A 288,358-nucleotide genomic window follows, 5' to 3' on the forward strand; every position below is an offset into this window, starting at 1 on the left:
GCCGTACGATATGGGCTATAGCCCACGGTCCAAAATGATAAGAAACGAGGCTAACTTTTTTCTCCAAAATTTCAAAAAACATGGGCTATAACCCATCGTTTTTGTCATTTCGTCATTTTTTTCAAATCTTCAAAAATGATGAAAAACGGCGCGCTATAGTATGCCGTACGATATGGGCTATAGCCCACGGTCCAAAATGATGAGAAACGAGGCTAACTTTTTTTTCCAAAATTTAAAAAAAACATGGGCTATAACCCATCGTTTTTGTCATTTCGTCATTTTTTTCAAATCTTCAAAAATGATGAAAAACGGCGCGCTATAGTATGCCGTACGATATGGGCTATAGCCCATGGTCCAAAATGATGAGAAACGAGGATAACTTTTTTTTTCAAAATTAAAAAAAACATGGGCTATAACCCATCGTTTTTGTCATTTCGTCATTTTTTTCAAATCTTCAAAAATGATGAAAAACGGTGCGCTATAGTATGCCGTACGATATGGGCTATAGCCCACGGTCCAAAATGATGATAAACGAGGCTAACTTTTTTTTCCAAAATTTCAAAAAACATGGGCTATAACCCATCGTTTTTGTCATTTCGTCATTTTTTTAAATCTTCAAAAATGATGAAAAACGGCGCGCTATAGTATGCCGTACGATATGGGCTATAGCCCACGGTCCAAAATGATGATAAACGAGGCTAACTTTTTTTTCCAAAATTTCAAAAAACATGGGCTATAACCCATCGTTTTTGTAATTTCGTCATTTTTTCAAATCTTCAAAAATGATGAAAAACGGCGCGCTATAGTATGCCGTACGATATGGGCTATAGCCCACGGTCCAAAATGATGAGAAACGAGGCTAACTTTTTTTTCCAAAATTTCAAAAAACATGGGCTATAACCCATCGTTTTTGTCATTTCGTCATTTTTTTCAAATCTTCAAAAATGATGAAAAACGGCGCGCTATAGTATGCCGTACGATATGGGCTATAGCCCACGGTCCAAAATGATGAGAAACGAGGCTAACTTTTTTTTCCAAAATTTCAAAAAACATGGGCTATAACCCATCGTTTTTGTCATTTCGTCATTTTTTCAAATCTTCAAAAATGATGAAAAACGGCGCGCTATAGTATGCCGTACGATATGGGCTATAGCCCACGGTCCAAAATGATGATAAACGAGGCTAACTTTTTTTCCAAAATTTCAAAAAACATGGGCTATAACCCATCGTTTTTGTCATTTCGTCATTTTTTTCAAATCTTCAAAAATGATGAAAAACGGCGCGCTATAGTATGCCGTACGATATGGGCTATAGCCCACGGTCCAAAATGATGAGAAACGAGGCTAACTTTTTTTTTCAAAATTTAAAAAAACATGGGCTATAACCCATCGTTTTTGTAATTTCGTCATTTTTTTCAAATCCTCAAAAATGATGAAAAACGGCGCGCTATAGTATGCCGTACGATATGGGCTATAGCGCAAGGTCCAAAATAATGAGAAACGAGGCTAACTTTTTTTTCCAAAATTTCAAAAAACATGGGCTATAACCCATCGTTTTTGTCATTTCGTCATTTTTTTAAAATCTTCAAAAATGATGAAAAAAGGTAGCGCTATAGTATGCCGTACGATATGGGCTATAGCCCACGGTCCAAAATGATGATAAACGAGGCTAACTTTTTTTTCCAAAATTTCAAAAAACATGGGCTATAACCCATCGTTTTTGTCATTTCGTCATTTTTTTCAAATCTTCAAAAATGATGAAAAACGGCGCGCTATAGTATGCCGTACGATATGGGCTATAGCCCACGGTCCAAAATGATGAGAAACGAGGCTAACTTTTTTTTCCAAAATTTCAAAAAACATGGGCTATAACCCATCGTTTTTGTCATTTCGTAATTTTTTTCAAATCTTCAAAAATGATGAAAAACGGCGCGCTATAGTATGCCGTACGATATGGGCTATAGCCCATGGTCCAAAATGATGAGAAACGAGGATAACTTTTTTTTTCAAAATAAAAAAAAACATGGGCTATAACCCATCGTTTTTGTCATTTCGTCATTTTTTTCAAATCTTCAAAAATGATGAAAAACGGCGCGCTATAGTATGCCGTACGATATGGGCTATAGCCCACGGTCCAAAATGATGAGAAACGAGGCTAACTTTTTTTTCCAAAATTTCAAAAAACATGAGCTATAACCCATCGTTTTTGTCATTTCGTCATTTTTTTAAAATCTTCAAAAATGATGAAAAACGGCGCGCTATAGTATGCCGTACGATATGGGCTATAGCCCACGGTCCAAAATGATGAGAAACGAGGCTAACTTTTTTTTCCAAAATTTCAAAAAACATGGGCTATAACCCATCGTTTTTGTAATTTCGTAATTTTTTTAAAATCCTCAAAAATGATGAAAAACGGCGCGCTATAGTATGCCGTACGATATGGCTATAGCGCAAGGTCCAAAATGATGAGAAACGAGGATAACTTTTTTTTTCAAAATTTCAAAAAACATGGGCTATAACCCATCGTTTTTGTCATTTCGTCATTTTTTTCAAATCTTCAAAAATGATGAAAAACGGCGCGCTATAGTATGCCGTACGATATGGGCTATAGCCCACGGTCCAAAATGATGAGAAACGAGGCAAATTTTTTTTCCAAAATTTCAAAAAACATGGGCTATAACCCATCGTTTTTGTCATTTCGTCATTTTTTTAAAATCTTCAAAAATGATGAAAAACGGCGCGCTATAGTATGCCGTACGATATGGGCTATATCCCATGGTCCAAAATGATGAGAAACGAGGATAACTTTTTTTTTCAAAATTTCAAAAAACATGGGCTATAACCCATCGTTTTTGTCATTTCGTCATTTTTTTCAAATCTTCAAAAATGATGAAAAACTGCGCGCTATAGTATGCCGTACGATATGGGCTATAGCCCACCGTCCAAAATGATGATAAACGAGGCTAACTTTTTTTTCCAAAATTTCAAAAAACATGGGCTATAACCCATCGTTTTTGTCATTTCGTCATTTTTTTCAAATCTTCAAAAATGATGAAAAACGGCGCGCTATAGTATGCCGTACGATATGGGCTATAGCCCACGGTCCAAAATGATGAGAAACGAGGCTAACTTTTTTTTTTCAAAATTTAAAAAAACATGGGCTATAACCCATCGTTTTTGTAATTTCGTCATTTTTTTCAAATCCTCAAAAATGATGAAAAACGGCGCGCTATAGTATGCCGTACGATATGGGCTATAGCGCAAGGTCCAAAATGATGAGAAACGAGGATAACTTTTTTTTTCAAAATTTCAAAAAAAACATGGGCTATAACCCATCGTTTTTGTCATTTCGTCATTTTTTTCAAATCTTCAAAAATGATGAAAAACTGCGCGCTATAGTATGCCGTACGATATGGGCTATAGCCCACGGTCCAAAATGATAAGAAACGAGGCTAACTTTTTTCTCCAAAATTTCAAAAAACATGGGCTATAACCCATCGTTTTTGTCATTTCGTCATTTTTTTCAAATCTTCAAAAATGATGAAAAACGGCGCGCTATAGTATGCCGTACGATATGGGCTATAGCCCACGGTCCAAAATGATGAGAAACGAGGCTAACTTTTTTTTCCAAAATTTAAAAAAAACATGGGCTATAACCCATCGTTTTTGTCATTTCGTCATTTTTTTCAAATCTTCAAAAATGATGAAAAACGGCGCGCTATAGTATGCCGTACGATATGGGCTATAGCCCACGGTCCAAAATGATGAGAAACGAGGCTAACTTTTTTTTTCAAAATTAAAAAAAAACATGGGCTATAACCCATCGTTTTTGTCATTTCGTCATTTTTTTCAAATCTTCAAAAATGATGAAAAACTGCGCGCTATAGTATGCCGTACGATATGGGCTATAGCCCACCGTCCAAAATGATGATAAACGAGGCTAACTTTTTTTTCCAAAATTTCAAAAAACATGGGCTATAACCCATCGTTTTTGTCATTTCGTCATTTTTTTCAAATCTTCAAAAATGATGAAAAACGGCGCGCTATAGTATGCCGTACGATATGGGCTATAGCCCACGGTCCAAAATGATGAGAAACGAGGCTAACTTTTTTTTTTCAAAATTTAAAAAAACATGGGCTATAACCCATCGTTTTTGTAATTTCGTCATTTTTTTCAAATCCTCAAAAATGATGAAAAACGGCGCGCTATAGTATGCCGTACGATATGGGCTATAGCGCAAGGTCCAAAATGATGAGAAACGAGGATAACTTTTTTTTTCAAAATTTCAAAAAAAACATGGGCTATAACCCATCGTTTTTGTCATTTCGTCATTTTTTTCAAATCTTCAAAAATGATGAAAAACTGCGCGCTATAGTATGCCGTACGATATGGGCTATAGCCCACGGTCCAAAATGATAAGAAACGAGGCTAACTTTTTTCTCCAAAATTTCAAAAAACATGGGCTATAACCCATCGTTTTTGTCATTTCGTCATTTTTTTCAAATCTTCAAAAATGATGAAAAACGGCGCGCTATAGTATGCCGTACGATATGGGCTATAGCCCACGGTCCAAAATGATGAGAAACGAGGCTAACTTTTTTTTCCAAAATTTAAAAAAAACATGGGCTATAACCCATCGTTTTTGTCATTTCGTCATTTTTTTCAAATCTTCAAAAATGATGAAAAACGGCGCGCTATAGTATGCCGTACGATATGGGCTATAGCCCATGGTCCAAAATGATGAGAAACGAGGATAACTTTTTTTTTCAAAATTAAAAAAAACATGGGCTATAACCCATCGTTTTTGTCATTTCGTCATTTTTTTCAAATCTTCAAAAATGATGAAAAACGGTGCGCTATAGTATGCCGTACGATATGGGCTATAGCCCACGGTCCAAAATGATGAGAAACGAGGCTAACTTTTTTTTCCAAAATTTCAAAAAACATGGGCTATAACCCATCGTTTTTGTCATTTCGTCATTTTTTTCAAATCTTCAAAAATGATGAAAAACGGCGCGCTATAGTATGCCGTACGATATGGGCTATAGCCCACGGTCCAAAATGATGAGAAACGAGGCTAACTTTTTTTTCCAAAATTTCAAAAAACATGGGCTATAACCCATCGTTTTTGTCATTTCGTCATTTTTTCAAATCTTCAAAAATGATGAAAAACGGCGCGCTATAGTATGCCGTACGATATGGGCTATAGCCCACGGTCCAAAATGATGATAAACGAGGCTAACTTTTTTTTCCAAAATTTCAAAAAACATGGGCTATAACCCATCGTTTTTGTCATTTCGTCATTTTTTTCAAATCTTCAAAAATGATGAAAAACGGCGCGCTATAGTATGCCGTACGATATGGGCTATAGCCCACGGTCCAAAATGATGAGAAACGAGGCTAACTTTTTTTTCCAAAATTTCAAAAAACATGGGCTATAACCCATCGTTTTTGTCATTTCGTCATTTTTTTTAAATCCTCAAAAATGATGAAAAACGGCGCGCTATAGTATGCCGTACGATATGGCTATAGCGCAAGGTCCAAAATGATGAGAAACGAGGATAACTTTTTTTTTCAAAATTTCAAAAAACATGGGCTATAACCCATCGTTTTTGTCATTTCGTCATTTTTTTCAAATCTTCAAAAATGATGAAAAACGGCGCGCTATAGTATGCCGTACGATATGGGCTATAGCCCACGGTCCAAAATGATGAGAAACGAGGCTAACTATTTTTTTCAAAATTTAAAAAAACATGGGCTATAACCCATCGTTTTTGTAATTTCGTCATTTTTTTCAAATCCTCAAAAATGATGAAAAACGGCGCGCTATAGTATGCCGTACGATATGGCTATAGCGCAAGGTCCAAAATGATGAGAAACGAGGATAACTTTTTTTTTCAAAATTTCAAAAAACATGGGCTATAACCCATCGTTTTTGTCATTTCGTCATTTTTTTCAAATCTTCAAAAATGATGAAAAACGGCGCGCTATAGTATGCCGTACGATATGGGCTATAGCCCACGGTCCAAAATGATGAGAAACGAGGCTAACTTTTTTTTTTCAAAATTTAAAAAAACATGGGCTATAACCCATCGTTTTTGTAATTTCGTCATTTTTTTCAAATCCTCAAAAATGATGAAAAACGGCGCGCTATAGTATGCCGTACGATATGGGCTATAGCGCAAGGTCCAAAATGATGAGAAACGAGGATAACTTTTTTTTTCAAAATTTCAAAAAAAACATGGGCTATAACCCATCGTTTTTGTCATTTCGTCATTTTTTTCAAATCTTCAAAAATGATGAAAAACTGCGCGCTATAGTATGCCGTACGATATGGGCTATAGCCCACGGTCCAAAATGATAAGAAACGAGGCTAACTTTTTTCTCCAAAATTTCAAAAAACATGGGCTATAACCCATCGTTTTTGTCATTTCGTCATTTTTTTCAAATCTTCAAAAATGATGAAAAACGGCGCGCTATAGTATGCCGTACGATATGGGCTATAGCCCACGGTCCAAAATGATGAGAAACGAGGCTAACTTTTTTTTCCAAAATTTAAAAAAAACATGGGCTATAACCCATCGTTTTTGTCATTTCGTCATTTTTTTCAAATCTTCAAAAATGATGAAAAACGGCGCGCTATAGTATGCCGTACGATATGGGCTATAGCCCATGGTCCAAAATGATGAGAAACGAGGATAACTTTTTTTTTCAAAATTAAAAAAAACATGGGCTATAACCCATCGTTTTTGTCATTTCGTCATTTTTTTCAAATCTTCAAAAATGATGAAAAACGGTGCGCTATAGTATGCCGTACGATATGGGCTATAGCCCACGGTCCAAAATGATGAGAAACGAGGCTAACTTTTTTTTCCAAAATTTCAAAAAACATGGGCTATAACCCATCGTTTTTGTCATTTCGTCATTTTTTTCAAATCTTCAAAAATGATGAAAAACGGCGCGCTATAGTATGCCGTACGATATGGGCTATAGCCCACGGTCCAAAATGATGAGAAACGAGGCTAACTTTTTTTTCCAAAATTTCAAAAAACATGGGCTATAACCCATCGTTTTTGTCATTTCGTCATTTTTTCAAATCTTCAAAAATGATGAAAAACGGCGCGCTATAGTATGCCGTACGATATGGGCTATAGCCCACGGTCCAAAATGATGATAAACGAGGCTAACTTTTTTTTCCAAAATTAAAAAAAACATGGGCTATAACCCATCGTTTTTGTAATTTCGTCATTTTTTTCAAATCCTCAAAAATGATGAAAAACGGCGCGCTATAGTATGCCGTACGATATGGCTATAGCGCAAGGTCCAAAATGATGAGAAACGAGGATAACTTTTTTTTTCAAAATTTCAAAAAACATGGGCTATAACCCATCGTTTTTGTCATTTCGTCATTTTTTTCAAATCCTCAAAAATGATGAAAAACGGCGCGCTATAGTATGCCGTACGATATGGCTATAGCGCAAGGTCCAAAATGATGAGAAACGAGGATAACTTTTTTTTTCAAAATTTCAAAAAACATGGGCTATAACCCATCGTTTTTGTCATTTCGTCATTTTTTCAAATCTTCAAAAATGATGAAAAACGGCGCGCTATAGTATGCCGTACGATATGGGCTATAGCCCACGGTCCAAAATGATGATAAACGAGGCTAACTTTTTTTTCCAAAATTTCAAAAAACATGGGCTATAACCCATCGTTTTTGTCATTTCGTCATTTTTTTCAAATCTTCAAAAATGATGAAAAACGGCGCGCTATAGTATGCCGTACGATATGGGCTATAGCCCACGGTCCAAAATGATGAGAAACGAGGCTAACTTTTTTTTCCAAAATTTCAAAAAACATGGGCTATAACCCATCGTTTTTGTAATTTCGTCATTTTTTTCAAATCCTCAAAAATGATGAAAAACGGCGCGCTATAGTATGCCGTACGATATGGCTATAGCGCAAGGTCCAAAATGATGAGAAACGAGGATAACTTTTTTTTTCAAAATTTCAAAAAACATGGGCTATAACCCATCGTTTTTGTCATTTCGTCATTTTTTTCAAATCCTCAAAAATGATGAAAAACGGCGCGCTATAGTATGCCGTACGATATGGCTATAGCGCAAGGTCCAAAATGATGAGAAACGAGGATAACTTTTTTTTTCAAAATTTCAAAAAACATGGGCTATAACCCATCGTTTTTGTCATTTCGTCATTTTTTCAAATCTTCAAAAATGATGAAAAACGGCGCGCTATAGTATGCCGTACGATATGGGCTATAGCCCACGGTCCAAAATGATGATAAACGAGGCTAACTTTTTTTTCCAAAATTTCAAAAAACATGGGCTATAACCCATCGTTTTTGTCATTTCGTCATTTTTTTCAAATCTTCAAAAATGATGAAAAACGGCGCGCTATAGTATGCCGTACGATATGGGCTATAGCCCACGGTCCAAAATGATGAGAAACGAGGCTAACTTTTTTTTCCAAAATTTCAAAAAACATGGGCTATAACCCATCGTTTTTGTCATTTCGTCATTTTTTTTAAATCCTCAAAAATGATGAAAAACGGCGCGCTATAGTATGCCGTACGATATGGCTATAGCGCAAGGTCCAAAATGATGAGAAACGAGGATAACTTTTTTTTTCAAAATTTCAAAAAACATGGGCTATAACCCATCGTTTTTGTCATTTCGTCATTTTTTTCAAATCTTCAAAAATGATGAAAAACGGCGCGCTATAGTATGCCGTACGATATGGGCTATAGCCCACGGTCCAAAATGATGAGAAACGAGGCTAACTATTTTTTTCAAAATTTAAAAAAACATGGGCTATAACCCATCGTTTTTGTAATTTCGTCATTTTTTTCAAATCCTCAAAAATGATGAAAAACGGCGCGCTATAGTATGCCGTACGATATGGCTATAGCGCAAGGTCCAAAATGATGAGAAACGAGGATAACTTTTTTTTTCAAAATTTCAAAAAACATGGGCTATAACCCATCGTTTTTGTCATTTCGTCATTTTTTTCAAATCTTCAAAAATGATGAAAAACGGCGCGCTATAGTATGCCGTACGATATGGGCTATAGCCCACGGTCCAAAATGATGAGAAACGAGGCTAACTTTTTTTTCCAAAATTTCAAAAAACATGAGCTATAACCCATCGTTTTTGTCATTTCGTCATTTTTTCAAATCTTCAAAAATGATGAAAAACGGCGCGCTATAGTATGCCGTACGATATGGGCTATAGCCCACGGTCCAAAATGATGAGAAACGAGGCTAACTTTTTTTTTCAAAATAAAAAAAAACATGGGCTATAACCCATCGTTTTTGTCATTTCGTCATTTTTTTCAAATCTTCAAAAATGATGAAAAACGGCGCGCTATAGTATGCCGTACGATATGGGCTATAGCCCACGGTCCAAAATGATGAGAAACGAGGCTAACTTTTTTTTCCAAAATTTCAAAAAACATGGGCTATAACCCATCGTTTTTGTCATTTCGTCATTTTTTTCAAATCTTCAAAAATGATGAAAAACGGCGCGCTATAGTATGCCGTACGATATGGGCTATAGCCCACGGTCCAAAATGATGAGAAACGAGGCTAACTTTTTTTTCCAAAATTTCAAAAAACATGGGCTATAACCCATCGTTTTTGTAATTTCGTCATTTTTTCAAATCTTCAAAAATGATGAAAAACGGCGCGCTATAGTATGCCGTACGATATGGGCTATAGCCCACGGTCCAAAATGATGAGAAACGAGGCTAACTTTTTTTTCCAAAATTTCAAAAAACATGGGCTATAACCCATCGTTTTTGTCATTTCGTCATTTTTTTCAAATCTTCAAAAATGATGAAAAACGGCGCGCTATAGTATGCCGTACGATATGGGCTATAGCCCACGGTCCAAAATGATGAGAAACGAGGCTAACTTTTTTTTCCAAAATTTCAAAAAACATGGGCTATAACCCATCGTTTTTGTCATTTCGTCATTTTTTCAAATCTTCAAAAATGATGAAAAACGGCGCGCTATAGTATGCCGTACGATATGGGCTATAGCCCACGGTCCAAAATGATGATAAACGAGGCTAACTTTTTTTTCCAAAATTTCAAAAAACATGGGCTATAACCCATCGTTTTTGTCATTTCGTCATTTTTTTCAAATCTTCAAAAATGATGAAAAACGGCGCGCTATAGTATGCCGTACGATATGGGCTATAGCCCACGGTCCAAAATGATGAGAAACGAGGCTAACTTTTTTTTTCAAAATTTAAAAAAACATGGGCTATAACCCATCGTTTTTGTAATTTCGTCATTTTTTTCAAATCCTCAAAAATGATGAAAAACGGCGCGCTATAGTATGCCGTACGATATGGGCTATAGCGCAAGGTCCAAAATAATGAGAAACGAGGCTAACTTTTTTTTCCAAAATTTCAAAAAACATGGGCTATAACCCATCGTTTTTGTCATTTCGTCATTTTTTTAAAATCTTCAAAAATGATGAAAAAAGGTAGCGCTATAGTATGCCGTACGATATGGGCTATAGCCCACGGTCCAAAATGATGATAAACGAGGCTAACTTTTTTTCTCCAAAATTTCAAAAAACATGGGCTATAACCCATCGTTTTTGTCATTTCGTCATTTTTTTCAAATCTTCAAAAATGATGAAAAACGGCGCGCTATAGTATGCCGTACGATATGGGCTATAGCCCACGGTCCAAAATGATGAGAAACGAGGCTAACTTTTTTTTCCAAAATTTCAAAAAACATGGGCTATAACCCATCGTTTTTGTCATTTCGTAATTTTTTTCAAATCTTCAAAAATGATGAAAAACGGCGCGCTATAGTATGCCGTACGATATGGGCTATAGCCCATGGTCCAAAATGATGAGAAACGAGGATAACTTTTTTTTTCAAAATAAAAAAAAACATGGGCTATAACCCATCGTTTTTGTCATTTCGTCATTTTTTTCAAATCTTCAAAAATGATGAAAAACGGCGCGCTATAGTATGCCGTACGATATGGGCTATAGCCCACGGTCCAAAATGATGAGAAACGAGGCTAACTTTTTTTTCCAAAATTTCAAAAAACATGAGCTATAACCCATCGTTTTTGTCATTTCGTCATTTTTTTAAAATCTTCAAAAATGATGAAAAACGGCGCGCTATAGTATGCCGTACGATATGGGCTATAGCCCACGGTCCAAAATGATGAGAAACGAGGCTAACTTTTTTTTCCAAAATTTCAAAAAACATGGGCTATAACCCATCGTTTTTGTAATTTCGTAATTTTTTTAAAATCCTCAAAAATGATGAAAAACGGCGCGCTATAGTATGCCGTACGATATGGCTATAGCGCAAGGTCCAAAATGATGAGAAACGAGGATAACTTTTTTTTTCAAAATTTCAAAAAACATGGGCTATAACCCATCGTTTTTGTCATTTCGTCATTTTTTTCAAATCTTCAAAAATGATGAAAAACGGCGCGCTATAGTATGCCGTACGATATGGGCTATAGCCCACGGTCCAAAATGATGAGAAACGAGGCAAATTTTTTTTCCAAAATTTCAAAAAACATGGGCTATAACCCATCGTTTTTGTCATTTCGTAATTTTTTTAAAATCTTCAAAAATGATGAAAAACGGCGCGCTATAGTATGCCGTACGATATGGGCTATATCCCATGGTCCAAAATGATGAGTAACGAGGATAACTTTTTTTTTCAAAATAAAAAAAAACATGGGCTATAACCCATCGTTTTTGTCATTTCGTCATTTTTTTCAAATCTTCAAAAATGATGAAAAACGGCGCGCTATAGTATGCCGTACGATATGGGCTATAGCCCACGGTCCAAAATGATGAGAAACGAGGCTAACTTTTTTTTCCAAAATTTCAAAAAACATGAGCTATAACCCATCGTTTTTGTCATTTCGTCATTTTTTCAAATCTTCAAAAATGATGAAAAACGGCGCGCTATAGTATGCCGTACGATATGGGCTATAGCCCACGGTCCAAAATGATGAGAAACGAGGCTAACTTTTTTTTTCAAAATTTAAAAAAACATGGGCTATAACCCATCGTTTTTGTAATTTCGTCATTTTTTTCAAATCCTCAAAAATGATGAAAAACGGCGCGCTATAGTATGCCGTACGATATGGCTATAGCGCAAGGTCCAAAATGATGAGAAACGAGGATAACTTTTTTTTTCAAAATTTCAAAAAACATGGGCTATAACCCATCGTTTTTGTCATTTCGTCATTTTTTTCAAATCTTCAAAAATGATGAAAAACGGCGCGCTATAGTATGCCGTACGATATGGGCTATATCCCATGGTCCAAAATGATGAGAAACGAGGATAACTTTTTTTTTCAAAATTAAAAAAAACATGGGCTATAACCCATCGTTTTTGTCATTTCGTCATTTTTTTCAAATCTTCAAAAATGATGAAAAACGGCGCGCTATAGTATGCCGTACGATATGGGCTATAGCCCACGGTCCAAAATGATGAGAAACGAGGCTACGTTTTTTTTCCAAAATTTCAAAAAACATGGGCTATAACCCATCGTTTTTGTCATTTCGTCATTTTTTTCAAATCTTGAAAAATGATGAAAAACGGCGCGCTATAGTATGCCGTACGATATGGGCTATAGCCCACGGTCCAAAATGATGAGAAACGAGGCTACGTTTTTTTTCCAAAATTTCAAAAAACATGGGCTATAACCCATCGTTTTTGTCATTTCGTCATTTTTTTCAAATCTTGAAAAATGATGAAAAACGGCGCGCTATAGTATGCCGTACGATATGGGCTATAGCCCACGGTCCAAAATGATGAGAAACGAGGCTAACTTTTTTTTCCAAAATTTCAAAAAACATGGGCTATAACCCATCGTTTTTGTAATTTCGTCATTTTTTCAAATCTTCAAAAATGATGAAAAACGGCGCGCTATAGTATGCCGTACGATATGGGCTATAGCCCACGGTCCAAAATGATGAGAAACGAGGCTAACTTTTTTTTCCAAAATTTCAAAAAACATGAGCTATAACCCTTCGTTTTTGTCATTTCGTCATTTTTTCAAATCTTCAAAAATGATGAAAAACGGCGCGCTATAGTATGCCGTACGATATGGGCTATAGCCCACGGTCCAAAATGATGAGAAACGAGGCTAACTTTTTTTTCCAAAATTTCAAAAAACATGAGCTATAACCCTTCGTTTTTGTCATTTCGTCATTTTTTCAAATCTTCAAAAATGATGAAAAACGGTGCGCTATAGTATGCCGTACGATATGGCTATAGCGCAAGGTCCAAAATGATGAGAAAAGAGGATAACTTTTTTTTTCAAAATTTCAAAAAACATGGGCTATAACCCATCGTTTTTGTCATTTCGTCATTTTTTTCAAATCTTCAAAAATGATGAAAAACGGCGCGCTATAGTATGCCGTACGATATGGGCTATATCCCATGGTCCAAAATGATGAGAAACGAGGATAACTTTTTTTTTCAAAATTAAAAAAAACATGGGCTATAACCCATCGTTTTTGTCATTTCGTCATTTTTTTCAAATCTTCAAAAATGATGAAAAACGGCGCGCTATAGTATGCCGTACGATATGGGCTATAGCCCACGGTCCAAAATGATGAGAAACGAGGCTAACTTTTTTTTCCAAAATTTCAAAAAACATGAGCTATAACCCTTCGTTTTTGTCATTTCGTCATTTTTTCAAATCTTCAAAAATGATGAAAAACGGCGCGCTATAGTATGCCGTACGATATGGGCTATAGCCCACGGTCCAAAATGATGAGAAACGAGGCTAACTTTTTTTTTCAAAATTTAAAAAAACATGGGCTATAACCCATCGTTTTTGTAATTTCGTCATTTTTTTCAAATCCTCAAAAATGATGAAAAACGGTGCGCTATAGTATGCCGTACGATATGGCTATAGCGCAAGGTCCAAAATGATGAGAAACGAGGATAACTTTTTTTTTCAAAATTTCAAAAAACATGGGCTATAACCCATCGTTTTTGTCATTTCGTCATTTTTTTCAAATCTTCAAAAATGATGAAAAACGGCGCGCTATAGTATGCCGTACGATATGGGCTATATCCCATGGTCCAAAATGATGAGAAACGAGGATAACTTTTTTTTTCAAAATTAAAAAAAACATGGGCTATAACCCATCGTTTTTGTCATTTCGTCATTTTTTTCAAATCTTCAAAAATGATGAAAAACGGCGCGCTATAGTATGCCGTACGATATGGGCTATAGCCCACGGTCCAAAATGATGAGAAACGAGGCTAAGTTTTTTTTCCAAAATTTCAAAAAACATGGGCTATAACCCATCGTTTTTGTCATTTCGTCATTTTTTTCAAATCTTCAAAAATGATGAAAAACGGCGCGCTATAGTATGCCGTACGATATGGGCTATAGCCCACGGTCCAAAATGATGAGAAACGAGGCTAACTTTTTTTTCCAAAATTTCAAAAAACATGGGCTATAACCCATCGTTTTTGTAATTTCGTCATTTTTTCAAATCTTCAAAAATGATGAACAACGGCGCGCTATAGTATGCCGTACGATATGGGCTATAGCCCACGGTCCAAAATGATGAGAAACGAGGCTAACTTTTTTTTCCAAAATTTCAAAAAACATGGGCTATAACCCATCAAAGCAAATACAGGTAATTCGAAAATGTTATTTTTGTACTTTTGTGTTTTATTACTTTACTGTTGAAATGTAAAATTTACATTTTAACCAAAGGACCTGTAAATGACAACACAAAAACTAAGGCACTGGTGTCGTACTTCTGGTTTACCGGAACGGGGTGCAACTCCCTGCAGTGCCCTGCTCAATTTGTTGTATTTACATGGTTCATTGGTCCATGGTCTCAGAGGTCATCGTTATAGTCTTCATCATTTTTGAGGATTTAAAAAAGGTGAAAATCGATGAAAATTGCGGAAAAATCGATGCGTTATAGCACATGTTTTTAGATTTATTTATTTTTAATTGCGGAGGAATTACGGAGTGTTGCGGAAAAATAGCGGAAAAAATAGCGAAATTGCGGAAATTTCGGAAATTGGAAATTGCGGAAATTACGGAAATTGCGGAAATTACGGAAATTGCGGAAATTGCAAAATTGCGGAAATTGCAAAATTGCGGAAATTGCGGAAATGGTAATTGCGGAATTGCGGAAATTGCGGAAATGGTAATTGCAGAAATTGCTAAATTGCGGAAATTGCGGAAATGGTAATTGCGGAATTGCGGAAAATGCGGAAATGGTAATTGCGGAAATTACGGAAATTGGAAATTGCGGAAATTGCAAAATTGCGGAAATTGCGGAAATGGTAATTGCGGAATTGCGGAAATTGCGGAAATGGTAATTACAGAAATTGCTAAATTGCGGAAATTGCGGAAATGTTAATTGCGGAATTGCGGAAATTGCGGAAATGGTAATTACAGAAATTGCTAAATTGCGGAAATTGCGGAAATGGTAATTGCGGAATTGCGGAAATTGCGGAAATGGTAATTGCAGAAATTGCTAAATTGCGGAAATGGTAATTGCGGAATTGCGGAAAATGCGGAAATGGTAATTGCGGAAATTGCGGAAATTTTCAATTTCCGCAATTTCCGCAATTTCCCAAATTTTCTTTCCGCAATTCCTCCGCAATTTTTCCGCAATTTTTCAAAAACAAAATCAAATACCGATTGATTTTTTTTTGAAAAATTACGGAATAATGAATCTGGAATAAATTAATAATCATAATATTAATTTAGTTACGGAGGCATGTGATTATGATTATTGCTTTTAAAATCTCTTTCCATGACAAATGACAGAGAACATGTAGTTTGAACTTTTTTTATTCATCCTTTTTTTTAGTTCTTTTTACTTTTTTGTTTTACGAAACAAATGTTTGCAGATGTCCTATGAATTAACAACAGCACCCTTTCTCCTTAGAACGTGGGTTCAGCACCCCTCTCCTTCCAAGAAAAGAGACTCTCCTTGCCCAATCACCACCTCTCCAGATTCACAAAGTGACTCCTATTTCATGTATGTAACATTCGTTTAAGTGCATTAGTAGACAGTGTAACCTTTTTTTTTTTTTTCTTCTTCTTTTTTAATATGTGCAATAGCTGGGAACTACGGCTGATGTGAAAAATATATTTACATTGCAGCTATGATCCACATTAACTGTCTTAACCATCACTTAAGCTAGCATCAGAACCGGAGAGGGAGACAATCACAACATGAGGAGTCTCCTTTCAAACACCGCCATCTTAAAACAGCATTACCTACATCATCATCATCATCATCATCATCATCATCAAGATTAACTAGACTCTTTAGTCGAACCTTTTATCCTCCAATAAGACAAAAAGGTTAGAATAGATAGAATGGTTTAAAATAAAGTTTAGTGATTGTGCTTTTAAAACCAAAGTAAAACAAGTAACAAAACATTGACGACAACACAGAACATAACAGTGCATTACAAAAACAAACAAACGACAACAAACAAACAAAATCCCAAAGTGGCACTTTCTTGGGGCGGCTAAATAATATAGCAATTTACAACATGGATGGAAATGATAAAATAATTATATTTACTGGCATAATAAAATTATAATTCGCAAAATAAAACAAAGGGAGACAAATTTGAGGTACCACAATGGGTGAATAAACAAAAGGACATCATGTATACACGTATATTTACAAGACAGTCCACCCCTCTCTGCTTGCAGCTATTTGTTACAGTAACATCTGACTGTATGGGCTCTCCAAACTTCTTATGGATGCAAGCTGAGTCATGTCAATGTCTGGAGTACAATATTACTCCATATTGCATTGGAATAAAACATAAATATACTACTGCATATTTTGCTTTGACTCCACCGTTCTTTTTTATTTTATTTTTAAATGGACATAGAAAATGATAAGTTAGAAAAAATAAACAAAAGAAAACAAAAAAAACAATTGGTCTGTTTTCCAGATGTAGAGAAACACTATTGACGTACAGTATGAAGTCAGCCAACATGATGGTGAAATACTGAGATATTTAAAATTGTAAGAGAAACAATGGTGCTCCGTTCTCAGGACAGTTCCTGACAGTTCCTCCTGGCTATTCTTCAGCTTTCCACCATCTGTCAGAACAAAACACAGCGGTTATTTCAATTGTGCATTCATCATTCATTGACTGCAAGAAAACTGCCAAACTCAACACTGTTAAAGCAGTGGTTCACAAAAAAGGGGACCGGGACCCCCATGGCGTCCTTGAGGGGGTTCCAGGGGTTCGCCAGCTAAATGAGTTATTTTAGCATTAAATAAACAAACATTTAAACATTGACATGAAAATGAACCACTGTGTCAAAGAATATCATTGCAGAAATATCTCCATATTTCAACAATTTGTGTTTTAAACTTGACTTAAACTTTGTCATACAAGACTGTCAAGCAAAACTAGTGAAACCTGCCGATCTACAAGCCCACAATGTGTCGGATTACAACGCGGTGTGAGCTTGGAGATTGCTATTTTCACTATTTCTGACATGTATTTTTTCACAAATTGATGGCATTCAGTACCTCAAGCTCTTCATCTCCTGGCTGGAAGGCCCCTGTGGTGTTGAGCCCCATGTCTGTGGGGTTCCTGCGGCCCCCTGGACAACCCTCTCCTCTCCGTCTGCCCCCCGACCCCCGGGAGGACATGGAACTGGAAGAGCTTGGGTCCCGAGGACTGTTCACTGTTGGGAACTGGGGCCGGCAGTAGGGCAGAATGTCCTCTGAACCTGGGCGACACAAGTAAACCTTAACGTATGATGTATATACAAACGTGTTCAGAATCTACAGCTTGGTAGGCTGCAGATAACCAACACATCATCATAGGCAACACAAAATGTATGCTTAACAACAACATAAATATTGGCTACTGCCATTGGTTAATGTCAGTATTTGCCAATACCGATATTGACAGATAACGGCAAATATCGTCCGATAGCGATATGTGGCCGATACATTGGTGCATGCAAACTGTGCTGTTTTTGAAAAAAAAAGTTATCCTCGTTTCTCATCATTTTGGACCTTGCGCTATAGCCCATATCGTACGGCATACTATAGCGCGCCGTTTTTCATCATTTTTGAGGAATTGAAAAAAATGACGAAATTACAAAAACGATGGGTTATAGCCCATGTTTTTTTAAATTTTGAAAAAAAAAGTTAGCCTCGTTTCTCATCATTTTGGACCGTGGGCTATAGGCCATATCGTACGGCATACTATAGCGCGCCGTTTTTCATCATTTTTGAAGATTTTAAAAAAATGACGAAATGACAAAAACGATGGGTTATAGCCCATGTTTTTTGAAATTTTGGAAAAAAAGGTTAGCCTCGTTTCTCATCATTTTGGACCGTGGGCTATAGCCCATATCGTACGGCATACTATAGCGCGCCGTTTTTCATCATTTTTGAAGATTTGAAAAAAATGACGAAATGACAAAAACGATGGGTTATAGCCCATGTTTTTTGAAATTTTGGAAAAAAAAGGTAGCCTCGTTTCTCATCATTTTGGACCGTGGGCTATAGCCCATATCGTACGGCATACTATAGCGCGCCGTTTTTCATCATTTTTGAAGATTTTAAAAAAATGACGAAATGACAAAAACGATGGGTTATAGCCCATGTTTTTTTTTATTTTGAAAAAAAAAGTTATCCTCGTTTCTCATCATTTTGGACCATGGGCTATAGCCCATATCGTACGGCATACTATAGCGCGCCGTTTTTCATCATTTTTGAAGATTTGAAAAAAATGACGAAATGACAAAAATGATGGGTTATAGCCCATGTTTTTTGAAATTTTGGAAAAAAAAGTTAGCCTCGTTTCTCATCATTTTGGACCGTGGGCTATTGCCCATATCGTACGGCATACTATAGCGCGCCGTTTTTCATCATTTTTGAAGATTTGAAAAAAATGACGAAATGACAAAAACGATGGGTTATAGCCCATGTTTTTTGAAATTTTGGAAAAAAAAGTTAGCCTCGTTTCTCATCATTTTGGACCGTGGGCTATAGCCCATATCGTACGGCATACTATAGCGCGCAGTTTTTCATCATTTTTGAAGATTTGAAAAAAATGACGAAATGACAAAAACGATGGGTTATAGCCCATGTTTTTTGAAATTTTGAAAAAAAAAGTTATCCTCGTTTCTCATCATTTTGGACCTTGCGCTATAGCCCATATCGTACGGCATACTATAGCGCGCCGTTTTTCATCATTTTTGAGGATTTGAAAAAAATGACGAAATTACAAAAACGATGGGTTATAGCCCATGTTTTTTTAAATTTTGAAAAAAAAAGTTATCCTCGTTTCTCATCATTTTGGACCTTGCGCTATAGCCCATATCGTACGGCATACTATAGCGCGCCGTTTTTCATCATTTTTGAAGATTTGAAAAAAATGACGAAATGACAAAAACGATGGGTTATATCCCATGTTTTTTGAAATTTTGGAAAAAAAAGTTAGCCTCGTTTATAATCATTTTGGACCGTGGGCTATAGCCCATATCGTACGGCATACTATAGCGCGCCGTTTTTCATCATTTTTGAAGATTTGAAAAAAATGACGAAATGACAAAAACGATGGGTTATAGCCCATGTTTTTTGAAATTTTGGAAAAAAAAGTTAGCCTCGTTTCTCATCATTTTGGACCGTGGGCTATAGCCCATATCGTACGGCATACTATAGCGCGCCGTTTTTCATCATTTTTGAAGATTTGAAAAAAATGACGAAATGACAAAAACGATGGGTTATAGCCCATGTTTTTTTTAATTTTGAAAAAAAAAGTTATCCTCGTTTCTCATCATTTTGGACCATGGGCTATAGCCCATATCGTACGGCATACTACAGCGCGCCGTTTTTCATCATTTTTGAAGATTTGAAAAAAATGACGAAATGACAAAAACGATGGGTTATAGCCCATGTTTTTTGAAATTTTGGAAAAAAAAGTTAGCCTCGTTTCTCATCATTTTGGACCGTGGGCTATAGCCCATATCGTACGGCATACTATAGCGCGCCGTTTTTCATCATTTTTGAAGATTTGAAAAAAATGACGAAATGACAAAAACGATGGGTTATAGCCCATGTTTTTTGAAATTTTGAAAAAAAAAGTTATCCTCGTTTCTCATCATTTTGGACCATGGGCTATAGCCCATATCGTACGGCATACTATAGCGCGCCGTTTTTCATCATTTTTGAAGATTTGAAAAAAATGACGAAATGACAAAAACGATGGGTTATAGCCCATGTTTTTGAAATTTTGGAAAAAAAAGTTAGCCTCGTTTATCATCATTTTGGACCGTGGGCTATAGCCCATATCGTACGGCATACTATAGCGCGCCGTTTTTGATCATTTTTGAAGATTTGAAAAAAATGACGAAATGACAAAAACGATGGGTTATAGCCCATGTTTTTTTTAATTTTGAAAAAAAAAGTTATCCTCGTTTCTCATCATTTTGGACCATGGGCTATAGCCCATATCGTACGGCATACTATAGCGCGCCGTTTTTCATCATTTTTGAAGATTTGAAAAAAATGACGAAATGACAAAAATGATGGGTTATAGCCCATGTTTTTAGAAATTTTGGAAAAAAAAGTTAGCCTCGTTTCTCATCATTTTGGACCGTGGGCTATAGCCCATATCGTACGGCATACTATAGCGCGCCGTTTTTCATCATTTTTGAAGATTTGAAAAAAATGACGAAATGACAAAAACGATGGGTTATAGCCCATGTTTTTTGAAATTTTGGAAAAAAAAGTTAGCCTCGTTTCTCATCATTTTGGACCGTGGGCTATAGCCCATATCGTACGGCATACTATAGCGCGCCGTTTTTCATAATTTTTGAAGATTTAAAAAAAATGACGAAATGACAAAAACAATGGGTTATAGCCCATGTTTTTTTTTATTTTGAAAAAAAAAGTTATCCTCGTTTCTCATCATTTTGGACCATGGGCTATAGCCCATATCGTACGGCATACTATAGCGCGCCGTTTTTCATCATTTTTGAAGATTTGAAAAAAATGACGAAATGACAAAAACGATGGGTTATAGCCCATGTTTTTTGAAATTTTGGGAAAAAAAGTTAGCCTCGTTTCTCATCATTTTGGACTGTGGGCTATAGCCCATATCGTACGGCATACTATAGCGCGCCGTTTTTCATCATTTTTGAAGATTTGAAAAAAATGACGAAATGACAAAAACGATGGGTTATAGCCCATGTTTTTTTTAATTTTGAAAAAAAAAGTTATCCTCGTTTCTCATCATTTTGGACCATGGGCTATAGCCCATATCGTACGGCATACTATAGCGCGCCGTTTTTCATCATTTTTGAAGATTTGAAAAAAATGACGAAATGACAAAAACGATGGGTTATAGCCCATGTTTTTTGAAATTTTGGAAAAAAAAGTTAGCCTCGTTTATCATCATTTTGGACCGTGGGCTATAGCCCATATCGTATGGCATACTATAGCGCGCCGTTTTTGATCATTTTTGAAGATTTGAAAAAAATGACGAAATGACAAAAACGATGGGTTATAGCCCATGTTTTTTTTTATTTTGAAAAAAAAAGTTATCCTCGTTTCTCATCATTTTGGACCATGGGCTATAGCCCATATCGTACGGCATACTATAGCGCGCCGTTTTTCATCATTTTTGAAGATTTGAAAAAAATGACGAAATGACAAAAACGATGGGTTATAGCCCATGTTTTTTGAAATTTTGGAAAAAAAAAGTTAGCCTCGTTTATCATCATTTTGGACCGTGGGCTATAGCCCATATCGTACGGCATACTATAGCGCGCCGTTTTTCATCATTTTTGAAGATTTGAAAAAAATGACAAAATGACAAAAACGATGGGTTATAGCCCATGTTTTTTGAAATTTTGGAAAAGAAAGTTAGCCTCGTTTCTCATCATTTTGGACCGTGGGCTATATCCCATATCGTACGGCATACTATAGCGCGCCGTTTTTGATCATTTTTGAAGATTTGAAAAAAATGACGAAATGACAAAAACGATGGGTTATAGCCCATGTTTTTTGAAATTTTGGAAAAAAAAGTTAGCCTCGTTTCTCATCATTTTGGACCGTGGGCTATAGCCCATATCGTACGGCATACTATAGCGCGCCGTTTTTCATCATTTTTGAAGATTTGAAAAAAATGACGAAATGACAAAAACGATGGGTTATAGCCCATGTTTTTTGAAATTTTGGAAAAAAAAGTTAGCCTCGTTTCTCATCATTTTGGACCGTGGGCTATAGCCCATATCGTACGGCATACTATAGCGCGCCGTTTTTCATCATTTTTGAAGATTTGAAAAAAATGACGAAATGACAAAAACGATGGGTTATAGCCCATGTTTTTTGAAATTTTGGAAAAAAAAAGTTAGCCTCGTTTCTCATCATTTTGGACCGTGGGCTATAGCCCATATCGTACGGCATACTATAGCGCTCCGTTTTTCATCATTTTTGAAGATTTGAAAAAAATGACGAAATGACAAAAACGATGGGTTATAGCCCATGTTTTTTGAAATTTTGGAAAAAAAAAGTTAGCCTCGTTTATCATCATTTTGGACCGTGGGCTATAGCCCATATCGTACGGCATACTATAGCGCGCCGTTTTTCATCATTTTTGAAGATTTGAAAAAAATGACGAAATGACAAAAACGATGGGTTATAGCCCATGTTTTTTGAAATTTTGGAAAAAAAAGTTAGCCTCGTTTCTCATCATTTTGGACCGTGGGCTATAGCCCATATCGTACGGCATACTATAGCGCGCCGTTTTTCATCATTTTTGAAGATTTGAAAAAAATGACGAAATGACAAAAACGATGGGTTATAGCCCATGTTTTTTGAAATTTTGGAAAAAAAAAGTTAGCCTCGTTTCTCATCATTTTGGACCGTGGGCTATAGCCCATATCGTACGGCATACTATAGCGCGCCGTTTTTCATCATTTTTGAAGATTTGAAAAAAATGACGAAATGACAAAAACGATGGGTTATAGCCCATGTTTTTTGAAATTTTGGGAAAAAAAAGTTAGCCTCGTTTATCATCATTTTGGACCGTGGGCTATAGCCCATATCGTACGGCATACTATAGCGCGCCGTTTTTCATCATTTTTGAAGATTTGAAAAAAATGACGAAATGACAAAAACGATGGGTTATAGCCCATGTTTTTTGAAATTTTGGAAAAAAAAGTTAGCCTCGTTTCTCATCATTTTGGACCGTGGGCTATAGCCCATATCGTACGGCATACTATAGCGCGCCGTTTTTCATCATTTTTGAAGATTTGAAAAAAATGACGAAATGACAAAAACGATGGGTTATAGCCCATGTTTTTTTTAATTTTGAAAAAAAAAGTTATCCTCGTTTCTCATCATTTTGGACCATGGGCTATAGCCCATATCGTACGGCATACTATAGCGCGCCGTTTTTCATCATTTTTGAAGATTTGAAAAAAATGACGAAATGACAAAAATGATGGGTTATAGCCCATGTTTTTTGAAATTTTGGAAAAAAAAGTTAGCCTCGTTTCTCATCATTTTGGACCGTGGGCTATAGCCCATATCGTACGGCATACTATAGCGCGCCGTTTTTCATCATTTTTGAAGATTTGAAAAAAATGACGAAATGACAAAAACGATGGGTTATAGCCCATGTTTTTTGAAATTTTGGAAAAAAATGTTATCCTCGTTTCTCATCATTTTGGACCGTGGGCTATAGCCCATATCGTACGGCATACTATAGCGCGCAGTTTTTCATCATTTTTGAAGATTTGAAAAAAATGACGAAATGACAAAAACGATGGGTTATAGCCCATGTTTTTTGAAATTTTGAAAAAAAAAGTTATCCTCGTTTCTCATCATTTTGGACCTTGCGCTATAGCCCATATCGTACGGCATACTATAGCGCGCCGTTATTCATCATTTTTGAGGATTTGAAAAAAATGACGAAATTACAAAAACGATGGGTTATAGCCCATGTTTTTTGTTTTTTTCTCATCATTTTGGACCTTGCGCTATAGCCCATATCGTACGGCATACTATAGCGCGCCGTTTTTGATCATTTTTGAAGATTTGAAAAAAATGACGAAATGACAAAAACGATGGGTTATAGCCCATGTTTTTTTTAATTTTGGGAAAAAAAGTTAGCCTCGTTTCTCATCATTTTGGACCGTGGGCTATAGCCCATATCGTACGGCATACTATAGCGCGCCGTTTTTCATCATTTTTGAAGATTTGAAAAAAATGACGAAATGACAAAAACGATGGGTTATAGCCCATGTTTTTTTTTAATTTTGAAAAAAAAAGTTATCCTCGTTTCTCATCATTTTGGACCATGGGCTATAGCCCATATCGTACGGCATACTATAGCGCGCCGTTTTTCATCATTTTTTAAGATTTGAAAAAAATGACGAAATGACAAAAACGATGGGTTATAGCCCATGTTTTTTGAAAATTTGGAAAAAAAAGTTAGCCTCGTTTCTCATCATTTTGGACCGTGGGCTATAGCCCATATCGTACGGCATACTATAGCGCGCCGTTTTTCATCATTTTTGAAGATTTGAAAAAAATGACGAAATGACAAAAACGATGGGTTATAGCCCATGTTTGTTTTAATTTTGAAAAAAAAAGTTATCCTCGTTTCTCATCATTTTGGACCATGGGCTATAGCCCATATCGTACGGCATACTATAGCGCGCCGTTTTTCATCATTTTTGAAGATTTGAAAAAAATGACGAAATGACAAAAACGATGGGTTATAGCCCATGTTTTTTGAAATTTTGGAAAAAAAAGTTAGCCTCGTTTATCATCATTTTGGACCGTGGGCTATAGCCCATATCGTACGGCATACTATAGCGCGCCATTTTTGAAGATTTGAAAAAAATGACGAAATGACAAAAACGATGGGTTATAGCCCATGTTTTTTGAAATTTTGGAAAAAAAAGTTAGCCTCGTTTCTCATCATTTTGGACCGTGGGCTATAGCCCATATCGTACGGCATACTATAGCGCGCCGTTTTTCATCATTTTTGAAGATTTGAAAAAAATGACGAAATGACAAAAACGATGGGTTATAGCCCATGTTTTTTTTAATTTTGAAAAAAAAAAGTTATCCTCGTTTCTCATCATTTTGGACCATGGGCTATAGCCCATATCGTACGGCATACTATAGCGCGCCGTTTTTCATCATTTTTGAAGATTTGAAAAAAATGACGAAATGATAATGATAGCGATATGTGGCCGATACATTGGTGCATGCAAACTGTGCTGTGTTGTACCTGGGTGATGGCGAGCCTTGTTGCCGGCGCCGCCCTCATGTTTATTCCCTTTTCCTCCATGTGCCGTCTTCTGTCTCTCCTGAGCCTCTCTCCGCTCAGATGAACTGGTCCGTGGGTCTGATCCCTCTCTGGGCCGATATCCCCCTGATCCACCCCTCTTGTCCCTGCTCTCACTCCCCTTGGGGGACAGCATTCCCCGACCTTCGAGGACCGACTTGGAGGGGTGTGTAGGGGACTTGAGCCCGGCTGGAGGCGGAATGGGGGGAGGTGGAAGATCTGAAGGATAAACACAGGAAAAAAAGTTAGACGAACCCCAGGGATCAAAAGAGTGTGGCTTTATCACCAGGCGTTATTGCCTGGCACAGCAGATCATGGATGTGTGTACTTTGAGGATCTTCTAATGTGTACGATGTGTCACTCAGTTGTCTCACACCTGCAAGGTGACATACAAACACAGCTGCGGTGTGTGTACATCCACTCAGGGTCGTGTGCACATCCGAGCTGAAAGGAAACCGCTCCCAACACAGAGTAAACAGAGCAGATGACATTGGAGGAGCAGAATCCGGGGAGAGAGAATTACGAAATTTGAGTTAAGAAAGGCAAGGGAGGAGAAGGAACCAGTGAGCAGAGAGGAGTGGGGACAGAGGAGAGTGTGACGGTCAGCAGCTGGCTCCGTGACCCGCTCCACTTCCCCTGTCGATGAATCAATGCTGCCTGTCCTTGAGCCATTATTCATATGACGCCAAGCATCGGGCCGCAAGAGCACTTCACACAGCCGTCTACACATAAACGTAAATGCACAGAGAGAAACGCCTGGTCTCTCCTTCGAATGACTGCGATCGATGGCTTCACATCTTCTAATCAGCATGCAAACGTGAATGATAATGTTGTCGGTGGCCTGGCACCGTAATCAACACCAGATTGGAAAGTTAGTGAACATAGCGAGCGCTGCCGTTCACACCCAGCATCCTGAAGGCCACGGTAAACATTTTCAACATGTGTCCGACCAGCAAAGTCTTTTAGAGGAATCAAAAGAGTTTCTTTTCTTTTTGCATGCTAAGGGCTAAAGGGGGAAGGTGACGGGACTCTGTGTCTTGGCATTGGGCTACAAACTAGTGGCTTTAATGCACCTTCCTGATTATCCTCCACCTTCATCCAGCCTCTCCTGAATACAAAATGGGCCAGTCAATATCACCCGGCAGAGGGGGGCGTCTGCAGTTTTTTAATATCACTGCTGCCTCCTGGGTCCTGCTTTGAGTCGATCAATGCCACTGTCTGTGAGATATAGCACACTACAGGGGAGGAGTGAACAACAGTCAGATTTATGAGGGAATATAGGGACAGAGTTGGAGTCTGTATAGCATCTCCGGTGCTGCCAGGGAGGGTGTATCAGGGGCTACTGTCAGACTGCCGACTGCTATACAGTATGCCGCTTATACATTTTCCTGATTCGTTATCTTTGACAAGGAGGTTATGTTTACGTCCATGACTCCGTTTGTCTGTGAATGAAATTTCTCATGCGGTAATGAGTGAATTCTCAATCAGCTGCTCTGGACAATAAGATTGACACATCACATTCACAAATAAAAGTGGGCAGAATTCTTATTTGTGGGGGCTCGTCAGCATTGCAGTTAAAAATAAGTAAAATAACTACTAAAACCAAATAATGTTAGACACATAAGCTATAGCCATTTAAAAAATGTGTGGAGTCATAACATAAGAGCATTGATATTAAGACACAGTTCAGTTTGAGCAAGGGTAATCTCTCAAGAACAGATTCTGTCCTGCACTACCGCACTACCTTCAGGAAGGCCATTCAGAATGTGTAGGCTATACACTGATAGTGGGAATGACACACCACAGGAAGTGGAGGGCTGAGTCCGGGCCAACTTCCTGTTATCCACATTGTACTGGGGCCTACCCCCAAGCCCCCAGTAAGGCTATCCAACGTTGAAGATGCCACTACCTACTGGCGAAATGTGGAATTGCAGCACTTAATGGAAGTGGACGGACGTTCATGACGTCACGTGAAAAGCCCGCTAGGCTAGGCTAAACTTCCGCTCGCTCGAGCCATTGAGTTATAATTATACTTCCGGAAGTCTTCCGGGTGCTTCAAAACGCCACTGAGCAACTTCCACTGAAATGAATAGCGGGGCTACCGCTCCAGTTCAGTATTACACCATAACTTATATGATATTATGATTGATTGTATGATTTAGCTTTTCAAGCTGTGGTGGCTTAATCAAAGTAAAAGATCCGAGCCACATTCATTCTTCAATAATGACAAAACAAAACCCTACACATAACCTTAACCCCCCCCCCCCCCCCCCCCCCCCTGGAACTGGAACAGAGGCAGGCAGACATTAGAGATTCATGTGACTCATGTGGGGAAGGAAATATAACCTGGGTGTCTCCAAACAAGTGTGAAATGAGTAGGTCAAAAAGGGGTAAGAGGAGATAGCAGGTGGGAGTGAGGGCATGCTTCCTGAGCTGGCTCCACTTGTCTCGCTTCCATTTTATTGCCCTCTTAACTGCTGGTATTTATGTGTATTTATGCTTGTGTTGGGTAGTTTCACTCTGACCTCCACGTGGAAGGACTTCATAAGGAGTAAATCAGGGGGTGGAGGAGGGAACTAAACTAAAATCATTTACATGAGGATATGAATAAAGGTGATAAATTGTGTCTGAGCATTTGTATAGGCTCAATGGTTTCCCTTTTTTCTTTTTCTTTTTAAATTCTGCCTCGCTTTACATTCCCGTAAATTTCCTTGTCTCACCTCCTGACCACCTGACCACACATGGGTGTAGCCGTGGCAAGGATGGGGGGTTGGGCAGACAGGCAGAGGCAATATACTCCAAATGAAAAACAATCCATTCAGATCAAATGCAATCAGCAGGAGGACGGGCGGTTGGAGAGACAGGGCTGGAGAGCCTCCGTCCATCCCCTCTCTCTACGAACAAAGATGGAGGACAAGAAGCAGAGAGCTGGAGGAGAGAATGGAGAGGTCACTTCAAAGGGAGGGGCAGCGGATGGGAGAGAGGCAGGAGGGAAGGATGATGGTGAGAGGACGGTGGAGGATGGGATGGTGTGGGGGGATGGTAAGGATTCTTCTGCAGTGATATAGCTTGTCTGGCTCCCAGTGAGCTGGATATTAAATATCCTGTCAAGTGCTTCCAACTCACAAGGACACCTGACAAAGAGGGGAGCCAGCACCATGGAATGCACAATGTGTATGACACACACACACACACACACACACACACACACACACACACACACACATCCACCTCGTTGACGGCAGACTGCTGGGCGAGCGCTGGCGCTTTGGCATGGGGGGTCAGATCAACATGGAATTAATTCTGTACTGGCCATATAAGAAGCATGTCTTGAGTGTACAGGGTTTGATGAGGTCGGATCAACATATGGAATGTCAGAACAGGTCAGCTCCATATATGTAGATCTAAGGGTGGTAGCGGGGACATTCTCTTGAGTGTACAGGGTTTGATGAGGGCTGGGCCTTAATTTTCGGGCCTGCACTAATAACTTTGGGGCGGGCCCGTCTAGAGTTTGAATGGACCGGTATCAGTCAAAAGGGAGACATCGAAGAGGATGGATGGATGGGGAAGCATCAACATATGGAATTTTAGAAGTAGAACCTGTTCTGGCATTCCATATGGGCTTCCATATAGTCTTAATTGCGACAGCAGATCGCATCAGATCTGGGCACCATATATGGGGGCTTTCCCATGTATGGGGATTTTGAGTGATACACTGACGCAACTAAATGAAAAAAGCTTTACAAAACCTCTAACACAAAGAAAAAAAGGAGTGGCTTTACTATGTATTCATATACATATACTGTATACTCATGCTGATAAACCTACACATTGTTTGCTTAACCTCCAACGCTAAACCTTTTCTCTACTGTACAATGTCGCCCCCAGTGTTTCGTTTATGCTCATCTCCCGTAGAGTAGAGGGTGGCACTTCAATATGAGCGTCAGAGCACCTGGATCAATTTCATTAGTGGCTGGAGTGGAGAGACAGCCCAGTGTCAGCAGAGCCTGGCTAGGCAGAACTCCCCTGAGACAGCCCCCCCCTCCTTTGCTGCGCCATGCCCCTGGCCCCTAGCCCACCACAAGCCTGCTCAGCACCACCGCAGATTAGAAGTGATGCCACGCATGCACACACGGGGGGAAGATGATTAAAACTCTGGCTTACGACACAGACACACTCAGTCATTTGTGGACAGCGCATGGTGCTACTAAAGGGTGAGCCATAGATGTACATTGCTGCCCATCTGGCTTATTTCAGGGTGCAGCCAAGTATGTTGTTATGCTACCAGTTCCTCTTTAAGCTTGCAAGCACTGCAAAGTTATTGATTCTTCCATGTTGTAGTCTGTCAACAAATATGTAAACAACAACAGTTTATTGATGGTCCAAGATGGAAATCTGCAACAGATACATGTGTATCCATGTTTCTAGGGTTGTAAAAAGAACCATTGGAAAAGCTGACCTGCCCTAGCACATTCAGCTGAATAATTGTCCACCACATAGAACTGCACTGACACTGTCTGCAGTAATGTAAATTACGAAAATAAATGAAGTGTACCCTCGTTGTAGGCTTCACGTCTCTGGTTCCCTGGGAGGCCTACAGGATGTTGTTTTTGCTTCTTAGGAGGCCTCTTTTGTATGACCGCCGTGCTCATGTTACTGTCTGTAGACACCGGGCTGCCTGGTCGGTGGCCGGAGGCATTCATTGGGTACTTTCGTGCTGGAAAAAAATTTAAACAAAAAGTTTATTTCACCAATAACTATACAAGTTCCTGAGAGGAGATTATGCGGTACAAAAGTGGAAAGTCCCACACTCCTTACCCATGGGTCCAGCCATCTCCTGGCCCTGAGTGTTGGGATACTTGGCCACTTTGAGGCCTGCGTACTCTGCGGCTGCGGCGACGGCCTGGGCGAAGTCGGCGTCCGTGAAGAAGGAGCCATCCGACGAGCTGACGGCACTGGACCTCCCCGACGAGACGTTGTCCTCCTCGGAGGCCGAGCCCCAGCCGTTGATCATGGAGCCCGTGACCGAGCTCTCCAGGTCGCCCACGCTGGACGCCGGCGTCTGCTGCTCGAGCCCCCGCAGCAGCAGCCTCCGCGGGTGCATCTGGGGGTGAGGAGGGTGGGCGTGGGGGTGGGTGTGGTGGTGGCGGTGGTGGTGGTGCACCTTGGCCACCTCCGCGTCAGTCTCATCGCCTTCCTCCTCCTCCTCCTCCTCTTCCTCCAGCATCTCCTCCTCCCCCTCCTCCTCCATGCCGTCTGTGTCCAGGGCCATGGGGCTGGAGATGTAGCCGTACGTGTGTGAGGGAGACAGCGGTCTGGGTGGAGGTGGGGGGCTCACGCCGTGGCGCCTGGGGAAAATGAGCATTCCGTCAATACTGGTTAATTTAAAATGCAATTCATTACATGCTTTGGGTGTCACTGTTGCAGGGGATCACGAAAGACATGCATTTTCGTCAAAAACAAAAAGCCTCAATATCCACAGATGTATGGTAGGTCAACTATGGTAGGTCTCACAAACTTCAGAAAGGGACAGGGACAGTCCCTCAGTTTGAGCATTTTATTTTGGCCAGGAAAAACGACTCAGCATTCATCAGAGGAATTTTTGTATTGCATGCAATGCAACCAAACTATTTGTAAGATATTTTTAGGTAATTCTCAAGCCTTTATAGAGAGAAATGGGGAAGGGCCACAGATCAGATTCGAACCAGGTTGCACAATGACTGAGCCTTAATGGTATGTGCTCTACCAGACAGCCAAACTCTTATGCATCCTCAAAGAATTAAAATGTCTCAGGGGTTTACTGTTTACTGTGCACATTGAAGCTGTGCAAACCTGCGCTCGTGGCTGTCGGACGTGTCCTGCAGCATGGGCTGCATCTCCTCCTGTGGCGAGGGCGTGAGGGTGGCTGTGGACTGGTGACTGTAGGACACAGCGGCGGGGGAGGACGCCGCTCCACGGACAGGCGGGGTGGGTCCCCTCTCCATCTCCTCCTCCTCCTCCAGGTCGTCTGGCTGCAGGTACATGCGGGAGGGGGGCATGGGGCACTGCATGTCTGGATCGTAGCTGTCCACATGGAGAAACAAGGCATGTTACAGAACTGTTCATATCACTCACTGGAAACAGGGACATAATTTACTAAATGTTCATGTTGTCTTCCTTTCAAGGTTTAACGTGTATCTAATGTATTTAAACCCTTGGGGTGGTCGGGTGGATGCCCGCAATGAATGAAAGGAGAAAAACAAATGTAAGGAGAATGGAATAATATTAAAAAGCTGTTCATTAACATGTGTGTGTGCGCACGTGCACATATCTCACCTCTCATCCATGGACAGAGAGTACTCTTCTGTGTTCCGACATGGGGGTGGGTTGGCAGGGGGAGGGGGCAGAAGGTCAGCCCAGTTCATTGTGCTCTGTTTGGGTAGTTTAGGGGTGCGCACTCCCTTCTTCTGTCCCTGACTCCCTGCTCAGAAAGAGAAGAGAATTGTTCAGCCACAGACTACTCAATGCACTGAAAAGTCCTCAGTGTTCATTTAACTCTGAGAGTGTACAAATGGAAACAAATGGACTCCTAAGGGTCCATTTCATTCCATCCTATATTAAAATTGGCTTAAAGGAGAGCAGCCGGCCACCCGGCCAGCTGACGGGCAGGCGGACCATGTCGCCACTCATGTCACCATGACTCAGGCATAACCATAAGGAGGTACAGTATGACGTAGGTGTGAGGGCTGCATACTGGCACGAACTCCAGAATCTCTAGTCTGTAATTCTCTACAAACACATCCGTTTCTAATGTCTATGAAACTGCTACAGAAATGTATTACAAATATATATAAACTAAAAGACAGCAGATCATGAAACATACATTTTGCAAAAAAGGTTTCCGTGGAAAAAAGGAAAAGAAATGTACAGATGACAGCTTTATCCCTAATGGAAGCTTGTCTTTATGCGTGTGCTAAAATGTATAAATGTTCTAGTTAATGGCATGGATGCCATCAAAAACAGTAATCTTTCAACGCTAAATGTTAACCGGTGCCAAGAGAAAAAGAGAAAGGGGGGGGGGCAATTAAAGAATTAGAATTGCGAGCCAATGGGCTGTGAGGCACATGGAGCACTTTAAAGGCTCCTGTTTAATGACTCACGCATCAAACGCAATATAAGAATGGATCCCTGGCATTAAGGTGGCAGTGTTGCATGCTGTCTGCAAGGTGCAATCATTTGTCCTTGTCTGCACACTTCGAGCTCTGTTGAAATTATACTCCCCAGCCAGAATAAAAAATGATGTCAATTAATGACTGCATCACAAGCTAAGCAATCACAAACATTGTGAAATGATGTAGTCAAAAAGCCAATTGAATACAAAATTGTATGCACAACGAAAAGGATCTTGCACTTATTCTTGCTTAGATTTTTAGGGATACTGATACTGATGCACATGAACATTTCCATGGCTGGCAACACCAATGATGGAACAAAAATATGAGATGCATCTCATGTTTTTGTTCCATCATTGGTGTTGTTGTTGTTGTCGTCGTCCCCATCCTTTTATTTAACAATTTTCCACTTTCTGAAGGCATCTACTTTCCCATTTCTCTTCAACATAGACTGACACGGAAATTAATCAAATTACCATTTTAAAACATCATGCATTATTAGCATCTCAAAGTGATTTATTGCTTTTGTGGAAAAGTGGGGTTTTTGAAATTGAGATTCGAGGCAATGAATGTGATTAAGTGGTTTGCTGCAATAAGAATGTGAAAAAAGCACAACAGAACACCAAATGAACATTAAAGTACCTCAACCCATTAGGAGAGCTGGCAGTTCGTGGAGATAAATATTGATTTCGTTACCAATGATGGCTGCTACCACTCTTTCCCCCTCCCATTCTTACCGGAGGTACTGCTGCTGCCTCGGTCAGAACTGTTGTAAGAGCCCCCCGTGTGGCTGTCGTGGGCCTGGTTGTAGGGGATGGTGGCTGGCATAGCCGGGCTGTCACCTCCTCTGTAGCGGTCTGATAGTTGGACACAACAGGAATGTATGGTTAGCTTCATTAATTTGACACCGGGCGGACACCTTGAAGGACTTTGGGAACAGGAGACGTTGGAGAGTAGATAGATAGAATGAAGAAGGAGTGGAGGAAAATACAGAATGCCACCGCATGGCACACAAATCTATGAGCCAAATCAACAGTTTAAGATTGTTTTACAATGACAATGTGAAATCTAAGTACAATGCTTAGATACACTGTCATTCAAGACAAGATGCATGCCGGTCATGGCTCCCATGGTTTTAGTGCTAGTGATGAGACATGCAAAACACACACACACACACACACGCACGCACGCACGCACGCACGCACGCACGCACGCACGCACGCACACACGCACGCACGCACACACGCACATACGCACATACGCACACACACGCAAACTGTGTCATGTAGGCTGTGACTACATTGTGCAGGCGGAAATAATGTGATGATAGTTTCATTCAAAGCACATTAGACTGAACAATGTTATTCTTTCCTTTCGATATTTGACAGCAGAGATAATGCCTCACACCTGCCTTCATCATGCAAGCACAACCCAGAAGGTACATAGAAAAATAGAGAAGTTCAACCCTGGAACTCAATCTAGGGAAGAGTTGTAGGAACCCCAAAACACTAAGACAGATGAAAAGGAGAGAAAGAAAGTGATAATGGATATAAAAGACAACAAGAGAACCAAATGAAACATGAACATTCCCCTTCATGGAGATCCACAGTGATGCTGCAAGAGTGCAGAAAGAAGGGGATGGATCGTGTAGAGGAGGATCATGGCTCTGGCACCGTGGCCTCTGGGTTTCCACTCACCCTTGTTGAGTTTGTTCTGCTCCATTATGTTGTACTGGAGCTGGGAGCCCATGTCCTGCTGTTTCTGTTGCTGCTGGGCTGGGGTGGGCTTCCAGCAATGCTTCTCGTTCACCCCTTCACCCCCTATACCCCCACCTCCACTGCCTCCTGTGCCTCTGTCCGTGTTCATGTTGTTGCCCATGATGGAGGACTGGATGAGCTGCGTGGTGGCGTAGGGCGTCGGCTGCCCACCCGGCCCGACAAAGCGCCCGTCCTTTAAATTGGGGCTGTTGAATGTCTTCATCTCGTTGATCTTGTTGGACAGGTCGACGTCTCCGTAGACGCCGGACTCTGGCACCATCAGGTTTGTCTGCTTGTTCTCCATCTGGTTGTTATAATTCGCGATGCAGTCGGCTGGAGAACATGGGGAGGGTTGTTTAATGTTTAGTAACATTGGCCAGGCTTCTAGTGCGGAAACTCTTAGTAGCAGTGTTTGAGACAATAGAAGATACTTATCCCCTTATGAAGTTACGAGAGAAAGCATTTTTGCTTTTAAATTCACAAAGAATTAATGTATTCCTTCTTGTCTACATTACAAAAGAGCACTGTGCCTCTCAAACAGACACAACGAGTACAGTTCAAAAGCTCACTTTTTAATTGCCAAATGGCAATCTGCTTTACATGAGTGACGGGAGTGCTATTATACATTTCTGCTCTGGAGCCATGTCTCACTCCATGACTCAACGTGGTCGAAGACGGAGCATCATCTCTGTTCTTCCTCCATTTGACAGTGGGTCGGCTTTTGCTCATTGAGCGGGACAGAGGGACGTGTCTGTATCAAAGACCTGCGTTGAGGAGCGTGGTAAAAGCACAGCTCCGCTGACAGATCCAATTTTCCCTGGCTCATAAAATATTCAAATCCTCCCGCAGATCTGAGAGTCAGCCTTGCGGTAAATACCAAGGACAGCCATAGGTGCACACTGCTCGCTCGCCGAGCATGCCTCACATTTCAGCAGAGTGTGGGATAGCTAAACACTTCAAAGGTGGATGTGTCAGAGGGCCCCTATGGCTGAGATGAAGGGACATTAACTCCTATCCTAGTCAGTGATCCTGTTAATGTTCACAGAGTTTAGGGTTGGCACACACACAAAGCAAGTGCACTACTAGGGTGCTAGTTGTTATGGGGGGGTCATGCAATGTGTGGGGAGGCTTTTGACATGCTATCCCTTCTAAAACAACTCGGAGCATCCCTTATTCAGATTTTGCGTGCGTCCATGCACACATGCATTTACTGTATGTGTGCACTACTGTATGTACAGTATACCCTTGTTAGTGAAAGATACAGTAGTGCTGACTAAACTAAAAGGCCAGCTGGTGGTTTACCATCACTCTCTATCTCTCTCCTTCTGTTACCACCTGTCTCTCTGCTTTCAATACTGTATGTCACCATAACACACTTTCATTCTCTCTCTTCTGACATTTCAGTTTCTTCCTCAATCATTCTGCCCTTCCTTTCTTCTGCATTTTCATATTTCAGGTGCATCTCTCTCTCCCTCTTTCTCTCCATCTCTCTCTCACTCTCCCACTCTCCCACTCTCCACATCTCTCTCTCTCTCTCTCTCTCTCTCTCTCTCTCTCTCTGGCCAGTCTGCCGTCCAGTCCTGACCTCTATGCTCGCTCCACATTTCTTAAATAACTGAGCACTTAGGGGAAATTACATTACCGGCTATAACAACAGTATGGAAATCAGCAAAGCAATTCGATTAGCAACAGAGTAAAGCCATAAGCTCCTTCCAGTGTACCCCTTCTATTTCCTGCCTAAAACAGCTCCACTTTAACCTCAAATAAATCAAGTGTGCAGGCAGTACAGGCACTCTTAATCGTAATATTTCTCCAAGTTTTCTTCTTCATACGGATCCCTAATGAAAAGAGAAATACATGGAACAACTCTCCAGGGACCTAACCCAGATATTACTTGCTTTTGCACTACAGTTCTCTGCAAGTTCCTATGTTCCTTTTTGGCATCTGTCTTGTGGGAATATTCTCTAAGGACTGAATGGTGACGGGCTATGTTGGTTCTGACACTCACCTGGACGACTGTATGTTGCCAGGTTGCTGTCACTGTTGCCGTTGCCGGCAGTGCAGCAGTTGATGCTACAGTCGTTGTGGTTAGAGCAGGAGTTGGGCCACGTGTCAGCCAGCCAGGGCTGAGTGGCAGACTCCCCAATGTTCAGCAATCCGGGCCTACAGAGAATGAGACCAAAATGGTTAACAACAGCAGAGGACCAAGCCAGCCAATAGGAACCGGATCCAGTGAACCAAAACACAGCACAAAACTAAACACAGCAGTAAAGCAATATTGACTAGGTGAACACAAGCCTTGGCTTCTATTTACTTAACACAACAGTATGCATTAGGATTAAAAATAAGAAATATCCCCCACATTTCACGTAGATATCTTCAGATTTGGATGTAGATATAAATAGAGATATTTTTCATCTTTTGCTTTGCTGTCTTTCTTTTTCACATCACCCGTTCCACTTGTGCCCAGGGTGCACATTAGGAAGAAGCCCAGCTAAATAGATTGTGTGCGCTTGACTTGCCCACAGCCGATGACACTGTCCCCTCGTGAGCATTAGCGATCCGCTTGGATTAGACTGCCAGATAGAAATCACCAATGTTGCCAAATGCACATCCTCAGCAGCCAGTGAACCACAAATGTTCCCCCATTACATTCCAAAGTGTCAAAGAGCATCGCTATCTTCTTGAAAGGTGTTGTAGCTTGTACACGAAGAGGGGAGACTCCATGATGTACAGTATGTGATGGATATCAGTACTTCTAGATTGTCCAGCTCCTTTATACAGGAGACTCAGGACAGACATTGGATGTTTCAATAACTGAGATTGAACAAACTCTTATATCTTATTCATTGAATCAATCTCCCATGCAAAGGGCTCAGTAGACTACTCTTTTTTGTATTGTTACCGTGCACTTTTCTTAATAGAATGACTTGTCTTGTGTTATACTGTACTTTACATATTCCAACACTAACACTGAATTAACATAGAACTCCCCCCTCCCCATTTCCATTCAAATGATTAATTATTGTTTTTGAGTTGTATGATTAATTTGAGTAATGAACACATTGTCTTGTGGCGCCAAATACAATCTCACAATAGCTGCTCAATCACCCAGACAGTCGTGTGTTTGTATTGAATTGTCTTTGTCCATTGTCTTTGGGCAGAGCAATGTGTGATTCAATCACAGAACAGGATAATAAGCTGGCTGCATAGATTCATAGCCAATATACAGCTCAACACAGCCAATATACAGTATGCATGATGCAGGCACAAACACAACCCCATCCCATGCACACACATGTGATGTATATTTGAAACACTATTCATGCCAGGGCAATGAAACAAATATTCCACAAATTTGTCTGAATGCGAAAAAATCTCCCCAAAGAGGAAAATGTTAAACAAATTCATGCAGCCTCTGCCAAGTCACTATAGGATAGTACTAGTCTGTCTGACAAAACGCACCATCCCACAATAAGTAAAAGGATGCTACAGTATCACCATCACTAGTATCTGGGTGTGTGCATCTCTATTGATGTTTTACAGTGATGCTATGGCACAGCCTTGTGGCTGGACACGGCTTTCCTCCATTTGCGAATAGATGGTGCTTTGTTCCTGTTCGTAACACACAGTGGTGTAAAGTAACTAAGTACATTTACTTAAGTGCTGTACGTAAGTACCATTTTAGGTACTTTTACTTTACTGGAGTATTTCCAATTTTGGATAGTTTTACTTTAACTCCACCACAATTATTTTAAAACGTTAGTTACTATAGTTACTTTGTTTATTATTATTTATAAGCTTGTAGCTTGTAGCTCGGATTTTTATACATTTGAAAACTTGTTAAATGGGACATTCTGCATAATGAGTACTTTTACTTTTGTATATTTTGTATACTTTTGAACTTTTACTAAATAAATTACCGACTTTTACTTGTAACAGAATATTTCTACATTGCAGTATTGATGTATATGAGATATGAGTACTTTTTCCACCACTGGTATTCACAACATACATTGTGCTCCACCTTCCTCCTCCACTGCATTGACCGTTTGCTTAAGCACAGCACTCCCTCTAGTGTTCTTTTGGGGAAATTACACTTTCTGATCATCACCAACTAAGCTAAAGGGATTCGGCACCATTTCAAAAACAATTGTACAAAATGTTGTTAACCCTTAATGTAATTCAAATGTACTAAATGTCTGCACTATTTTGACATAGAAAACGTCAGCGAATCAATCAACTCTTACCTCCCAGCACTGCTGACAGCTTCTCCTCCTCTCTGATAGGCCACTGTGGAAGGAGAGAAACAAATGGACACGGTGAGTTCCTCAACGCTATGCTGCCATCACCGCTGACACCAACATAAATCATCACCATTATCAGCATCATCCAAGTATAAGACCCGGTTATTCACATAAAATGTGACTGTGGTTAGATTAGGACCTTGGTGTGTATGTAGTACGTGCATATGTACAGTGTATGTGTTCATGTATCCATGTATCCAATGCGTGTGCATTCATGTGAGTAGTACATGACAACCCCTAGGCTGAGTCACAGTCAGCAACAGTGGCTGGAAGCGTATAAGAAACTTATCAAGGACGGGGCTGCACCGCTTGTTGCCCGCCTGGCGTAGCCTCAGCAGGTTTGGAGCTCTGTGCATTACAAGTTGGGCTCTTTCAATGAGGTCTAAGCCGCCGGTGTGTGAAGGCGAGATAAACTCCCAACTTTAATTACAATCTCCTCCCTGAGAGGAGAAAAGTTAGGACTGTGTGTGTGTAACAAGGGCTGAGGGAGCGTCCATTGTGCCTGCCCCTCTTTCAAAACAGGAAGTTCAGCCTGGGTCTCCGCAGATAGCAAGAGAACCAATGAAGAATTAAATAATGCAAAAACCACACAGTAATGCCTTTGGAATTACAACACGCTTGTAGATCAAAATCGACATCATGTAGCATTCTGGTTGTTACATCGGGTGACACGGCTGGTTGAGGGATTATGTGCTTACGGAGACAGAACCCATAACATCAAGCATAAAAGACTTCACCCAAAAGTCAAATTACCAGCTGACTAAATGTCTGAAAGTGTTCCAGCGGATTGCAACAGTATAAATACAAGAAGAGTTGATTCCAAGCCTTCAGGCGGACGGGACAAACAAAACCCTCACAGTTTAGACATAGATTCAGCCCAGATAGGAATAGGATTAGTCAGTCCAACCACAAAATCGTAACTCTCTCTCCCTACCTTTCACTCATTCTGTCTCTCTCTCGCATCAGCCCTGACACATCTCTAAGCTACAAAGAGAAAGCCAGATGCATGAGAAACCCTATGAGACAGAAGGAGAGAGAGAGAAAGCATCCTTCTTTCAATGTTCACGCCGTGTCACCTCAAATCAGAGACTACCACTTTATTTTTTCTTAGCTCCTCTCTACCTCTTCTATCTAATTGGTGTATTGCAGTGCTGGAGTTTGACTCTTTTAAATCCCTGTGGATCTGTAGATGCCAGCAACGCTTTGATCAAGTTTGGGCCAGTTTTAATAGCATCTTAGTGGCAAGGCCTGCACGTCTTTAACTACTACATTCTGACATGACCCTAACATTTGGTGGAATATTTTTTGATTAGCTCCTACTCTTACATTCTGCAGTTTTTAATTGAGTGCCCCTTTCCAACCTGTATCCAGTCAATGGCTCTCTCCATAACTGTGGCAGTTCAGATCATCAGGGGAAATGTTTGACAAGTAAAAATATGCATCTGGTATACTCAAGTAGGGACATTTTCCGCCAACCTGCAGAGCAAAAGTGGAGAAATGAAGAGTGCTTACCTGTAGGTGTGAAGGTAAAGGATGGCACTGTTGATCGAAGCACAGCCCGAGGAAAAAAAAAGGAATATCAAATTAGGCACACCAGTATTTAAATGTATCTCGGTACACCAACATGTAAACAATGTGTCTCCACTTTCTGGAATGTGCTCGACTGAGCTTATTTCTCTCTGCCACAGCACTCAGGTTAGAGTACACAACATATCCATTACAGGGGGAACCCAGCCATGTGCCACACCATCACAAAATCTGAATTTCAGCTCCACCTCTTAACCAACTGCTGGTTCCAATCCAGGCCCTGTGCACCGGAGGCCTGCTGGGAGGAGGTCACACACTAATGAGACCTTGCCATCTCTTACATACATGTCATCACCCTCACAGCTCTACTGCTCACACCCAGATACACAGTGAAATGACATTGGTTTGCTTCTTTAACGATCACTGTGTGGATGGTTATGGGTGGTTATGTGGGTCTCTTTAGAATATCGTCTATACTGTCTGGCTTCTGATTTAGACACCTGAGAACTAAGACAGTTGTAACTTTCTTATTTCCTCTCATATATGAAAAGAAGTCTTTCAATGCCAGCACCAAGAAATGTCCCGTAAATGTCACAATTATCTCATCACTTTGGATCTCTCTCTTTTGAAGATCAAAGAGGCATAAGAGATTTAAGCGCATGGATGGCTTTATCTGCTTGATGTACTGTACGCATTGGAGCTGGAGAGAGACTGACAATTGGTATGCAAGACATCGTCAGAAACGCTAACATGATTGAAATAAATAAATCAAATTACCACTCTGACACGAGACTGTCACAGATGCTCAGTAGCTAGCTAGATGAATCCTCCTGGCAGTGAAATAATGGTCACACGCTCCGGGAACACACGTATACAGACAACCCATATTATTCTCTTCAGAGACTGTTCAGGCATTATGTTGCTAGGGTGTTATATAGAGACTACCGTTTAGTTAACTAGCTATGCTTGAGCTATTTCTTGAAAAAAAAAAAAAAATACATTGGATATTTTATGCTTTATTTCAAATCAGCTCAGGATAGAGAGAGGAAACCAAGGGCAGAAAGCGAACATGGTAGACAAGATGAAGTTTGGGGAATAATACTACTGGAAAGAAATGTAGAATTCTGTCCTTGAATATACTATTAAAATGCTATTTATTTTGGTTCGGGAAGATCTTGAGACACACACACACACACACACACACACTCCTGTACTGCCTCCGAATTCAAACTACTTCGGCCTGAGTGCAGTGTTGCTTCATGTGGTTGCAATTATACTCTTCTCCTCCTCTCAAAACATTCTTAGTTACCAGTTCCAACAAAGACTATGGCCTCTTGTGGTTTGGGACTGCAGGAGAAGGAGGCAGGGGAGCAAAACTACTGTGCCCATGAAGGGCTTTGTGAGTTAACGTGAGGAAACACCACCAAACCTACAGAGTCATAGGGAGCCACAGAGGAAACCTCACACACAGTAGTCTCCTCTCCTGTGGCTCCTGGCCGTGTCACATGACTGTACTCATAAAGCCTTCAGACGTCCTGTTCTGTAGCCACAGGTTCCGCAGTAACTGACCACTGTTCCAACGTCACGTCGGTTCTAACTCTTCAGTGTGGGCACCGTTTTATTTTGGGCACGAAAGACAGACGTTTTCAATGAAAATGGCTTAAGTTATGGTGCCAGCATATCAACCCTTCCCACATGGACACTGACAATAAATATAATGATTTAATCATCCACTGTCGTTAACTTACTAATATGTTTTGAAAATCATGATTTCCTGATGTCCCTACCCTGTGTCTATTGTAGGTCATCATTCATAGGTCATCTAAGCAAAACAACAAATTCACTGATTAAATAAATGTTAAGGGTGTGGTGGTACAGAGCATTCTTGTAGTGAAATATTGTAATGGCATGAGATAAATTGTTGTTATTCCTTGCCTCTGCATTTGGGGGCCTCCGCAATCTTGCCACTCCCAGTATCCCCGACCTCAGGGGAACTCTATAAACTTGAACTATTGTGTGTCAATCATGTTGCCCACATGATTGACATAATTGGCATAGTACTTGTTAACTCCTCCACATGAAGCAGGCCTCATGCTATAAGAACAGCAAGAATACTGGAATACTTTGTGCTTTCTGTTAGAATGACTCAAATGTATATGAATGTACAGTAGACTTGAGATGAGTTGAACCAGTTGCAAGGTATATAATGTGTTTGAATCAGAAAAGTCAGACGCCTGGACTGTTGCCAAATATTCAGCTAATAACTGACTGTACATTGCATTTTCTCACTGACTTACATCTCACTGCCATTCAACATTTCCTTCTAATTTCTTACATACATATCATGTTAAAGGTGCACTGGAGAGTGTTTGTGCTTATACGTTATGTTAGCAGCCCCAAGTGTCAGTGAGAGATAACTGTATATTCCCTGCCTATGAATCTGATGGGGTGATCTTATACGTTTTCAATTCTTTATGTGATTTATGTAGATTGATAAAACAGTTTGTTGCTTAAATATATTGTACATTGAAGTGTGGTGTGATGCTGTTGCCCTTGTGGTACTAACCCTTGCGTATGCCTGCATAGCTGCTGGAGAGACCACTCCTCTTCTTGCGGTGGCGGTACAGCCAAATGCTGAAGACCATGAGGATGATCCAGCAAGCGGCTCCTATGCCTGCTATGAAGGCTGGCTGCTTGACCACATCTGAGATCTGCTGCGACAGAGGGTTCTGTGGGTTCCCAATGCCCTCCGTCATTCTCCCCGACGCATCTGTGGAGGAGCAGGTACAGGGAACGGGGTTAGTGTTTGAGGGGGGGGGGGGGTAACGAAAGGTATAGAAGAAGGCATGAATAGAAATGATGAAGAATGAAAGGAATAGTTTGGAAGAAAATTGAGTAGCGCATGACAAATATGAAGAAATAAGTGTGAGGCAACAGTGGAAAATTCTAAAACAGGGCTCTTTCATCTCAGCAGGAGGGTGTGAGGCTGTTTTCCTGCAGAGATGGAGCTGTCTCTCTACAATATTTAAAGGCATTCATTGCAAATCCCAGTTAACAATGGCAGCTGAGCAGACAAAAGTGTCGACCGAGGAAACCAGAGATTCAACACAGGGGCAGTTTCACCTGACAGGTCTGATGAGTGAGTCAACATTTGTTTTCCAATTACCAGTATATTACTTTAACCCAATGAGATCAGCCTTAGAAAGAAACCTGGCACACATTTGTGACCATCTGGTGTGTGAATGACTTTAAGCTTCAACTGTGAAATGCACTTGAACCACTTCAACTCTGGCAACCCAGTTTTGGCCATGTCAAAATAGTTGAAAATACTCATTTTAAAAATGGACACAAATCATTTATAAAACATTTGTGATTGAGTGGTCCACAACACTGCTCTCATTTCTTCTCATCTGTCAGTTTCATTTCTGCTGGATTGTTTGCCTGTCTTTGCCTATTTTCCTCATGTATTTTTCATATTGCAGACATTTTTAACTGTCAAGATTTTTCTAGCCAGAGGCAAAAACTAAACAAAGTTTTCAAAAGAGACAAGCTGTTAGCTTCTAAACGGTTTCTCTGTCTCTCTCTACCTACCTCTGTCTGTTTGGTTGTTTTCATTTCCTCTGTTATTATACTTTTGTTTTTATGTTTCTCCTCTGTTCATTGTGTAGCTGTAACAAGAAACGTGTGGTGTGCTAATGTGACTAAAGCAGTCAACAAGGACTGCACAGGTATTTTGGCTGGAATGGCACACAGCAAACCCTCACTGTGTGACAAATGCATTTGAGTGGAGCACCGGTCCCCGAGGCACACTGCTCCACTCCAGTGTTGGAACATGGCAACAAACCGCGGCAGGAACTCTTCAAGTGAGAGAAATTGTATCAGTCACAGCCTGTGCTTCTTCATGCCCATCCCAGCCCACTCAATACCCATTTAAAACAGACAGATCTCTTGCTCTCTCTGCCACACGTAGATATTTCACGTGCTTTCAATCTTCCTCCCCGGTGAGCTTGCTGAAAGCTTTTGTGGAACATAATTGCTGAAATGTCAGAAAATGTGTCCGTCTAGAACTCTGAACTGAAATAGTGCAAAAATCTGAAAAAGAAAAAGAACTTGGATTTGACATGCGTGCATCCCTTACTGCATTGGCCCGCGTTAATACATGTGAAATCCTAGGGCGCTAAGCTTATTGCTTTTGTTGTTTCAAATGAAAAACGGAGGAGGGCGTGGCAGGAGGCTAAACAACTCAGGCACGCAGGAACTGCATGTAACTGTTGTGATCACAATACGAGCTACTGGAGGTGAAAGGCATTTCAGGGTACACTGACAGTGTGCTGAACACAAGCATTAAGGTAGATTGAACCTCCTGTCATTCATGCTCATCATGCCATGCATATGAGGGAGGATATGGTGGATAACCGGAATGTAATCATTTTAATTATAGTTTTAGCCATTGCCATTGACAGCACAGAGGCAAACAGGATTGAATGCATTGTTCATTATAACAACGAAAAAATGTTTTTGTAGCAATGAATTGTAGAGCTGTCCTTTTATAATGTACAAACATAAAGTTCCGTTTGTACGTTCGTCTATTACCCTTGGAATCTAGGGTGCAATGAAACTAGTATTGGCTACACTGTATGTACAGTAAGTGAAATGGTATTTTGGCCTCCTGCAAAGTCTATTTTGGCATCGTCCCTGCGGACTCTACTCACCAAGCTGGAAGACGGTGACATCACTCTTAACTCCTGGACCAGCACCAGTGCTGGCTGCTACCTCCACGCTGTAGCGGATCCCCGGGGCTAAACTTGGGATCATCACAGAGAAGGTTGATCCGTCCACTGTGCGGTTGATGTGGTACCTGCTCTCATTCCCCAAACACCAGATCTGCCACAGAGAGAGTGTGTGTTATAATAAAGTGTTTTACGATGCCTTCATGACCACCTAGGCTGGACAGGAACTGCTGCTGAAAGTGTATAATCAGGAGTAGGCCTGAAAAATTACAGGATGTTACAATATGGTGGACAATACTGTACGTATGTAGCCTTGCACTGTACTTCCTGCATTTCTGATTAGACACTGTTGTGACTCAGCATACCTGTATATACACAAAATATCACACCTGTGTGAAGTGATGGGCGCTCTTATCATCGTACTGTACATCATCATCCATTCATTGTCAATGGGAACTTTGTTTAGGACAAAAATAGCCGACTTACTCGTCTGCATATGACTCCATTTAATGTTTGTGTAAGAAGAAAATCTACACTATAGCTGAATATAGGAGGGGCTAGCAGTGGCAGATATGTTCTGGTTCCATCGATCCAGACCCCATTCCTTTTTCCCATAGGAAATTTCCAAACATAATACAGTACATTGATTATTTTAAGCCTATAATAAAGCCATCCAGGCTCCTGGTGAATCATGACCATATGAAACATTTGATTCTGCAAATAATAATAATAATAATATCTTTAGGACAAATGCAAGGGGTCTGGATCGATGGAACCAGAAAATGGCATGTCCTAATGTTTGGAAGCTATAGGAAATACAGTCAATACTAAACCCTCCCCAACACACTCAAATGTTTTCTATAATGGTCAATAACTCAACTACTGCATATCAACAATGTGTGTATCGCATTACGTCTCTCAGAGTAATCCCAGTAGGAAAACATGAACAGAAACCTGTGCATTTTGTTTGTCAGGGTGCGTTCGACACAGGGTCAGTACTACCCTGGGTAGCCATAACATGTCAGAGTGAGGCCGTAAGCCCATGAAAAACAAACGTGAATCCGTAATCACCCCCATAACCCAATTACAGGGCGGGGAGGGGTCACCTCACTGCAAGGGCTGAACTAACTCAATCCAGGGTCACAAAGAGCACTATACATTCACCTCAGCATGATGCCTTCAGACCTCCACATCCTGAACCAGCCACTCTCTCCCACCACCTTCCACCCCCCAGTTAACTAGTTTCACAATGTGTGTGTGTGTGTGTGTGTGTGTGTGTGTGTGTGTGTGTGTGTGTGTGTGTGTGTGTGTGTGTGTGTGTGTGTGTGTGCGTGTGCGTGCGTGTTCCCTGGAAGAGTGTGCATGGTTGTGTGTGGTGGTGCTACAAAGCTCTGAACATCTCGGAGGCTCTTGCAGCGAGAGAGGAGGCGCCCTTAGGGACCAGGCACAATAATGAGCAAAGAACACTTTCGACCTGGACTTAACAACCATGAAATTACTCTAAACCCCAGAAACCAGAAAACCTTTACTTGGAAAATGAACAGTGGCTTAACTTTTTAAACAGACTGCGTTGCCCCCCCCCCCCCCCATCATTAAAATACATTCCCTATATACAAAACAAAAACGTTTTCCAATTAAAATGATACGACATACACAGAATAATACTTGAGCGGAGAGTGCTGCCACAAGTGAGGTCACTCCACAAAGAGAACGCAGAGTTGAAGCCATGTTAGGGCAGCCAAGGCCTAATTTATAATTTGTCCGCTCGCCAAATACAACTAAATGTTGGCATAATCAAAGATTCAAAGTATAGAAATCATTGGAAGTAAAACAACAAATGTTTGTACAGTTTACTCCTTTCCATTCTTTGCTTGAAAGCTCATTACTTGCTCTTCTTCAGTCATTAGTGTATTTTTCTATGATGTATTTAATTGCTTGCAAGCGTCATACACAGAAAGGTCGGTTTCTAGTAATGAGACCATTATGCAATATGCATGCATTCATATAATACATAAATGCATGACTATAATACACATGACTGACAATTAGAAAGAGTACCTGTATTTATTTGTCATGTGTGTAATGAAATTAAATAATGAGCAATATTAGAGGGACTAAGCGATCCATTCATAAATATTAGAGACATTACTGTGTGGAACGAATACAAAGATGTATATGATGACCCTCTCCACCAGATGGCGGTGGTTCACAACATTTTCCCCCAGCTACCCTGCTCATCTCATTGTCTCCCCCTCTCCAAGCCTCGCACACACAGAGGTATAAAACCGACGTGCCTTCGAAGGTGTGCCTCAACCCAGAATGCATTACCTTCCTTTATCTGTGCGCATTACCTCTCTGTATATACCGTATGCATTGTCTGTGTTGTGTTTTCTGTCATGGGCCCTGTGCCCACACAGCTCTCTGTGATGACTCCTTTGTGCTCCTCTGCAGTAAAGCCTATCAGACCTCAGACGTACATACATGGGGCTGCTGGGCTGGCAGACCTTACCTTGTATTCCTGGACCACCCCGTTTTGCTCCTCCTGCGGAGGGGGTTGCCAGGAGACCACGACGGCAGTCCCATTGTCCCCGCTCTCCGTCACCGTAACATCCCGAGGGGGGGCGCTGGGAGCTGAAGGACAGACAAAAGACAAAAAAACACACCTTCATACAACGTACTGTATGGTATTTCCACACACACTGTACGCAGTCTGCTCCCATCCCAGCAGCGCTTCTTTCATCTCCATGTGAGACTGAAGCTGAGGCGAGAACAAAGGAACGATAATCACACTCATATTTATAATTAGGCTGCTTCAGAAAACAGTCTCAATTCGATAGAAAGGTACATACAAAGATGTGCTGAGGGTAAATGAAGGGAAATTACTGTTTATTCATATACTGTAAAGTGGGGGCCATGATAGCGTGTATGATGCTGCCCCGGTGAGTATACTGTAATTAAACTAAATGAATTATGAACACAATGTAACCATCTTAATCGCATTCTGATTGAGTGTAATGAAAGCAGGCATTTTTTCCCACTCATGGGAGAACAGGCATCACATTTGGAACCAGAAAACAATTACAGACAAAATTGGGATCAAGAAAGAGAAGTCAAAGAGATGAAAACAACACTCCCCACGCATCCCTTCATACACACACATAAACAAACACTAATAAACACTCGTTAGTCACATTCTCGTGAATTCCGCGAGACCGTTGACTACAGTCAAAAATTAGGAACTGGGCTGGGATTGGAACAAACCTTGTGAGACGCCCAAAACCACACCCAGGGAGAAATTAGCACAGTATTCATTGGAATGTTGTATGGGGTTTTTGTCATGGTCTGCGTGGCTTTCGTGGGCCCTTTTCAAAGAGCTGAACATCCGTACTAGCATGGTTGAAAACACCACATTTTAACATAACATAATCTTGCCCACCCGGTGCCTGCTGTTAACAGCTCACGCACATGCATGCTGTGCATAGAAAATCATGTAAACAACATGTGCTGCACACGCACACGCACACACACACACACACACACACACACACACACACACACACACACACACACACACACACACACACACACACACACACACACACACACACACACACACACACACACACAAAAGACTAGTAAAGACTTGTCCCACCCACCTTCCTCCAGTGTTTTGCCAATTTTTACATCACTGTCTGTGCCCTGGAACTCGTTGAAGAAGGGGCGGATTTTGAACTCGTACGTCACTCCCTTGCGGAGCTGTGGCACCACAGCGATGTCGTCCCCAGTCGTGCGCACCTCAAACACAGCCCACTCGCTCCTCTGCAGGCCCTCTGGCGAAGGCCGGTACATCACCTTGTAGCCTTGGACGTACTGAGACTGCTGCTCCACCTAGTGGTGGGTACAGGAACACAGACCGGGGTCAGCTTGACTCCATTGTGCCCATGCACAGTTTACAGTGGAAACTCTCACAGCACTGTCTGGGTTTACAGCACCAACAGGCAGCATTTGGCTCAGGGTGACTGATGGCACCAGCCCTGGCTAAAATGGGGTGCTAAGTTATCACATTGCTCCTCTATTTATCCATCCACATCGCCATCTTTCTCTTCATCTGTCTCTCTATGCGCCATTTAGAGCAGCAGCGTTCTGCGCTAACCACAGCATGAGGTCATCGGCCAGAGGTTCCTCAGAGTCTGGAGCTGGTTAAAGGGCTCCCGGAGAAGCCTCTCTCATCCTGTCCTGCTCTGCAGTCCAAAGACTGACGGAGTAAAGGAGACATATTTTACTGAGGAACTTTAGTGCCTGATTATACTGTTAAAAGATAGAAAAATGTCAACTAAATAAAGATGGCATAGCTAAAAGGCAGCTGTTGGTTAGATTTTGATGTTGCTGCATACACTTGGTGCATAGAAGACAGCCACTAGCCATTATGCTAATATCACTACCAGTCCCCGTGGAAGGCAGGCAGCACTGCCTTGTAAAGATTTTAATGATTTTCTCCATCTCTTGCCTATAAAGCTCTGCTGTCGGCTCAGGTGGTCTTCATTAGACTGAAACTGTGCAACCGCTTAAACACGACACAAAGGAAAATGTAAAGACCAAGAAACTCCACACTGGGAGTAAATTTAACACTACAAAACCCAGGAAACCATAGCATATAAATGCACAGCTCTTTCTATATATAAAAAAATTAAAACTAAAAAAGGTCCTGCTTTCTTCCCAGGACATTCCAGAAAGACAGGGGAACTGGGCAGTCGTGTTTTAAATCAGTCTTGGCATGTCAGTATCCTTTTCACATTTCCCAGTTGCCATTCATCACTCACTGTGGCACTTCATTACACCTGGGAATGTAGGGGTGGCCTGGTGTCAGAAAGGAAAGGTTTGAACTAAACCCCAGGGGTTTAATGTGGAGATGTTCATGTTCTACACCCGGATATCTACAGTAGTATTGTGTAAATCAGTGATTCACAACCGTCAGCCCTCTGGGCCACTGGTACTATTGGGTTTATATCCTTTATCCTACCAGGTCTAAATACTCCCTGATACGACAGCTAATATAAGGTGAAAGCAATTAGTGTAAAATAATTTGAGAATAATTTGAGTAGCTGCAGCATCCTGCAGTTTAGATGATTCTCAGTGTTAATTTAACCCAAAAGGGTCCAGGGTCCATTTGGGTTAAATTAACAGAAGAAGAATAAATCATCTAACTGTTACACATCTAGCATCCACTAGAAAAAAGAACAAAAAAAGTCTAACCACCTCCGCGAGCACCTCCACTTCACCTCAGATTATCTTCTATCTGCACCCGTTCCCTCTCCTCCTACATCTGCAAGCCATTTCTAGGTAAGAGCACGAGTTTGCCGCCTCCTCCTTCTCAGTTGGATTATTTTAACAGCTGCTGAGTGTTTCCAATTTGCGAGGGCACAGATTGGCACACCATACACTGCTATGCAGTAGTGCTTAACTTATGGCAAAGGGCAGGGCAGGGCGCTACCGTATATAGTCTAGGTGTGTGTGCGTGCACGCCTGCTGTGGTGTTGGTTTGCGCTCTGGCCATCCGGCCAGTTCTGGTCCATGCCAGATGGACACTTAGAGCACTTTTGACCACGTTCCAGACTCCCTCTCCCTCCGCAGTGTCCTTCCTCTGCATGGCGCTAGGACGTTAGCACATTAGCACTGCTGAATGGCTAGACAAATTGACCGTGGGCATAGGAACACCCCAGAACTGCCCATGGTGCTTCAGGGACCAGCTATTCAAATGACCCAAATCATAACATGTGGCTGAAATACAGTGCACCTGCACTTCACAAGGTCATCAATTATCAGCAGACGTGAGAGGAAGAGAGAGAGAGCGAGTGAGAGAGAGAGATAGAGAGCACTCACCGTCCACTGTACCCTGACAGAGGAGGAGGAGAGGATGGTGGGGTTGTGTAGGTGAATGACCACTTCTCCCAACTCCCTCTGGATCTGACGATGGTCTACACCTTGACTGGTGGGGGGGATATCTGTACACACACACACACACACACACACACACACACACACACACACACACACACACACACACACACACACACACACACACACACACACACACACACACACACACACACACACATACAGTATATTTAAACACAAATAAACTTAAGCTTATTTCCATTGTGGGGGATGAAATTATCAGAGACATACAGAACAGCCTGTGTAACTAACTCTGGTGGAATATCTTTGTGCATCATTAACCATATACCGTAAATATACTTGACTAGATATGCGTAGCACCTTGTTAACAATCCTGTGGACCATACATTTGAATAATTTTAAACTCTCTCCTCCACTCTGAGCATTGTGAGCTTGTAGAGTTTCTATTTTCTCTATCTGATGTAGGTATAGGGTTTAATGAGGTATGAGGTGGTAATTGAGGGCCCCTAGTACTATACCTTGTGTTTTCACAGCATCAGTGATAGGACTGGGGTCACTCAAGCCATAGGCGTTGGCTGCCCGTACTAAGAAGAGGTAGACTGCACTGGGCTTGAGATTCTTCAGTACGTAAGACTCGGTCTTCACATGTTCTGCCAGGGTTTGCCAACTGCTGCCTGATGCATGACTGTGGAAACAGCAGATAAGGTCAAGGATGGTCATCTTAATACTTGGAGGTGGTAAAAATGGCCACAAGGTGAATATTGTCAATGAATCCGTGACTTCGCTAGTTTGTCAATGACTTTACCTGAAGGCCTCTATAATGTAGGACGTGGGTGTGGCTCCAGCATTAAGGTTGGGCTTCCAGGAAAGGGTGACGGTAGTCCGGGTGACGTCAGTGACCTCCGGTTTAGACGGGGCGCTGGGGATCAGGTTGGGGTCGGTCGGTCGTAATGGTTGCACTGGGACACCAAATTCTAAATGCATAACAGAGAAAGGGAGACAGTGCAATAAAGATACTGTATTATTTTAATTCCAGTGATGACATATACGCCATCTCCATCTTTCATTTCCACAGTTAAGTTTATCTCACTGTCCTTTTAACCAAGTTATTTCACATAAAATCCAAAGCATTTGCAAAATGCTTCTCATTGCAGGAACTAAGGTTGCAAATGACTTGAGTTTAAGACGAGTTAAGTGAATTAAATTTTGACTCATTTCAGCACCTGCATACTGCTTTCTGTCACAGCAAACAACCAATGGGTTAATGGCAGTGGTGTAAAAGTAACTAAGTACTTACTGTATTGGAGTATTTCCAATTGTCTGTACATTTACTTCTACTCCACTACATCTCAGAGGCAAACTTTTACTCCACTACAATTATTTGAAAACTTTAGTTACTACTAGTTATATTGTAGATTTAGATTATAAATACATTAATCACTTAAGACTAGAATAGATTTAGGTAATTTGAAAATAGCTGATCTACAAGCTCACAATGCATCACAAGCTTGTAGATCTGCTTTTTTATGATTGTTATACATTTTCTACATTTGAAAACTTGTGAAATGGGACATTCTGCATAATGAGTACTTTTGGTACTTTAAGTACATTTTGATGCCAACACTTTTGTACTTGTGAATGTGAATACTGGACTTTCACTTGTAACTGAGTAGATTGTGGTATTGATACATTCACTTATGTAGTACTTCTTCCACTGCGATGGGTTGATGGACTTACCCTGGACCTCCAGGTAGGCTTTCCACGAGGCCTCCCCACTGGGAGTGGAGGCAATGCAGGTGTACATGCCAGTGTCACCAAGCTGGAGACAGAGAGGAGAGGAAACCAGTGGCTTTGGTTAATGCTAATTTGTGGAGCATGTGAGTAGCATGGCATACTCTTTCTTTGTCCCAGTATTAACACGGCTTTCCACAAGGCCTCCCCACTGGGAGTGGAGGCAATGCAGGTGTACATGACAGTGTCACCAAGCTGGAGACAGAGAGGAGAGGAAACCAGTGACTTTGGTTAATGCTAATTTGTGGTTAATGCTAATTTGTGGAGCATGTGAGTGACTGAGCATGGCATACACTTTACAGCTTTCCACGAGGCTTCACTACTGGGAGTAGAGGCAATGCAGGTGTACTGTACATGAGAATGACACCACGCCGAAGACATAGAAAGAGAGGAAACTATAGTGACTTTGGTTAAGGCTAATTTGCGTAGCAGGCTTTCTCTTTCTTTGTCCCTGTATTGGGGCTGGGAAATATAACACTATTATTGCAATATCATCTCGATGTTACTGCATATTGTATTGCTGTTGGTAGCACAGAACATGCCACACAAATATTCCGCTATTGATTCTTGAATGTTTTATGTGACAAGACATTGGTTTTAAGGCCATCATTACATTACAGTAAAGTGATATTATTTTCTGAACATAACTGATCGACTGTTCTAGCAGTTGTATCATTTATTCATTTGCCTTTACCCAATTTAGCATTCATCAGCATTACTGATTATTACCTTAATCTTGTCATTGTGTAATGACTGCTTTGTGAAAGTTATGCGAACAATATCATCACAATATCCATATTGAGGTATTTGGTGAAAAATAATGCCAAGTGTTACTGCTCTGCTTATTGACACACTGGTGCAGTCTCTGGCAGTCAGCTGTCATTGCCTAGTAATCTCACCAGTCACCATCGTCTCCCTCACAGCACAAACTGAAAGCAGCTGGAAGGGCCAAGTGGCAGACCATTCTCAGTCAAATGGAAAAGATCTCCACAGAATCACAGACTAATTGGAGAGATTTTTCTCAGCCTACATCCCCCAGAGTCCCAAACACGGAAGTGACGGCTCCATGCAACAGATGCGGTGACAATCTGTGGTGTAGAAATACGGTGGAACATTTGTTCAAAGATTATGGGACTGAAGCTTGTTCAGCAGAATGAAATGTTTGACATACCGACAATCCTGAGGAATGTTAAATTCAAATTCAGAATTCACACACTGTGTGACATGATATAAAAGTATAATTATATTATTCATTTATTCAATATATACATATGTGGTTTTAACTGTTTGAAAGTCTGAGGTTAGGACAACAAAAAATATTTTGTTGTGGTTTCTAGAAGTAACAGTAGAGCACCGTGTGTTTGCGTGCACATGTTTTTGATTTAGCTTGCGTGTGTCTCTGTGTGTGTGTGTGTGTGTGTGTGTGTGTGTGTGTGTGTGTGTGTGTGTGTGTGTGTGTGTGTGCACGCGTGCGAGACAGAGAGAAAACTAGACTAGATTGTTTGCGTAATTGACTGTGAACAACTCCTCAAGGTGATGATGATCCTTTTCCTCCTGACAGCTAAAGCAGTCACGTTAAAAAACAACAACAATAATGGTCATGGAGCTATGGTGGAACCACATTAATGAGGAAAAAAATAGCTTGGCATGTCAGAGACATGACAAAAACAATTGTCGGCAAGAAATGACAAGTTCATTAATCTAAAGTGCCTGTGGAGTGTGCTGGGCTACAGCAGAGGGAGGGGTTGAGGCACATCCCTTCTCACTGGCGGTCCAATCACACTGTAGCCTTGTCACCACAAGACACGCCAGCCTTCATCAGAACACCGCAATCTGACGTGAACTCTGACCCTGTGACGCCTCCATCTGGAGGACACGTCAGCACCCCCTTCTCCTCACACACACACACACACACACACACACACACGCGCGCGCACACATGCATGCATGCACGCACACACGCACGCACACACACACACACACACACACACACACACACACACACACACACACACACACCCACATGCGCGCACACACTGCTGAATGACAGAACTAGAGTGTGTTCGACTTCACAGGATCCACTTCAAACCAAGACAGCTGACTGACAGCTTTACGGAGGCTGGGTGCTGGTGGAGACCACATGCTTTATTTGCCAAGCAGCAGGGGGTTTGCCTGCCATAGCAAGGGGTTTGCCTGCCGCGCCATACATCTGATACATAATCATATGCACTGCTCTGAAAGGTATTTGGATGTATTGGAAATGATTAAAAGGCACTATTTTCAAAAGGGTTCCAATGTTTTAAATATAGGCTAGCCGATCTACAGTACAAGCTCAATGCATCACAGTGTGACGCATTCTTATCATCAATGATGCTGCTTTGCACAGCAAAAAAAAATAACAGAGAAAAAGAGGTGTTTCTCACCTTTGCATAGCGTATCTGTAAGGATCCTGTGTCCAGTTGTTTGACCCTGGAGTCATGCGTGGACACCAGCACGCCGTCCTTCCTCCACAGGATGGTGGGCGTGGGATTACCTGAAGCCACACAGCTCAAGACCACTGTGCCGTCCACAGCCACCGTTTGATTGGTTGGACCCTGACGGACTACTGGAGGGGGGCGGTCTGACACCACTGTGAAAAAGGAAGGGGGAAAAAATGGCATAAGCGAGTGTGTGGAAATGTAGAAAACAAATGAAGAATGGTTGTGTTGTAGAGAGGATCGAAGGACGGAGCATTCAGGCAATTTCAACAACGCGTGTGTGACTGTGTGTGACTGTGTGTGTGTGTGTGTGTGTGTGTGTGTGTGTGTGTGTGTGTGTGTGTGTGTGTACACAATAGGCAGAGAAGGGTACAAATGAATCTAACAACAGAATGTAGCCAAGTGAGCATTTGAACAGAGCAAAGGGTAGTGGGAGAGAAAGAAATCCAATTTGAACAACTGGAAGCAATTTTCTAATCATTCAGCAGCAGGGGCTGACCTTAGCCAAACAAAGCGGTGTAATTAAAATGAAACAGGCTCAAATACTTTAGTCCTCTCTCTTTGCAGTTCCACCAGACGTCTGGTATTATACACACTCTCACAGCCGACAACCAAGTGGCCCATCCCCCAGCCATAAAACACTGGACAAGAGAGAAAATGCTTAAGAAAAAAAGAAGAAGAAAAGGAACACAGTAGCATGAGGCTTTTTCCATGTCTTCTCCCCTTCTCCGCCTGTGAGCGCTGGTGTTTTTTGAGCGGTATACCTCCGCTCCATTACGCAGCTATGTGTGTGTGTATGTATGTCTGTGGGACAACACAACCGTTAGCTAAACACAGCTAATTTGCATCTATCTGCGGCTAGTATGTGATGAGTGAACATACTTGGCCAATCAAACAATCTAACCTCTAATTCTGATGAGTGTGTGTGCGAGTGAGTGAGTGAGTGAGTGAGTGCGTGCATGCCAGGGGGGCAGTGAAGCCAATAGTGTCTGAAGCCAGTAGGAAATCCTGACTTCCTGAAAGTTCATATAATGGCCTGTTGTGGCGCTGTCATTGGGCCCAAAAAACCTCAGGTCCATGTATTTGGGCCCAACTTCACCTAGACTGTATTACCTTAATAAACATGGTCATGAATACTTTCTGCTTCCAGTCACTAGTTTAAAGTCTCATTTCTTGAGTCATGTTATTGTCCATATTGTTTTACAGTCTATGGTGTGTGTGTGTGTGTGTGTGTGACGTGTGTGTGTGTGTGTGTGTGTGTGTGTGTGTGTGTGTGTGTGTGTGTGTGTGTGTGTGAGTTGAAGAAGGAGACAGACAGACAGACAGTGAGACAAGACAGGGAGACACAGACACACAGAGAGAGAGAGAGAGAGAGAGAGAGAGAGAGAGAGAGAGAGAGAGAGAGAGAGAGAGATAGAGAGAGAGATAGAGGTTAAAATTACAGACACACCACAGTGTGACAGGCAGAGTCTGAGGGGATAGAGTATAATTACATACACATTTACATTATAGCATCACTTTTTCATTTTTATTTTGGCCACGGTGTGCACCATCTATCATGTGCGTGCTACTGTAGGGTTATCTAACTGCCTCCTATCATTGTTATCCACACTACTATTGATAACCACTGCTGCCAGCCATACTGATTTACAAGCTGGCCCTTTTCAGTGAGCAGCAATCAAATGAAAATCTAATGCGGTGTAGAAGTGACACATAATGATGCATGCACATGTGCGTGCATCGTAAGATGAACACTGCGGTGCAACTCTCTGTGCAGCTTTGTCTTTGCTTTGGTACTGGGGATGGTGCAATTACAAAAACATTGTCAGCATGACCTGTAATTACCAGATCTGCCTGTGGAGAAGTAGGGGCCTGCTTACTTTAATAACTGTTATTATTATCCAGAGAGCAAGAGAGAATGAGAGAGAGAGGCTGAGAGAGACAGAAGCCATGCTGGTTCGGGCTTGAAATGAAGAGGGATGGTTGGCAAATTAAGGGATGAATCAAGGTGATTGGTAGACAAAATAATAACTGTCCATGCAGGTCCGTATGGGAATGGCAGGAATGAAGCCAAAGTTAGTGCACCAGGCTGACAGGGACTGGCTACTAGGGTAATTAGAGGGGACCTGATCCAGACCTCACCACACAGCCACAATCCTCCAGCACAAGACGGCAGCAAACCAGCCGTACAACACTGGAGAGACACTAGCCAGACTGAGGGCTCTGAAGCCAAACTCTGAGCCACGGTCTGGGTGAACAGGCACCAGAGAGTCTCTACCCCCTGACAGGAACACATACAGTGGGCCAGACCAATCCCCACAGACCTCAATACGGATATTAATACGCTCCCCAGCACAACCACAGCCTATCAGATGTACAGTCTTAGCGTCATGAGTAAGGATTTACTGAAATACTGATATTTATCCACTCAAACTTTTTCTTTCAATGTTCCTTTCTGTTTAGTCCCTCCCGAGCTCTGCCATAGACAGAAACCGCCTTGAGAAAGGCTGCCACTCACCGTCAGTGACCTCTAACAGTGCTTTGGTGATGACACTGCCAGCGATGTTGAGGGCCTGGCAGCTGTAGTAACCCACGTCTGAGCGCTCTGCGTCAGTGATGGTCAGGTCTCCAGTCTGAGATACAGAGAAGCGGCTGGATGGCTGCGGAGGCTGATAGGAGAACAGCAGGTTCTGGAAGGAATGAAAGAAAATATATGTGTGCTGCAGTGGGACTTTTATTAATTCTAATTATAATATCTTGCACGCTGCCGTACCCCTCATCCCTAAACGTTTTTTTTTAAAACATTTCTAAATAGTTCAAATAGCTGTTCTACAAGCTCACAACGTGTCGATGCAGATCGGCTAGTTGAACTATATTAAAACGTTTTTCAAAATAGTAAAATAACTAAATAAGGCTAATAAGTTCAGGCATAAGGGCCCTATAGGTGTCAATAATAAATAATAGAAACCCTCCATACAGTAAGCAATGAAGCATCCATAATACACATCATATATACCTGACTGCCCTCCCGTTGCCAGAAGATGGCTGGCTGAGGGTTTCCAGTAGCTTCACATTGGAAGGTGACAGTTCTGCCTACTCCAACCACCTGGTTTCGAGGTCTCGTTGCAAATACTGGTGGCACTGGGGAAGGAAAACGGTTGGTCATGTAGAGCAGTGGTTCCCAAACATTTTAGCCAGTGACCAAAAAGAGAAATTTGATGTCTCTCCGGGACCCCTCCCAAACTAATGAAAATAGCAGATCTTCAAGCTATCAGCTATTAATTTTTTTATTTTTTTTATTGGTAATAGGTTTCAACAATTTAGAACAGTTTGAACATACAATTTTTTTTCTCCCTCACCCCATCCCTCCCCCCAGTTCTATTTTTGTTTTTTATCTTAAACATTTGTTTTCTAATTTATGGAATTAGTTTTTTGAAAAATGTTTCGAAATGATAATTAAAAACAAAATGTAATAAATAAAAAATAAAGGGACCTATAAAGATGTGTCTACGACCCACAAATGGGTCCCGACCCAGTGTTTGGGAAGCAGTGATAGAGTGAGAGAATTGGCAATATTCAGACCGCAGCCATCTTACCAGCAAGGTGCTACTTCTCATAGACTGCCCATTCATCCAAACAGAAAAGTCCTAATTATATTAACCCATTGACGCCTGGTGCAACGTATACGTTGTTCTACCCTTGATGCCGGCCGTGCTCTCTGTGTCTCTCATCAGCTATTGCTATACATGTAGCAACATAACTATTTAAAAAAAAATCATCCGAATTTTGAAGGTTTTCAGAAACCTTAGGTCAGGCCCTAGAAGGCGTTCCCAGATTCGGCCTCAGGCATCAATGGGTTAAATTATAATAATTATATTAAAAAAAATCACCAAAATTGCAGCTGTAGGGAAAGCTTGAATTAGCCTCTTTCAATCTGTAAAGTGTTTGTTTCATAAAAATCTTTTTATGAGCTACTTCCTAATTCCTTACATGTGATTTTTTTGTGTTTGAGTTTGGAAGGGCTCAACGGGCCATGTGTACCACCTGTTTTGAATGTGCAGCAGGAGGTTGCTTTACAGATTAGATAGGACTTTTCTGTTTGGATGAATGGGCTGTCTATGGGAAGTAGCACCTAGGTATCACCTTGCTGGCTGCGTTCTGAATATGGCCAATAGCATGGCTTCAATAGGGATATTTGAATTGAGAACCAGTAAGAATTTGACTGGGGCAACAGATATATAGTGTCTGTATACAAATTAGTTACGACGGACTGCATACACAGTATATAAAGATTTCATGGAAAACTACAACCAACGGTTACCATGCCCCTTCATTTGCATGGGCAAGGGCATGGTCCAATAAAATTTACATGGAAATGGGAGATAAATTTGAGCCATCTGTCCACGCTGACACCCTCCAATAGAGCAGGCCAGGGCCAGGATGCAGGGTCCATGCATCTTAATGATAAATCCCATCTCAGACTTTGCACAGTGTCACAGCCCAATGTCATCCACGTGGGCGGCTCTGAGTTGACATTAGACTTTGCTGTACTAATAGGACATCAATGTGGGGTGACACACCCTGAATACAGAGGGACAGAGGCTGGGCATTTTCCTTCTTCATTTCAAAAGACAGCAGATACGCCCTCGTAATGTGATACTTCTCCTCACATCTTAATGCTTTTTCATACAGCAGCTGTGCAATACATCCACACATAAAAGCAATCTGGAAAATGTCATATTGAATACAGGCACAATTTGTCCATAAATAGGATGGCGTGGTGTTGGGCAATGCATAAATGCAAGAAGGGGGGAAATAATAGAATGCAATGATGTGGCTTTACCTTGGATGCCCAGACAGAGCATATTTTTACCCATTAATGTCCTTTATTCGCCGTTGCCCGTGACAACAGAAACATGAGAGCTGATTGGAGGGTGGAGAGGTGAAAGGAGGATGGAAGGGGTTGTGACAGCATCCTGCCTCTGTCAGAGCGGTGAATAGGTGACGGATGACATTTCAACTTACCAGAGATGACTGAAAAGGAAACAAAAACACACAACAAAAACACAAAGGGGGGATAAATAAATAATAAATTGGATGACACAAAGGGAAGAGATAAGGACAACAATGTGATGTTCATGGGTAAACAATACCAAATCATGTCAATGTCATTTAGTGAGGATGAGACATGATGGCATAATCACACCCCCAGTTTAAACCCCAGTGACAAAATTGCACGCACGCACACACACACGCATGCACAGACAGACAAACAGACAGATACAGAGATCTCCATATATGGGCATTAAAATGGAACACATGCAGACAGACTCGGAGACTTGGATTTTCGGTTCTGGACAACTGTCTGTCTGACCGACTTCCCACTCACCCTCGGGTTCTCAGCGATACACGCGGAAATTATTTTCATCACAAGCAGGCTTGTATTCATGAAAGTGTTGTTTGTGTCGAATTGCTTCACAGTGAATGGAAATGAACAGAAAACTTGATGAATAATAGAAAAATGTGTATATAAACTCCAACACAGCACTAGGAGTATGACGAAATTGTGGTGTTTTGGATTTAATGAGGACATGGACTGTTTACAAGACACAAGACCTCTACAAGCTTGTGAGCATTCAGCCTTCCATTTTCGGGGGAAAACATGCCCAAAGTGTGCTGAAATTATATATTAAAATGATGAAGAGAGGCACGCATATCGTGATGAGACCGTCTTTGCCATTGATCTACATTGTGTGATACCCACATCCAGTGTACATATCTTTTTCATGGTTTCGCGGGCGTTGCTCGTGTGTGTAAAGATGAACGTCTCCGTGGACTCTAATGAGGTCTTGGAGTACCCCCCTATAGCCGCAGCTGGATCACAGAGTCTTTCAAACATAGCCTTGCATATGTAAGACCGGCCCCATAAAAACACAAGGTGAATGTTAACTGTCACTCTCTGGTCATAAATCTCTCCCAGCCAATCACTCACCTTATCTAATCTGTCTGCTTCAACGGCTCCCACGGAAACATAAACGCTGTCAGTCAGAGTAATGACCCCCCCCCCCCATAGCTCCCCTCCTCCTAACACTGGCCTTTAAAATGCAGATAAGGCACACATCAAAAGGTCCCAGAAAAAGAGGCTTCGCCGCCATCCGTGCGTCCAACCAGGAGGGAAGAGCGGAGATAGACGCAATCATATGCACATGCACAAAAGCACACACACGCAAACAAACACACACAAGCACGCACGCACGCAAACACACGCGCACACTCACACACACACACACACACACACACACACACACACACACACACACACACACACACACACACAAATAAATACCACGTAGAAAATACACAACCCCTACACACGTCCGTTCATGTGCGTCTAAGCCTTTAATTAGGTAACCCTACCCCTGCCATGCCACTGTGATCACAGTGGTGGACCTGGAGGGAGAGGTGAGTCTTAAATCTGTCTGGGCTACTTTAGTGAGAGATCTCTGCTGTTGAATCACGGCAACACTGTAACACAGAGTGGAAGTCTCTGTATCAATAAGCTGATCACAGAGAAAGAGTCAAATGTATTGAGCAGTATAGCCTCCAGCCCACCGGGGGGCAGACTATAATGCCAATGACCACTGCAGAGACATTCATAGGGATTTGAGCCATGCTGCAGACCAGGAGGCTAGAAATGGACAACAGCATGCTGAGGACTTAGCGTGATTAATAGGAGCTCCCATTGGGAGGCCTGTGGGAGCGTGTGGTCAGCTTAAAACCTCTGCCCCATTCAGAGCCCTTCCATGCCATATATCCACTGCGTTGTGACTTACACAGCACCGTCTGTGACAGGCAATACTACATAAGATGGATGCATCTGATGGTAAATGTGCACATGAGATTTAGAGAAGGAGTGATGAGAAGAAAGCATGGCCTCTCTAACAGCTTTTTGGAGCTTTTTTTTATCTCCTTGACTGCATACAGACTGCTGACCTGATTAATATGAGAACAGCTGACAAGCACTGTAGAAAGCCCAGTAAATGAGTAAACGGTGAAGGTTCTTCTCATTCACACTGTTTTGGCACAGGTTCCAGGTCTCATTCCAGTCCTGTTACATGGGTTATTAGCAACGCTGTTCTGGGGACTACCATTCTATTCAAGGCCTTTCCACTAATAAATCACTGTTAATGGCAAAACTTACCAGATGAGAAAAAAACACTAGTTCTGTGAATTATCTTTCCACTACATAATGAATTCACATTCGTATGATGAATATTCCTGGATGAGGTTTCTTTAACAAAACATAAACATCAGTTAACCACACACCAAAGCGCACTGTCGTAAAAAAAAAAGAAGGAAAAAGGTGGGTCTGTACAGTACACACACACTTCCAACCACATGCAACGACACACGCACACAGACGCATGCACACACTACTGGAAAGACCATCTCTCTATATTGTCATCTGGCTTAGATTAATGATTTTACAATCAACCCGTAAATATAACCTGTGGCTTGGCCAATTATGTGTGCTTACGTCAATAAATGGAAATTTTGACTTGACATGTTTATGAGTGTGTAAAGGAGGTGCTGTAGACAGACAAACGCATGTGTAAAACAATAATTCACTGATTAAGTTAGTAACGAGAGCAGAGCGCAGAGAAAGAAAAATAGCCCTAGGCGCCAAGTGCACAAAGGCTGCATTGTTCACTGACACTCTGGCCATGGAAGGTGCTAAAAACTCTCAGTCCATTCTTCTTCAAAACAGTCTTCTGATTCTTTCATGGGCTTTGAAATTAAATTAGGTTAAAGGATGGCAAATTCAACAGAACATGCCGAGTAATATCAATTTCACAGACTGCGCTGCAATGATAAACAAATTACATAACAGTTCTTGTATGAACAACTTCTATTGCTATTGAGTTTAAGTTGCTGAGTGAGTTTCCCTTTTCCATTTCAATTCATTTGGTTTTATTGGCCATCCAGCCATCAGAGAGGATTTGGCAGAGACTCGAGTTCAAGGAATGTTTACATGAATTCCACTTAGGCTCACTTTGACTAAAAACGAAATGTTATTAACTGTATTGTGGTGCAGTATTCTCTGAACGACCCTGGCCTATCATTAAAACGATATTACTAAACTACGTTTGAACTGTTAAGGAACTCTTGTTCAGTGCATCAGCAATTTCCCAAATATCAGAAAATGGTGCCTGTATTGTGTTTGTGTTTATGTGAATGTGGACAACCGCCTATTCTGGAACCCTGGACACAGATAACAGCACAGCAAATCTATTCCATAACATTTATGAAAGCTACACATAACATCCAGAGTGTAAAAACTTCCATTTTCCATGTACCAGGCAGAATTAAGACAAATATGTTGTGACTAAAAAGACAGACAGCTTCTCCCCTGGCCTGGTGTGACAGTAGTCTTTCTTGACAACTTCAGCTACATCTTAACTCCCTCCCTCTACGCATTGACCATTCTACTCCAGTTCATTTAGACCTGCAATTACCAGACTCTCCATCCCTTTCCTTTTGGCTGTGTCTGTAATTAGAACCAAGTCATTTCCGGGCGTGGGATTGTGGCTGGCTTGTCTTTAATTAGCTGGACTACTCAATGCCCACAACCTCCCTGGCCTCTTCATCTCCTGGTCTGGCTACAGCTGGAGATGATGGAGATGTACAAGGTTTATAGGAACCAACCATACTATATATACGATACACAGAGACATACAGTATAGGTAGGATCAAATAAGCCATGATACAATCATATAGTATGACTTGACACACCATTATGTCTTATTTATCCAATATTGCATTTGGTGGACGGTTAATTAAAAAACGGGGGGGAAAAGAAAAAAAACAAAAAAACATCACACTTGTGTGAAGTGAGTGGTGGGTTTTTATCATGATGTCACAGGGGGCGGAATAGATACACACACATAGCCACACATTAGAGCGGTTAGCACCGCTCAAAAAAAAAAAAAAAAAGGAACTGAATTTATCTTACTCTGCATGCCGGTTTTAGCTTACTCATACAGTAACAGAGCCATGAGGCCCTGGATAACAGATTGCACATGCCAGGGGCAGAATCTCCGATAAAAGTGACTAGGATGTTTTGTCTACGTCTCCACTTGCAGGCCTCAGGGAATCCGCCTGAGGACAGGGCGGTCATGTGCTAATGAAGAGAATGCAAAGGTTTTAGCCTCTCAAAAATTATTCGAAGCCATGTGGGGGTTCATTGAACCAACACATCAATGCTGTTCTGTTTCATTAGTCAAGCTTTCATCAAGAAGAGCGAAAGGGTGGAAAAAAGGCAATAAGAGAGATGGATATATTGATGGGCTTATTGACAGGACTGTCTAATCTCGTCCCTCAAAGCAGGCCAAAGATTGCTGGGTTGTGGAGAAAATGGAGAAATAATTGCAAAGGGCAGCCATGTGAAGATGAGGTATCTGTGTTTGTGGGTAAAAAGGGGGGTTGCCTGTGGAATAGAAATGTCTTGTCTCTCTATATCTCCTGTAGACTGCTGGGAGTGACATTAATATGACTGACCTCACCGCAGAAACCTCTATTCCCATTCATCCCCACGACCACAATATGCCCCAGTCCCTATTCCCCTCCCGTTCTGCTCCAGTGGTGAGCCACCATCACCATACTTGATACCCCCTCATCCAACCTCCTCCATCCTCCATTCACTGAACCTACTACCTCCCGCTTTGCCGGCTTTTCTCCTCCCTTCTTCTCTCTCCTGACTCCCCCACATTCCCATTAGTTTGCCGTTAAATAGCCCCAGTGTTCCCCCTTGGTTCTCTGGAGAGTTTGGGGAGGGGGTGATCCCAGCCCCCAACTCCCACTGAATGGCTTCTTTCTGAATGTTCACGCTCTGTGACCAGCTGCTTTAGATTCTCGCTGTGTTAATAGGATGTCCAATCGAGAGCGGACCACGACAAACGCCATAGGCCCACTGATGATACTGTATGTCTCAAATGTGAAGGGAGACCACCCTCTGGAGAAATGCCACTTGTACAGGGCAGATGAGATCGATCGCTGTTGAACTCCCATGTGCACGATGTAACGGGCGCTATGGATTTTCACATTCTCCATTTATTAGAAATCAATCAGCTAATTGAGAGCGAATAGTTGAAAGTGATGAGCACGGAACACTAAAGCCGAGAGCTATAATTGCAATGTGGTTGGGCTAAATTGCGTCTGAAAGGAACCCCGCTATAATCTATGAGTGGGATTGAATTTAGAACAACTTGGGGTATGAAAAATAACCCTATAGGACAATTAACTCACAGCCCTCAGAGGGGCCTATGAATTAAAAAGTTGGGCAAATAACAATTAGTGTAAAAATGTGTGACTCTGTGGTCTTTACCGTGAACGGTGAGCGTCGCAGCTGCCTCCGCTTTGCCCACCATGTTCTCTGCAACACAGGTGTAGGAGCCCACATCAGCCGAGGTCAGGCGGCGGATCTTCAAGGTGTGGTCTTCACGGATCTCAAATCTGAATAAAAAACAATGTGTCCGCATAATACTGGTCAGGCATACACAGTACCTTTTGAAACGCGAAGCGTCGTAAATTAGCCGATGACAGAGACAAAATGCAAGCAGTGGGTTCAAACACAGAGAGGTGGAGAAGAGGGGAGGAGGAAGGTATTGTGTGCAGAAAGGGAGAACGTGATGAGTCATATTGTACCTTCCCTTAGGCAGGTCCCCATCGTCTTTCCTCCAGCGCACGGTGGGAACTGGGTCACCACGGGCCTCGCACCTGAACTCTACACTCTGGTCCACCAACACCACCTGGCTGCCTGGACGTTTCACAAAGCTGGGGCGCTCTGCACAGAAACATACGCAGCATGCAACATGTATCAGAGACCATGCAAAACATGCTACGGTACGGGTGTAGCTGCATTACGTTCAATACATCATGTCTCAAATATGTCTCTTTGAATTGAGTTACACTTAAGATCTGGTGATCTGACGGTTTTAAATGGATTGAAATCAAATTGAATGTTGGATTAAGTGCAATGAAAAGACAACCGAATAATCCCAGATATCTGGTGTAGCTTCAACTGCCTCACTGAAACCTGAACCATTCTCTTTCTTCCTTTTCTTTCCTTCCTTCTTTATTTTTTCTTTCCTTTCTTTGATTATTTCCTTCCTATATAGCATATATTATGTTATTTCCAAGAGCTCAAAAGTCAAAAGTCCCTCTGAGAATTCCTTAATAAGCAACCACTACTGTTGTTTACTCAAACAAAGGCAATAGCTAAGGGCGCATGGCTTCTTTGAAGTCTTGACGGTATTATTTCTGCATGCATAATTATTGATCTTGTGAGGAAAGACTATGCAGGCTCTGGTGCTGTTCTTGTATAAAAGGTCCATTGGGAACGGAAGTGAAGAAAGTGAGAAGGGATTGCTATAAGTTCAGTAGCATGGACGCTCTACACTGGAACACTGCTCTGTGCGTTCGTAATTGTGCATGCGTGTGTGTGTGTGTGTGTGTGTGTGTGTGTGTGTGTGTGTGTGTGTGTGTGTGTGTGTGTGTGTGTACACTGAGGGATGTCAGAGGTCACTCATGGTGAAACAGGGTGCAGCTGGTCAGAGGAGAGAAGCTGATATGGGATCAGTGGGGGATTCATAGTTAACTGTTGAGATTGCATGGAGGTCATCTCACACTCTATTTGATATGGGTCACTGACACCATTTAGTTTCCAAGAAGATACACACTCTTAACATCTGGACTCTGTTGTGTCCATGTATGTGTGAATGTGTACAGGGGGTGTCAGGCAGAGATAATAGATAAAGGGGATTACCTACCAAGCACAGTAAGTTCAGCTATTTCACTTTCCCGTTCTCCAACCATGTTTGTGCCCACACACACGTACTTCCCAGCATCGCTCTTCCTGGCGTTGGTTATCATCAGCTTCCCTCCACGTATCTGAGTAGCAGAAGAAGAAATATGAGGTCCAATCAGGAGAGAAGTGACTGGAACAGGGAAAATATATCCTTCTTCTCAGGAACATATTCGTGACAATAACAGATTTTCAGCTTACATTGTCTAGTGACGTGGCCGTGCATGTATAAAATAGGCTTAAGAGAGAAATGTTGCCCAGGATAGTTTTCACAGACAACAGAAAGTCACACAACAGAAAGTCACATAACAACATACTGTAACAGAGTCTTAAAATGTCCTGGTACTGAGCTATGTATCTCTGCTCTTGGTTCACAGCGATATACTCTATATCCTCCTTGACTTATACTTGTGGTCTGTATTACTTTATCAGTCAACTTGCTCCTTCTCAGGGAAGGCTCAGCCAAAAATCACTTTCCCAATCTGACACAACCACATTGTTCCCTGAGGGAACACCTACAGTACAGCACTGCGGTGGAGTCGATTCGGTGGAAGCACTTTTCCAGTTGTCAAAGTGAGCTTCAACACAGCTCTCTCATCTATTGGCAAGAATGTTTCTAAACTGGAAGGACTATTGCCGTTGAGTACAGTATACATTACATACATACAGGTGTAAGCAACAGCATGCATGTGTGCATACTGCATACGAGAGCATTCACGGCACGCACCCAATAGGCATGTGTTTAGTCCAGGTGAATGTGATGTCTGTTATTTCCCAGGGCTTTGATTACAGGCTAGAGGAGGAGGCTTTGTTCTCAGGCAGCCAGAGAGGCAGCCCAGGCCCCAGTGCAGGCCCCCCAGCCCCTCTCTCAACTGACAACCATGCCAGTCAGAGCATGGACAGACAATAGTATGGTGCACCACTGATCTGCCTGCTCTGACGGGGCTTAAGGTTTTAAATGCACACCTCGGCCCACAAGACGGGGACCCCCACCCTCACACATGTAATGGATCCCCTTATTAGAGAACCACTGAGGTGTGCATACTTGACAGAGTTGCACATGCACACAATCCCTGGTTTACTCAAGCCCTCATACATGTGTGTTCGGTTTACGCTTTGCTTTGCTATGTCTCACTCAATCTGCTTCACGGAAGTAAACACTCCACATGCACATGCACTGCACTGCAGGTCATCATAAAGCAGTTTCGTCACTGACATAGGGAGCACAACCTTGATACCCCTCGCGCTGAGTTTTAATAGGCATTGGAACCTTACGTAACAGCCAGACACAGAAGCCATTGATGTATGCTGAATGAGATGAGATGAGGATTTATAACACTATGCAAAAATGTACTGGCAAAAAACACAACCCATCTGTGCTGTATTAAAATGCATATGCAAGGTAAAACTCAAAGAGGCTTTCTACAGTAAATTCCCTTTGACTTATTCAAATCTGGAATCTACTGTAGATATGGACATCACTTTTTTACTACGTTCTATGCATTTGGGATTTGTGAGTTTAAAATTTAAATTAACTTTCCATATTGTAAATATGTCATCTTAAAAAAGACTGTGGCCTCGCTGGAGTGGCGGGGGAGGGGGGAGGGGGGTGTCAAGTGTCCTTGAGGAACAACTCAACTCACTTCAAAACCGGACACATTCTTTCTGGATTCTGAGGCCTTCCTCTGCCCCTCACGCCACTGTTTAATATTCATGGTAAAAGAAGAGGCAAGGGGGAACATGAACTGTCAGGCAACAGAAGGCTGGCTTTTTGGGGGCACCCCGCGGTGCTGGAGGGGTTTGAAGTGTCATTATGTTACTGTTTGTTTGAGGAAAGGCTTAACAGCTAAAACATTGTGGCACTCACAAAGGCCCAAGGTCAGGTCGGACCAGAGGAGGAGGAGGACCGTTGGTCCCACAAGGTTTTGACATAAGGATCCACTTTGGGTCCAGTGCACTCTGTGTATTTTCCCACCTCGCTTTCCCATACTTGAAGTGCCAGAACAGCAGGGATCCTGTGAGCACTTATTTTTCTCGCTGCTTTCGTGCAAACAACTATTATTATTATTATTATTATTATTAATTATTTATTTTTTGTGTGAAAATTGTTGCCTATAATGAGATAAGGAAACCAGGTTGAAACTAAGTAGTTAAGTCCATCTGTGGCTTCTATAATTCTTTAACCAAAAGTATTAACAACAGCTCGTGAATAATAACTATAATTGAATCCGCTGGAACACTGGTTCTATTTTTCCTTTTCCTAACGTAACGTTTTGGTCATACAACAAGGTTTCCTAACGTAACGTTAAGGTTTAACATTAAGGTTTCCTTGACGTAACATTAAGGTTTCCTAATGTAACGTTTTGGTCATACAACAAGGTTTCCGCCCAACAGCGACATTATCCTCTGTATGCAACACAAACATCACAACAAAAAAGCCTGCTGAAAGCCCCAATAATCTGACCATTATCCCTGCTTTACAGGGAGATGGCTCTATCCTGCTGCCTTTTGTCTCATGTCTCATTTGGCAGTGCTGATAATGCAAAAGCCCAGCCATTCTCCATGCACTCTGTTGGTATTCATGATGAACCATTTCATTTCCCAGGCTGATAATTAGCCATGACTATACTAGAGCAAAAAGAGCCTGGACAATGTATTGCACCTTGGCTATTTGTGATGCTGCTGATTGATTCTCTCTGTCAGCAGACAATGGTTGGTTTAGACTCAAAATATCACCCGTCCCACAATGTTGTCATTTCTTCCTCTCTCTGTTCTATTATCATGCCCTCATCGCTCCTGTCAGACCTGTTTTATTCAGGTGTGAAGAAGCCGTCCAGCTGCCAGCCAGTGGTACAGCAGCATTAATGGATTGAAGACCTTGCTGTCTTTTGTTTGCGTCTCGGTGGAAGCCTGTCATCACTCGTCCAGATGCAGGCATGGACGTACAGTATGTGCAAGATGCCGTACGACATGTCATCGCCATATATACAGACAGCTGACTGAACTAGATAGGAGAGCAGAAACAGACACTTCTCTCAGATGTCCCTGCCTCTGTGAAGTTTACAACCCTCGTCTTTATCCTTGCAGCCACCAAAAGCCTAGCAGACCGCGCCGCAGTCGAACAGAGAAAAGAGAGTAAATCCCTGCTGCAGGTGGTTCGCGGAGTCTGACTCTGATCGTCAGCGATCACCAAGGAGACCGCACGTCCCAGCATGTCGGGGTGTTGGGGAAGGAATGGCCTGAACCCAAGACAACAATGCAGGAGCCCTTTGATGAGCTCAGCTGTTCATCACATTATGGAGGCTTAAATGCCCCCCCCCCCCTTCACGACCCACCCTTCATTTCAATCCGTACCAGCTCTTTATCCACCCAGACCACCAGATCATATGCTTGCTGTAGAGACACTCCTTTTGCTGATAGTCAACCATCTCAGAATTCAACTTTCTGGATCAAGCATTTGCACCATCCATTCTCCCACCTGTCAGCCCAGCTAATTGCACACAGGGGGCCAGGATTTAGATGTAGAGCTGCCTTAAAAGCACTCATAGGGGAGACATCCTGAATGTCCTCGTCCTAGACCAGCACTTTGCTGCCTGGCTGGCCCAGACGGCCTGTTAAATCTACTACTTCACTTCCGCCCACAAAGCCCAACTCCACTGCAGGCCACAGGGACATAGCTTCAAGTCACGGAGCCAGTTACAACATCCTACATTTGCTATTCATACTGTACATACAGTACATCATTGCACAAAATCGCAAATACAATCGAGGGTGTACGTCTTCACTTCTACCACGCCGGCATGTGGGGGACTGGACGGATGTTATCGTGAAGATTTGTAAACAGCAGTACTGGCTGGTGTGTGTTCTATTTAGAAGGGCTGCAATCTAATTATGAGAAAGGCCATGTGCAAGAGAGCTGCATATAATACTGAGAGAACTGGAAACAGTGCCTCATTGTCCTCAAAGTTCCTCTCCTGTAGTATATTAACGCAAGAGGCATGTTTGGCAGGGTTGATAATGATGAGAATTACTGTACTGTACTGTACTGTACTGTACTGTACTGTACTGTACTATACTGTACTGTACTGTACTGTACTGTACTGTACATGTACTGTATGATAGACCAGTGATTCTCAAACATTTGTACAGCTCTAACAGTGATTCTCAACCATTCAAGGACCCCCAGTTTGACATGCATTAGGCTACGGACCCCCATTCAATGGCATTTCAATCTTTTGATATTTGATATCGTAACATCTGTGTCAATTGAATAGACCCTCAAGGGACCATTTGGTTCCCAGCTATCCATTTGGCTGGGGACTCCCTGGTACTCCCTCAAGGACCCCACTCTGTGAACCACTGTAATACACAACATATACATACAATAACCTAGATATGGGCGAGGGCAGAACTTGCTGAACGAAAGATCATACACTGAAACCGTTGTGGACTTGGTTATAAAGGTTTGGTGCTGAATTCAAGGCCAGTTATGATTTGATTCAATTTAAACTAGATAATGTACTTGTTACCTTCAATTATAATGCTGCACAGTCAAGACGCTGCCTCTTAATCTTCTGCCAGCAGAGCTTGCACACTTGAGTGACGAGCGTGCATACTGTTTATGAGTTCGAGCTGTGATTAGGCTCAATGCGACCAACCTTATCCAGCCCTCACTAAGCAGAGGTCTTGTGCTTAGTCATGTACAATCCTACGCTGAAGACAGCCAACAGTGATAAATCACTGTTTTGACTTGGCCGGTAATGAAAATGTATTGAGCACAACCAGCTTAGGCAGGAATTCAGTGCTGCGCTAAAGGCATACAGACAAGAAAAGACATATTTAGAAGCAGGTATAGTGTTTATTGTCTTGGTAGGATTTGGTGTCTACACCAATGACACCATACTCCAAGCTATCTGTCCAATGAGCATCCACTATAAACACATGAGTCAGACTTGAGAGAATAAGATCCCAGACCCACAGCTAACTACAGCCTCCACACTGTCTGCTTCTGTTACTTTTGTGTGCTGAGTCACAGCCTTTGAAACCTAGAGCACACATCCAGTCAGCGTAATCAAAAGCAATAACCGTAAATCATTTCCTGCTCAATGGGAATGACCGATACTGGTAAAGAGTTGCATTGGGTTGGGTTAACAGTTCAGCCGGGGCTTATCGAGCCCAGAACATTCACACAGAGTTTGATTGATGCCGCCGTGCTGTGTGAAACGGTCTTCATTGAAGAAAACGAATTGGTGGTCGGTGTGGTTCTAAATCAGACGTAACGAGTTGTTTGCATTCCCTGGGCACTGCAACTGACACTAACTTTCCCTCCTTTGATTCTGGTCAGCTCGTTTCTTGGTGCCAATCTTCTTGATTTCATCAGTGGGCGAACAAAATCAATGTGTTGTTGCTCACTAATGTAACGGGACTCAAGGCTCACTCATTAAAAGCTCCATCCAATCAGACTGGCTACTTTTGGCCTTTCACTCTTTCTGTATGTGAGTAATGAGCTGAATGAACCGATGGCTTCACCTGCCTCACCAGGACGGTATGCAGGCTGAGTGACAATAAATCTTACAGTACGCTTGTAATAAAAATGTAATAACAAGCTTTTATCACATACCCAGCCTTGATTTGCTCTGGGTGAGGGGGGTGATAAAAAGACAGAGCGGGTGATAAGCTGGCAGCCAAGGCAGCTGACCAATCAGTGTAAGCTTAATTACCACTGTGCGCTGAACCTTCACTGCGAGAGACCTTGCAGGGAAAGAAACTCATCATGTCAAAGATGACAAAACTCGGCTGCAAAATCAGGGTTGCTGTGGATGGTTTGATGGGATTCATGGCTGATGCACAAAGGAACCACAGCGCAGAGCGGAAAACAACTAGTGACCTTTGACGGTTCACAGAATGGCTGCATACCAACAAGGGTAAGGCCCATTAGCAGCACCTGCCATGTTCTCAGCCAACTCCCTCCTCAGACTGCCAGGACATCCCATTGGCTCAGCCAACTCCCTCCTCAGACTACCAGGACATCCCATTGGCAAAACATTTTTCCCCCGTCGCAGTTCCTCGTTGACAGTAATGTTGTATTAAATTCAAGTGTTACTGTTAAATTAGTATTAAATTAAATAAGGCAGTTCAGGGCCACCTAACTTTCATTTGGGGTGGCGGGCACATTTTAGATCCAGCGTTTGTGCCGCGCATAGCTACAACAACGCTACAATATAACAACACTCTCATAATACTTTATTTAAATCATACCTATACAGCAAAACAAATCCAATTGCGCATTAGATACGAGTCTGGATGAATCAAGCAGGCTGGACTGTCCAACTGACAGCCACATTCCTCCTGCATGTCATGTTGTATTTACTGTAGATGCTGCTGTATTTCTCATATATGAGCATTGTAGCCCGCACCATGCACAACAAACAGCATGATTGTATAAATACAGATCAACCCAATATTTACTTTGTTGCCTTACTTAGTATACCATTCAGCGTATGCATTTGCCACCCCCTCATTATCCAAAATGATTATGCCTGGCAGCCTGGGTTATAATCTATTGTCTTAGACTACATTTAGAGGGTTTTTTACATCGTTTAGTATTGTCTAGTCAGTCATTTCTATGAAATCTCTGTTCATATAGTCTACTGTACTTACAGTGATCCTCTCATCTCGGTCATCAATGTTGCTCCCGTCTTTCTTCCACGATATGCTGGGTTCAGGATGTCCACGTGGGGGTTGACACTCCAGAACTGCAGGTTCGCCGGCTGCTACTATCACATCTGCAGGGTTCTGCCTGAAGTCGTCACGCAGGACTGCAAGAGGACAAAAGGAGAGGACAAAGTTAGGCATCTACTTAATCCATTTTGACCTGAGATCAGATTAGAAAAATGTCTTCTGCATCCTGACAGTTTTCTGAAAAAGCTATGTTTCTATGTCAGTCGTTCTTCGATTTTTCAAAAATAGCAGACCTACAAGCTCGTAGCGCGCCACTCGGTGGCGCGCTACGAGCTTGTAGATCTGCTATTTTTCAATAGCTAAAGCATAACATAATACTAACACTAAAAGGGGTTCCCACCCAGAATGGGTTAAAATAGAATATGCAATATGCAAATACTTTAAAGAGAACTCGACACATGCTCCCCCCAGTGTCCTCTCTCTTCTCATGTGACCTTTACAGTAGGAGTGATAAACATATAGGCTATCAGTGTCTATCAACATCTCTAATGGTATTGATCCGTCTTTCTTTCACAAAGACATGCACACACACGCCCACTCATTAACACACACACACACACACACACACACACACACACACACACACACACACACACACACACACACACACACACACACACACACACACACACACACACAGTTCATCACATCCCTATCGTCACCTATTCATATCACTTACTTCCCTCTACCCATACAGCCCTTTTATGCTGACATGGATGTTTATTTGCATTACATCCAATCTGCTACCAGGGCTGCATCCCTGAAGATTAGCAAGATAGGTTCCCTATTTGCATTGATTTTCCTTGCTAGAGGAGCTGCATTACCATGGAGATGGCAAAGAAAGATACCACTGCTTTGATTCAAGAAATCACCTCCACAGACTCAGATGAATGCATTCATTCACGCATTATTATGAGGCCGCTATTTTATTCAGGCTATGTTTGAGCATAAGTAAAAACAAAAAGGGGAAAATGTTACTTTTGTGCTAGGTCAAAATCACAGAATCCTATTGCAGTGACTTCACATAATATGTGAAGTCACTGCAATAGGATCAAGCGTTAATAATATTATTAACGCTTGATTTCTTCAACTACAGTATTTTGTCTGGAATATTTAATACCATCAGTTACTATCGTAACTATAGTAGCAACACAGCGTGGGGTCACAGTTAAAGCAAGCTGCCTCCATATATCTAGTTTTGAAGATAAACTGAGGAGATTTATGAGAGGAAAGAAAGAAATGAAAAAGCAACAACCTCCGATCTACTGTACAGACAGTGTGTGCCAGTAATCATTTTCCCAGCTCCACTGTATACTTGCATAAAACATACGAAAACAAGCGCTCATAAATTTCAGGCTGAAATTCAAGCCAAGCTTAACTATGCAAGGTCAGCACAATGTGAGCTTATGCATTGTTGTCCCGTTTCCCGTGTGTAGGTGTGTGTGGGGGCGGCCGGGGGCCGGGGCGAAGACGTGTTTGATGGTGTGTGTATGCCTCGCGTATAGCTTCACATTAAAGTGCATTTAGTTGTTCTTCATTTGGAAGATGAACAGATCCAACTCTTGTGTTATCTCACGCTCCTCAACTTGCTCCCGGTCACCCGCTATGTACCTCCGCTGTAGATCAAAGTCACGCTCACTCCGGGAAGCCTCACCTCCTGACAGCCTACAAATTCTTGCTTAAACCCTTTAAGCACTTAATTGGCCATTGCCGAGCCCCAGATACTGCTGTCTGCTTCTTGTAACATGGAAGGGGAACCCTATCCCAATGTAGGGAATAGGGAGGGAGATGGCAGGTAATGGGTTCCCCAGTCCTCACATTTAAATCAAAACCACAGCCTCCTCATGTACTGCATATCTGAAACACTACTGTACCTGACCTCACTACTCTTCATACTGGGACATATGAGTTTAACAAAACACCATTTAATTGAATATATATTCAATGCAATTATATCTCACTAGAATTTCGCCCGGCTTCGCCGGGCTCATCCCAGTGTAGGGTTGTATAACATTGTACAACTCAATCAATCAAACGTTTGTTTAATCAATGTATTGCCCCATTGAAAAAAAAGAAAAGGCCAAACTGGTACACCCGATACTATTTAATATTTCCCTTATGTTTGATATTTTCTTATCACATCCATGGTATGAAAACAATGCTAAGGAGTTGCTTCAATTAAATATAATTGCTTTAAGCTGAAAACGGGTTATTAGTTATGATGTGTAGTGTAGTGTAGTCAACATGTTAAGGCTCATACACACTGCCCGGTATTTGCTGCGATTATGCTTTCGGGGAGCATTGTTGGCGCTGGCCGACAAAAACCCCTGATCTGACGTTAAGTGGTGCCCAAATGGTAGATCACGATCTACAAAGGCTTTGCAGGTAGACCACATGACATGGCAGTAAAAATATATATAATTTTAATAAAAAAAACGATTTTTGCATCTTCCGCTTTAGATGAACTGAAATGACTTGAGTGATTGACATCAAAAAGGGCCTGTCAGCTCAAACACACAATGCAATACTTGTTGTTGCTTACAATCATCAGTAGCAAAGTCAAATACCAACAAAAATAAAAGCCTACGATTTGCATTGTCCCCCCTCTATTTCCCATTCCATGTGCGTTTGTCTTATATGTAGCCTATATGAAAGGCCCCTCAATTACATTTTGTCACTATTTGCAGCAATGGGATGATAGTTTTATTTGGTGGGTATGTTGAGCTGGTCGTTTTGAAAGTAGCTCTCAAGTCCATAAAACAAACTAACATAGGCTACTTCTCTATAAGCAGAATCATGAATAGGCCTATTTAATTTATACAAAAGGAGAAGAGAGAGAGAGAGAGAGCAATGTGTTTGTGTCTCAAACTTTGTCTAATATTGTTTTAGAGCAGTGGTTCTCAAACATTGTCATGGCAAGAGCAAAGGACCCCCAATATTTTTTCAATGTACAAAAATAATCCCAAAATGGCGCATCTATAAATTCTAAGCATGTGAGCCGGGACTGTGTGTGTGTGTGTGTGTGTATATACATTCCGTCTGTAATTCCCTGTAGGCTTCACGTGAATAATGTTGTGTGCGCGCGTGCGGAGAAATAGTTATTTAATGAATCGCATGTTGGTGTGTGTGTGTGTGGGGGGGGGGGCCTTACAGGCGTGCATGTGCGTGTGTGTGCGTGCAGGCGTATGTATACATTAGGGCTGTCACGATTCGCCTAGTCCACGATTCAATTCAATTTTGGATTTGCAGCTCACGATTCGATTCGATGTTCGATTCGCTATCACGATTCGCCTAGTCCACGATTCAATTCAATGTTCGATTTGAAGCTCACGATTTGCTTCGATGTTTGATTAAATTTTTTCAATCTATTTTTTTAAAACCTTCTTTTTCAGCATTGAGGGCTATATTCATTATAATTTAGGCCAATATCTTGGTTTGTAAAGAAAAACACTTGTTTCCCAATAAGTCACATTTATTTTCTATAAATAACAAATCAGAATGAGAATAAGAAAAGGTTTAACAACTTTGGGTTTTATGCCCTAACATGTTTTAAATGTTTCTTTAAGATGAGATGACTTGTAACATTCTTGTTAAGCTCTAAGTAAGTAAATGAAAGAAAAAAGAAGAAAAGACAAATAGTATATAGACCCATCTGTTGTTAGTTCAAGTATTAAATACTAATTTAAGTGTGTAATTTCACTTATACACTACCTGGTTATAAATAGCTGCAGTAGGCTACACCATTTTATGCAGTATTTTATACTATTTCTATTTAGTGTACATTTAGTGGATGTGGCTTACATCCGGTCTAAAGCCCACCCACTGTATGCGCTGATTTCCATACACAATCCGTATCCTCCCCTCACCGGATGTTGAATTAACAGTACTAACGGCCATATATTTGACGATCTTTTACACAAAACGATTTTAACGGGCAACGTTTCACATGTATTATTAGTTTTATACATTTTAGGAGTGAAAACATGTGTGACCTGCATGGCATTTTGTAACGTGGTTCTGCTGTTCTGCAACTCTCATTAAATATTGAAAGCCAGCGTTTGCCACCACTGATAGTGGTCGCATGTCTGCAGCTATGCAGACCGCAACTCCGTGCGTTAATTGTTTTGCACGGGGCGAATTAGCTGAGAGCTTTTCTCTATAAGAATATAGTTGGCTGTGTTGTTGTCTTTGTACCATCGTCGTTGGACAGATCGATTTCTTTGTGATGTCTGCTAAGATGCTGGCCCATATTTGACGTGTTGCCTTTGGGATACGGCACTTATTTCCGTGTATCATCGTCGTCGCTGTCTACAACAGCACTGGCCATGGTGAAACGCAACAGCCGTCTCGTTCTCTCACTTGTCAACTCCTCTCTGTGTGTGTGTGTGTGTGTGTGTGTGACTGAGTGTGTGTGTGTGTGTGGCACTGCTCCGATCCAGTTGGATTTTCGTCTCTTTTTTTTCTCCATGCATTCGCATGGGCGGAATGGCCCGGCCGCTCGCGGAAGTAAATTGGCTGTGTGGCGAAAATAGGCAAAGTGATCGGTGTAAGGGTGATATTTTGGCCCAATCCGATTATTGACAAAGAACAATGTTGATGTAACTAAGGGAATCGTCGAGTCATTTTTTTTGTAAATAAAGAGATTTAGATGGAATAAGCGAAATAGCGATCGTATAATCTCTCCTGTTCCTTCTGTCTCTCATCAATGTCCTGCGCGAGATCAGATTCTGTGCTGCGCGAGATGACATTGTCAAGCTAGTGTGGGGGCGGGGCTGGTAAGAGAGGGCAGTGTTGCCAGGTTTGCGAATTGTAAGCGAGTTGCAGTGTATGCAAGTAGCGTGGTTAAATTCCTTGTGTTGTGGCAACAGCGTAGGGCGCAGCAAATACGACATTGAGGGGTAGAAACCATCCCGGGCGCGTGGTTCATGTAACATGTGTGTCACTGTGAAAGACTGGCCCCGTTAAGTGAACGTAGTTGGCGTAGTAGACGCCAACATGACGATTTTGGTAGACGCCAACATGACGATTGTGACGTAGGCTGTTGACGTTGAGCAATAACAGCGTGTTTCATAAAAGTAATATTTGCAGAGTAAATGAGACACTTGAAGGGCTAAAAAATAGGCTATGTCAGTTCGGGGAGCGTGCCGAATTTTTTTTGCATATAGAGATGTGTGGTGAAAGTGTGGTTCGGTCGGAGATAGAGCATGAAGAATGAGTATGGGTACAACTTCTCACTTGTATATATAGATAGTCATCATAATATGTAGAAATGGAATGGAATGAATGGAAATTCATGGGTATATACAGTAGACACGGTTCGCGAGGAGGGAAAATGAGAATGCAGCATACTATAGACTCACTGTCATTCAAGTCAAACTCTACAGTAGAGCTGCGTGTTGAGCATGACGGCTTATTTGCCAGAGTCAGAGGTCAGAGGTCATCTATAGACCGCTAGGAGTCTGAATGGACACTGTAAAGCATGCATGCAAAGCAATCAAGGTCACCCTTATCATTTTTTGCCAGCGTGGCAGCCTTGAACACAAGCTCTCTGCGGTTTTCTTTGTGGTCGCTGCATGGTGATTCAAACATACCAAGCATACACGATAATGTGATCCTAGCTCTTGAGACTGAGTCGTGCACTGAGAACATGCTGATGTACAACCTCACAGCGACTCGTCGTGAGCTTCTAGATCTGCTACGTGACTCTCTGAGGCAAGTATGACCCATCAGGCTTTGGATGGGTGCCAAATTACAATGCACAGCACATTTGCACGTCTGATTATTTGATTCCTGTTTTCTGAAGTTAGAGTGAACAGTGTATTCATGGTGTTCACAGTACGTATGTGAACATTAGAGAGTTAGTGTGTGTGCGTGCATGCGTGTTTGTGTGTGTGTTTTTGCCCGTCTTTCCCTTATCTCGTGCTGTTGAGTGTGGAGTGACTCCTGCACGCACGTATCCAGTGATATATGTTTGGGGGAGTGAGATAAGTGAGTTTCAATGTCACGTTAAGCTGCCTATTCTCAGTGGATCACCACTGCTGTATACCCTCTGGTAAGCATTCATACACCCTCTCACCGGAGATGGTGGGCAAGGGAGGAAGGATGCAGGAGAAGCGGAAAAAAGGATGCTTTATTGACTATTGCAAAGCCCGAGGGAGAGATGGCATCACCCAATGTTTACACCAACAACTCTGTGACCTACACCCCCTCGTCAACATCCCTGGTGGACTCCTCTCCTCCTCCCATCCGACACCTCTTTGCTATAAACACAGCTGAGTACAGCGCAGCTCACAGCCCTGAACATCTGCATGGGAAACAAATCCTTTGGGATGGAAGGAGAGTGGGAGGAAGGGGGGGCAGCCTGCCAGACAGACAGACAGACAGATGTACATTTGGAAGAGGTACAAAGCCCCCCCAAAAGCCCTATCAGATCCGGAGATTCTCCCTGGATTCTGTGAGATGTCCTTTGTCGCTCCTTGCTGTGGACATACAGTATCAAGCATTTTTCCTCCTATTCCCAAATGGGAAAGTGACTCTCATTCTGTTGTGTTGCGTGTGTGTGTGTGTGTGTGTGTGTGTGCGTGCATGCGTGCGTCTGTGCGTGCGTGCGTGCGTGCATGCGTGCGTGTGTGTGTTTGGGATAATGAGTCTACTCTTGCATTCTGTCTCTCTGTAGAAGCTGCAGCTGTCCCCTAGCAGATAATATTTCCTGTGCTATTAACAGGCCAAGCTCTGTCTGTGTATGTATGTACTGTATGTATGTGCGTACTTGCGTGCGTGCGTGCGTATTTGTGTGTGTGTGCGTGCGTGCGTGCATGCGCATTTGTGTGTGCGTGCGTGCATTTGTGTGTGTCTTGAGAGATTCTCAGGTTGACGTTTAATAATGTGGAAATGGGCCAAAGACACACTGGTCGCAGCAGGAAGACGCCTCATTGTCCATCCTGGATTTTCTCAAAGCAATACACTGCTGATTGTTTGGGACAGTGAAACGTGTGGTTGTGGCACTGCCTGCATAAGCTATAAGGAAACACAGTATTTTCCAGTGGTCTACGACTGAGACGTATCCTTATCTCATCAGGATGACATGGCTCACAGTCAAGACAGCTGACTGCCTTCGCTATAAAGCATCCATACTTCTCACTGCCCACCTGCTTTGGCAGTGACAGACATCTGCACTGTACATACTAGATAGACCATTTGTATGCTCTCAGAGTTAAATTAAGACTTAGGATTTATCTGTGCAGGGCCCTGACACGCTCACGCTAACCACGCTGCACTGTACTGGTTTGACAAATCTCTCTCCAGGTCCACAGTAGCGTGCTGGGAGTGTTCTGGGCCTAACACAATTAGCTACCATCATCTCCTACACTCAATCACTCCCTTAAAAAGGTCACTTTTGCCCTCACGACTCCCAGGTTTGCTCGCCTTCCATCCCTCTCCCGGGTGTGTGCACACACACACACACACACACACACACACACACACACACACACACACACTCACACACACACTCACACACTCACACGCGGCATGCACATGCACGCTTGTGCGCTCTTTTTTTTCCAGGGGGAAATTGAAAACAGATGCTGAAATGTCAAATTGAAATGAGATTCTCCCGTGCTGCGCCTCCATCCTACATTAATGAAAATAAAGACCTAATGCCACACACAAGCCTGGCCGGGAAGATCAAATGTGCTTTGTTCTGAGGAAATTAAACAAGAGTGCAGCATGCTACCACCAAAAATAACTTTGGGAGTATTAGACACACAACAACAAAGCAGTACATGAGTATGGCTTGGGGTATTGAAATTTCCTTGAAACAGAATGGACAATGAGTCTGTCTGTCTGTCTGTCTGTCTGTCTGTCTGTCGTCTCTCATTCTCTCTCTCTCTCTCTCTCTCTCTCTCTCTCTCTCTCTCTCTCTCTTTCTCTCTCCCCCTCTCTCCCCCTCTCTGTCTCTCTGTGTCTCTCTCTCTCTCTCTCTCTCTCTCTCTCTCTCTCTCTACTTGCCCCCATTTTTTATGAAGCAAGCTGTGTTCTCTAATAAACTGAACAAATTTGCTTGATTTGGGCCATGGGGTGCAGTAACGCGAGGTTGTCACGGGCCAAACATCGCTTCTAATAAATCACCCGGGAATACGAGCCGGGGGACCAAGGTACAGCACAACAAACACTTACAGAAAATATGAAATGACTTAATCCCTCCCAGATGTGCATGGTTACACACATCTGCTTAATACGGCTGCAGGACAACCTCTCCCTTAGTCCCTTTCGTGTTCCTGACTCATGATCTTTACTCTTCTGAGCCCTCTTTCTTTGCAAGTACAGGACAAGCTGAGGTCGAATAACATCCAAAACAAAGAGTGCACATTTCAAAAACAAATTAAAGAGTGGCTGGAGGCGCGCTGTTTTCATTTACTAGTTTAACTGTCAATCAAATCACCCGTTTTTTCTTTCTGAAAAAACTAATATTTATTCAATATCCAATATTATACAAAAATGTTATGCTGCTATATGCTGTACAAAGAACCTCTGAACCTCTTGAATGGTAAAACCACAAAAAGGGATTCCCATCCTAAATGGGTTAAACAAAAATAATTGTCCGGATCCTAAACAGCACAAATCAATGCTTTTTCCAGTTAACTGGCAATTATGCTAACATGTTACACCAAAAATACAATTTACAAGATCTTGTTTAAAGTACAGTTTTTTGCACTCAGGTAATACAATGACCGCTCTCCCCTTACATTGATCACACTGTACTGTACACTGTTTGAGAATAAGCACAATAGATTGAGGAACACTGTTTGCACCTGCTGCATATGATAAAGCCACTTGAATTGAATTGATACTGTACACCAGGTATATCAGTTACAGTACATACAGTAAATACCTTTATACCTGACGTGAAAATACATTTTAAACGTGAGTAATATTATGTGTTGTTAAACTTGTTTATGCCGTGAGCAAATGTTGGCCTGTTCACTCAGCTTCCCTGAGTGCTGAGAGCATCCATATTGATGCTTGTTGTTCTTGCCTCCGGCTCTGTCCCGTAGACCAAACACCTCTCATACACCCCCTCTATATATTTCCCACTGTGTCTCTACATTTCGATCCCTCTCCAACCCTGTAGCGGTCGACCCCCTACTCTCACCTCCCTCTCAGCTCACACACTCCCAACAGTTTACATCAAAACATGCATGGCCCACAGCTATAGTGTCTTATACCCCTCGCCTCGACTGCTAAGGCTGATGTTGCTGGATAATTTGCCAGAAGTGTATGCACTATGCAGGGTGTGTGTGTGTGTGTGTGTGTGTGTGTGTGTGTGTGTGTGATTATTTTTCACTGTATGACTGCGTTAGTTTTGCTGCTGGGTGTGAAAAATAAGTGGGATTGCGCTGTGCTCTGGAGATACCTCCTCCTTGCTCTCTTTCTACTCCTGTTCATTCCATCGCCCCTCCTCCCCCTCTCATCCCCACCACAGTGGATATGTGAGATTGGACACGGCAGCTTCCCGCTTCTCTTTCTCAGTCTGGTTCTCGTTCCTCTGCACTGAGCTCATGCCCTCGCGCTCCTTCTCACCCGGCCCACTGACATTGTATCCGTCAGCGCGTGCACAGTGGGGGAGTACAACATGGTCCATTTGGTTACATGTTGTATACTCTCAGAGTTACAAATGGATACATTAACACTTTGTGTATTTTGCTATATGCATGAGCCTCATGAGGTTACAGTTACAAACATTACAGTATGTCTGACAACATCTCTGCGGACACAAGCAGCTGCGTGATTGGTGTAGAGGGAACATTTACAGTATTATCGTTTCTGAGAGAGTGTCGAGTGGGGACCTCATTATGTTCAAAACTGTGATGTGACATGTTTTGAGCTTGTAGATCGGCAATTTTCTCTCCTTAATGTGACACCGTAGTATGACAAAGTATGGCATTAACTCATTCCGCGCCATCTGGTGGCTGAATTTGCCCTACAGCAACGATATGTATTACTGTGCGTAATGTGTTACTGTAGTGTACAGTATTTCTTTGGAACTGAGTTAATGGCAATCGATTCCAAGTAAGGTATGAACGCTCACCATCCACGATTTTTGTTTTACTTTTATAATGACATCCATGACATTTGATTTGAAGTCCCATGAGTTTAAAATACTCAACGATCTGGTCTAGGTGCCTGCTTGACCCGGTCCCTTGTAAACATGTCAACAAGGACACACAGACTATTACCAAAATGGCCTTCACAGTTTGCACCTGCACACACCAAATGCCATTAGGTCATCCAAGACTTAGACATGATGCAATGTTTCTAAGAATAGATGCAGGATCTCCCTTATAAACCTCATTGACCTTTGGAGCAAACAATGTCAACCTCTCTGCAAACAAGTCATGGGCAAATATCCAACGTTTAAAAGGTTCCTATTAATAGCTTTGCATGTCTCTCCACGTTAAGATGTAATGTTCTGCTGCACTGATAAACAGGCTATAGTCCTTCTCACAGCTGGCCCGGGTTCAAATCTGACTCAACTCACCAAGGCTCTCTGCAGCAAGTCACCCCTACCCTCGCTCTCTCCAGCCTTTCCTATCTCTATCGAAAATAAAGCAGAAGAAATAATAAAAATAATAAAAGCAGTTTGGAGTTTGGACATGAGATGAGATTGCTGCTGGGCGTGAAAAATAACCATGGATTACACTGTGCTCTGAACTTCTGAAGATCCCTCCTCGCGCTCTTTCAAATTCAACTCGTCTTCATTCCTTTGCCCCGGCCCCGCTCCCACCCCTGCAACCCTCGACCCCACCACAGGCTTATGAGATTGGACATGGCAGCACACAGAGAATGAGCTCCACACAGAGTACCATCCTGAGAGTTCATTTAATCATGATGAACCCAATACGAGCTTGTAGATCAGCTATTTTTGCTATTTGACGTACAGCAGTAAGTACAGTATATACAAATGTAAACATTACAGATGTAAACCAACGATGCCGTGTAGTTGAACAAGGGGCCGGGTCTAGAGTGGTTTATTACAGTCTGAACACAGGGCTGGGCTACCGGCACCCAAGGCACAATATGGCATCCTGGACCTCTCAGCGGCAAATAGAGGACACTCGTGGGTGCACTCGTCATGCTACAAGGAGCCAATGTGGCGCTCACTGTACACTTGATTAATTTACGTTATACACTCAAACAATTATTAGACTACACATGTCATGCACACACAGATTTTAAAAAGCAAGGACATGCACTGCACATGACTCCATGGACACGCATGCACACACGCCACACACGCATGCACAGTCCACACAAATACAGTACAGCCACACCATCTGCAAATGAACACACATGCACACGCACCCATTATGTACGCACGCACAGTCGCACACACGCACCACATAAAGGAAACCCTGCCCTCATGCAGCCCTACAGACAGAGAGGCCATTGAGTGCCTGTGTTTGTTTAAATGGTCATAAGTCTTCTCGTCAAGCTTGCAGAGAGAGATGGCGTTTGGCGAACATGGCGAGAGGCACTCAGGGCAGCAAGGAGGCAGATATATGTACTGTATGAGTGAGTGAGTGAGTGGGTGAGTGAGTGAGTAAGTGAGTGACTTGGCACCTCCTAGTTCAATAAACAGTGCCTACTTGATTGGAGTACTGGAGTTGGACTAAAATGAGAGTGCTGGGGCTGAACAGGCAGGAATGTCAGCAAACACCGCAACCCCCCCCCCCCCCCCTCCCCCCGTGCCAAAGAAACTCAGAAAATACAATCCCCATAAAATGCCAATAGGGGGGCTCGATCGCCACCGTGCAAACTGTGCAACAAACATCTGCATGGGATTATCACATTTAAACTTTATGATTGAACAACACAGAGGAACAGTTTATAGTCCTGTCCATGCCTGAGACGTCATGTGATCTATCCGCACATGCAAGTGATTTGGGGGGGCGTTTCGGTTCTTTAAGGAGAGCGTGTTACCTGTTGTGGAAACATGCTGTCAAATATTATAGCTGCCAAATGCATTCCGACATGTAGCGCTCTCTCATTAGGGACTGCTAAGCTAAGTCAAACACCCTGCTAACACCACAGTGGTCTTTCTGTTTCCATCTGGGGAGTTTCACACTGTTGTCACATAATATAAGTGAGATAAAGAGACCTTTCATTTGCACCATCATCAGTGTAATGCCTAATTTATGCTCCACCGTACGTTGCCGTGCGCCCGAAACAAAAACAGCAGATCTCAAAGCTCAGAACGCGTCACGAACGCAAACTTGTACATCTGATACTTTCCACATTTACGCGACATTATGCAAGGTATAACTCACGTTTCAAAAGGGCTGTAACAACCGTGAGGTTGCAGCAGTCAACACTCGTGTGCTATGATTGATCTACCAATGTTATAACTTATTTTTGCAACAGCGTTTGGTATCGTTCCACCATTTGAGACAAGCTATGTTTTTGTCCTGCAGTGTTCCACATCTCACCTGTAGGTGGAGCTCCACAGCCCTCTCCTTCCAATCAAAGATCTGCCACCCCACTAACCCAGTTCTCCTTACTCATTCACTGACCCCGAGACTGAAGCCGCCTTCACATCAATACAAAAGATGCAACACTGTAGTAGTAGTACACATATAGACGTGCACACGTGCATGGACAAGCACACACACCAGTGATACCTGCAGGCACTAGACCTCTGTTCATATCATACTGGCCCTCTGTGAAGTAGGGCAAGAGAAGCTTCTGCTTTGTGTGCGACTGTGCGTACACAACACGCAACACTCACACCACACACAGAGGCCAATAGCCCGGAGATGAATTGATCTATTTAATACTTTGTTCATACGAAGTTACATCAAATACTGAACGTCCTTACAGTAGTTTCATAGAGCTATCTTTTTTTGAGGGATATTCAGCTATAGGGCAGAATTTTGTCCTAACACAAACGTTAAATGCCAATGACAATGAATGGAGAATTTACTGTACGTCATATGTGTCTGAGAAAATCGTCTATTTTGTCCTACACAAACATTAATTTCCCATTGACAATGAATGCAGAATTGATGTCATTATGTGTCTCGGTATTTTTGTCCTACACAAAGATTACATTCCCATTAACAATGAAGGAATAGATCAAACTAAAATTCGTACAATTTGTCACAGTGAAATTTGTTCTCCGCATTTGACCCATCTCTTGGAGCGCTGAGCCACAGCCAAGGACCGGTGAACTGCAGCCGTGCCGCGCTCGGGAATCATTTGATTAGTTGATTTGACCCCCCAATCCAACCCATTGATTCCAAGCAGGGAGGCATTGGGTCCCATTTTTCCAGTCTTTGCTATGATCGAACCCCGACCTCCCAGTTTCTGGGTGGACACTCTAACCACAAGGCCACTGTCTGGTCAGATGATAAGAGCGTCCCTCACTTCACACGGGTGTGAATTTTAATACCGAATTATTATTATGCATTGTGTGTAATGCATAATGTATTCACCTCATTTTTATTTAACATTGCAGGGACTCATTCTTGTCTATTATGTGTTCTGTGATTGTGACACTTCAGTAGAAGTGTTTCCTAATTATCATCTCACTTAAGATCTGTTCCCACGTTCTTACAGTGGGAAGGAGAGAGAGAGAGAGAGAGAGAGAGAGAGAGAGAGAGAGAGAGAAGAAAATAGGTTTAGGTTTCAGTCTCTGTCTCTCTTGCTACTCTACGGTAATATACTGTGCCCCAGCAAGGGTCTTCATGGTTTAATGGGATTTTACTCACAACAGAAATTGGTGAGCGCAGGCTCATCATTTACACATTTACTGTTGTGGCACGCTCATTACTGTAAATCCCTTTACTGCGCTAAAATCAGACCTAAACAAATCAACAGTCATACATCTTCACTACACCCATTCATAAAATCCACCATGCAGCTTAGGTGGTACGGTGGTATCTCCGTGAGCTGTTCTCCTTCCCTGTCTGTGCGGTCCCAGCCCTCTCTCAGCATCCGCGATGAGGGCCTTATTAAAACAATCTTGCCAATTAACATTCCTGGCCCCCGGAGCCCCTTCGACCCTCCCCCCGAGACCTCCTCTATTTCTCCTCCAAACCCAATCACCCCTCCTTACCCTATCGACTGCAGAGCAGCTACACACTGCTCGGGACCCTTAAGTGTGGCTCGGCTGAGAGGCGCCTATAATTCCCTTTCTCCTTCTGAGAAACTCAAATCAGGGTGTGTGTGTGTGTGTGTGTGTGTGTGTGTGTGTGTGTGTGTGTGTGTGTGTGTGTGTGTGTGTGCGTGGGTGCGTGTGTGTTTGTGTGTTTACAGTACGTTTGGACTGTCTGTACATCTATCTGCCCGTGTCTTTGTACACGCCTGCATGTTTTGCAGAGTATACAGGTACAGTATAGTGCATTGTTTGTATGCTCATGTCGCATGTGTCTCGTGAAAGAAACAGGAACAGACCGGCAGAGAGAGAAAATAAAATAGGTTGTAGGGGGCGTATAATTGAGTTACAGCACCAGGTAGCATGTTTTATGGACTGTGCAGTTTATACAACTACCTACTAACTACTACCTAATATGACTTGACGTGCAATGATAATAGGCTCACCTGTGCAGGGTGGACAGCTTGTGATTCTGAGCAGAAATGGGGAGCCTGTCAGCTAGTTCACTCACACCAGCTAGGAGATTAAATCCACACAGTAACATCCTTAGTGCTAATTTAACTGAAGTGTAAAAATTTACCTTTCCAGGTTCATTTCTACACTCCCACAGTAAAATAAACACTGAGGATTCACCCGTCGCCGGAGTGCGGCATTTGACCCAGCGCTTACCCTCATCCCGAGTGTTCAGGAATAAAAACATCTGCTCCAGATATCTCCACTTGCCTATTAAGCCAGAGATCCCAGGAGCAGATAAGAGTGCCTTCTCCAGCCTCTCACTCATCTTCCAAAAACAGAGATCCATTACAGACAGCGCTGGAGACTGATATTGTGTTATTCTATAGCGGTGCTGTGCAAATAGTCACCATGGCCAGAGTGGATGAGACCCTGGTGTGGAGCTTACAGAGGAGGCCATCGACCCCAGCCTGGGCGTCTGGCTCTGTTTGGGATCAGAGATAATGGATATCATAAACATAATCCAACCTCCTGCCCAATTGCCACAGCTCGACTCAGCTGGAACCACCACTGGCTGACGCACGACGGCTTCCACTGTACGCCAGGCTCCCATGTTGTGGATATGATTCCACTGTACGCCAGGCTCCCATGTTGTGGATATGATTCCACTGTACGCCAGGCTCCCATGTTGTGGATATGATTCCACTGTACGCCAGGCTCCCATGTTGTGGATATGATTCCACTGTACGCCATGGCTCCCATGTTGTGGATATGCCGCAGCTTGTGTTTGGTCGTTCACTTCAGTATGCTTTCTGTGCCTCTAACATGGGCTACGGTTGATTAAACCGTTCTTAATGAGATCCGGTGGAGGTTGACATGAGGTTTCTCTCTCATCTGCAGCATTATGCCAAACCATCTTAATACAAAGCAGACGAGCTGGAAGGTCTCCCTTTGATCTTAATTTGGCGTAATGGAAATCTTAACCTAATACACTTAGTTCCCAATGAAAGTCTAATTTGATAGAGGTTTAAGGGGGCTGGAAACAGTAGGAGTGAGTGATTGTTGTGAGGAACGCACAAGTCTCTCGGCGAGGGAGAGGACTGTAAGCTAGCATTACATCAACGGCTGTTGCGGAGGTAACTGGGGGTGGAGGAGAAACCCGATAGGGGCTGTGTGGGGAGGAAACAGGCAGCCCGAGAGGAAAGAGGGATTGAGGAGGGAGGGGGTGAGAGGGGAAAAAACCCAAGGGGATCCAAAGTAACGTTACAGCCGATCCTTCAGCCTTTCGTCATGGCCACTTTCATTTCCACCAAGCGCTGGGGAGAGGGAAGAGAGGATGGAGGAAGAGTGAGGAAACGAGGAATAGTTTGGGAGGTTAAGTTGAAGTGTAAGTGTGTGTGGGGTGGGGTGGGGTAAGGCTAGGGGGTACCAGAGATAGAGCACAGAGGAATGTTAAAGAGGCTAAGACGAAGCAAATAAGGGTCCTGGGATCCCAACATGTGCTGCTCCTAGAGGGGCACATCTTTCTCTGATCAGTAAGCGTCCCAATGGCTTCCACATGCACCCTAAACTCTCCCAGATGGACCCGGGGAAGATGAAAAGATGGCCATATCCCTATCTAAGAAGGGATCCGTTACACTGGGAAGACATAGACTAGAGAGAGAGAGAGAGAGGGACAGATATGAAACTAGATCTTTAGTATAGGCATGTTACAAGGGCATGTACTGTACTGTACGACTACATTATCATTGCCAAACACTTTGCCGCTATAGATTTACACTATATGGTTGTCAAGTTGTCCAACAAGCAATATCAAGCATGGCTGATGCCAAGGAGAACATTTCATATTATGCGTGCCAAAAATTACACTGATCCCTGTGAAATTTACACTGTGTAAGGTTTCAAGGACTGATGTTGAGCCCAGCATTTTCCATCTTCATAAGAAGGGGCTCAAACTAACGAAAATAGGGAAAATTGCCCTCATAGTTTTTTCTCCTTTGTTTTATGAGTTTCTTTGCTACTGTTAACATGGCTGAAACATCCTGGAGAGCTGATTTATGATCTGTCTCTCCAGGGCACAAAGCCCAACCCTGTAGCAGGGGGAAATTTAAGGCTACTACACCAACATACTCACAGCAGACTCCAAAATATCCACTAGATTTATAGAGGTGGGAGAGAAATCCTTTGCTCTCTTCTTCCCTGCTCGGTCTCAAGGAGTCAGACTTACTGAGCACAGGCAGAGGTAGGCTAGGTTAGATTTACCCTCATTGCGAGTTGAGCAGTTTTATGGTGCATTCTGGGTAAACATCTATTCTAGCAATGACTTCAATTTATTTCATGCAAGACTACCTTCTCTAAGACACTCCAGTCTGTTTAATCCATCTCTTTACTCCACTGTGGAATTGGCAAGTTTTTTTCTTTTTTAATTTTTTTTTTACTGAGGTCATACTTCCTAAACCGCATGAGGAAAATTTCCCCAACAGTGTTTATTCTTGAATCATTCATGGCATGCATGTGTAAAAATACACATGGACCATAAGCTGGTGGTCTAATAATGTACAGCAATGCTTTGATGTCCCTACATTGACATTACATGGTCACACTGTTTGTGTGGATGGGATAGATGCCGTTGATAAAAATGGTGAGCTATAAGCATTCAAGCAATTAATTACCGGTAAATCCAGAAATGGATATATATATATATATATATATATATAATATATATATATATATATACCACTCATTCTTGAGATGAGGGACAAAAGTGGAAAAAACATGTCCCACACATAAGAGCCTTATTTTATGTAAAAAATAAATTAATTCATAAAAATAAAAGCACTTGCAAAGTTAAGTGTAATACAGTTGTGTATTATTATGCCCTTAATTTCATTATAATTGTTTTCATATTCCATCTGAATTAGTTAAAAGCAGGCCCTGTACCCAAAAAGGCCTGTATTTAGCCTGTCCCCAGCAAGTGGCCACAATTTCAAACTGCCAAAAAAGTGTCTAATACTGTCACAATCACATAAATATACACACTAAATTAAAGTAGATTGTCAACAACATAGCAAATAATATACACAGTTAATTTTAATTTATATTTTCTATTAAATATCTCATATCAAATGTTCGTCCCACGTCTCCGTCAACTCCGTCAGGTTTTTTTAAAAGTCTTAAATTAATCAGAAAATATTGTCGACAGATTTAGCCTGAAGACTCCTTTTCCAAGTCCCATTCATATTTGTTGCAACAGTGGAGTACCTGGTCTGACAAGCATTCAATTGTTTGATATTTTAAACAAACAATGTTGATAACAATGTGGTCACAGCTTTTACATGTCAACTCCGTCTGCACATTTTTATGATCTTTGTTAAGAATTCCAAAATAATGTTTATTATTTTAGTTTAGGGGTTAGGTTTAGCTAACAAAATTAAGCAAAAACAAAATGGCTACATTGTACTAAAGAGGGTTAAGATGAAAACAAATGCCATTTTGTCAACTCCGTCAGACGTCAACTCCGTCAGATTTTGTGTCTGACGGAGTTGACGTGTATCTGACGGAGTTGACAAAAGTGTTCCTAAAACAATAAAATTATTGTTTTTGAATAATGGGCAGTATTCTAATTTGGCACACAGTTAGAGCATGCCTTAAGGAACATTTTTGGCTATGGGGCCATCACAGATTTGTCTCGTGGTGACCATGGCAGCCATATTACAAAAGAGCCGCCACCTGATGTTATTTTACAATAACTCAAGTTCTACACCACCTAGGATCTTGATTCTGGTGACTAAGACCTCATTTTCAAGGATGAGGGATACAGTGGTACAATTTAGACTTTCCCTGTGACCATGGCAGCCATTTTTCAAAATGGCCGCCACCTGCTGTTATTTTACAATAACTCAAGTTCTACACCACCTAGGATCTTGATTCTGGTGACTAATCATACATTTTCAAGGATGTGGGGTACATTGGTAATATTTAGATTTGTCCTGTGACCATAGCAGCCATTTTTTTTCCAAAATGGCCGCCACCTGCTGTTATTTTACAATAACTCAAGTTTTAGACCACCTAGGATCTTGATTTTGGCGACTAATCATACATTTTAAAAGATGAGAAATACAGTGGTACTATTTAGATTTGTCCTGTGACCATGGCAGCCATTGTTTTTCAAAATGACCACCAACCTGCTGTTATTTTACCAATAACTCAAGTTTTAGACCACCAAGGATCTTGATTCTGGCGACTAATCATTACATTTTCAAGGATGAACTTTCTCTGGGAGAGGTAAGGGCTTATTTCAGGTGCAGGTTGAGTTTCTACTGACAGGACATTAAAAGGAGGTGGGCTTTCTGGCCTTTGACTTGCCCCTTTCAGGTACAGATGCACAGTTTGACTTCACTGGCCACTGCAGGGAACTGTGGGGGAGAAACTTTGGTCTCTTGACACCCCGATTAGGTTCAGGGTTTTTTTTGGTGGAGACTTGCCTTTCATGACATCTTTGCTGCAGCAGTTGATCTCCTTACTGCCAGTGGTGGCACACTCTGGGTCTCTGGGGCATTGTATCTTGGTGGCCTCCTGCCAGTGTTTCTCCATCCTTCTCCTGAGCTCTGTGTTCTGGGGCTCTGTTATAGTCAACTTACATTGTCTTGGCTGGAGATTGCTTTCCTGCAGGGTCCAGCCCAGTCTTGTGCAGATGGCTGCTGGCCCACCTGGAGGCCCCAACCTCACTTGTTCGGTTGGTGTGATTAGGTGGGGTGGTCTTCCCCAATCAGGATGAGGGGTTTGACCCTTTCAAACGGCAGTCTGGCCAAGTGTCTGTATTTAGTTGTGAGTTTAGATACAGGATACGATTGCTCACCCAGCCCCAGGTGACATGAGGTGAAGGCTCCTTTGATTTGGTAACATTGCTTTGGTTGACATGCTGGGGACACAGAGAAAGACACTGATGCCTTCAGTGTCTGCACATCCTGCCTGATGGTCCTGAAGCCAAATCTTCTGTCTTCAGTCTTTCGCTCACTGTTCACTGCTCACTGTTCACCTCACCGAATTTAGCCCAAGGAGTTTGACCCCTAGTTTGGCCATAGACCCCCTAGTTTGGCCATAGCCACTTGCCCAAATGTGCCGACATGTGCTGACCTCATCACATCTGTGATGATGGCTATGGCCGTTTTTAGCCAACGTAGTGTTTTTTGTGCAAAACTAATGCTTGGAATGGATCCAGAATCATGAAAAGCCCCTAGTTTGACATGCCACATGCTACTTAAAGCATAATGAAATTTAGAACATTTAGCCTTATATTGGTTGTTGATGGTACCCAACTTTCAGCAGCTGTCAAACATGCCCCTAGGGTGGTCAAATAGAAACCAATGTGGGATATGTTAGTAGACACCTTTACAAACATTGGTGAAGAAAATTCTTGGTAAGAAATGTATTCACAGATTTTATATTATTCTGATAATATTCCCTGAGTAAATTGGTAAAATAATAGCAGGTCCACCATTTTTGAAAATGTCTACCATCCATGGTCACAGGATAAATCTAAATAGTACAACTGTATTCCTCACCCTTAAAAATGTATGATTAGTCACCGGAATCAAGATCCTAGGTGGTGTAGAACTTGAGTTATTGGGAAATAACAGAAAGTTGGCGGCCATTTTGAAAAATGTCTACCATGGTCACAGGACAAATCTAAATAGTACCAATGTATCCCACATCCTTGAAAATGTATGATTAGTCACCAGAATCAAGATCCTAGGTGGTGTAGAACTTGAGTTATTGGGAAATAACAGAAAGTTGGCGGCCATTTTGAAAAATGGCTGCCATGTTCACAGGGCAAATCTAAATAGTACCACTGTATTCCTCATCCTTGAAAATGTGGGATTAGTCACCAGAATCAAGATCCTAGGTGGTCTAGAACCTAAATCAGTTAAACTTGTCAACTCCGTCAGATGTTCGTCAACTCCGTCAGATGTTCGTCCCGTGATGTTTTTGTTAATTTCCAAAGAAATAGAAAATTCGCTGTCAAATCTTTTGTGCTTATGTATTGAAACACCAACTGAAATGATACGTAATGATGATTTTCTTTTTTTTTTACATGGTTTTCATGTTATAATATTGAAAATAAAGGTTGAAATTACGGTTTTGAGAAATTGGATATTTCATAATAGTGTGATATTGGAACAAAATAATATTAAAAGATTTGTATTACTTAACTTGATTACTGAAAGCCATTATAAGATAACTGAGGACTTTATATTATTGTTGAAATGATAAAATTCAATTAAAAGGGATTTTAGTGTGTCTGACGGAGTTGACATGAATCAGGTATTAAGTGCATAAATGTCCCATTTTAGAAAGAAATGTTATGCGAAAAACCTGTTCCTTCTCAAGATTGGTAGTTGAGACCTGTGTCTACAAATACATCTATTTGATTTGAATGTATCTTAAAAAAAAAAAAAATCCAGTTTGAAAAAAGTTTTGTCCCTTATCTCAAGAATGGGTGATATATATATATATATATATATATATATATATATATATATATATATCATTATTTTCGACCCCAATCCTTCAACACCAGTCATTATAAAGGACAGCTTGTGTCTTTAGAGGACGAGTCGGTGACATCTTAAGTAAAATACCCCTTCTGGCAAGTTCAACTTCTTTTGAACAAGGAAGGCCTCTGGCATCCATGGTATGAAATATATCAGGTTTATTGTAAACAAAAACATTCACTGGTGGCATGTTTCAATTGCTCATTTAAAAAGGGAACCTCATACCCGTAGTTACATTCTTTCTTTTGTTTGTTCCCTGGTCTGATCTGTTAGATTATCCGTCCTTTCTGTTCTCTTATTATCCTTCTATGGTTGCTGTCCTTTGAATAAAACAAACATTGCCTGATCTACCTGTATTGGATAGCCAGACTGTGACATTAGGCAGCTTCCTATGCCACGGGAGTATTCGCATAGAATCCACAAACAACTCCATGCATTAATTTATTTTATTTATCGTATTTAATCATGTGAGGAGGTGTATGACAGAGAAGCCTTCAGAGCTAACCATATCAGTAGAGTATCATCATCACTCACTCCCATGCTCACCCCCTACCCCACTGTGATCTGCTGAGCAGGTGCCTATAGGGACCTCTGGATCACCCCTCCATAAAGAATCACACTCAACATGGATGCCATTCTCGACATCCAAAGGCATGTGGTCAGTGCAAAGCCTCCGTGCATCGTAGAGGGATTACGTCGAGAGGGGGAAAAAGAGCCCATCTGGAAGAGGCGGGGGACCGGGGAACCGGGGTGGGGGGGGGAAAGGAAAGACCTGGGCCGGGTGATGCAGAGGGCTGGGGTGAAAGACGCAATAGGAGGAAGAGAAGGGGGGCCAGATGTTTGAGTATCCTCCCTGCCAAAAGGAGATGCAGAGATGCATGAGCGAGTGTGCTGCTGGAGCGGTAGACTTGGAGAGTTGGGTGTGTACCGTGCTGTGTAATCAGGCCATGTGAAAGGCAACAGAGGCTAAGCAGGAGATCATTTGAAGGACAGATTAAACCTTGGCAGAAGGTTGAAATGCCTGAGAGGAAAACCCCTGTCATCATTCAATTAAGAAATGAAATCTAAGCTTCAGTATGATGACACTACAGTATGCAACACTGCGTGCTACTTCTGGCTTCTGGCTTGTTTACTTAAGCGAGTGAGAGAGAAAGTAGGAGTTGAACATGGGTTGTTTTGTTTTTGTGTGTGTGTGTGTGTGTGTGTGTGTGTGTGTGTGTGTGTGTGTGTGTGTGTGTGTGTGTGTGTGTGTGTGTGTGTGTGTGTGTGTGTGTGTGTGTGCGTGTGTGCGCGTGTGTGTGCGCGTGCGTGCGTTAAAGACTGCCAGGCCAGTGGTACAGCTCATTTAGCACCTGCTGAACCAACTGGCTTACCACACTCACTGGGCTGAAGTGTAAAACAAGCAAATGTTAAAACCAAACACCAAACACTCTGTTCTCCTAGCAAACAAACTTTGCCCTGGCATTGAGGGGTAGAAGGAAAGGGGAGTTAACGAAAGCCACCACCCGGCAGCGGAAGTAGCCCCTCCCCTCTCCTCTCCTCTCCTCTCCTCTCCTCTCCTCTCCTCTCCTCTCCTCTCCTCTCCTCTCCTCTCCTCTCCTCTCCTCTCCTCTCCTCTCCTCCCACTCTCCTCTCCTCCGTATCTACTCCTGGAGAGCAGAGAGAGGTCAGGACTCAGTGAATAGATAAACTCTCCCTCCATGCTTAGTTCCTAGCCATCTACTGAGATAAGACATGCCTCACGTTCCTCACGGGGAAGACAGCTTGGCTCTGCTACAGCAGTACTGCTGCATTTCACCATCGAAGCAGATCAGCACACGCATCCATGTTTACTTGTTTTTTTCTACCAGACCCAAATATGACAACAAAGCCATGATAAGAAGGCATGGAGCTAAGAAGCTACATTGTGCGCAACAAAGAGGAAAAACTAATCTGGGCACGGATGCGACGGGGCTTGTTGCCCTCGAGAGTGGGGCAGATGAGGGCGCTCCGTTTGTTTTGGGACAAGGGGAAAATAAAGCAGAGTGGTATGCGGGTGAGACCTGCCTGAGAGCTCCAGCCCATAGGGGTAGGGTGAATTAAATACTCCTCCAACATTTCTATTGAGTCTGGTGTATCAAATATATTCTGTGGGGTTTCAATATCTCAGAATAAAAGCTTTGGTTGAAACCGCACATAGCTTAGCTAAATTATAAAGAAACATTCAATTTCCCTGCAACCAACTGGATCCAACCACAGAGTTCTGGGAGACTCCAAGACATTCTGCCCCATTGTGTTTCTGGGGTCTCCAGTAAAAGTGCATGTGCCTTGCATTGTCAGACACAGAGCCCCTCCCCAGATGTCTGTATTTGTGGGAGATAGCATCTCAGTGTGCCTCCTCCTCCTCAGAGCTCTGTGGCTTTTGTGAGACGTCCAGAGCCTGTGGGAGGCAGCACACCTGCGCAACAGACAATAGGAGAGACTGCTGTATAGATGCGGTTTTGTCTTTGAAGTGGTGATGGATGTGAGCTCAGTACCTGGGGCCCTCTTCTACCGCACGTATCACTCCGTGGTCTTTGACGAGGACATGCTTTGAGAAGAGTCAACTAGAGCTTTTTAAGGGTATTTAAGAGGTTGGTTGACCCACAGTTCCACATTAGATGAGATACACACATTGAGACGCACGCAAAGCATAAAACCACAACACTGTGTGCGTGGAAATGGTTACAAACTCTCCAACCTAAGTCACAGTGAATGTCAGCTGGTCAATATTGAACTCAGCAGATGTTCATCGCCGTTAATTGCCGCAGAGACGGATCAGAGTTAGGTATTAAAACAGAGTAGTTGAGAATGTACTGGTTGCCAGGTGGGGGGTGTTCACTACACATTTTCGATTGCTTGGCTGTTCCAATCACGCACACCATGGAAGATGATTGGAGAAAGAAGGGGGGTAGCTCTCATATTGCGATGAGACACATTTCTTACCAGAATATCACAGACTCGCCTCATTTCTCTCTTCACCATGTATGATGTTAGTGTGCTGTCCAACAAGCCTCCTAACCATCAACTAGCTGTGAAATATGGCATCATAAACGGCAGCAGGGTTTTGATTATGAATAAGCCATGAATTATTCAAAAAGTACTGATGGTAGCATTTCTCTCTCCCTCTATCTATTCCCCCCTCTCTCTCTCTCTCTCTCTCTCTCTCTCTCTCTCTCTCTCACCCTTTCTTTCTTCATCTTCCGTGATGAGTTGGACCAATCCGCCTAACACCTGTCTTCCAGTAGGAAAGCTAAAGGAAATAAGACTAAACATTCCCGGGGCAGTGATGGGGCAGGGAACACATGGCAGCGTGTGGAACACAAGCTACTGTACCAAAACACTGTGAATGACTGGTGTTAAAGTGGACACCTCACCTCTTCTACTGTACCAAAACACTGTGAATGACTGGTGTTAAAGTGGACACCTCACCTCTTCTACTGTACCAAAACACTGTGAATGACTGGTGTTAAAGTGGACACCTCACCTCTTCTACTGTACCAAAACACTGTGAATGACTGGTGTTAAAGTGGACACCTCACCTCTTCTACTGTACCAAAACACTGTGAATGACTGGTGTTAAAGTGGACACCTCACCTCTTCATTGAAGCACCTTTGAGGGTGACAACAAAGTCAAGTGAGTGGAAACCTTGACTAGGGTAGCGGAGACAGCCCAAGCATGCCAGACACATGCGTGACTGCGCCAGCGCCAACTCTGTCAGCACATAGCTAAGTAGCCCGGCGGCACTGTCCTTAAAAATCCCTGGGTCTGACCCCGTATCTGTCACCATCTATTTCACTGCCTCCTCTTCAAGCACAACCTCATGACTACATATCATCATCAGCACAGCACTACAGGCCTTAGAATAATAATATACATTGAATCTTACTGTACATCACTGTAGTCTGCTGGAGCGATAGGAGCCAATGGGGAATAATAGTTTCCTTCCCTCAGCCACTGACAGATAAGGCCATATGTCTTACCTCAGTGATGACTAATGATCTCTCTCTAGGGGCCTCTCTAGGGGCCACAGCATTGCTACAAAGATAAGGCTTTAATTTTATTTTTAAATGTTTTTTTGTGGCTTTCGCCTTTATTTTATATTTTTTATGGAGGGACAGACAGTAGGCTGACAGGAAATGGGGAGAGAGATGGGGGGAAGACATGCAGCAAAGGCCGTCGGGATCGGGAGTCGAACCCGCGGCACACTGCCAGACTGGATTACCAGCCAAGGTGCCTGGACCATTGAGCCATGGCCCAGGCCATAAGGCTTTATTTTAATCCTTAATGTTTTGTGTTGTATCCCAAACAGACACGAGAACCGTTTCTAGGAAGCCTCAGAACAGCTGAGAAGAAATCTTTTTTTTTCTTTTTCTTTTGTATAGCCACAAAAACAAAAGATTATCATGTGCAACACTGCACATGATAACCTACCTCTGAGAGTGTAAATGGACCCTCTCAGGAATTTACTGTGCTTATACAATTCAGGCCACCAAAGAAAGGTTTCTGAGATGCCTTCCAGTGGCCACTTGGACGAAGTCTTTCATGGGATACAGGTAGCCCTGTAGCCAAACAACACTGTGGTAATTTAGGCCACCAAGGGAAATTGGTTTCCACAGCCCACTTAGAAGTCTTTCGTGGTGCATGTACAAGTGGCCCCTGGAGCCAGACCAGTCATTTTGTACATCCATAGTTCCATACAGACCGAAGAGTTGCTCTCCACTCTATCCCAGCTGTGCCAGCTGTGAAATACAGTCCATTTACCATTTACCAATACAGAGTTTCTCTCAGCTCTAGGGGCTCCATTTTCGTCACCGCTAAACCCCTTATCCCCTTAGCCTTTTTTTTTTTACTATTTTGCTAAACATTTTTGAATAGTCTCTATTGACTTAGTCCAGTACACACAGGCAAACAAGACTAGTCACAAAGGAAAGACTATGATGAAAAGTTCTCAGCCAAGAATTGACTTTTCTGAAATAGCACCACTAATGAGAAAGAAAATGCAATCAGTCATTGAAATAGATGGTGCATGACATCCATTCACTAGTTTAAATTCTCTCTCCCCCCCCTTCCCCCCCCCCTCTCTCTCTCTCTCCACTGCACTCGCTAACAAATAACACATGAGTTGAGTGACATTGCACTCATGCACACAGTCACTTGGCATGAGCAGTGTTTTTCTCACTCACAAATGTCTGACAAATGTCTGGTCACACTTAATATTATATAATTTATTTATTAATTATAATTTCTTATTTCCTCGTCCTATCCCATCCAATCAGATTTCCATGGGTGCACAGTCACAGACTTAACAACACATCCACACATCTAACACACTTCAAATGATGTGTTCCAGATCAGAGCCCCAACCACTAGCAATGTACATTGTTTAGAATGGTTGAGGTGATCATACTGTGATAAGAGCCATCTAGGGCCATTCACAAGAAATAGGTGAGCCATGTCCAGGCTTAAGGGTCTCTCCATCTGTCCAGTAAAAGCCCCCACACGACCGTCCTCACCCACTCAAGAGTCACGACATGCGTATACGCCCATCATGGATAAAGCATAGAATAACATATCCCCACTCATGTATGCATGAGCGTGTTCGAGAGCACTCGTTGCACTGCTGTTTGTGTGTCCTATTAAATGATTTGAGCGCCTTTGCTTAGCTTGACTGTGTGTGTGTGTGTGTGTGTGTGTGTGTGTGTGTGTGTGTGTGTGTGTGTGTGTGTGCGCGTGTGCGTGTGCGTGTGCGTGTGTGTGTGTGTGCGTGCGTGCGTGCATGCGTGCATGCGTGTCAGTGATTGCATCACACCACAGGGCTTGTTGCAGAAACCATGTTACACATTCTGAATGGCTGCTACGCCTATAAAGGGCTTTACTGTACATAGCACGCCACGACAGAATAGTTAGTCTTACACTCTGTGAGAATGTACAAACATTCCCGTGTCAAACCTTCCAATGTTTAATCTCTGTACTGAAAACCCTGAAATCTTTGCACATCTCTCTGCTAATACACCAGCTGTTGTTGTCAATGAAGGCTCCAAATCAGTTTCCATTCTTGAAGTGGCCTGCACCTTTGACTCTAGCTTAGAGGAAGCTTTTATGACCAAATACCAGCAGCTCCTCCAAACCATCACAGAGCTATAGGCTGGCTATAGGTGCGTTCATTTTTGGCAGCCTTGGACATGCTAAACAGCCTAAACCATTGAGGCTTGGTTTTTATACCTCAATCTCCTGATAGAGAAAACTAAACATTCTAGGCATAGATCACTATATTTTCCTCCAGCCCTGCAGTTAAACAATTCCGGATAACTCAGATAATGGAGCCTCTGGGCAAGCCTCAAGTCACAATTATACTTTAAGAGGGCAATATTTGCATTAAACTAAACTGTGTGAGTTCAGTTGTCTACTCTACACAATGGCACATTTGTTGAAGTCCTGATATACAGTATTTGTCTGAGAGGTCTTTCTTTCTTCTCTCCTGCTCTCTTTCTTTTCCTCAGGCCAAGGGGAAAATGATTCTGGTTTTCCCTCTGCCTTGCTCTCTCCCCCATTTTTGTCACAGCTATTATTTCATGAAATCCGACACTCAATGTTCTGTTTCTTTTCAATTTCCTTTTCAGCGTGGCCCGAGTTTTCCCTCCTCCCATTTCAACCGCCTCTTATAGCATGGTGAAACGTGCCAAAAATATCCTCGTGCCCAGTAACAACAAACATCACTTAAAACTTTGTTCTATTAAATCCTTCATTCCTCGTTCAATACACGAGCAAAGAACAGTGGGTCATTCAGTTCTCCACCGAGAAACGTGTCTCTCTTCACCCAGAATCTTTGCATTGGCTCCTGTTGCACCTCTAAGTGTGTTTGCTCCCTCCTTTAGAGAGTTTGTGCAAAAACAAGTGCAAAAACAAGCTCAAAACATACACAGACGACAAGAGCACCACAGTCTTCCCTCCCTCCCTTCACCACGACTTCCCCTCGACATAGATAATATCCACACTAATGTGAAAGAAGAAAAGCGAGCTAATTGACCAGAAATCAAAGCTAATTGACTCCTATTTAGCCTCTTCCTGTCCCGCAGCAGTATAGGGCTCCGGGAGGGTGTGGGTGGCGGTCTCAAGCCACTTCACAGAGTACCACCAACAAAGGTAATAGGCAGAAGGAAGTGTGACATTGGGCTTGATCCTGGCTGTCTTATGTATCTGAGTCTCCTATCAGTGGGGTGTGGCGTGCTACTGAGCTACTGTGGTGTGGCTGAGCTACTGGGAGCAGAGGCCTTGACCTGCGTTAGCTTCTGCTCCATTGGCTTAGCTGATACACATCTCCTCCTCGGGCTGTTCCCACCATAAAGACTCATTCAGGCATTACCACTGCATGGAGGAATTACCCAAGGCCTCTCTCAACCCGCCTTGGAAGTTACACTTCTGACTTTCCTTTCCGGCATGATGTTTTAACATTTCCTCTGTGTGTCTGCATTAATAGGTGTGTATCTATTGCGCACGTGGCCCAGCGAGCATTGCTGACTTGATTTTGCCTGCTCCATGGGTGACAAAGTGGAGCATGGCAATTGATCTATGAGGTGCAAAAGCAGAACATGGCGATGGGTAATAAAACAAATGAAGCAAGACTTAAATGATGTTTGCAACCACCGTGACTACATGACCTACATTTGAAGAGTGGAGGAATGCTGATGCTTATCTACTGCAGGCTCTTGCCGGAGGGAGAAGATGAGTCAATGTGGTACATAAAAAAGAACCCTTGTTATTCACTCTAAAGTTCTCTTGGCTCCCAGCTGCGAGGGATCACTGCTGAGCAGGCGAGAGTCGCCTTTTACTGATGCTGCGATAGTTTGCTTTGCGCAACATTCTGTGAGGACCGCCATAAAGTATCAGACGAAAGCCCCAGCAGGGTTACATTAAAGGAATTCCTGTGAAGCCTCACCACTCCAAAGCATCGCGTGGGGAACAGGATCCTTGTTTCTGCTTCACCCCCTTCTACACAGATGCCAAAGTCATTGTTGCTTCAAGCCGTCTTTTCAGATGGGGAACCGGATCCCACTGACTGCCAGTGTCACCAGCGCCCCCCTGGTCCTCCCTTGTCATTCAATCCCAGCTCTCCTCCTCACAGGAATGCACTCCACTCTTTCTTTATTCTTCTCACCTCTCATTCTTTTTTCCCCTTCTCTCTGGACTCTGGTGCCCCGGGCAGTCTGAATCAGTGTGTTGGGTTCTGTCACATGTATTAAGCTCGTATAAAGTGAAACGGGAGACAGTGACCTCCTCCGTGTCCAGCAGCCCCAAATCCCAGGCCCCTCGTCTGGTCAGTGTCAGAGAGTAGGAACCCGTGGGAGGGAGAGTGAGGTAAGATGATGGGGCAGCTAGGACAGAAGACGGGCTGAGAACATGAGCATGTCAGGCTCCACAGAGAGATGACACTGGATCTCAGAGAGTGGACCATGAGGAATGTTCTGCAGAGGGTTTCCGTTGACTGAACTGAACCTCATCACTGTAGTCTGGACCACGCTAGAGTACTCAGAGAAACATCTGCTCTGCTGTCTGAGGACAGGCAAGCATAGTCTCTCTAGGATCCAGACCAAGAAAAATAAATGATGCTCGCTGGCGCAACATGTCATAATATCTCGACATGGGGTAGACAGTAACATGGCCACTTCTTTTTTAACGCACTGCCACTGACACACTTCAACATGATCCTGTGGAGAGAAAGAAAACCTTTTTGCGTCCCATTAATGGACAAAACTAGCGGCAATTATAGAGGGGGCTCTTCCATTACAGAGGGGAGGGCTATATGACACCCCCTACCTAGGTAGACACGACAACTCTCCACACTTCACATTAGCATAATCTACGTTCACCACGTGGACAGCAATTTGTCTGGAAAATATCTTTCCCCACAGGTTCATAATTGGGAGGGAGTCCATTAAAAACAACTGAATTACCATCACAATGGGCTCACCATACGGTATGATGCTGCCAGTGTTTGAGAGAGTAATTGGCTCCATTAAAGCAGGATAGTGTACGTGAAAATGAGATTTTGACGGCATGCTTTCCTCTATTTGTGTGTGTGTAGTTTTTGATATGTGCCATATCAAACTAGTAATTGTATGTCTAGTCTACTGTTCAGATGTCATGCTGAGATAAATTTGGAAGATTATAGCAGTTAGTATAGCAATTCTCTACAAAATAATACAATATTACTGACCAGTCAGTAGGGGTTGGCATTTCAATTAACTTAAACTACATACTTTGTTCATCAGTGTCCCAGGGGTCTAGGTCCGCTCCTTTTTCCCTCTACACCAAATGTCTTTGCCGAAAGACGCTTTGCATTGTGAGCTTGCAGATGGTTAAGTTATACTTCTGTCTGTCTGTCTGTCTGTCTGTCTGATTCTTGTATGGATAGAGCAGGGAAAGAAGGGGAGTTTTAAATGATCCACGGGGCTGACTGCTCACCTCTGTACGGTATGGCAGGGCACTGGAGAGAATCCCTTTACAGTTTAGCCTTAATAAAAGCCCCTTTAACTCTGCAGCACCTGCAGCTCAGGACAGCTCATCTATAGCTAATGTTAACAAGCTGTACGGGAGCCGGCCCCTCTGTGATAAATCTGACCACTGGCCGAGAGCTAGTCCAAGCAGACCTTCCCTAATGATGAATGGAACATGTTGCAGCAGTCCTTGAAGCACTGGGGTTACTATCTGTCTCAATTGAGTTCAATGGCTTGTGATTTCTACGGCATCATGTGTGCCCTAAAATAAATGAATGCCGTAAACCTATTACCGGTACCTGTCTGAAATGGTGGCCCAATTATGACTGTCTCCTTCAGCATGTAGCCTTGCAAAACCAAACTGCATGAAATTGATTGCCCAGACACCTGGACCTCAATCAGTGACTACATTTTCTTTCTCATTCTCTGACCCTGTCTGCATCTGTATATATCCCATCAAGGGGAACGCTTTTAAAAATACATCTAACAACGATTTTGTGTTCTATATAAAACTAGAACAAGAACAGAAACCGAGGCTGATCATTTGATGGCACAAACGCAAAGAGGAACCCAATGCTTTAGCTGATAGTTTTTCAGATCCATTTGAAAGAAAGAGAGAAAGGGAAAGAGAGCAAGAGAGTGAGTGGGGGAAAGAGAAGCAGAGAGAGAAATGCATAACTTCCAGATGTTGAATAATCACCTGCCTCTCCATAGTGCCCTCCTTCCTCCTATCATTAACATCCCTCAGATTCTGATTATTTCATTCTATTCACTATTCTTCATCATTCCTGCCTTAGGACCCCCCCCCCCTCCCCCCTCCCATTTCTGACCTCATCTATTAGACTCTCAAGGTTACTGGGCCGAGCACAAGGACAGTCCTTTGAGACAAACAGGGATGCCACAACTGTAGATAAATAGAGATGTTTTATGGTTGCCGGTGACAATAAAACACGCTGAGATCAGAGACGTGCTTGCATCTGCAATGTGCACATTGTAAGCCTTTGTGATCTCAGGGGGATAGAAGGATATCCGACCCGACACAACACACATGGTTTGGCTCCTTCAAAATAAGGGTTGCACGAGTAAAATGCCGGCGGTATATGGGTGAATTAATTATTTAATCGGTCAGTGAGACAGGAAAGACAGGAGGATGTCATGCAATTAAGGGCTTCGGGTCAGATTCAAAGTCAGGCCAGCCGCTAGAAGAACGTATTCTTACCAGGTGAGCTACCACTGTGCCACCTATACAGCATGTCTTTGAAATTCCTTTCATTTCACTTCACATATATGAGACATTGGTCACCTTGCCTGTGTTAATTAGTAAATTATGTTAATGACCATGCAATGGAAAGACAAATCCAATATGACTCTTATCGGGTGGCAGACTGCAGGTTGTAATAATATTGCAGTACACAAAGCTTAGTGTGTCTCACCTGTCTGCATATGTACAGCATGCATGAGTGCACGCACGCACACGTGTGTCTGTGAGTGTCACACACACGGTGGTGGGTCCCACGCAGCAGTAGCTGCTGTGTAAGGCCGGCGTAGGGGGTTGACTGCGAACCGGTCTCTCCTGACTCTTGTTTTGCATTCTTCATAATTAGAAGCGTTCGAGCATGCCAGGCATTCCTAATAGAGGTGTTTTACACTAACGGCTGACACCATCACTCAGTCTGAAGCCAATGGTTCTTTCCCAAAGGTCAACAGCCTTGTCTTCCTTTCCTGCAAGCTGCAACTTTGGGTAGGGTGGTGGGGACACTCATCTGCCTCACAAACCCCCCACTCTCTTGTTCCTTCTGTTTCCCCCTACCTAGTCTAGAACACCTGACAACCAACACTAGGGTAGTGTAATAGTTATACCATGCCCTCCCCATAGTGACGGATGGCTCCAGTGCTCCCTATAGCAATGGAGACGAATGCTAAGCATGCATTATTAAGGGCCAGGCCAGAGCGGAGCAGAATATTTTGATATTGAACCCCCCATCTTATGAATAATTCCAGCAGGGTTCCCCCCAAAATGGATTACCTTGTTCCCCGTGTATTAGAGGAAGAGAGCCTGCTTCTTTGTCTCCAGGGGGTTCAGGTAGCGAAGGATGCTGGTGATTGGAGATAAGATTGCATGCTATAGAGGGCTCATAATAATATTTGCTATGGTAAGAATGGGGAGAGCTTGGTTGGTTTTTGGATGGTATGGCATTGTATATTCCCTTTGATCCGGTGGTCAAAAGACAGCTCCGTAGAGAGCTGCGCAGTTCGCACTGGGCAGAGGAGTGTGTGGAATGCAGAAGGAGGCAGGAGAGGTCTGGGATAGGGGTGGGGGAGGGAGGGACAGGCCCAATTATCTAGCAGGCAGGGAGAGAAGGGAGCTGGGGGCTCTGCTACTTAACACTGGGCCAATTAGGGAAAAGTGAGACAGACTCCTGCCACTGGCCTGGTATACTGTACACCCCCACAGACAGACAGGCAATCAGACAGACAAACCCTGTTGAAAGATAGATAAACCAAGTAGAGGTAAAACCTTATTATACATATCATGTGGCACCAACGCAAGCCGGGAACAATGCAAATCAGGAACAATGCACGTTGGGATTGCATGTATGCATTTTCCGAATATGCAATACTCGTTGTACACATTGTACACATTGAACCCGTGGTTGGATTTACGAGTTCGGTACCCAAGGGCACAGGCCTACTCGGGAACGATGCGCATCGAGAACTATACAAGTTGGGAATGCATGCCCCACCCATTCATGCAATATCAGTTCTCAGAGTACCCAGTGCGGTACACACTACCGTAAATATGAAAATACATGGATTCTGATGTGTTCAGAATGTGCTGACAATGACATCACGTTGATGACAGTACACAAATGGAGTTCCATTGTAAATGTTACCACTTATATTGGCGGCACAAACTGCAGGGCAAAGCCTGGCCAATCCGTGAAGCAATCCGCGTTGCTTTGGCCAATCGGGAAAGCTGATGCCAGGGGGAAGATTGCACTCCGTCTTGTCAGGTCATTTCCTAATTCCTATTGCTCATTCATTTTAGTCTTTCATATGATAATTTAGTAACATTACAACATTAATACCTTGTTTCTATCCATTTTTCTTTTTTTAAATAACCAAGAAAACTATCCAAGTTTTTTTTTTTATTCTTTGTTTGGGCCAGTTAAAAAAGTAGCCTATATTTATTTATTTTTGCCTATAGACATACGGTACAGACTTCTGCATGGAAACAATTACATTATTGTAGCTCCATTCAAATGAAGACCAGATTGTTCAGTCAATGATTTAATTATTTAAATCTTGTTGACTGAATTCTTATTAGTAATTAATTGATAGTGAATGAATTGTTGAACATTCATGTGAAATAAAAACATAATACATCTCTATGAATACATTCTTCAGTCTTGAAACAAATGGGGATACATACTATTCTCACAGCTCAAGGAGAAGAAATACCAAGATGATTATAACCTATGGGCTTATATACTGCTGGTATATAATATAGTCATATTTCTTGTGGCTTAATAGCGTTATTACTTAGAATGCAATGTATCCACTCCAACAAAAGATCTCTATGCTCGTGCCAGTCTTCGTGAGGTTTCTAATCATTTCCAATGAAGATTGACAATAATTACCCTCTCTCTTAGAGACTTATCGAAGTGACTGGGGATTATATCTTGTGGTAAACAGAGAGGAGGACAATGTCTGCCTTTCACCAGGCTATGCCTTCTAAAGTATGTTATCCCCTCTGTAGTAGAGAGTCTGCTGTACCACAAGCCTGATTTCCAGCACGTCTGCATCAAAGATAAATGAAACAATCAAGTGTACTCCGTTTAATTCAATGACAAAGTTAACAAACTTTAATTCATTCAGAAGCCTCACTATAGAGCTTTCATGTTTTGTAATCTGCCCCTTTTTTGTTAAAGGATTAGGGTAATTTAAAGCTATATAGCAGCTTACAATTTTTATGGGATCAAACCTGCACTGAATGCCTTGTGAATCTCACAGTGGCCTTTTACAACTAGCTACTCGGGATGAGTCACTGACACAGACATGAATAATGAAATGAAGATTTCTCACAGCCAACTTAGTCCTTAGTCATTGACCCACAGAAAGCATGATAGGACTGGCTGAAAATCCCCTTCAAATTAGCACCTCAGTTCCAGGAAAACATTGTATTCTGGTAAAAGCAACCCATATCTACCGTAAGCCATGGATGACTGTATACCGGCCTTATTATCTTCCACTTATTTTAATTATTTTATTGTCACCTCTAATTTTTTAACAATATAGACAAATTGTTCACTCATTTCAGGAATGTCTGGCAATGTCTCATTTAAGTTGAGGCAAATTGGAGGGTTTCTGATCTAAACTGCAATGCATTGCCCAGCCAAGTCAAGTCAAGTCAAAACAGTGGATTCTCTGGTTTCAGACCAGAGAGTGTATAATTTCAAGTACCACAGGAATGGAGCCTCAGCTCCGTATTGAGACAAAGCATAAACTCTCCTCTGAACGTAGTAGTGGCGCACGTACTGCTCTGAATTTGGTTTACTGCTCTGCTGTTATCGCAGCAAATCCAAAAAATGGTCTCCAGTGCAATCAAGAAGACCACAGCATTCTCTCCAGCAACCTGCATTGCAGATTAGCATCTGCTTGTAGGGCTGGAGGACAGGCCCAATCATTATCAAAGTGCCAGCCTGTATTTCTGTGTTCCAGGAATGCTCCTCTTTGATACAAGGAAGCATTTAGGTGTACACAGTAAAATCGGCAGTGTTAATTTATCCATCTGTTACTCCAAGAGCGACACATGGATCCTTACCTGATTTGGTTAAATTTGTATATTCTCAGAGTTCAAGTAATGCTGAGGATTTGACTGTGTAGTAAACAGGATAAAGCGCTTCGTCCCCTATAGTCTACAGCTGGTTCCCAGTACAAAGGCTCATGCAAGCCAATAATTAGCCACATGTCCTCTTCACACGCTTGTCCTGACCCCTGACCCCTGAACTTTTTTACTCAGTGCTATTTCCTGTGACCCCGTTTTAGGCTCCTAATGTATGTGACCCTTTGATCAAAGAGCAGCGCAGATGTTTAATACATGCAAAGCTATTAGTCCCCTTTGGTGCTTTTAATGCATCATAATTTGGAGATAAGCAGATAAAAGGTCAAAGGGGCACTTTGCTATGACCTGGGAAGGGCCACGGTGCTTGATCAGTGGTCATCATTTAACAGGCCTGCTCCTCCAGGAGAGTTGGCGTGTCAGCTCAGGCCACTTAGATATGTACGAAGCAGTCCAATTTAAATCACGTCTGAGCAGAGATTAAAAGTCAATGGTGGAAAGGACAAAGTCATCAGTCTTCTATCCCTCAGGCACATTCCGTCCTCTCACCTCGCCTGCTAAGGACAGAATAAGTACTTTTCTGTGGAACTATAGTAAAAATGTGCTCAATAGGAATTTTATCAGAGAGAATTAATGTAAACTGAAATGATTTTTTAGGGATTATATAGCCAATAAAACTGTGAATATGAGTCAGGAGGAAGAGGACCCAGTTTATGGACAGTGGGAAATGACTGTTGAGAAAATGTGTATTTGTGTAAGACTGAGTGCACTGCTAGAACGTTGGTTTCCTGTGATGTGCAGCTGTTCCAGCTGTGTGTAGCTTGATGTATGCACGCACGCACGCACGCATGCACACGCACACACACACCACAGATTAATCTAAGTTTACCGTCTTCTCTTTATCATTTCCAAACATCGAACGAACACATAAATGTTTGAACATTTTTCAACACAATAAGTAATGTCTAGATGAAAAAGGCCTTTTCCATTAGGTGACTAGAATAAAGAGTTGAATTACAGTGGGTACGCAGATGGTCCGGCATGAATCACTGGATGGGCAGCAGGTTGTATAATATGCTGATGGGGATATCAAATGAAGACATCAATAAAAATTTGTACAAAGAATGAAAAGACATTATGAACTATGTTTTTCATGAATCAATCTACTTATACGCTATGGGGAAAAATCTATTGCCCCTGTCAGCAGTGAGAAAGCATTGCAGAATGAGCCATTCATCATGAAAACTATGGTTTATACGAATCCATAGACCTATTATTTCTACCTCTTCGGTGCCACTTAGAGCACTAAATGAAAATATCAGATGGATGATTGAATACGCAGCAGATTGTAAAAGGAAAGTAAGGGGTGGCAGCCGAGAAATGAAGCACAGATAACTTATAATCTTCTTTCTCCTTCAGCAGTCAATGGCTGTCCATGCATCTTCCTGATTGTAATCTGTGGACGGCCACAATCAATGGAGGCTGCTGTGTGTCCAATCAGCAAGGACAGTACAGTAGCAGGTGATAATGATTTATCATGATGAGCAGTTGACTAGGGGACATTGTGTTGGGGGTAGGGTCTGTTCACCTAATCACAAAACACCCGCATACACACACTGCAACATCCCCTGCACCACTGGCATCCACTGGCCCGTCTTCTAGAAAAATGAGGAGCAACTGGCTGTGTCCCTTCACTAATCACGCCCTGGTAGACACATGTGCACATGTAAACATGAGCACATAGACACATACAGTACAAAGAAGTTATAGATTGAGTCAATTATAATTATTTAACTGTTGACTGTATTTCTGTACCTTTTGTATGTTGTAAATAAAATAATTCTGTCCACACAACCTTCATTTGATAAAATATCTGCACACGTGACGTGAAGACAAAAACTACAAATGCTCAAACAAGGTGGTTGGGCTAGTAGGTGGCGACAAAGTTTACAGTACATCCTGATCCAAGATATCCAAGATCCAACATTCTGAGCTTATTTGCTTTTGGTGGTAGCGACTTCTGGCAAAATCTCATCTGTGGAAGACAGCACTATATTCAACATTATTGTTGTTGTTGTTTCAGGCTCATGCGGATTATAAAGCAACAATGGCCAGTCGCAAATTCAGTTTGGTAATTGTTTTCCAAACGCTCCATTTTACATTTACAGTTTTTGAAAGTCTTCTCTTTAGATGTCATTTTTAAATCATGTCTGTTTTAGTGACCTAAAATGGCATGAAAAGGAAAAAAGAAAAGGAAAAGGCAAGAGCAGCCAGTCCATAAAAGGCTGCTTTAGAAGACATGAGAAGAGAGAATGCTCTAATCCTCCCAAATTAACAGAGTTTTTATATCTAGCAAAAGATATTGGCGCTTCTCCATTACATCACCATGCCCAGCGTCTTCCATTTGATTCATTTTGTAGTATTCAAATTATTTTGTCATTACGTTTCTTCAAACACAACAATTATTAGCCAAATAGACACTTTCAGCAAGTAATACAAAAAGACAATAGGCACTATAAAATGGGGGAGGGGTAATGTACTGTAGTAATGAAAAGACAGAGAAAAAGCTCATGGGAATTTATGCAGACAAAGTCTTAAATCTTATTCAAAATCTGCATATAAGCACACACGTGGATACAAGAGAGGAAGATCGCTCGCACGCACGCACGCATGCAGGCACACACGCACACACACACCCACGCACAGTCACACACTTGTGCGCGCAGCGCACGCACACAAACAGTTCATACGTATGCATTATGCATACGTATGAACTGAATTAGCATAATAAAATGAGTGGAAACTGGAAAGTGCAGTAGGAAAGACACTGAGGATGATTTACCAAGGGGAATAGATCAGTTGGAACGTGTTGGGCATGCAGGGTTATGTGTGTACACACCAGTTAGATGCATTTACCTCCCTTTTAACACTCAATATGCTTGTTTATGCCCGACGGTAGTACCATTGACCTTGGGTTCATCCGCAGAGTCTTAAAATAGAAAGAAAAGCGCCTATAGCTTGAGCATATATTTAACATACACCTACACATTGACCTGGCTTCAAAGGCGAGCACGTTTCCAGCTAGTTATTTAAGAGGTGCTTTAGCGTCGAAGTGTGGAAGGAACACCCATCCGTGACCAGATTATTTTCAGTCATGACCTCTCACCTTTAACCATCGACATGTCAATACAACAATTCTTTCATTGACAATATGTAAAAGTTAGCTAAATTCGTACAGCCAATTGTGATTACTGAACCAGTATGAGAACCTGATTAGTTAAAAAAAAAAATTTAAAGGACTCGAATAGGCTACATTGAAGCCTAGGTGCCAGGACTGCTACGCCATTGGTCCGGGCTTCTCAGTTTAAACTTTGAGTTTATGCTATGCAAAGCTTTGTACATTCCCAGCTGTATGCCTCGTCAAGCACTAAAAAGACAAAGCTAGGTAAAGGCCTGGGAGCTGCTAGAATGAGGCAGTGCTCCATTAAGTGTAGCAGCCATTTGCACGCATGGCAAATGGAAGAGGAAGGAAGGTGGCATGGACCATGAACCCCTCCTCTGTCCCGGGTAATGACAGAGCAGAATTCCCCAAATGAAAGGGTGCGGGGAAAGACATGGAGAGACAAGTGAACTAAATAAGACGAGAGAATAAAAGAGGTAAGAGGAACTCTCACAGTCATCCGTTTTGGCCCCGTCAATGGGTCTACTGTCTGTACCCTTTTGGATCTCCGGAAGCAAAGTTGACCAAAGTTCCTCTTTGGACTCTTCCTCTAAAACTCCTCACAGCACGGAGGTTATCCTCTAAAGCATGACTTTCTGTTTTTCCAAGCTTAATTATTACCAACGCATCTGTCAGAACATGAGGCCTCAAAGAGGCTTTTTGTCAAAGAAAATACATAAAAGATGAGAGGGAGGGAGAGGAGGGGAAAGATTCACTTTGAAGAAAACACATTTAGGCTGGTTATGGTCGTTTTCCCCTGTGTTGTATTTCCATTGCCCTCCCTCATGTTCAGTGAGATTTGAAGATCGTCTGGAATCTCCCAAATCTCCGTCGGCATGAGGCCTGCTTTGCGAACGACCACATCCCCAGAGAAATGTATGATGGGATTGCTTTCATCCCGAGTCAAGAAACATTCTCTCTCTCTCTTTCTCTCTCTCTTTATCTCTCTCTCTCTCTCTCTCTCTCTCTCTCTCTCTCTATGCTGCCTTGGATACACACTGGTAGGGTTCTGGCAGCTTAGACCAAGTGGGCAGAGCTCAGAGAGGTTACCTTTTACAACTTCCTGCAAATACAGCCATAAATGAAAACCTTTCACAGAAAGTCATTACTCTTAATGATAGCATAGAGCTGATTAATATCACCATTATCTTCACCCTCTCATTTCTCCCTCACCCCTCCTCATCCCTGTGAAAGGTTAAGAGGAAGGGGATTTGTTATGAAGAAGGATTAATTAGCCTGTTTAACTGACACCTGGCGATTGGAGTACATTGATAACATTTGCCCTTGCACACAGTTGACAGCGACAAATAAGTCAACTTTATATTTATTTATCTGAGTCATATACTCTTGGAAAGGAGCCAGCTTAGGTGGTTTGGGCATCTGTCTAGGATGCCTCTCGGGCGTCTCCCTAGGGAGGTCCTCGAGGCACGTCCCACGGGGAGGAGACCCCGAGGCAGACCAAGGCGCAGTTGGATGAGTCACATCGACTCACTGGCCTTGGAACTTCTCGGGATCACCCAGGAGGAAGTTACCAATGTTGCTCTGGAGAGGGAAGTCTGTAGCTCTCTGGTGGAGCCCCCACGACCCGACTACAGATAAGCGGATGGAGATGGATGGATGGATTAGTCATATACAGTAGTTGTATGACATAGGGCCTAGTAAAGCAATGTCATACACATACAGCTTTACTGTCAGAGTCAATTTGCTTGCTAAAATTTACTGTATTTATGTACAGGTATTCAAATTTGACCGGCTAGACAAAATTCGACACTGAAATGAACACTGTGCACTGAAATACTATGTGAAAATGTGAAACCAAGTCACGTAACTATATGTTCACCCAAATGCACACAGATAAAACTCTGCGCACACATTGCAAAACAAGACATGAAGTGCTGTACCTATCTTCCCTTCATTTGCTGCTGTTGACATTCCGGCAAATTAAATAAACCAATTCAAGCTGAAAAGATAAATGTGACAGGTTTTACACAAGTCCACCGCTCACATTTATGGAGTTTATCCGGAGACAGTCTGGCGTGAAAGTGTGGATATGGCACAGTGAACTTCCCTGTTCCGGGTGAGAGCTCTGGCTATTACATTGTGTTTCAATTACCGGCTGCAGCTGACAACCATATACACACAGCCTTAGCAAACAAAAAGAAGGACAAAAAAAAGAAATATCATTCCATTCAAAGATGAAGATGAGCCCGCTGTGTTTGAATTTAAAATGATTAATAATTTTAAATGATTAATAATAACAACAGCCTTCTGCCCTGGACATCCAAGCACTGATGGAGGACAGCAGCCACTGCGAAACAAGCCAGCGAGGGAGAACCTCATTCTGATAATGATAGGTCAGCTAGCTACCCCTCCCCCACCCCAACCCCGTATAGTATACTGTCTTGTCAATTTGACTTATGTGATTGAAACTGTACAGCGGGTCACCTACTGTAGCCAGGGTGAATTATACCCCATTATGGCTAACTGATACTCATACAGTTCCCGTTGAAGCTAGCCCGGGTCACGAGGCTGACCTTGATGACTGATTCCGTGGCTATATATCACGATAAAGAGCTTAGCGATGAAACGTGTGATACACAGGGCTAATAGGTGAGTCTATCCTTCAGTGTTTATACACAGAATCATTTTCACTTTCGTCAGCCTCGTCTCCATCACTGCGTCGCTTTCTTCTTTTCCTGGCGAGACATGGTGATCTCAACCGAGGTGAGACATTATCAGTGAGAGACAGGAATAATAGCGAAGTCAAGGAAGCAGCCCAGGAGCCCAAGGCCTCCTGCAGTGATAGATAGGCAGGAGGACGAGCACCGTGGCACTCTGTTGGTATGCTGTGAACTGCAACCAAGTGGGACCAATTAGTTATTGGGAACTGGAATTATTCACCGTCAACCCGAGGTATTGATTAATGATCTTTCTGCACTCGTTTATCTAAAATGTGTGCGCGCGTGCGTGCGTGTATGCTCGCGCACGAGAGAGAGGCAAAGAGAGGGAAACAGAAACAAACAAGTTAGACTTGAGGTATGGTGATGAAGTGTGACAAACAGATCGTATTAACACACAGAGTAAACCTGCGAGGCCCCTCTTCACCCCAGTCCACTCAAACACAACAAGACAAACAGGGTGACCCTGCTTTAACCCCAGCTCTGTCCATCCATCACCCAGCAGTGCACGTGCCCTTGCAGGTGTGCGTGCACTGCACACACACACGCAAACGCAAGCACACGCACACGGACCCACACACACACACACACACACACACACAAAACCATCCTCTCAGACTGAGGCCCATATCTCTGAGTTGTCAACATGGGGCCATGCAACCCTGTCGAGAGACTTCATGCTGCTTCACTCCATTAATGCCTACAATGTGCAAGCATGCACACGCACACTCACACTCACACACGTGTGCGCGCACACACACACACACACACACACACACACACACGCACACACGTGTGCGCGCGCACACACACACACACACACACACACACACACACACACACACGCACACGCACACTCACACGCACACACGTGTGCGCGCGCACACACACACACACACACACACACACACACACACACACACACACACACACACACACACACACACACACACACACAGCTCACACCATAAGCGATCTAAAAGACCTCCTCCAGCCTAGCAAGTCCACATGCTTTGATCAGGATTGGTGTAAAAAAAATCACACTTGTGTGAAGTGAGGGGCACCTCACTCCTTTAAACACACATCGTACTCTAAACAAACATTACAAGTCTATAAACTTGGCTACATGACTTGGCCACATGACGTCACGTTTAGTACTAAACAAACTGAATGGCTTTCCACCACAAAAACATTCTGTGTTCATAAAAAGTAGATACAGTCTGTGTACAACTTTTCAGTACTAGTAGTAAAACATAGTGTACATTAAATTAAAAATAACCCAAAGATAAGGGGTCACTGGCAATATTCCCTCAGATTTCTCTCTCTCTCTCTGACTTGCTGTTTATTATATTTCTAAACTATGGGCATGAATTAGGACAGATAGATGGTACTTCCATTCCTCGGACCTCAAGACAACAGACAGACAGATACTGTGGAAGATAAGGGCTTAGACAGTCAGACGTACTCCGTAAGGCAGAGGAAATCCCTATCATTTGTCTAGGGCCCTGCAGACGTATGTTCAAGCTCAAGTCAGCCCCCCCCCACCCCATGTCTCTGGTTTAAGGTTCATATAGAGGTGAGGGTCCCCGGTACCCACCCCGCCCCCTTTTCAGTGACCTCTTGCTCTCACCGTGTCTCAGTGCAACAGACCTCCTCAGGGCTCGACCTCTTTGCCCCTACAAACAAAAAACACACACGCACACATTGCTCTGCTGTGCTCTGCAGGTGTTGCAATACGCGGGCAAGCTAGGACCACCCCTCATCCTACATACACAGTGAAATGCTCATTGATAGTTTGTACATTTGAAACTCAGAGGGACTGTAAAAATGTAACAAAGGATTTGAAATAGAAAGAAAGGTGGTTGAGAGAGGAGAGAGAGGGAGAGAGAGAGGGAGAGAGAGAGAGTGAGAGAGAGAGAGAGAGAGAGAGAGAGAGAGAGACACCAGGTTGACAGAAAACACACACATTGTGCCTTTTCTAAGAACACAAAGAGACAAGAGCTGACATCGCTCTTACACTGCATTTTTTCAGTCTGGTCTGTCACAGTTTGACAATACCGACTGCTGAGTGTGGGTAAAAAAAACACAAGGGAACAGATCTGCACAAAGACGCAGGTTTTAATTCCAATGGCAGGTAGAGCGCTCTGTTCATCAGAGGATAGAAAGGATTGAGTGTGTGGTCAATGTGACTCAAAGTAAATAACAATGGATGTTTGATCTTAAATGGTAAAGCAAGATAAGGAAAATAAACTAATCTAAAATGTCCTCTCTGCTGGAAGAGGCAACCTTCCATGGCGTGAATGAGACAAGACCTAGGATGACCCTGTGCCACGAGAAGATTATCTGTCAACATGTCACAACGTCTTTAAATGGCCAACAGTTTACAGCACGGCCTGTCTCTTGACACGTGCGATAAAAGATGGTTTCACAGTGTGACGTGCTGTCTGGGCCCATGCATGGGTTTTCATTTACCGCTAACCCATCACCCCTGCACCCTCTTCATACTCTGGGCCAGACCGTGTCACTTTGTCTCTGTCCCCACCTTCCCCCCTGCGGCGAACAGAATGTCACCACCACTGATGGACTGACGGATGAGTGCATCCTGGGGCAGGTCATTACAGAGGATTACACACTGCTGCGCTGCTACACGTATGACTGCAGTTACCGTGCAACATGCACGTGTATCTATAACATTAAGCCGACAGAGAGGCTCGATCAATTTCCATCATCCATAATCAATAGTGAGTGAGTGTGCTCATCCATAACAATGTGATCGGTAATTATATAGGCTGGCCTCATTGGCAGGCAAGGCGGTGCTGTGCCCTGACCCCCACCTCTTCACCTCTCCGTGCCCTTGGCAGAGCTCACGGGTATGAGGTGGTAATGAGAGGGCAAAGGGACAGGGTTAGCCCCGAGGAGCAGGGGCCAGGGGCCAAACAACAAGGGGGCAAAACACACACATGCACATCCATGCTAAGCAGGCATCCATTACGAATTCCACTGGCAGCATTCCATGATGTCAGTCCCCATCACGGCTAATAAAAGTGGCCTGTGATCCACAGAGCCCTGCTGAGGACAGGGATTCTAAAATGAGAATTCTGCATATCTTAATCCCCGTGTCAAAGGCGGCACGCCTCAACATTAATTGTTCTTGTCACCTTAGGGTGGAGCTGGGGTTGATATTGCGGGGCAATTTATTTTCCTCCCTGTTCATAATAGAGGTTATAGGATAAGGCAAGACGAGACTACAGAATATCACTCTTTTGAACATTTCAAAGTCAACCAATTAAAAGCAACAAAATTAAATTTTAAGCAGTACCTGAAACGAGCATTACATGTGCCTTTGATGTGATATACGTACACACATAGAGGAGAGAGAGAGAGAGAGAACAGTGTGTCCTTTACTCCCCTAACAGCAGTGCGTTTCCCCACAGGACTGTGGGTTAGTGACAGCTTGGGCCCATCACTAAGATGAATGGTTCTGTCCTACACAAGGCCTTTTAATTAGCTCCACAAGCTGCCTTTCATAGAGCACACACACATGGTTATATCCACATACGCTCACAGACACACACTGACACACACACACACACACACACACACACACACACACACACACACACACACACACACACACACACACACACACACACACACACACACACACACACACACACACACACACACACACACACACACACCTAGAAAGTATACATTCGGCAGGACGTTTCAAAACTTTGGATAATCAGCGAATAGTGGTTTGTAAATCAATTAATCTATTTCCACATAATATATGCAATCCCACCATGCATGCACCACCTACAACCTGTTGGTGATAAAAAGTCATTTCCGTTGAGCACGATCAATCCATCATCATTACAGTGGCAGAGAGGAGGGGCGTGGAAAGGGAAATGCCTGGGATGGTGAGTGGGCGGGGGTGGCATTCAGCAGACAACCTGGCAACCAGCAGACAACCTGGCAACCAGACGGGTACCATCATGGACCCGGACAGGAAGTAAGAGATCATACTCCTCTGATCATACTCCTCAGCTTCTCATTTCCACCCCTCTCTCCTTCCCTCTCTCCTTCTCCTTCCCTCTCTCCTTCTCCTTCTCTCCTTCCCTCTCTCCTTCTCCTTCTCATTTCCACCCCTCTCTCCTTCCCCACACATGGTTGGGAACAGAGAGCCCCCGTCTACTATTAGGGCAATGGGGTTGGGTTGGAACGAGAGGCTCAGAGGAACCACCACGCCGAGGCGGTTTCAATTACAGACTGTCTGAGAGCAGAGGATGAAGCTTGTGGCTGCTCGCAAAACATTACCATCCGCCATATCTGCAGCGTCTGCCCAGATGGAGAGAGAGACGCTGGGCGCTCTACACAACGCTGTCCAATTAGTGGAGCGCTCCACCTTCACGTTGGAGGGAGGAGAACAAATTAAATAAAGTAGGTTCTAGATGGGCGGGAGTCTGTCGAACCTGAGTGAAGGAGCGGTACAATAATGGCACTATACCTGCAGAAAAAGCTCCCTCACTTGGACCAAAGGGATTTGGACAACCACAGCACCATTTGTGTGCAGTGTGTGTGCACACACGCACGCACACACGGGCGCGCGTGCGCGCACACACGGGCGCGCGTGCGCGCACACACGGGCGCGCGTGCGCGCACGCACGCATACACACACACACACAGTACACACACACAGTACACACACACACACACACACACACAGATATCTTCATTCTCCTCATTTGTTAGTGCCATGGATGTTCAGTGAGGTGTACAGGATGTTCAGGAATTTTCTCCTTCTTCAACATCTTCAGTCTTCTAAACAGTAGATTAAACACACACACACACACACACACACACACACACACACAGACACACACAGCAAAGTACACAGACAATAAAAGCAGACAAGAGGCTTACATCTGTCACACTGCTGGAGCAAACATACCGCAGCCTCACAAGACACCACCAGCTGTTCCTGGAGCCCTGACCCAAGGTTTGTTTAAGGGCCATAGTTTTCCCTGTCCTGTCTTTCGCCCCTCAATTTCAATTTACTCGGATACACACTAACACAAAGGAGGGCAGTGTGTCAACGCCCACAGGTCTTTGAAGTGCACGGGCAATGTTGGTTTTAGACATCTGAGCAGCTTCAGAACGAGAGTGTGCTCTCTCTACTGTCTGCCTTGCTCGCTCCCATTCATCACACACACATTGGCCGGGATAGAGGGCACTCAAAGTAAAGAGGAACAGAGGGAAACAACACTCCAGCACTCAGTGACGGGGACGGAGATGATTGGCTATTAGCCAAGCCGGGCTGCATCATTGCTAAAGGCGAGGTTGACTGCTCAAGTACCCTCATAGACATGGAACAAGAGTAAACCCTTGATTAAACTACCCCCCACACTCCAACATATCCCATGTTTGTATCTTTTGCATTGGGCTATGGGCCTGGAACTGACTTCCTAACCCGGACCCTTTGGATATCATAAGATCTTTATCAGATCTATGTGAAATACTAAAATTCTATAAATCTGTCAGGCGTGCTGTGAGTAACTGCATTCCATTCACTCAATCTTGACATTCCCTGTCTGTGTGGAAAATGGTCATAGCCAGCAGGCGAGTCAAACAGATTTGATTTCACTCATATCTAGTAACAGTGCGTTTTTCTTTCTCCTGCGCTGGGTGTAACATTATCTGCCCTGTCTCTCCCCCCCTCCACACACCTCAGTCACCCCCCACCCTCCCTCCCCCAAGCCTCAGGAGAAATCTACTGGCTAGCATGCCTGGAGATGGACAGAGAAAAACCTGCCTGATTGCAGCTCTCAGCTGATCTATGGGGACCGAGGCCTTTGCTATTGGAGAGAGAAAAAAATGGGTGTATGGATGGATGGATGGATGGATGGATGGATGGATGGATGGATGGAAGGGGGAATGAAGGAAGGGAGGGTGGGCGGTAGAGGAGGAGAAATCAATAAGCCAGCCAAGTGTGTCCTTTCTTTGGATTGAGCTGGTCCAAATCCCCCCTCTTTCTTCCGCACAAAGGAACGGTCCACACCATTCCAATCACTCCAGATTCTAGAGTCTAGAAGATCATATCTAGAGACAGATATTGTAGACAGTCTTACAAGAGCAGCGACTCCCATCATAGGCTACTTACCTTATCTCACAACAAATGTATGGAATACCTCAATGTTTAATCTGAGAACGTGACAAACCGAAAGCATCGAAATACACAAAAAAACCATTCATATTACAGTCAAAACGTGTAAAATGTCTCTAAAACAATAGAATTCTACAGAGAATGTATTCACTTTATTAAACATATTCCATAGGCGTTTTTAGATAAGTTGGCTCTATGTCTCTTTAACAAATGTTCTCGGCTGCTGTATACAGTATCTTTCTACACTAATCACCAAAGGCACCATTATGTATGCAGCCTACAAACTCAGAGCAAAGCAGTTGTCCAATTGTCTTTCCAATTAGCTACACAAATTGCTCAGGTTCATTTCTGGTGCATCCCTAGCATCCATACGGAAACAGACTTGCGCTCGCGTGTGCGTGTGTGTGTGTGTGTGTGTTTGTGTAAAATGCTGCTTGACACTCTTCCCCTTACAGCTTTTGTCCGTGTCCGCCCTCAAAACTGCATGAGCACTGTCCTTTTTATACAAGCAACCCCAACGTTGCAATCAAGCATATTTTTAAAATAAAGCATACGTTGCTCACCTTAAATAGGATGGAATCAAACCCATTACTCTATAAAGACCAAATTCTACTTCACCTACCCTTGCATTTATACACTTTTTTTCTAGGTAAATGTAAGAACCTGCCAATAGAAGTCAGCAACCCCATGGCGGAGAATAAATAACAGACAAATACCTGACAAATATACTAGACGATCCTAGTGAGCGGATTCAAGAAAACTAACTCAGACGGACATAGACAATGTGAGCCATCTTTCCCCACCAAACGTTAGTGGTTGGATATGGAAGCAAAAGGTGATGGAGAGGGAATATGATAGCCATCTCAGACACATTTAAGCATCGTAATCCCTCGTGTTGTGCATGTGTTAAAAGGGCATCTGCCTTACCCTTGTTCGTAAGCGAGAATGCATTAGTCAAGGCAGCCTTCGGACACTTAACCTCTGCCCGTGGAGTCCGCAAAGGACCTAATCGATTCCTTCAGAGCAATGGAACGCAGCAAAACAAAGGTCTGCAGTCATTCTGTGCTGGCATTGAGGGCCAGGCCAAAAGCCTCTCCCACAAGGTCAATATTGGAGCCTCCACCTTGATAAGGACCCAACAAATGCTAAAGACAGGACGGTATAGAGGCAGTGTTACTTTCCAGTCAGGCTGATTCATAAATAAGATGACATATGGTCAGGCTCACAGCCGTGTGCCCTAAAGGATGGATTATACTGTAGCTCATGGAGCACTAACTGTTGATATCTGGTATGTCAAGAATCATGACAGGCCCTGAAGATACCTCGTCATAGATGACCATGATTGGCGGCTAAAATCATTCATCCCAACTGTTGCCAACAAAGCAGTGTGACTGTTCTTCAGGCTTCATCTGACTGAAAGGGCCATGTTTGATGAAAGGACAGCTGTCATAGTGGGGAACAAACATAAGTAGTATGTTGACAGAGAGATGCAGAGGGAAAAGAAGGTCATATATCTGAGGGGCACTTAGGAGCCATGGACCAGGGGGGCCAGGATATTGTTCGTCAACACGACTAACCCCATGGGGCTCTCAGAAAACAGTCTGGCTCTCATTTAGTCTGTCCTTGTCTGTCGGAGACCAACTCATAGTACAGCAAACATAAAACAAATATAATTTCAAAGTAGAAAGGCTTTATTGATATGCTTTGTTTTTGTACAACATATCTACAGTAGGTCATCAGGTTAACAGTATAATTCCAGCAGAGGGAATGGGATAATTGAGTAGGCCTACTCAAAACCAACGCAAAGGTTTTACAGTAGGCACTTGAAGTAATGTACACATGCAGGCAAGCCATAAATTAATATAAATCTAAATCTGAAGCAACATGTCCTTCAGAAACTAAATTAAAAAAAGGAAATATTGAACAAGCCAAATCATTCAAAATGTATCTAGACAGTAGTGAAAGAAAAATAAGCAATGCCTATGTGTCATGTGTCTTGTTGGTTTAGAATAACATACAATCAACTTGTTTGCTCCTTTTCATCTATTTTCATGACAAGAGCTTACAGACAAAACCATCCTATCTGAACAATAGGGCCATGATTGTTGCGGGCATAAAGTGAAACTGTATCTGTCATGTAGCCCCCTTCCAGAACGCAAGGCCGAAGCCTTCAGACGAGAAAGAAAAGCCAAAAAATGTCCCTCCGGTACAATGGCAGCCTTTGTCAATCCGCAGGCAGATACGTAGCAAACAAAATGGTAAATGTTTGAGCAATGAAACTGAATCCATGTTCATTGCTGAAAGCAGGGCCAAACCTATTCAGCTCTTTGGCAGGCCATCTCTGTGTCTGGGGAGGGGAGAGGAAAGTGAAGTGGTAGAACTTACCAGGAACATTTCCCTTGATTCACAAAGTAACCATGAGCAAACGTCACTTTAACGCAACTGATTCTCTTTCTATTCTGTCACGAGGGGCTGTTTATTTCGTTTAGTTTGAAGTGCAGAAAATAGTTTGTGGTGCACGTCTCTCTACTGCTTACAAAACTAGGCCATATTTCCACATGTTTGGCCCTCATGTCGACAAGGCTTTGTTTAGATTTTTTGGTCAAAGTCATGTGTTCTGTTTGGATTCGGGCCCCTGATCTCGGGCTGCCAACAAATACAGTACAAAGTCCATAAGTCACTATATTGGCTCCTTAATGGAACCACGTCACTGGGGCAGATTTATTGTGATTAAAGACAATGCCGACATTGACGACGACTTAAGCAGAAATGGAGTAAAAAAATCACACTCGTGGGAAGCGAGGAGCACCTGGTAATGTGTGTTTAAAGTGCCCAAAAAGAACAAAAATAATCCATAGACTTGGCTGCCAGCCTGCCACATGACGTCACGTTTAGTGTTCTAAACTCCAATACTTCGTCTGCTAACGAGGGGTGACCAACAACCGAGCCAGTATACTCGAACACACATACATCAGAACATTTCTACCACTGTAGATAGGTTTGCTTAGTCTACCTACACACATTGTATAGTCCTGAGCCATAAATAGATGTGACCAAACGGTATAACGTAAACTAAAGACAGAGTTGTGTCCTGCAGAAGCATGCATCTGCCATGGACTAAATCTACCCACAGCCTGCAGCTGTCAACAGGAAGCCCAGAGTGACCCACACACGCGCATACACGCACGCACACGCGCACACACACACACACACACACACACACACACACACACACACACACACACACACACACACACACACACACACACACACACACACACACACACACACACACACACACACACACAGTGTCTGATCTGGCCATGATTGGCCCCAGACCAAAAACTACATATCTGCCCCGCTTTCCCTGCTAGTCACTGTGTTCCGTCATTGCCATCAACGCTTTGGTTTATTCATGAAAATCAATAGCTATGATAAACACAGTAGCATTAGAATTAAAAGTGCTATCGGAGATTTTGTAAACATATGCTATATTTAACACACGTGTTGGCAAATGTACACCACAGCAGAGTGCCTACAAATGTACCCTCTCAGGGCAACGAGGGGCTTCTGGTTTTCGTCATTATAACGGTCCCCAGCACCTCAAGTGTTCTGTCGGGATTGTCAGTTTGCTCATATTTTCCCTGGCTCGTCGGGGGAAAATTTACGAGAACATTTTTTAACGGTTTGTTATTTCATGGGCTGGCAGAGTCGGTGTTGGTGAGAGCCTATAGTAAACGTCCTGTAGGACCTCCACTCGTCATGGGGACCACAGGCACTCCAAAGTGGGCAGAACAGCTCAGAACAGTTCTTTCTTCCAACAATCTATCATACAGACACACAGCCCCAGGTACACCCTGTGGAGAGATGCCAGAGTGTATATAGGGAATGCATGTGTGATTATACTGTAACGTCCTCTCTCCTCTATGTCTCTTTGTCCCCTACAGAACCATACTGAATAGTGTATACATATATACTGTATATATATATCATAGTGCCTTTGCTTGTTTAAACCATTTTTCTCATTTATCATTAGTGTATTTTTAAGTCAGTTTTGATGAGATGAGATGCTAGTTACAGATGGGATTTGAAAGGCATGTAATGCAGCTGAAGTCAAATCCCTGATCAGTGTTCATTAACAAAACAACTCAAGTGAGCAGAGTCCAAAAATGAAACAACAGGAACGCACCCACGCACACGCACATACACACGCGCGCGCGCACACACACACACACACACACACACACACACACACACACACACACACACACACACACACACACACACACACACACACACACACACACACACACACACACACACACACACACACACACACACACACACACACACACACACACACACACACACACACACACACACACACACACACACACACACACACACACACACACACACACGTTAACACACCATCACTCTTGCTCACACACACAGCCAACAGCACATTGAGGAGCCAAAAGTGATCCATTAACCGTAATGAGAGTGGACTAGTTAGGAGGATCTGGGTGTCTGATAGGGGAACAGAGACAGGGGGTCGGTGGGGTGCCCTCCCTGCTCCAGTGCCAGCCTGCCATCTGCGCCCGGCACAGAGTTAATGAGGGGATTAGGCCCCCATGCACAGCCCTGGGACAGCCCCCAACCATGCCACCAGCAGGAGCCCACTCAGCCCACCACACCAGCACTTTAATATGGAAAACATGACAGTGGCAAGGTGGGTTATACTGCACACACGCTGAGCAGGGACCATGCTGAGTATCGATGTGCAAGGGCTTATATACCGTAGGTTGCCTGTTGGCCATTCCTTTCCATTCCAGTATGTACAGTGTGTGTGTGTGTGTGTGTGTGTGTGTGTGTGTGTGTGTGTGTGTGTGTGTGTGTGTGTGTGTGTGTGTGTGTGTGTGTGTGTGTAGGCATTGTACATGTGTGTATTTGCATTTGCATTGCATTTGTATGTAATCATGCTGGTGTATAAATAACTCTACAGAACTCCAGACAGAAGGAGGGATGGAGCAGAGGGGATAACAGGGATCCCCTCTTTCAGCAGCCACCATCTCCCTCTCCCTCTCTCTCTCTCTCTCTCTCTCTGGCAGAAACAAAATATCCAGTTGATTAAATGAAACCAGGAGGCAAGATGAATCTGTCCACCTACTGTAGGAAAGATGAATACAAGGAACAGTCTGTTGAACAAAGAAGGAATTTGCGAGCGGCTCCATGAGCCAGTAACCCTGCAGCCAGGCAATGACAACACCAGGGACACACATCTGTTTACACGCCCAACAACATATTATCTGCCGCTCCAGGTCACCAGGGACTATACTGCTCCCGCTACAGTACAACAGTCTATAAGGGTCTCAGTGTGGCCTTTACATGTCACTGACTTCTGCCTCACTGTCATCGCTGTTCTGCCGTAGAGAACATGGAGGAACACAGAGCTAGGGACCAGGGACTGAAAGCTAAATGTGAGAGTGAGATAGGATTAGTTAAAGCTGTCTAATCACAAAATAAATGACTTACAAATGAATAAATCCATTGACCTTGGGTGCAATTAGTCCTTAATTACACCCTGCCCAGGGAAAGGCATACATTAATTAAAAGGGGATAATGGAAGGCAACAAGGGAGGGCATAAAGGTTTTGCAATGAAATACCTGCAGGCAAAGGTCCACAATGGCTAGGTCTGATTATGATTAGATCAGACCTAGATTGCTTTTGTTGCTTAGTAACATCCTAATTTATCTCAAAATAGAGAAATAGAAGAAATGTGAACTTCTTGTGCCTGTAAATAATAAATAATCTATAACTGCATAACAACAACATGAATTAAGTAAGTAAAAGCAGCTGGCTTTGTATGTAATGAGGTAAGTGATAAAATATTAACACCCTGGAAATCCCATAAAGACATTATAGACATAAATTATAAAAAAAATAAAGAAAAGTAAAGGATAAACAAAACAATGGCTGTAATGACAGTTGGCACAAAAATCTAGCCTGGCTTTGGCCAGACTGATAATGTGGATTCACTTGCGCTTCCTCCCCGGGAGGAGGTGTGAGTGAATCCACGTGAAGCCAGGATAATAAAAAAAAAACAGCCTGCACCCATGTCAGACATTTCAATTCAGTCTCAAATATTGCCTCCTGGCCAATGGCCATAATGAGGAGACTCGTTATCACTCGTCAACCGGTGCCTTTTCAAAAGAATTACCTTATTTTCCCTGTCAAAACTTCACTCTGTCAGTGTCTTCTTGACTGTATACCGCTAGACAGCAGTATACAGACAGGAAGACACTGACAAGCTGAATCTAAAATTGGAAGGCAGCTCTTTCCTCCTTTAGGACTAAGGGTATAGGTCCATCTTCATTACACATCAACATGGAAGGACAGAGATATTAAACACTCAGTTCACAACCCACAGGGAAGTTTCTACTACATATTATCACAGCAGTTGTTTGTATCTTTTGCTCCTAGTAACCAAATGACAATAACTTATGTTCTTCTAGTCTCTCAAGACAGACTGTTTTCCCGTTATTTGGCGATGGGATTCTCAGATTGATGTTCTTCTGACTGTACCCATTCTTCACCTTCTGCCCCCTCCCAACCCACACTCCACCTGTCTCTCCACATGGCTGAGCCCTCTAATACCAGCCTGTTTGGACACTCATCACTGATGTCAATTAGAGGATTTGTCTCCTCTGAACCCCGACATGGAGACTCTTAAAGAGCTGTTGACAGGCCCAGTCGTCTCCGACTGGTTAGTCACAGAATGAGTGCTCTTTAAAGACTGCATCATCTCCAAACATCCCCAGCCTGTTGGCCTAGTAAATTCGTCAATGTCCCCATAAGCTGTTAGCCGGTGACTAATATGGTTCATGGCAGGGGGCCAGTGGCAGGAGAATCGATGTGAATGCAGTGCTAATAACAATACAATGAAATAAAAATTACTGGCGCGCCAAGGTACGACATGAGTCATCGCTATTTAACCGGAGGCTGATAATGAAAAACAGAACCAAAATAGAGGAGGATGGAATGAATGTCATGGCCTTTCTGCGCCTCGCATGCAGCCGATCACACTGGCAGAGCCAGAGGAACATTGTCCAGCGGTGGTGGTGTTTTATTAGAGCCATATATTTGTTAATGTGTCTGGGCTCCTGCGCTGCAGAGGGAGGGAGCGCCTAACAGAGGGGCTGTTGTGCATGGGTCTGGATGGGGGCCACTGGACCCTCCAGCCAAACGACCACATTCACACTTTTTATAAAAGCCGTATGAACTGGGAGCACTCTGTGTGGGTGAATAGTCACTCTACCTCTCTCTCTCTCTCTCCCCCCCACCCCGCCACACACACACACACACACACACACACACACACACACACACACACACACACACACACACACTTTATTTTAGAGTTCCAGTGTCAACTAGGCTGAGAGCAATTGTTCCGCCAAGAGTGCTGCCACTTTTCTCTCCATCCCTTTTCTTCCTCGTGTCCTCTTCCTCTATTTCTTTCCGGGCTGGTGAATAGCCGCCTCCACCCCACTCTTTCTGTCGCTAGCGCATTGACGCTTAGGCAGGACCAGGGCTCTAAATAAGGGCCTGAGACCTGACATATGTGGCCTGTAGACTGGCAGCAGCTTTGTGGCAGGGGCAGAAGGGGTGGGCGGGAGTTGATGACACACACACACACACACACACACACACACACACACACACACACACATAGAGGAGAGACAAGCTGAAGGAGCCCCTTGAGAAATGGCCAGGGCCAACAACCACAACAACACCTCAACAAGGGCTCCAGTCATCCACCAGAGTCAGGCTGGAAGGAAAAAATAAAAAAGAAGGAAGAAACATTACCACAATCTGATGCCAGGGTAAGTCCTGGCCTCCACAGCCAACAGGAAGACAGAAGACATGGCAAGAGAGGGAAACAGGGGTTGGCAATGAGAGAAGAGGTGACTGGAGATAGAAAGTCTGATAGATTGCACTGTTGGCTTCTCTGTTCCGTCTGTGTTTCATGGCCGCCTCAATGCTTATCCAATGGAAGTCACATGGTTTGAACAAACACGTGTTTGATTGCCCCTCTCCCCCCATCAAACACAAGTGTTTGGTCAAACCACGTGACTTTCATTGGAAAAGCATTGAGGCGGCCATGAAACACAGACGGAACACGGAATGCTTGTTTGATATGTGTGAATGAGGCCCAAGACTGCAGCTGTGCAGTTCTGTATGGTATGGAACTGGCACTAGGGAGTAAAACATGAATAGTAAACGGGGAAACATCATCCAAAACTGGGGCACTATGGCAGAGGAAACTGTAAGGTGATGTAAGGTGACATTGCATAAGATATTTGTCTTGTAAACAGCCTTGGCAAGCTTTTTGTTCAGCATCAGTATGTTACAGCATCATGCAGAAAACGAATTGTTCTCTCACATGGCACCAATACCCTCGATGCAACTGCACTACAAAAGGCCCTAAGGGCTCCGTTGGGAAGGGAAAGAATAGAAGAAGAAGGGAGGATGAGATTGGGTGTTGTTTCAGAACAGCAGACAAAGAGAAAAACAATTACAGAGGTTCTGGAAATCTATTCAGTCTAATTTGCTGGGAACGGATCACCCTCTTCATCGCTCTCCCCTGTCTCCCTGAGTCACTCTGCTCTGCCCTGGCCCCCCGCCCGGCCGGCCTACACCCCTCCCCCTGCTCCATCTCAGATGATTTCACAGTTGTCACTGAACGCTGAATTTCCTCTTTTCTCTCAAATGTTAACCAGGGGCAAAGCCAAGATGGTGCCAAGGGACTTAGCCAGTTAGAGACAGATAAAAAAGAAGGGGGAAAAAAGCGTTGTGTCTCACAAGCTTGGCAAATGTTTCCCTATAACGGTTGTTAGCATATTCTCCACAGTTTGATTAACAGTGTCATCTCTGTAACATGTGCAGCAGAGGAAAGCTCTCATTGTGACGTCGTCCGCGGTCCCTCAGTGAGCTGGCCAGAACAGGGGTCAGCCACGCCAGCTTGTGTCCTTCACTTGACATTAAAGCCATCAACATCTAACTAACAACAGGTCCTCTGTGCTGCCAGAATTTCCACGTCAAAGGGATTCTGGGAACGTCACACGCACACGCACACACAAACGCACACGCACACGCAAACACACTCTCTCACTGAAGGTCATGATGACATCCGCACCTGTCTCCAGCCAATCAGCTAATGTCCACACATCAGGATGGAAGCCATGTCTGTGGCTGGTCTTGAAGGCAGGGATTTGGGAGCTGACTCCCTGTCTAATTACAGTTAAGAGAGGCCCTTGGCGTTGCTCGTCCAGCTAATGTGGATTTACTGACATTAAATCCTACCTTAACAAGCCGTGGAATGAATCTGACAGCAGAACATACAGCAGTGCGTCATGAACAGACACGGCAGAGTAAAGAAAGGAAAGTTTAAAAATGCTAATGACAAATAAATCCTTTCTGTCATGTCATACAAGTGTGCCATTGATTCCGCACTGATTCCTTTCTGCAGCTGCATCAGCGTTTTGTTATCCGCACTTCAGATCACTTGAGCTTTGTGCTATGACGCTATGCTACTGGTATGCTACTACTCCAGACACTACTATGACACAGGTTTGAAATGTGGTAAGAATAGCTCTGGTGCAGACCATAGTCAGAGGGCCATGTGTCACCCTGTCAGTCCTCACTATACTTCCCTGGCAGAGGTAGTGAGGCACAGTAATGCCTCATTTATATTTGTTTGTGTCACGCATCAAAAGTAACCAATCTACAAGCCGTTGTGAGCTTGTAGATTGGCCAGTGTGTGCAACTAAGTGTAACTCAGGCTCAACAGTAAACATGGACACAGGAATGCACGGGGCAGCAAAAAGCTACACAGAGCCATTCATCAGAGTGTGCAGGGCTCAGCGGGGGCACAAATATCAACATTGCCCCCCCAGCCCAGTCCCACATGCCCTGCTCTACATAAAGACTTCAACATACATTCCTCTCTCCTCTCTTTAATTCTCCTGCCCAGAACTGTACTAGCCGTACTGTATGCCAATTCAGACTAGCCAGGCATTCCTGCTGGCTATTGCCGGTGTGCTCTTCAACAAGGTTTCTTATTAATAGCGCCTTGGTTAAACCATTAGAGGTTTAGCATAATGCCACATAGGTCATAGTGGTAGATGCCTAAGAGGGCACCTCTGGGACAGAATGCTAGCTAAGCCCCCGGCTATGAGTCCGGGGTCCAGGGCAACACCAGGCATGTGGCAGGTGGGGAGTCATGGTCTTATACACATTCAGGAAGGAACAGGTGGTTTTGATATTTGGAGGAAGGGTTGAAAGGGGAAAAGTGATGCCAATGAGACTAATCCTAATGTAAATTGTACTGTACTGACAGGCTATAATGATAAACTATGAGTTTATTGTAACATTAACCCATTAAGACCTGAGGCTGATTCTACAAATGCCTTCTGCTTTTTCAACAAACAAAATAAATATCAGGTGTACAGTACATTAAAAGCTTGCAGTGTGGCACAGATGCTTTCCCAGTTTTAATGGGTTATAAATGTACATTTTGCTGTGTAATCAATGAGAAGAGGTCCACTTCATATAAACATTGAGCTAAGGATAATTTATTATGCATTAAATGAAAATGCTTGAAAATCACTGCTAGAGACGTACAAATGGGGGTCCACAAGGCTGATAAATGTCAATTTGGGGGTCCTTGATTGGGAACCACTGATTTATTCTACTGGCAGCAGAGGAGACCAACACTGTTAGAATGGATGACAGGCCACTCATAGACAGAGAAAAGAGACATGCAGGAACACACAATAATGTATAATGTAGCCGCATGTATGTATTCTTCGTAGGCTTAAGGCTATTGTGAAGGCTAAATTAATTAACAAAGAGCTGGGATTAGACCAGTGTGTAACAAGATGCTTGAAGCAAAAACAAAGAAAGGAAACAAAGAGCGATAAGAAAGGAGGATAATTAATGAACGGCTGCGTCAAATAATACATGCTGTAACAGTGGGAGCTCTTGTCCTACTTTGAATAGCACAAATGCACGCACGGACGCACGCACGCACACGCACACGCACACACACACACACACACACACACACACACACACACACACACACACACACACACACACACACACACACACACACACACACACACACACACACACACACACACACACACACACACACACACACACACACACACACACAAAGCAGAACTAAGAACCTGCAGCTCCAAAAGGCATTTACTAGTAATTTGCCCAGAGACTTTTCACAAAAACAAAACGGAAGCATTATTAAGCAGCATGGCTCATTGGAAAAAGCAATCAACACAAAGACAATCTGGCTGTAGGGGACCTTGGACACAATGATGATGATTAGGTCACATGCCACATGGCATGCAAAAAAAGAAAAAAGGTATGAGTTTATAGCAGACAGTGTCAGTAGATCTAGGTTTAGTGAAGGAAGTGGCTGTGTTCCTGCAGAGAAATATGACACGGCACTACACGCCTCATTTATAGCCAACTTATACTCCAAATGTAGCAGATCTACCAGCTCACAACACATCACACCACGACACTTTGTGTGAGCTTGTAGATCATCTATTTTTGTTGCGCGACACCTGCACACAGCTATAGGCTTAAAGTCAGCACATAATATTCTTCCAGGCTAGGGGGTGGGGGGAGGGGGAGGTAGTTGATCGGACCACTGGTATGTCGGACCAAAGTATAGTAACCGGGGGTGGGGTGGAGCTTGCAGGGGGGCACATCTCTTAAAGACAGGCCCAATCAAAGCACAAAGGTCAACAGCCTTTAAGCTACTTAACATGCAAATCCTTGCAGAGCCGTCACATTAGCTGCAACAGTAAATAGGAGTCTGATAACAAACAAATACATTTCCCCTTATATGGCTATAGATGAGATGTGAATTAATTCTGTGGATTCCATCATGGACTCAGTGTTGCATTATGTTTTGTGAGGTGAATCTGCCAGCGTTAGAGCCTTATTTCTCAGGCAGGTAATTGAGAGCAGCGATGTGAATAGACTCAATAGAGCATCGGATGTGGCCGAGGCCCTGGCCACTGTCCCCTCAGCGCCAGCGTCCCTCTCTCTCCCTGGACCACATTCGGAGCAGGAAAGACAACTATTGTTCCATACGACGACACAAAAAAAGGATTAATTTAAATTTGGTTTACAATGCCATGCCTTTCAAGTTAATCCATCTGGCCTGTGCCCCTGCAGTTGCCCGCTACTACACCCTCCCTACTTCCCCATTCACCCTGCCAGCTCTCTTTGTCTAAAAGAGGGGGAGTAGGGGATGTCCACTCTGCCACTGCTTGGACAGACAGTGGGGGAGTAGGGGATGTCCACTCTGCCACTGCTTGGACAGACAGTGGGGGAGTAGGGGATGTCCACTCTGCCACTGCTTGGACAGACAGTGGGGGAGTAGGGGATGTCCACTCTGCCACTGCTTGGACAGACAGTGGGGGAGTAGGGGATGTCCACTCTGCCACTGCTTGGACAGACAGTGGGGGAGTAGGGGATGTCCACTCTGCCACTGCTTGGACAGACAGTGCCCTGAAAGAAACGGAGACGGAAAGAAACATTGGGAGATGCTGAAATAAACTGTTTGTTTGTTTGTTTTAAATCTCAAATCTGCTTTTTATATATATTTGTCTATTTGATAATACAAAATAAATTAAATTGAAAATAAATAAAACACTGTCCTTAATGGCTGCATCTGTCTGCTGTATGCCATGCAGAGGAATGGCACCCAGAAGCACAGTAATGTGGTTAAAACAGATGAGTATCTGTGTTTCAGGATCTGCCAACAATAGGCTGGGCTGTGCCTTCCCTCCATGTAGTTATTAGTATGTGTCCCATATTATATGGGACCCCTGCTGTGAGTTTTAAAATTAGACTCCCCATGCATCCATCATGTCATGTCTCCCCACTCCCCCAGCCAATAAATACATAAATAAATAATTCCAGATCCTACTAAATTACTGTAATGGCCCACTGAGGGACATAGTTATGTTGTTATTTGTCTGTCTGTCTGTCTGTCTGTCTGTCTGTCTGGTCTGTCCCGTCCGTCCGTCCGTCCGTCCATCCGTCCGTCTTTACAACATTTACTGTATAGGTATCTCTCATAACTGTAAATCCTGAAATGTATACACTACCCGTTTGCTTCGCCCCTTTTCCCAGCTGCTGCCCTGGTATCATGGCAATCATGCATCTGATACGGTATAGTAAATGAATGGAGTTCGCCTCAGGGCAAAAATGAAATATGATCTATCAAACTCTTCACAACAATGACTGGTTGAGATAACCGTAGCCATATCACTGGCTTCTCTCTCTGTCGCTCGCAGGCACGCGCGCATGCGCACGCGCGCACACACACACACACACACACACACACACACACACACACACACACACACACACACACACACACACACACACACACACACACACACACACACACACACACACACACACACACACACACACACACACACACACACACACACACACACACACACACACACACTCTTATCCCAAGGCTACTGCCACTGACCCTTGCGTTTGCCGTGGAACTCCCTCTACACTGCTGAAGGACACACACTTTGGCAGTTCGATAGAGGACAAACTGCGTAGTCGTAGCACACATCTGCACACAGTGCACAGTGAAAGCCACGAAAAGGAAATAGCCAAGGATACAGATGGGGCTTCTTGGCTGTTACCTGACTAACAGGCCTTTCAATTAGCAGGCATGGGCATTTTCACCAACAGCAACACATATCTCTAAAGCCTGCCAAAATGGCCCATTTGCAGTTGAAATTAATTAAAAGCTATTTATCTCCATCCCCGGAGAGCAAAGTAAAACAGAGATTATACAGGCTACAAAGAACAACAGAGGAAACAGATTTTAATTAGAGAGGTTTGTATCAAACAACTCTTGCTTATCGGCATCTCCTCTCTGTGGCTCTTAAATACTCCTTTGCATTAATTAGGCAGCTCACTGTGGAGTCACTTATGCATAACATTTGTCAGAAGAACTCTCCAGTCTCCACCTTATTATGAAGCATGGGAAAAGACTCTCCACTTTGTCTTCAGTTAACGTCTTTAACCATGGTAATACTTCTTACTTTGTGCTCATTACAGTCAATTATTTCTCTGGAGATTGAAAATAATTCATTACGAATCGATATTGTTTTCAAGGTTCCATTGCTACTAAATTATAAATGCTGTAATGAATAAAACGAATCAAACCCCACTGTGGAATTTTGTGGAAGATACAAATTATGGCTATACATACTATAAACAATGAGCTACTAATTGAAAATAATAGTCTGATTCTATTCTACGATTATTTTCAAATTCAGACTTCTCACCAAGAAAAGCATAATAATGGGATTTAAAAGTCTGTTGATATATTATATAAACACGAATTTATAACCCAAGTTTATATTATTGTGAGTGTTTGGGCAATTAAGTCCCAAATCCCAGTAGCCATGACCAGGGTGTTCAGCTAACACAGAAACACAGTTTGTCCGCTAACGGCTGTCAGTAAGTGTGTGTAAGTAGTCCATGCAGCATGGAGGCCGAATAAAGGGACACAGTGTTGTTGTCAGCTGAGTAAAAACCGATGGAGATCTGCATCCTGCTTCCACTTCCAGGTAAACAAGCACGCTGTCGACCTTGTTCATGAGAAGTATTTTTCATAGGTTTAAATACCTCTGTCTTATGGCCAGCTGTCAAGTTGGCATACTATTACATTGTATTTTTAGTCATTGCTGACAATTATTCATCTCTGAGAAAAAAGGGGGGGAAAAAGAAAAGAAAAAGAAAAAAAACACACTAAATACACAGTAAAATTGTTTTTTGTTTAAAAAAAAAAAAATCCTTAACACTGATGATTTGACTGTGTATGGCTGTGCACATGCAGGCCCCCACACAGTAAAGAGGTGCATTGGGTTGACAGCTCATCCCACCCCCGCTCTCATAGACCATTAGTCCTGGCTGTGTGCTGCACATTCCAGCACCCTTCACTGTGTCAGTGCGGCGGGGCCCCTCCGCTGCGGATCCACCTTTGGAGTGTTAATCCACCACTGGGCCATGCATAACAGGGGGCAGCCAAACATAAATAAATACCATTGAGTCCAGTCTCTGCCTACTTTTCTCATTTCAATCAAGTGCAGAGATAGAAAGCAGACGGCATGGTCACAGGCAGGGGTCAGAACAGGCACAATTACAGCCACCCCCCCCCCCCACACACACACACACACACACACACACACACACACACACACACACACACACACACACACACACACACACACACAGTGATTATTTTGAAGCCCTTAACGTCTTTCTCCCTGCCGACAGAGAAGTGGGGATGTGGGGGCACAGAATAAAAAGTGGATTTGCCCCCCCTCTTCCCCCGCCCCGGGTTGTCAAAATGTATAAAGTTTATAAACAGAGGCGGACAGGGTTAAAAGGTGCAAGGAGGGAGGTCACAGAGGAGGGAGGCAGAGATTGAGGACCCCCAAGTCTCTCGCTGACAGATAGCAGTCGCAACGCAGCACCAGCCGCTGAAAGCTAAAGTGACTCACAAAGACCCCACTTCTTTTGGGGAACACTAAGAGCACTTCAATCACCTTTGCATGGGAAAAAGTGCAAACTTTGCCGTCCTTTCTGATCAATCTTTGTTTAATCACAACTGTCCCCTGCAGGCAGTAGGAAGATACGTCCTTGACTGGGGTAGAGAAACAAACAAGGTGGTGGCCATGGTGTACACTTTGACATGTAAATGGGGGGATATTGTACAGTACAATCTTCTTGTACAAATGATGCTGGGTCTGACAGTGGGAGGGATGTCTCCTGAACATAAGTGCTCTTCAGGGATACTATCCATGCTTTTTGTGAGCTACATCAAAGAGACAGGGCCTAAGAGCTTCCATTCAGTTTCTGTACAGTGTACACCAAGTACTTTTAGCATCCATAATAGCGCCATATCCGTCTCTCTGACAGCAAACACATATGCACACAAAAGGTGCATACATAGTCCTCTAAATTGATGGTACTGTACCGCGTAATTCTAGACTACAGCCGGGTCCGGTAAAGACCCGCCCCCCCCCGCCTGCCTCTGATTGGCCCCCCTCCTACTAGTAGTATAAGTATTAGGCACCCACGGGGCGGAGCATTCTCGCCTTCTAATGCAGCCTGGAAATCAATTCTGCCAGCCAACTCACTAGTATAATGGTCTAACAATTAGACTACGTATCCACCTCCTGGATTTGAATCCCGCTGCCGCCACTATTTTTCCGTCAGTGTCGGTAGGCCAATCAGAGGTAGGCAGGGGGGGGGCTTTACCAGACCAGGCCGTAGTATTGAATCACGCTACTGTACCTGGGTAGGTCACATGATCTCATTGGTTTCCATTACTGTCTGGGACCCTTTGTTGTACACTACAGCACAGTGATAGTATTCCAAGATTAATTGAAGAGTTTAATAAAGCTGCACTTGATTCGGAAGGGGGGGGGGCACAACAAGTATTTCATTAGAAGCTTGATCACACGGTTCATTAGATTACTTTGATGACATCCAGCTAGGTTAATGCTCCACAGCTGTGTGGCATTAACACACCTCCTCCATCACCCTTCACTCAGCCTCGGCTTAATTTCACCCTGAGCAGTACTCGTAGCACAACGCTGTTTCATTAACTCTACCACCATCCCTGTAATTTACCCTAATGTAGCGACGGCACATCTTTGGATCAGGAACAAAGAAATAACAATAGTGTGAAATGGACAGCTGCGGGAGATCTTTGGGGTTGAGTGATGCAACATGGTGGGTGAAATGAAATAGAAGAAAAACGAGTCATCTTTCCTCCAAGTAAGCGCTGCAGGCTGACCACGCCAGTGACACTGTGTTCCAGACCCTGGGACATGCTGTCTACCGGAGGGCATGGAAAAAAGGAAACACTGAGATTTCTCAAGCTTTGGTCAGTTCCACTGACAGATAACTCAACCAATTACAGACCAATACTGTCAGCAGGACGCAGTGATGCTGAAGCTTTCTGATGAATTGTGGCATTCTATGTGACTAGATCAACTTAATCTAGTGGAAACTGCCCAATGGACACACACACACACACACACACACACACACGCCTACTTGTGCTGAAAGATTTCCCCCTGGGTCTCATACGTCTCACTTCGGTCCACAAACTCACTTGCAAGCGTTTGCAGAAAGACCCTTACTGAGCATATTAAACTTACAGCTGAAGGAGAGCTATCCAACTCTCTTGTTCTTAACATAATAGTGACTTTAACTGTCCAATGAATAGTCTCTACTCAACACTCATACTGCACGCAGTCCTGAATCTGGAGTCAACATGTGTGACTAGTAAATACTCAATGTTAATTTAACTCCGAAGGGTGTACAAAATGGTACACTTTGGATTTAACAACTTAACCACTATACTTTGTTGGCTGGAGTCCCCCAGGGGTCTATACTAGGTCCTCTCTTTTTTGAGTGGCGCTATCCCCTCTAACGTCTGGCGTTGGGAAATTATGTCATATGCTAGTCAAGTCTATGGATTTTTTAAATGTTTGTTTAGAGCACTTTAAACAGCCATGTCTATGGACTTTTAGAGTATGATGTTGGTTGCGACCATAGGTTTACTACTTACTCACCAGTAAGACGCACAAACGCGGGAAGCGAACGCAGCTGAGACCCTGCAGATCATGTCTGTCTGTCTGTCTGTCTGTCCCGCTGTTACTGTATATGTGGACCTGGCCCCTTTTGTGCCCATATATGGAGCTGAGTGATTGCTGATGCAACACACTCCATATTTGGACGTATAGCGGGACAGACACACACACAGACAGACAAACAGACAGACAGACATGATCTGCTAGGTCTCATAGTAAGTGCTCACTGCGTTCGCAACTACAGTCACGCGTCATGTCAGTCAGACTTTCTGAGTTGTGACACACTCCATATATGGCCGTCTCCATATATGAAGATCACGACACTGACCTCATCAAACCCTGGATAGCCATACATGGAGAAGACTGGATCATCACCTAGATCTGCATATATGGAGCCGGCCAGCAGCTCTACATCTGACCTCATGGACACCATGTTGATCTGACCTAATCAAACCCTAAGCCCCCATTTACACTGGCAGCTAAATCCAGCCTGAATCAGATCTGAGCCACATACAGATTGGAATCTGATTTGTTTAAATGACTCAGACTCATTTAAACCAATCGGATTTCAATCTTGATGTGGCACAGATCAGATTTAGGATAGATTGTCTGCCAGTGTAAATGGGGCCTTAGATCTCCATATATGGAGCTGACCTGTTCTGACATTCCATATGTTGATCCTGCTCTATCCGTCCTTCCTCTTCGATGTATCCCTTTTGACCTGTCCATTCAAACTCCAAAGTCATTAGCGCAGCCGCGCCCGGCAGCCGGCAAAAACTAGAGTTCTCGCAAGCCATAAAAATGGCCCTAACTGGGCTGGCTCGAGGCTCCGCCTGGCCTTACTAATTATCACACATTTTATGCCCTACCCGGCTCGAGAACGTCAATTAGAGAAGTAGAAGGAAGTAATGAAGTCCATACTGTATATGGGCATTCCCAGACCAGTTGTTTTAGCACAACCTCGCCCTTTAGGGCGTCTTACTGGTTTAAAGGAGTGAGGCGCCCCTCACTTCATACAAGTGTGATTTTTCCCTCTACACTCAATCTTTGTGGAAAATAGCTGCTTTACGAACTCACAATATGCCACTTGTCCACGTGAGACACTAAGAAACTTAATATGATTCCCTATTTTCCTATTTCATTGCGTTATCCACGGAAAATCTACATATGACTGTAATATAAAGCCAGATTGAGACCTGTAAAGGTCAGTCTCTATGGTTACTTTTCAGCAGCCGCTGTGGAGTATCTTGTCACGTCCCTGGCAGGAGAAAGACCAATTCTTCAACTCTGGCTGAGAGGATTAACCGACAGGGCGAGAGGAGAGTCTTATCTCACCTTGCAGTGATAAATCAGGCAGAGGCCACACAGTACTGCTCACACACTGCTCTGGATTGGAGCAGGGAGGAACAGAAAGATGCTGGAAGAGACAAACCACACACAGGCTCTGAAGACAACTGTTTAGCTTTAAAACCAGGCTTTATGAGTTTTTTGCTCTGCTCTACCTGCCCCCAGGAATGAGTGGCCGAGGGCCACAAGCTCCAAGGTTGTTAGAAATAGGAACGATGGTCACCTTGATCTTCTCTCCCATGACGATTCCCAGACACCATGAGACAAAGGGCTAGGCTCTGCTGAGGAACTGGCCTAGTTTCTCTCTCTCTCTCTCTCTGACCAACCCCTGGATTTCTATACCAAAACCCTATACCAAAACCATACACACTTGTGTTGTGGTCTAGACAGAATCAGAAAACCTGCTGTGAATTTCAGGCAGGAAACGAACACAGCGTATGACTCTCTAGGGATGCACGAATAAACAGAAGAGATCCGGATTTGCAGTCCCGCTATGACTAATGCATGGCACGTGAACAGTATAGGGTTGTAAGTGTCTGTGTTATGGTACGTCTGCTATACCTTGCTATCACTGCATCATGTTGTTATACTGGTATATTGAAAGCTGGCTTCGAAAAAAACATGGCGATCAATGGCTGCATGAAGAGTATTATCGAGTCCTGCACACTGCAGTAACTTCTAAACCAAATTTAGATTGTTTAAATTTTGGCCGCAGTGTCCGACAAAGCTGGCACTAAGTGGCCCAACCTCTAGGGAAAATGCAAGAATCCTGTGTGGGTGAAAGAAGAAACCTTCATAATGCTGAAATAATCCACACTAGAGAGCATGTCAGAATCCATAAAAGAGGTCCCATTTGTTTCCTGCAATCTATTTCATCGCAAGGATATTTTAGCTTTGCAGTGCTATTACTGTTATTACCGTTTTCAGTTATGGCAGTGCATGAAAAACATAACCGCTCTAAATATTGTAAAATACGATGATGACATCTGACACTGTTAAAAGGTAACACAAGTTTGGAGGTTACGTGTGTGAAATTCCCGCAATAGCAGCAATAGGCATTATGAATTTGTGAATTAGGTGGCACTTTGGTTGGCGCAAAAGTGTCATTATGGGACACTACTGATTATAGATCAAAACACACTCCCTTCTCCACCAGTCGGGGTGGAGGACGGAAGGAAAAGTAGAGACAGGACAAAGATAGAAGAGGCACTGGCAGATGGTACAGTTTCAGTGGCACATAAAAGCCTACTTTCATCTAAAAACAACATACATCTTTATTTTGCATATGAAAGAGTTCCCAAAAAAAGAAGAAGAGGAAGACCTGTACAAGGTGACCCCTGAAGGGATGAAACATCAATGGATCAGGTGCAGGCCTACCATCCCATTGAAGGTGGAATTACACCAAGTTCAAAGGAATCATTGATGGAGCACCGAGAACGAGAGGACATGTATTACAGTTGACACTGTAAATTATGACTGCAAAAACGAGCTCCATTTGAAAATATAACATTGGTGCCTAAAGGGGCATGTCATGTGACAGTATAGCAGAGATGTATGTACAGTATGTCTACATCCAGAGGGTTGCAGCCACAAAGAGTGCAATGAGCGGAATATCTTGGACTTAAAAAACCCAGCCAGTCAGAGCTCAGTATAGCCGGCACAGCGCTCCTCCAACGAGGACATAGGGTCTTGTTTGCCAACACCAAATAACTACCTCTGGCCCATTTAGAACCATCTCTCTGTTTTTTTCTTCCCCCGACTGCAAACAAAGCACTCTGCCTGCAGCTGAGATGACATGGTGCTCTGCTCTGTGGCCACGACCACTACAACGGGGCATCAAACGCAGAGCTGTATATGTGGACTGGAGCGAACCCAAAGTCAACACAGCAAAGAACTCTGAACTAACCAGAGCACTTGAATGTAGCACACTGCCAGACCAGCACAGAGGTATTTTTAAGAGTCCCCTCTGTCTCTGGCTCATTTCATATTCTAGCGTGTGCCCTGCATGGAAATGTGTTCACTGGTCATAAAATCAGGTTTACTAGGCAAACAAATTCAACCCAAATGACTAGCTTGGGAGTGTTTAGACTACATTTTTAGAAGTTTCCACGTTGCAACGTCTATGTATATTATACATGTCAGCTGAGAAATGATAGAATACTTCTCCGAGGCTGAAATGATGTCGCAAGCATTAGCATTAGTCATTAGGTGGTAATGCACAGGGGCAAAGTCCCAGAGAGTCACAAGTCAAAGGAAGATAGGAGAAGTAGGTAAACGTCAAGGAAAAATAAACACTAAGCGCTCTTCAACGCGAGCAAGCGCTCCCCAATGTATGACATGAGTCAGAACTGCAAACACTGTACCGGGCTTTAAAATATCATTGCTGTGCATTACAGCCCCATATGGGAGAAGAAAAATACTCCAACGGAACGGACTGGCATGAACTGGCTCACTGCCAAGTACTGCAGGCAAATTCTTTTTTTTAAGTAACAGGATGGAACAAAGCATGGCATATGAGTTAAGGCTGGCTTAAGGGAGATGTCTCAGCTGGCAAGGGCTCAGACAACCACCAAATCTAAGCACATGCATCTATAAACACATGCATGCATGCACGCACGCACGCACGCACGCACGCACGCACGCACGCACGCACACATATCATACACAAACAAATGCTAACACATAGACACAGAACCATGGACACAGGCACATGGGTGGACAGACGCGTGCACACTGCAGTGCACACACACACACACACACATTCTGCAACACAACAAGCTAACAGCAAGAGACCTGCCAGCTGTCGGAGATCTTTGAGGCAACAGAACACCACCTGTCCCCTTATCTCTCCCTCGCAAGCCAGGAGAGACTCCCCCGTCCAACTGGACTCACCTCCTTCCATCTCTCATCCCTCTCTGAATGGTAGCTTGTTCCCTATTTTCTCCATAACATTTTACTCCTTTCTTTGTTGTTCCTTCCTCCCTGTCTCCGATCCCTCTCTCCGTGTTTGATCTCAATGCCACAGATTCCATGCAGCTGTTACCAATCCCACGAAGCCATTACAGAACAAGAGAGTTATCTAGCGGCTGCACAGCTACAACTTGGAATAGATGAGATGAGTTTCAAGAATGGACGGCCTGGAGAGCTTTGCCACATGTTGCTCCAGTTGTCTTCCAGATGCCAAGTAAATATTTGGCCATTAGGTCAGTGTGTGAGTGTCTTGTCCTTTTTGCATGCACACATGCACGACAGTGCAGACCGGTACAACGTCGACATCCCTGCCTCTCTGTTTACACTATGTCCTTCTTTCATTCCCCTCCCGGTGACTGTTTTTCTCCATGTCAACTGAGCGTTTCGGTGCAGACAGATTGATAAAGGCCAGGCTGTAGCGGTCGGCCAGTGACCGGGCGATGGCTAAAACCAGTTTGTAGGGCTCCCTCCAAACAGCAGCCCATGCGATACCCTCACAGGGGCGCGAGAATGAGTTAGAGCAGAGCCACTGGAGGTTTGATCCTGGAGCTCCAAACATAATCACTGCTGGTTCACAGCAAGTTTTTAAAACTCTAGTGTTGCCCAAATCTGCCAGAGTCCGACTCCGTGTGTTGACATAAGAGCGCATGGTGGATGAAAAGCCACTATAAGATGTGGAAATAGACAGTCTCTCCCCAGGCTTGTCACGGTGGCTACACGCTTCAAGCTGAACAGAGAAGAGAGAACCCAAAGGCCACCAGTCAAATAAAAGCTGCATGTGCAGTTTCCATTTAACCAACCATTACAAGGGAATCTGGTGTGGAATCTGGCAGTGCTAATGGGCCAAGACAAGATTGCTCAAAGTATTAATTTAACTCTGAGAGTGTAAAGACGCCAGGTCTATTTTTATACTCCCAAAATGGAATGAATGCTGCATGATTGTGTGGAGCATAGAAGAACACTTTTAATAGGAAGATAAACAGCATGATGTGAGTGATGGGTCAGCCAGCTGTCTGAGAGATGAGGTCTGGACAGGGGAGGGTGGGACCAATGTGTCTAAAGACAACCTGAGCAACACTAACAGATGGAGGTCACCACTGGGCAGCATGTCTAAAATTAACCCTACAGCTTAGCATGAATTAAACCAGGGCCCCTGGGCAGGGAATCTGTCTCCCTCTGGATTGAGGCAGGAGCCAGGCAGAGACTACTGGGAAGGCTGCGCCCAGACTGCAGCTGAGGCCTGGTTTCAGGGACTCAGCAGGTTCCCTTCAGTCTCTGAGCATTGTCACTCAAACTCCTCTGAGGTTGAAAGTGAATTTAAATGCCAGTGAACCTCGGGTAATGTGATTAAACCCTGCTAGCACACTGAGCGATGATTAACTTATTCTCTCCTCTCTCTGTGCCTTTCCATAGCTCTCCTTGCATCTCTGTCAACCAATCAATAAGCTATTATAGCTCCAAACAGGGGAGGCAAATTAACTTACGACCTCACCTGCAGAGTCGGCACTCTCTGCAAATCCTGTAAAATGAGACTGGACGCACAGGCCAGATACGTTGATGATGATGATGATGACAAACCAGCACTGGTATTCACAAAAGGAAAGACAGCTTTTGGTTACAGCTTAATTCCAACGCTGTAACATTAAGGGTCAGGGTCAGGTTCACCATGTAGGAGGCAGGCCTATTAATGTAGTTGTACTGTTGATCATTACAAATTTAGTGTGATCATTAACACCTCCCCCCCATTCACGAGTTACACAAGTTAATTGATTGTAGAACAGCTTCCCTTCCAATAACGAGTTACACGAGTTACAATTTTTCATTGTTTAATTCGCGTTTTTAATACGTCTTAAGAATTACAGGGTTTTCCATCGGACAGAGTGGGATAGGTGACGTGTTATGATGACGTCATCGGAAAAAACATCTGTCGCATTGGCATGCAAAGGGTTCGGGGAAATTGAGGCCTGATGCATTCCAATGGCGGTGGTGGTGCGCATTTCTACGACGAAGGATCACACCTTTTTAAAGCGGATTTTCATGAAAAGGAACGATGATGTCGGCACGGTCGTTCTTCAAAGGTTAGTGAAATCCAGACAGTGAACGTGGCATTGTGATTGAATTAATTCCGCAGTCAAACTGTGGAAAGAAATATGGTTTGCAGAGAAGTGAGTGTAAGAAGAGTGTCTTAAACCAAGTGTACCAAGCATGATCAGTGTATTTTTAGAAGTGAAGACCAGGAGGTCTCGGAGGAGGAGCTGCCGTATCAAACGTTGTCAGTAAAGGGCTTACTACCTCATCCATCAGAAGTGAGCCAGTGGTCGAAATGGAACTGTGGCACCGATGACAGATTACAACCTGATACCAGTGCAGGGCGTAGTCGGAGAGAGAGAGAGAGAGAGAGAGAGAGAGTTTGGAAATAAAATAAAATAAATGTCACCTCGAAGCCTAACAGCAGCTATATGGTCATGTAATACTCTGTTTCACTGACGCCAACCGTTTCCAACTTCCCCACAGCAGTATTGACTCCTGTTTGAATTCTGAATGGATCCCACCTTTGCTTTTCTCTTTTTTACCCACGACGTCCCTCTGTCTGTCTCTTATGGGACTCTACGCCGTATATGGTTACATAGACATTCTTTTGTGTCCACGCCACACCCTGTTCAGAGAGGTCAGGGGACACAAAGAGGAGGTGAGGGTGTATCTGTCCTATTCAGCGCTCACCCAAGCAGCAGCCCTCCGTATGCTCCTAATTAGACTGTTGCTTTATGTTTACATATTCTCCATTAAGAGTGATTATGTCTACCACGTCATGTTTTCGAGCCCGAGGTGCATAAACAACATTCTTTGTGTTAACAGGATGAGACAGAGACTTTAAACAAGTCAAACAAAGCCGTTTGGACACTTTCATTTCATAAATTGTTTGTTGTCTTTACCTCCCTTATCTGTCACTGGCCATTAGTAGATCATTACTGTAGTGATGGACCCCCAACACGAGCAATGCGAACCCCTTGTGTCTGAGGCTTAGACGTGAACCGCTAGCAGAGAGGTCAGGACATCAGAGAGTTTGCACGAGAGCTACACAGCGATAATGAGGCACCTTCGAACCAGTCCTATTTTAAGACCAACTCTAGCATCTATGACACAAAGAGGAGACACTAATTTTCACTCAATTGTGGCTCTAATGATGAGATTATCTACCCAGCGACCAAGGACAATTAGATGACAATTGAATGCCATCATGCCCCCCGTTCCCCCCCTGACATTTGCCAGTGACTGATGGTGACAGCAGTACACTGAACATCCACAGACAGCACTGGTAGACTCCATTTCATAGAGATAGCAAAAGGCAGATCTTTATCTGCATGGTCTGGGTCTACGGCTTACCTCACCACCACCTCTTCCTGTCTGTCACGCTCCAGGCTTGGCAACATGCTACACATGTGATAGAATTTCAGTGTTCTTCTCCCATCCATCCCCCTAGGCAGGAACCTCGACTATACTCTACAAGCCTGTCAAGTCAAATCTCTCTCTCTCTCTTACTTGTTCTCTATCTATCCTGCATGCCTCTCTTTTCTCTTCTACTTTCAACTCTTCACCCCCCCATTCTACAGCACCCTTCTTTACCAGACTTTTGGATTCAAGATGGGGTGGGGACGGTGGGAGGTTGGGGGGTAGAAGAGATAGCATGTTGGAAGGGCAGGTCTATCGGATAAGGTCTGAGATAGCAGCAGACACGGTTTCCTGTCTTATCTCCCTGTGGAGCTGGCCTTTACCTGCTGGTGAGTACCGCTGGGGCATCCAATATTATCTGCGTGTCAGCGCCCCACTAGCCCTGCAGATCACACATATGCCACCCGCCATTTTCATCGACGATAGAGATCATCACCCCTGACATTGAGCCTCTCTTTGAATTTGCTCCATTCCATGACAGTGTATTAGAGGACTTTTACTGGTGAACAGTTGCAGTATGCTCTATGCATTAAGATGAACAGCTATCAGCAGACATACACATACAGTAGTAGCTTCTTATTAGTCATTCCGTGTAGTCTTTTTACACATTTACTGCTTGTGGCGGAATATTCTATAATTCTAAAATTCTAATTCTAAAATTCCAACCTTGAACTGCTTCTGACAGAATTCTTTGCTTGGCAAAACCAGGATCGGCCATGCACATCATTCACTTCCTTGTTTACAGGCCGACAAAACTGTCTATTTACTCTAAATCTACGGCACTCTCCATGGTTTTGATCATCATTTCTGACTTAACCAAGCATCTTGTTTGGAATATTGACGCTTCTAGAGAGACATCAGATGAGGTAGCGCGATGTAGTAATGGAAGAATTCACCTCCCGGTTTTGGGGGGAAATGGAAGGCGGGGCTTTTCAGAGTAAAATCTGCCCATCTGCTTGGCACTTTATTCTGAAAAATTCCCCGGCAGTAAGACGGTTTTAATCGGCTCTGAAGAAGGCTGTTGCCGAAACGTGTCAGTGTTCTCATTTTGGAGTGCCGCTTTTTCCACTTTGTTGGTTTATGAGTTACTGTAAGTTATATTTAAAGCTGAGCACCCACTGCCTTAACCAAGGGCAGTGTCCAGAGGAAGCGCACCTGCTTTTCTTTCTAGTCCTGATTTATATTAGTCCTGGGAGTAAACAGTGAGGGGGGCAGCACAGGTATCATAAGATCAGTGCAAATTCACCTTGAGTTACACATTGTGTAAATCTTTACATTTTTTGAAAGATTGGGTGAAGTTCCAGTCTCGCAAGCCGTTAATCTCCTCTAACCCCATCGTCTCGGATCGAGGAGCCTGAATGAATGTTCCAAGTGAGGGCTTAACCCAGGTTTAATAACAGGGCTACTTTCACAGAGCAGAACGGCGTCATATGACCAGACAACAAAATAAATGCATGCGTACTAGAACACAAACACACACACATTTTCACATGTACAGTACTTGCACGCATGCACGCACGCACGCATGCACGTCTATGCCCCTATTGCCAGAGGAAAAACCCATACCATGAGGGAATTACACTCCACAACAACAGTAATACCCAGCCCTCCAAAGGAGAAGCAGAGATTAGAGCCAACATCAGACTCACACACACACACACTCACACCCTGCTTACAATCAAGAACATTTATCATATGGAGCACTGCCAAGGACAGACACACCTAAAACACAAGCGGAAACGAATGAATGAAAACACAGTGATAAAGTTATGCATACCAAGTACACACTGACTCACGCACGCACGCACGCACGCACACACGCACGCACGCACGCACGCACACACACACACACACACACACACACACACACACACACACACACACACACACACACACACACACACACACACACACACACACACACACACACACACACACACACACACACACACACACACACACACACACACACACACACACACACACACACACACACACACACACACACACACACACACACACACACACACACACACACACACACACACACACACACACACACACACACAGAAAATGAAGGACTCTGCTTTTTTGTGAACGGCAGTATGAGGCCGTTGGACTCAAGAGCACACATGCAGTATCTTATCTGCCCCTGGCCAGTGCTTCATGATGTTAATGTCATACGCACACACTTTCCTGGGACCATCCTACCCATGATCCTCCTCTGTACCGTAGCCAGAGGCAAGGATTACATAGTGACAGTCACCGTGGAGACCAGAGGCTGGGATGTGACGCGAGAGGCTCAGGGATGGGCCCACAGCGAAAAGGCTGTACATTAACATGGCTCTTAAAATTACATCCCTAGATACCAGTGCAATGTCATTCTGTGAAGGAGGATAGACTTATAAAAAAAAGTCAGGTAAAAAAAGGAAATTAAATAGACTTTTTGAGTCAGAATACGCTGCTGTGTTAAAACATTAATTAATTTCTTACATATGGAGAAAAGGATAGTTGCCTGAATCATCCTATACTCAATCTAGATCTTGCACATTTAAACCACTTTTTATTCTGCCCCAAGATATATGTCAAAAGCAACCCAGGGTATCTTTTTAAAGGCTATTATAGCACCTTAGCTGATCGTTTATTGTTTTACAGTGCTGTTTATCCCCTAACGCCACCCTTGTCCCTCTGATAAGACAGAGGTTACTGGTAATGGACATTTCTTCTACGGAGCAGAAAAAGAGAACAATGAAATACAGGAAATGTTCATTTGTCTATTACTGTACGTGTACGTTATCTGGCGTTTCGTGCTTCACTCGCAAACTGTTCCATCTATGGTCCCGTTTTAACTGAGAGAGCATGGCAAAGGGATAGATAAAGAAGGATAGAGCTGGCCCGGGTGGCTGGCGTAGCCGTCTGGGCACCGTGGCTGCTAATCCAGTCTGGCAGTGTGCTGAGCCCAATTCCCCACGGCCTTTACTGCGTGTCACCCCCCATCTGTCTCCCCACTTCCTGTCAACCTACTGCATACCTATCCCTCTATAAAATAAAATAAAATAAAATAAAGGTGAAAGCCACAAAAATAATATCTTTAAAAAAGGAGCTGTTTCCTTTCTACTATATAGATAGAGGACATGGGCATCTCTTCACCGGCCTGGCAGGCTGTCAGAGGTATGTGGCATGTGGCGTGAGCTTTGGCCCATATCTCTACAGTACACCTGACCCTTCAACCAGTGTAAAAATGGCCCTTAACATGACACAGGCTCTACATCTAACTAACACCCTCAATCATTTAGCTTTGAGAGTGCAAAAATGTACCCATTTGTGTCAATTTGTTACATTACATTACACTGCACTAAACACTGTCCACCAAAATGATGTGCAGTTGTGCACAGTGTAGTACCCAGGCTTTCATTTCGTCTGTGCGAAAAATGAAAGCCTGGATTTACGCATGGGCTGCACTGGCCTAAAAGTGGGAGTCCACCCTTCCGTGTAGGTGTCGTTCCAAATGATGTGACGTCAGGGCTCTGAGCGGTGTGCACCCCTCAGGGCTCTGAGCGGTGTGCACCCCTCAAAATAACACCATGAGGAAATCATTACCAGTTCAAACGAGGCTATGCGAGGAAAATGAGGAGAATGGCTGAATAACCCACCACACCGTCTAAGAAAAAACCCAACGTGTGCCGACTCTGTGGAAATAACTTTGACAGTCCGTTAGAATGGTATACTCCAGCAACCAGTGGTTTCTGCTTCTGGTCGACACAATAACAGTGCTGCACTGGGGGGGGGGGGGGAGGAGAGACCGGGGCTGACTGACAGATCGGTGAACCAATCACAATCAGGGTGTGCGCAAATCTGAGCCGCGACCCTCCCATCTAGGCCAGAAAGGTCTAGCGTTAGCTCAGGCTACACTGCACTAAACACTGTCAAAATGGTGTGCAGTTGTGCACAGTGCACACTGTGATGGATTGACACACTCATACAGAGGAATAGAGAATAAAGGCCTCACCCTTTCTTGCTGTAGTGAAGACTTCGTTCTTAGATCAATCCATTCATCCACATCATCCTCCCTTTCTCCGACCAAGCTGGTCTTTCTGTTTCTATGCTATCCAAGCCCTGTGTCGAGTTTTCTCCACAAGGTCTCTACAGTACCCTGTTAAAGCTCTGACACTTATCCCTGTTACCTTGCAGCCCAGTCCCATGTAGGCAGGCTGTTACCCCTGTGTCACGCCTGACTAGCTGCATTAGTTGTGTGTGTGTGTGTGTGTGTGTGTGTGTGTGTGTGTGTGTGTGTGTGCGTGGGCGTGCATACATGTGTGTTAACCATGCTCTAAAAAACCCACTATCAGCATGACATTTGACACATCATGAAAGGGACAGCACACACGCACACGCGCACACACACACACACACACACACACACACACACACGCACACGCACACGCACACGCACACACACACACACACACACACACACTGCTGTGACAGCAAGGAGTACGAAGTACATTCTGGGTCAATTAGCGTGGCCAATATAGTAACTGATATATGATTATGGAAATGAAGTCTACATGAATGAAGTAATGCATTCTAGCCGGCAGCAAGCACTGCATGTTAACCACTGAACCTCAAAGAATTTCAAAATCATTTAAAAGATAACCTCAGAATGCATCACAAGGTGACAAGCTCACAACGCGTTGGAGAGTTAGATCCGCTATTGTCTAAAATGTGTTAAAATTCTTCAATGAAATAGGAATACCAGGGTTAAAGTGGTTAAAGGAGGTAACGCACACTTGTTATGTACGACGGGAATCCTCTGGCATATACTGTACTAGGTTTCGAGCGACCACACACACAACAAATAGATGAAGCAAGTTTAATTATACGGGCTGCATTGATTTAATGTAAAAACCCTGAAGTGCAAAATAGGCTCAGTTCAACAGACCATAATCAGTATGCATGATAAGAAATCTCACTTTGCATGTACTGTATATGGATTGATAGAAGACTAATTGAAATGCAGGTGCTCCCCATATCTCGCAGACATTGAGATGACAGTTTAGCGCTAGAGGGATAGTAATTAGACAGTAGTCTGTGTAGTTTCCCATGTAATTTCAGGATTAAGGATATTTGACTGAAATAGCCCCAAACAACAACCCACACCCAGCAACCATGAAGAACAAGTAAGTCAAATGGAAAACAGAATTTCATAGAATATAAAATGTCTTAAAGCCCATTGTACAATGTAGCCTACATCCCAGGGATGGGATGGGCCCATGGGAATGGGCCCATTCTCATGTGCCCATAAGACAGAGAGCTTTCATATCAGGGTGAAGACATGGTGTAGGATTTGTAGGCACAAGAAATCATAATGAAAACGCTAAAATGCCGGCTTTTATAACTGTAGAAGGTTTTAGCATTCCAACATGAAACAAATTGGAGTGGCGGCCAGCAAGGTCTTGTGGTGTAGAGCCCATGGCTCAGCTGCATGTTGACTCGGGGAGCAGACCCTGGCTGTGCCGTTTGCACCAATTTGCTCTGAACCTCCCTGAGACAAATAACTGCCACAGAGCAGTAACACACTCTGCCTCCAGTCCCCTGGCAGCTCGCCAGCACTGCTTCTGCTGCTGGGGATAGGCCAGTGGTAGAGAGTAACCAAGTACTCTACTTAGGTACTTAATAAATTACTTCATGTTGAGGTATTTTTACTTTACTGGAGTATTTCCGATTTTCAGTACCTCTCTACTCTACACTACATCTCAGAGGCAAACATTGCACTTTTACTCCACTGCAATTATTTGACATTATAGTTACTAGTTAATTACTTTGTAGATTTTGAGTATTATTGCAAATCATGCATTAACCACTTCAGCCATATATTTTATATCTACAAGCTCACAATGTGTCACGATTGTGAGCTTGAAGATCTGCTATTTTCTTTTTCTAAATTTGAAGTTTTGAAATGGGACATTCTGCATGATGATTACTTTTACCTTTGGTACTTTAATTACATTTTGATACCAATACTTTTTAAATTTTACTCAAGTAAATTTAGAACTTCTACATTAAATATACTTTTACCTAAGTACTTTTACGACCACTGAGATCAGCTGTCCTGGTTCTCTCCACCACCGCTCTGGCTCTTTCCTATATTCTTCTCTTACTCTTTCCTTACTCTTTCCTTTCCTTTCCTTTCTTTTCCTCTCTCTCTCTCTCTCTCTCTCTCTCTCTCTCTCTCTCTCTCTCTCTCTCTCGCTAATTCCATTCTAGCACCTCTCCATCCGTTTCCTTATTTCTTTGAAACTTTCATCATTGCCCAGTCAAAGGGGAAAAGGAAGGAAGGTGAAACAACAGTGTGACATAGAGAGAGAGAGAGAGAGAGAGAGAGAGAGAGAGAGAGAGAGAGAGAGAGAGAGACTTTCTAAATATAAAAAAGACCAACGCAAAAGCTGCCACACTATATCAGATAGCAGAGGACACAAAGGACAGAGAATGAAGGTTGACAGGGGGAGTGGGCGTAGATGACAGGGGGAGTGAGGCATGGATGGAGAGACACATTTAAAAGAGTAAGACAGACGGCAGTTTCATATGTGTGGAGGGGAGCTGGGGAGGGGGTGAGTTTTGGCGCTGTGGGGGTTAGAGGAAGGGACCAGCTAAAAACCCAGAGTCTTTGAGAACCAACAGATGTAGTACAAGGGATTTCCTGTGAGAGAGCCCAGGCGGGTGCTTGGAACAGTGGGAGGTGGCCATACTGGCTTCAGATTGGCGCATGCCTGCCAACTGTCCTCCGCTCTGCAGATGACCCTCAGGCATGGCCTCAAGTCCGTTAGGCTGAATCCTCCCTCTCTCAACCCCCCCTCCCCCTTACAACCCCCATCCCACTCAGATGGATGCTGACATAACGTTGGCCAAAGTGATTGTGACTCGCAAGGTTTTTTCGGGGGAGCATTTATGATGAGTGAAATTCTGCAAAACATTTGGCGGAATAGAGTTATTTGCAGTGGCCCATATTGTTTAAGTAAACATCCCATGGCTTCTGCAGCTAGCGAGCGCTGAGTGAGCGCTCTCCCCTGGAGAGTGGGGCCAGTTAGATGTGAGGCCTGCAGCCAAGACAGTGCGGTCAGCACTGTGCAGTCAGCCAGGCCACCAGACAGCAGGCCCCAGGGTTATCTCCTGCTCAAGTAGAGCAGTGTGCCATCCATTACCTCGCCTCACAATCTCCTCATCCAGCAAAAGGGACACAAGCTATTCATAGAACCTCTGAGGATCCCATGTAGAGCTATGGCTAAGAGGAAACTACTTATATCATTGAGCGATAGCACATACTGTAGTGTACATGTGGGTTGTGGCAATGAATAGCAGGTATGGGGTAAGGGGTGCCACATTGTACGCTAATATTTGAATGCTTGGCCAGCAGGCTAAAATCAAAGGTGAATCATGCCAAAGTTATAAGTTGCAGTAAAATAGTGCTAAAGGAGACATATCCAATGTTAAGTACAGCAATTCAAAGCTTTTATATTGCTTACATTTGAAATGCACTCAGAGAGAAGAGAGGCGTTACGGAATGGCATGACCTAGATTAGCACCCATGCAAGCAGTTAGCAGTAAGTAGGCAGGCTATATGGACAGTTTCCTAGAAGAGTGCATTTTGTCCACCCAAATGCTGTACTCAAAATCCTGAAAAGAAGAACTTCGAGTTTGTATACACAGTTTGATAAGGTTTTGCAGTCACTTTTTAACAAGTTGGTCTTCTAGTGTTTGAATCACAAATATAAAGTTCTATCACATACTCCTAGTAGCACTAGTTTGCTTAAACACAACCACAAAATCTTTCCTAAAAAAACACAAGACTATGCCTCTATTATACTCTTCGTAATAGACTTCCATTATGTTTGCCCAAAGCAACCTCATTATTTGATGTCTCCATCTCTAAAGAAAACACTAACACAAGAAGGGGAAAATCCTATCTTAATCCTGCTTGCATACTACACAACACAAGGCATTCAAATACAGGATTCATGGTAAATGCATTATCCCAAGATATGGGTTGAGAGGCTGAGATGTGATTGTGGTCTGTAGGCCTACTGTACATGTGGTTAATGATAAACCAAACAAACTGGGTTAGCTCTCCTAGCCTGACTAAACAGGACTTGTTGAAACTTGGATTATGTTTACAATCGCTGGTGAGCAAGAAAATTGTAAAAGCCACACTCCAAGAATAACCGCTCCAAAAGCTGTGTTTTTAGCTTTTAACGGGAAATCTTACAGGTCTAGTAGAGCCAGGCAAAGTAAACAGAGCTAAACCATGACTTCCTTCACTGGAGTTTCATTGGAAATTAAAAGCCTGGTTATACCCTGAACCCACTGTTGGACACGGTCAATCATCTGTAGTTTTCTGTTTCATTTTGAGAGAATATAACATTGACTGGCGTCTTTAGCAAACAATCCAGAATAGTAGTTCCTTTACCCCAGAGTTTAAAGGAGACCGTATAAAAAATCTCAGAGCTTTCTTTTTCTGTTTGCTGGCTTCCTTTTCTACGGCAGGGTTCCATCTTGGTTGCTCTGACAACATAATTATATGTAGTGGAGCATGAGCCCGGAGAGTGGGGAGTGAGAGACCCAAAGAAAGAGAGAAAGAGAGAGAGGTCTGGAGTGCAGTGGCTTGTCATTATGGGTCTATTTGAACCTTATGCAGAATAACAAGCAGTCCAACTCTGAGCCCAAGCCAATGGCGCTCTCTCTACTCTAGCCCACGCCAAGCTCTCGCCAAGTCGCTTGCTTTTCTACTTGAAAAACCCACCTCTGAAATAAACACCCCTATATCATCCGCTTCTGGGAGAAATATTTTTAGCATTTTTTTGACCTATGGAAAGTTGTACAGTATCGTGTGCCAAGCACATGGTTTCTCTTTCTTTCTTTGACTTTTTATTTTCATTTTATTTAAATCTATTTCGGTTTGGAACATAATGAGTGCAAAATGTAAGGCACCAGGCAGCAGAGTCTGACTTGGTGTTAGAATTAGATCTAAGAGGAGGATGTATGAGGACCGTACACCATCTTAACTAGCATCATGAACCGCATGGCTGCATCTCAGCTCATCTGTATGATCCCCACATGAATGTCTCTTACTCTCTTTCATTTCAAAGGGCAGGAGCTCTGTGCAGATGCAACCATAAAAAAAAACCCAATCTAATTCCATCTTATAATTATTAACCTATCAAAGATCTTTAATTTACACTCAACTCTTCACCTAGCAGACATCAAAGGCTGTAAATATCTAAAATATCATTGAGCACTTGGCTTGCGGAGTGCAGTGTTTCCAGATGCTCTGCACTTGTATGACTATGTTGGAAAATGCAATGCACGCCCTGCTGCGCACCGGGAAAATAGCCAATCTACAAGCTCACAACGCTTCGCACTGTGACACGTTGTGAGCTTGAAGATAGGCTATTTTTGGTGCGTGACGTACAATAGCGTGCAACTAAATATAAATCCCCCCTTAAGCACACATCTCATTTCATTCGAAATTGATTTGATTTGATTTGATCTGATCTATACATTCACACAAGACCAGTCCCATGAAAGGCTAGTGCTAGACCCCCCAAACTCCTTTCTCACACAGACGCACACGCCAATGCGCGCACACACACACACACACACACACACACACACACACACACACACACACACACACACACACACACACACACACACACACACACACACACACACACGTTCTTTCTTTCTCCATCTTGATTAGATTACAATGAGCGGCTTGGTGACAGCCTCTGGGCATGCTAAAGGAGTGGTTGATATCTGAGCTCCCCTCCTCAGCCTTCACTCTCAGCCAGTCATGAGCGCACAAAGATAATGTGTCTAAAGAGCTGACCTCACCAACCAAAGCAGCCTTTAAGGAATCATGAGAACAAATTTGTCAACACACGGCACCGTATAAAAAGGTTTTTTTCCCGTCTTAATAAGCCATATACCTACTGTACTATGTTCAAAATATGCATAAAGCATACCTGTCAACCCTAAGCTAAATCATTCCACTTGACACTCAAAGTAAGCCTGTCATTAAGTGGATGTAACAGGCAATAAAGAGCAACTCCGTTACTCTGTTACTACTGGTTTGTATATAAAATCTCATATCTATCTCCCTGACAAACAGAAGAACTGGGACCAAAACAGAAAGAGCTTTGTTCCCATTGTAGGTCCTGACCACCTACCAAGGGCCCTTTAGAGGAGCATTCACCCTGGAATGATCAGGCCACTTCTCCCCCAAGGCTCCCCAGGCCTATGGAGACCAGTGGGCCAAACACATCCTGCCCATCTCCTGAGAGATTATCCAACTCAATGAGCACATTCAAGCTAGGAACACAGGAGGAAACTGGAGCCTGCTATCCAGCAACACTAAACCTAAACTTTTCCACTCACACCCATCCTGGAGGCCAAAGAGGAAATCAGAATAGACCGAACACATGCAACACTTACTGGCTACTTCCAGCGAGGCGTTGTGGCTCACTGCCTCTCCCAGGTAGTTGCGGGCGACACAAACGTAAGACCCCTCGTCCGGTTTGCTCCGTCGTCCATGGACGATGCGTAGGAAGAAGAGGGAACCGCTAGGCAGCAGCATGCGCTGGGAGCGAGGGTTGTCTCGGTCCGTTTCCACACGCTCTCCGTCCTTGTACCACTCTACCGTAGGGGTGGGTCGACCCTCCGCCTTGCAGTTGAGCGTGGCGGGCTCCCCTTTGGACACGATCAGGTCAGAGGGGTGCTCCACAATCCGGGGTGGGGAGTCCTCCTGGCGCAGACGGGATCCTAGAAAGAGAGGAGAGTGAAAGAAAAGGTGTGAATCACTCAGGTTTCACATGCAAGGAGTACATCTAAAAACATATTTAGATATTGCCGTTGGAGTGTTATCATAACCTCTGTGTGTATTTAATATACTCAACAACATGATTACAGCCCTGTAACTAACCATGGCATTGAATGGCAATGGACTTCCTTGATGTATGAAGTACAGTATAAGGCAATATGCCCCAGCAATGTGACATATCACAGATCAAAGAGCAGAAAAACCACTCTACCACTCTACATCTCTCTCTCTCTCTGTCTGAGGCATTTGATGATTGTTTTGGGGGTTGTGCGTGACTATGAACAGGCACAGGGCAATGGGGGGAAGGGTCCGGGACATAATATAGTGTGACTGTCATTACATCATCACATTGCAACCAGAGTAGACAGGAGACAAATCTTTGGACAGTGAACACATTGAACACATTGAAAAGTAATGTGACATGATGTCATCACTAGGACAAACATGACATTATAATGTTAGCCTAATACACGGCAATGTGTGTGCGTCACGCTCCCAAGCTGCAATTTTGGTAAGATCCTGCGTGTAATTCTGAACAGATTTCAGTCATTCAGTGTTCTGTGAAATCTGAAATGTGTGATCTGAAATGTTAAGTGTCAGGTCACCACAGTCGCATTGTGAAACTTGATACTACAGTAAATACTAACCTCATGGAACTGAAAAGTAATGGCATGAAGGACTGTCACAATTATTAGATACCGGCAATCGTCTAATCGCAAGAATTTGAGATAATCCTGATTCTTTTTTGCATAATCGTCATAATCATTTCCATGTTGAAACATTTTCATATATTTTCAAAAATAGTGAAAATAGCAGAGCTACAAGCTCAAAATTGTTCATGGTCACGATGTGACGCGGTTTGAGCTTGTAGATTGGCTATTTCCACTATGGGGTTTTTTTAAGTATAAAGTTATTAAACTATCTAAGTTGTTTGTCATATCTGCCCTGTGCGCCTTTTGTGTACGAAGACCTAAAAGCCAAACAAATGTAATTTATATTCATAATGTTCCAATGTTCCAACAACAAAAACGCAATTAAATCGTTAATCGCAATTATGTGAAGGTCAAGGACAATAAATCGTTTAGTAAAATGTCATAGTCGTGACAGCCCTGACATGTCTGATGTCTGCTACTGTCCCATAGCCTGAAGGGATGGGTCGCTGTGATTGGTTCAGAAACATACAGTGTGCATGTGTGCTGCTCAGTATGAGATGGAGATAAACTCCGTAGGTATACTGTATCCAAATTAAATCACCCAAAACATGTCATCAAATCCAGCATGGTCATTCGGCAACTGTACATGTCAGTGATTTCAAGACGGTGCTATATTAGAATAATAATAATTAGGCCAATCACAATTTGCGTCCTCACTTTTCTGCCCTCACTTTTATCTTCAATAATTATGTACTTTGCTCAGCCAATCAAATCATCGCTATGGGGTGATCAGCCAATCACAAGCCTATGCTGTGTTTACACAAACCCAGAAAGCTGGGCACAGGAGGGGCTAGCGCCCCTCAAAAATCACGACTAAAGAAAGGGCTGTAATATACAGTAGATACACATTATCCTATTGCTTTGTGGTGCTGTAGAAGCATGAGCCGAAAGCCATCGATTATACAAGGAAGATAGAAGAGCCAACAACAATGCCATGGGGGTTAACACTGTGAAGCTATCTCAGGTCATTAGTGCTGCTCCCAGACCAGTCAACTGTGGTTATCACAACTGATTTACATGCAAATTAGCTTCCTGTTGTTAATTCCTCAAGGATGGAACACAGTGGATATGAACGTATTGTGAGTGCCTGCACAAGCACGCGTGTGCGTGCTTGTGTTCGATCTTGCATGCCATATCTCACAGCATAGGCCTTTGGAGCCCATTCAGCACCAATTAAAGGGAGCTGGGCCTAATTGGAAGCACAGGCCGACAATTAATTTGCCCAGCGTCCCATGGACTTGGCCACACTGCTTCATTTCAATGCCCTTTGCCCATCCCCCATATCCATGAAAATCTGGTGCTGAGAGTGCAGCTTTCTGTGCCCGCCACAGATTTGAGGGAAAGTCAGCATAATTAGAGACAGCTCTGTGGCAAGATTAATCACTTCAATGCAAATGGGGAGAGCAGCCAATAAAACATAGTTAATCCAATACCACAATATAGGACATCAAGCTCATCAGGCCCAATTATTTTCAGTCCCTCCTTTACAAACATTTATATATTACACTTACAGACAGAGATGCCTGGCTTACTGATACTAGACAACAATGTGTTAATTTATCATTCATGGATGACTTAGTTTCTGGATATGTGACCTAATATTACAATAAATATAACAGATCATACAGATTGTTTTGTAAGAGTCCTTCCAGACAGCACTGTAGTACACTGGGCACTACAACTCGCCTATACGTTTAGTTTTTGAAGGACCGGTACGAAACTGAATTGAGTAAAATGTGTCAAATGCTGCGGCCTTCTTCGTCCTTTGTTCAAGGTTGACTGCAGGTGTGGTGGTCTCAAAAACAAAGGGAAGCTGGCAGAAAGACTGCATAAAATATTAAGGAATACTCATTAGACATAGACTAAGACAATAGTATTTATTTTATATGCTCATAAGGTGCTCTGTGCTCAAAGTGAGGGGTGCATACATTTAGAAAATGTTCGTCAGGGCTATATGAGGTATTTTGTGAAAGAACGTGCAACTGCAGTTCATTTAGCTTTAAAGCAAATAATCATTGCAAATACTGTTTCTCCAACTTACATCTGGATTACATTTTGCAGTACATTTGGGGAAAATATTTGATCATTTTGGGTGCTCAATTTCAGACCCATTTTTCCAATGAACTTCCCATCATCCTGCCAGTTTAAACTTCCTATGTTAATATAAAAGCACCGCTAGTTTATTTGAGCAAAATCCCTTTAACGTAAAGGAACATACCAGTGGTCTGACATGTTTTTACTCCATTGAATATGACTCACAGCATTATTGCCAAGTTGTGCTGACAATTTTTCTTGAAATATATTTCTAAAATCTATGTCTAATGTTTTCTAAGGGGAGCAATGTGACAAGAAATTAGTTCATACAGCATTTCAGTTGTTCTACTAAAACTGCAACTCTGTCTCTGTGAATCCCTCTTTGCAGAAGTTATTGTAATATTGAAAGCCCTGCTTTAATATTATTTTAGGCCTATATAAGCAGTGTTATGAAGCATATGGCATTCTTTCACATGTTGCGATGCATTGCGAGCTTGGAGAACCATTGTCAGCAGTTCTTATCAATGATGGAAAATGGTGGAGAAAACCTCTTAACTCCACTTGAGCTGGATTCGGGTAAAGTGGTGATAATATAATGACGCGTATGACAATAATGACAAATCTGACAATATACTACATCACAATACTAACTTTGATGAGGCAGTATTGCTTTGTTTTTAAAAATATATGGTTTTCTTCATTTTCTGAAAAATGTATATATTGTTTTTTCATTTTCCTGAAAAATTTACATTTTTGGATTTACCGGTAGGTGGGTTCTGCCCGACAGCAGAGATTTGTAGCATGCTCCCATAGTCGATCTTTGATCATTCTACAGACTATGCTAAGAATTCTCAGCCCTTTGGTCAAAGCGGAGCTCATTACACGCCCAAACCCCTACCACCACCACTGCCTTGCTGCTGCACCACAGCCACCCCTCACCAGAAAACATGCTCTAATATGTTTTATTAAAGAGGTCTTTGAAGAGCTCCGCCACTATCTGCTCCATCTGCTCCCCACTGACTTAGCCAGCGCCTCTCTAATTTGGATCGGTCTGCAGCCTTACACTTTTACGGCGGAACCGTTAACTATTTAGATGCAGCCCACTCTGAGGACTGAGGAGAACTGTGCAGCACTGCTGGATCACTGGCTGTTGTTTACTGTAGCTGATTCCACATGAGGCAGAGAGGAAGAAAGTGCTAAATTCAATAAGATGTTCTGCTGCCTGGCCGGTAACTACTTAAAAACTAATTTTGAATAAAAGAGTGTTGGAACTTGTGGCTAAGCGTGATTCTATTCTACATCCGAGCATAGACATGGTAACGCCCAGCCTGCTTCTGATTGGCCTGATTGACCCTCCGAGGTGGATAGCTATATGCTGGATGCTTGTGAATGTGAATGGGTCAGTGTGAAATAGCGCTTTGAAGGTTCTGAAAGACTAGAAAAGCACTATATAAATATTATAGTCTATTTACTTGTGAACCTGAATGGGTATATGAAAGATTGTTTTGTCAGAGTAGATGGATGTTTGTGTAGCATTAAAATATAAAGTATAGTACACATGTAAGAGATAGGAAATATTGATTAAATACACTGTGTGTGTGTGTGTGTGTGTGCGTGTGTGTGTGTGTGTGTGTGCACGTGATGTACAACCCCATGCAGTAAATTCCAGGGATTATATTACTCTTGCGTCATGGCACTCACTTTCTCATGCCTCTTCGACAGGTGTGTACCATCAAGAGACCTGCAAACCTGCTTCCCTCCCCGCATCATACTGTACCTCCAGAAACACGAGAGAATGAGGAGCTCACTGGTACTACTAAACAAGGAAACTCTCTTGTCTCTTTCTCACTCTCCCACAAGTTGTGTAACCTCCCTTTATTTCAAAGTCTTTCTCGCTCTCCTCTGCCCTCTCCGCTGTTGTTGTGCCTCCCCCCTCCCAGCAGACAGAGAATATGAGATGAGCTAATGCAATCCACAGCCTCACCAAAGGGAAGCTGGGAATTCTACTGTGCGGATCTGATCGATTGGTGCCTGAGGCAAGTTTCTCCTCCTTTAGCCCTCTCGGTCGCTGGAGTGTCTTTCTTTTCTCTCATGGTCTCTCACTCTCTCTCACACACACACACTGTAGACTAGAGTCAAACCAAGATGGACGGAGCCTCTGCTCACTGTGGAGGCAATTAGAAAACCTGTGATTCTTTGCAAAGTGTCTTACTCTCTCACTTCTAAAAGCTCATCTCTCTCTCTGCAGCAACACTGTGTACCATTGAGATAAGCACACTACCAAGTTACAACTCTAGGCAACTTGCTGCTATGCTGTGTCAAATCATTTACGGAATTATGGTGGTTCTGATGAAATCAAGGTCATTCTGCAGTCATTCGTATCAGTAGTCGGATCAGTAATGTGGATTACAGCAAGCAGCTCCATATTGATCTGTGTATGTCTTGGGGTCTAAACTTGATTTTTCACAGTCATGTACCATGACTTGATGTAATGCAACTCTATATTCTGTTCTAGCCCAGTCTACTGTATGTATGTCTATAAAGCTCTAATCTGATTGTAAATAATATGCATAGCAGGCAGACTGATAGCTATCATGCAAATGTGTAATATAATGACGGAGGCAGTCCAAATGCACGAGCAGATTTCATGAGGTGAAACCACAGCCACTGTTACAATGACTGTGAGTAAACCAGTGGTCTTTCACCACCTAATCAATAACACAACGCTGCATCTCTGCGGTACTATGGAGTCATAGGGTTAGGGTACATGTCTGAGAGGCACCCATCGATCCAACTAAACTAAACCTAGGGAACCAAAGATATACCTTGTTACGGAAGACGCTGAGGAGCCTCAGGACAGGCAAGGGACGGACTGGGTCAACATTTCATGGTGCCCTTAGCCCAACACCATGGCCCTATGCATTTCTAACCTACAGTATGTACCCCCAAAGCAAACAAAGCAAACATTACAATTCCGTCAGATAGAAAAATAAAGAAAGATGAGATGAGGAGTAGGATAGAGAAAGAGACAGACAGACAGACAAAGAGATACTGTGCATGGCCAGAGAGAGGGAAGAAATAAGAAAGGCATGCAGGCAGGCAAATAAACAGAAATAAAAAAGGACTCTGCTTCAGTAAGATGTGCTCCAGTAGCTTAAAATTGGCTTCATATGGAAATGTGCCTCTGTCACTTTCACCGCTGATTTATTGACAGTGGAAGAGGAAGAGGAGCCAGCCACCTGCCCTCCATCCCACAGAACTCACGGAGAAGGACAGTGAGGCAATTTAGATCTGTGTCACTTAGGTCCCCTGAGGCAGGGAGACAGGATAGCGTGTCTACTTCCTCAAACGATTAAACAACTTCACAGTGTGAGGTCATCCAGACCGATGCTCACTATAGAACTTAATGATCCAGCTTTGATTGCATGCAACAACCATATTATGAAAGATGCAGCAGCATAATTCCCACGATAAAGATGCTCACGCCTTACAGTATAAATCTAGCAAAGAAACAACAAAACAAAAAACTGATGAAACTTTAAATGCAACAGAGCTCAAACATCTTACGTCCCACCTCCGGCTGAGCTATGGCGATATGGAATTAATTGGGGATGCGATAAGGCCATCGGAGCACGGTAGGGCACTCCCTATCGGCAGGCCCATTAATCTGTGATTAGGGGACTTTAGAGGGATTTATGGCAGAGATAAGAGCAAGGGGTGTGTCCCTTGGGTAGCCAGGCGGAAACTGGAGTCATGCTTGCTCGGGACAGCACTAGCCAATAAAAATAATATTCTACATGCATTAGAAATGGTTCCCTGCTTTGATAATATCAATGAATTATCTTTTATTTAAGCTGAAAGTCATTTAGAGTTTTCAAGAGCATTCTGCCACAAACAGGCAGAAGGTTAAAACAAATTCAAACAAATAGAAAATACGGTCTTCAAAATAAGGGATCAAACAGGGTAAAAATAATCAATAATGATATCTGCAGCCAGATGTTACAGTATATACTTTATTATCCCCTGGGGGAAATTTGGCCTACAGCCAGATGTGACTGCCTGTAGATTTCTTTTTGATTGATTCACATTGAATATGACGAATAATCACATGAAAGATGAAGAGATGAAAAACTAAACGCTGGGATAATCAGCGGTATGAAGTATTGCAACAGAGAGTGCAAGAGAGGAAAGGGCAGGTAGTGTAATCCGGCTGATCGGATGACATTTGCAGGAAAGTGAAACTGAATCTCGCAGCATTTCAACGTCAGAATCCCACCATGGAATGCACTGCATGCAGGATGACTCTGCCAGTTGCATCAGATCAGGCCTGTTTTTAATGTTACACAAGGCTATCACTTACACTCCTAAGAGGCAGGATTAGAGCCCTGAGTGTGAGTGTGTACGGGGAGACTGAGGAAGGAGGAGGTGGACGCGGGGGGTGATTGATATCTTTATGGGTCTCTTTCTTTCCTCATCTCTTTGTCTCCGTTTACCAAACAGAGTGGGGTCCAGTTACTACGCTGATACCGAAGCAGCACTTGAGAAGAGATATCGGTTGCCAAGTAATATTGCCTGTGTCTAAATCTGTGCTTTATTTTTTTTTAATAAAGGAAACATTAAAGGCTTTACCTAAGGGGTAGTACTGTACCTACTACAGTATGCAACTCTGTAACCGAACACTGCAAATAAACAATGGAAGAAGTGAGGTTTATTTGATTCAAGTGTAGTAATTGTTGTGATGGAAACTAGGTCTAGGTGCTTATGAAGATTACAATGCATCCTTTGATATTGGAGTGAAACATGTCTATTTCATGCCCATAGACACCGCTAATGACGCTCCACTACAGATATATTTTTTATTAATATTCTTATTACTATCCCAAATGAAAGAAACCATGACGTATTGTGAACCGAAACGTCCATGTTGTTTTCATGGCGCCACATTTAGACGTTTGTCTCAGCACATTAACCACATACTATACTGTTGCGAACATTCGCCAGCAGATCTCCAAGCTCTCAACATGTGATCCATTATTATTATCAAATGATTAGCATTTTCATGTGACCCTTTATTTTTTATTCTTCATTATACAATTCCCTGATGACTAATCTGCTGATAAGTAAGCGACCCTCGCTGCCTTGCTAAAGGGCAAAGGGTGCCAGTGTCTGCTCCAGGGCTGTGGCATAGTCACAATCACTCATCAGGAGAGGACCCAGCGGAGGCCATGAGGCCCGGAGCACCGGACCCAGCTACTGGATCTGTCAGCTGGGAAACCCATCCACGGATCTCCCCTGGCGACGGAGGGCAGGGCGGGAGTGAGACAGCCCAGCGGAGTGCTCCTTTGGGATAGTGGAGCCCATCCTGTTCTGGGGCCCCCATCTGGAGCTAAGACAATAGCAGCAGTATTTCTCTCTGTGCTCCAGGCTTATTCTATGCAGGCTTTATCCATATGGAAGACACTGGGAATGATAAAATGCATGGCAACGCTCATGAAGCACCTCCTAAGTCACCTCCGATTCCATAGATGAGTGATACTTATTCAGCAGGCTGAATTACTCAGGAATACAGCAAATAAAGTGTAAACACATTTTAAATTACGTGAATCAAGACAGGTTGTTCAAGAAGAACAAAAGGAGCCGATAATAAATAAACAGATAAATACTTAACACTACACAACTGGATTTTTAACAGAAGCTTGGGAGATGCACTATCATGTCAACTTGCGCCTTGCACACAAGTAGGCCTACTTGTTCGCAAGCAGAGCGCACCATGAAGTGCGCTCACCAATGCTGGTACAACTGCTGCTCTGAGTCCTAAAGCTCTCTGCTGTCTGGGTACGACTGCTACTCTGAATGACTGAATCCTAGAGCTCTCTGCTGTCTGGGTACGACTGCTGCTCTGAATCCTAGAGCTCTCTGCTGTCTGGGTACGACTGCTGCTCTGAGTCCTAGAGCTCTCTGCTGTCTGGGTATGACTGCTGCTCTGAATCCTAGAGCTCTCTGCTGTCTGGGTACGACACACACACACACACACACACACACACACACACACACAAAATACTGAACAAGAACATGTTTATACGTATTATTCACTGAGACGAGGAGGAAATCGTTGGTAGGACAGAGGCTTGTTCCAGAAAGCAGTCTGTCAAAATGGCTGAGGAACATAAGCAGATGGGCTCAACAGAGAAAGTGGGATGCAGAGGTCTGTTTGCATATATCTGTCTATGTATGTTCATGACATGTATTAATCTATTTCTCTGTCTGTCTGTCTGTCAACAGCGTGCCTGCCTGTGCCTGTCAATCATCAACAGTCTACATGCATAATCCACATTTATGATCACCAAGTATATTGACCATATGGCCCCACAAGAATAGAGTCCCTTTCTTTCCTTAGAGAACTGGGAATTGGGCATTCCAGCGTTCATTCGGCCAGTAGTGAAGAGCCTTGGAACCGAGCTTTAATTAATTTGACGTCCAGGTGGAGGGCTACCCTCCATAAGAAAGATACTGTATGTACTGTAGTGCAGTCTTGCTTTGGAAGCAGGGCAGTGTTACTGTTACAAGAGAGAAGCATGAGAGCGTGCACAAGTGGGCAATTACTTCTTGTTTTTGTTTTCCAGCATTGCCAATTTTTAATGAGGTCTGACCAGTGTGATCCCGGAGATACATCAAAGCAGCTTGCAGCAGCAGGAGAGTAGAAGTAAGGGGTAATTGAATATGCTGGTACATTTATTTCCCAACCGGGGACAGCTTTAGTCTCAGTGGTGAATTCTGCTTCCGCAAATGGCTGCTTGAAGAATGCTCAGAGGATTCATAAAGCTTTATTTCAACACTACAAATTGTGTAGCACTTTGAAAAACAAATATATTGCTTAAGGCATGAATTAGAAAAGTCAAGTGAATTGGACATATTCAGATTTTATCCTGCACTCTAAATTATGCATCATGTTGCAGAGGAGGGGTGTTAGCAGCTTCAGCTTCATTGAAAATACAATTTATTTGAGTTAAGACTCCAGCGTCTGTAGTAGTTGGTTGCAGACGGTATTTATTTTACTATGACTGGCCAAGACGGAGTTGCTATAGGTGCAGGGGAAAAGAGGAGGGAGGAGGGACTAGGGTGGATGGTGTGTGAGGGGTACATGATCAGCATGCTCAGCTGGCAAAGAGCTACCACAGAGAATATGGCATTTGGGCTCGGTGCCAAGAAAATGAACTGCTCTGAAAGAGCTGGCAAAGTGAATCAGGACGTCCGTGGCCAAAGAAATCCTAATGCCTTTTAAATGTTATTTAGTAGATTGCAGAGGCTGATAGGGGCCTACTGTTCGCAGTGTTATGTTACCGTTTCTGTCTACTGAGCGGATGACCTTAACAGCTTATAGGCTCTTCTAAATGTTCGGCCAAACACATTCTGAAACAAATCTCAGACAGCTGGGTGTTGAAAGGGAATTTCAGTTACAGCATTCGGTCAAGGATACAATAGTAATGTTCGAGGGAAGAACCATTTATATTGGTGCCAAGAGGTTGAAAGGGTAAGTGTTTGGCATAGCACACGTCAGTGCGTGTAGTATGCATGCAGACATGTGTATGTGCATGTACAGTATGTATGGGGAACATTGAAAACTGTAACTGTGTTTGTGAGGTATTTTTCTAAGCTGGTTCCCTGAGGCATGCTGTAGGTTAAGACTTAGTGGAGCCAGTTCCTCCTGTGGCAAAACCCAAATAGACACGATCCACAGAAGCCTGCTGAGTGGGGCATGGATTGAGTCCAGCCAAATGGAACGCAATTCTCCCCAAACTCTTTAAAACCTGGTCTGGAAAAAAGGGACATAAGGCATGCCATGCGATGCACAGTAAATATTTGGTCAAAATTAATGAAGGGGCAAAGTCTGCCAAAAGGCCCTTTCTAGACGTCCACAGGAGTGAGTGTGTGCCCAGTCTGGCATTAAAAAGAAATTTCCTGCTCCAGACGACTTCACATAACTCAAGTCTATGCTCCAGCACCCACTTAGCATGTCCTGTCTTCTTAAGCACACATGCTAACTGTCCAGGTCCAGTGTGTCCAGCCAAGTGCTCAAATCTTTGCAGGCTTTAACTGAAAAGGAATTCATCATAATTGTTTCCCTGTTCCTTGCATCCCACCTGTCAGCTCTGTCTCCCTTTGAAACGCTGTGAGACATCTACTGTAAACACATTCACACAAGCCCACGTTTCCCCTAGACTAGAGCCAGACACGCAAAGGGTGGTAGAGCGAAGTCTGTGTAAGTTCAGAGCAACAAAAAATATATCAGAAATTGTAATTAATACCAACATGTGACGCAACACGTTTTAATGCTGTAATCCGAAATGTTTGTGTCCTCACCAGGATTGTGTCAAACGATGCAAACATACCACTGAGCCAAATTTGGCCACGGTACTGTAGATATTGGCCTTTTGGGTCAACCAAAAGGTGTTCTACACGACACCAGGGTCTACATTTCTCAATGGAAGAGCAGGGAGACCACATCCAACCACTGCAGCCGCAGGAGCTAGTTACAGTATACTACTACTAGTTACTCTAGTAATTCTACCATACAGTTAAAATGTTTTATTCATATAAATATATTCTGTATTATGACTTTAAAACAGTTTTAGATATGGCAAATCCTTTTGGGGATACTTTCACTAATAATCCAGAGATTTATCTTATTCACAACTCGGGTAAAACACATAGACACTAGTCATCATAAACGAATATGATTAAACCTCTCATTAATACATCATAAAAATATCTCAATAATACGAGTAAAATCAGTTCTGCAGCACTAACACAGGCTATAGTCTTCTAGAATATTATTATATCATGGTGTGCGACCACTGCCATCAGACTTGCTAAATACAGCCAATGAATCTCTACCAGAGAGGTCATCCATATTTGCAACAGCAAAATCGGATGAAGGACACATGAGCTCAGCCCAATCAACATCAAAGAATGAAGCAAATGCTTTGAAATAACTTGAGCAATGGCTATTCAGGATCCGAGAGGACAGAGGAATGTCTGGCATGGCCAAATGCACTTCAACATGTCCCAAGGGTGCCCATCATTATCATTAGGGCTAAGGATGGAGGTTGAGGGAGAGGTGAACGGCAAGCTCTGATTAGTGTATGTAATGAGCTGGGATGAACACAGTCAAGAAAAGATTTAAATCATACAAGTTAGGTAGAACAGCAGTGATGGTTTCTCAAGCCAAGGATATGTTGCAGGCTGCAGCACTGGTGCACTTTCCCTAGTTTTGAAATATAAAAGCTTCTGAGTATTACCTAAAACCCCAAAACCTTTTGGCCCTGTTACCTCCCGACCTAGCTGACACACCACCCCACATGGAAATCAAAATTGTATAAGCTATATAGAGACATACAGTTCCTATTTATCCACAAATATGAACCTGAATATGGCATATACTGTATATGCAGTATAGGCTATATTCTGCATATACTATTCTGCATATATGATAATACCTTTAAAATAAAACCATAGCACCAACATGTCGCACACCCCCTAGAAGGCACCCGCGCACCACAAGGGGTGCACACACCACAGTTTGGGAACCACTGACCTAAAGCAAGGCACAACAGGAAATCCATTTTGCTCATAAGTCTCAAAGAAAGGAACTGTAAACCCAAACTGCATTTGAGAATGAAAAGAGAGAGAGAGAGAGAGAGAGCGACAGACAGAGAGAGAGAGAGAGAGAGAGAGAGAGGTCCCAGCAGAGTAGTGTATAGTACAACAGGAGAGTACACGCTAACAGAGAAGAGTGGTACAGTTGAAAAGCTCTTTGAAAAGGTGGAAATCCTAGCACATTGCTCTGGTGCCTGCTCCTCTCAAGATTGAGATGGTGACAAATGTAGACACTGCTTGTTCTACATTCAAAACTTACATAATATGACAACTGTTGCCATGTTGCCATATGGATGCTAGGTTTTTTAAGAAATGCCACCTGTTTTCAAAATGGCAGGCAAGGATTAACAGACACTGGCATGAAAATTCTTTCACGGAGTGAATAGTGTGTTTACAGTTACCCAGTATTTTGAAGTCTCCTCACCATGGTTACGGCTCTGTAGCAGGAGCTACCCCCAATATCAGGCCAGCAGTGGTGAATTTCAAGGTCACCTTCTGGTTAATTATGTTTTCCAGCTCTTGTGCATAAAAAAGCACACTCCTCCTGCTTTGTATCAGTCTCTGTATGTGTCAGAACAAGGCCAGAGGAACCATACTTTGATAAAGTCGCTGATGAAATTAAAATACAAAATAGACACTTTTGAGAAATAATTCTCGAGACAATCCAAGGGTTGTTGATGTCGACTAGCATGTATGTAGAAGAGGGGGGGACCAAGGCTATTAATCAACTAATTAGCAGCCTCTCTTTTTACTGCTAATTTAATCTATTCTTCACAATCTCTTTAATAGTATTTTCTCCTGTCAATTATAACCAAAGGAAGGTTTAGCATTTCAAAAGTGTATCTAGGCCTTGCAGTGAGGGGGGCAATAGAATGGTCACCAGGGCCTGAACTCTGGGAGGGAGGGAGTTACAGGGAGAGAGGGAGAGATAGAGAGAGAGAGAGAGAGAGAGAGAGAGAGAGAGAGAGAGAGAGAGAGAGAGGGAGAGAGAGAACTGGGGGGAAGAAAGACTGTCCTTAATGCCAGTATCCCCCATTGGGCAAAATGAAAGAGGAGAGAGGGAGGGAGGTCTGAGCCTTTTTTAAATGTACAAGGCAAAGCACCTCATCATGGTAGCCTACTATAGCTTCTCCATACAACAGCAAAAGCTGCACCCAAGGCAGGCCTTGTGGGGGCCTCTGAGTGTGCAGAATTTGGATACGTGGATGAGGATGTTGGCTGGACCGAGAGAGCAAACCAACCCCAGAGCGCCATAGTAAGACCTCTGACCGTCATCTTTCATTTACTCAGCACTTTTGAAATGAACCTCACCTCCCTTCCCAGATGTCCACTTTAAAAAATAAAAATACGCAAAAAATAGAAGGAACAAACCAACGTCCTTGCCTCACAGTCTCTAACATCGTAATTCTAATCAGCACATTCTAACCCATGAGAGACGAGGGAATATACTGCATGCAATGTGAGCACAGACACCCACATCAAGAGTATTCCCTTGGCTGGTGTCGCATGCATGTTTGACTGCTCCGTCCTCCTCTTCGTCCTCCCTCCTCGTCCTTCCCCCTCCAGCCCCTTCCACACCCTGGGGCAGCCTTTGTGTGTACCCCCCCCCCCCTCACACACGCACGCACACACAGTCACACACACACACACACACACACACACACACACACACACACACACACACACACACACACACACACACACACACACACACACACACACACACACACACCCACATCCTCAGTCCTTCATGTGGATTTTCTCCCCTCCTCCATGCCTTACAATCGCCCTGTTGAGGAGACACAATGCGTCCTCCCCATGGCCGTCCCGTCCCCCATAGGCTCTTTCTGCATGTCGCCTTGCTTTATCTATGAAAGGCTTTGCAGTGACCGACCCCAAAAAAGGCAAGTTTCAAAATCTGGGCCAAAACCAGTGTGTGTGTGTGTGTGTGTGTGTGTGTGTGTGTGTGTGTGTGTGTGTGTGTGTGTGTGTGTGTGTGTGTGCGTGCGTGCGTGTGTGCGGGTTAAGACAAGGGGTGAAGACAAGGGTGGGAAGAAGGCAGGCCTTATTCATCCCTCCTTTTTCTCATGATCATGGTGTAGTGACGTTAGCCTACTCAAATGAGCAGTGAACCCACATGAAGAGAATACTCACATATGGGATATTTTATCATTATGTGATTATCTTGTGTATTTTATTTTTGCATCTGCCGCAGAATGTCTTGTTTTGTATTTGTCATCTGATCACATGGATGGTTGCCATCTTCAAACATGCCAGAGTTGATGTCAGACCTTTCTTCTAACATATCTATGCCATTTATTCACATGAACCCTAGGCAGGGCATCTCATAATGCAAACATTCAATGAATACAGGAAAACATTCTGCCAAAATAGAAGATCCAAGCTCTTAGGGTTAGGGTTACATATTACGACTAAGATTTGGTGCGGAGGAGAAAAAGGGGCCAAGTAGATAGCCTGGGTTCCAGCCTGAATCACTGCGTTCTGTGATTCTGAATTGTCACTCGCTACTCAGTCTGGACTCGCATTTCGCCAACTGATACGTAGCCACAGTACACGTAGTACACAGTGTACTTGATATGTATTGTGTACTGCCTGAACTGTAGCATACTTTATAATTAGGCTACGAGAGACATCTCGGTGACAGCAAGGTCAGCCTTGCTGCAGTAGGCACGTTATTATGTCTGATATCTTGTTGTCACGTCATTATGATCCAGCACTATATATGTTCCTGTTTGTGTAATAAACTTTGTGAACCTTTAGCGTGTTACTGTCTCGTGTCGCGTTATTGTTCTCCCAGGCCCACCGTCGCCATACAGAAGGAATACTTCAACCGGATTATCACACACCACCCAGCCTGCACACACCACCTGTCTGTCAAACCAGACGAGGGTCCAGTACTTAGAGTTTACAACACCAAGTAGACCCCTGAAAGAACTATAGCCTACAGTTTAATTAGGCGGTTATCCCAAAGACTAATTCTCTCTGTATCAGCTGTCAAAACAACATGCGTTATCCATGAGAACTAAAACATGGGTCCCATACTGTATTTGTAGGATCACAGTGACATACGGTATGCCTACTGTCCTCTATTATCAGATCAAGATTATACAGTTACTTTCAAGTTATGCCTTGAACCAGTGTCCTCTTGCTATTCTTGATCCAGAGGCTTAACTGTGTCTGGACACATACATTTGTTGCAGCTCAGACAGACAGACAAACTGGCACACCAAGTTGATCCTGAATAAGTTCATTATAGTTGCATTTAAAGTGTTAACCAGTGACCGCTGACCTATGACCCCCTCCTCAATTTTCACTTCCCAAACTGAAGCCTGGGAAGAGGTACTGTACCACTGCATTCTGGGAAGAGGTTCCATTGCAATTCTTGAGGATTTAACCACTTTTGAAGTGAAAATAGATGATCTACAAGCTTACCAGCTTGTGAGGTTGCAGAGCTGCTATTTTCACTATTTTGTATTGAAGAAAGTAAGGATATTGAAAATGTATTTTATTTTTTACTTTTGTCTTTAGAGTTTTATCAAATGATCTACATTCTACAGACTATCTAGTCTCCTGTCAGGCATGCTTATCATTCTTGCTGCAGCCATGGCAAATTGCAAACTATTGACATCAAATGGATCTGCTAATTAAACCAATTAAGGAGCTCTTTTAGACCCATTAAAGGAAGAGCAGTTGGGAGGGAAAGCGGTCAGTGGATCATTAAGAGTCATCGCCTAATTTATCTCCCCTCAAACAAACGTCTTTGAAATGTTTATCTAGTCAGTCACTAACGGCATGAGCGAGTCAGCCACATTTGGCCGTAGCCCTCGAGAAAATGGAGAGGACGTCGGCTGCCCTCCCTGCATTCCTCTGTGGGTTTCACTGAGCCAAAGTAGATCTAATCCCGGATCTCGGGGTGCAAACTCATGCTTGATTGGGATTAAGATAAGATTAAAGGGCATTAGTGGAAGTTAATATAGACATATAGCTCTGCGGGCACCTTGTGCAGGTGTCACTTATCACACCTCAGAGAAAGGGCAGAAACCTCACTATCTCAATATTTATTTATTTATTGTTGGTAAATGATTGCCCTACTTTTTATTGTATGACAGTGTTGGAATCCAAGGGTTGTTGATGAAAATAGCAGCTCTACGCTGAGAGCATATGTAGATATGCTATTTTTGAACAATTTTGAATGTTTTTCCTGTAATGATGCACAGTCACACCACGTTGAACTTGGTTATGGCTATGGGTTTTATAAACATTCAACCAATTAAAAGTATTAATAAGAGCTTGTCACTAAATAATTACATTAGATCCATTGGAACACATTATTGTTTTTTCAATTCCAGAAAGATGATGGTTTAACTTTGGAACAGGTTTCCACCCGACAGCAATGATACACTTCTTTGCTAATTCAATAACCTCACAAAAAAGCAGTTCGTGCGAAAGGGAACCAAAGAACACTCTAACTCATGACTCATATATTTTTCTGAATTGGGGACTCATGTGATATTTCTATTATTTCTATTTATTTATTTGTTTGTTCTATCTCTCTCTGATGAAGAGGGTGGTTGTGCAAGTATAGCAGTGAAGGGAAGAGGGGTTCAGCAATACAGAATATGTATATGAATATGGCCAGGGACATATGAAAGTGAGAAGCCAAGACAAGCAGGAGACAGGCCTCACCTGTGGTCTCTGGCCATTAATTGGCTGTGGAGTCGTATGTGTCCTGTCATATCATCATGATGTAGGAGGTGTAAGGGCAACACAATTTATCTGCACTTAAGAGACAATTTGTCAAGACTTCAACTGCTATGGGCTGCAGGGGCTGTGTCTGATTTACAGAGCACCACTCCCACTGCCATTCTCTTTACCAACACGATGACTGACACACACACACACACACACACACACACACACACACACACACACACACACACACACACACACACACTTATGCTCAGACATATTAATGCTGAGGATTTTATGGCTGCACTCATGCGAATATCCCATAATAAACAAATCCAAAGTAGGAAGATCAAAGTGATATCTTTAAGGTAAGGTCTGACTAGCACTTGGAGGAGAGATACCAGTGACAGATAACAACCATTTAGGCTGTAGCAGGAGAATAGATCACCTGATAACAGGGCAAGACCTGATGGATGGAGGCATCCATTTACAACCTTCAGACAGTCCAAGGTGGCAATAAGCAAGTCCCCACAAGTCAGACGAGGGCAAAGATCACCTCTCTCTCTCTCTCTCTCCGTTTGTGCTGAGGTCATAACTACGCACTTCTGTGTTCTGCTTCAGGCAGTATATTTGAATACGTTTGTATACTTTTTTCTTAACAAATAATTGATGGTGTCTATTGTGATGTCACACTTCTAACTGTACTTCTAATGCCCTGTAACTATGCTGTCTCTGGTCCCTGAATTTACCTTATAGGAACCCTACATACTCCATTGACTGGGATCCCCCAGGGGTCTATACTTGGTCCCCTCCTTTTTTCATTGTGATGTCAGAACAGCATTGTGATGTCAGAACAGGCCAGCTCCATATATGGAGATCTAGGGGGGATCTGGATTTGGGCCCTGTCCGGAGCCTGGGCAGAGGCTTTTGTGCTGGTTCTGGACAACTGGCAATCCAATGAACGGACTTGACGCCGGGCACTGCACTCCCTATGGTGGTGTGGAACGTGTTTCAGATTTGAAGTCGGTGGGGAAATGATGTGGATTACAGACGTACGTACACACATACGTAGTAGAGCATTTATATCAGGGTATAATGCTGGTGTACTTAAAAATAAAGCAAAAAAGAAATGTGGAACGTAAAACCATTCCACGGACAGCTAGTGTCCTACTCCAAGTTCAGCGATTTGAGCATATACTGCTGACCAGTACAGAAGGTCACGCCTCTCCCCAACAAACACAGACATCCCGTGTGCCAAGCGTAATTGAAAACCCTGGTGTCTGAGAGAGTTCATAAAGGACGGGAGAGGCAGTACAGCCCAGGCGCAGAGTGTCAGGGCCCGGCAGGGAAGAGCACGCCAAGGCAGCTGCCATCTATAGTTCCTCACTCTCACCTCTGACCCGGCTTCCTGCAGTCGCTCATTTAGATGCAACACTGTTTCCACAGACAGTGGCTTCAATAGGTAGGCCGTATCATCTCTACAGTATCTGTCACTCTAGCTCTGACCATATGCCTGTCTCACCCTTGCCCCTCAAACCCCACAGTATGTGCCTACCACATGCGCATGCGCGGCACACACACAGCCAACATCAACTTTTTTTCCCGATAGAATCTTTTTAAGAGAAATAATGACTCCAACAGTCAACAAGCACCACTGCAGGTCTCTCCCTTCAGTTTAGTATTTGTTCTGGTGAAGGTCTAACAGATCTAAAGCTCAATAAAGTGAAGGCTGCAAAATTAGATGTTTTTTAATCTGAAGAACGTTTTACATTGGAGCTACAATAGTATACCATATACACTTTTGAGGTATCCTTTGTTTATAATGCTCGTCTTCAACTAACATTTTACTCAAGGGGTGTTGAAAGACTACTTTTAGGCACATTAAAGGAAACAGACACAGTATTTAGTGCAACTAAGCCATTACGCTCCTTCATGTTTAAACTTGTAAAAACAATTACCCTGACTGTGACTTATAGATAATTACATAGGTGAGCTAAGGCTATAATGTTATGCAGTAAAGTAAAGAGGTTGGAAGTCAGCAGCTCAGTTCCTCTCAAACAGGCCAGCAATAGTTAGCTACAAAAGAAATAAAGGAAAGCTAAAGACATCTGCCATACCTTGATAACTTTTCTTCTGCCATTGACTATCATATAGGCTACTGTGTGTATATATATGTGTGTGTGTGTGTGTGTGTGTGTGTGTGTGTGTGTGTGTGTGTGTGTGTGTGTGTGTGTGTGTGTGTGTGTGTCTTTTGTCTACTCTAGGCTGTCCCACTAGCTTCGATCCTGGATGCATAGCGCTTAATGTGTCATGGTGGGATGACAGGCATTTGCTTTCTCATAACACAAGAGCAAGTGACCTGGAAAACCCCAGCCAGCATGATCCAGGACGTCTATAAAGACATCCGTGTGATGGGTGAAAGAAAAAGTATGTGTGACAGAGTAAGGAGCAATACATAGGGCATGAGCAGAGAATGAGAAATTTAAGCCAAGCGTCCAAGTTGTATAAATGGAACAACAAGTAAGACAAGTTCAGCAGCCATACATAGAACAAGTTAACTAGTACAGTACTGAAGCTGTAGCAACCTCGGTCATATGTCAGCTGATGACCTGGAGATAGCAAACGGTTATTATAAAAAAAAATGAATGAAAAAATGTTGCACTCAGCAATAATGGTCATCCCTGGCCAGAACCCTGATAAACATAGAGACTAAGTCTCAGAGGGACTAGCACTGTCTCTATGACTGATGATAGCTGGGCTTTCCATTATCCCACATGGCTTCAGCACTGTGTGTGTGACTTTCTGTGTGCTCAGTTTATATGTGCTATGTGGTATTGTAAAATATATATTTTTTGAAGTAGGCCTATATACATTTGAATATAATTCCCCTTGTAGCCTACAGGAAAATACAATGAAATAAAGGAAATTGTAATTCAATGGCCTACAGCCAGGACATTTTATGATACATTTTTGCTCAGAATTTTTTTAACAATTCAATGGGTCAATTAGTATGCAAAATTATAATATACCAGACCCATCATAGTTTAAAATAATAATTTCCTTACCTGAGCACACATGGATAATTCCTACTAGAAATGCAATTCCAATAGAAGTTGGAGACATTATTCAATGTCTCTTGCAGGAGGAAGTTTTCTTTCTCTGTATAATCCAATTTATTCGTAAAATAATTTAAGCATCCGCTCCTTCATAATCGTGATTGACCAAGACAATGTTTAATAATCCAGAGATAAAAATATATATACTGATGGCTTTGCCTGGTTGAAAAAGCAGTAGGCTATAGTCCAACAACTGTGTCCCCAACAGCTTGCTTTAGTGTTTAAATAACCAACGGGGAAATAGAATAGCCTAATAATAATAGTATGAAAAACGAAGAAAAGAAATAAAAAATAATTTAATTAAACTACTTCAAACCACTAACAAACTATAAGTTCCAAATAGTTTCAGTAGTTAACCTTAACAGATTGACAGTAGGCTAGCCTTCTGACCAAAGCCACTCTAAATGTTTCACCAAAAACAAAACAAAAAAACCCTGATCTTATGCTTTCATTGAATTCATCCCGTTTCTGCGTGCGCTCACTTGGCCGAGCGCGTCATTTCATTCAAATCATCTCCTTTGTGCGAAAACCAAAGACAAAAAAATCACTGGAACTAAAAGTTGAAGTTCTGACTAGTTTCCAGTCGGGAAAATAAAGTGAACGTTCGCTGTATTCCAAGCCAAGGATATCCTTGCAGTCACATTATTTCAGTCCAGGTTTGAATCTGTCAGTGAGATCGGAAACTTTCAAAGTTAGGATTCTCGGCTCCGCTACAACAGTCCTGTGTGCTGGTTGCTTACTCCTTCTTCATCCACAACAGAGAACCATTCCAACTTTTCCGTCACTCTCGTAATTAAATTCTGTTGCAAATCCAATTGATCCGTATTTGGGTCGTAGACCCCGAACCTCAGGCAGGGGAATAGGAATTCACATTCACAGCATTTCATTCAGGAGAGCGGAGTGCCTCGTCAATAGTATGTGCCATTCTACCCCCTCCATAGACTGAACAATGTTTCCCAGAGAAGAAATTTAACCCCTTCCCGCCTGGATCCCAGTCAGAGCGCAGCTAACCATGCACAGGCTACTTTGGTCGACTACTGGCTTTAAAGCCTTTAACAAAAGCTAGGAGCCGTGAAAAGCAACCGGACAGCTACTTTTTAAACTAAATAAATAAAGCATAGGTCAAATACAAAATAAAGAATTATAAGCCTATGCGCTCAGGCTCTCATTATACAAGTGTAACTGTAACATATGACTGACGGGCTGAGCTCGGCTACATAAAATACACATTTGTTTACGTCATATTTCTATCATAATGTGTAAGTATTATTTTATAAGCTTAAATATACTCCTAAATGAAGGTGGCATCCCAATAAGGCTAGGCCTAATTACAATCCAAAAAGTAATCCAGTGATCATGCTAAAATGTTTAGGCTGTGTTAGGCTATTATTTGATGACATAATTGAAACTTTATTGCCAAGTTTCACAATCACAGCAAACACGAAAAATAATTAGGCTACTGAATCTAATTCTGAACATCCTTTTTTGTAGAGCCAAAAAAATCATTGCCTAATTTGCCTTCATAAGAAATTAAGAATCATAACCAATGCAAACTGTAGCAAGCCACATGGCCTATCCAATCCATTTAAATATGTAGGCTACCCGACTCCACGCAGTAGCCTATTCAAAAATAATGAAAAGAAAAAAACACATTCCAAAAGACCTGGAAACCCTGCTCAATTCTGACAAAGCTCCACTGACACACTGTGTAGATTCCATACAGCGCTGGTCTCCAAGTGGGGAGATTTCTTACCCAAGAGCGCCCTCCAGTGAGCCTTATGATATCACATCTGGGCTATTTTAATCAGAAAGCAGCAGACAAAGAAAGAATGTGATGCCAATATTTGCAGTATAGGCCTGCCTGCCTATGTCAGAAAAGGGTATGTTGTGTTAGAAAATAGGCTACTGGATCATATTTGTATTACCTCGACAATAATACGGTACCTCAAAAGAAGATGGGTTAGTCACTGTCACTGATCAAATTGAGTAAAGCAAGCCTAACCACCAATACTCTTATTCATCCGAACCACATGATGTGCATACTGGTAATATACGTTCCAGTTTTTCATCCACATGATGTGCATACCGGTAATTTACGTTCGAGTTTTTACATCCCAGTCCATTCCTACTCCTTCACCAGTGCCTTATTTTCCAGAATTCCTTTACCGTCCTAGATCTGCAACTGGCTGCAGCTCAGAGGAATGCTTTCACTTAAATGGTAAAATTGCTGGAGCCAGCAGGAGAGAACTGTAACATTAAAGCAATTATCAGCAATGTCCCACTTAGACCCACAGCATGGGGTCTGGGGAGAATGGCTACTGCCACTGCAGAGGCAGAACATTTGAACAGACATCTTTATGAATACTATTACTACTACTACTATTATTAGGCCTACTACTAGGCTACTATACTACTACTACTACTATTACTACTACTACTACTAGTAGGTAGTTAATTGATTTTATTTTTAAGGGGCGCTAGCCCCTTCTATAAACAGCCTTTGTCCCCACACGTCTCAAGATTTGCCATTGACCACGGTAAGAGAATTACGGTCAAATGTCCACTAAATTTTGTCCCCGCCCGTCTCAAGTTTTGCCATTGACGATGAACAGAGAAATGTCAGAATTCTGCTAAATATGACGGAAATTAAACGCCATTGACATTGAAGAGAAAATGTACATCATATGTAAACGAGCAAATCAGCCAACCAATCACAGGCAACAGGCATTCTGATTGGCCAATGGCCAGTATAAGGTGATGCATGATGATGTATGATGATGAGAGCTGATAATTACGCTAAATATGACGTAAATTAAACATCAAAACATTAAACGCCATTGACATTGAAGGTGAATCGGCTAACCAATCACATGTTGGTGGAGCGCATGGCCAATAAGGGACCACTTTATGTACCTTATGTAGCAATGTCAAATGTCGGCTAACATAAATTGATGTACGATGACAAGAGCGCCCCTCATTTCACACGGGTGTGATTTTTTTAAAGGACCACTTTATCCATGTTTAACCCAACTAATAGTGCCAGCATTACTGAGGACCAATTATATGAAGACAGGTTGAAAATGGATGAAGTGGTCTTTTAAGATGTGTTATCATCAGTATGCCCCCAAAATTGTATGTTAAAATAATGCATGATAAACTCTTTGATTCACCTTATTTAAACATCCAACAAGCTTTTGTGACAGCATTTATACTTGCCCTCTTCTCCCCTGCCTGCAGAAAAGAGATTCATGCAGTTACAATAGCTGAGTTCTCTAAGCAAGAACATTCTCTCTGCTCCCATGCGACCTTGATCACAGTCACAGAGACAGCAAAAGTGATACAGTGTCTTGACTGTGGTGGCAGAGGTGCTGAGGAGACAGACAGCTGAGAGCTTTAAACACAACAGTGAAATCATCTTTTCCAGAAACAAACTTAAGAATATGAAAAGATGGCATAGTTCTACATCTTTGACTGCAAGTATGCAACCCAGTACATGGCCCAAGTCAACATTTGAATTTGTTATATCCACCATTATGAAAACAGCTCTGTGACGCTGTTATTTAAAGAGCCGTCATTCCCTTCACAGTTCACAGAGATTATATAACAGCACTTATTGGACTTACTGAGGAAGATCTGGTCACATTTGTGTGCCTTGTTGTGGGAATGCCTTGGAGTGTGATGATGGCTTTGGTGAAACCCCAAAACATCAGTCAGCAGCCGCTTACACCAGTAAGACTGGGAGTTCTGAAGCTTGGTGTGGCGATGGGCTCCATCAAGACCCTTATGGCCTTTGGGCACACCCAGCATGATCAACATGGCAAGCAGCACGACCAGCAGAGACACAGGCGGCATGGTGGCTTGGTAACATGAAGCCTGGCTTGACTAACAGTCAAACAATAGGCTTGATCCAGCTATAATAAAAGACGATTCAACAGGCCTTGATATCTTCCCAAGCCTCAAGAAAAATCCATAATTAAGTGCTGGCTAAAATACAAAGTGCTCCCTGAGTACAAGTTGCTTCTCAAATCCGTTTTGGTTATACATTGTAATATGTGCGCAGTTTCTGGTCCTTATTCCTTTTTCGCCCTTCAAAACACAGGTATTCCTTGATCCATTCAAAGGTTCTCAAAAAAAGTAGCACAAATCTGTAAAGACTATGCCGTACTTCCCAGAACGTTTCGTTGATGATATACCAGCCTTGAGTTCTGCCTATCCATAACACCCCTGCAGACTTAGCAGATATTCTAAATCCAGTGACAATGTTTCCCCCAGAGCACCATGGGATCTTAATGAGGGGAACTCCATGCACAATGAACACAGTCAAGTTCACTCCCTCTCTCTATCTCACCAATCTGCCACTCAATGGACAGAACCTCTCTCATCTCCCCGGCCTATTATGTCTAATAAATCTCCTTTATATATTCAAAAGGAGTTTGGACATTGCATCTTTTCTTATGAATCATGTGCCTGCCTGTGAAGCGGGGCGGCGAATTTCGGCAGACTACATGCTGTGAGTCTCTTTCAGATGTGGTGGACCCCTCACAAAACCCAGGCTGCTCAGCATAGAGGTGAGGGGTAACACACAGGCGGGGTAAGGTGAAGGAAGCCCACATTCCCATTCCCCCCTGACAAATACTATTTAATGGATTTCATTCCCAGCTCACCAGCACACAAAACAGAATGGCATAAAACAAAACCTTTCTCCCTCAAAATAGATACTCCCCGTTGAGAGAGACAAACATGGAACTCTATGCCAAAGACAGAAAAAAGAAGACCAATCCTTCCTCAGAGACAGTGTTGCACCCTGGGATTTGGCACTCTGCATGAGAAGTTTTGTGGTGCCATAAAATAAACAAGCTTGGAGATAAACGACTGGCAGAGTTGCAGATGGAGTGACCTTGAGCAGTGTTGGTGGCATGGGAATGCGTGAGCTCGTTTCAGGCACTGAAGTTGATTACGGCACTTCACTTCATACCGCACATTCATACATATGCCTGCATACATTTTTTATTCTGCTTCGGTCAAAAAATAGGGATTTGAATTATGTGTCAGTTTATGATGATGTTTTCAAATAATAAACAATAAATAATATGTGTGTTTTTCCCTGCAGCTGTGATGTGAACCATCTTACAGTTAATACAGGCAGTCCATCACAAACCAGAGGCAGTATGCTGACTGAGTGAAGGAATCACGATCACCATGTCCTCTACAAGGGAAGGACAAAACTCTAAACACTTCCACATATTTCTAGACAGGCTGGAATGTGCACATAATGTGTTAGGAAATTGGATGGGACACTGTCTCACTGACAGCATCAATCTACATTGCCTCATAGCAAGACCTTCTTCTGATATCAACCTCTGTGGATGACCATAGCATAGGCAAATAGCGTGATCAGATGCCCACCTTTGCGTGCGACAATCCCTCATTTCCAAGACTTTTCAGTAGGGGTGCACGATTATGAAACTATGACCAGATATCCGATCTCTGATTATTTGCAGGGTCATATCTGCCCATACCGATTCTGACCGATTCCGATATTATACAGAGGACCACAATGGAAACAAGCCTTGGCCCTAGGGGCTTGGCCCAAAGCCTGTTAATAAAGTATTCAATCAATCAATAAATATAACTACTGAATGAGATTAGTACACAATTTAATTATATTGAGACCGTTCAGATACCGATATGGCATTTTTATGGCCGATATGGCAGATTCCGATTATGCTACCGATTAATCATCGGCTACTTTTCAGGCGTCAGTGTTCAAATGAATTAATACTTAGTGCCCTAATAAAGAAAAAAAGACGATCCGGGCACAAAATTATAGGCAATATTAGGCCTATGGTCGAATATAAAATCAACGCAATTAAATAGCAACTTAAGAAATAATTTGCTAACCCCTCCCACACAAGCGATACTTCTGTCCCTCAAATGAACAGTTTGGATCTGGTCATGACCGGATCCAAATTCTTCATTTGAGGCAAAGTATACATGACAATAGTCCAAACTGATTGGACTATACACGAAAACCAATTAGGCTTACATGTCTTCTATCATCTATAACCATACCAGAGATCTGCCCATTTTGTCTTTTTGTTGTGTGTGGGTTTATACTTTTCCTTATGTCACTTTCCAACCCAGCACCTCAACCAAGTGATGTGATGATCAGTTTTGGTATCAAGTTCAGGAGTCTCAGAGAAATTGAGAAGCGTCTTGAGAGAGTTGCGTGACAGTTGCTAAACATCATGGAATTGAGAAGGAGTCTAGAGGAAAGGAGTGCTAGACAGGAAGTTAAGATGAGGGAAAAGAAGAGACATTTCGGGTTCCCTCCGGTGTGTAGTGTTGCTCAGAGGGAGATGACCTGCACTTCTCAGGAAGTTACAAATCATAACGGTGTCAGTGTATACCCTTCCAGCCGTACTGGGAGACTACAAATCATTTCTGATTGGACATTGAGGGAGGGGTGAAGCTCAAGGTAATATCATACTGATGAGGCTTAGACATCCGCCATGTTAGTTTCCAATGCAAGTCAGCATAAATGTCCCATTGGTGGAAAAATATCACAATTTATGTATTAAGATTGAATTTGCACACCGTTGCTTTGTACCGGGTTCTCACAGCAGCACAAAGGCTATACATGCATAGAATAACTATTGAATGTGTCCTATAATACAGGGGATTTCAAACTTCATGACACCAGTAAGACGCGTTAACGCGGGAAGCGAAAGCAGCTGTTGTGGCAGTCTGACACACACACAGTCACACACACACACACACACACACACACACACACAGACCTTTTTTCATTTTTATTTTGCGTGCATGTTTATTTTGTGCGTGTGATACAGCTGCGCCCTCTGGTGGCGGGCGGGTGGTGTAACAGCCGCAGCGGGACAGACACACAGACAGACAGACAGACAGACAGACATGATCTGCAGGGTCTCATAGTTAGTGCTCAGTGCGTTCGCAATCAGTGTGTTCGCAATGACTCGTGATCCACCAAATTGACTTTCATTACACCACAGACCACCATATCTATGATTCTTTCCAAGAGGGACATTGATTTGAAAATATGTTTTGGCATCATCATCAGGGATGATAGAAAATCAGGGTTCATAATATCATAGTAAAACTAGAGTTCTCAACAGGCCTGGAAATTGGGCCTCATCAAACCCTGTACATTCAAGACACTGCCCCGCTTAGATCTCCATATATGGAGCTGACCTGTTCTGACATTCCATATATTGATCTGACCTCATCACACCCTGTACACTCAAGACACACTCCATATATGCCCAGTGCACGCAACCTCAGGCGTCTTACTGGTTATGTAGTGATTTGAAGTGAATTGAATTATATTGATATTAAACCTCCCCTCATTCGGCAGGATAACAGAACTGTTAACTTTCTGTGCCGCTAGCTGTTAGCATAAATGTAGTTAACCTGTGCCACCATCAGTGTTCACTTTAAGAGAAGGAGTTCCCACCACCCACCAGCCCCATACACACACTCAGTACACACTACACACACTTTGCTATCATTAGCATTAGCGCACACTGTTAGAAACGTTTACGTGGTACAAAGTCACAAATGACATCCGAACTTTGTATGGCTGAAGAATGAAGATCCACCAAGGACAGCTCTCCTGGATTCTGACTTATGGAGGTTTGAAAATCCTCCTTTGAACTGCGGTAAACGGAGATTTAACGTCCCATAGTGGTGACGGAGGCGTTGCATAGCAACCGGATGCTGCTGCGGGGCTCAACCATTATATACACAGAGTATACGTTGGGGTCCGTATACAGACCTAGCAAATAATGTCTCATAGCTGGGGGGGTACGTATATATACGGACATGGGAGAGAAATAAATAAATAATTAATTCGTTTAAATTATGATATTAACATTTACAAATAAAACAGAACAGTTGGATTGGGAAAAAGACCATGGTGCCTTGTTTAAGTTAAGACATATGGGACTGTACTTATCGTAAACACTGGAGAGTCATCTGACAACTAGTCACTATGATGTTGGTCTGATTAAATAAAAGAGCTGATTGGCTCGAAAATGATCCCTAAGAGAGCCATTAGGGTGTTTCTCAACCTTTTCAGGCCGTGATATTTGAACTGTAAGTCAGGCAACTTCATTGAGCAAAACAGAAAAATCTGTTCAGATCATGTTCTCTTTCAGTCTCTCCCTACAGTGCTATTGTGTCCCTGTAACAGAAAGAATGTAGCACAGTATGTGCAATTCAAAGGAGCTTTATGCACGCGCGTGCACAATGCACATTGACGACGCGGTCAACATCAGAACATAGCGGTGACGCTGTATACCTAGACAATATGAATACAATATGTATTAGTATTATTTATAAACATAAGCTCCTCGTGGCTATCATTGCACTAGTGTGTTGTCACACTAGTAGTTTATTAGTCACCCTGGTAGACAATTTAAGTGGAATAACGTTGAGTTTAGTAACTTTAGTTTAGTTTATTTTTCGATCATCATCATCAGTATTCATTCATGAACTATGAATGAGGCTACAGTTATCCCTGACCGTTGTTGGAAGTTGTTGAAAGCAATGTGATGTTATAATCTTGTAAAGGGCTTTTATATAAAAACTAAAAGGAACATAATTAATTTAAACCAAAATAAAAACAACAAATTAACAATGCAACTGCACATGCATGCGCGTGTGTGTGCATTGTGATGTGCACGTGACGTTATTAAAATACAGCCATACTAGTTAAAAAATCCACAGCACACCACTGCTCACAGGGATGCAGGGATTAGCAGAGCTGCAGCTCCTTATTCCACTCCAGACAGCTTGTAACTTGTTGAAGTACAGTAGCATCTCACTTGTTCTTTTTTTGTTTTCTTTTCTAAATTGTGCTGCCCAAATTAGTCTAAATGCGAGAGAGAACATGGCCGAATGACTATCAGTTTCTATTGAGAGAGAGAGAGAGAGAGAGAGAGAGAGAGAGAGAGAGAGAGAGAGAGACCATGCAGAGATGCGCAGATCATAACCTCTTTATTATTAACCCACAATCAAATGATATTCTATTTAATTTACTTGCATAATTGGGAGGGACAGGGTATTTTCATATAGGCCTACATTCAGAATCAGAACTTGAATGTTTGTGTTTACACAAACCCTCAAACCTGGCCATTCATTGTCAATGACATTCAATGTTTGTGTTTACACAAATCCTCAAAGCTGGACATAGGAGGGGCTTGCACCCCTCAAAAACTTCGGAATTAAACAAACATGCATGTTTATTTCACCATCATCTATCAAACTTTAGCTACACTTGGCATATTTTAAATATTTATTAAGATGATCGGATCATGTGTGACATTACATTATGTACACACACGTCAGGTTCCAATGTGTAACGAGATAGAGAGAGAGAGGGAAGAAGAGGGAGAGAGTGGTGAGTTTCTTCATCTCGTTTATATGTGAAATTGAACAAACATTAGATGTGGTTCATGTTGCACGTAATGTGACGCGCCTATCCAAAAAATAGACATACAGGCCATCAACACACTGCACCATGGCTGTCGATAGCTTAGAGATCTGTTCATTTGGGCACATGCTGGAGACAGCAGCGCAAAATGAAGCCGAGGCAAAGTTTCCTAAACTGTCACAAGCGATCCGATAACCTTAAATATGTCAAGTTAGTTAAAGTTCTCTAAATGATGCTGAGATAAAAAATATTCATTTAATTTCAGTGTTTTAAATTTAAATTATATGAAAAAAGTCACTACTCACACCACACATATGTCGCTCTTTCAAACGGCTGCGTAAGACAAGTGTGCGTAGGCTACAAAGGCTTTTGGGAAACGGGTTTGCTTCTAAATTAATTCGTGCATGAGAATCTATCGAGATCTGAGAATCTACGCATGTGTTGTTTCCCAAAGCCAATTAGGTCGCACGTAATGACAAATTGGCTCTTCCATGCATACTTAAGCAATAAGCCACGAAAGGTCTCAGGTTACCGGGTATTTTACAATGGCTGGGGACGTAGGCAGACCCGAGGCGCAGACGAGGGTCTTCTACCCTCCCAGCCATTGATGCGGAATCAGCTGCGAATGATATAAAGTGATTGAAGGTGTGGGTTATCGGTGGAATTTACACCGGTCACGTGACGGCAACCAGCCAATCAGAATAAAGTATTGGCACTAACCGTTTTAGAATTTTGCGGGAAACTTCTACATGCAGCCTTCTGGGCATGTGCACATGCGCTGCACACCTGTGCAAGCTACGAACGACCCAAAATTGCGTTGGGAAACCCGGCCAATAGCTCTAGCAAGTGGCTGTGTTTTCTACATAATATTAGTATTTTATCGCTGCATTGTGTGTTGGTTTAATATTACATTATTTTATTTGTCATATTGTACTATTGAGCTGTGCTGTGTCCTAATCTAATTTCTTCATGGGGAAAATAAGTACATTTGAAATGTTTAACATATTTAGACTATACACAAATTAATACACATAGGCATTAGGCACATATGCTGGCAGGGAGTGGAGTCAAATACAGTGCTATCCACTATCATGTCTCTAGCATGTTTGAGCCAGAAACGTGTCAAGCCAGCGCACACTTGCCAATTTCTTTTCCACCACTGACAATAGTGCTGGTCTCTTGACCAAAAGCCCAAGAATCCTGCATCTTAAATAACAGCAAAATGTCACAAGCCAACCTTAAAAATAAGACGGTTAAGTTTAAAACACCAAGAATGTTAGAAAGAGAGAGCAAGGCAGTATGGAGGGGAGGGATCGATGGAGGGAGGGAGGGAGGGATTAAACAAAAAGGAAAGGTACAAAACAGATTGAGAGAAAAAAAAAATACAAGCCGAATAGTGAGGACATTTTACTCTTCACTAAAGCTTCTCTGTTTAGCTTTTAGACATGGAAAAGACAGGGACTCTACTGAATTGAATACTAAAGAGAATGACGGCAAACTAAACAAATCTGTTTCTGTTCACGAGGTACCCCCATGCGTGACGCCGCATACGAGAAAACAGAGGAGAGAATGCAGAGGAGAAGGAGAAAGAGAGTGAGCCTCACAGGATGCCGCAACGAGGTTTTGAGCACAATGCAGGATGGGGCGATAAACAGGCTGTTGCTTTTCCGCCTGCTTGCGCACACTGAATTCCCCTTTGCCTGTGTCTGTTAATGGGCCTCACATTAGCATCTGTTTGGCGTCAGTCTCAACATGGCCGGCTGATGCTATATGGAACTTTCTGGAAGTAACTGTGCTTCTACCACAATTACATTTTTACATATGGTAAATTAGCATGGATGTTTTCCACCTCAGTAGTCTTAGAAAATGTTATGGCAATTTAGTTTCTTCTGTACAAACCAGTGTTCCTGTGAGATTATTATTGTTGTTTGTAATGTAGGCTACAGCTATGGGCTTATTATGGTAATATAGATAAAAGAGCACAGAAGGAAAATGTTCAACATTGGAAGTTCATATGCAGGAGGTTAGCAGTACAGTATCTAATTTGTGACGTGCCATGCATGGCTGCATCAACAGAACAGGCAGACAGGATTTGAGCACAATTACCAGTAATTGAAACAAACATGTCTCTGTTGACTCTCCCATGGACTCTTCCCTTCCCATTGTCATAACATAGCTTGTTGAATGACATGCACAGCTTTCCTTCCCTCGTAGAAATGCAGTGGCAGAAACAAGTGTCAGTGTGTGTGCTTCATGCTTAATTGGTTTAGTGGCAGGAGAGCTTTAATGGCTGAGAGCGGGCTCAGGGTAACTAAGGGGGGTTAAGGGGTGCCTTTATCTTCATCACTATGACAATGCTATAATGAAACTCGATCCAGCCAATCATAGCAAGCTGCAATACATGTGAAATCATGTACATTCACTTTTATTATTGTATCTCTGAATATATATATATATCTAAATATATTTCTTTTGCCAGTTTATAAATAGATTCAGTCAGGAACAGTCACGTCAAAATATCCATTTATTGCAACAAATTGAATAGTTAAACAGGTATTAATGGCTCCGCTCTTGGGATGTTCCCTAAATTTAGTTCTAAGACAAATCTGGGAACACTAAGCAAAACTTGCTCTAATCTGTTATACTGTCTTAAAGGTGATATAGGCAGGTTTTCAGCCAAAAATCAAAATATTTATCTATCTATATTTGTGGCCTTATTCCCTCTATCTTCCCCTATATTTTGATGCTGAGCTGCTGCCCTGTAGACATACACTCTCCCTTTGTCTCCCTCTATGTGTTTGTATCTGTTTATATCCACTGTTGTTTTTGTCTCGGGACGGAATAAAGTGTGTTGGGAGGAGGGTCTGTGTGGGGGGTGACGCGGAGTCTTAGCCAATCACAGCGCGAGTGTGTGACTGTGTGTTCGACCCAGCAGTATTATAATGAAAACGCAATGCGATTTCATTGCAAGTATAATATTATCCCCATATCTTAGTTTCACCATTGTTCATGTGAAATAGTATGTTTATGATGTAATATGTAAGCCTGTTGAAATTATGAGAATCGCTATGTATAGCGCATGGTTGGGTGGTCCGGCCGGCTTGAAGCTTGCATTCAACCCGTGCTCGCCAACGGTGACAAGCCGTCGCTGATCATAGCGATTTTTCTTCATTGCAATGAATAACCGTGGACAAAGTAGTTCACATGAACGATGCTGTAGTGGCTGGGGCATTTGAGGGGCAATATGTTTTATATGCACGATTACAAATGAAAGATAATTGAATTGAGAGCCAGTGAGTCTGCTCCACTACTTCCTACTTCCTCATTTGCGGGACTCGTCGTGTCAGTCTTGTGATATTGTGATTACGCTACAGTTACCCTTAAAAAAACATGTCAACTCAATGTCATTGTTGTAACTATGATATCGATAGAAATTCATATTTTTTTAATGTCATATTTAGCCATACGAGCGCAATATCCATAGCGTCCCTCCCAGCAGCAACAACAACCCCATAGCCCGAAGTGACCTGGCTCAGCCAATAGAATGACGGGGGGAGGGGGGTGGAGCTAGATTTTAATTTGTTTGGAAACACTCGATCAATTCTGTGTACAAACACTGGAAACTTGTCTACAATACCTTTAATGTAATGTTTTTGTTATGTTTTTGTTGGTATGTTTTTTTGTATGTGAGTATCTGTTGGGGGGATGTGGGAGGTGGGAGTGAGAGGTATGTTTGAGCGTATGTATGAGAGTTTTTGCCATTGTAAGTAAAACAAAATTAACAAACATATTGTTGCGAAGTTCACTTAGCCAAGCGGCATGCTATAGGCTAACTCAGAGAGTGCATTACTGCTCCAAAATAACGGAAGCCAATGCCAAGTTTATATAACACAGCTGCAGACCTAAAATGTCTGTCTTATATTTTTTGTAGAATGCAAGCATACATGAAGGAGGGCATGTACTAGTATGTGAAAAATGTGTATACAGCAAGCCTCCTGCAGATCTCAGAAATAACATTTATTATATTTGACCTCCCCCTGCGCATGGCAGGGTGAGGGTATGGGTGGATATTTGTGAGGCTTTGTTCTGTTATTGTCTGTTCTGTTTTAGTTTGTTTTGCTTTTTTTGTTTTGTATTGTCTCTCGTTTAATTTCGTGTGTGTGTGTGTGTGTGTGTGTGTGTGTGTGTGTGTGTGTGTGTGTGTGTGTGTGTGTGTGTGTGTGTACAGGACAGGACAACAAGAATGTATAAACACAGCACTGTAAAAATAGACTGGTTTGATCACAATGACACGCATGTCAATTCACTACAAAATATTCCAAATACCCCAGATATTGTGTTCATCAATGAAATTAGAAAAACTGTCACTATATTTTAAATAGGCTGCCCATTTGATTTGTATATGGACACTTGTTTTACATCCAAACTTATGAAATATCAACTTCTGGTGGAACGTATTATGGCCTTGGGATATAACTGTCAACTTATTGTCCTTGTATTTGGAAGTCTGGGCCATGTCCAAAAATTTGTGCTCAGGGGTCTGCAAATGGGTGGATTGCTAAAAACAAATGCAAAAAAGCTGGCTAAATACTGTTCTGTCTCAGCTACTATGGGCAGTCTGTCTGTCTGGAGAAGGCGTTGTTTCATTTATCCCTAGGTGGCTTACAAAACCCCAAATATGTACGAGCTGCGTTCGCTTCCCGCGTTTGCGCGTCTTACTGGTGTATAACCTAATTCTGATCAGTGTTTGGGTCTATTGTATTACGCCTCTTGTGCAGATCCAAATAAAATAATTCAAAGGGATGTAAGCATGCGCCCGTAAAATGTCAAATTATCTACCGTGAATCAGAATGAACCGTTGCCAAACCACTTTTGAATGCAGCATCTTTGCCACTCATTGCTTTTTGAGTATAAATAATGTCCACTTTAACTGGGTGAATGTAACGTTCATAAGCTGTTTAAGACACTTTAACTGGGTGAATGTAACGTTCATAAGCTGTTTAAGACAGGTTAAAGCAGCAGCAGAAGTGTAGCACGCAGCAAGAGCAGCAGAGATCTAATGGATGGAGAAGCCATGTTTAAAGGAGCCTCTCTGTTAAGAGCGTGAACTCTGATTGGAGTGTAGAAAAGCGTGACTGCTTTGGTAATGGCCAGCCGAGCTGTGAATGGAGAGGAGAAGAACTACAGGTACAGTATAGGCTGACTGATTGTAAACAATCAGCAGACTGACAATATATAGCCTACTTCAGTACTTAATTATTAATACAGATTCAGACAAATGTAATAAAAACATGACATACTGATTCACGAAAATGGTGACCAATGCAGCAAGTCAAATTGCTTGTACAGTAAATGGAAATACCGTACTTGGCCACTGGGTAGGTGTTACAATGAACCTAGTCTCTCAAGACAGGGGACTACCATCTATCAACAACAGGGGAGGCGCTCGCCTCCCCGAATATTTGACGATGGGATTCTCAGATTGCAATGAACCCGTCGTTGGAAATTAAGCGAGCATGGTAGTAATGAAAACGCTTCAATTATCATTACTGACCTAGAAGGTGTCGTTGCTATTTCCCCTCCTGCTTTAATGCTATTTTATTTCCATTAAAGTCTATGGGTATTTGACGAAACTTTACACTTGGTACCTAACCTTAGTGAACATTTTCATAAATAAGAATCCTTAGTCACTAATTGAAACTTCTATTATTCAATTATTATGATACAGTATGCGCTTTTGTAAATGATGCAAAATTTCTCCCATAATTTTTAAATAAAGTACCAGTAATACGCCTTAATTCTTTTTAATAAATGAAAAAGATGGGTATGGTTCTACTGGTTCTAATATATTTGGGAGAAAATGCTAAAAGAAAAAAGAAACAAAACATCTAACACAAAAGTGAGAATGAGAACGTAAATGTAATTTACATTGAACGAGAAAGAGGGCGAGAGGACATATCACTGTAGCCTCCCAGCTGTTTGCGCATGTGCGATCAAAGCAGCGATGCGGATGCAGTGACAAGATCAAATTGGTACTTTCTTTTTATGTCCAGTGACTAGAAGATGTACTCCCAGCTTAAAAAAAATGATTATAGCAATTCTCTTTTTTTAGACTACAGCTATATAGAATAGCTTAATTTAAAGGACTAATCACTTTTTACAGCCTTTGGGACGCAAGACAAACATTCCCAGTTGCTCTTAATTCATCTAAACAAACCTCAATTGTTAACCTAAACTGCGACAGGACTGAAAATGACTTTATTGCTTTTTCTTCCCGTTTTGTCTTCCTTCTAAAAGTGATTCCTCCTAGAACGTTTCCAGACTGGTACTTATCATATCATTCCACAGTATTTGTGGTTTTCAGAGGGCCAGCGAGCAGTGATCAGTGATAGATCTCTCTCTGTGGACCCTCTGCAGAGAAAGAAAATGCAAAGACACTGCCCATACTAAAAGCATTTCCTCTCTCTCTCTCTCTCTCTCTCTCTCTCTCTCTCTCTCCCCTCTGTGCGATCAGCTGCCAAAACAAACGGCGATGAATGTAATAAATATGATGGATGGGTTATCTGGTGTTGCTGACCTCACACCACGTGCCAGAGTCCAAAGAGCAGGTGCTGCTCAGATTTAAGATTTCCAGCCCCCCCCCTCCTCCCCCCCAATCCAGAGATATTCACTCCTCTCACACAAAGATGCTGGGCCCTGCTGAGGCCCAGCCATGCTCCTTTGGATCACCAAAAGCTGTAGGCTATATAGTATTATTAGCCCTTGTTGAACTTGAAGTGCCAAAGAAATTACTATGTGGAGACGTATCAACACTAATAAAAAAAGAATAGTAATGATTATACTGGCCATGAAGCCGTCAGTCATGCCTGACAGTTATTATGGGCTGATTATGGTGAAGGGCAGACAGTGCTGTAAAAAAAACGTGTTTGGGCTCATAAGCTTGGCTAATGTAGCCAGACACTGCTAAAGTACAGAATCATAAAAAGACATCACTTGCAATGTATTACAAGTTCTAAACTGAAATAGGCCTGGAACAGTTAATAAAACAATTCTAGAGTAATTGATTATAAAAACAATATTTTATTTTATACTCCGCAGCTACAACGCATGACTTGCCACAGGGAAACCACACTTGATATTGTCTATAGTTTGTATTACTTTCATTACTTTCATTTTTTTTTTTAAATAATCTTTATCCCACGATTTTGTATCCCATTTTTCACCCCTGTGTCAATTATCTAATGTGATCCTGGGCTCTACACACCCTCCGCCAACCTGGGGAGAGCAACGGACTTGAACTCATGCTTCCTTCATGCCCGAGTGTCCAAGTTGCTCCTTTACACCTGACAGAGGGGAGTTTCCCTGGTTGGACGTAACGCGTGGAAGGAACACGTTATTCCAACCAGTTCCTTTCCCCTCCATCAGGCGAACATGCAAACTCCACACAGAAAGGCCCTTTCGCCAACCCCGCCTTCGGGTATGGGCACTGATGACGCGGAGGAGGAAACACGCCGCCAGCACCCACAGCGTCCCGAGCGGGAATCGAACCCAGGACCCCAGTATTACTTTCATAGTCTGACTAATAAGCTGGTTGTCACGCTTTGGCTGCATGCTCAAAACTTTATTATTCTTTATGTCAATTTGGATAGAGATGTCATTTTCATTCCTTCTCTGATTGGTGTTCCCAGTCTGGCACTGTACACACATAATTAACACAAAGCATTTAACGTTCAGAATCATATATATCTTAGCTTTCTCATCATTACTGTGCCAATGTCATCACATACAAATACAATGGCGGAGATTTGCACTGCACCGAGTGTCTCTTTTTCTAGTATTAAACAGATTACTTCATACCATTATTATTTGAGCTGAGAATAAACAAACTATTCTAGTGAGTCTGTCTGTCTGTCTGTCTGTCAGCAAGTCCCTTATATGTGTGCAAATCGACCAGAGGCAGATGGTGCTGAAGCAGCGTATCTGTGTACACCTCTAGGTTACCCTGTTATAACTGAACACTTTCTAATCAAAATCAGCAAGTGTTGTCTTTTCACCCATATTTCCATTGTGCAATATCGGTAATCTAATCAGTTACCGCCATATTTAGGCTCACTATGGTGGCGCCCCTGGGCTAGACAACATTTCAGGGCCCCCTCTGCCATGCGGTGAGGCTTGAATTTATTTGTGGGTATTTTCATTCATTTTGGTGTAATTTTGACAGACAGACAGACAGACTAGTCGCTGTCCATGGTGCTGAATGAACGCAGCCACTATAGGTGTTTCAGGGCGGATACGGAAGTGGTGCGTGCGTGCGTGGAAAATTAGACCAGATCAGGCTTTCCACAGCTACCCTACAACACAACAGGCACTTTGTCTACAGTACAGACAGCAGAGCAGAACCTCTCAATGTTTTATATAATACAACTAAATATACAATAACTAAACACAAATCACACTTAAATTGGATTGCAATACTTTACAATTTCATCATAATAAAGGGCCCCAGTCAGGGGCCCCCGGACTGCAACCCACCCAGCCCAACGGTAAATCCGGGCCTGATGTCACCAGACGCGTTACAGCGGTCACAGTAGGTTTACACTAGTCTATAACATCCGACAAGTCAGACCCTTCCTCACCCAGGAGTCACCCCAGCTCCTTATCCAGACATCAGTCTTGACTATTGTAACTCCCTCCTTACTGGCCTACCGGCATGTGCACTTAAGCCTCTCCAATTGATCCAAAATGCCGCAACATGCCTGGTCTTCAACCAGCCAAATTGTCTCCCCTTCTCCGTCCCTCCATTGGCTCCCGGTTGCCGCCCACCAAACTCTAATGCTATACTCTTCAAAGCAACCAAAGGTATGCCATATATTGAATGTCTGATTGGACCCTACAAACCCCCATGCATTCTCAGATCAGGGAGGCTGGCGTGCTATGTCTATATAAAATGCTGGAGTCTAAAGATACTATAGATACGGTAGATGGAGAATCAGAGACAAGAACGAACATTGCAATCTTCTGAGATAATACCCTTTCATTTAGAAAGTGAAAACTGTTTGATAGTAGGAACAACTGTTTATTATTTCATAGCAACACCCTACGTATATCCACTAACCGCATCAAGACTCTCAAAAGCAACATAAACGTGGACATGAATATTCTAATGTAATTACAACCTCATAGCGCCTTCAACCTCAATGTGCTCCTATAAACTCCCATCACAAATCCTTTCACAAACCCCTCTTGACCACAGTACTTTACAATCCTGAGAGGAAGTGCTAATAGCCTATTTCCTCTGATGTATACCAAGTCAACCTGTAGGGATGATCAGATAGATGAAAAGAGATTGCATGGGGGACAGGATCACTCTCATAGTCTTATAGTGGCCTTGCGGTACAGGGACAGCTCAGTGAGCAGCACGTTGATGCAGTGTTATAACTAATTATATCTCAAGTGGAATCACTCGCGCTGCTGGCTTGGCCAATAAGGCCCTTGCTTTGCTCTGGAGACAGCTTTGTGGCTGGGCTCTGGACTGGGCCTAATGTGGAAGAGCGCAGCTGGCAGGATATGTAGAGCCATCGCTCTGCTTCCCGCATCATCATGAATACTGGAGCACAAACACTGATGAACATAAGCGAGTGTCGTGAGGACATGACTCACTGGGGGCGTACTGTATGCGGGTTAATGTATGTGGAGAAGCAGCGCTAGCAAGGAAATTGGTTTTCAGGGTGGGGACTCAAGGCCAGCGTAAGAGCCTTGTAATGAAAGCACCGGATGGATGGAGAATTGAGCTCTCCATCTCGCTCATGGTAAAGCTGTCAATGCCATGCACCCAGACACACGCCATTCCACCTCCACATCAATTATAGGGAAACCGGACACACTGTCTACACCCACTAAGGCCCATGAATCCCAACAACCCCACAGACAACACCAGCCTGCCCTCAACTGATACTCACCATTAGACGATTAGAGGATGACTCTAATAATCTCTCATCAATCTATTCAGCCATTATAACATCAGGAGCCACCCATAGCCTTCGCCGGAGACTACACTTTGTTCTCACACCATCCATCAGTAAATCCGTCAGTAAAGGGAATTGTCTGTTTCTAGACGTTCAGGGGCATTCGCCTTCATGGGAGCAGATAAAATATTATGGCTGTCTGGAACATTCCACTCTATAGCCAATCAACAAATCAGTGTGGAAACCTTCTTTTCTTTAAATAAGAGCGGAGCTACAAAGTTGCTGTCCTTTGTGAACTGTGACAGATGCGAGAGGAGCTGTCGGTGACAAGGGGGGAATATGAGTGCTGATGTCCTCTCAAAAAGCTCTCAGCTTTTCATATCCAGGACAAGATAGGACCCTTTGTGTGAGTCTGCCTGTCAAACAGGGGATAAGTATGAGACTTTTAGCATCATACTTTTCCACTTCACAATCTTCATACAGGTCAGATACATTTATAATGGAAATAATGTGTCAGTGCCAGCCAGACCTTTGGGTATAATTTAGATATGTCAAAAGTACATTTCTTGACAAACTACTCCAAAGCAATTTCAAAGTGTTTTGAACTTCAGTTGTGGTTCCTACTAAAATTCACAGTATGGTGAATTATCTTCATAGATATTACTCTACTGTGGCATGACTGTATGGGCCTAGCTATTTATACGTTTTATGTGAAATCTCAAAATATGACAGGTATCACACATTAGGTATCTTGTACAGATCATCACTGATATTACTAGCCTACTGAAATTACTACCCTATATACAATGGTAGAGAGGATTAACAGACCACCTAGGGTAGAGATACCATTAGAGATATCATTCTAATTGGCTGAGACAATGTACTTCATGGAAGTGGATGGTAACAAGTAAAACCTGGGGGACAAATATTTGAATGAATGAATGAATTTGAAAAGTGCGCTCCTCGGAGTGCAGATCTCCACCAAGTAGTTCAGCACAAACATATGCGTAGGGTAACAAATTAGTCAGCGATGTCCCTGGTCAGGACACTTTTCTATTCTAACATTGAATATTTGCTAAAGTTCTATTTTGCTTTCATGCCATTTCAAGCCTTTGTAAATCATGTTGAAATGCCTTTGTGTATCGCTGTACGATTAAATTGTGCTTGATAGCGAGGGACTGCTGAGACAGGAGTCAGAAATAGCTCTAAACTGACTCACCTTTCTATTGGTCAATGCCATGTTGGAGTCACGTGGTGACAGTTACCCCTTAATCAATGAACTTATACCTCTCTATGAAGGACACTAAAATGACAAGCTGGGCAAAGAGCCAAAAATAAAACCAGCCAGGTACCTGAAGGATTCTTTAGTGTACACTAAAGCCTTCAAACGTTCTACACTGTAGAGCGTTTGAAGGTGATCTTCACCTGAGCTAAAATTGGCATCTGTCAAGATTAGCCTCACATTCCATCCAACCTGTCACACTCTCTGCAAATGGAGTCTTTGGCAGCCACCCACTTTGTTATATCAGCAGTAGACTGAGGTAGTAGGGCACTGGGCACATTATCTTCATTTCCATTCTAACTGGGCCAGATCGATGTCCTTCATTTTCATGCACAGATGGGATTAAATTGGCCAGATTAGAGGTGAACTCCTGGAACTGTCCATAGAGCAGATTTATCATTTTTGCAGGTGTCCTCAATATTACACGGTTCCTTTCTTGCTCCTGATACAAAGTTTGCCAGTATGGAAGAAAGCTTGAAACTTTCAAAACATAATATTACCTCTGAGACATGTGCAATGTGAATTGTAGAAGCTTGGTATGTACAGTATCTATCTGATATGGCATATGGTACAAAAGTTAACAATATGGGTAAATATAGCAATCTCATATTATCTACGCTCAAGAGGTAATAAATCTTCTTGTGTCATGCAGATCTCCGCTAGGATTGTCCAGCTACCACACACAGTGATGAACCTCATAATGGTTCTAGCAGTTAATGTGGACTTCCTGTATCTGCAGAAACCTTTTCCGAGAGCAGAGCGAGGCTGTGTGAGGTCCAGTAAATCACACGGGGAAGGAGAGGCCTCCTCACATGGACAACAGTAACACACCGAGCACACTTTCCCCCCTCACCCTAGGGAGAAACGCTGAAACATAACCAAACACATGCCTCATCTGCTGCTCCACACTACAGTAATCTACTCCACATTCACTTCCTCTGTGTGTGTGTGTGTGTGTGTGTGTGTGTGTGTGTGTGTGTGTGTGTGTGTGTGTGTGTGTGTGAGTGCGTGCGTATGTGCGTGCATGCGTGTTAGTTGGACAGGTGAGGGTCCCATTTGCTATTCTTCTTTCTCTACAGAGCTGTGTCATCTTAAACACTTGTAACAGTGCCATCTGCAGTGCAATATTCATCTTTTTTTAATCCCCCATAATTCACACCTTAAACTAAATAGGCTACATCAAACGAAATACAGTCACTATTGGTGTTGATCTTTCCTGATTTCTGTCATTTACCAGCTGAAACAATTACAGGAGCACAATTCAGATTTATCCAGATTCCTTTTATCCATGTTTTAAATTGTGTTTGATCCATTAAGGCATATTTCAGTCATACGCCTCTGAACATTAAAAGGCAATGTTTATGATGACATTATCTTGCCCTACTTATAGTAACTATTTTGTGCAGACCAGATCGTGGTGCATACTGTATATTTGTCATCAGGGACAAATCAAGGTAATAATCTGGCTTTGAATCCCATAAACTGTAACATGGTGAGCATATATGATTGAATTTAAAGTACAGTTTTCCCAGTATTGTACTAATAACAACAGTTGTATTATGTACAGTATACTATATTAGGATTAACTCATGACAATTATTGTCAACATAATTTGGATTACTTCAAGATGTTTGATACAAAACTAAACCTGAGAGTAAAGTTTGATATCACAGCTTCCCCTTAGACATTCAAAACATGACATAATTTAAGGTTGTGGAGGATGAATAATAGATGAAATAGATAAAAAGACAAAGTCTTATCTGATTGTATCTTGTGTATATAAAAACAAAACAGATGGATATGTATGACGTAATTACTAAACAGCCGGGTTGTTCTAGCATCATCCAGGGCATGTCTGTACGATGCATGATTCACGATGACAGGCATGAGATTTGATGAAGAACGTAAAGTAGCAACAGTACCTGTGTAGCCCAAAGAGTTGTCATCCTCATGTTCACTGGTAGGAGCTGGTGTTGCCCCTTCGCTGGCCCCCTCCTGAGCTGCTCCCATCTCTGTCAACAATAACACCACAGCAGGGACTGAGACCTCGGGCACACTTTCCCCACCTTGCCCGCCCACGGTCGCAAACCCAAGACCTCTCCCCCCCTGGCACAGGCAGAGAAGGAACACACCGAGTAGCACCGGATTCCGACCTTGTGGCCTTTTGTCCAGGCCGCAGAAACCAAACTCCCACATCACAATACCCGAAGCATCCACAACTCTCCTCTCCAGCAGTGTGTAATCCAGTCTGACTCTCAAAGTATCCTGGACAATGGTCACAGAGAAGTATGTCAATCGGTTGCCGAGCACAAATCCATGTGTGCAATTAGGTGAGAAATAAAAAAGGGATTGTCTAATTCTGGCCTCAGCAGGAGAGAATCCCTTTTTGTTGCGGTGTGCTAAGATGGTTACACTGTGAGTGTGGGTGTGAATGTATGAGGGGAGAATAGGGGTACCCTGGTCCTGTCAATAGCCATAAGTGGTTGCACCCCTGTGGGAGCATATGGGAAGGACTGGAGAAGGGGTGGGAGGGCCTGGGCACTCTTAGCATGATTGACAACCCCATGTTTTGAACATGCTGACAGGCACGCAATGACGCAAGCATGCACACACGTGCACACACGTGCACGCACACAAGCACACGCTTCCAGCATTTATATGCAAAAATAATAATACACCATTAATTGCTAATTTGTGCCTTTTGGGATTGGGATCCTGCATTGTGCCTATGTCGTCATTGGAGTGACAGGTTGAGAGTGTGACGGGCAGAGTGGGGGCGGGGCAGTGGGGGGTGGGACGCCAAGAGTGCTGGGGCGTATGGCTAATGGGGGAGATGGGAGGCCAACTGTGCCCTATATGAGGGCTGTGCATTGGATAAATCAGACTAGGCCATTCTCTTTGTGGGTTGGTGACAGGGGGTTAATTTGGACAGGGTGGGGGTGGGGGGTAAGGAGAGCCTAAATCAAAAGATGGTCTAAAGCCTCCAGCTGACCGAGTTGCAATGGGTCGGAAGTATCCGTTATCTAAATGAGATCTGACATAATTCGGGATGAATAGCGGACGAGGCAGACGGAATAGTTCACTGGAGAGTACTTTAGATCAACTAGAGTGTGAAGAGGAGGGTAACATGTCATTTCAACCGTCCCCCACCTATAGAGCACTGACAGTAATAATCCAGGCATATATTTTCAACCACAGTAATAACAGCTTCGGACACATGGTTAATAGTAAACATAAAAAATGCACTTCAAGTGGAGTGACACCCCCTCTCCCACACACACTTTCCACGACTCGTGTCCTGTAGTGTAGTAATTATTAGTGTGACAGTTAGAGAGCATCGTGCAGGGCCACGCTTATTATGTGGCATTACTCTGCTACAATGTATATATCCAAACAGCAGTCTCTGATTGACAAAACAACAGGCGAGTGGAGAGTGGAGCTTTTGAAACACACATAATGTAGAAATGCGAGGCACTGACAGACAGACATTTGATGGAGAGTGCAGATACTGTACACATCATGCATGAAATGAGAGCACGGTGGACAGAGGTGAAAATACAGACATCATGCACAGTCTGTTGCACTTGCTGACACCAGTTGTAGAATTATAGCTGTGTATCTTCAATTTCTAGCAAAGTAAATAATAATACATTTGTAATTAAGCTTTCCTATTCACTGCCAGTAGTATTAACGGTATATATTTATATTCATATCATTAATGTATCGATAACTGAAACATATTATTATATTTGGACAAAATGTTAGCATGACCACTAATTACACAAAACAATTATATCCTAAAAAAAAATGAGTATGATCCAGAGTAACAATTGGTATATTTGCCAAACAACAATCATTGCGAATCTCTACAAATATCACAAAATGTTTGTTGACATTTCACACAAGATGAAACCTGCGTCTGTCTTTTATAGTCATCCTCTGTCTGATTCACTGGGTGGTCCAAAGTCAGTGGTCCAATTAGAGACCACTTCAAAGCTCATTACCAGGTGGTCACCAGGACAAGAAAGGACCCCAAAGTGGGCGCATTACCTCCCTTCTAGACTTGACTCTGCACCCTGCCACCTCCCCCGTTGACTAATTACTTGGGCACATGTGACTGCTCACCAGCAAATATAAAGGCAGGCTTGCCACCTTGTCCCCCCCCCCCCCCCCCCCCCCCCCTGGGCCCTAGTAAGTCGTGGCCCACTTGCCATCCTCCCCTCAGCTTAACACCAAAAGAGCACATCCTGTTTTCTGGGTCACACTCCTCTGTGGGCTCTCATTAGGATGTTTTTACATACCGCACCCACAACGATCAAGGACCTTCCAAATCACAAGTTCTGCTGTAACCAGACTTGGCTTAGAGAGTGTTTGTCTGCAACACACATTGTGACTGTAGACCTCATCAGCACACGAGCCCACATGCAAGCTGACAGGACAATAAACTCAGTTGTTTAGTTTGACAAACGCAAGGAGCTCTTAATAGATGTGAATGAAGGTGTTGGAGAGGCTGGTTGCTGTGTCATTGTTATCTTGTCATGTATTGGCAGCAGCGCTCTGGGCCCAGCAGTCAGGGATGGTGATGGATGGGTTGAAAATGATGAGTGTGGAAGAGTGGCCGGGGCCTGTTAACAGGGCAGACTGATTGCCTGCCTAGCTGGGATAGGATGAGTTTCTTTCCACACACTAGGCTACTTGGAAAGGTTGTATTTTCAGGTATGACTTCACGCATTTCCATTGATTAAATTAAATTACTTCTTCAACAACTGTTTGCTTTTTGCACGGTGACAGACCACTGGAAATGAATGGCTGAAGACACTGCCAGAAAAATTAAGTAATTTCTTCTTTGATTTGTTTGTCTGATTTCAACACAATTAGTTTCATTACTGGTGACAGAGCATTGGAAATTAGCTGCCAAAGCCACTGCCAGTTACAAGGCAAAAATTAAGCAATTTCTTTGATTTGTATTTGACACTACTGTATGTCATTACTGCTCAAGAAATGAAAGCTCTAAATCCATCTTCATCATTTTACACCGAGATTGAACAGAGAATGAAACATTACAAAAAAAGACACACACACACACACACACACACACACACACACACACACACACACACACACACACACACACACACACACACACACACACACACACACACACACACACACACACACACACACACACACACACACACACACACACACACACACACACACACACACACACACACACACACACACACACACAAACCAGGAATCTAGCTTGTTCATTTTATCTGTGTTTATCTGTGTGTGTAAATACTGTTTTTGTTTTACGCATGACTAATGGGGTTTGAATCAAGCAAAGTTTTAAATGTTTATTAATGACTGCAAATTATGAGTTGCAGTCATTAACATGACACTTTATGAGTTGATATTCAACTTGATCCTGCTTTGTGAAATACTATCTACACAGATATTGAATTAAGGAGTGTTTCATTTAAATTTGTCATCAGGCTATGATTCATTATGAGGCAATATAAACTCCAAAACATTACAGCAACCAAATATAAAAATTTGAAGACAATAAAATATTTCATGCCATTGATTTAATGATTCTCAGTTGCCCTGCATGTCATTTTACAGTATAGCTGCTCTGAAAGAGGCGAGCCGTATGAGAGGGTTTTTGTGCGTGTCTGTCCAGAGCTCACAAAATGTTCGATTGATTAGCACCACGCTGACAGTAGGCCACAGAAGTATGCAACCCTTGCAATACCCTAAAATGTGTCCCAACTTGGGACACATTTTAGGGTTGCATAATTTGTATATGGGTCGCGAGTAAATATACATTTTTCTTTCCCTTATTATTATTATTCTTTCAACATTTTCAAAAATATGAAGTAAAATAATTATGAATAAATAAAGAATAAAAGCAATTGTAATTCTATTAAAAAGAACCAATAACTTATAGATCAGCTATTTACACTAGTTTGAGTCCTGGAGAGACATCAAATTTATCATTTGGGTCTCAAGCTAGTTTGGGAACCACTGCAGGCTATAGTTGATTTTCTAGTTGATTTTCTAGTTTTGCCTTAGCAATCTTTCAATGAATTACACAAATCTCTCCATAATAGGCATAAAAGTGACATTACATTGTTCTCAGCGTGTATCGGCCAAGTTCTAGTTTAATGTAATGTTTGAAGTATAGCCGTAAAATTTATATTCAGGTGAGTGTCCCAGATTCAGCTAAATCTGCAAGGAATAAAACACTTCATCATATACATCCTCCCACTAGGTCAGATCCTCCGCCACCATGGACTTCAGTTCCACTCCTACGCCGATGACACACAGCTGTACCTCTCCACCAAAGCCATCACCCCAACCACCCACTCCACTCTCACTGCCTGCCTCACAGACATAAAAACATGGATGCAAAAGAACTTTCTCAAACTCAATTGCAATAAATCGGAAATCACCATCATCTGTCCCAACTACCTCACCAATTGCACCCAAGGTTTTTCATTAAACATTGAAGGATCCACTGTTACACCCTCCACCCGCATCCGCAACCTTGGCACTAGTAGGCCATTTATGGCCTACTAGTGTGCAACAAGCAAGTATGCACTGGACAGAGTGCAGTTCTAGTTATTATTATTACTTCCCAGCTCAGGCCCACAATACCTGAGCTCAGTCTTAAAGCATTCAAACCTACGGGACTATTTATTCCACGTTTTATACCCCAGTATTTAAAAATAGAGAGAGAGAATGCATGAATAAAGATTGTTCGGACTGAAAAATAATAACTCAATGGGGGGAGGCTCTGGAACTCCAGGTGACGCAATGGAGCAGAGAGAGGGCACCACTGGCACCAGACACAACGGTCACCCAGGAGACTGAAAAGGGGAGTGTGTCGGCTTCCTGTAGAGAGAAAAGGGAACTAAACACCACCTTTAATCTCTCCGAGACACCCCTCTCTCCTGTTGCAGTTGCTAATTGAGCGAGATAGAGAGGATTAGAGAGAGCCCCACACCACAGCCAGTATGAACACAGAATGCATCTGTAATAATGAGAGTGTGTTGATGGCTGTCTTGCCATGTCTATATATTTTGACAAATGTGACACAAAACTTTGTAAATGATGTGATCTAAAAATAGTGTTTGTCCGGGGGCAATACAGTAGTTGTATTTTATGTGCGTATGAATGCTTGCATACTATGTGCGTGTAAAGAGAAAAAGAGAGGAAGATGATTGATTGCAGTATGTTTTATTTGTTCAAGTGCTGACTGGTGTGTTGTGTGTTTAACGACATCCTAGACAATTACTGACATTCATCTCCTCTTCACGGCCTGGAAAGATACATCAGAGGATCCAGTTTTTCCAATGACAATAGAATTTGTTGCTTTTGAGTTTTCAAGGGTAGAATCTATAAGTGAGTGAACTTTTCTAATTCTATTTAAAAAAATGTTTGCCTGGTTTCTTTCCTAGTGTTTCATTGTTCACTGATCCCATTTGAAGAGGCATGGAGTGGAATGCCAATCAGTTACCCATTCAACTGGATGTTGTAGATGCAGGGTTTACTTGCTGATGTTTACACAGGAGTTGGGTATCTCTCCACAAAGTCTCTTTGGTTACAAAATCCCCCAGTAAACATTGCTCATATCATTCTCAAAGAAAGTTGGCAAATAAACATGACTCATCTCTCTGCTTGCATTATTTGTCGATTGTTGTTAATTAAATGTACAAAAATGTCAGTGAGAAATGTCATCCCACTCACTGACAGATTTGCCCTGAGTACATACAGTACAGCAACCACAAAAGAAAAACAGATACAGCTCCAGAACAAATAGTGCTCAATGGCTTAAAGCGTTCTTACTGCTTCGTTTCGCATGGTCACCACTGTTTGAACTGTAAAATAATTCACTCAGAGCCAAGCATGCTTTTCAATGCAGCATGTTATTAATTACTATCAGAACAGCTTTGCAATTATTCAAACATTTGATATGCCTGGTATGTGTGTATGTGTGGCTTTTTAAGGATCAGATTTCGCATCAATATAACACACCTTCTCATTTTGTAACATAAATGTTACTCTTAATGCGCTCGACTTGAACACTTGAAATGTACCGCTTTTCCTTTTTCTGTTATTATAAAATAATAATGGTGCCAAAGGAGTTTAAAGGCTTTGGAGGAGCGGTCTGAGCTTGCTCTAACATGCAAGAAGAGCTGAAGCAAGCAACTGCCATGCTGCCAAAACCCAAGATGTCCATTACTATGGATGGCACCACTTGACTTTTACCATCCAGAGATTGAACAAGAGACCAAAACAGATAGGACATCGACAGGAGGGAGGGAGAGAGAGAGAGAGAGAGAGAGAGAGAGAGAGAGAGAGAGAGAGAGAGTGAGTGAGTGTGTGAGAGTGAGAGTGCGTGTGCGACTGTGCGTGTGCGTGTGCGCGCGTGTGTGTGTGTGTGTGTGTGTGTGTGTGTGTGTGTGTGTGTGTGTGAGAGAGAGAGAGAGAGAGAGAGTGCAGGATAGTCCTCTTAGGAAGTAAGTAAGGCCTAACTGAAGTGAACAACTTCTGAATGCCTATAAACTAGTCTGACCACCATATTCACATACTGTACCAGTGATGTTTCTCCTACAATGTACACTGTAGTGTACAGTATACTTTGTTAGAGCATTCAATGACTGCCATGGGTTGGATGAGGTGCCACAGCTGACAGACTCCCTTTAACTAAAAACTGTCCGAACTGTAAGCCATCACAAGATACAAAGATTTAAAAGAAAGACGAAAGAATGGAAAAAGCTATGCAAAATTAGCTTAGGGGAGCAGAGGAGCATGTTTGTAATGCTCTGCTACTGTACATTTACCTACTGCATGTTCTTTTTAACAAACACACAAATGTTATGTTTTTGCTGCAGTTGTAGATAATTCCATCAAAATGCTCTTATCTGGAGATTTTTATTTGACAGTCTGTGAATGTATTCCACTTTACTACCACAAACTGAGAAGCAGAAAATGTACCCATATGCCCCAGACATTGGCATCTGTAATAGGTACGTATGATTTATTATTGTGGTCACAAAGTGCATTATAATCATGTTTCTAGTTTTGTTAAGGTACACAAATCGCAACTGCCCAGGGTGTTTTTTTACCGAAGGAATCCACATCTGTTGGCTAAAAGTGTAGATGGCATTTGTTTATAAAGACCAGCTCACCCGTGCTCTCAGCACCTACGTGACCAAGAATCCCTTTAAGATGCCCTGAGGCTCCAGCTGTCATTAGATGTGTCACAACCTCAATGAAGGGGAATTCTGAAAGTTTTAATTAGGGATCTGGAAAGAAGCAAAAAGCCACCATTGATGTACTGTATCACCTCATCAGTCTTTGATGTGATGACATCCAGCTCTCAGCTCATACCTGGCACTCCCACAAATGTCTTTTCTTCTCACAAGCTGTGTTATGGTCCAAACACATGAGGAAACACCTAATGCATTTTAGTTTGGTGTTTTTTGCTTAATAAATTACAGCATGACATATGTAACAGTATGTCATGCTGTAATTTACCGACCTCTGTGTGAATAGAAATGTGTGACGAAAGTAGTAAATAATGTAAAACAATATATGCTGTTTCAAAGAATTTTACATGAATCCTGTGCCTTTTTTGTTTGTTTGTTAGCTAGATAAATTCAGAATGGAAAGGCCGGGTTTCATGAAGTAATAAGCCTGCAGTAACTGTTTTCTCCAAAAGGACGTCAACAGTCAGAGTCACAACCAAGGCCCAGGGGAACACTGAGAACGGATGGGTGGATTTCCATGGAACTTTCATGGTCGGAATGATCAGTAGGCTGCCCCAAACAAATGATTAACCTTCAGAACAAGAAGGTAAAAGGTCACTGTCAAGGTCAAAACTGGGGCAGCCAGAGGGATGGTGTCTGGTGATCAGAAGGTCCCTAGGTCGCCCCCTGGCCCACCTAGTCAGTGTGTCCAAGTGTCTCTAAGCAAGACACTTAACACCTAACTGCTCCCTGGGTGCTGTATTAATAGTGCTTCTTTTCCGCTGTACTCCATAGATCATTACGCTACTCTCCTTAATAGTCCCCAGTCATTTGTGACAGACTAAATTATTGCCATTTTGCGTTTCGTCAATACACCCATTTTGGTACGACTCCTACAACTTTTGTCCACAACTCACACATACACAATAAGACATATCTCTGAATTCATGTGATCAAGATGTATCATTCAAGATTGGTCATATAGTGTACCATTCCAATATTGTCTAACTGCTTTTCAACGTACCCCTGGTTAGGCAGAGACCTGCATGGTTTAGTTTTTAGTTAGTTGTTAGTTTTGGTATAGTTGTATTAGAATTAAGATTGGAGGGGTGGAAGAATGTCATTCAACTTCGGGGGAATGACCATTATTATTTGTGGTCAAAACATTTAAAGGTCCTTTATTGACCACCTGATGCATTTACAGTACTGTAAGACACAGAATGTCAGGAGATAGATAGATAGAGCGTCTCCCTAGGTAGTTCCTCGATGCACATCCCACTGGGAGGAGACCCCAGGGCAGACCTAGAGGGATCCTAGAGGGATTATATCTCTAAACTGGCCCTGGAACGCCTCAGGGATACCCCCAGGAGGAAGGACAGACAGACAGACAGACAGACAGACAGACAGACAGACAAAGAGAGAGAGTCGAGAGATAGAGATCTACACGTTTCCTGACCTTCTGTTTCGTACAGTACTTTTTAACAGCGGGAGACCAACGGCGAGCGTCGCTTGAATTTCATTGGCTATCTCCCAATCGCCCACTATCGCCGGGCGACGTCGCCCAAAAGATGAATTATTTTTATGTTTTCGTCCGATGTTCCTCCGCCCACTTTTCGACCATCGCCTGTTCGCCTGCTATCGCCTCTATCGCCAGTAGTTGCCGGGTCCCATTGACAAATAATGCACTTCAGGGAAATTCGTCTGGCTGTCGCCCGCTGTTAAAACGTACTGTTACAGAAAATGCATCAGGCTAACAAAATACCTCAACAATTTATGGAGGCTCCAAAGAAACTTAGAAATGATAGGCATGTACAGAACTGTACTGTAGTTTTCCTCTATTTACTGTAGAAAAACAAAGAGAGAGAGAGAGAGAGAGAGAGAGAGAGAGAGAGAGAGAGAGAGAGAGACAGAGAGGTGTGTTGCTCACAGAGGTTTGATAATGACTTTAGGGTAATTACTCGCTTCATTTCTTACATTGCCTCCGTTACAGTTCAATCATCCTCTGATCGGAAGTCAAGCAAAGTGAACAAACAACATGTCCCTATCACCCCTATCCAGACTCTGTCTTTACACACTCTCTTGCCACCACAGATTGGTGCTTGTCAGCGGGGAACATGTGTATGCTAATTTGTTGGAGCATGGTCTAAATATTCACAGTGAAATGAGAGAGGGAAGATAAACCAACTCGTGCTCTCAATATGTTAAATTCTGATTAGAGGGGATGTAAATACTAAAGGCTCTGTGAAGATTATGGAGGGAATATTGCTGGCACATGGCCAACTTCTCAGGTCTCCCGAATTTAAAGTTAATGATCCCTGTCCCCATGCAACAGAAAGACAAATCAATACTAGTAGCTTAGCTAGCAGACACTGTCAGCACTCTCTGGTACATGTTGTGTCCACAGATATGCAAAGTACGTAGTTGGTGAGACCACAAAGAAGAAACAATATTATGGGCAAAATCTGCATGCTAATATCATAAACCTTGTTCTTTGTTCACATAGTTTACATCTGGGGGAAAAGAGTTGTCAGCTAGCCTGTAGAATGACTGATTTCACCCCAAATTATATTGGATTTGTGATATCATGTTTGGCAGAGAAAACCAGGATATCACTGTAACATTCCTATATACGTTACCTGACTCATGGCAAAGCACTGTAAGACGAACAGAGTTGTCTGTAAGCCAAACGAGATTAGATCTGTTTATAATTTATTTAACTGTTGATCGGTATGTCCTTCTCGTGGTCTTCGTATTTCTCGTGTTTAAAGGAAAAAAAGGTAAATTATGTGTTAAAAAGCCTGTGCATATCAAATGTATTATGTCAAAAGACCATATGGGGAACATAGCTTCTAAGCAAGGAAATGAAGGCTATTCCAAGGTCAGAGGGCAAGTTCAAATTCTAGAGGGATTCTGAAAGATTTACAATGTGAGAATTCACTGTCTGCCTTTTGTGACAAGTTAAGCATACATTTTATGTCTCAGTGGATTTGATAGATATACAGAGGTAAAAGATTTAAGTGTATTTTTCTGAAAATGATAAAGTATATTTTGAGATGTATCTAAATTTTGGTAAAAGGATACCAAAATTCTAATCTTTAATGGTAGCTGAAATTATGGCCTGAAAAGAACCTTTCTAACTATTCCCCCCATTAAATCAAAACGTGTTTTCACTTGATAAGAATATCAAGCCAGAGGGCTATGAGGTGACAACATAATTACAGGTCATAAAACAATTCAGTATTTTTCATGACGTTTAACTTTTACTGCATTAACTCATTAACAGTGGAATACGGTCATTGAGGCATTTACTCAATTCATTCAAAAACTATATATCACTAAATTCAACTGAAAGCCTTCCATTGTTATTACAGTAGGCCTATATTTCTGACAGTAGAAAGTGTTGGCACAGCATTTCTCTATAGCCTACTGAAGTGATTACATAATTAAACTAGAAAAAGTGCCCTTCTGGGCACAGGTCTCCACCAGGAGGATAGGAGTGTGTGATGTTTGACAAAATGTTTGGGAGTAATATAAACATTTTGTTGAGGAAATGCAGAGCCAGATCACTCATAGCATCTCTGAGGATAGAATTCTGGATGAGCAGGACATGTGCAGCATTTTGTACAAAACGGGCTACTCCTGAAAACTTTGGAAGGCAATCTTAACTAATCAGTGTAGAATCTCAGAAATCCAACAGGCTCGTCTTGATCATCGTCTTGAAAATGTTTCCATGGCCTCTAGGGAGTGCGCATACATAAGTTGTATACAGATCGATGCAGTTATAGGTAAAAACAGGAATTGGCCTGTTATAGCGCCACCGTGAGACTGATTTGGGAAAAAGAATAGTGGCATGTCGTCCTGGGCCTAGTGGAAATGTGTGTGTAGAATTTCATGGAAATTGGACACTGTTGGTGATTTGTGGCATTTTGTTCGAAACGGACCAATCATGTGAGCTTTGGAAGCCAATCTTAGCCAATTAGGATGGAAGATGGGAAATTGTGCAGATCCGTGTTGATCACATGACTATGGAGATAGTGTATATCAAATTGTGTGATGTATGGATAAAATGTGTACAGAAATGTGTTTTGCCTAAATCGGCCTCATGGTGGCGCTAAAACAGGCCGTTGAGGAATATTTGGGGCATCCAGGGAGTGTGTGTGCAAAGTTTGGCATCGATCGGGTTAAAGGCGCCGGAGATTAGCTGGTAACGGACAGACGGAAGGAAGGATGGACGGACACACGGACGGAGTGCAAAACATACTCTCTCCCCATGCCTTCGGCCTGGTGGAGACAATAAGCATTATGAGTCTAAGCAAAAAAAGTATTTCTTAAAGGGCCACTTCACCCCTTTTGCAACCAAATCTTCTTTTAATTATTTGAGCCCCACCGCAGATTTTAACATACAGTAGATCCGGTTGCTATGCAACGCCTCCGTCACCATGGGGGTGGCAAGTATGGGGCGTTTGGGGCGGCACCATGCAGCCCCCCCTGACGCGATGGCACAAAACAAAAAATATTTTATGATTTAATGGCTTACTGGCTTTGTATGACTGGTTTACAAAATGCTGTACCCCCTCCAACTGTATACATCCCATTCTCAACTGTTTATATTGTATTTTGACACTTGCTTTGGCAATGTAAACGTATGTTTTCTCATGACAATAAAGCTCCTTTGAATTGAATTGACTGGCGCACAGCCGTCACCACCAGCTATGGGACGTTAAATCTGATGTCCATTTACCTCGGTTACAAGTAGGATTTTCAAACCTGCATAAGTCGGAATCCAGGAGAGCTGCTACAGCTAGTGGCACAGAAAGAATTAATGATGTTTAGGACACAAGAAACACTTTGCTGGGGATTTTGTGTGTGTAATATGTGTTTTTAGATACAGTCCATATAACCCATATCACATCTGATTTTCACTCAAATCTGCTCTTTGCTCTCAAATCTATTCATCTATCTTTCTAATAACAATTTCATAATAAAAATAATGATTATTAATTGCAGGCTATTTGTAACAAAGTTATCACACCCAAAGTGAGGAAGTATGACTAAATAAGATATTTGGCACGGAGGATGATACAAGGAGGTCTCCAAGAAACATCCTGTCTCGGACCAGCCCCTGCGTGGGATTTGTGAAGCATTACAGGGTACTGTTCCCCACAAAGCAGCGGTATCACTTGACACATGTGAGCACTGAGGCGCGAGAGGGCCAGAGGCTGTGAGCAGCAGATCATAAATTCTGAGAAGCCATGAAACGCAACAAAAGACAAAGTGCAACTCTCCGCACCCCCTGTGGAGGCCTCACAGAGACCTCCTCTCCGTCACACATTCACCCCACAAAATCAGCTAAATTTATTAGTGGCAGGTGACTCTCTGGATAGAGGCTGGGATATGCACTGACGTGCCAAGGAGTATTACATTACCATCTGTTAGGCCTGAACACATTAGGCTAAAATACCCTGCCCCCCTAAAAAAAAGAAAGAAAAAAACATCAAGATTCTTTTTCGCAAAGAATCTCCTCATATCGTCCTTGAAAGTTGAGAATGTAAAAAGTGGTCACACGCCATACATCGTCTAATTGTTCATGCTTTGTTGCCAAGAAGACACGGCGCTGTAAATCATACATGACATCAACAACATTTTTGTTACATTTATGTGTTCAAGACCAGACTATACAGAGAGGAAAATGCATGCCATGGTGTCAGACATCTGGTAGTAATATGTCCAATAGTGCCTTCATGTGGTACGGGACTATTTTTGTCCTGCCTCTACTTTTATCCTGCAGTAATACAGTACATTATATATTCCCAATGGAGGCCTAGCTGTGCTACCCGTATTATTCAGAGGCCAGCTAGGCAGCAAACAACAAAGAACTACATAAACACGTTTTAGCGTGACTCAATAAAACAGGTCAAAATGGACTAAGTAAAGCCTAATCTAACACAGACTGAAATGGAGAGTGAGTGAGTTTGACAATGTTTTCACTTCCAAAAAAAGAGAAAAAAAATGAAAAAACATACAGTAACTGATACAGGCATGGATTAAAATGGCCATGTGTGAAATAAAATTGTTGGAAGTAATCAAAAGATGCCTAAAATGTATAGTTCTTCCCAAAATGGAGATACCCTAAGGGAGGGTATGTGCTGTATAATAGCACTACCCTTGTTGAATTCCAAATGTCCAATTAGCAAATTAATTCAAGAGAGGCTCATTCAGTGTTTTATAGCACAGAGGTCCAATGCCAGCCGTCATTAGGACTTATTAGTCCCTGTGCTACTGCTGGCCTCCCACCACTGAGTCACACTTTATGATTGTCTCCTTAGTATTAATTTACCCTGCACTCAACTCTTGCAGTTCAAAATGTAGTAGCACCTCTACATTGCAGTATTCCGTTATCTTTACTGTAAGAGTAAATAGTATATTGCCTCCTTTGTCTGTTGTCCAACAATAGTGTGAGTGTGACATAACAGACAAAAGACCCTGACACTCCACTACACTGACATATTTTAGATTAAAAAAACACCTTTAAGTGACCATGGTGCAAATGGAGAGCTGGTTGAGATTAGGTTCGCAATCTATACTCGACCATGCGGGAATCCCCTTTCCCTTGGTCTTGTCATGTCATATCGTCTTCAAGCCAAAAGCTAAATCTCCCTGCCTGTGTTGTGGAAACACATGGATCGGATATCCCCACGCACACATACACATGTGGGGGAGATTGCATAGAACACAAGTTCAAAGCTAGGCAGGGTGTGTTCGTCGGGAATGAATTTCCAGTGTGACCGTGCTGATGCCGGCAGACAGAGCCAGGGATTGTTGTGAGGAAATGGTGTGTGCAAATGCTGTGTCAGCGACAGCGAGATGCTGATGCACAGACCTCCATGCTTCACTCCATCGCCAGGCAACCACTGACACAGCTGGATTGTGCTTACGTCGATGTTAGGGCAGCCACCATGGCAGCCACAATGTCAGCAGCCCTGGAAGGAGTTTCCACACTCCGAGATTCCAGTTCCTCTGCGTTCATGCAGGCTAAGGGAACCTTCCACATTGCACTGCAACGTTAAATCTAATTTACACTGCATCGTATGACGGTGCCACATGCTGAAAAGAGACGATCTACAAGCTCAAAACTCTTATCGCAAGTGACACCAAGCGACACACCCGTCTACGACGGTCGACACTGTGTATTATGCTTTAGCCTAAAGCCAAGTTATACTGTAGCATTCCTATTCTGGAGTGAATATTAATACTAGTCGCTGTGAGCTTGTAGATTGGCTGTTTTCGGCAGAAAGATTCGGCAAAGAAGGGAAAAACGAGCGGAACAAGTATGGAGCCTTGAGGGATCCCGGTCAACTACAGTAAGTATTTAGGGTAATGGTTAAAGCCTGGTGGGCTACAGCTAAGATGGGCCAAGTGAAAGTGTTTCTCTGTGTTCGCATCTAGCTGCAAAACACTGGATCTGATCATTATTTGAATAAAGGCAGCAGCCTGAAATGAACCTATCTTTGTGTAATTCATATGCATGGTGTCTCATGGTCAATAGCGTGACTAAAATGTGTCTGAAACAGGCATAACAACAGTCTGACTCCGTACTTGGTGTTTAAAGCTAGAGGTGCGAGGCCTCTCCTATAATTACTACTTCATCAGTGGAGCGAAGGGGGAAAAGGGGGGCCACAGGCAGCAGGGCCGTGTCTGGCAGTCTGGGATGGTAAACAGCTTGTCCTGCCTTTACTGTGGTTGGATGGCACACTCTGCCTCTGTTAGCCCAGGCAGGCTGCCTGCTCTGCATGCATGCATGCATGCCTGTATTTAGTGTCTGGGTGCCCTATGAATTTCAGGAAACCGAACAAAAAAAAGGGTGAACTGCCTCATCAGCTAAAGTGGTAATGAAAGAGCTGGCGACTCGTTCTTTAATAAGGACTCATTCTGTCAAGCACACGCACAGACACGGGTCTGTTTTTACTCTGATATTTGTTTCAGCCAAACACAGACTCACGACTTGTGATGGTAAACAAAACTTTAATTCAAGTTATGCCTGCCCTCCATTTCTGGGAATATGTTGATTAAAATGCTCAAGGTTGGAATTCATCTCTAGACATTGTTGCCTATATGCCTAACTTGCCTACATATATGCCTAACTAGCAGTTTGGTTTTGTGCCCTATTTAAGCAGGCCCTCAATAATTACAGCAGACTGTCGCCCCCAGTTAACCCCCTAGCCATCTCACAATGGGAGGGCTGAGCATTAGCATGTTACTGACTTAATTGCTATCAAAATACTATTTAATACGCAACATTGTTACTGTACTGTAGGTTCTACAGTATATTGTCACTATTGGTGGGAATTTATCTTACAGACTGGAAATAAAACAAAGAATCTGTGTTCTAATGCATCCAATGTAGTTATTAAGTGACACGATCTTAATACTCTGTTAAATATTTATAAATCCACAGAAAGACTTAAACACTTGCAACCTGGCGTCCCCATCTATAATATAGATAGATATAAAATATTTATAGCCTACATGCCTATAATGACAGTTCACAACATATTGTGTTGTGAGCTCATAGATTGATATGTTGTGATACATGTTGTATCACAATATGTTGTGAACTTGTAGATAGGCAATTAATTTTCACTACTATTGCATATACAAAGTATAAAATAGGCATTAATTTATTATAAAACCCCAAAAAGATAGAAAATGGACATACAAGGATTCTGCATGACAGCAACAATATACAGTACATATCACCACCTAAAGATTTCAGAATCTTAATGCTGATAGACATGCATGCAGGTACTTTATGGTTCTCATACAAGGTCTAGAAGGCAAGTAGCATCAATGTCACTAACGGACAGTAGGCTTGTGCTACAGTAAGAAAGGAATGGAGCACACAGAGATTTCATACAGTAGGTCAGCGAGTGAACACAGCCTCAACGCAGATGTGGGAACGAAGACACTTTGCTCATCTCTGCACGCATGTTTGAGTGTCTAAGTAATAATAGTCAAATGAAAGGTACAGTGCCTAAGAGCCATGACATTTGCCGGATAAAACATCAAGGGCTGTTGTCATTTGTTTCTTAACCTCTAAAGGCCTGCCTCAGCACTTAATGACCTTTGACCGCAGCACATCCTGAGAACCCCATGAGCCCAATGCTTTCACTCCACCATGGCTTTCAGAGCCTCATATTTATGGTCCATGGCTGATCCACACGATCCACCTGTTTTTTAACTTGCCTCTGCAGAAAAATCTTAAATTCTTCTAACAATTGCTTGTCTTCAAAAAAGACTAGTAACTAGTAACTCAAAGCCTCAGTAACTGTTTCTCAAAGCAATAAAATAACCTCACTGACAACTATTAGGCAACATTTTAATAAAAATAGTAAAAATAACAGAAGAATGAAGCAAAACACACTAGGATATCAGGTTGAGCTACGGCAAGATTATGTAAACTACGTATAATTATTAGATACAGCATTTCACTTTTTTTTTAAAATCTTGATTCTGATTGACATACGGTGAAAGGTGGTTGGACTTTTTTTGTGCTGTGGTGTGAAATCAAGGTTGAGATGATATCGACCCTGACACTCTTCATCCTTATTGTCTTACCACCTCCCCCATTCATTCCCACCCGACCGTCCACACCCCACCGCCCCTGTACTCAGAGCCTGACCTTGAGTGTGTCACAGAGTAATTGAGATTCTCAGCTCATTCATTGTATACCTAATTAAAAAGTGGCTGAACCTTCTGGAGCCACAGAGAGAGGGAAGTGATGGAGAACACGCCATAGAGAGAAAGCAACGGTCTTGAAAAAATGACCTCAAGGAAAAAGGAAACATGCACCTGGGTCCTGCTGCCACCTCCTCATTAGCAGTTAAATTAGTTAATTTAACTATAATGTGTCTGTGTGTGGGTGTGACTGTGTGATGCATTTCCTCTCGTGCGTGCGTGCGTGCGTTTTGCAGAGGGGAAATTATTGGACAATTAGAGATATAAATGAGAAAAGAAACACCACAAGAGCACATAATAACAGTGATTATTTGCTCAACTGGCACAACATCCTGTTCAAATGCCATAATCAGTTCCAGTATATTTCCAAATAGTAGCCCTCGCTCAAATAACCACCCAGTTCCTTTTAAACGCCTGTAGTCTGACACCATTCTGCGTATATAATAGCCCCGCCAAATAAAAGCCAGGGCTATAATTTGTAGGGGGGGATTATTTGCAGTTTCTTCAGCCTGATTTGGGTCCGTCCGGGCTATTATTTGCAGTTTCTTCAGCCCAATTGGAATTGTAACCAAATAATGGCCCGGTGCAGGACAGTGCAACTTTGCAAGAATAAATAAAATAAATAGCTGCCTGGTTCCTTTTAAACGCCCGGGGTCCAAATCGACAAAAAGTACAGGTAATTGTTTTGTATTTGGGATCTGCATCTGTGTCATTTTAGAGTTCTGCGGTGTCCATGAAAAAATAGCAGATCGGCCTCAGGTCTTAATCATTACCTCTTAAAACATAATGGGTTAAGAGGACATACGCCCCATGCACAGTGAGTCTATATAGCTGACTGGGGTCTAGGCTGGGTTAGGCTGTGCTGCTGATGAGAGCAGCTCTGTGGTTAAGCCCGTCTGGGCTCCATCTGGCCTCTGACCTAAACCACAAGACTCAGCCCACAGCTCATCAGCACTCTTTCATTCCAACCAGACCGAGAAGAGCATCGGACTCCACGTTGCCATACTGTACTATACTGTACATCACTGTTGCCATCTGTCGGATGGCTGAGTAGAGTTCATATTCCAACATGTAGAGCTCCAAGTGAAATAAATGAATCCCACACTACGGCTAAAAATGCAGAGCAAGTGGAAATGAATGTCAAGATAAAAAAGGATAATTGTCTCGAATTAGTGCTAGACAATCGGTCAAGTCTTGCAACCAACCCTTGTTTTGTCACAGAAAAAACATACATCAAAGTCAAGACAATACTATTAGGCTTGTAGAAAATCTCTTTCTATCTTAAGCTGTATACAGTAATTTGACAAGACTATTAGCGATTGCTGTTGGTCTGACCGTCTGAGAAGCGGGCAATGAGAGTTCTATAAGCCTCCTATTAACATAGGGAGCACTGCAAATCTACCATAGATCCTATAATCTGCCTCATCCATCATAGCTGTGAGGCTATGTCAGGAAGTGGAAACAAAACCTCAGAGAGCAGCACCGTGCCACACATCTGCATCTGGGACTCAGGGGGGGACTTTATCCCCTCTGGACATACTGGGGGTATTTATTTACTCTCGCTCCTATAAATACTGGACCAAAACTCATCTTATTTGTATAGACTGGACCATATATGGTCGAGGAGTGATGAAGTAATTTACAGCGAGGGTCGTGCCACCTGCTGTTGCAGCTGCACAGCCACCTCCTGTGTGATGTCCTGACTTGCCCAGCTGGTTGTTGTAAAAACCGAGAGAGAATAGAGTCAAAGTAACGTAAAGTTTCAGACTGCGGTCCTGTGAGTTGAGGATTAAGGGTATGTTGTACAGACTGACACAGCCGAGCTGGGAAAACCTGAGGAAACAGCACAGTAGCTAAAGATTCAATAACAATAATGTGTTTTATCAAACACACACATTTTTTACCCACACACATACACACAACAGATCAGCTTACAGTATTGCATTGTCTCCGACACGCGGGCATGCGTGTGTGTGTGCATGCGTGCGTGCGTGCGTGCGTGCGTGCGTGTACTTCAGTGCCTGGCTAGAAAACAGCCTGTGCATGTCTATTGTCTTATTAATACAGTTTCTTTCCAAAGATTACAATGTGTAGAGTAAACCATAGCATGTCACCCTCCATTCCAAGAAATACTCAGGCAAAGTTTTAGAGGCATATACTGTAGGTTGTGGATGTTTATGGCTACTAGGTAAACGAGTCTAATAAGCACTGCTAGCAGACCCTAGCCTAGAGGCTATAATTACAGTATGCTGCTCCTTGCACCCAAATGGAAGTTTTGGCCTGAAGTTGGCACTAGAGGAAGGCACATGGGGTCATTAAATGTCAGGTTTCATCCTCCAGGGAGAATGGATGCACGCAGCAAATTTCATAACAATCTGCCCATTCGATTTCGAGATATTTTGAGTGCAAGTAGAAATGTGGATGTCACTGAGGGAAGGCTCCAGTGTCATGCCAATACGTCCACTGAATTTTAACATACTGTATTATGAACACAAATTAGCGCGTGGAAGGAGCACGTTATTTCAAACTCCATCAAGCTCCCCGGCTGATCAGGGAGGTAGTATAGAGACCAGGATTACAGCATGTTTTTCATGAGGGTACCTACTGGTACCTATCCTAGTAGACACGGGGAGAACATCCAAACGGCACAGACAGGCCCTTTCGCCAACCCCGGGACCTTCTAGCTGTGAGGCAACAGCGATACCGACTGCGCCACTGTGCCCCCAGTGAGTAGTTTTTGAGATATTGAACAAAGTGGTGACGGATGGATGGCCCAATATTACCATCGTAAGAGACCCTCCTAGAATTGCAAAAATCACACTCGTGTGAAGTGAGGGGCACTCTTATCATCATACATCAGCCAATCGAATCATCACATTCCGTGCTACAAACAGAAACACGTGCTCAAACCCACACAAAGCTGTGCATAGGACGGGATAGCACCCTTCCAAAAAAAGAAGAAAAAATGCTAAAACAAAAAGATGTGTATGGACTATGGAATGTGCAAGGGTCTACTAAGGTGATTCCAAAAACACCTGCAGGCATTTGTGTGGTTTATGCACAGAATTAACAGAGTGAAATCTGTAACTGCATAGTAATGTGTCCACCTGTGTTGTTATTCTCCAGAGTCTGTTTTCACTGAGATATGCAAGGTCAATAGAGGGATGATACAGCCTCCAGAACCAGACTAGAAAGCTATGGCTCAAGATATGCATGCGGTACCAATACATTTGAATGACAGGGGAAATGCAAACCACTTTTCATGTTAATACATGGTGTCTCCACCAAGTGCACGTCAAATGAGGAGAGGAGAGGAGAGGAGAGGAGAGGAGAGGAGAGGAGAGGAGAGGAGAGGAGAGGAGAGGAGAGGAGAGGAGAGGAGAGGAGAGGATGTGTAGAACAGGGTTTGTCTGTATGTTCCCACAAACGCAGACCAAACAAACACAGTGCAGGTGACACTGCCACACAGCTCATGCTGCTGCTGCTGCTGCTGCTACACCAATCACAGCAGAGAAAGACAGAGGTCACATTAGCATGATGCACATCATTGGTTGGGATCCTTTAGGATTTTAACGATTCCGGTTCCCGGAACCACTGCGTACTATAATCGTATAACAGACGTGAAGTTCACATACCAGCTCTGACAGCTGTGATAAAACCGGTTCCGGAAACGGTTCCAAATGGGATGCAACCGATTATGGTTCATCAATGTTGGATCCGGTTCCTGCGGTTCCGGATCCTAACCCTAGTTGTACAAGATACATCACTGTAGTAGACCAAGGTCAAAAGGACAGCAATTCTACCGCTAAAAAGTAAGAAATGTTTTCAATTGACATTTTAAGATGTAGGCTATTATATTTAGGGGCATTTAATCAGTTAATTGCTAAATTTGTAATTATGATGCTGGTTTCACCAGGTAATGAGTACATGGAATTGATACTACTGGTTTCTCACTCACAGAGCATAGAAGAAACGGATACATATAATTTGGTCTTATTACTCTTATATCATGATTAATTAGAGATGACTTGGACATAGCCATGTATACAAGCCAAGGTTCTACCAAAGTTCAACATGAATTATGTATTTTCAAACCACTGTGAGACCAACTCATGTCTCATAATTGATGGACGAAAGGCACCTACATTGGGCTGACTTAGTGCACCGCGTGTCCCTAGGGCTCTAGTCATTTAATCTTGGAACAGTATCAAGATAGAGATGTCCCTCTAACCTCCAGAGAGGGTACGGACAAAGAGGGAGAGACTCTCCCACTTCATCACTCAGCGTCAAGCAGTAGTGGCATGCCAAACAATCCCATTAGCTATAGCAGTCTAAAGGCATGGGGACAACAGCAGTGTCCAGAGTCAGCCACAGCTCTCTGCTTGTTAGGACATATCCTCTACCTCTCACCATCCGTGCACTTATGTCAGCATATCTAATGAACTCACTCATGCCTCATGCAGAGATTCACTCAGCTTTTACTTGTGGGGGAGAAAATGGGCACTCCCATCTCTCAGAGTAGCTTTTTACAACTCAACACTGATCAATTAATGACTGCGAATGAGATGAGGGGAGATATTCATACAGGGATACGGTGCGAGAGAACTGCAAAGAGAAGGTAGGCTAGAGACAGACACATTATAAACGACGGTATTACGGTATGTATAGCCGATTCATAACAAATTAAACAGCCGAAGGATCATTTCAGAGTCACAGATATTGAACAACTCCAACCTGGCAGTTCTGGTGTTCCAATGTTATCAGACTCATCTGGATGATTTATTTCTCTCTTGTATTTCCCCCCCCCTCAGCATCTCCATTTCTCCGCCCCTCAGATAAAATACCCCCACAGTAGCAGTGTGAATGAAGTTCAGCTCCTCATGAGGTTTGGAGGTTTCCGGAACCCTCATGTGATCCCGGCACAATGTCAAGGACACGGAAACAGAAAGTGGGAAGACTGGAGGCATTCAGGATAGTGAAAAATAAAGTGAAAGAAAGAAAGAAAGAAAGAAGTGAGGCTATACACAGCAAAATCCTCAGTGTTTATTTAGGCATTTGTAACTCTGAGTATGCAAATTTATCCAAAAGACCTGCAATTAAACCTGGGGATTTTACTGAGCAAGGTGGTGGTTTACTCACGGCTCCGATCTCCTTTCCACCTCCAGCTTCCCTTGTGTCTGGCTGAGCCGTCTCCCGGCACGCAGCCTGCACTCAGCACCGCCAGCAGAAGCACCACCACGAGCAGGGCCGTACGGCCGCAAGCCATTTCTGCCTCCACAGCATGCACTGGGGGCTAGAGCTGAGAGGAGGAGAGGGCCCGACGGAGAGCTGTCCCACATTCAGTCATATCTGAACACAGCTGTGAGGACAGGTCCGGAACCCCGAGCACAACAACACCTCCTCCTCCGATAGCCCGGCAGGGGCCACGGCACTGAAGATGAGGGGTCACGCAGTAACGGCAGACCCGACACACCTCCGCCTCTAATTCCTCCTCCTCCTCCCCAGTGGCTTATTGGACTGCTCCCTGTGAAGGCGTCTGGAATATACCTTGGGAGACGGACTGTAATTTCAGCATAGGCAGACAGAGTAAGCCTGGATTTCCGAGAGCTCCAGTCTGAAATATTGATCTTGTTTTTGCGCACTCTCTCTCTCTCTCTCTCTATCTCTCTCTCTCTCTCTCTATCACTCTCCTTCTTCTTAAATTGGAGTATTTATTGCAGTCCAGGTGAAATACTTAAGCTCAGTTTAGTTGGTGACAGATTCCATGATCCCAGGGAACCCGAGGAAAGGGGAAAAAAGTGTGTGCTCCTCTGGCAGAGAGTAGAAGTTGTTGTTGGTGACACATCACCAGTCCATCAGGAGCTAACAGTGGCCATCCATTGCACAGGCAGTGGCCGAATGACCGAGCTGCTGGTCCATGAGTGTGAGGTGTGAACGCACATGTGTCGCCCCTCTCTCTCTCTCTCTTCTCTCTCTCTTCTCTCTGTCCACCACCCTCTCCCCTTACATCACAGGAGACAGTCGATATGAAAATAAGGGATAAATCACAGAGACAATTCACCACACAGCAGCCTTGACATTGCCAACAGAGAGCTTCTGAGAGAGAGAGAGAGAGAGAGAGAGAGAGCTTTATAGATAAGTGAGTGAGAGAGAGAGAGAGAGAGAGAGAGAGAGAGAGGAGGGTGAGGACTGTGAATGGCAATTTCCCAAGTGCAGCAGCTCTTGTGCTTCTGTTCATCCATGATGATAGTATAGTCCATGGCTTCCAACATTAATATTCATTAATGAATTCACCATCACCAATACTCATGCAGTGGTTATAGTGTGTGTGTGTGTGTGTGTGTGTGTGCGCGTGTGTGTGCGTATGCAAACTGTTAACTGAAGCAGTCTTTATTAAGACAGGAGCAGAGAATCAACTCTTGTAGCAGCACGCCATCCTGCCCAACATGCACCTGTAGTCCTGTACAGACAGGCATGCAATCAAGTTTGACAAGTGTGTGACACACAATAGATCTCAACTCAGCAAATAAGTGTAAAGCCCAACACACACCGTCTGTAAACACTGCACGTCAAAACAGCCGCCTCCGTTATTTTCAATGAAATTATCCCACACCGGCGGCGTCAGACGCACGTTCACGCCTCACCTGACGCTCCGATACGCCGCTGTTCTATTTTCCAGGCGTTGCCGCGCGGCCTCCATCCGGGAATGCGTGGGCGTGGCTGGCCAGCCGCGCGGTCAGCGCGCCGCGTCCTGTGGGTGTTGCTGTGCGGCTATGACGCGCGGCAATACTGTGCCGCGTCGCTGCGCACCCGCTTCACAGACGGTGTGTGTTGGGCTTTAGGGACTCACCACTGTCTCAATGTTTTCTTTAGAACCGCTAATCACCAGTAAGCAACAAGGCAACACACCAGGTTCACCAGGCCTCATTCACACGTACCAAACACCAATCAAGCAATGTTTGGCAAGCAATGTTTGTTTTTTTGGGCCAACACAATGCTTTTCCAATGGGAGTCACATGGTTTGATCAAATATTTGTGTTTGATTGCTGATTGCTCCCCCCTCATCAAACAAAAATGTTTGGTCAAACCATGTGACTCCCATTGAAAATGAATTGGAGCAGCAATCAAACAGCAATCAGACATCGCACACGGACCGAACATTTGTTGTGTAGGTGTGTACGAAGCCTGAGGCTTCCTTAGCTTAGTGGGTAGAGGCGCCATCTGGTAATCATCAGAAGGTCACAGTTACCCCGACTCGCCCACTATACGTGTCCCTATAGAGCGTCGCAGTCCCTCCCCCTTTCAGAACGACGAGTGGCCCAGGAAATGAATCACAATGCATTTTTCCCATACACATTTCAAAAAGTATTTATATACAGACCTTTTAAGCGTCGTACGAAGCCAACTCTAGTCGTGACAAATCATGACAACACACACAATATTTTGGACAAAACAAATAATTACATTACATTTTTTTCTACTTTCTAATTCTTTGTTTGGCCCGAAAAATTGTGTTTGTTGTCATGATTTGTCACGACAAGAGTTGGCTTTGTCCGCAGCGTAAACATCTTTAAATAAAATAATACTTTCTGAAATGTCTATGAGGAAAATGAACGGAGAATCATTTCCTGGGCCATGGTAGGGGGCGGGACTGCGACGCTCTATATAGGCAAGACATTTAACCCCTAACCCCTAACCCAATTTGGGAGTACCAGAGAGCCTATGATTTAGATACCGTAATGCTAGTGGTTCTCAAACATTTTCATGTCAAGTAGACCTACCCTAAAATTAATCAAGAATTTGGCCGCAGATCCCCATCACAAATATTTTGTGTCTAGGACCATACAAGATTTCAGTTTTTAAAATGTTTCAAAAATATAAATCTTTCACATTTCACGCTGTGAAATAGATACGCTATTTTCAAATAAATACATGTACTGTAGGTTAAAACTGGAAAATGTTGATGCTATATTATCTCATTATCAGTAGCCTATATGCAATACAAGTGTACCCCCCCCTCCACACACACACACACACACACACACACACACACACACACACACATTATTTAAGTATTTTAGTAAAAAGGCTAACTCAGCGAATCTTGGTTTTGAATTACACTACTTGTCTCCTCTGGCCGGCTAGGCCAGGCTGTCAGAAGGCAGGTGAGAGCAGGGCAACATGGGAAACTGGAGGTGTCAGCAGAACTCACCCCATGGCTCTCACATATGGCCTTCATTATGATTTCACCATCACCACCTGTGTGCTAACACATGCACGTAAACATACACGTGTGCAGTTAATGCACGTGCTTGCGACTTTGCGTGTGCACACGCTCACACAGCACTTAACCACCATGACATAGAAGATTTTCCTGAACACACTTCATGTAATCAGTGTAAATGGGGCGTAAGTGGGCGTGGTAAGGCAAGAGCTCTATGCAAGGTAACCTTGAGATTACTATGCTCAGTATGCTGCATCAATACGTTTAGATTAATTTATACTTCGTCGTACGACGATGTCCCGGGCTGAAAATAGCCAATCTACAAGCCTGACGTGACACATTTTAAGTTTGTAAATGGGCTACGCTGGTGGGACACCAACGCTCAACAAAGTAGAAATTAGGCAATAGCAACTACTTTTCTACAACCACCATAACAACTGCAAATAACAATACAACGTTTCTTGACTGTGAAAACAGCATCTTTACGAAAGTGCACATAAATTCCTGAGTATTCATTTAAGTGTACAAATCGACCTAATTATGCACAAATTAAATGAACACTCAGGATTTGGCAGTGCGTATTTGTCAGTTGTGTAATCCTGATGTAGAAGCCTTCAAGGACCCTGCTCCTGGAGGTGTAATTAATCCTGTTTTATTAGTCAGTGATGGAAGCCTGATTGAAACGGCTCTCAAATGATTAAGACCTCTAGAATAATTACCAGTCCTATAAGAGGACAGGCCACTTCAGCACCTCAGGACGCCAATTACAATATACTACTCCTGTACCTGTGAAATGTCACTGCTATTAGAAACTGCTTGTAGCCCAGCAATGTTGTGAAACGGGGATAGACCCCCATGCTCTGGCAGATACTGACAATAAGCCTCTCCGACTTGATTACTACTTATTTACTTAAAACGGATCATCCTTAATGGGAGGGCGGGCTGGCCGGCCGGAGTCAGCCATAAACAAACTGCGGCCACTACACTATGACAACATAAAGCTACGGCCACACACACAGTGGAGTGCCCGCCATCGAGTACCTCAGATATCCAGTTGTCCAGAACCGCTGATCCGAACAATATGCCCATATCTCCATACATGGAACCAAAAAGGACACAGAACTGTTGGTCGGATCGGCAGTGCAGCGTAGGTGTGAGGGTGATGCTAGCTTGTTGTCGCACGGCATCTGGCAGACTCTGGCCGACCTTGTGCGAGCGTGCGAGCCTCGACTGCTACGACTCACCAATGACCTCAGATCAGACGAGAGGACCGCATAGCTGCCCGTTACTTTCGGCAGTTTCGGTTGGATGTCCAAACCGGTTACTTAAAAAGAACCTGTGTAGGAGAAACTGACACACCGTCTGAGGCTACAGGAAGAAAATGGACAAATGGTATAAATGGACAATATTTAAGGGTATAGGGGAATGAGAGACAATTGTAAATCCCTAGAAAAATGTATGTAACATTTTGAAACGTTTTTGTCAGGTGAAACCTGACTAATGGAAGCTCATGAAATGTAGACGACCTTTTGACGACATAGTCATACTGACGGCCTAGCCTGATTGGCTACCTCATCTGCCTATTCTGGCCAATGGGACAGCAAGCAACGGCAGGCCAATGGCATCCATGCACACACGCACAGCACACACACGCACAGCACACGCGAGTCGACACTCGCAGTGAAATGAATTCGCAGCATGGCAACGCTGAAGTGGCACAACAAGCGCTCGGCTAAATAATATGGATATAGGTCCAGTGCTGGTTGATGTGTTTGTAAAGCGTTATACTATTAGTGTTTATTATAGAGAGCCTTTGCAGGAAGAGAAAGCCTGCAGTTTCTATTAGTTTGAATTACCCATCAATGATGTCACTGGTACTCAGGTTTCTGAACTGTCCACACACAGCCCTCCTCTGAGACACAGACCGAGTAGACAAAAAGGTATTAGCCGGTCACTGCCATCCACAATGGGAACTCCCTGACAAAAAGTTTGTACTTTGGGAACCAACACACAGAATCAATCAAAAGGACATCCCACAAGTAGGCTACCTACGTGGATGTGCTAAAGGAAAATGCTGGTGAGGAAAGCACAAAAGTAGCTGATCATATAGAGAATCGAGATTACTGGAGACACCAATGTAGGGCTCGTCTGCATGACGACGACACATGATACCCTGAAATTACTCCCTGTGCACTCACATGGAGCAGAACACCGCTCCTAATAGGATGGGTGAAATGCAGAGACCAGGGATCATGAGAAATAGCCTGTTTTAGATTTTAGGTAGAATTTGCCAAATGAGTAGTAGATACTGGAATATATCAGCAAGGCACAAAGGAACAACAACACAGTGCAGACAACAGCAACTCCCATGGTTCACAGAATGGCTTCATAACAACCAGGTTGGGGGCCAGCTGTCATGTTCTCAGCCAACTGTCTCCCCACACCTTTCCGTTCAATAATCTACTTATTATCTCAAAGTGTTGTGATCAAATGGCATTTTGTTGTCTTTTTGAATGAATAAGCCTGTGAGTAGGTGATAAACACATCATCATCTGGCATTAGTCACTGCCTGAGGTTACACAGCTGCATCAGCCCTCGCCTACAGCTTGGGCTGATATGCTGCCCTCAGGTTGCGCGGGTGATAATCTAGATGTATCTCACCAGTCGTACCTTATATTTATATCTGACAAGAGTCAAAGAGGAAAGTCCCACAGCTGATGAGATACCTGGCACGATCATAGGACTCTCATTGGCAGGTATAGAGAGCTACAAAGATCAAAGTCTAAGGGACAATCACCCGTAGACGTGTTGCTAGAGGCACAGACGCTTCAGAAAGGTCTTGGCATGAAGGGCTGTGTTGACAGAAAGGTTTTTTTAAAGACAGTCCTACAACTGTATTTTGCGCTCTTGGTTAACAAAGCATTGTGATGAGCATTGTGAGTCATGAGTGACTCCGTGCCTTGCTCTAAAAACGTTTATGTGCATGCGCTAGAAAAACGTGACGTACCATACAAAAACAACAGTGATGCATTTCTACCAATATGTTCGGTGTGATTGCCCTCTCAGGAAGTCAAATGTCAGCTGTAGCTTTCAGGGTGTTTGTTCTGTTCTGTGACCAACGAGACACAATTGTGAATTATTTTCCAGAATAATTGAGTTGAGTTTGGGGGTGCGTTGGGATGAATGCCTTAATAAATGACAACTAAAGGTCTGAATAATTTCACCACTCCATTATTATTGAACCACACTAAACTCAATGTTCTATCTCTGGTTGGATATACATACCACACAGGCACGCACACATGCACGCAGGCAGGCACACACAGGCACGCAGGCACGCAGGCACAGCTCTGGTCTGGCAGTGGTTGCTGGACCCAGCCCTGGGATCTAGGCTGGGAGTCCAAATCAAATGCTGCCTTGCTTCCCTATTTACACCCCTCATTTGACTGAAGCAACAAAACGCCTCCGCAATGGAGAGGGCAGGCAGGCATTCTCCTTCGTTTCCTCTGCCTTGAGAGCCGAATAACCAGGACCACTGTACTGCACATGTGGTGCCATGCACACGTGCATGTGTGCCACACACACACACACACACACACACACACACACACACACACACACACACACACACACACACACACACACACACACACACACACACACACACACACACACACACACACACACACACACACACACACACACACACACACACACACACACACACACATTCTGAAATCGAAATTTCTCATTCTATATGAGAGTGATTTAGTTTCTGACTCCATGTGCTGTGCATTAAACCCTGGATGGAGATCATCGAGTCTATCCCTTTCTCAGACGATTATTCAATCTTTAGCTCTCATCTTCCATCTCCACCAGGAAACTGACATCACATTATATACAGTATAACTGACAATGACTGCGTGCCAGGGTCACCGCATGCTGGTATAGCACTAACTATCAACACAATGGAACCTGTGTAACCAACCCTGATATTCTTTTATTTTCAGTCCAATGTTCAAACTTGTGTTCTGGTCTGTCTCTATGGTGTCCATAATATGTGACAGCAGGGTGGGGAAAGAGACAGCCAGCAGGGACAGACAGGAGGAGAACCGAACACCATCACACAGCTTGGAGCTCAGCAGGGGGCCGAAGGACTGGCATCCACCGCCTGTCATTGAAGAACCACACATGCGCAGCCTGTGCACACACACACGCGCGCATGCACACACGCACGCACGCACACGGCTTGGACTCCTCATGCATGAAGGAAACCTGAGGTCAGTCCGTTGCTCTCCCCAGGATGACTAGACAATTTATTGACTGGGTGGAAAAAAATTTCTGATAAAAAATGTGAGAGTGAGAGAGAGAAAAAAAGAATGTTCGTATACACAGAAATACACAAAGCGAAAGCTTTTCACTTTTAATAAAAAATCCATATGTCCCATGTTAAGACAAGCAACAGTGGAGCAAAAGACTCACACCTAAGACACACTTGTGTCCTGTGTCTTCTGTGTGCCATGGCCTCCTCAATGCATTTCCAATGGGAGTCACATGGTTCACAATAGGATAAAGTACGGTTATATAAATTCAAATGAACAAATCATCTTTTAGCGGTTTACAACATAAAATATTTGCGCCGTAGAAGAAGGCAGATGGAGCTTCAATTAACCATCAGGTTTCTCTGGCTGCATGATAATGTGATGTGATCGAGGTTGTTCTAGTTCTCATAGAGTAAAGTGCCACTTCATATTTCAGTTGGGGTCCATTTGAACCACGCAGACTGAATTCCTCTGTGATACGCAGCAGCGTGACATCTAACCTACAGGTTGTAAATACTGTGCACATAGCCTGTGCATGCTCCTTGGTGAGTGGAGTATACTGTAGCAACGCTGCACTTGGGATGCCGGCTGTGGAGATACTGGCGCTACGGCACGCCATGGTGAGTTATGGTCCACATGTAAAGAGTATGATCAACAGGGCCCCACCCGACATTCCTTGCATGGCCAGGTTACGATGATCCACTCAATCACCCCCACCTTCTCACGACCACCACCCACCCCATCTGTCTTCACCGATGTAGACAGCCCCTCCCACTGGCACACTCCAATCAATGCAAAGTCACAGGACAGGAGGCTCGCTGAAGGTTAATGTGTGCATGGTGATACACATTTGAGCACATTGGAAATGCAGAGAGGCACAGAAAGATCGACAGGGTGACTGGGGCTGGCCAGCCGGGGCGCCTGATGGAGGGGAAAGGAACTGCATGGTCGGAATAACGTGTTCCTTCCACGCGCTACGTCCGGACAGGGTAAACTCTCCCCTGTCAGGTGAAAAGAAGCAGCTTGGACTCCTCGTGCATAGAAGGAAGCATGAGGTCAGTCGGTTACTCTCCCCAGGTTGGCAGAGTAAGTGTAGCACCCAGGATTACATTAGAAAATTGACACTGGGAGAAAAAAATTGTTGCAAGTATAGGCAAAAAAAGAAAAAAGAATTAGCTCACATACACTCTGAAAGATAATAAGTGCTGCATTGTAGATGGGTGTTTAAAGTTGTGGTACCATTGTTCTGTGGTTATTATTATGACAATTCTATGAATTCCCAGCATCTTTTCAGAAAAGAATTTGAAGAAAAAACAAATTGTTAAGTGTTTCTGTATTTAGTTGCAGTGACTGTGTAGTTGTGGTAATGGAACACAGCTGCGGTTATGTGCTTGTTGACAACTGCTACTATTAAGACTAATTATTGTGGTACAATTTTGATCATGTGTGGAATTTGCAGTGCTCGTAATTTTCTACATAATGCAAGAATTTATTTGTGGTGAACTTGCTATTAGGAACATATGTTGCATCCACATTGAACCAAAGTTATAGTCAAGGACAGACTGCAGAGGAGGAGTGAATAGCACAGATTGCTGACTTCACCAGAAGCCTCTAGGTCTAATGGCTTGTTGTTAAAGCCATACAATGTAGGTTATCCTAGCTCGCTGTTGGCTAACAAATAATTAGAACTTAGATCTCTGCTGATCCTTTTAATAAAATGTGCAACAGACGCAGGATGCGTAGCAAACATCATCACTGTCCAACATTGTCACTGTCCACTTTTCCACAATTAAGGTTTTGTTGGGGAGATTTCTACGATTGCAATGACACGCAGCATCTGTTCCACGTAGGGAGTACAGAGAGAGAGAGAGAGAGAGAGACAGACAGACAGACAGACAGACAGAGACAGATGCAGGATAGTCATTAAGAGAGGGAGGCTGGAAGACAGAGATATACATACAGAAAGACACTTTTCTTTTTGTTTTCTTTTTTAACTTTACTTCACCAAAAAGAATGATTAAAGAATGCATCTTGGCAGAAAGAATCCCCTGCTCTGCCTAGCGTGTAAATTGATGCATGAATAATCCACACTTTTCTGCACTGTTATTGGCTGGAAGCCAATAACATACAGCCAGGGCCCATGCTCAAACGGTATTAATGCCCAAATACATTCCGGTCGACCGAAACAACAGTGATTTATTCTGCAGATAAACACCACCACAGTGACCAGAGCTGACCGCACTACTAAAGTCACAGAATAAGTGCTAATTAGGGGTTAAAATGTGTGTTTTGATTTTAAATTAGACTCGACAAAGTTACATAGCATGTTTTAAAAGTATAGCTGTAACTGCTGTACTAGTGCAATAAGCTCTCTCTTAGATAATAGTCTGCTCTGTTCCAGTCCTATATTGACGGTAGTCTGTGGTCTCACCTTGCAATGAGATTCCAGCCTGCTGCAGGCAGCACTATCTTGCTGATCACATCACACAATGTGATTTACTGCTGCATGGCCATCTGGACCATAACCACTCTTGAACACTCAGCATTAAGCTCTGACTACATCCCTTTCTCTCTCTCCCTCTCCCCCTCTCTCTCCCTCTCCCTCTCTCTCTCCCCCCCTCTCTCTCTCTCTCTCTCTCTCTCTCTCTCTCTCCCCCTCTCTCTCTCTCTCTCTCTCTCTCTCTCTCTCTCTCAGTCCAACCATCCTTCGGTCCATCACTCTCTTTCTCAAGGTCTGTTTCTCACTGTAACCTTCTCCTTCTCTCCTCTCTCACACGAATGTAATTTATAATGCACAGACACACACCAATAAATCCAATTCCAAGGAGGGAGCGAATTACAAAGAAAAGGAGAAAAAAAAGGCTGCTCTCGAAGCACTGAAGATTGAAATGAAGTGCACACAAAAGTAAAAGATGTTGTCAGTCAATATTAAGTCGCTGTAATTGGGACGTACCAGACTCCAAATGGTTTGTATGAAAGTTCCAATATGTAGAATTATTACTTTTTTAGAGGAGCACACAGAACTCCAGTACTGCTCCCAGAAACACTGGCATTGGCATGCCCCCAAGTACATAGGTGATAATCACATAAGCCGCTGTGTAAATGTGCCTCCTTCATGATTATGGCACTGCCATAACGGTAGATCTGCATCTTTTAGTACCCTGTGCCTCTGGCTGAACGAGCCTCTGAAGGCTCCTCTCCTGTAGCTTGTGTTCACTGGGATGTGTGATGAGAACCAGGTTCAACATCTGGCGCCATATAAAAGGTGTCAGAGCATTAAGAGCAGACCTGCACGTGCTTCTAAAGAGGTGCCAAATATAGGGCAGCTGCAAGCCGGTGCACTGCTAGGATACGCTGTAATACGTCTGTCCACCAGCAGAGGTAGTATTGGGTCAGTGATTAATATTCGGTTTAGGCACCAATGCAACTTGCTCCTGCCGAACGTCTCATCTGCCACTCTGGGGTGGGATAGAACATAATAATGACAGCTGAGGTCGCCTGACACCTGACAGTTGAGTTCTTCACATCTGACCAGTGAATGAGATGTGACACTGTAAAAGACCAGTCAGTCACTGACCATGTGTCACGAACATTTTTGAGATTAATCATTTAGAACTCAAACACGCACGCGCGCGCACACACACACACACACACACACACACACACACACACACACACACACACACACACACACACACACACACACACACACACACACACACACACACACACACACACACACACACGTATGTTGCTAAATAAATAAATGCACACATGTCTCGTTATGTAATACAGTATTGGCCCATGTACAGTACATGAACACCAATCATGTTCACATGCATATATTGATTGGGACTTGCTGACTTCACAGGCTGCTCGCTGCTGTAGCTCAGGAGAGACCTGTCCATAATTAATTTCAACTAGCGAATGTGATTCTGGTCTGTAGAGACTGAGTGGAGGAATAAGATGAAGACAGACTACAACAGAAGGGGAGAGATGCCAGAGCCACTGAATAATTGGTATCAAATGCCCCCCAGCCCAAAGTTTACAGTCCATTGCTGCTATAAAAACTCCAGAAACCTACAAAAAAAATGAAAAAGAAAAGAAAAGTGCAAAACAAGTTGTCTCCATGCATGCACGATTGCACGTACACATTTGTATGGGTGTATATATATTTTAAATATATTCATGCATGTGGTGATTTGTGTGTGTGTGTGTGTGTGTGTGTGTGTGTGTGTGTGTGTGTGTGTGTGTAGGTATATCATTTATATGTTATTTATTTATATAGTACAGTACATTAGGGAAACCCCCCAAGGCGTGGGCCTGGGGGGGTTGCCGCGCAAAACGGGAAGAGACGAGGCAGGGGCCCGGGCGAGCGAGTGGACCAGCCATGGCCTCCCATGCCAGAAAAATGGATGCCCCCCGTTCTGTTTTTCTCACTTGTACTGTAACATACCAGAAGTTCACAGCCCTATAAGCACTAAGTTGCACTGCCAAACGATATATGTCTGAGTCATAGTGTACCCATCTGTCCCTTTTATGGCAATATTTGATCTCTGTATCTGTCAGTGTCAGTTCATGCTTGCCTGACAGAGAAACAAGAGAATCGGTTGGATGGCACTTATACACCCGCCTTCTAATGAGAGCGCAAAATCTGTCTTGGAAGAGCCACCCATCGACTAATCTAATATACAGAAACCTTCCCCATGTTTCTTCACTGGTCCGATCCAGAAGAGCGCAGTTTGCCGGCCACTGCTACAGAACTGACAATGAGGTTATATCTTCCCTACTTTTCTGGAGTCCTACCTCAGGGCGGACCAACGGTAGAAAGCTGTCGTTCCCTGATCATCGCTAGGGACACATGCTTCAGTAGGCAGGAACTGGGGGTGGCAATGAAGGACCGGGAAGTCTGGCGTAGCATTGTGGAATCCATGATCTTGACCGTGGTTGAAAAATTATGATGATCATGCTTGCAACCACACTAATAAACAACAACTACAACATTCCCAAGTGTGGTTTCACACCTGCAAGTAGCTCGCTAAGTACAGTATGATGCGCCGCGACATCACTACCCATACCTGAGGTGGGGTTGGCGAAAGGGCCTTTCTGTGTGGAGTTGGCATGTTCTCCCCGTGCCCCCTAGTGTAGGTAGTGGTACCCTCACAAAAAACTGTAATCCTGGTCTCTAAACTATCTCCCCCTGGCCAGCCGGGGCACCTGATGGAGGTGAAAGGAACTGGTCGGAATAACGTGTTCCTTCCTGTGCACGCGCTACGTCTGGCCGGGGAAACTCTCCCCTGTCAGGTGAACAGAAGCAGCTTGTACTCCTCATGCATAGAAGGAAGCATGAGGTCAGTCCGCTGCAAACTTGCAAAATAATTATAATTATATTTTTTTCTTGTTTTTTAGGTACAGTATGATAATGATGTATTTACCCACACAGGGACCCTGATTTGACGTAGGAAGTATGAGGTCAGACCGTTGCCTCCCCGGGTTGTCAGAGGGATAGAGCCCAGGATTATATTAGATAATTGACACTGCATGGGTGAAAAAATGGGTTACAAAATCATGGGATAAAAATATAAAGAAGAAAATGAGAGCATGACGCTGAGAACCACTACAAAATGTGGCCAGTAGATGGCACAATCTAACAGGGAACCAATATGTCCTGAGAGGCACAGAGTGTGAGACATATCTGACTGCAGCAGAGTTGCTCATGAGAGAAGAATTCATTAGTTGGAATGCTCACAGTCCCTCCTTTGTTCGGTTCATGTGGAAACCCGTTTTTTTCTTCCCTGGTTGTGTTATACAGCATGGAATGGATTGCCTATTGTGAGAGGTGAAAGTGACACTTCCGGTGGAGTTCTGTCCAGTATTTTCCTATAAAGTATTATAGTATACTTGTTTGTCTTGTTGAGGTATTTTATTTTATTTATACGCTATTGCCAATTCAAATGTTAATAGCAACCCAATTATCACAATTCGTCCTAGTGCCTTTCACATTAACCTGGGATAGTTTTACCTTCAAGTAAGGTACATTGTCAGAGGTAGCAATCCTTAGAATGCCAAAGGAGGGCAGTAGAGACTCACATTGTGAGACACTAAGCAATTCCATTGTGAGACTATGTAATTTTGTTCCCCTCTGAGCTCTGTCCTCCAGTCCTGTATAGCCTCCTTGAAAGCATCCTCCAAGTGTTGTTTCATTGGGACTAATTACTGTGTCCTTCATCTAAAGCAAAATGTTAATGATTGATCCGTTTTTTCCAGACATTGATTCCAAAATGGCTGCTTGGTGTAAGCCCTCGCTAATTAGTCAGGTGAACCCATACGCATGCATAATGCAGAATATACTGTAGGTACTAAAAACTGTCTGTAAAACTTTTACTCCCTAATGCACCCCTCATATTTCTCAACTTCCTCACTCTCTCGTCTTCTCTCACAGACTCACTGCGCCTTATCTCTCCTCGTTTCATAAACAAATAAGCCTTTAATCCCTCTAATGCTAGCAAACGTCCCACAGAATCACTTCTTAATTGCATAAAATAATATTTAGTTCAGATACAAGCTGTCAGATTAGGTAGAAAAGCAAGTAAGCCTGTGACTTATTTTGTGGTTAAGGAAAGAAAGAGCATGGAGAATAGGCTGGAATGTTCTCATAATTCCTGTGCAGCCAGGAGTTAGCCAACACATGAGGAGAATAATCATAGGGAGATGATGGTGGAGCCTCTGTGATTAATGGGCCCATTTTCCTCACACAGCTTGGATAGTAAGCGTACTTGGCCCCATTAGGAAAATGCCTAAAGCCACCTTCTCCCGCTCTGTACCATTCATCAGACCAAAATATGTAAGCAATGTGAGATACAGTATAAGCACCGCGATGGAGACCAGAAAATAGTTGCATCAGGTCATGTGAACCACTCGTTCCATAGGTGAACATTAAGTGCACACATAGTGAATTACAAAGACAACACACCATTTAATTCTAAGCTGTAACCTGAAAATCCTTTAATCATGACAATGCCTACAGTATGTGATGTAGCATCTGTGTCAGGGGCCTTCGTGAGGTAAAGTACCTAAACACCAGAGGGGAAGGTGAGAGATAGCCAAATTCCTTTTCCTCATAATTGGGTCTGCCTGCTGTGCAGGGTGGGCGACAGTAAGTGCACTCATCTTGTCCCTTCCTTATACGAGGGACTGCGGGGGAGCGGAGAGCCGCCTAGACAGCCATGGAGACATGCCAGGTCCCCCTTTTAGAGTAGTATGCAAATCCACTGTTAAATTTCATTTTTCTAATCCCTTTAATCAGAAACAGGGGAATAAAGCCAGCTGGTAGGAACCCATGTTAAGATGTAATTAAGCATCTGATTGAATTTCAGTGCATACCAATATGTGAGTGTGTGTGCCAAGACGAAAGTGGGAGGAGGAGGGGGGCTAGGAGATATGAGGCAGAGGGATGGTTACTTGCACACCAGACTGAGGGCTGGGCTTGGTGGGGAGACACATTGCCTGTCGGCGGGGGACCTGCAGCTCGGGGCGGGCTTGGTATTTTCCAGCACGCTCCACTGGATGAGCGCACAGCCATCAGAGGCACATTTTTATACATTACTAGGAGAGCCCCCCATGTCAATCATCTTCTGCTGGCTTTGGAATGGTTTTCTCAAATCGCGGCCTCAGTCTCAACACGCACAGCACATTGGAATACATACACAAACATAATCACTACAGGACCCGTCTATCACCAGGTATCTGACAAAAGGCGGTGCAGAGGTCGCTATGGTAGACTAGTTACCTGTTAAGTGAATTCTGACACTGCTTTTCTCTTTTCCTGCTCATTCAGTGTGGTTTGGAAACAGTGCCATGTTTGGGGCGATTCTGACAGACACTATGCAGTATGCACACACCTCCAAAACACCTGGGAACGAACCATGAATGTCTGCTCAACACATACATGCCTGTGTGCCCTCATACAGTGTGACACAGGCAGGCAGGCAGGCGAACACACGCACAGTCGCACACAGCACGCACACATGAGTACACACACACACACACACACACACACACACACACACACACACACACACACACACACACACACACACACACACACACACACACACACACACACACACACACACACACACACACACACACACACACACACACACACACACACACACACACACAGGCTTCTGTAATGAAATTCATTCACTCCAAATTTATTCGCTCGCACAGACAATACACAGCCTCGTCTGGGGAGAGAGAGGAGCTGTCACACTAGTTTAGGTGGGCTGGAGCAAGAGGCAGGGATATTGAGAAGATCCATTACCAAGGCCTTTCATCAACCAGCCACGCTGTAGCGCAAGCTAAACCTGTGGCACACTGCAGTAGAGGGGGGTTGGGGCCAAGCAGGAGAAAGCAATGCACACACACGGACATGTGAATCAGATGGGTCCTCCTGTCTTCTCCCGAGTGTTGCCACCTAACCCACCCTCTTCACCCTTCCCCTTTGCTGTGCCATCTCTGGGCAAGCTGCTTGGCTTCTCCCAGGACAGAGTTATGAGAAGAGACCACCACGTTGCGCTATCACTACGAACACCCTGCCTAGAAATAACCTGTGATGTGTTGCTACTAGGAGGCCGTGGCTCAGCACACACACGGTGTCGTGTATACAGTGTGATTAACATCTCAGCCTGACAGGAAGAGTTACTTCCACACCATTCATTTTTCTGTTTCTGTTTCCGTTTTATTTATTTCTCAATTCTTTCAGCCCAGACAGATTTAATGCCAATATCCATAGGCCTTAAATTCCAGGTGTGAGCAACCACAAGGAGCTCTTTGCCCACAAACAACAAAGAGAGGCAGGTCCTTTACCACAGTACAATCCAGAGCACTAACTCAACTCTGAAAGTATAAAATTGGACCCTGTGCCCCTTTTGTTTACAATGCTTGTGTTTTTCAGGGAGACAAAGGGACAGTGGTAAGCAGTGGTTTAGCGGGAGGTGATGTACGATCAGATGTGAAAGCCATATTGATTTTCCTCAATTGTGTTTGCTCCGTTTGCCACTATTAAATATGGATCCTGTGCAACTGCCATCTTGACTTTGTCTTCAAATTGACACTCTCAATAAAGAGCGATAGCTTTTTCAATAAAGCCCTGTGTCAAGAGAAAGGAATCAGCCCTATATGAGGCGCTCTGGCGCTTCATTTGCTGTAGGTGCAGTGCATCAGCACCACGGACAGAGGCACTTAGGGTGAACCATGACAATATGGGACAATTTAAATTCTCAGTCTTGCACTCGATTTTCACCATTTTTTTTAACAAGCAGCAGCAGCAAGGAATGAACAATATAACAAACACCATTCAAACAGCCATTCAGCTGTGGGCAGCTTAATTTTTGCCTAGAAGTTACACATGTGACTTAGTATATCCATGGCTTTGTAATGTGACAGTGCTGGAAGGCAGAGTAGCTTATACTAGCTGCCTGGTCACAGCTGAAATGCAAAATTACCAAGGTATTACAGAGATTTAATTCAATGTGACCCTGTCTGTATATTCAAAAACCCACATGCACATACAAACACAGATGTAGTGTACAATGACAAAAAAGGCAATGGAAAATAATGAACATTGTAAGTGGTTCTCCTCACAGACATGGACCATAAATAAACAGGCAGCGCTCAGTAAGTGGAGGAGATTAATCTTTGTTAAGTTGTGTTATGGCACTACCCCATTCCCCTGGTGGTGGTGACACTTCAGCGGTGCTCCGTTCTCTTCCACCCACACCTCAGCCAGGTCTCAGGCAAAAACAACAACAGTAGCTCAGAGAGGAGAACAGCTGGATTACAAGAGAGAACTGGTTAAAAGCTCACCCCTATAGTCCTATTAAATCTAAATGATTGCTGCATATGTGGGTGAAACATAGCCGGCAGTAATAGTTTTCATTACTTTTTCATGCTAAAGAAATGTAATAAGACATCACCACCAGACAAACGGATCTCAAAATTAGCAGATGCTTGGCTACAGAATGAGCTACTTAATACTTTCTGTGGGCAATGTGGCCATGTAATTGTAATCACCACTCAAGAATAGGTCCCCATAGTCATTCTAAAGGCCAAGTGGGCTGTTTGGCACTCTTTAAACTCCTGTCTGCAAAAGAATAAAGTGAACTTGATGTGTATCCAACACATTGTCGATTTTTCTGCACTTTTGCTTCTATTCCAACATTAGGGGATCTTATACCATTAGATGCACTTTAGTGTTTACACTTTAGTTATTTCCTATTTCGGTTAACAACATAAAAGAATCTCTGCATTGTTAGTAGTAGTAAATCATTATGCTGAATCAGCTGCCAGAGCGATGAACGGATTAGACTTTTCACTTCCTGAAAATGTAATCACACCTACCCCACGATTTATGTTAATGTCCTATATGCTCTATGCAGGCTGCGTTAATGATATTCACGTGTGTGTGTGTGTGTGTGTGTGTGTGTGTGTGTGTGTGTGTGTGTGTGTGTGTGTGTGTGTGTGTTACAACAATAACAATACTACTACTACTACTAACAATAACAATACTAATACTAATACTAATAATTGTTTGTACAGCGCTTGGTTACACTGTCTAAACTGCTGTATTATCAATACAAAGCTGGCCTCATTATTCTATATCCCCTGACATTTCAGCACCAGGGAGAGCTCTGGTATTAATCTTCTGCTGCTTTTTCCCAAATCCCCAGCACATTCCCAGTTCTAATGACAGTTTTATCATAAGTTATTATTACTGCCCCAACCCGGAGTCCAAATTATGTAAATGCTGTGTGTTTGGTGTGGAGAACATCTTTATGTTATGCTCAGTGCTCGCTCAAGCAGGAATCTAATTCTACTCGCCGACAGTCTAAATGAATCGGCTTGTTATGGTTTGAATAATGGCCTAAGTAGTGGGAGACGGGGTCGGTTAACTGAAGGTTGAGAAGTAAAGACCCATTCAGTTAAGCGCTGCCTTATCACATTGTACCCCCATCTCATTCATTACCTTCCTTATTCACAATAAGCAATATCATTACAGGATGATTTGCCTCAAAATGAATGTGAGACTGAAGCAGCATACCACTGCTGGTATATTTTGCAATTTGGTTTTGCAATATTAACCAGTTATGAAGCTCTTCGTAATAATAATATAAAAAAAGAAAAACACTGTCTTGCCTTTTGAAGCAATCACTTTCACTTGCATCTAAATGCAATGGAAGTTAAGTCCCACAATATTTGACAGGTTACAACCACAAAAGTCCCTGCTTAGATCTCTTTTATTCAGAATTTTCAGGAAGTGACAGCAGATTCTGATCACCCTATTAACTTCTTAGGTGGTTAACTGCTTCACAATCAGCAGTGCTAAATTAACATAACTAGAATTCCTACACATCTATGTGAATACCTCAGGCTTTGAGGAGTAGTAAGTGAAGGCTATAGGAATTAGGAAGTACAAAATAAATGGTTCAGGCCAGGTTAAACTGTTACTTAGTTAATTCACGATTGGTTGCAGGTGTGATTGTCTCAAAGAGGAAAAATAGTGGGAAAATGCTCAAAGGCTCAAGAGTAAAGTGCTGGACAAACATTTCAGTCATGCAGTCATCATGCCATCCAAGCCACAGACTGATGTGCTATAGGCCCTATAGTATAGGGCACTAGGCCAACATACTGTAGGACGTAGGTGTAGGTAGGTATATGTGGCCATTTGTGGACATTTAATAATTTATTATTGTATAGGCATAAAGTTATTCATGATTCTTTGTTTGTTTTCACCACCAATGCTGCTGGCATACTGGTATACTTATTAGCAAACAATAAAATGTAATATTGAAAGACCAGAAAAACCACAAATACTTAAAGTTTGCTTTATTAAAGCAAACATATTTTGCGGCTCCAGATAGAATTGTAATATGTTTTGGGGCCAAAAATGGCTCTTCTGATAATAAAGGTTGCCTACCCCTGGTATAGGTGCTCACTGCTCAGGGACACCACCGATACTAATCAAGTTAATCACCATGGCAATTACAGGAAAATAGATAAAACACTACTTCAGGCCCCATTTACATCATGATTACATCACGGTGCATTGTGAATCACCTCAGAATAGAAGCAAAGTTCTTTGGTAGGCTAGGCTAGCAATTCCACTATACTGAACATCTACCTAGCTGTGTTGTTGGCTCCAACAAAAAGGATCGCATGTAAACTACCAACATCACACTTTCCGCCTGTAGTGCATGCTGTGTGTCAGGTGTGCGTTCAAGAAGACATATTCTATTGTTTTCTTGGTAGAGAAAAAAAAGCGAACTAAATTGATAGGCAGTGTTGGATCTACTGTGCCCACTGCGTCCACCTGCGCCCACTGAAAAAACAGTATTATAATATAGTTATAGTACTAGTATAGTATAGTAATACTAGTATTATGCATCAAACACAGGAAATTGTGTCATGTCACATAAAAAGCCCATGAAGGAACAACCTCCATATACACCACACTGACCACATTACAATACAAACAACCAATGCAGTGTAGAACGTTCATATTTAACATGCTTTACAGATTAAATGCATCATAGTTTAAATAACACGTGTGTGTGTGTGTGTGTGTGTGTGTGTGTGTGTGTGTGTGTGTGTGTGTGTGTGTGTGTGTGTGTGTGTGTGTGTGTGTGTGTGTGTGTGTGTGTGTGTGTGAGTGCGTGCGTGCATGCGTGCGTGCATGTGTGCGTGCATGTGTGTGAATGTCTTGTAACTGAAGATATATTTGTCTATAAGGCACAGATGTGCGGACTGTTTGGCCTAAATATTGCACATTGAATTTATAAAAGATCATGTTTACATGAGAGCTGGAGTTGAAAAGAGAGCAACGACATGCACATCCCTGCAGATACTGAGCGACAAACAGTATAAGGAAGAACAAAATAAAATGCTCTCACACTGCGGGCTCCAATGCGACAGAAGCTTTTTTTACACCAGAATTAAAACTAAAAAACCTGTTTAGTCTTGTGCTCAAAATGTCACACAGACATATTCTGGTGCAATAAAAAGCATCTGTCGCATTGGAGCCCTCAGTGTGTGAGCGTTTTATTTGTGTTCTTCCTTAGAGCTACAGTTGACACATTGTTTGATCATATATTGTTTGTTGGTGAGTGCACTTTTGAATGTTGATTTTCTTACAATGAGAACAAGCTACACATGTAGTCACGGCAAGGGTACAGAAGCCAGAGACTCTTGTCAAGGCGGTGTGGGGGTAAAGCCCTAACCACACCAAAGGGTCAAGGCGGTGTGGGGGTATGTAAAGCCCTAACAGCACCAAAGGGTCAAGGCGGTGTGGGGTAAAGCCCTAACCACACCAAAGGGTCAAGGCGGTGTGGGGGTATGTAAAGCCCTAACAGCACCAAAGGGTCAAGGCGGTGTGGGGGTATGTAAAGCCCTAACAGCACCAAAGGGTCAAGGCGGTGTGGGGGTATGTAAAGCCCTAACAGCACCAAAGGGTCAAGGCGGTGTGGGGGTATGTAAAGCCCTAACAGCACCAAAGGGTCAAGGCGGTGTGGGGGTATGTAAAGCCCTAACAGCACCAAAGGGTCAAGGCGGTGTGGGGGTAAAGCCCTAACCACACCAAAGGGTCAAGGCGGTGTGGGGGTATGTAAATCCATAACCACACCAAAGGGTCAAGGCGGTGTGGGGGTATGTAAATCCATAACCACACCAAAGGGTCAAGGCGGTGTGGGGGTAAAGCCCTAACCACACCAAAGGGTCAAAGCGGTGTGGGGGTATGTAAAGCCATAACCACACCAAAGGGTCAAGGCGGTGTGGGGGTATGTAAAGCCATAACCACACCAAAGGGTCAAGGCGGTGTGGGGGTATGTAAAACCATAACCACACCAAAGGGTCAAGGCGGTGTGGGGGTATGTAAAGCCATAACCACACCAAAGGGTCAAGGCGGTGTGGGGGTATGTAAAGCCCTAACAGCACCAAAGGGTCAAGGCGGTGTGGGGGTATGTAAAGCCCTAACCACACCAAAGGGTCAAGGCGGTGTGGGGGTATGTAAAGCCCTAACAGCACCAAAGGGTCAAGGCGGTTTTAGCATTGTCTCTGTGGTGTGATATGTCTTGTTGCACATTGACCCACGTTGAACCACATTGACCCTAGTGATTCAACGCATGGAATTCAATGGCCCAAACTACACCAAAGGGTCAAGACGGTTTTAGCGTTAACTCCTTGCAACCGAGTAGCCAGGTTCCCAGGTAAAAAAATAACATAATCTGTATTCGTGTGGGTCTTGCAAACACTGTACACGTAGAAATGCAGCATATTAACCCCTCGAATATATGAATGTCCCTTGAGCATAGCATGAACCCGCTCGAGTATACCTGACTGAATTAACTCCGCAAGCTATGTATAATTTAAACACTTTTGTACTTTCACTCAAGTACATTTTGAATTCCTGACTTTTACTTGCGAAACAGAGTGTTTCTACATTGCAGTATACCTATATGGATACTTTTACTTAAGAAAAGAATGTGTGTACTTTTTCCACCACTGGTGTGTTCAGGGTTGGGGGTGGGGCGGCACCGGAGTCACTGGACCACAGTAGCAGCCTCCGTCATCAGGGCTGGGTTATCCCAGATGGGTGGGAGAACAACGGTGATGCAAAGTGATGCAAAACCACTGTGTAAGCATGCTGGGGGTAACAGCACTGGGACATTTGTCATGATTTAGGCTGGCTGGATTTGTTTCTCAGAGAGGGAAGGCACGCACTGACACAGAGGTTAAAAACAAATAAATAAACAACATAACTCAAAGGCTGATTCTATACGATCTGTCTGCATCAGTATACAGCGGTCGAGTAAACAAAGAAATCGTGAGACGGCAATGCAGGCTGCGGTTAGGTTCTTCCTCAATTTTCAGGTTTGCTTGCAACGGTTTATGCCTCTCCTTGTTTCTCCTGTTCTGCTTCAGACATATCCAGCTTTCAGAAGAAAAAAAAGAATGGCCTCTCACCTCTCCATCGGTCAGCACAAGCTTGCACGTTCACGTACACACACACACACACACACACACACACACGCTTGCACGTTCACGTAAACACATACTATATACCCATCTTTACGCGGACGACACAGTTTTATATTGTGTTGCCAATTCAGTTGAGGTTGCCGTTAAGAACCTGCAGCTTGCTTTTAATACTCTCCAGGATGCCCTGGTTGAGCTAAGACTCGGTTTAAATGCAAGTAAAACAAAATGTATGCTGTTTTCTAGGGCTATGAATATTGACTTGGATGGTGTACTTCCTCAGATGGATCCACGATTGAGAGGGTCTCTGAATATAAATATCTTGGCATCTGGCTTGACGACAAACTTTCCCCAACTAAGACAAAAACTAGGTTTTCTTTAAATATTACAATAACTTCTGCAAATAGTGGTTTGCAGTTTCAGTGGAACTAGAGAGACAAGTGCTCTCCTCAGAAAACACTACATAGATTCTATTTTCATAACATTAGCGACACTGCATATATATACTTTTAACAGACTACGGGGGGGGAAAACCCTACCTCATTTGTTTATGTTCCACTCCGCAAAATACACACATACCCACACACATACCCACACAGACACACGCACGCACAAGCTTGCATGATCACACACACACACACACACACACACACACACACACACACACACACACACACACACACACACACACACACACACACACACACACACACACACACACACACACACACACACACACACACACACACACACACACACACACACACACCGTTATTCTTCAGAACTGGAGGCTACAGTACTTGTCAGTGTGCAGACATGGCTGTGTATTTAGGTGAATGGAGCTGGAGTGCTCTCCTTGGCTCTAGGTCAGAGGTTTTGTCCACCAGGGACACTCGCTTCTACAGGCTTCTCAGTGCTCTAATGGGGCAACAGGGGAGATGATAGGTTTCAACAGGGACCATCTACCCAGTCCTGTGGCAAGCTTAATTGGGTATAAAAAGAGTCTAGCCCTATACCTTAGGACTGCGGTATGTATAAGTAAAGGCGTAAGACGTGCTGTGCAGGTTAAAGCAGGCCCCACTGAATTTGCTTGCCTAGAAGGGGAGATCTTGATATTGTTAAAGACTTGACTGGAATATCGCTCTCAGACAACCATCCTTTAGTCTTACCTAATGATCACAGTGGTGCACTTCAGGCTCTGTTTGAACATTTTCAAGGAGAAACCTCTGTTTGCGTTGCAGGAATACTGGGACTTTCTTCCTTACTTTAAATTCTCCTTCAAACAGATAAATCAAGTCAGTAACCACAGAAGAACTTAAGAGCTGGCTGAGCTGCACAGGAGTACAAGTGAACATAAAAAATAACAACAATACCAATAAAAAGGCAGGTAAATCATGCACTCTGAATCTGCAGGGCAATCGTACAGAACAATAAACGCCTCTTTTCCGTCAGTGTGTTCTGATGAGAAGTGCTAGAAGGAGGGATGCAGTGGGGGTAGGCTCACTGCGGAGGGAAGTGTTAATGTGTGTTAATACACTAAAAGCCATGGGGCCTTTTCTAGCGGATGGATTGTCACCACTAAATTAAAGTATGTGTGACAGCTCTAGGGCATGGCTTAAAGGCCCCAGTAGATGAAGGCTGTCACCTGGGACACGGCATGTGTAGAGAGGGGTATATAAGTTGGGTTTAGGCACTATATGAGTTTGACCGAGACCAGGCCAGGAATCTGTCACTCACGGATTTGGCCTATGTCCATGCATAAGCCCATGCTCAATGAGCAGAGAAAGGGAATTGTAGACGGCTCAAGGCATAACATATCGTAGCAGTGAGTCACTCACTGGTAAAACATTGCACTGAATATTTGTGATGGAGAGATGTGGAGGGGGAAGCAACAGACGCCTGAGAGGGAGAAACTCATAACAAAGGAAACAATAACGTGTGTGACATGTGTGTTGACTGACGGCTCTCAAATGCAGGCAAAGCCACGAGGCTGGAAGCATAGAGAGGGATTCATCATGGAGCACTTTAATACTAGCAGCTCTGTCGGAGATAGTGTGAGAGAGGGGACGAGGGAGAGAGAGGTAGTGTGAGAGTGGGGGAGATGGAGAGAGAGGGACAGAGAGGGGGAGAGAGGGAGAGAGAGGCTGGAGAAACGGCAGGAGAGAAACAAAGAGAGAAGACGTGAGGAAAGCTTGAAAAAGGAAAGGAGGGAGGGCAATCTGTTTGTCAGCAAGTGACAAGTGTCGCTTGCTGACAAAAACAGATTTTCTAAGCTAAGAACGCAGTGCGATGCGATGCCTCCTGTGTTCTACTTATTCCTCAGTGCTGGGCCCAGCATACAGTAACAACATGATGGATGGCAAATCAATAGTAAGCAGCCCTGTGCTCATTGAATGTATGGTGTGAGAGAAGAAACAGCAGGGAATCTGAAAGCTCTGCTAATCAATGGCTAAACAAACCAGTCAATATACACACACACACACACACACACACACACACACACACACACACACACACACACACACACACACACACACAAACTAATACAAGCACTAATACAAGCAGTCACTGAAATGTTGCTTTTGCCTCAGTGAAGATGATGTAATAGAGTGCAAAGAACATAAATCTTTTAATATGACTGCGTATTTGACCCATGGCGTTGTCTGACACGGTGTGTTGTCCGTGTGATGCGGCACCACAGCACCGAGGACTGGCCGTCTGACAGCAGGTGTCAGATGCACTCTGATGGTGTCACGCAGGAGTCAGGACTGACGTGGGACCTGTCAGCTCGTCACTCACTCACACGCCATACTGGGAAGAGCTGCGTCAGCTCCCTGGCTTCATTGATTGTCAGGTTTCTTTGACAAATTTGACTTGATCCGTGGTCAAGGGAGCAGTAAAAACCCAATTGAATGGAGGAATCAGATGTATAAATAAGCAATGTTCTGCATGAGGGTGCCCAGGAAAGACACAGTGGCACAGCCACCTTGACATGACCCCAGCTGCACAGTTCCCTCCTAGCGATCTACTGCTGAAGCAATAGCTATAATACCCTGCCAGAATGACATGCCCATATCCCTAATGACCAGATATGTGCTTTTAAATAGAGTACTGACACCGATGAACCGCTTCATGAATTGATTTATATCGCGGTTATAAAACTATAACATAAGTGTTAAATCTGTCATTATAGGGCTCATTAAAGTGGGCAAATGGCTTTGCCAGATACATCCGACGCTGTTAAAAAGTAAGTGTCTCTCTCATTTGATTTGCTAATGTCGCCGTCTTTTGCCACGTCCGTGTATGGGCAATGACTCCATTCTAATATTATAGTTTTAAAGCTTAGAGAGCAGTTCTCTAGTTCCTATCTACTGTGCACAATTAAATTAAATTCATGTCACTGTGAAGGAAAGCAAGACTGGAAAACAGTTCCTGAAACATGTCTCTTTGTTCTACCCACAATGCTGTGAGATGAAAATCCATCTAGAGATCCAGAGAAAGCAGATGGAGTATAATAGGTAGACGCAGCAGTGGTATATTGACTTGAAATGTCTGAATCCATCCTTTACCGTAGGTGGCGATATATGCAACTAATGATATTATAATTGACGCATTAGAAGACAATCATCATTTTGGCACTTATACGATTTCATATGTCATCACAGCTACATAACAAGTCATCAGTGCTCATAACTCTTTCACGGGGTGGCCAAAAGCCAAGCTGCCTATAATAGAGGCAATCACAGCTCATGCAGCTAATATGCATGATGTCATGTCACAAAACAGAGGCATTTCTGTCCAGAAAGCATAATGCATGATAATTTTTTTTTTGTTGTGAAGCACTTTTGTACTATCTATCTATAAATGCACCAAGTCTCTGTACATGTATACTGTATGTACTGTACGTCTGTAATCCACATAACTTGAGAACCGACTTCAAATTTGACACACGCGTTCCACACCACCACAGGGAGTGCACTCAGTGGGTGCTGATTCTGGACAACGGTGTCCTGAACCAGTACAAAAACCTCTGCCCAGGCTCTGGACAGGGCCTCTGCATGCCCAGGCTCTGGACAGGGCCTCTGCATGCCCAGGCTCTGGACAGGGCCTCTGCATGCCCAGGCTCTGGACAGGGCCTCTGCATGCCCAGGCTCTGGACAGGGCCTCTGCATGCCCAGGCTCTGGACAGGGCCCAAATTAGCCAATTGATCATACCTGATCACCTCTAGATCTATATGGAACTGGCCTGTTCTGACATCTCAATGTGTTCTGACATCTGCATAGACTCCATATTTGGGCATGCCTGACAAATAATTATATACTGTATGGGAATAAAAGGACAAAGACTGACTGGGTGGGGCATTCATTTCCAACTTGCATCATGATCATTCCAAGTAAGCCAGAGCCCAACGGGTACAGCTCTAGTTTATTAAATGTACTGGTACTAATTCTGTTTGGCCAAAACAAAATGTCACCGTCACCATAGTCAACAAGACATGCCCACAAACAGCCAGCCTATATAGTACTGCTTCACCACATTTTGAATTGTGCGGCTTTGCTCACAAACTACACACATAATATTGACAGTTACTATTGGACAGGGTGGCCATGCCGTCATTAGGCTCCAGGTCTAGGTATATTTTTCTTTGAACAATGTCTATCTGCAGGTCCAGTGTAACTGTGAGTCTGTGAAACTACTACGGTATTACTCAAAGTAATACCGTATACCGTGTAGCAATGTATAAAATATAAAAAATTGAAAAGGTAACATTTCTGGTAAAACAGATAACAGACACCACCCCAAAGCTCTAATCTCCAATTCATCAATCTAATGTGAAAAATATCCGCCACAATTATATGAATTCAGTCAATATTTCTCAATTGCTGTGTCCTGCACGGTCATAGACAAAATAGAAAATACAATTATTTATTATTATTTGCCAGAATATTTTAATTGCAACCTTGTTGCAGTCTGGTCACCAACGGATCTAAAAGCAGGATCCTCTACCCCCCGAACAGAATTATATACAGTATTTATACAATTTGAATACATCCAACAAGCCTAATGGTTAAAGGTTTTCAGCTGCCAATCCTAAAAAAAATCCTAAATGTCCATTGCAACACCATAGCAAAAGGTCATAACATAGAGTAGCCTATACTGTACATTGTCAGAAACGGCAAGATGGTAGGTGCAATCCTGTCTGGCGCCTGACGCCACTAATCTTCATCATGGGGTGACAGGACGTGGGTCAGATCCACACAAATGAATACCCAGTCTCCTCAACAGTACAATTCTACAATTGTTCTCTGAATGAAAATCATACAGTAGGTCACTTTTTGTCTATGAAAAATTCTGTAGCGGCTACCGGTATTTTAAAAGGTAAAAGCGCATCATTTCGATATATAGCGAAGTTTGTAAATGGCTAAATCCAGAGTGAAAAAATATATATCTGAATACTGTGGATTGTACTGTGTAGGTACAGGTACTGTAGGTATGTATTACTACTGTAGAACCAAGGAGAGGACGTTTCTCATCACTATTCATGGTACTGTTGTTGCTGCTGGCTACGTCTGTGAGCTCAGTACCCTGGACTCTCCCGTAGGACACTCTACTGTGAGGAGACATTGTTCAGAATTCACAAATTAACATGCTCCATTGTACCGACAACAAATGTAAATATAGCTGAAAGCAGCAATATGGGGGGCAAGAAATATGACATACGTCACAAAATTGAATCATAAAAAATAAATTATCAAAACAGCTTTCTTTAAAAAGTAGACAAGCAGTAATTGATAAGGATATAGGATTTATGTGTGGAAATTTAAATGAAGCCTGGATAAGCCAAGGTTCAAACCTGGGAGCGTCTGACTGTAACCCCAGAATTGCCATAGAGAGAAAGGAGCTCATGCACAGCTGTTTTTCTTTTCTTCTTTTTTTAATAAAGCCTGTACGTAAATTGCACACTACGTTCATGATTTGAGACATTTTGTTCCAAAGATGTGTTTTGCAAAAATCCACCTGTTGGTGGTGCTATAACAGGCCAAAGTGAAAAGGGTGGGATATATTCCTCAGCCTAGTAGGAAAGTCAGTGAAAGATTTCACGTAAATTGTATGCTGCGTTCATGATTTGAGGCTTTTTGTTAAAAACGGGCCAATCCTGCCAACTTTGAAAGCCAATGTTAGCCAATTAGGATGGAATATGACAGATCGGACAGATCCGGCTTGAACACATGACTATAGAGATATAGTGTGTACTGTGTAACGATTTCTGGGATTTTTGGACAGAATCTGGAGAAGTAATATACTGTAAAACAAATGTTTTTCAAAAGTTGGCATCCTGGTGGCGCTATAACAGTCCGTTCTGGAAGATTTGGGGAAGAGATTCAGAGATTGTTGGCATCCAGGGAGGGTGTGTGCAAAATTTGGCATCAACCGGGTTAATGGTGCCGGAGATTAGCTGTACACAGACGGACGGACGGACGGACGGACGGACGGAGGGCAAAACATACTCTCTCCCCATGCCTTCGGCCTGGTGGAGACAACAAAAGGGTTCCTTCACACTGACATGCTTGGCATGCTTATCGAGGGGCACTAGCCCCTCCTATGTCCAGCTTTTGGTGTGTGTAACAAAAACGTTGGCCTAACACAAACATTAAATGCCATTGACAATGAATGGACGATTTTGAGTGTTTGTGTAAACACAAACATTGCGATACACAAACATTGAAGACGAAGGTAAGGACGTAAATTCTGATTGGCCGGAATCAGATAATCTATGATGATGTACGACGATAAGAGCGTCCCTCACTTCACACGGGTGTGATTTTCATTTACTATAGAGAGAAGACAACAATGGAGTCGAACTCTACCACCATATAATCTGACAAAGATCTGTAAAGGAACAATCTCATATAGCAGGAGCAGTGGAGCAGTTACACACTCTTGTAGTTCTACTGTCCAGGACTTCAGAGCATTCTCCAATCATCTACAGGTAATGATGAGCCACCCCCTGGATCCTGGGCTCCAGGAGTCTCACCTCCACTGCGCTCTTCATCACTCACTCCACTGATGAAGTGATTAGATGAGTGGTGTTCCACAGAGGCCAAGCTGCATTTCGTCCGCACTCAACTTTGCCAGAGGTTGGAAGAGAATAATGCCGCGAAGGAGGGGAGTGAGGACAAGTCAAAAGATTCACAGAATGACAGCTCACTGGCAGGAAGATTAATGACCACACACACACACAAAGGTCTGGAGCAGCGCTACCTTTGATAAGATACCCAGAACCCCCTCCGCCACCTGGCCGCAATCCATATAGATCGAAACCACAGCACGGCTCTCTAAATTCCTGTGGCCAATCAATGAGTGGCTTTGCCAAGCATTTTCTGTCCCAGCCTCCCACATTCTACCCCCCAGCTCTTCATACAGATAATCTGATACTGTAGCACAGACAGATTGGGAAAAAAAGAGCTGTCAGAAAATTGTGAAGAGCAGTTATCTATGGTAATGTGGTGGATCTGGTATGGACGAGTGTATGCAATTTATCCTGGCGAGTTAAGTGGGCAGGGTGAAGGCCTCTTCAACACTGTTGTTCATATGGAAATGAGAAATAATTTTGTCAACACAGTCAACAAAGTCACATCTCTCTGCATTGTCATAATGATAAAGGGCACTACAGATAATTCATTTCAGTCGAAACACTGAACAATGGAGAAAGACAGAAAGAAAAATAATGCAGACCCTGAAGTAGCCTTGCAAATCAAATGAGATTGCTGTCATTAATTTTAATTGAAGATTCAAGGAAACTATAATTTCTTAACCAACCCACCCAAAGACAACTTTGTGGATGCGTTGTTTATTTTTTTGTTTACCCGGAAGGTCTATCCATAATGTAATAAAACAAGGAAGAACCAAGGTGTATGCAGAGTACAACATATACGATTATGTGGCTGTAACCTCTTGAAGTGTAATTTCTTCCACTGCTAATCTTGCATACGATCAATGTCATATTTCTCAAATAAGGACGACTTCACCACTTTTCAACCCATCTTCATATAATTGGTCCTCACTAATGTCCATGATAAAATAGCACAATTCGTTTCGACTCAGTCTGTCTCAAAGGAGGGCAGTTCAGAAACCCGGCTTCCAGTGACATCATCGATGGGGAATCCAAGCTTATAGAAACCGCAGGTTTTCAATTCCTGAAAAGTTGCAATGGAAGTGCAATAATTGATCTGTCAAAGCAGCTCAATGCTTGTAACACTGGCTGATGATTTTTTCTTCTTTTTTTTTCAAACCCGGTGTTTGATAACTGCCAGGCTATGGACCTCAAAATGCCAATCATTATCCACAACATCCATAGGATCAGACACTTTGTCATCAAGAAGCCTGCCCATTTCCTTATCCAAGCCTCAGTCATCTAGGCTTCACTACTGCAACTACCTCTTGCTGGTCTGCCTCTGCATACCTGGTTTGGTGATGACCCACCTCCCCACCTGTAGGATGTGATCTAGCCCCACTCTTATTGTACACTTTGATCAGAAAACACAGAACAGCTGTCCTTCCATTCTCAACAGCCTGGCCAAAGGTTTAAGCAATAGTGTTCTCCATCCCAGCTGCCAATGTGTAAAATTACCTTCCCCTTAGTTAGGAGTACAGACTCACTCCACCTTTTCTGACTTGACTTAAAACAGTCAAGTTACTGTGTAGCACAACATTGTTTCCTTGGCACTATTTAAACCGAACCCCTGGTATAGTGATTTATAATAATACTACACCAAAAGAAACTATGGTTTCAATGAAAACCACTTGGCATTTTAGAGACGACAAAACGAGAGGCAGCACAGTCCACAGCTGCATCTCTACACTGGAGCCATAAGATGTGACAGAGGCAATAAGACACAGCACAGCTTAAAGAACAAAACCGTGCGGCACAGGCTGCTGCATTGTTCCCTCTCACTCTTACTGTCAGAGACATGACACTATTATAAGACAGGGATAAGACGCAGAAAGAGAGAATGTGGGAAGTGTAGCATATGGGAGCAGATCGGGGGGTGGCAGGAGGAGGAGGATAGAAGCTGTCTATGGGGTGACAACTGACATAAGTCACCTGACTCACAGCTGGGATAACACGAGTGATGCCATACTCACCATCACAGGCAAATGTGTAGTGTGAAGCCTGAGTGATTATTTATACTTGTGCACCGGTGTCGCACGTGTAGATTGTTGTTGCAGATCTACAAGCTCACAAATCAATTGTAGATGTGCCATTTCCGATGTGCGACACAATGCACAACAAGGTATACATCAGGCATAATAGTAGTGTGTCTGCTGTGTGTATGGGGTGTATACGTGTCTGCGTATGTCATTGTGGCTATGTTTGTCTGCCTGTGCGTCTCTGGGGGCCTGCGTGTGCATGCAGGGCTCCTCTATACATGACTCTTATGGTCCATCTGTGTGTGTTTAACCCCACGGTTGGCCGTGCCACAGGTCTCCTCAAGCAGCCAATCACATGACAGGGGCCAAACGTCCTCCCAGTATCCTTGAGCTTCCGTGATGGGCACCCAGCCAGTGACTGATCAGCCGCTCAGTCCCCACCGTCAGCACTTTCACTCATCCAGAGCGTCATCGATGCTCTGTGGTAATAAAACCAATGTCACGCTGCTCCTCGTGAGGTTCACATTGAGATAATGGAGGAAATTCTACAGACAGGGTTTTTCTTTGTCTCAAATTAATTTCCCCGCTTTCATTTCATTGTGTACACCTTTGCAATTTGCCAGGCGGCACATTTCCCCAGATAGGCAGCTAACATATTTATTTTAATTGTGATATCAGCCTTTATTAGGATAATTAGCTGTTTTAAAGTAATTTCCCTTTTTATTTTGTAGCTTTTGTACTCATTAAGTGTGCTGTGTGAAATATGTGATAAGGTGAGATTGTTCCAGCATTCATACTGTAGGAAGTATTTTTTCTTTTTTTTACAGCAATGTTGAATTTTGATAAAACCTTTGATTGATTGATTGATTGAAATATGTATTAACAGTTTGCAGAATTACAGTACATTTCAAGCACAAACTCAATACACTGTTAACTGTGAGTGGACAACCCAATTAAGCATTAAACTTGTTTACAAGATTAATGTTCAATTCATCAAAACATTTAGAGACGTACAAATAGACACTTCTATATAGTCAAAGAACAGAGCAGGAATTCATCATAAAGGAGGTAAAAAGGGAAAAGAAAAAATATATATACAGTGAGGGGAAAAAGGGATGGGCGGTGGGGGGGGGGATTCAGATTTTTACAGGGGCCAGTTTCTAATTGCAGCCGTCCGTAGGTGACCTTTGAGAGCGGTTTTGAAGGAGTCAAGGGATTTGCATGTCTTAATGACTGTTGGTAGGGCGTTCCACATTTTGGTGGCATAGGAGCGAAAATACTTTAGTCCCTTGTTTGTGCCGAATCTGGGTTGTACATGGTTCGTTGCACTCCCTCTGGTGTTGTGGGTGTGGACTTTGTTAACATTAAGGAAGTATCTAGACAGGTACATGGGTATATTGCTGGTGTATCAAATCTTGTGGACCAGACCCATTGCAAGATGCTGTACTCTGTCGTCGACCCTAAGCCATTCCAGCCTGTCAAAGTGGGCAGGGGTGAGGTGGGTTCGGGGGGTGAGGCCAAGTAGGAGCCTGACCAGTTTGTGTTTGTGCTGTGTATAGCTACTGTACCGTCCTAGACATAAGTCAAAATATTGTTGATCTTCTTTAGGCTAGTCTTTTGCTTCTGTGCTCCGTTTGTGAGGAACGTATAAAATATAATCCAATCCCATCCTTTTCCCCTCCCGCAGTGCAATTGCGCGGTGCTCATAATATGAGCACCGCGCAATCAATACCCACAGATGGCGAGGCAAGCACAAACTGATGCACAGTGGAGCCTTTCATCATAACATTTAAATATTAAAACGGCGAAAGTATTAAAAATTGTTTGGCTCCCCATCAGCTATCCAACGTCATTTGACTTTGCATTTGTTTAATATGTTGATAATATGATAGGATTGTCAGTGAGGGAACGTTTTGGAAAAATCGGGTGGATCTGTGTTTAATGTGCGCTGGGGCTGATGACCTTGTGGTAAAACACTGAACTTTAATTAGGTATAATTAAAGTTCACTGCATTAACGTCAAGTTCCATATGTTGCCCACCATGCCCACGTAATGTTACAGTATGTTACTGGCTTATTTGGTTAGGCTACAAAATGCTTAGATGTATACTCTTTTATGTGCCTAAAAGAACAGATCTGCAAGATGTCAACACACATTGAAACGGCGTGTCGACAGCTTGTATGTCTGTTTTTTTTTTGGGGGGGGGGGGGGTAGCCAGCCCGACGCACGTTACGCATTGGAACAAGCCATGGGTTTGAGAGGCTGCTTGATGTAAACTGTACACTTACAGTATTAGACAATAGCCTAATTAAGTTATCACTCCTGTCCTGGAAATGGAACCACGAGAAGGTTAATTGGAACTTTAACAGCCATGCAACGTAAGTAATATGCTACATTGTGCCTTTCCTCCTGAAACTGGCTGTGGTGACTGTGAAGTGTGATCAGCGGGGAATGTCGGTGGTGGTTGAGCGTTCTCGTTATGCACAGCAGTGAGCAATTTTCATAGTTTAAGGGCCCCAGACGGAGGTCTCTGTCTATTAATTAGTACAGTGTGATGCCCTAGACGGAGATTGATTAATAGGACGGAGATTATTGATATCAAAACCGATCGCATCGCTCAACAGGCTGGGACAGTGGGACGTCATCGAAAATGTTCCCACCCTGTTTAGCCAAAGTGTTAAGATATAAGACGCAAGGAGGTAAGCAGCCTAAATGAATGTATGTATGGAAATACAGGTATGTAGCTCCCAGCAAGCACGGTCAGGACCTGGACGAATCATTGACGTCTCGATTGGGGCCAGATAAAGCAAGTGATGAAAATAATTGACAATAATACAATAACGGTTACAACTCTGTTGCATTATTTCACACTGGATGCTAAAGTCCTGCATGGATTTCAATTTCGCTGCGTTTTTGTCAAAACATGCATTTTCAATCGTCCCTAACTAGAGAACGCATGTTTTGTCCTTGACAATAACCACTTGTTGACAAGACGTTGACAAGTCAACTTTTTGGTAAATGCCCCGTACATGTGAAATATTGCTTGATGCCCTATCTTACATTGAAATATGAATTGTCACCCAAGAAAATCGCAATACCTACAATGTGAGCACCCCTTTAGCCCCTCATAGAACATAAGTTAAGATTCTGTCAGACAGAAGCACCTATTTTTATATCAATGTAGAAACAGATGTACAATATACTGTAGGGTACATTTAGCATTAGAGATTAATATGAAATGTAGTTCCTGAATGAAAAGGAAACATACCTGGCTAACAATACAATAAACATTTTCTTACAGCTCCAAGAAAAAGTGTTCTCCAGTGTTGGCTGTGAAACAAGGCAGGCCTGAAGATATTTTCTGTTCAAATAATCCTGTTTACAGTATTGCAGCAAAATAGAAAAATCCTCTATACAGTAATCCCACCTTCCAGTGTCACAACCATTGCTTATCGTAGTAATTGTTATGTATTAGACAGTATGTGGGACCGTGCATGGCATAAGAGTAACCATAGAGATTAGGGATGCAGGTGGGACAACAACACTAAGGGGAGATAAGGAAACTCATAAAAGAACAGCTTTTCATTTCCTAATAAACACAATAGATGCCATAGGTGCTTGGTAGACTACTATCAGCAAGTGTGTAGAGCAGGGGTGCCCAAAAGGTAGATCGTGATCTACCAGTAGATCACACAGGCTGTGCAGGTAGATCACATGATGCCCCTAAAAATATATAATTTAAATTTAAAATAGGCATCTGCCACTTGAATTAAGGCGACTTGACTTTTGACATCAAAAAGTGCCTGTCAGCTCAAAGCCACAATGCAATATCTTCTATGTTTTCAAAAGTGTTGCGCACAAACCTCAGTAGCATTACAAAGTTATATACAGTATAGGCCTACTAAAAAAACCAACCAATTCCATTTCCACCCTTCTATTATATGTGACCACTATTCCAAAGGTAGGCTACTTTAGAAAAAAAACTATTTTCAGCAAGTTGGCAAATCTTTGGGTGGGTAGATCTCGTTTAGCTGGGCATTTTGAGGGTAGCTCTCAAGTCAAAAAAATGTGGGCGCCCCTGGTGTAGAGTCATAGTCTGGTTATTATTCCAATGAACGAAGACAGCCAGCCAAGAAATACAGTAGTTGCTGTGAGTGGAATGTTTATGTAGCCATGTCAATTGTGAGCAAAGTTGTGTGTGATGTCTGTCTCTCTGTCTGTCTTGTCTATTAGTCCTTTGCATATCTCGAGAACCTTTCATCTGATCGACTTCACACTTGGTGGGTGCATTGCTAAGGACCCAAGGAAGTGCAGTATCATGTTGTGAAGTCTCCAAAACCGACCAACTCCGAGTGCCACATGCCACATCTAGCCATTCCACAAAACCCTGAACCCTAACCCTGCTGTATGTGTCCCCATCTCCAAAACCATTAATCCAGTCAACTTCACAGTGTTGAGTGTTAAATCGATCAGATTAGCAGTTCTAGAGAACTGCCTTAAAGGTTTCATGGCATTCATTTTAATTTATTTTTTTATTTTTTTATTTTAGGTTTTATGACCTTAATTACACCCAAACAATCTGAACGTAAACCACTCTCAAAGAGCATTTGAGATTGGGGGTGGCTGCAATTCGGCCACAGTAAAAAATAAAAATGTGAAAGTGTGCACCCCCCTCCTAACTGTACTGTACATGTTTTTTCTTTAGATTTCTATTCCATTTATACAGTATGAGTTATTTTTTCTTGCATAGTACTGTATATTGTATGTTCTGATGATTAATTAAAAATGGAGGTCCCCAATGTAAACAAGTCAGTGCTGCTTTTCCTCTTTGTATTGAACTGTGCTTTACTCGGACGGTGCTTTTTCTACAAACTGTTAATACAATTTTCAATCAATCAATCAAATGTGCACAGGCACTAAAGTCAGAGTGTAAAATTCACAGGTCCAAAGTATAAAATGAATCCAAAAGGACCGTTATTTGATTCCATTTTTACAGTCTCAGAGTTAGAAGAACGCCGAGTCTTTCACTGTGTATAGCATGGAGATACAGAACCACTCCCTTCTTTCTCTATCGTTTTCCTCATGGATTGTCCCAGACAGTGTCTGTGGATTGAATCTCCAGGCAGCACAAGTCAAAGTGATGGAGACAAAAGGCTGTTTGGGTATTAATTCTATGCTCACTTTTCCTCTCAGGCTCCTTTCACATGCAAAACACCGGGCACAGAAGGGAGACCACGACAATTACTGCAGCGCACGCACACACACACACACACACACACACACACACACACACACACACACACACACACACACACACACACACACACACACACACACACACACACACACACACACACACACACACACACACACACACACACACACACACACACACACACACACACACACACACACACACACACACACACACACACACACACACACACACACACACACACACACACACACACACACACACACACTTCAGGCTGATTGACAAATGAAAGGGATGAAATAGATTCCATTTAAAAAGGGGGCCCACAGCAGAATGGGGGATCATTTTCAATATCTGGTCTCAAATGGCTAGGTGGGGGCTGTGACAGGAATGTGAAATTGAGCAGACAAATTAGCACTTTACAAAGCTTATGTGGACCATGTGCACCAAGCTCACTGAAGTATCGCCCCAAACTTAAATTCAATAAAACAATGGGTGGGTATAGGGTTTGATTTGCTGGGGTGGTGGTGTCATGCTTTTGATATCCCCCTATTATATCATATTTTTCATCACATCACAAATGGGGATATGGTATATCCGTGCTTCAGATTTTTCCTTAAAAATATCACAATTTAACAATTCATTTAAATGTATGTTAACCATATTATATTGCCCCATTTGGGGCAAATGTAACAAAGAATTTCAACAAATAGATAAATGACAGCAACTGTCCATTTCATTTCATACATATGAATGAATACACAAGAATAAAATAAGATGACAAAACAGTTTCTCATTCCTTCCACGTAGAACAAAGTGAAAATCAGCAACATTATGGAAACCTCAAGGTGTGATTTCTTAACGGGGGGGGGCAGACTAAGAAGATAGCCTGACCTGCCCAGCACGTATAGACATAGATTTCCAATCATGAGTGCTGCTGTCTTCCAGACCTCAATGTTCCCATGCAGTGCTGACTCCAAGTCAATTAGTCTGATAAAATGGATGCCTGTTGAGCAGCAAAGAAGGTGTGTAACTAAAGGCGTCATTTAGACTGCAGTCACATTCAGTCAAATCAGATTCCATGTGACTTGTATGTGACCTGTCTGCACTTAAGTTACATGACTACGTATCACTGTTAAAGAAGGTGTGTAACTAAATCACTCACATTCTAGTTACATGACTACAATTTGTGTATCACTGTCACAGTTTGTCACTCAGCAATGACTACGCTCTGCATCTCTGACAAGCAGTTGTATAATATTTCCCTGTTCTCAGTTTAACGTTCATTTCTTGAAGACAAGTTGCACGACTTGCACGCTCCCAAGAGAAAGTTTTAAAAAGCCAGGACGTGAATGGAAGAATGAAGGCAGGCGTTCCCAAACTTGGAAAGGGTCTACAAATAGCCATAGCCTCATTGCTGTGGCCCCCTATTGCGAAATGGCTTAAAACAACAACAAAAGGATAAACAATGACACACACACACACATATGTATATACCACTCGTGTACACAACACATTGCGATGCAACACATTGTTAGCTTGAAGATCTGCTATTTTCATTGTACGATGAATTATAATAGTCTGGGGCTTCAGTGGGTTAAACGAATACCCCTTCGAATTTTTCAGTGTAGTTCTATTGTTCTGGGAAGGTGTTGCAGATAAGCACAGTGGACAAAACACAGGTATAAATAACAAGCACTTTGAGTGCACCTGTTCCTAGGCAAAAACAGCTGCAGGGGACTGGAGCACAGCGAGCTCCTTTAATGGAGAGAGTGGATGTGAGGAGAAATTCATTTGTGAGATGACACTCTCCCTCTGCCCCACAGTGTAACCCCCATGGGAGGGATGCTGTGGCTTGGGGGTGGGTTGTGAGGATGTTCGACTTGGGGGAGGTGGGGGGGAAGGCAGTGAGCTAAGGGATACAGGGGTGCCTGTGTCATGTCTCTATGGAAATCAATAAACTCTGCGGCATGCACACTGCACAACATGTTACACAAAGCAGACTCACGCACGCTCGCACTCAAACACACACACTGCACTTCAAGGGTGAGAGAGGTGAATGTAGAAGACATGGTCAGACACTCTGTTATTATATTATCATTGCTCTCTCTAGTATATTGCCTTATTATTGATTAAGAACTATTGATATGAAAGGCTAAAATATGTCTATGTACGACAGTTTGTTACATTCAAATGCATTCCAGGAAACGCTAATCAATAGTCATTTTCTAAACCACTAGTTGATTGATATGAATATTCAAAAGGTAGATGCCATATAGTCTCTCAAAGGAGCTTAGGAGATAAGCAAATGCCTCAAACAAGGCAGATTGCTTCTAAACTTCTAGACATGAGCTTCTATCCCTATAAGAGCCTGTACTGTAGGTGGTAATGACTATAAGTAGTCAGCGTTTTTTATGATGACATTAGAGCTTCAGTGGTTTCTGTTGATCTAGCGTAAATAGCAGGCAATGAGTTGTATATACACACATGAATTGCGTGGGCAAACACAATTCATCTGACTACATAGATTTTGCAGCCTAATTAGAATTCACACATTAATCACAGGTCTCTTAAGATGTAGCACCATATGTCTTTTATCCCAGTGTAATATGTGCTCTTTTCTCTAATCTCAGTTTTCAGATACCGTCTGAGTATGCCAACTTAAAGTCCAAGCTGGAACTGTGAATGGTATGCTGAAGATAAAGGTCGCATGACAGCTCAAATTCAGGGCAACAAAGTCTGAGCACGATGAAACAAATTGTGGAATTCAATGCAAAGAGGGTGCCCTGAACATAAATAAATAAATAACCAAACAAAAACAAAATAAAAAAGCTCAGATTTCTCATCATTAAATGATAGCCTGAAGGTGTATTGTCTGTGATGAAGAAATGCTGGCAGGTGCTGAGCTCCTCTGTGATTAAATATTCGGATGGAGAGAGAGGTGATATGCACTGCAACCCATGCCCCAGGAAATAGAAATCATGAGCTGCTTATCTGCTTGGTTATCTGTGACCAAAGTTGCTTTGCCACTGCCAACCATACACTAGAGAAATTGCAAGATAAGTTGTAAAGGAGATATTTTATTGCAGGTAAAATACTGTATCTATCTTGAACCTGTTCAGCAAGTGATTAATGTCCTTATGAATCTACAGTACCATGCTAATGGTTGACTGAGCTACCCAATTAAAACTCACTACTAATGAGATCTTACTCTACCCCTATAGGCCTGCCCATTAATGGAATACTCAATTTAGTACACATAACTTGAAAACCGATGGGTAGATTTTCTTGAAACTTGGAAGTTTCAGTAGGCTACACCACAGAGATGATCATTTTTGGTTGAACAAGTCAAAGGTCAAGGTCACAATCAAAGTCAAGGTCTGACTCGTAGCAAACTTACATTAGAACGGGTGACATGAAACTTGGTGTGAATAATCAAGGCTGTCCCGAAGAGATCACTTTTGGTTAAAAAATGTCAAACCTTCATGGTCACATAAGGGCATTGTATCATGAAGTTTGAAGCAAATGATCAGTAAACTGCACCATACAAATTGATTTTGAACTTTTGCATCCAAAAAGTCAAAGGTCAAAGTCACAAAAGAGATGTGGAACAATACAAGATGGCATGGCATGGGAAGTGTAATTTTAACAGCATAAATCTCAATGCCATTATAGAACACAAACCACTGCAGAACACTATATCACTACAGGTTACAATATATTGAACTAGACAAATATGCTTCTCTGAGCACAGCTGGTCTCCGGCAGGCTGGGTTGCCTAACCAGGGCCTGCAAACTTTGGAAGTCATATCCAATTGGAATGGGATCTGAGAAAACGTGGGCTGTTGAATCGCCAGCGCGATGCAGATGTAAAAATGAGGTTCTTCCTTAATTGGCCTACTGTGAGTGTGCGTGTAAAGCTTAGAGTATATATGAATAGAGAAGACACCCGAGTTCTCCTTCCATCCACTTGCATTAAGTTGCTCAAAAACGCATGAGGCGATTTCACTCCTCCTTCCGTGTAGGAACAGAGTGCATTCTGGGATGGATTTGCCTCAAACACATGAACGCGCTGCCGTTGACTATCATTGTACCGTTTGTGTGCGTTCACGTATGAAACATTCGTTCACGTGTCATGGCCTCAAACACATGAACTTGCGCAATGATAGTCAACGGACCAGTGGTGGCTCGAGCTGCAATGACAAATTCGGCCACTATGTCCATTTCGCCTCAGGGTTTCCTCCGGGTGCCTTCTCTATTCATATATACTCGGTGTAAAGTTGCACAGCATATGGCAGAGCGTTAATGAGTTGTGGCATGTTGTGCAAAATGGGTACAGGTGTACTGTAACAATTTGGGTGAGGTTTGGACAAAATTGGTGGAAGTAGTAGCAAAAACTGTGTTTTGCAAAGAAAATGGCCTATTTGGTGTGGCCTATTTGGGGAGTTGTGTCATGATCCAAAGAATCCAGGGGGAATTTGATTGTATGGAGAGTTATAGGCCAAAAGGTGAATCAGCCTGTTATAGCAACAATGGGGCCGATTTGAAAAAGTAGAGGTTTTCCTCAGTAGGTCAGTTCACTTTTTCTTTGCAACCCATGTGAGAAGGTAATATTCTATCACTGGTGATAACTAGTTCAGTTCACAGTTCAGACATTTAAAAACGAACTAGTTCAGTTCATAGTTCACAATTTAACATTTTGAACTAAAGTTCATGGTTCCAAAAAAATTACAATTTTTGTTCTTTTTCGTTCTTAAAAAAAAGAAATTGTATTATTGCCACAGCCTATAGCCATTTGCGCACCAGCTGAGAGACAGGGATTTAGAGAATGCTGACAGTCACTCAAATGAGATGTTAACGTCCTGTAAGTAGATGTGGAAATAAAACTAGTGACTAATCAATACAAGTGGCTCTTATTTTGATGAGGCAGTTTCTGCTTAACGACGACACGGTTTGTGACTAGGTGTACTAGTGTAGCTTTGCATCTGTTGCATCTGCCCGTGTGAACGCAGCATAACGTCGTGGCATAATATGAACGTCTGTAACCCCCCCACTCACTCTTGAACGAAGTTGAACTACAGTAAAAAGTGACGTTCACACACGCCAGAAATGAACGCGTTCATCAGGCAGAAATACAGTATGTTCAGTTCACGTTCAGCCCAAATGAGAACGCGTTCGTGAACTATCGTTCTTTGAACGCGTTCGGGTACAACACTGTTGGTGAACATATTTTTGTTTTGTTTTTTCTGCCTTTATTTGATAGGCACAGTTAAGCTGACAGGAAATGGGGCGAGAGAGATGGGGAGTGACACTCAGCAAAGGTCATCGGGATCGGGAGTTCAACGCTGTCAGGCTGGATTAGCAGCCTAGGCGCCCAAACCGGTAGGCCGGCCCGGGCCGTTGAACAATGAACATATGTTACTTTATACATTTTACTGTGCCAAACTGGAGGAATTTTAATTCACAATCACGTACACAACTCATCATATATACATTTCTCTTTCAAACAGATTGACACCAACAAATTGAAATCTCATCTCACAAAGCTACAATCCATAACCATCATCCTGGAACCTGTGTGCCTCCCGCTCAAGTGCCAACATTTCTACCTTATTTTGAACAAATAAGGTTTTGCAAATTATTCTTTTATTTTGCAATCTTGAACTTTATTATTTCATGTTCCTTATTTTTCCTCATTAACAGATAAATCGTCCTGGAGGAAGAAATGCTAAATGCAATGGTATATTTAGTCATTTTCTACAATATTTTGAAATGTTCTACAGTCCTGTATACAGAACAATCAGCAATCACTTGTTTTGAATGTTGGAGAGGATGAAAAAAGAAACCAAACAAAAAAACTTTTCATCTGATTAAAAAGCTTTACTCTGCTTGATGCCAAGCTTAGATGGCTGTCTCACTGCCAGTCCCTTTGAACCATCTGTGGATGGGGATTGCACGAGCACAGAATCATCTACATGTAGGGAAAGAATGGCGGTGGCGCCATTGAGCCAAGTCACTGAAGACACAAGCAGACTGCTTCATGTGTCTGCCCTTTCTGCCTCAAATTACAGTGGACATCAGAAACGACCTTCAGACATCAGCACAGCCGAATGAGCCGATATGCTGACAAGGATGCGTCAGAGAAACAGACCAGTGATTAAGATTTATGGAGTGAGACTGCCGTGCATGTCAAGAGCGATAGGTGTCTCATTGACAGTCAAATGACATGCCAAATTAGTTTGCGTGAGGCCATTCCAGTAAAGTATTTCAACTCGTCTGTGCCTTGACACCTGTCTTTGTACGAGAGAGAAAGACTGAGTGAGAGAGAGAGAGAGAGAGAGAGAGGCGAGGAGTTTGCAGCCAAAGGAAACAAAGTGCTAGAAAATGAGGGGACAGTGCCAGCGTCAAATACGGTGCTTATAGTGCAGAACACTAATAAGGAAAGCGTCAGCAAGATGGCAGCAGCAGATCCATTCTCCTCCGGGCTCCAACGTGGCAGTGCCTCTTACAAACTTCCACCACCGTCTTGCACAATTGGTTCGGTAATTTAAAAAGGTCACAGCGTGGCTCCAGCGTAATTCAATATTCTCATGGTGCTGTATTAACCACATATTTAATCACCCCGGGGTAGCGTGAAGACTGGCTGAACACTGAACGTAAGGTGAAGGAGGGACCTTGAGAGTAAAACATGCATGGGCCTGGGGAGGCAGACTGTCATCTGATATACCTGACTTTTGCAGAGCAACAGGGGTGCCCTGATCTGTCCCCTCACTTCCCTGTCTTTCACATTTTGTGGAAAACAGACAAAAATAGGAATCTGTGTTCAAAGATGGAATTCATACACTGCACGGACACTTCGACACTAATTCTGGGGGAGCTGGGGATCGAACTAGGCACCTTGCGGGTTCCATCCGGCTGTTCTACCAGCCACTCTACCCCAGTCTACCCCTTATACTGTATGAGTAGCTCATGACGTGGGAAAAAAAGAATTACCAGACACAAATTCAATTTGGTTCAATTTCACTGCTGAGACAATCAGATTAAAAGGGCAGGTAAGCCATAAAATGCCTTTCAACACTATGAGGCAAACATACATACACTCATACAAATACACTACTCACACAACTCACACGCCTACTGTAGGCACTATAGATATTGTACTACTGCTATACAACTATACAGAAAGAGAAAGGACTAAATACATACTGCAGGTTCATTGGAAACGAAATAAAATAAATATTTTTCACCATCCAGAGAAAACGGAAAACATTCAACTCCAAACTGGGGTAAACATCTACGTATATAGTAATAATAAACTACTAACCATATAGTATAAAGTATAAACAAAAATACTGATTGAATAGGGCATTGCCTTAATTAGTCCGACTCTCCACAGGGAAATCCACACAACTGATCCCAGCATCAGTTGCATTAGGTCTTTGCATGGGATATAATGTTAAATGAATGATTCTTAACCCTAAGAGGGTCAATAATCAGGCAAATTACAGTGAGCTGAGAACGACTTTATCATTTAAATACAATATTACAAAAAAGAAATACTCTTAACTGACCTGTACTTTAATATGTGCATGATCAAATGGCAAGCTGACATTAATCAGGGCCAGAGACCAGCATTATTAAACCAAACAAAGGATTGGAGAAGCCTCTGGATTCCATCTTTATGAATAGAATTGTGCAGTAAGCCATAATATTGTCTGGCATACGATATAAATTGAGAGTAAATATGTTGATTAGAGCAAGTCAATGGGTAGCAGACCTGCATCCACAATTAACTACTGGACAATGCAAAATTATTTATTTATCTTCTTGTCTGTTTCACCTCACTAATATCCCACCCCACGGAGAGGTTCCTGACATTTTGTCCCTACTACTGTATCTCTAATCGCTGTGACAGCAAGAAGACACAGCCAGGAGATGGGGTCATATTATCTGTCAACTTGAGAGGAATAACAAAAGGAAGGGGGATCCAAATATGACAATGCCTTTCAAAATGGGTAAAGGGATTCATGGCTTGTGGGAATTGCTTCTATTTACCTACTGTACCTGCGGGGAAGGAAATTAAAGGAGCTGTCAGTGAGTATTTAAAGGAAGAGAATTAAAGTCACGCCTGACATTTTCCACAATTAAGGAAAGACCTGGTGGAAACTTGTGACTGTCATTCCTTTCCTACGCTGACACTTTCACCCAAAGAACCATCCACAGCTTACATGTAAAATTACAGTTTGGTTGACAAGGACTGTCAGTGAAGCTAAACGCCTTGCTAGAGGCGTCTCAAATAATGAAAACAATGTTGTCCCCAAAGCATTAGTGCACTAGTGCAGAATACATCATGACAAAAAGGAAATGTCTAATGGGAATAATTTTGTTTATTCACAGCATTTAAATTAAAAGCATAAGAGAATACCACGAGAGAGATTGAACAGGACACTGTCAACATAGTGCTGACATGGTTTAGTGGTGAGAAGCCGTCTGGTATTAAGCAAAAGGTCACCCGTTCACACTTCGCAATGTGTGGAAGTGCCCCTTACCAAAAATGTAACAAGCAACCTCTGAGCACTAAGGTCTCCCTCATGTATCCCTTCCCTCAATTACTGTATGCCAAATTTCATCATTATAGCTCTGTCCACATAATGTCTCTAATGTCCTGTTTTTGATGATCATCAAGCACAGACCAAACTATGATTAAAATAGCTACGGTACAGTACCACTCACCCTTGCATTCTTATGCTCAAATAAGGATTTACACTCTCTCTCTCTCTCTCTCTCTCTCTCACACACACACACACACACACACACACACACACACACACACAGCTTGACAAGCAATTTTCTTCCTGGGTAGTACGTGCTAAAAAGAAAGTACAAGGGGGGAAATGGAGGCATGTGGTGGTTAAAAGTGAAAAGCAATGGAGGGGCAGCTTGTAGGAAAGGTACAGAATAGGCAGACGAGGCTGAGCAGCGAGACGCTCCACTAAGCAGTAATTCATGGAACTGTCTTCCTAACTAATGAGCAGAGGGAGAGGAGTGGCGATGAAGATAGCACAACTAAAGAGAATCCATGGTGACTGACACTGACAGCCTATAGAGCCAGATGCTCCCCTCTCTCTCCCAGAAACATTTCCATGAAATGACTCACTCCTTACATGAGAGAGAGAGAGGACAATTGATCAACTATAAAAATAATTCCAGGGAAACTGATGCCAAACATACATTAATGAAATAAAACCTGGGAGATTGTTTCTCTTGGTGAAGTGAAGCTCGGTCGTGAGTCTCTAATAGAGAGCAAATGAAGGTGACCGATAATGTTCATTACAATACATGCTTATTGCAGTCACTAGTAGATCCATATGAGAGTACAGAGGGAGTCCTCGGGACACAAAGAGGACTTACAGGAAAGGTTATACCCCACAGGCATACAGTACAAGATTTAGCAGACTGGTTGATTCACTGTTTTATTTTATGGTTTATTAATTTTCCCTCCCTCAAATTTGATCCAAGGTATATTGCCTGTGAGAAGTATTTCATTTGAGGAACAAATGAAGATTCTGTATAATCCAAAAACATCAAAGCAAAAGACTGATTTAACTCGAGACCGAAGTTAAAAGCAAGGTGTCAGCTGCTTAAAATCAAATTTAAAATCAGATTTTAAGCAATAATAGAAGGTTTCTACAGACAGAAGAGAATGACAAGTGTGGACGGACAGAAAATGGAATGTTGACAATAGAGGAGACTGCATGCCAGTGCATTCTGGTGATGTGCTCCACATCCAGGTCTTACCTGGAACCAGAGATCCCTCCAGCATTTGGCACTGGGCCAGCCTGAGTAGCACCATCACGAGGAGGGGTGTGGCCCCTGACCATGTGACACGCATGACGTTGCTCACTGTCCTGGCATCACTGGCGCCCAATCTGTGGGACACGAGATAGAAGACAAAATGACTTGTTAAATTGCTGGAATGTTGATCTTCCCTAAGGAAAGGGATTTAAGAAAAAACTGCTGTAGGCCTGTGTCAGAGGTACAACAAGCACAGACCCTGTATAGACCCACAACGCGTGTAGTGAAAATGGTTGATAAAGAAATGATGTTAATACTACTAGCGTCTGTGCCCCAAGGATGGCTGTGTCTATAGTATGAGCTTCATGCTCCGCAGACAGCACACTCTACATTTGGTGACTGTGAGAATGACCAAGTTTGCAGTTGGAATGCAGTACAGAGGCATGGTACAGAGTTCAACCAGCTGGTATATTTATTCACCAAAACAAAGACAACGTACAATTGTGTCAACCTCTTTGCATGGTGGTGTCCAGCATTCCACCCCTCCCTTCCAGATGAAAACCTGCAGCCTTTTATACCAAGCTGTCACGGTTCAAGTCAGGAGAGCTTGTAGGACCCAAATGCAGGAGGAGGCAGAGCAGGTCATTTCAAAAAAGTTTAATAACTCAAAAAACTAGAAATACAAACGAAAAGACTGGAAGCACAAGACACACACAACATACCACAATGAACTAGCAAGGAAACACTGGGATCAGGGGGGGTATAAATACAAAAGGACACAGGTGAACACAACTGAAAATCAACACTGGGATAGGCTGGGGAACTAACAGGACAAGGTGGAAACACTAGGCTAATCACAGTACAGGTTAGACAAGGCAGGCAAACAGTAACAAGGCAGACAGGAAACACTAGGAACAATTCTACTAAATAAAAGCACACAAGGGTAAAGCAAAACTCAAACAGGAACTAGGAAACCAATAACACAATACTTAAAAAATACACAACAGAAAAGTAAAACACCAACCATTACTGGAAAACATGAAAACCAGCACATGTCACGGATCGTGACAGCTGCAGCTAATGAGCCCGGACGTACTGCTCCATTTACAGGGGTATATTCAGACTCTAAAGTCTAAAACATACATAAATAAACATACTGTACAATAAATACATACCGGTAAACCCACATCATACCAAACTAACTACAACAATAATGAGTGAGTCTTTATACTTTTTCACACTATAGCCTACTACAACATAAATATCATCAATAGCAAAAGCACATCACAACACCCCTCTGACATCCTGACATGGCCCAGCCCAATCTACTGCAACACACCAGGTACTGTTAATTGCATTAACTGCATTTCAATCAAAGTGAATATCTCTCCATATTGCACTATAAGGTGAACTGTGCAAATTATTAATCACCCAGGATTAATTAATAAATTCGATGTAATTCACGCCAGGATTTTGGCCCATATTTTGAAGACCGGATGTTACAAATGTTACTACTACTGTGTGTGTTGTCGCATCTACTCCTGGTCCCATGATCGGCGGCGAGAAAGCCTCAACGCGACCATCACAGCGTTATGGGCCGTGGAATAAACCTTTTTGACCAGGAATGCCATCTGGGACAAGGAGGAGATAAAGGCGATTGAAAGAAACAGATAGAGTGGGCGCAGATGTGTGCACAATCTTTTTCATTAATCAGAATGATAAATTGTGGACTTGTTGAATGAAACATGGGCATCAGTTACAAATTAAACATAGGCTGCCTCCCTAGACAAAACTTCATCGATTTGAGTGATTCCATTAATTTACCATGCAACAACCGCATTACATGAAAAGACAAAGACCTATAAATGCAACAAATATAAACTGAAGAGAATAACCACAACACATCTGGAGGAAATTGATTTGCAGCACAGGTCTATGCCATATACTAGTATGATGGTGTCGCTTGAAAGAAAGAACAGATGCAACATTCACATTTTGTTCCTATGCCACTAAAATGTGGAATGTCCTACCAACAGCCATTAAGAAATGTGGATCCCTTCAAAACCGCTCTCAAAGAGCACTTATGGGTGGCTGCAATTCAGATGAATTAAAATGGATGACCCTTATGTGCTTTTTCTGGTTTTATCCTCTTAGCAGATGTTGTATTACCTTTACTTTCATTGAACTGTACCCATTCTACAAACTGTTAATAACATTTCCAATCAATCAGTTGTTAGTTAGCTTTGTAGTGGTTTAAAGAAAATATCTGCGTGCGTACACACACACACACACACACACACACACACGCACACACGCACACACACACGCACACACACACACACACACACACACACACACACACACACACACACACACACACACACACGCACGCACACAGACACAAGACCGACAGACTGAATATGGAGATATGGGGATCCCTGATGTCATGCTGATGACAAGATGCAGTTTGCCAAGACATAACAATGGTGTTGAGCTTATAGCACGCCTAAAGATATTCCTACCGATCAGAAGTGAAAGCGAAGCACACCGCAAACCGCTGCCAGAAATGTGAGCAAAGTGTTGGGCGAGTGTTGCGTCTCGTTCTCGAAAAGTCCCTGTTCGGCAGACCCGCCGAGCTTTGCATTCCATTTCTGCCGTAACAGTATAAATGGAATGACATGACAAGTTGAGCTTGTTGAGCTGCTATTTTGGCTATTTTGGATTTGTTTTTTTTAGAGTTGCTACAGCGCCTTCTCTATTCATTACCATGAATACTTTCAGTGTACATTTCTAAACGTTTTAACATTTCAAAACCTTGCCCATGACCTTCCCCAGATTATATCATACCGCTAGGTTTCAGTCCAATTCAACCTGGGGTGTGGTTGTTAAATGGGAGACAGATAAAAACAGATAAAATGGTGCATTTTATATAATGCCTTTATCCAAGGCGCTTTACATAGATTGTGCAGTACATTCACCCATTCACACACACTTTCATACACCAATGGTGGCGGAAACCATGCAAGGCACCAAGCAGCACATCAGGAGCAATTAGGGGTTCAGTGTCTTGCTCAAGGACACTTCGACATTAACTCTGGTCCTAACTAACTCACTCCGGGTTCGAACTGGCAACCTTGTGGTTAGGCCTACTATCCGGCCACTCTATCCCTGAGCCACCGCCGCCCCATTCTTTCTTTCTGGTGTCACAGTATCACAGTATTCTATACTAGTAACCAATTCTGTTGCAACACTGGGAGACTGACTGAGCAATTCTGAATCAAGTTGGGCTTTCAATTTACCACAAATGCTTGAGAAACATTATGTAGTGTCATGTAGTAGTATATGACCCCATAAGACAGAATTTTAGGCTGACCGGACAATGTGTTAGCTATAGTAACAAAAACATATCTCGTGTGAAATGAGGGGCGCTCTTGTCATCGTACATCAATTTATGTTAGTGGACATTTGACATTGCTACATAAGGTACATAAGGTGGTGGTGGTCCCTTATTGGTCAAGCGCTCATTCATCATGCATCATCTCATACTGGCCAATCAGAATGCCTGTTGCCTGTGATTGGTTAGCTGATTTGCTCGTCTACTGTACATCCCCGTTCACTTCATGGGGCCAGTCCAATGGCGGCTCGTCTACATAGACTTCTGTTGAATGGGGACAACCGGAAGTTTACGGAATGCATTAAGGTCTATGGGCTCGCGTGAGTACATGAACCACGTGACCGTGCTGTTTTCTGCCCCCTCAATATCGCAACTCTTCTATTAGTCTACATATGACGTAAATCTTCCCTTAAAAATCACACTTGTGGGAAGTGAGGGGCGCTCTTACATACATCATCATACATCATCCTTCATCATACATCACATTCCTTGCTCAGCCAATGAAATCATCTCAAATTTAGTACACAACAAACACACAAGCTGCATGGCCAATCAAATCATCTCACATTTGGTACACACAAAGCTGGGCATAGTCAATTATGACTTATAGAGAGTGGCAACTGAACTTTTAAGCTTTGGACATGGGGTATACAGTAGAATAGTGTAGGACATGTGGTCTATTAATACAGCATAACAGTAGTGTACTATTAATAGGACATAATAATAAATGACATAATAGATGCCCCTCTTTTCCCTGAAGAATCTCTATGTCGATATTGTGTTTTTATTGCTATAGTCTTGTATCGTGTCATATATTGAAAGCCTCTTAAACTGTTCATACACGCCGCGAGCTACAGTAGATGCCTTATGCGCAGAAGGTGATATAAAACATGACTAACATTGCAATAAGAGCACCTTTAAGATACTACATTACATGCAGAGATATTTTTGAATTCTATTGTTTTAAAAGTACTGTCAGATGACTGCATGCCTGACCTGATTTGTCATCTGATGCTCCTGACTGTGCTGTGGGAAAATTATATTTAATTTGATGTGCAAACCATAACAACATGTACTAGTACGGGAATAAACAGCAATTACTGCAACTGCATAACAAAAAAAACATTAATGACCCATTTCTAATGACACATCTTTGAAGCATTAGCTTCTCCGCAAAACAGCCTGTGGTGCTTTAATAACAAAAGGCCTGACAATTCTCTGTTGAATTATATGTCAGTGTAATTGTTTGACAATTGAATTTATAATTCATAATCCAGAGACAGCTCAGCCTGTAAGTGCAGAAAAGACTTCAAACCCACTTTCTCTGAAGCAAAAATTCTCATTATCTCTTTTTTAACACAATCATGCTGTCAGTAACACCAAATGCACTCATGCATGCAAATGCAAATGGAGACACACGCACACGCACACACACACACACACAAAAATGTCTCCACGTCAAGTGGATTTGAGACAGGTGAGACAATAGCAGCACGACACCAGCCTCATCACCTTATCGTGGTGACAGGGACCGTCTGTAGCATGGAAATGAATCAGAGCATTCTTCTGATCAGCCATCTGTGGAACAACCTGTTCTCCCCTTGTTTGATTGCATTCACAGGGCCACGCTGACTCTGCCGCTCTCTCACTCTGTCTATTTCCCACTCTCTGTCTTGCTACGGTATCTATCCACTTCAGTTCCTCCTGCTCCTATCCACACCCCCTCTCCAGGGCATGACATACATGACATACAGGCAACATGCATCAGGCATTGTATGTACATGCATTGAAATAAAGAATGTACATACAGTACATCATAGTATATATACCCAAGGCTGAGCATTCAACTTACAGTACGTACAACCAATTGCCTCTCTATATCGCTGGCGGGGGAAAACACTGCCAAAACTCAGAAAAAACATTTCACAACTCTAGTTTTCCTAAGCCTGTGACATTTTTTCTCCGCGAAATCACCATGTCCCTTTAATTCATGTTCATATCCTAGACTGAATGCACACTATTTGGCCGTTATTGTTGACGGCACCCTACTCTCCATCTCTCGCTCTTGCTCCTGCTTCCCTCTCTCCATCTTTTCATCCCTCCATAATAGGTTTGGAGGAGAAAAAAAAGCCAGAAGCATAGCGATTTGCTCAAATGGGTTTTTTTGTCCCATCCTATCTGCAGGTGCTCAGTGAGCACTCTTGCACCCCTTTATAAGGCATTCCCTGCGCCCGGAATTAGAACCGCCTCTGAATAGCCCGTCTATCAGATCCCAACCACGGGAGAGCTCATTGCCAAAGCATGTGTTATCATCGCCTCTCATTCCTTCAGTGTCACAGCAGGGCCAAATAATTGGCTATTGTATCTGCACAATTGCTCCATCTGCATGTGCTGATGACAAGAGCATTTCCAGCTAACTGCCCAGTAAAGACATGTTTCTGATTAGAGAGCAATACTCTGGACCGCTCTCATCCTGGCCAGCTGAACCAGTAGCATCCTAGTATCTTAGAGGAGCAGGAGAGGCAGGTTATTATATATATACGTATACCTAAGTAAGTATTATATTTTTGTATTATAATTGTATCAGATACACTCTATCGTCTTCTCACAGGCAATCTGATAAATACCCAATTACTAGCCAGGATATAGGGCCATAGCACACAGGTGCTTGGTGAAGGTATTCTTGGGATATGTGGAGTCAAGATGGCCTCCTCACCCCAGAAGCAAGTGGTGGAGACCTGGACCAGTACAGCTCATTACTCTGTTCCATTTGATTAATGAATGGACAGAAAGAAGATAGAGGAAGATTTATTTGAGCCCGGCCTATATATACGAGGAACCACAAACATGCGTGCGAAAATGCATCACAGTCTAATCAATGACCTCTCCTTGTGCCCGTTTCCATCTAAGGAAATGAGCATGTTTTACAAGGCCGGTTTCACTGGCTTCCTCTGCGTTCAACGACCAATTCAGTCTGAGAAGTATAAAAGGCCCTGATTGTCTCTCTTTGTCTGAATCACTGCAGAATGGATTGAGTCTAATTAAGTAGCCAGTGAGAATACGCAGCACTGCTGCCTCAGTGACTGTCTATATGCTCTGACAATAGACACTGACCATCAGCAGAACATTCACTGCCCACAAATTGATTCTGATCCCAATGTTATGTCATTCAAAACCTGTGGTTTCTCATTTCTGTGCTATAGGTCTTGGATTAACATATTTAAGTCATATTTTGCATCAGATCATCATGAACTAGAAAAAGTACTCCTCAGAGCATATGTCTCCACCAGGTCAAGAACATTTGTTGTGTGTGTGAATTGTTTGGTATTGAGTGATACTGTAGCAATAGCAGTTAATGGCCAATAGAGAGAGACTTACAGTAGATGGAACTTGTAGTGTGTTTTAGAGGATTTATTATAGGATCACAAATAAATAGAAAATGTGTTTCACGTAGCCTCCTGATGGTGCTCTAGAAAGCAGATTTGAAAAAGTGCAGGCCTGACGTTTTTCCATGGCCTCTAGGGAGTGTGCATACAATGTTTTGCTCCGATCAGTGCAATTATAGGTAATGACACATGAGGCTGATTTGAAAAATATCAAGTGGCATTTCTTCCTCAGCATATACAGTATAGTGGGAATATGCATGCACAGTTTCACCGCAATCGGACGCTGCATGCGTCCATGAGTTGCGGCATTTTGTTCAAAACGAGCCACTCCAGGAAACTTTAGATGCCAATCTTAGCCAATCAGGATGGAATATGACTATGAGAAATCAAATCACATGACTATAGAGCGCCGCAGTCCCTCCCCCTTTCAGAAAAAAACGAGTGGCCCAGGAAATGGAAACCCAATGCATTCTCCCATCGGCACTTCTTATTTAATTTATTTAAAGACGGTTACGCTGCGGACAAAGCCAACTCGGATCGTGACAAATCATGACAATGAACACAATGTTTTGGGCCGATCAAATCATTAGAAAGATGAAAAGAAAGTCAGAGAGACAACACTATTTGTTTTGTTTTTCGTCTTATAAATTATTTGATCGGCCAATAAGAAGTGCCGATGGGAGAATGCATTTGGTTTCCATTTCCTGGGCCACTCGTTTTTCTGAAAGGGGGAGGGACTGCGGCGCTCTATGGAGATCATGTGCACATATTTGCATGACATTTGGATAAAATTTGAAGGAGTAATGTCCAAAAATGTGTTTTACATAAGTCGGTCTCCTGCATGGAGGCTCTAAAAGGCAGATGAGAAAAATGCCTTTTGTGTGTATACAAAGATTTACACATATGGGTGCAGTTATGTAAAACAATAGTCCAGTTATAGCTCCTCCATGAGGCTGATTTGATAAAATGCAAGTGGCATGCAGCTCTGAATGGGCTGCAACGTTGGAAAAATATATTGAAGAAATATGTCTGGAATTGGGGCTGGGGTGGACTGCGGGATATTTCTGTATATTGTATTGTTTTGTTTTATTTTGTTATGTGTTTGTTTTGTTGTGTATTTCTTTGGTTGTGTCTTATCCATGTCAATGTTTTGTATACATATGGAAGAAAATAAATAAAATTCAAATCATAAAAAAAAGAAAAGGTGTTTATCAATATTGATCATGCAATATGCTTGAGAGAGTAGCAAGTGGACTTGGTTAAAAAGGTGAAATGTTTGGTATTGGTTGGTAACCTCAGCTGAAACATTCTGGGAGACTCTTATACTATTATACTATTTCCCTTTCATCTTCTGCTTTCTTCTAAAGTCTACTCAGAATCCGGTACGCACAAGCCACACGGAGAAGGCAGAAAGCGGTCAAATAACAGCAAAAACACAGTGGCAAACTATAGAAAAAAATAGGAATCATCATTTTTGAATAGCCAGCATATAAATTATGGATAAAGCATTTTAAATGATTGTAATGCTGTATTAAAACATTTAGCTGGGGAACCCCTGGACCCTGGGGGGGTCCCCCGACCCCACTTTGAGATGTACTGCTTTATGTTGTTGTTATTTTAAACTCCTTCACTCAGTGAATCGCCCTATGGGGGAGTGCCATCTCTGGCATGAACACACAGAATTAAACCATATACTTCACGAACAATTTCATTGGTCGGGACTTCTACCCGCCCATGGCATGATCACCCCTCCCACCGGGGTGATAACGTTCCACTCATGCCACACGGGTCATTCCGATTGTCTTCTGCTTGCTGAACGCACGTTAAGCCACGCTACCTGTTTGTTATTACCTGTTGAAACCGTATCTCACCAAAGACGGGCCATCGGCTTGTACCAAGAGATTCACAGTGTTCTGCAAACCCTCCGGTAGCCCTCTTCACGATGACACGTCTCTTGCAAAAGACCACGTAAGTGTTTACCGGCCGCTGAGAAGCGTAACAAAGGTCTTGTGCAGTGTAGAGTTTGTTAGCCCGCTAGCCAGCTTCCTCCTCCGGTCGTTAGCTCTAGCTAGAGGCCCTCCTCGGCTAGCTTTAGCTCGCTGGTGCAGCGCCGAGAGACGCCACTTAGCCTCGCTGTTACACAACGTTAGCCTCCTCCCGCGCCGTAAGACCGGGCTGTCTGCTAGCTTGCACTCGCCTACACAACGAGCCTTAGACGCGGCCCTGCCTTGTTAGCCTGACGCCGAAAGACGCGAGCTAACTCGCCGCTACGCTCCGCGCCGCTGAATACACATCACCGACGCGGCCCAGCTTTGTTTACTTGCCGCCGAAAGACGTTGGTTTACTCGCCGCCGAAGTTACTCTCCGCCTCCGGCCTTTTACACGCTCCCGCGGTAAAAACCGGAGTGCATCTTCCAGGCCATCGCCGAAAGACGAGGCCCCTCCACTGGGCTTATTAGTGTAAACAATAACCCACTTGACCCACGTGACGACCCGCGGATAGTGACCACGGTCCTAGTAGTTACTGAAGTAACTCTGGTTGTAGTACTTTCCCTGCTAGGTTACGAAAGTAACCCAGGTTCTAGTAATTTCTCTGCTATTTTTGAGTGCTCTGTGTAAACTCCACTCTAACTAGCAAGAGCCTGTGGTTGGTTTGTTTTCTCTGCTATCTTGAGTGTTTGTGAAAACTCCACTCTAGTTAACATGGATACTGACAAGAACCCAGCATCCACTAGCACCAAGGCTAGTAGCTTAGCAGCTACTCCACAGAGGGTCTGTCTCCACAGGTCATGCTCCAACCTTCTGGCTGTAGATGACCTCCACACAAGCTGTGCCTTTGCCTGGACTTCTTCGCCAGGCCATCCTTGCTCCTGGCTTCTGTCCATGCTGTCTTCCCCTTTCCTTCCGGCGGAAGCAGAGGCGTCTTCAGCGGGTTGAGGTCCGCATCGCCCACGGCGATGCCAACTTGGACGACCCGGGTTTTGATCTGAGAACACATTCTCCACTCTGACCCAGCGCCCCAATACAGGGGCTCGTCCTAAGTCTACATCCACCGCCACCGGACAGGCAGCAGCCTGCACCTGGAGCCAGGGGGATGGGCACAACTACGCTCCGGCTAAGAAGGTACCTAAGCCCGCTGAAAAAACGGGCTCCAACCTTATAACTTAAAAGAGAAGTGCTTCTACAATATCTTGGACTGCGGGTTCCTTCTTCAAGCTACACCAACACCCAAGATGGCCTGCAGGGGTGACAACAGCTCTAGTTGACTCGCCGCCGAAGCTACTCTCCGCCTCCGGCCTTTTACACGCTCCCGCGGTAAAAAAACGGAGCGCAATTTGCCAGGCCATCGCCAAAAGACGAGGCCTCACCACTGGGCTTATTAGTGTAAACAATAACCTACGTGACAACACGCAGACAGTGACTACGGTCCTAGTAGTTACGAAAGTAACTCTAGTTCTAGTACTCTCCCTGCTAGGTTACGAAAGTAACCCAGGTTCTAGTAATTTCTCTGCTATTTTTGAGTGCTCTGTGTAAACTCCACTCTAACTAGCAAGAGCCTGTGGGTGGTTTGTTTTCTCTGCTATCTTGAGTGTTTGTGAAAACTCCACTCTAGTTGGCATGGATACTAACAAGAACCCAGCCCCCACCGCCTCGTCCTCTCTCTCCAGACCCCTCAACCTTGACGCGTCTCGGAGACACCATGACGAGTCCTTCCTGGGCTCCTCCCCTGCCAAGAAGGCGGCTCGGACCGCCAACAACAAGCTCCACACGCTCTTCACCACACTGGTAAACAGAACTGTGGAGCCAGACCCAAGACATCAGCCAGGCCTCGCCGGCTGGCTCTTGGTGCTGCTCTCCCTCCAGCGGGATCTCGTCAGCCCACCAACGAGGCTCCTTCGAGCCGGGTGGTTGCGACAACGGGATGTCGGATGCAGTCCTAGGCCTCCACCGACGACTACCACTACTACTACCTCACGCAGCGGCCAAAGGCACGAGTCTCACTCGACGTGGTTCCCCAGCGACCCTCGACTACCGACTGCTTCCCTCAACATTACAGGTATGTACATTGTGAAGCTAGGTTTGTTTAGCTTTTAGCTAACCTTTTCGAGGTCGGGAGTAGCAACCTCGTCGGATGGCCGATGCCACCCTAGCTGCTTAGCATTCTAGATAGGCTGTTTTCAAGGTGGATGACGGACAACGAGCTCCTCCAAGAGCTCCCTCCGTGGACGTGAGGGACAAACGTCCCCCATGCCCCGCTGACCAACGCCGCCGCCCTCCAGCAGCCGCGCCGCCGCCCTCCACGGGGGAGACGCACCCTGACGTCTTCCCCCATCAAACCCGCCTCAGGGCTTGCGCTGGGCGTAGTAGTCTCGGACTGCACTCCCAAGCCGCCCCACAAGAGGTTGAGGCTCATGGCACGGGTTCCCGCCATGTGCGGGCCCGTGGCCCTGTGCGACCACGCGCTCTCCTGGCAATGGAGAACCCCCTGTGCGGAGCGTCTTCTTGGGTTCTCCGCTCCATAGCGAGAGGTTACAGGCTCCGGTTCGCTATGAGGCCCCCTGCATTCGGAGAAGCCCTCTACTCCGAGGCACACGGCGAAGCGGGTCAGATTCTCCAGCAGGAGATCAACTCTGTCCTGTTTCTGTAATGAAGGCTTTGCCCAAAAAAAACAGAAACAACAACAATATCGGGGGGGCATGAGCTCGCTGTGGAGGGAAACCCCTGGGTTTCCCGACACAATGAGACGGGACCTATTTCCGGTGCCGAGTGCACCCGTTTCGACGGGCACACTCGTCACGAGCCGGACGGGTCATGCCCAATTTTTCTCTCGTCCAGGGAGCTCCACTGCCACAGTGGAGGCTCCCATGGCCACAGAGAACCCTCTGGCTCGATGCCGACCGCAGTGGGAACTGTGCGGAGCATCCCCCTGGGTCCTACGCACCATAGCGAAGGGCTACAGGCTCCAGTTTGCTATGAGACCACCCGCTTTCGCAGAAGTCCTCTTCTCCGAAGCTCGTGGGCAAGCGGCAGAAGTGCTCCAGACAGACATTCAGTCCCTGCTGGAGAAGAAGGCCGTCAGAGAGGTACCATTGACTCAGAGTCGCAGCGGTTTTTACTCCCGCTACTTCCTGGTCAAGAAAAAAGGGGGGGGGCTACGTCCGATACTGGACCTACGGGCTCTCAATCGGTACCTCAAGACCTTAAACTTCAAAATGCTGACGGCCAAGTCCCTCGTACGTTCCATACGTCCAAACGACTGGTTCACGTCGATAGACCTGAAAGACGCCTATTTTCATATTCCCATTTACCCACCTCACAGGAAATTCCTGAGGTTCGGTTTCAAGGGGAGAGTGTACGAGTACACTGTCCTCCCCTTTGGGATGTCCCTGAGCCCCAGGGTCTTTGTGAAATGCAGAAACCGAGGCAGCGATTGCCCCGCTGCGGCGTCTGGGTCTCCGCGTAGCGAGCTACATCGACGATTGGCTATTAAGCGCGGACTCTGCATGAGAGGCGATGCGGAACACCACTCAAGTGGTGCTCCACATGACCTCCCTGGGGTTCACCATCAATCACGAGAAGAGTGTTCTGGTCCCCACAAGGTCGATAGACTTCATAGGCATAGCACTGGATTCAGTCTCCTACACGGCTCGACTGAGCCAAGCGAGGATGGACGCTTTCCTACAGTGCGTGGCGCTGTTCAGGACGGGACAGAGGGTCCCCTTCCGAACCTGCCTAAGGATGGCCGGGCTCATGGCGTTGGCCATCTCCCTAGTACGGCTGGGCAGGCTATACATGAGACCTTTCCAGAGATGGATAAGGTCCCTAGGTGTGTCCACCAGGTGCCTGTCACGGCGAGTGATGGTATCTGCAGGCTGTGTACTCGCCCTGAAGTGGTGGTCGAACAGAGGTGTCCTGGTGGAGGGTGTTCCCCTGGGACAGACCCTTACCAGGAAGATCGTCACCACGGACGCCAGCATGTCGGGGTGGGGGGCCACCCACGACGGCAGGACGGCCAGAGGAGTGTGGCACGGAGCCATGAGGCGTGCACACATCAACTATCTGGAGCTCCTGGCGGTCTTCCTTGCCCTGCGGCACTTCAAACCGTTTATCCAGGGGTGTCACGTTCTGGTTCGAACCGACAACACCACGACAATGTGCTATATCAACAAGCAGGGAGGGCTCAAATCCCTGCGCCTGCACACGTTGGCACACAGGCTACTGACATGGTGCCACGAGCATCTGCTGTCGATCACGGCCTGCCATGTCCCAGGACTCCTGAACACAGGAGCCGACCTGTTGTCCAGAGGCCCACTCCGCTACCACGAGTGGTCGCTGCACAAGGAAGTAGCAGCTCAGATATGGGCCAGATACGGCACGCCGGTGGCGGACCTGTTCGCGTCGGAAGAGAACACGAAGTGTCAGTACTTCTTCTCCCTGACAGGGTCCCCGTCTCTGGGCATGGATGCGTTGGCGCACCCTTGGCCGAGGGGCCTGCTTTATGCATTCCCTCCTCTGCCCCTGATCCCCCCCCGCCCTGGCCAGGGTGAGGACTCAGGGCCTATGCATGCTACTGGTGGCCCCGGCTTGGGGGTCTTGGAGGTCGGACATAGTCCCACTCCTGTACGACCAGCCCTGGCAGCTCCCGCTGCGGAGGGACCTGCTCACCCAAGCGGGGCAGGATATCTTCCATCCACGTCCACAGGACCTGGACCTCTGGGTCTGGCCCGTGAGGGGCTGAACCTGGATGCCGAAGGCCTGCCCCCGAACGTCATCACGATGATTCTAGGGGCGAGAGCCCCGTCTACTAGACAACGATACAACACGGCCTGGACCGTGTTCGAACGTTGGTGTGCGGCCAGACCTGTACGGGTTATCCCGTTTCAGGCTTCGGTGAGGCACATTCTGACCTTCTTGCAGGAATTCCTGGACAGAGGTCTAGGCCAATCCTCTGTGAAGGTCAACCTGGCGGCCATTTCGGCGTGCCACATGGGGGTAGACGGCAAGACAGTAGGTGAGAACCTGCTAGTCCGTCGTTTCATGGCGGGCGTTAGGCGAGCCTTTCCAGTTTCCAGATCTCTGGTCCCATCATGGGACCTGACTCTGGTACTGGACGCCCTTTCACAGGGCCCCTTCGAGCCACTGGGGACAGTGGACTTGAAGTTCCTCACACTAAAGACTGCTCTGCTGGTCGCTTTGACGACTGCGAAGCGAGCCAGCGACATACATGCGCTTTCGGTCAACCCGAGCTGCATGAGATTCAGCGGGAACGACTCTAGAGTCTATTAGGCCGAGCCTCGCGTTCTTGCCTAAGAATTTCCCCTCTGGCTGCGCCCCGGTCAATCTGATGGCATTTCACCCGCCACCTTTCTCCTCTGTGGAGGAGAGGAGGTTGAATTGCCTATGCCCGGTCAGAGCGCTGAGACACTATGTGGACAGAACTGCTCCTTTCAGGAATGGGGATCAATTGTTCGTGTCATGGGGTTCCCAAAGTAAGGGAAAACCGATAACGAAGGTAAGACTTTCACAGTGGATTGTGGAAGCCATTCGTTTGGCATATGCCGAGAGAGGAGTGGAGCCCCCAGGGGGCTTGAGGGCTCACTCTACTAGGGATATGTCTGCATCCTGGGCGCTCACTAAGGGTGTCCCCATTCAGGATGTTTGTACGGTCGCCCCCCTCGACTTTCGCCGAATAACTTGGATGTGGTGCCGTCTGCAATGGCTCATGCCGTTTTAGACGTCGCTTCCTGGGTTGGCCGTCACGGGTAAAAAGCCTGTGACGTTGGTTGGGACTTGTTCAACTGGTAGGTAGCTATACGGGAGTTTATATTTCCCCATAGGGCGATTCACTGAGTGAAGGAGTTTAAAATAACTATAGGTTACTTTAGTAACCCCAGTTATTTAAACGACTGAGCGAGGTGAATCGCCCGAAAGACTACCCTTCTGACTTAACTAAGCAGAAGCCAATCTGGTTAACATGGAATGACCCGTGTGGCATGAGTGGAACGTTATCACCCCGGTGGGAGGGGTGATCATGCCATGGGCGGGTAGAAGTCCCGACCAATGAAATTGTTCGTGAAGTATATGGTTTAATTCTGTGTGTTCATGCCAGAGATGGCACTCCCCCATAGGGCGATTCACCTCGCTCAGTCGTTTAAATAACTGGGGTTACTAAAGTAACCTATAGTTTGTTACTGCGAGAGTGAGGTCTAGCCAACAGCAACTGCTTTATAATACAAATAAAAGCAGACAGAATTATTTAATTTGCAGAGAAGAAGAGGGAGGAAGGAAACCACACTCCTTGTCCTTTAGATTGTTTTGCATTCACATTACTCCCAGTGCACCCTCTCTGCAGGCTGTGGGGGTGGTGTGATGGGCAATTAGCCTTTTCTACCGTTGAAAAAAAAGTTCTATTCACTTTATGATGACTAATAGGACACTTTTCTTTTTATACATATGAATAGAATCTCAATGGCCCTTCACTGCTCACTATTCTTCTCTACTTCCCTGAAAAGCAGAGCACACCTGGCATGAGCCTTCCTGCTGCTGCACTTTGATGAAAGGCTCTTTCTTTTTAGTGCTGAAAGTGGACCTATTCCATCATCATCATCATCATCATCATCAAAGAGAATAGTTATCAGTTTCAAATTGTACTGAACAGGTTGCAAAGTGGCGTCCACAATGACCTGTCTTCACTAAGGAAATTGTGTTTTACAAGTTACAATATGAATTATCCACAGTAAATGCAAGAGTATTCATTAGCCACCCACAATGGGGTTAAGAGCATTATGGAAAAAGGGGAATATCCGCACTCATTGTGTTTCAAACACAAAACGTTTGAAATGCTGAGGAAGGCCTGCGTGCCGAAACGCATTCGTTTCTAGTCTAGATCATGCTGCATGTCATTTCATGAAATAATGAAACTCAAACTTAAGAGAGTGCGGATATTCCCCTTTTTCCATTGATCTTCAATAATCTGCACCCATCAGCTACAGAGACTCAACTTGACTCGCTGAGTAGAGCGCGCCTTCACCTAATAACGGTTTTGTTGTTAAGAGCATTATGTAACTCTAGTTCAATCTATGGTGAATTTTCAAAACTCAGGGTCCGGCATTAATGTAAGCCTGTACAAAACTTTCAGAGAGGCTTGTGTAACAAGTAGCCTACTGATACATCTCCAGTACAGAGATCAGCTGAAGTTGAGGGCAAAAGGACCGCACGCACTCTATTTGATGAATCATCCGCTGCAGCTCACTGAAGTAGGAAATTTGTTCATCTCACACTGAATAACCATTAAATAAACCATTTTGTCAGGGGGCTGAGAACATTATGGGCATGAATAAAGCATTTTTCCACAGGATACGTGCAAAATGGTCAAAATACGCTACACAAAAATCAAACAGCAGAGGAAATAAGTAACGCTCTAAACAGAGACTGCGGGGGAAAGAGGAAGGAACGGAAGGGAGCATAGACACATAGACAAATCTCCTTAAGTGTGTTTTGTAGTGTTGTGCTATGTCATTGTCATGTTTGTGATGGATCGCTCCACTGCCTCTCAGGCCCTCTGTTCCGCATGTCACTACGAATACTCCTCCCTCGTAAAAATGCCAGTGTTGGATTAAGCATCTCACGTTTACAGTACATTATTTCCCCTCACTTCATTACAATAAAAGGATTAACCTGCCGCCATGCAGAAAAGTGATTGGTGGGGAGGGGCGGGTGGCATGTGGCTGAACTGTCCTTCCCCCTTACTGTCGAACACCTCTCGTGTGCCTCTCCAAGTCTTGCAACTAATCATCCTGCATTCAAAGTCCTCTGGGGGTGGGTCATAGCAACAAACTAGGACAAGGAATACAAATCGTAAGCTATTAGGACACACAGCAGTTGACTTACATAATAGCACATGCCCCTTTCATTTCACACAGGACTTGTCTGGCTTCCGTCCCTTCTTCTACGTATATGTCAACGTAAAGATTATTAGAATCAAGAAACGAGTAACCTCTCAAATGGTGCACCTATATTTCTCACCCTTTGACCTATAGACCAACTGCCTTTCCTTCCAACGTGCAGTAATAGACTTTCAAGTTCATATTATATGATAGGGATAAACCTTGCTCATTCTAAGGTGTTATGATGGACGTGTGGGAAAAATCTAAATTAGAATGAAGCACCGCAGCATGACAGTGGAGATGGGCCTACTCATACGAGTCCCCTCCACAGCCATCCATCTTCTCATGTATGTGATCTGTGATAAATTAAAAGCTGATTATTTCCTGGAGGGAGAAGTCGAGTGCTTGGCCTCCGGCCCCCTTGCTGGCGGTGATGGATTAGGCAACTGCCTACAACTATGGACCTGTCCCCACTGACTGCAGGCATAAAAAAACACAGACGCTGATGCCACAAGCGTAAGTGCTTCCCATCAAGATGCAATCTCTTAATTTATTTGAATTACAGCCCTACCAGCTCTTTAAAATACAATTCCATTATTTTGTGAGATAGTCAACAAATCGTTTTTGTTTTTTTGGTTACATGTTTATATCCATATAAACATCAGCTGAGTTTAACGTAAATCCATATACTAAATTACTAATAGGCCGATGCCCATTGGGAACAATGCCTGTTGGAATGGGAATGCATTGCCCTTTGGTTATGCAATACTTGTTGTACCCATTGTCAGAATACCTGTTGTCAGGGTACCCATTGTCATTCTTATTGCAGTACCTCATCATCATAATAGTATCTGGAGGACAGTAAAGAGGTCAGTAGGCCTACTACTTTAACATCAGGGATCTCTCTATATGAATATAAAATTAACACATACACATACAGATATCTCCATATGGGTTGAAGAGACTCAGAGCGACAGACAGACACACCACAGACAGACAGACAGTATACTACAGACAGTGGTCTGTATAAACAGGGTCCACTTAGCTGCAATATACATGTTTAGGTTCATTTTAAAATCTACTCAGCTCAGGCTTTTGTGAACACCAGACAGTTTTTAAGTTGCTTGATTCAGTATTTAGATATTTAATAATGCTACCATGTTAGACTAATTTAAAATACCTGTCCTTGTTTCTGGTGACTGATTTTGTCCTTCAAATGTGTGAGGGGGCAGTCTTTTTCCATATATTAAAAAAAAAGTATATTCTTTTAATTAAACAAAATTACAAAAATAATGAGTTTGACGTTACAATGGGTTTGTAGGAAGGACAAATTGAATATCAAACATGTAACTACTGAATCAAGCAACTTAAAAACTGTCTGGGGTCAGTGAACCCAAACATGTTTGAAAGTGAAATATCTCTTTAATCAAAGGGAGTAAGTATGTGTTTTATGTTTTACAATCCAGTGGTATCCAGTGTATTAGCTCTACTTAGCCATTATGATATGCACCAAAGACAGCATGAAGGGCACTGCAGACAAGCTGACTATGCCAGTAAGAAAATTAATGTCTCCTTATGACACCAATGATTGCAGTCAGACTGTGCACTGGGCAGCGGCAGGTTGGAGAGTCCAGGAGTTTCTGTGAGGCAGAGGTTTTTACATTATAGGTGTCTGAACCATTTTCCATAGGTCGGCATCATTTAGAAGGGCTACGGCGCAATTTGTCTGTTCTGGTTGGCTCTGCAGAAGAGGGAACAAAGGCGGTCAGTCTGGCTATTGTCCCCCTTTGTGTCCCATATGCCAGAAGTCTGCTGCACAAACAATACAGCAACTGCCAAGACCTCAACGGTCATTATCTGGAGTAGAATCACTGTCATTATCTGCTGCAATCATAACTCTAATTACAAAAGTTGCTTTGTAAGCATGTAGATTATGCAATGTTAATTACCCGTGCACAAAGCAATGAATGCATGTTCAAAATGCCATTGGCCGCTGTGTCCCTTACAAAGCATCAGACATTCTACCGTCTGCCATATTCTGAGATATGCCAGGTCCCTCCGTGGCTGGTTTAAGCCCTGGTGGCATAATCCCATAATTTCTGTCATTAATAACATCTCATTAATAATAGTAATTCTAATGAATCATCCTTAACCATATCATGTGACATTAACCAATGTGCCCGTATGCATACAGTAGTTCAAATTGATGAACCCCATCCCATAACTGCTCCATCTCATTACTCAGTCTCTGACTTGGCACCATCAACTGCAGTTACTGTAAGGCTTCTTTCTGAACATTAAGTATTTCTCTAGAAAGCGTGGTTTTGGAACAGTAGGACTCCTTTTTGAGCAGTGCAGCCGCTCCTACGCACAGCTTTGTGAGTATGTCTGTCTGTCCGTTTG

The 288,358-nt window shown here is 43.3% G+C and overlaps 1 protein-coding gene across 1 annotated transcript; it reads right to left on the reverse strand.

The window, feature by feature from the left end:
- Window positions 1-15,845: 15,845 nt before the first annotated feature.
- Window positions 15,846-178,758, reverse strand: robo1 (roundabout, axon guidance receptor, homolog 1). Its single transcript, XM_080771956.1, has 29 exons — window positions 177,784-178,758; window positions 157,220-157,546; window positions 73,545-73,702; window positions 66,850-66,970; window positions 65,726-65,864; window positions 65,406-65,533; window positions 58,038-58,162; window positions 57,540-57,711; window positions 54,968-55,173; window positions 52,491-52,572; window positions 51,559-51,727; window positions 51,272-51,438; window positions 50,718-50,839; window positions 48,494-48,725; window positions 47,347-47,468; window positions 44,820-44,991; window positions 42,674-42,877; window positions 40,093-40,119; window positions 38,524-38,566; window positions 36,282-36,436; window positions 34,214-34,606; window positions 33,254-33,373; window positions 31,681-31,825; window positions 31,198-31,428; window positions 30,184-30,713; window positions 29,921-30,082; window positions 25,309-25,584; window positions 17,571-17,773; window positions 15,846-17,131 (listed from the first exon to the last, which is right to left on the reverse strand). Exons 1-29 carry the CDS (start codon window positions 177,839-177,841, stop codon window positions 17,117-17,119), a joined length of 5,004 nt encoding a protein of 1,667 aa, XP_080628082.1. The 5' UTR covers window positions 177,842-178,758; the 3' UTR covers window positions 15,846-17,116.
- Between the last annotated feature and the right edge of the window lie 109,600 nt (window positions 178,759-288,358).

This window comes from Protomyctophum bolini (assembly GCF_963924005.1).
Source record: "Protomyctophum bolini genome assembly, chromosome: 9".
NCBI lineage: Eukaryota > Metazoa > Chordata > Actinopteri > Myctophiformes > Myctophidae > Protomyctophum > Protomyctophum bolini.

What these genes read in the sequence shown, in the direction of transcription:
- robo1 (XM_080771956.1), bottom strand. Translation starts at nt 177,841, where the DNA reads ATGTCTCCAACTTCTATTGGAATTGCATTTCTAGTAGGAATTATCCAT. An exon ending in GGGTGGTCCAGGAATACAAG is followed by an intron (nt 44,992 to 47,346) that starts GTAAGGTCTGCC and finishes TCTCTGTGGCAG; the next exon opens with ATCTGGTGTTTGGGGAATGA. An exon ending in GCTGTCAGCAGTGCTGGGAG is followed by an intron (nt 36,437 to 38,523) that starts GTAAGAGTTGAT and finishes CATTCTCTGTAG; the next exon opens with GCCCGGATTGCTGAACATTG.